This window comes from Eschrichtius robustus, chromosome 6, assembly GCF_028021215.1.
Source record: "Eschrichtius robustus isolate mEscRob2 chromosome 6, mEscRob2.pri, whole genome shotgun sequence".
NCBI classification, from domain to species: Eukaryota; Metazoa; Chordata; class Mammalia; order Artiodactyla; family Eschrichtiidae; genus Eschrichtius; species Eschrichtius robustus.
Window position 1 is genome coordinate 19,799,075 of NC_090829.1, and position 252,072 is coordinate 20,051,146.

General features: G+C 43.3%; 4 protein-coding genes across 10 annotated transcripts; 2 read left to right on the top strand and 2 right to left on the bottom strand.

Annotated features, from left to right (window-relative positions):
* Positions 1-14,192: 14,192 nt before the first annotated feature.
* DBR1 (debranching RNA lariats 1) lies at positions 14,193-25,852 on the bottom strand. The gene is made up of 8 exons (XM_068547327.1): positions 25,528-25,852; positions 24,777-24,901; positions 22,879-22,959; positions 20,613-20,698; positions 18,915-19,139; positions 16,249-16,329; positions 15,850-15,995; positions 14,193-15,032 (listed from the first exon to the last, which is right to left on the bottom strand). Exons 1-8 carry the CDS (start codon positions 25,722-25,724, stop codon positions 14,339-14,341), a joined length of 1,635 nt encoding a protein of 544 aa, XP_068403428.1. The 5' UTR covers positions 25,725-25,852; the 3' UTR covers positions 14,193-14,338.
* A 12,668-nt stretch (positions 25,853-38,520) lies between these two features.
* On the top strand, positions 38,521-142,055 carry ARMC8 (armadillo repeat containing 8). 3 transcript variants are annotated; one of them, XM_068545975.1, is made up of 22 exons: positions 38,521-38,786; positions 58,593-58,669; positions 74,341-74,412; positions 75,767-75,909; positions 77,929-78,026; positions 83,240-83,332; positions 88,304-88,384; positions 90,363-90,438; positions 90,535-90,625; positions 92,274-92,334; positions 94,370-94,570; positions 97,619-97,714; positions 114,739-114,821; positions 115,133-115,214; positions 119,307-119,393; positions 122,626-122,718; positions 125,074-125,223; positions 125,929-126,024; positions 131,310-131,405; positions 135,788-135,860; positions 137,265-137,358; positions 141,529-142,055. In XM_068545975.1, the coding sequence occupies exons 1-22, from the start codon at positions 38,742-38,744 to the stop codon at positions 141,560-141,562; spliced, it is 2,022 nt and encodes a 673-aa protein (XP_068402076.1). In that variant the 5' UTR covers positions 38,521-38,741; the 3' UTR covers positions 141,563-142,055. The 3 variants fall into 3 exon arrangements, with proteins under 3 accessions (XP_068402076.1, XP_068402078.1, XP_068402077.1); XM_068545977.1 differs by lacking the exon at positions 94,370-94,570; XM_068545976.1 differs by lacking the exon at positions 83,240-83,332.
* A 4,697-nt stretch (positions 142,056-146,752) lies between these two features.
* Positions 146,753-170,321, bottom strand: NME9 (NME/NM23 family member 9). Of its 2 annotated transcripts, none has more exons than XM_068547328.1 (12): positions 170,280-170,309; positions 169,813-169,849; positions 164,024-164,081; positions 159,247-159,350; positions 158,048-158,119; positions 155,942-156,058; positions 154,740-154,815; positions 151,863-151,945; positions 151,486-151,578; positions 150,399-150,553; positions 148,858-148,994; positions 146,753-146,935 (listed from the first exon to the last, which is right to left on the bottom strand). In XM_068547328.1, exons 2-12 carry the CDS (start codon positions 169,843-169,845, stop codon positions 146,841-146,843), a joined length of 1,023 nt encoding a protein of 340 aa, XP_068403429.1. In that variant the 5' UTR covers positions 169,846-169,849; positions 170,280-170,309; the 3' UTR covers positions 146,753-146,840. The 2 variants fall into 2 exon arrangements, with proteins under 2 accessions (XP_068403429.1, XP_068403430.1); XM_068547329.1 differs by lacking the exon at positions 146,753-146,935 and adding an exon at positions 147,020-147,416 and having other exon boundaries at positions 170,268-170,321.
* Positions 170,322-183,820: 13,499 nt separating this feature from the next.
* Positions 183,821-243,249, top strand: MRAS (muscle RAS oncogene homolog). Of its 4 annotated transcripts, none has more exons than XM_068545980.1 (6): positions 183,821-184,183; positions 208,288-208,498; positions 232,183-232,336; positions 233,719-233,818; positions 238,457-238,536; positions 239,934-243,249. In XM_068545980.1, exons 2-6 carry the CDS (start codon positions 208,306-208,308, stop codon positions 240,031-240,033), a joined length of 627 nt encoding a protein of 208 aa, XP_068402081.1. In that variant the 5' UTR covers positions 183,821-184,183; positions 208,288-208,305; the 3' UTR covers positions 240,034-243,249. The 4 variants fall into 4 exon arrangements, with proteins under 4 accessions (XP_068402081.1, XP_068402082.1, XP_068402079.1 ...); XM_068545978.1 differs by lacking the exon at positions 183,821-184,183 and adding an exon at positions 184,499-184,631; XM_068545979.1 differs by lacking the exon at positions 183,821-184,183 and adding an exon at positions 184,638-184,874.
* Positions 243,250-252,072: the final 8,823 nt, after the last annotated feature.

Sequence of the window (252,072 nt, forward strand, 5' to 3'; positions counted from 1 at the left end):
CTGAAGGATAGCACCCAATTCTTTCAGAGTGTTTTCTCCAAGCTAACACTTCAGCTGCACCTTCAAGAATGTCTTTCCAAAAGCTGCCTCTGGATGGTGCAAAGTGTGATACAACCAGTAGATCCCATGGGCTCACCCCTGCACCTCCCTAACTGTAAAGCGAGTCCCTGGTCAAATGCTATGCTATGTGAGATTCCATGCCTGTAGGTCAAGCATTCCATAACCCCAAATAGTGTTGTAACTGAGGCTTTGCAGGCAGGAAAGGCAAACTCATACTTGGAATATTCATTCCTGTGACAATGAAGCATTCATCATCAAGGGCCTGATGTAGTCAATCAACTGGGCATCAAGTAGCCAGTTGGTCTCCTCAAGAAATAGTGCCATACCAAGCACTCAGTGTTGATCTCTATTGCTGACAAGTTGGATCAATCTTGGGAAGTGGGAGTCTATAATATTGGACAATACATGGCCTCCATCTTTGCTACCATACCCATTCTATTCAGGTGCCCATCATGCCAGTTCTGGGCTGGTAACCAATTGCTAGATTGTCATCAGTACACCAGTGTTCCTGTGACGTATCTCACTGTTGCTTTAACTTGCACTTCTCTGATAACTAATGAGTTTGAGCAGCTCTTCACATCTAAGTTAGCTGTTTGTTTTCCTCTTCTGTAAATTGCTTTTTCATATGCTTGGTTCATTTGTCTGTTGGTTTCTCTGCCTTCTTCTTGTAACTCTACAAATCCCTTGTAGAATCTAGATATTAGTCTTGTGTTGGTTTTAAACATTGCAATTATCATTTCCCAACATATCATCTGGATTAATTTGTCTTTGATGTCCTCTAGTTAACAGATATTTTCATTTTGATGCAATAAGTACAACAGTTATTTTGTTGAATGATTTACATTTTGGGGATCCTATTTTTTTTAAGATTTATTATTTATTTATTTATTTAATTTATTTTTGGCTGTGTCGGGTCTTATTTGCAGCACACGGGATCTTCATTGAGGCATGCGGGATCTTTCATTGCGGCACACGGGCTCTTCATTGTGGCACGCAGTCTTCTCTCTAGTTGTGGCATGCAGGCTCCAAGGCACATGGTCTCTGTAGTTGTGGTGCGGGGGTTCCAGAGTGCATGGGCTCATAGTTTGCGGCACATGGGCTCTCTCATTGAGGCACACAAGCTCAGTAGTTGTGGCACGCAGGCCTAGTTGCCCCATGGCATGTGGGATCCTAGTTCCCCAATCAGGGATTGAAACCGTGTCCCCTGCATTGTCAGGCAGATTCTTTACCACTGGACTACCAGGGAAGTCCCTGGAGATCCTACTGAAGAAGACTTTTCACACTCCTAAGTCACAAAGATATTCTCCCACATTTTTTTCTTTTTTTCTTTATAATTTCATAGTTCACATTGTTTATTCGTCCATCTGGAGTGTACATTTGTACATGGTAAGGTATAAAGATTGATTTTTTTCTTTTTCTCCCTGTAGTGAACTAGTTTCTCCAACATCATCTACAGAATAGTTCATGCTTTCTCCATTGGGTGGTGATGCCAGCGCTATCATATAGCAAGTCGCCATATGTACGTCCCCATATATATGCACGTCTGTCTTTGAGTTTTCTCTTTTGTTTCACTGGTCTATTTTTCTGTTCCTATAACTGTACTTCTTAAATTCCATTGGCTTTTTTGTATGTCTTATTCTGTGGTAGGTATTGAAGAACTGCTCCTTTTTCTGATTTCCCCACATGCCTTTGGAGCAGCTGTACTGGCAGCACAGAATAGCTGGAATAGCGATGGTGAAACACTTGTCCCTAGAATAAATTGATAGAAATAACGAGTTAAGAAACAGGCAAAAAGCTGTGACTGAATGGAACATATTCTTGGAAGAAATGAAAGAGAAAAGGAAGAGGAGGGGGTGGAGGAGGAGAAAAAGAAGCAAGCAGCCACATCTTTTGGGAAGAAAGAATTTGAAGAAGAATTTAAATTATTTAGGAGGAAAAGACCACAAACTATTCGTGAAAATGACAGTCCAAAAGAAGTACATGACGTGATAAGAACATAAATTTCTCTCAAGAGATTTCAGCAGGATTCTGGGAAAATGATAACAGCAGCAGTATAAAATTTAAATCCAAATCCCCATGTAAAAACAGGCAGAACAACTAAATTGTAAAACCAAAATCCCACAGACAACATTTACAACAAAACTATGTGACAAGGTATCCCCATAAATCCCAAAATACAAGTGGATGGTGACAGACCACCAATAGCCCCAAGAACTCCATGGTTTCAGTTTCTATGCTAGAGAAAGCAGAGAGAATCAGTCAAACCTGAGAGGAGGAGAAACTCAAAGTATCCAACAGATATTTACTGGAAAGTGTGGCCACACCGAAACTGGGAGGGGTTTTGTCCAGTATAACAGTGGATGAGAGCGAGGGGCTCCCAGTAAAATCTGAAGGGGCTGGAATAGCTCTGTGAGGCTTCTCTCCAACACAGAGCCTCACACTGAGGAGATACTGATAGAAATGGAAAAATCAAAATTGTACAGGATAAGGAATTCTACTTCCAGAGGCAGAATAAAGGAACCAGGTTTATCCTCTCACCTGAAACAAAGAATAGACAAAATAGGTGAAACAATGGTTTTTCAAAACACTGAGCATCAGACAATAAAGGACAGTCATCCCTGATTGATGGGAAACAAACAAGGTAAGCCCTGTGGTTAACTCAGCTTCCTGCCACATGAGGATTTCTAGCCTCAGTGCAGGGAATGGGAGCCAAGGTAGAACCCATATTTTACACTGAAAAGACAGAGCTAAGAGTCCTGGAAGACTGAGGTAAGCAGAGTACTAGAGAAAAGAGATTCACAGAGGAAAAATTCAGAGACCTACAGAGGGTTATGCTTGAGAATTCAGCAGAGTAATAATCAGAGCAGGTGTGTGAGGTAACAATCTGAGGCTGAGGAAAGAACCACCAGAAGGGATTAGAGAAAGATTATGTGGCACTCACACAGGGCCAGAAATAGCTCCTGTGCTCACCAGTCAGGCTGAAAAACCTCATAATTCATAGGATATTGGGTAGAGAACTCAGAATGCTCTTGTCTCAGTACTGGGGGAAAAAAATTAGCCTTACACTAAACACAGCTCTGATGCTGCCTAACAGATTTTTTTTCTGCCTAACAAATTTTAAAAGCAAGAACTGAGAGGATCAAGCAGAGGAGGTGGCCAAGGTGGCAGAGTAGGAGGACCCTGAGCTCACCTCCTCCCACAGACACACCAACATTACAACTACTTACAGACCAACTATAGCTGAGAATGACCTGAAAACTAGCAGAAAAGATTTTCCACAACTGAAGGAACCATAACAATTCTGGTAACAGAGGTGGAGATGGAGTATAGTCAAGACCCACACCCCTGGGAAGGCAGCTCACAAATGGAAGGATAAGCACAATCGCAGGGGTTCTCCCCAAAGAGAGAGGGATCCGGGCCTCAATCAGGCTTCCCAGCTAGGGAGTCCTACACCAGGAAGATGACTCCCAGAACATCTAGCTTTGAAGGCCAGTGGGACTTATGTTTGGGAGAGCCAGAGGGCTGCAGGAAACAGAGACTCCACTCTTAAACTGTACACACAAACTCTCACACTCTCTAAGACTCAGCACAGAGGCAGTAGTTTGAAACAACACTGGGTCAGACTGACTTGCTGATTTTGGATATCCTCCTGGAGAAGCAGGAGGCAACTGGGACTCCCCTTATGGACATAGATGCTTGGCAGCAGCCACTTGGGGGAGCTCATCTACCACAAGGATACAGGTGCTAGCAAGTGCCATATTGGAGTACTCCCTCTAGCCTATGAGTGCTAGGGGCTTGCCTGCTCACTAAAGGCCCAGCAGCAGTCCTGGGCCTCCCCAGCCACCCAAGACCAAGACCTTCTAATCATTGGGCCTGCACCAGCTCCAGCCTACTCAGGCCCACAGCCAGCTGCCCCAGGACCTGGCCCACCTCCCAGCAGGTGAGCACCAATCCCAAAACCCCTGGGCCCTGTGGCCAGCCACATCAGGGTCCAACCCTGCACAGCAGTGGGCCAGCACCAGCCCTAGGACACCACCACCCCCAGATTATGCACCCAGCCAGGACCCAGCCAAGCCTGCCCCACAGAAGGCCAGTATCATCCTGGGACACCCTGGGACACACAGCCAACCATACCAGGACAGCCCCACCTACCAGTGCACCCACATTAGTCAGCCCCATCACAACAGAAGGGCTCATGCAGCCCACATAGCTGGCACCCCTAGAGCCTATAGTTCTGGTGACCAGAGGGGAATGTGCTGCTGGGTCCCAAAGGACGTCCCCTACATAAGACCACTTCTCCAAGATCAGTAAATATAACCAACCTATCTAATACAAAGAAGTATTAGGCAATACACAGAAAATTAGGCAAAATTAGGAGACAATTTGACATATTCCTCTGAGGAAATAGAAGAATATGTTCCAAATGAAGGAACAAAACAAAACCCCGGAGGAAGAACTAAGCAAACTGGAGATAAGCAATCTAACCAATAAAGAGTTGAAGGTAATGAACATAAAGAGGCTAAACAGACGTGGGAGAGGAATGGATGAACACAGTGAAAAGTTTAACAAAGAGTTAAAAAATATAAAGAAGAATGAAATAGAGCTGAAGAATACAGTAAGTGAAATAAAAAACACACTACAAGGAATTGACACTAGATTAGATGATAAAAAAGGAACGGATCAGTGAACTGGAAGACATAGTAGTGGAAATCACCCAAGCAGAATGGAAGAAAGAAAAAGAATTTTTGTTTAAATTAGGATGGTTTTAAGAGGCTTCTGGGACAACATAAAGCATACTAACATTAGCATTATAGGAGTCCAAGAAGGAGAAGAGAGAGAAAGGGGCAGAGAAATTATTTGAAGAAATAATAACTGAAACATCCCTAAACTAGGAAAGAAAACAGACGTCCAGGTCTAAGAATCACAATGAGTCCCAAGCAAGATGAACACAAAGGAGTCTACACATTATGATAAAAATTTTAAATTAAAGAAAAAGAATATTAAAAGCAGCAAGAGAAAAGCAACTAGTTACATACATGTGAACTCCAATAAGGTTATCAGCTGACTTTTCAGCAGAAACTTTACAGGCCAGAAGGAAGTGGCACGATATAGTCAACGCAATAATAGAAAAAAAAAACTACATTCATGAGGTTTAGGGAAACATCCTGCAATCCTGACTTTAAATTGGAAGTATCAGTGTGAATGCATGAGGTGTTTTGTCATGTGTGCGCACTTTTCCTAGCTCTGTCCATTGAAGAGGCCTAGAAACAATGACCAATCCAATTATAATTAACAACCTTTGTACCCAGATTATGGTCTTGAGATACATTGTCTCACTAAAAGAAACAAGGGCTTTTGGGGGGAAAAGATTCATTTCATGCCAGAGGCAGAAAAAAGGTACAAGACGAGTCTGGAATATATTTTCACACCAGATAGCAAGGAAAGAGTCATGTCAAAATGATTCAGTAGTAGGGGTTTCTACTAGCAAAAATGGGACACTCTTCACTTTCTAAGGCATAAGTGCAACTGATTGAAACTCATTTAATATATTTTAGTCCATACGTTTTTAAAACTGATTGACCAGTTTTGGACTGTGATAGGGATTCAAGTCACTATCTGAAGACTTGTAAGAGAAAGAATCAAACATTTATCCTATATTTCCCATACACAATTGCACTATTGTTTACTGGCTATAAAAATAGCATTGTTATAAAAGGTATTCCAATTAATAAATGAAAAAAAAACATTATTGAATTAGAATATCACTATTTTTCAACTCCCAATAAATTATTGGATCTAGACATTGGGCATCAAATGCTGCTAATATCACAAAAAGAATGAAAACCAGACATTGTGCACCTGCTGATGAAGGAACACAGCACCACCTATGGTCTTTTCCAAGGAATTTTACCCAAGTCTGATAAAGCATCTGGCTCCAGCTGCCAACTTGCAGGAAAAACAGAGGATAGAGGGCATGTTGAACTGCACCAAAAGCAAAATCCAGACTGTGGGAAACCACACACCAAAAGTCCTGGATTCTCCATCTGAAAAAGTGTAAAGGAAAGAAAAAATGAAGTGAAACCCTGAAGATTAAAAGCCCCTTAAAGACATAACAATTTTTTGAATGGACAAGACTCAACTACAGTATGTAGGATTGCCCACAGGTGAAAAATTACAAAGAAACACAAGAAAGTGATTACTATAAAGACAGGATAATGGATACTTTTGGAAGAAGGGAGGATATTGAGATCAGAGTGGAGCCATGGAGGGACTTCCGGAGTAAATGGCAAAGTTCTAGTCATCTGGGTGACCTGGAATATAGTTATAAGGGTGTTCACCTAACAATAATTCAGTGACTATACATTTGTCTTGTGAAGTATTCTGATTCTGTGTTTGATTTTATAATTTTATTTTATTAAAATGACCTAAAGGGGCTTCCCTGGTGGTGCAGTAGTTAAGAATCTGCCTGCCAATGCAGGGGACATGGGTTCAAGCCCTGGTCCGGGAAGATCCCACATGCCGCGGAGCAACTAAGCCCATGCACCACAACTACTGAGCCTGCACTCTAGAACCCGTAAGCCACAACTACTGAGCCCACATGCCACAACTACTGAAGCCCGCATGCCTAGAGCCCGTGCTCCGCAACAGGAGAAGCCACGGCAATGAGAAACACGCACACCGCAACGAAGAGTAGCCCCCACTTGCTGCAACTAGAGAAAGCCCATGTGCAGCAATGAAGACCCAACGCAGCCAAAAAAAATTAAAAATAAATAAAATAAATTTATTTTAAAAAAAGACCTAAAGACCCCGTGATTACAGACTCCTTAATAGTAAGTCAGAGACAATCAAATAGTGAAGTTATAAATTGCCTGTTACATAAAAACCTTATAAATAAGAAATTAAACTTCAACCCAGTAGAAAATTAGGGAAAAGCAATGACCAGGAAGTCTACAGTAAAAGAAATACAAATAGATTTCAATATATGAAGACAGTCTTACCCATAAGATAATTAAAAGCTGCCCTGAAATACTATTTTTTATCTCTCAATGCCTATAAAGTTTAATAAAATAAAGTGTTGGAAAAGGTTTGGAGAAACAATCATTTTCACACATTGCTGGAAGCATAAATCTGTATAGCCTCATCAGAGAACAGTTAAGCTGTACTTACTGAAATTATGAACTAATATACCCTGTGTCCAGTGATTCTATTACCAGGAATTTATCCTAGAGATCTAGTTGCACATGAGTGAAATGACATATATTTTCATTTGCATTGTGTTTATTTTCAAAGGATTGTGAAAAACCTAATGTCCATCAGAAGGGGCTGGTTTAATAAACTTAGATACATCCATACAATGGAATAATATGCTTCCATAAAAAATAAGGAAGACTTATATATGGACATGCAGTCACCTCCAAGATGTATATTTTAAGTGAGAAAAAGCATGGTAAAGAAGAAAATGCATGGATTGCCACTGTCATTCTCAAAAGAGAGTAGAAAAAGAAATTCAACTATTGATTGACTCTAGGGAAAGCAACTGAGTGACTAAGAAACAGACAGGAAGAGATTTTTCATCGTATGCTACTTGTACTATTGGAATTCAATACTATGCGAATATATAAGCAATTCAAAAAAAAACAACAACAAACCAAAGTTTGAATAAAAACAATTGAGTATCCCAACAGTGACTGATGAACACAGACTTATGATGAGAGTTCAGAAGTTTGATACAATTACTAGTGAAGAATTCAAGCAATCATCAGGAACTTCCTATCTTGGATTCAATAAGTCAATACATGGAGAAGTCCAAAATGGACAAAGGAAAGCAACTGAAATGCTTTGGAATCCTTTGATATTCTTCCCTAACCTTTCCTCTCCACATTTTATACATTAAAAATAAAGATAGTGGTCACATCAATAATTCACAGCATTCTTTCTTGTTACCATTCTTTTATACACTTTTAGGAACTGATTTTGAATCTTCTTTATAATTTATACTAAAATTTAACTTACCAGATTTGTTAAATTCCCAGGATGGAGTCGATATTTTCTCCCAGGTGGTTTGGAGTAATTGGTAGTTGTTGATTTGGCAAGAATTGACACCTTTGCAATGTTAAGCTATCACATCCAGAATCCTAGACCATTTCCTCATTTATTTAAATATTAAATTATTTCCTTTAATACAGTTTTCAGTTTTTCTCTACTGAAGTCTTGTGCATTTTTGATAAATTATTTTCCAGAAATGTTTTCATTTTTCTTGTTGCTGTGTCTGTCACTTTTGCTTACTGATTACTGCTGTTATTGAAAAAAAAATGCTATGATTTTTAAAGTTTTCTTTGAATCTGGTAAACTTTTGTTGACCTTGTTTATTTGTATGAATCTTTTTATTTTACTTTTTTTCTTCCTATATAGATGATCTAGATATAGATGGTCTGCAAATAATGTTTCCTTTCCAACCTTTATATCTATTTTCTTTTCTTTTTTTTAAAGATACAGCTGTTATTTTATTTCTGCTTATAGCATAAATATACACTCATTTGCTTAGGGCAAAGCCTTTTTTTCTTTTTTTAAAATTTATTTATTTATTTTTGGCTGTGTTGGGTCTTCGTTGCTGCGCGCGGGCTTTCTCTAGTTGCGGGGAGCAGGGGCTACTCTTCGTTGCGGTGCGTGGGCTTCTCATTGTGGTGGCTTCTCTTGTTGTGGAGCACGGGCTCTAGGCGCGCGGGCTTCAGTAGGTGCAGCACTTGGGTTCAGTAGTTGTGGCTCGTGGGCTCTAGAGTGCAGGCTCTGTAATTGTGGCACACGGCCTTAGTTGCTCCACGGCATGTGGGATCTTCCCGGACCAGGGATCGAACCCGTGTCCACTGCATTGGCAGGTGGATTCTTAACCACTGCACCACCAGGGAAACCCTCTTTTTTCTTTTTATACAATTTTTAAAGGTTACTTTACATTTACAGCCATTACAAAATATTGGCTATATTCCCCAGGTTGTACAACCCTTCTTATTTTATAGCTTGAACCAAGACCTCCAGTAGGTATTACATTAAACAATACCTGCGGATCAGATATCCCATTTGATTTGCTCTTGTAGTACTATGTCCCTGTCACTTGGCACACTGCCATAGTTGGAATTTCACAATTTTTGATGTGATTATTTTATTAATATTAAATTCCCTCATTGTACTTTAAGCTCCATGAAGGCTGGAATTATAACTGGTTTTTCTCACCATTGTATTCCTGGTATAGTGACTGGGACATATTTATCTCAATAAATATTTCTTGAATGAATGAATAAATACGTGGCCTAAGCTGATAAAAAAAGAAAAAACATAATAGATGAGGGCCCTACTTTTCTTATTTTGCTTTTTCTTCCCCTATCCTAATTACAAGCCCATTAACATCCAGGAGCATATGTATCGGTCAGGGTATTTGGGTTGCAAGCACAAAAACTCATGCTGGCTAAATTAAACAAGAGGGAAATTTAGTGGAAGGAGATCAAATAGGGAGTTGGGATTAGAAGATGAAAGGAATGCTGAAACACTAGGTTACAAAAAGAGTAATTCTGAGGGTGTAGAATAGATAGTAGAAACTGCTCTAGAGTTTTGTCTGGGTACTGCCACTGGAACAACCATTTTCATCTTTTCATCTCTCTGATCAAGATCCATATTCCAAGGAGGGAGCATCCAACTGGTATAACTTGAGTCACATGACTGCCTGTGGACAGGTTAGGGCAGGACACCAGTGCAGTAGTGGTGATTCCCAAAGAAATAATGTGTGGTGCTGCTACCAGAAAGGGGAATTAATGCTTGCAGGCCAAAAATCAATGACCTTTAAAGGTCTACCTGTGACATCACCATTTCAGACACTAGGATAAACTAGAAACTAATGCAAAGAGTTGGGGAGGGAGTAACAGGATGAAGGGGTTCAGAATGGGAGGAAGACATCTCTGAGTATACCTTTTTAAAAAAATTTTTATTGGAGTATAGTTGCTTTATAATACTGTGTTAGTTTCTACTGTACAGCAAAGTGAATCAGCTATATGTATACATATATCCCCTCTCTTTTGGATTTCCTTCTCATTTACGTCACCACAGAGCCTTGAGTAGAGTTCCCTGTGCTATACAGTAGGTTCTTATTAGTTATCTATTTTATACATAGCATCAATAGTGTGTATATGTCAATCCCCATCTGCCAGTTCATCCAACCCCCCCACCCCGAGTATACCTTTTAAATATAGTTTTGACAACTACAATGAGGTACCCCCTCACACTGGTTAGAATTGCCATCATTTAAAAGTCTACAAATAATAAATGCTGGAGAGGGTGTGGAGAAAAGGGAAACCTCTTGCACTGTTGATGGGAATGTAAATTGGTGCAGCCACTATGGAAAATAGTATGGAGGTTCCTTAAAAAACTAAAAATAGAGCTACCATATGATCCAGCAATCCCACTCCTGGGCATATATCCATAAAAAACAAAAATGGCAATTCAAAAAGATACATGCACCCCAATGTTCATAGGACCACTATTTACAATAGCCAAGACACGGAAGCAACCTAAGTGTCCATCAACAGATGAATGGATAAAAAGATGTGGTATATATACAATGGAATATTAGTCAGCCATAAAAAAGAATGAAATATTGTCATTTGCAATAACATGGATAGACCTAGAGAATATCATACTAAGTGAAGTAAGTCAGACAAAGACAAATATTATATATTACTTATATGTGAAATCTAAAAAATAATACAAATGAATTTATTTACAAAACGGAAGCAGACTCACAGACAGAAAACAAATTTATGGTAACCAAAGGGGAAAGAGGGGATGGGGAGGGATAAATTGGGAGTATGGGATTAACAGACTACTATATATAAAATAGATAAACAACAAGGATTTACTGTAAAGCACAGGGAACTATATTCAATATCTTGTAATAACCTATAATGGAAAATAATCTGAAGATATATATGTATATATACATATATATATATATGAATCAGTTTGCTGTACACCTGAAACTAACAATATTGTAAATCAAATACTTCAATTTTTCAAAAGTTTTGACTTTTGAAACATGTAGATGTTTTACAAAGTCAAAACTAAAAGAAAAAAAGCAAAGCAAGGAAATTTCTTTCTCACACAGAAAATATACACTGCTCTCTACCTTGATTTAACTTAATATAACCTAAAACTCACTCTGTATCAGTTCATGAGAATCTCCTGGTTTTTTTAGTGTACAATTCAATGGTTTTCATATTCACAGTATATTCACGGAGTTGTGTAACCATCACCATAATCTAATTTTGGAACATTTTTGTCACCCCCCCAAAGAAATCACATATCCATTAGCAGTCATTCCTCATTACCCCCCATTCCCTTCCCCCAGCCCTGGGCAGCCAATAATCTACTTTCTGTTTCTATGGATTTGTCTATTTGGGACATTTCATATAAATGGAAATCAATCAACATGTTTTTTTTTTTATATCTGGCTTCTTTCACTTAGCGTAATGTTTTCAAGTTTCATCCATGTTGTAACATATGTACTTCATTCCTTTTTATTGCTGAATAATATTCTGTTGTGTGGGTATATATTTTATGTATTCATTCATCAGTTGATGGACATTTGGGTTATCTCTACTGTCTGGCTGTCAAGAATAATGCTGCTATAAACATTTGTGTACATGTATTTTTGTCCCACATTCTTTTTTAAAGCTGTGTGTTACTCCATCGGGTATTTGTTCAACCAATCTTCTCCTGGTGAACGTTTAGACTGTTTCCAATGGTTCGTTATTACAAATAATGCTACAATGAATACTCTTGTGCTTATGCTTTCTTTTATTTTGGAGATGTATCTTTAGGACCTATTCCTACAAGTTTAATTACTGAGTCTATATAAAGAGTTCTTTATATTTTGGAAAGATGAGCCCTTTTGTCTGTGATATGAGTTGCAAATACATTCTTCCAGTTTGTCATTTATCTTTCAACATTGTTTATGGTGTTTTGTTTTGTTTGCCGTGCAAAAGTTATCTATTTTTGCATATAGTCAAAATGTGTCAGTCTTTTACTGTGTCTGGATTCTGAGATACAGTTACAAAGGCTTTCCTCAGGTCCAGATTATAAGGAAATTTACCCATGTTTTCATCTGGTATTTATATGGTTTCATTCTTCACATGTATATCTCAGATCTATTTGGAGTTAATTTTGGTATATAAAAAAAGTTCCTTTCCCGAGGTCCAATCTTATTTATTTAAAATGTCATCTTTTTCCTCAGTGATTTGAGATGTCACTTAAATACTATACTAAACTCTTATATATGTTTGGGCCTATTTCTTGTCTTTCTGTTCCATTGGCCTGTCCTCTAACGAACCAGTACTATGTTGTTTTAATTACTATAGAGGCTTTATATTACGTTTTAATGGCTGTTATGACCAGCATATGCCCATTACTCTTTGCAGGGGATTTTCCTGTCTGTTCTAACTTATTTATCTACAAGCATTAAAATCAACTTGTCTAGCTCCAGAAAAACAAACAAAACAAAAAACATGTGTTGATATTTTGATTAGGATGTTAAATTTATATATTAACTTGAGAATTGGCATCTTTAAAATGTTGAGGTTATCTATCCAGGAATAAGAGATGATTTTCTATTAGTTCAAGTTTACTTTTGCATTTTTCAGGTGCATTTTAAGGTTTTCATTACAGGTTTTATGCATTTCTCATTAAGTATTTTTGTTGTTTTGCTTATATCATGCCACTCACTAGTAATTGTGTATGTGAAAACTATTGATTTGTATGTTCATTTTATATCATTACTTTGCAGTATTACTTTATTTACATATTACTTTAGTGGTATCTTAGTTTTAGTTTTAATATTCTGGTGTTTTCCAACTAAACATTCAGGTCATCTCTATAAAGATGCTTCTGCCTTTACAATTTTGATTCCCCTCATTGTTTTCACCAATATTAAAATGTAAAGGAGGTAGTGGGTATCTTGTTCCTTGATTTTGCTCTTACTTTCCTTTGATGGGAATGCTCATAGTATTTCCCTTTTAAACAAGATGCTAGATTTTACTTTTTTTAAAAAATCAGAAATGGGTGTTGCATTGTTTGTCCTTAGATCTATTACTGGGTGAATTATATGAACAGACTTCCTAATATTGAACTATCTTTGTATCAGTCATGCTGTATCTTAAAATGTGCTATAGATTCTGTTTGCTAATATTTTATTTAGGACTTCAATTAGGACTCAATATTCATATGTGAGATTGGTTTGTGGTTTCTTTGTGCAATCTTTGTCAGATTTAGGTATCAATGTTATATTAGCGTCATGAAAAGAAACTGAACTTTCCTTCATTTTCTAGATTTTGGAACACTTTGCATATTAGGGGTTACCTTTAAAAGGTTTGGTAGTTTCTCCTGAAACCATCTGAACCAGTAGTCCCTCAATAACACTATTCCTTCTACAGAAATTACTTTCACTTTCCATCTCTACTAGGATAATTCTTTTCCCTTAGAGGTTATTACAAAATACTGAGTATAGTTCCCTGTGCTATACACTAGGTCCCTGTTGGTTATCTATTTTATTCCCTGCTAGTAATTAATACTAAACTGAACTGTGCCCCAAATGACCTGTATAGTCATATTAAAATTAAAGCTAAAGCTAAAACATAATATGTAAAAGTCAGCAGGGTTATATTAATCTCAGCAACTAAGTATAAGATTTTATGTTTGCCAATGTTGTACTTATTTCCTGAAATCTTATCTACTCTCTTCAGGTTCAATTATATTCGATAGACATTAAGAGCTGACCAGAGAAAGTATTTATAATAAATGAAAAGAGAGCATATATAAGTACATATACAATAATGACTTAACTGTAAAACAAAATATAAATATGCCATATTTTATACACCAAAATATTTACAGTGATTGATAGTAACTCTATGAAGGCAAAAATCCCTGTCTTACTCATCTTTGTAGTGCCATCTTATAGAAGAGTGCCTGGTACAAAGTAGGTGTTCAAGAAATGCTTGCTGAAAAAAATGAAAGTGAATAATATATGTTCTCAGAAAAAGGGGTACCCAATCAAGTAAATATATGAAATTTTAATATTTTTTTACCTGAAACATACAAAGGTCTAAAGATAAAGTCGATACCTCACTAAAATTTATGTAACTTGATTATTACAAAGTCTTGAGTCAAAGATCCAGCTCTAAAAATATAGTCTCAAAAATCACATATCTACATATAACACTAAAACAAGTAAACTGTCTTAGGCTGTATCATCATTATCCACTGCAGCATAGATGGCTTGATTCCTCCTCTTGATTTTCTTTCTTTGTTCAGGTTCATGTTCATCACTCAGCCTCTTCAACGGCACCTTGGTTAAGTCCTTTCCATCCCCCAACTCCACAGGGTCACCGCAATTCCCCTCCTTGCCAACTGGGGAACCAGATGTATCATCAGAAGATACAGTCATGGAACTTGGCAAGATCCTGATGTCAGAGAAGCTTGCAGAAAAGTCAGAAGCTTGATCAGAAGACGGTTCTACAGATGGTGTATTCATGTCACTGTGTGCACTTACAATACTATCATCATATTCCTCTTCTTCGTCTAACATTATCTCGTCTGGATTAATAGAGGACAGGGCGGATGTGTCTGTGTTATATTCACTAGGGTCTTCTCCAGAGTCATTACTCTCCACGTCATCCTGCTCTTCAGAGTCACCACACACGTGCTGTTCTTCCTTGGCCTTCTGAAGCCTGATGTTAATGTCAGTGATGCCAAGTTGGGCACAAAATTCAGTAGTCTGAGGACTGATCCTATGAACCAACTGCATTTGTGTCTGTGGCTTGCTAGGGTCATAACAAGCAGCCGTTACACTAAAGTTACAAGGAACTTTGAGGTCATGATTCAATTTTTCCAATACTTCGTTCATAGCTTCTTTTGTTGCACTGTAATCCCACCTAGAAAAGTCCAAAACAACAGCTTTTTACATTTTATCAGCCTCGGACAATAAATGATCAGATCTAACTATGGACAGCAGGTGCGTTAAAAAATAAACCACATTTCAGAATTCCACTTCATAAAATTATAGTTAACTTAGCAAAGAACCATTTTGAGATTAAAACAATTCTTAGGGCTTCCCTGGTGGCGCAGTGGTTGAGAGTCTGCCTGCTAGTGCAGGGGACGCGGGTTCGAGCCCTGGTCTGGGAAGATCCCACATGCCGCGGAGCGACTGAGCCCGTGAGCCACAACTACTGAGCTTGCGCGTCTGGAGCCTGTGCTCCGCAACAAGAGAGGCCTCGATAGTGAGAGGCCCGCGCACCGTGATGAAGAGTGGCCCCCACTTGCCGCAACTAGAGAAAGCCCTAGCACAGAAACGAAGACCCAACATAGCAATCAATCAATCAATCAATTAATCAATAAAATAAATCTTTAAAAAAAAAAAAAAAAAAAACAATTCTTAGAAAAAGCTGTCCTTAACTCACTCCCTAAAACAAGTACAAATTATTTTAATGTGTGAACCACATCTCCACAGTCTTAAAGTTTCATGCACTTATGTGCTTATAGTTTGATGCACTTATACACTTATTTGGCTTGGTGCTCAGCAGTCTATTTTCTTGGATCTCTTGGATGGAAAACTTGCAATTTTCATGCCAGTCAATAAACTTTGAATTGTAGCAATAACTCCTTTGATTTAAAAAAAATAATAATAAGGTGGAGGGGACAAAAACTGTGCATACAATGGAGAGGGAAAATCCTAAATAAGGTCAGACTCACCTTGTATGCAGGCCATTATTTTCAGGCATATTCCATAGGCGCTCACTCACATTAATAAGATCATTAGTAGCCCTGAGAATAGCGAGCCATTCAGTATCATACTCCAAGTAATCAGGAGCACTGGGGTCATGTTCTATTTCTATTACCTACAAGAAGAAATCGGTAATTTTAAGAAATACATATCTATTTTTAATATTCTAACAATGTCAATATAACAATAAAGTTTTAAAGGAATTTAATTTAGTAGCTTAAAAACATTAATGTAACTTAAACATTCCCAAAGAAATCTCAGAACACATAAATTACAAAGAGCACCAATAATTTCTGAAAGGAGACAATTTTTTTTTAATCACTGGAAGAGTAAAACTATATTGCAAAGTTATTTCATTTTCTTTTTACCTGAAGAAAGTCTCTGTGTGGTAAGCATTTGTCCAGGGCTAGAAATTTGGTTGCTTTGGCTGACTGTCCTTTATCCTTGGCCTAGACAATATGAACCATAATTTAAGAAAGAACCATAATTTAAGAAAGAATGTTAAAAGCATCACAGGCAATTCAGACATTGAAAAGGATGGAAATAATCTTTATTACCCAATCCCCTAAGTTGTGTGTCAAAGGAACAACGGTTACTTTTCCAAAACAAGTTAGCTCTATACCCCCTTGTGCAATGACGAGCAAGGCACTTACACTCTCTGGCCTTCAATTTCCTTACAATAGTCAAAGCAGAAAGAAATGGTGGTAATGATAATGTTAAATAAAGCAAATAACACAAAAAACCAAAGGTTTAAAGCAAATAACACAAAGGTTAAAGATGAGACAACAGAAGAGCTTAAAAGTAAATTGGCAGAGCTAAAACTATACAACTCGTAGAAGAATTCATAGGAGAAAAATCTTTGTAACCCTGGGTTAGGCAAAGATTCTTAGATACAACACCAAAGTAGATATATATATATATATACTCCATAGGATGAAATACTATTCACCAATAAAAATGAAAGAAACACTGACACATGTGACAACAAGAATGAGCCTCAAAAGCAAGCAAAGGAAAGAAACCAGTTACCAAAGACTATGTATTTCATGATTCCACTTATATAAAATGTTCAGAAAAGGCAAATCCATAGAGATAAGGCAGATTAGTGGTTGCCTGGGGCTGAGGGTGGGAACAAAGACTGACAGCAAAGAGGCACAAAGGATCTTTTGGGGTGATGGCAATGTTCTAGAACTGGATTATATGATGTTTGCACAACTCTGGAAACTTACTAAAAATCACTGAATTCTGCACGTAAAACAGGTGAATTTTTTGATATGGAAATTATACTCCAATAAAGTTCTTTTCTAAAAAATGAACCAGCAGAAAGAAACATGGGAGGATCACACACATGAAGGTCACACTGGAAGAAGTAAAAAGTGACTCACTAAAAACAGCAAGGCACATGGAGGAAGAAAGACAAGGAAGCAAGCGATGGGACACCCTGCTGAGGACCAGGTTTCAATTCAGTGGTGGGGAGGGACTGAGAGGTGGGATGCACACAGATCACGGGCAGATCCTGGCAGCAGGGCAGTGCTGAGGAAAGATGACCTTTGGTGTTAGTAGAAGGGCTCAGACAGAATACTGGTGAAGTCAGACGCAGTTGAGGAGCCAAGAAAAAGGGATCAAACATATTAATTCAGAGACACAAGTCCCTGAGGTTGACAACAGAAGACAGAATCCGGGAAAAGTAGCAAATTACGTGCTTCAGTAGCAATCCAAGAGCATCATGAGCCCCAAGAGACAGAGGAGAGTAACACAGACGTGGGAAAAGTGACCGACAGAAACAGAAGACTTGGACGTGGGAAGAGGATAATCACGTTGGCAACAGCCCAAAGGAAAATGCAAGAGGAACCTCGCCTTCTTCTCCCAGAGAAGCTGGGGAGTAAGAATAAGCCCACAACAGAGAGGGCCCACAGGAATGTTTTCAGACAGAATCTTCCAAACCGTGTGCGAAGAGCATCACCGAAGTGTACCTCTACCGCAGGAAAGGGTTTGGTCAGGTAAGTTCAGGAAGCGCTGCACAACCCATCCCCCCTCTCAGAGAAAGGTAATGCCCATTAGCACACGGGACTCTCAGAAATTCTACAGAAGCCTCTGGGAAGAAATCCCGAACTTTTTTAACCCAGCATTTTCTAAACGTATTTCCTATGGGATACTTTATGGGAAAGTCAGAATTCAACCAGAATCAGAGGTGAAAGGAAGAACTGCATAGTTCCATTAAAGCCTAACTCTAAGTAGGTATTTATTTTCTACTTTTCATCAAGCACCATCCCCATGCAATTACCAAAGGAAAACTCTGGGAGTCATTCTAGATTCACTCCTCCCTCTGTCACTAAATCCTGATGATTCTGCTTCCAAAATCTCTCTGGAACCCGCTTCGTTCTCTGCGTTCCCTCTTTGCCTTAGGTTAGGACCTCATCTTTTGCTTACATAGCCTCCTCTGCCTCCCATTTTACATTACTCCAATCCACACACAAAACTGCTGCCAAACTAATCCTTCTGAAATGAAACTCTGACTTCACCACCCCCAACTTTCCCCATTACCTTCTGGTTAAAACCCGAACTCCAGAGCATGTCCCAGAAGGCAGCTATCATCTCACTCCAGCTTCATCTCTCCCTGTGCCTCAGCCCCAGGGACCAGCTGCACTTCCCCAAAGGCACCACGCTCTCAGACCTCCAGCCTCTGCACACATCGGTCCCTGGGCCTACATTACCCTGATAATCTGCTTCTTCCTGGCACCATCGATTCCTTTAGAAAACCTTCTCTATCCCTTCATCTCTCTGTCCACATCCCCATCTCACCATGGCCTGGCTTAGGTGTTCCCACAGTATCCTAGCACTTTTTGTCACAAACTTATTACACTATTTTATAATTGCTTGCTTGTCCCTTCTCCCCAGTGGATACTGAGTTATTCACAAAAGGAAAGTTATCTTTGATTTCTTTCTCTAACTTTCCAACTATGCCCATAGGGCCTAGCCCGTAGATGTTCAATAACTGTTTGTTAAATCAAAGAATAAGCATTTTGTTTTCTACCTGATGCTGCATCAAGGCTGCAAACTTCACATGAAGGTGTGCAGAAAACCAGTAAGTAGGTTTTAAGTGCTCTAAAAGTTCTGAGGCAGCGGGACTTCCTAATGTGTTATTTTCCACTTCTTGTCGGAAAAAAGATTTAGTCTTAAGAAGTTGCTTCTTATTTCCATAATGATATATACTTCTCGGCCAATCATGAGATAAGAATATGTCCATAGGCTGCTTCAGCTTTAACAGAAAAAGAAAAGAAAGAAAGCTCTTAAAAACAGATTAACCAAAAGCAATCCCCTCCCTTCTCTCCCACGGAGACCTCTAGATTTCTGTGTAATTCATTCTAAGAACACTTTATTTAAGGAAGTCACAGAAATACTGAGCTACTCACTCATCAAGGCAAAGAGAAACAGCTTTCTCTCTGCCTGACAAATCACCTTTATTTTCCGTGGCAAGGCAGTTCAATAGAGACACACTTTGATTAGATTGCCAATCGGCTAAGGTCTTTAGCACTGGGTTTCTAAAATCTACAACATGCACTGTTCTTTTCCCTTTTAGTAAAGAAACTACTGTTTTAAGATCAATGTCCAGATTTCATGAGACTTGTAAATGATACAGTAAACCTAACCTACAGTAAACCTTTTTTTTTTCCTGATGGACTCACATAGTAAACACCAAAAAAACCTCTCTGTTTACTACAAAAATTATATTAGAGGTATTTAAGGTAGCTGGTATCTTCTTGGGGAGAACACAAAATATACTCCATACTGTCAAGTAATCCAAAGCAAATACTTGGAAAACTAAATTAAAATAATTTAAGTAAGTGTTCAAGAAAATACAAAAGGTAAGATAGATATGACTAACCACTGAAAAGCTGGTATGGGCAATAAGTGCTACAAAAATTCAGAGAAGGGTGAGGACTTTAAACTAGAACACTGGTTGGGAAGTGAAATCTAAGCTGGGTCTCCAAGGACCAGTAAGATTTAGATGAGTAAAGGGAAAAAGGATTCCAGGTAAGAAACTGTTATGAATGGGGCATACCTGTAAACATCTTTATGTTCCAGTCGAGGCTGTATTTATGATGGGAAGGGCCTGAGTTCAGTCTGGCAGGCTCTACCACTTAACTGTGTGGGAAGTCCCGGGCAGGTTACTTTATCTATCTGAGCCTTTGGCCTCTCCCCCTTAGTGTGACAAAGTTGGACACGCTGCATGACAGAATTTGAGTGACAGTTATATGAACTATCACGGATGAAAGCTGCTTAGCCCGGTGTCAGACATTTAATGGGTTCACAAACAAAAACCTAGTTTCATTTACTCTCCAGTTAAGCCAGTGTTTCGGTTATCACCTTCACAATTTTCCCATATCATCTTCACTATTATTTTCTATTTAATATCATTATTTAAAATAAAATATTCAACACTTTCTTTAAAGTATCACTTTATTCCAATATATATTCTTTAGCCTTACCCTAAGGAATAGTAGCTGAAGTCATGGATCACATATTTTATTTTATTATTAATCACTAAAATAAATGTATAGCCATTAAAATTTTATAAATGTTCATCTGTGAACCTCCTAAAAACAACTCAAGATCCAAATTGTGGAAGTACCAAATTGAGCTCTTCTTGGAAGTAGCAGATCAAAATACATTCTGGTAGAGAATTACTTTACCATTTTTTCAAGTCTGTTGTAATGTACTTTTTACATACCTGTTTTAATTTGTAGACTTCAATATTTCTCACATGATAGATACTCCTTATTGTAGCTGCATTATAGGGGGGGCACTCAAAATGACCTTAAATTGAAGAAGAGAAATAAGCTATATTCAACTCCCTTAAATAGTGCAAGTATAAATACATACATACACTTCTCCAAAACTGATGTTTGTCATCAATGCTTTTGGTTCTTGAAAATTTTATTAAAAAAACACTGCTCTCAAAATGCTGGTATTTTCTAATAACTGATCACCAACTATAAATCTAAATAAGTGGGGGGCTTATGATTTTTTAAATTAAATTATATTTAATTTTGGAATACACTGTTTAGTCACATAGTTTAAGATTTAAAAGATACCATCAGAAAGGTATAGGGTAAGGGGGAGGGGGGGGTGAGGGAAGGATGGATTGGGAGTTTGGGATTAGCACGTGCAAATTACATACAGACTGGATAAACAACAAGGTCCTACTGTATGGCACAGAGAATTATATTCAATAACCTGTGATAAACCATAATAGAGAAGAATATGAAAAAGAATGTATATATATGTGTAACTGAATCACTTTGCTGTACAGCAGAAATTAACACAATATTGTAAATCAACTATACTTCAATAAAATAAATTTTAAAAAAAAAAGAAAGGCATAGGGTAAAAAGTATTCCTCCTGGAGGGTAGACCCTAGTGGGTACCTAGGGCTGGCGTGGGAGCAGGGATTAAGTTTGGCACAAAACTATTAGGCATGATAGAGATGTTCTAAATCCGAATGGTGCTAAAGGCTGCATAACTCTACAACTTACTAAAATCACTGAATTGTGTACTTACAATGGTACATAAATTTTACGTCAATCAAGCTACTAAAACAAGCGGATGGGGTTCTCCTATTCCTTCCCGCATCCATCAGTAACCCTACCTACAGGGAACCAGTGTTAATCAGGTTTCAGTATTTTATTCCAGGGATGTCATCTATGCATATAATATACATATTTCTTTATCCTCCCTTTTTTTTTTTTTATACAAGTGGCAGTATAATTTATACACTTTCTGTGCCTTGTTTTTTTCACTTAACTTATTTTGGAGTTCTTTTCATATTAGTCACACATAGAGCTGCTTCTTTTTTCTTTCTTTTTGACTTCATAGCATTGCACTGTATAGTTATATCATGACACATTTAACTAGTTCCTATCTTTTGCTATTACAAACAAGGCTGAAATACATTTGTTTATATCATTTTGCACTTGTGGAATATATCTGTAGATAAATTCCTGGAAGTAGAACTCCTGAGTCAGAATACTTCTATAATTTCCACAGATGTTACTAATTTTCCTCCAAAGAGTGGTCCCAATTTGTGCCCACACCTGCCATGTAGAAGATGGCCAATTTTTGTAGACCCATCCCAATAGTTCAGAATCATGGGGAACAGGGCAGCAAGGAACAGACTTGTGATTTAACAGTTACACTGAGGATGTAAGTTTTAGCTGTCAACTTAATTCATGGAATTTTAAAATCAATGTGGATCCAAGCTATTCCTTTAACTTTAAAATCAAGATATAATTCATTCAGATACAGTGTGGTATATTTATACAATGGAATACTATTCACAAATTTAAATGACAGTGTTACATGTATCAACATGGATTTCAAAAACATATTAAACAAAGAAGCAAGTTGCAGAAAGATACATGTAAAATGATACACTTATATGAAGTTTAAAACATGCTATATAATACACTGTTTAAATCTGTTACTGATATGGTAATGATATAAAATAATCAAGTGAATGATAAACACCAAATTCAGAATAGTGACTGCCTGGTGAGGTAAGGGAGGAATAAAAGGAGAGAGATGGGATTGAGGACAGATAAACAATTAACTTCAATTGTATCTGTACTCTTTTATTTCTTAAAAATCAAAACTAAAAGTGGCAAAATACCAAATAAAACTAGATGGTGTATACACAGATAATATGTTCTAGTGTTCTCTATTTTTTCATATTTATAAAATATTTTATAATATAAATTTAAGAATAAATTAATCAGTTCATAGGAGAAATCCAATGAAAAAGTCAAACTGTATATTATGCTTAAGTTACTATGGGGCATGGAAGTTCTAAAGTTTAAAAACAATTCTCAGAATAACAATACTCACTTTGCTGTATACCTGAAATTAACACCACATTGTAAATCAACTGTACTCCAATTAAAAAAAAAAAAAGAATGTAATAAAATGTAAAAAAAAAAAAAAAAAAAGCATAACAATACCTTTTCGATAGTCATGAGATTTAAAGATACCAGAGATTCCACCAATCCTTACACCTCGGTATTTTACTACACCTGCCAAGCCTGAAAAATTACATAGTTAAATAAAATTACTGTAGGCAAAAGCAATCTTTACTAACTGAACAAACAGTTTAGAGGCCTAGAATATCATGCAGTCTTAAAATTATTTGAAAATTAAGTGTCATGATGAGGTTACCCTTTTACATAGAAAATATGCCAACAATATATAACGTAGAGTAGGGAGACAGACTACGGAGGCAAGAGACTGAGCAGAAAAGAAGGAACAAATGAGATAGGGAGTGTGAAGAGGGAAACAGACATACATAATTTGGTACCTAAAGGAATATGGGGATGGGGCGGGGGAAATAGGGGAAAATGTCCTATGATGGATTTATATGTTATATATAAGGTATATATAACGTATACCTTTGACTTATAGAATACAGAAACCTGCAGTTTCTATATTTCATTTGATTGATCATCTTCAGACAATTTCACCTTTTCACAATACTACAGTTGTCAAAAGATGATCCATCAGTAATGATGTAGAGAAATTAAATTTCTGAAGTTATAATGTCATCACTAGAAACACCTGTAAACATTTAAATAAAGAGATGAAAGGACTGTATAGTTTAAAAGAACTAAAACTGAACCTGAACCTAATCAGGTCTATAAATCTAAATGCAGATTATAAGCAATGCAGAGGATAAAAGGAACACGTTAAACAACCCAAGGAAATCCAGTCAGCTAAACCCAGAATGTGGGAAATTCTGCCAGATAAATTTCCCATTTTCTTCAACAAATAAACAGCATGGGGGTTTGGGGGAGAAGAGAGTGCGAAAAGGGACAGTTATAGTCTAAGAGACTTCAGAATCATGACAATCAAATGAAAGTGTGGACCTTGTTTGGATCCTATTTGAACAAGTCAACTGTAAAACAGACATCTTTGTGATAATCAGGGAAATCTGAACATGAACTAGGCAACAGATAATGATAGGTAATAGGTATAATCATGGTACTGTACTTGTGGTATTTTTTTAAATCCTCGTCACTTAAAAATACATGCTAAAGTATTTACAGGTGAAATAATCCGATGGCTGAGGTCTGCTTTAAAATACTCCAGTTGGGACTTCCCTGGTGGTCCAGTGGTTAAGAATCCACCTTCCAATGCAGGGGACACGGGACTGAGCCCTGGTCAGGGAACTAAGATCCCATATGCCCCTAAGTCCCTAGAGCCCGCATGCCGCAACTACTGAGCCAGCGCACTCTGGAGCTCCAGAGCTCCCAGGCGCCACAACTAGAGAGAAGCCTGCCCACCTCAAGGAAGATCCCGCACCGCAAGGAAGATCCCATGTGCAACAACTAAAGACCTGACGCAGCCAAATAAATAAATAAATAAAATATTAAAAAATAAATAGATAAAAATAAGATAAAATACTCCGGTCACCTCCTCCCACAAAAGAGTTTAGGCAGGGAGTGGGTTGAAAGAAGGATGGCAGAACAATAATTGTTGTTAAAGCTGTTTAATAGGTACAGAGATTCATTATACTATTCTCTACTTTTGTGTATGTTTAAATATTTCCATTATAAAAAGTTTTTTTTTAATTTAATAAGAAGAGTAAGAAAAAATTTAAGGGATTGCAAATCGTACAGAAGCTCTTTGCAGTTATATTAAGTATTGCTTAAAGCACTAGATGATGCATGGACATATTTTCATGATTACCTACTTAAATGAACTATTTTAATTAAATTTTCATGATTATTTAAATCAAGAGACATTCCCAAAACACCATATATTTCAAGATGCTGATCAACTGATATACAAATCCTGACAGGCTCTTTGATGCTATCAGACCAAGAAATTACCCACGAACACATACCTAAATAATAAATGTTTGGTGCTACCCAGCCACCGTAGGGTAACTCTTGCAAATGATTTGAGGCTTCATGGTTACCCCCGATGAAAATTGTGAGAACTGGGGCCTTTTTCTCTCCAGAGTAATACCTAGAACATAAGGGTAAAGTTGTCAGTTGGCATAGCAGAAATGAGACATAGAGAAAAGCAATTGGGCATGCCTGTACTATTAGGCATAGCAGAAAAGCAAAATAAGGTCCGAAGTAAAAAAAAACCTGAGCTCATCATAAAAAGTTAAGCTCTTTCTAAACGAATTGTCCATCCTTGTCCTTAAGAATGATTCAGGGCTGCCACCTTGGGTTCAAGCCAACGTATATTCAATGAGGTCAAAAACTTTCGTCAGTTCACTGTTACAACCTTAGTTTCTAGAATGAGGACTAGCACATAGCAAGCGTCCAATAAAAACTCCTAGATCAATAAATGGATTAGTCCCAGAGTCCTATTAAGCATAAAGTAGATTAACCTGTCAGTTTCTTCCTCCAGATTTTCCCCTCAGGCTGCGATCCCTTCCGAAACAAAACAGATGAATGGAAAGAAGAAAAGTGACATTTACTAAGCGCCAGTTCCTAGACACACAGCGTGAACAAAGACGGAAACTTAGAGAGACAGCTGGTCAGCAGCAGACAGGATTCGAACACAGCCCGGGTTCTCTGCCCCCACCGCTGGCTAGTCACACCTCGCACCGCGGGGGCCCGGGCCCAGGCCACGCCCCTCACCTGTAGAAGGTCTGCATGTGGCGGTATTTGGGCGGCACGGCCATGCAGCGCAGGTCGGCCTCGTTGCGCACAGCCTGGAAGTCGCCACAGCATAGCAGAAGGTCTATCGGCCCCGGGCCGCGCCGCTCCGCCAGCGCCAGCGTCTCATAGATCTTGTCCAGCTCGCCGTGGCAGCAGCCGGCCACAGCCACCCGCATGCTGCCGGCCCGAGGCAGGGAGCGCTGCCCGCAACCCCCTAAACCAGAGCCAGCCCAGGCCGGACAACGAAGACCCGACTGATCGCTCAGATCCCGCCAACCTTAACCGAGACACCGCCTCCTGCAATTGAGACTCCAGCAGTATAATGCACTTCCGGTTTCCAAATCTCGCGAGAGAGAGGTCGAGAAGGGCAAGACCGACCCAGGGATGCCAGGGAGCTTTCAAATCGACTCGTACTTTGCCTGTTTTGGCAGGTGTTTCTTAAAGTCCGAGCAGCCTGACAGGTGCTAAAAATCAAAACCAGAACAGTAAGACAAACAAACAAAAATTCCCGGAAATAGTGTAGTTTGATAAAATCAAACCAAATTTAGGATGAACTTCTCACGGCAAAGATAATTGCCTGAAAGTGCTTAGAAACGATTAAACAAACGATTTTTTAAGACACCCGAAATAAAAATAAATTTAAAATAAAACGTAAAAACTCACTGAGGATTTTGAAATTATCTCCTCGAAGAGTTTCTAAAATTATCAGTTATTTTTTTTTAAAGGGGCCAGCGACTCTTCATTTTCCTACCAAATTGTTGTTTGCGTAACCAGACTGCAAGCTCAATGAAAGCAGATGAATATCTCGAAAACATCCAGGAGGGAAAAGGACCAGACTGACAATTGAAGAATTAGTGGCCAAGGCAGAAACAAGCAAACAAATAAAACCCTTCTGGCAAATTTAATCAAGAAAATAATCAAGATAATACGGAGAATAATAAAACCATCTCTGCTCATTTAAAAAAAAAACTAGATAAAATAAACAGTTTCTAGGAATAAAGACACCAAAGTTAATTCAAAATGAAGCAGAAGATGTAAACAAAACAATGACAATAAGAAGACACTGGGATATATACACTACCAAATGTAAAATAGCTAGCTAGTGGGAAGCAGCTGCATAGCACAGGGAGATCAGCTCGGTGCTTTGTGACCACCTAGAGGGGTGGGATAGGCGGGGTGGGATAGGGAGGGTGGGAGGGAGACGCAAGAAGGAGGAGATATGGGGATATATGTTTATGTATAGCTGATTCACTTTGTTATACAGCAGAAACTAACACACCATTGTAAAGCAATTATACTACTATACTAAGATGTTAAAAAAAAAAAAGACACTGGGAAAGTCAAAGACATAAATCCATTGAAAGACATTTATGAGTGATTTATAGGCGATTTCTTTCAAATTTACAAGGAAGATACACTTTTCATGATATCGAAATCAATCAAGAGGGTAGAAAAAGATGGAAATCTAATATTTCCTATTAGTTTTTAATGTTTTATTTTCCCTTCTGTATTAAATTTTTTGAACTATATAAAGAACAGATACTTTTTTTGACATTGTTAAATTTAACTTCTAAAAAAAAATTTAACTTCTTCCACTTGATTTTCAATCTACAGGAATTATCTTTTTCTGGATCTTTTTTTTTTCTGCATTGAAAAATTGTTAATTTTAATTTTAATTAACTTACTTAAAGTACCATGAACAAATCAAATCTTAAGTGCACATTTTGATGCATTTTTCCATATGTAATCACCCATATCAAGATATAAAACATTTCTAGCATTCCAAAAGACTCCCTTGTGCTTCCTCCCAAGCCTATTCTCCCAAAAGAAAAACTCTAGTCTAACCTCTAGCACCGTAGATTAGCTCTACTTGTTTTTAAACTTCATAGAAATGTCAGTGTACATTATGTACTCTTTTGTGTCTGGCTTCTTTCACTTAATATCTGTGAGATTCATCCACGAATCTATGTAACTGAGCAGGAGGACCCTATGGGGTCTTCGCAGGGCAGATGACCACCACCCCCACCACCCACAATGTCCTCCACCAGCCTCTTTGTAGAAAAACTAGCCGCCTAGGCCTTCTCCAAGTTCCAAAGAATAAACTTAATTAGAGAAGTGAGAAAATGCAGAAGCAAAGGAAAACAATCAAGCAAGACAAAATAATAATAGTTTAGCCATTAAACAAAGTCAAGGACCTTTAGTTCCTCCTCAAGGGCTATAGATAATAATCTGAGCCAGGGAATTTCCTGGCGGTCCGGTGGTTAAGACTCGGTGCTTCCAACACAGGGGGCACGGGTTTGATCCCTGAGCCATACCATATCCTTTGAGCTATTTTGCAGATACTGAAACTCCCACCAGGTGGAAGAAGTTAACTGTATGCTGATCACAAGCACGGAGACCCCAGACTGGTTGGAATCAGAAGGTTGATGATGTTGACTCCCAGTTACCTCACCACCAACCAGTCAGAATGTCCACAAGCTGATCACGCACCCACAACCCCCTCCTTCACCCTGTCTTTAAAAACCTTTCCCTGAAAGCCATCAGGGAGTTCAGGTCTTTTGCGCCCTAACTACCTGGACTCCTGGCTTGGCGCTCTGCAATAAACACTGCACTTTCCTTCAACACACCCCGGGGTCAGTAGATTGGGCTTTACGGTGAGCAGGTAAGCAGACTCAAGTTTGGTTCAGTAACAACTATACTATAGATAGATACAGCCATAGTATACTATTTCTTATTGCTGTGTTGTTTTCCATCGTGTGAACATACCACAGTTCATGTATCCATTTTTCTGTTGAAGGACATTTGGATTGTTTCTAACTTGGGGCTGTTATGAATAAAGCCACCATACACATTCTTGTAAAATCTTTTGGTGGACATAACACTTTTCCCCCTTGGATTATGCTCAGGAATGGAATCTCTGGATAACATAGTAGGTATATGTTTAGCTTTAATAGATAGTGTCAGTTGTGCTAATTTACACTTTCCTATGTAATATGAGTGTTCTAATTATTCCATGTGCACAACAGCACTTGGTATTATCTGTCTGTTAAATTTTAACCATGTTGTTAGGCATGCAATGGTGTCTTCTTGTTATTTCCATGTAGATTTTACAACAAAATTTTAATATGTCAATTTGAATTTTCTTCTTTTGTGACCAATAGGAAACAATAATTTAATGCCATAACATTCAAAATCTCATGGTCAAAGAAGGAAATAGAAGATTATGAATAGGGATGAAAAAGTGCATCATGGCTTAGCTCTTAACTCTATTCCCAACCAACACCCCATTTCCAGAGGTCATACTGGTATGTTAATAAACTTGAGAATTCTCACTGCCTTTCTCAAATCCAGAGAGAATAAAACTAAATCAATAGCCTCAACTCCTTCCCATGCTGAATGAGGTGAAATGGGAGGATTGTGGGAGAAAAACGGATGTGTGAACAATGAAAATTCTTTTTGCAGACATGAAGGGCCATTCACTGAACAGGTAGACCCTCTCCAATTGTGTGTGTGGTCCATGAGGAAAGTCCCTCTCATCGGGTGGGAAAGGAATTCCCTGATTCTGTCAGAGCAAAGACAGTATCTAGATAGAGGCACACAACGATGAGCAAAATGAAAACAGAAACCACATGTCAACTATGGAAATATGCTAAAAAGAGCATACGCTGGGATGAACCTGAGCAGGCGTTAATTAAAACTGCTTAGATACAACCAGATCTTTCTCCTCTAAATCAAGTCTGCTTGTTGAAATGGTTGATTCCAAGACAGAGAAAGTACAAAATGAGCGTGGATCATCTTGTGCCAGAAAACAAGGAAGTGCTCAAAGAATCTGAGACATCAAAAGGACATTGAGTGAAGGTTTTTCCACTGGCCAAATCTGAAACAACGTCAGCATCAAAATGCACAATCATAGTAACAGACTTTAGCCCATTGAATAAAGTAGGAATCTACTATTCCATCCTGACATAAATAAGTAAGTAAATAAATAAATAAATAGGAAAAGAGAGGTCTTATTTACACAAGAATGCTGATTGGTAAGTATAGAAGGAAAGTTGGAGTTAGGAAATCACCATAAACCATCATCATCATCATCATCATCACCAACATCACTTGTTACAAGGAAGAATTTTTAATGAATGCTAAAACAATTGGGGAAAACTTTGAAGAGTAATAGGATACTTACATTGTCTCAATGTATCTATTATTTGAGACTATTTATATGATCTCAAAGTATCTTTCCAAAAGATACTAATTTTAACAAAGAGAAAAATAAGGATTTTACATAGAGAAACCTGGCAGACACCACTTAACAGAGTGATCAAAGTTAATCTCACTAGGAATGGACAAATCCACATCATGTGCCCCTGATACGTTACTTCTGTGGTATTCCTGCCAAAAATGCATAACCTGAATCTAATCTTGAAAAATAGGAGACAAATTGAAATAGACAAAGAATTTTTTAAAATAACTGGCCTGTCTTTAAATATATATCTATAATGGTCATGAAATACAAGGACAGACTGAGAAAGATTAAAAATTAAATGATACTGAAGATTCATGATAACTGAATGCAATGTGTTGCTATAAAATACATTATTAAGATAATTGCCAAATCTGAATAAGATCTGTAAATTAGATAGTATTGTATCAGTGTTAATTTCCTGATTGTGATCATTTTACTGTGGTTACATAAGGGAATTCCTTGTTTTTAGGAAACACACACTGAAATATTTAGGAACGTATGTATCTGCTCATCCATGTATTGCAGGGGCTAGAAGCTAAGAAACTATTGGGCTGGCCAAAAAGTGCCTTCAGTTTTTAAGTAAAAATGAAAGACACATTTTTCATTTTCACCAAGAACTTTATTGAACTACATATTCACCCTTTTGTTCCCCTACCTTCTGCCATTTTTCAGGCAACCTCATAATTCCTTCTTCCCAAAACATTTTATCTTTTTGAGCAAAGAACTGTTCCAAGTGCCTTTTACAGTCTTCCAGGGAATTGAATTTTTTTCCATCAAGAGAATTTTGTAAAGATCTAAATAAATGGAAATCCGAAGGTGCAATGTCTGGTGAATATGGTGGATGAATCAGAGCTTCCCCAGCCAAGCTGTAACAGCTTTTGCCTGGTCATCAAAGAAACATGTGGTCTTGCATTATCGTGATGGAAAATTATGCGTTTTCTGTTGACTAATTCTGGACGCTTTTCGTCGAGTGCTGCTTTCAGTTAGTCTAACTGGGAGCAGTACTTGTTGGAATTACTTGTTTGGTTTTCTGGAAGGAACTCATAATAGAGGACTCCCTTCCAATCCCACCATATGGACAACATCACCTTCTTTGGATGAAGACCAGCCTTTGGTGTGGTTGGTGGTGGTTCATTTCGCTTGCCCCATGATCTCTTCCATTCCACATTATTGTACAGTATCCACTTGTCATCGCCCACCACAATTTGTTTTAAAAACGGAACGTTTTCATTATGTTTCAGTAGAGAATCACATGTGGAAATACAGTCAAGAAGATTTCTTTCACTTAACTTATGTGGAACCCAAACATCAAAGTGATTAACATAACCAAGATGGTGCAAATGATTTTCAACGCATGATTTGGATATTTTGAGTATGTCGGCTATCTCCCATGTGGTATAACATTGATCTTTCTCAATTAATGTCTCGATTTGATCGCTATCAACTTCAACTGGTCTACCTGACCGTGGAGCATCGTCCAGCGAGAAATCTCCAGCACGAAACTTCGCAAACCACTTTTGACACGTTCAATCGATCACAGCACCTTCTCCGTACACTGCACAAAAAATTTTTTTTTTCATTTTGGTTGTGTTTTTACCCTTCTTGAAATAATAAAGCATAATATGCTCTGAAAATGTTTCTTTTTTTCTTCCATCTTCAATATTAAAATGGTTACACAAAAATTCACCGATTTTGATATTATTTTTTAATGCACGCTGATATGACAGCTGTCACATACAGTCTAACAAAATTGTTTTGAATGAAGTTAAAGACAACTAAGTGCTACTAGAGCCATATTATGGAAAAAACTGAAGGAATCTTTTGGCCAACCCAATACATTTCTTAGACTCCCTTGCTGGCTGAGGTCTGGATTGGGTTTTGCAGATGAGAAACACTTGTGTGAGGTTAGAAGGTAGAAGAAAAGTAAAAGCTGTTGCTTTTCTCTTCCGGCTCTGGAAATGGTGGTGGCAGCTCAGCACCCCAGGTTCATTCAGTGATGGTGAATTTCTCACTGTTCCTGATCTCAAGTGAAATATTCCCTCCCTGTTTGCCCTTTATTCCTTCCAATAATTTTGTAATCTTTTTGCTTAAAATACAAAAAATGGGTTCTTTTTTCCTGTATGTTGTACCAGCCAAGATGTCATTCAAGTAAAAGGCAACAAGCAAGATGTTTTCAACCATGAAAGTACTCCAGGGAGACAATACCCATGAGCCCCTCTTGAAAAAATATTACTTGACAATGAAATCCAGCCAAATAAGAGTTGAACAAACATAAATGACACAGGAAGGAAGAACTGTGTTTAAAAGATGATGACTGGGGGCTTCCCTGGTGGCGCAGTGGTTGAGAGTCTGCCTGCCAGTGCAGGGGACACGGGTTCAAGCCCTGGTCTGGGAGGATCCCACATGCCGCGGAGCAACTGGGCCCGTGAGCCACAATTACTGAGCCTGCGCGTCTGGAGCCTGTGCTCTGCAACAAGAGAGGCCGCTACAGTGAGAGGCCAGCGCACCGCAATGAAGAGTGGCCGCCGCTTGCCGCAACTAGAGAAAGCCCTCGCACAGAAACGAAGACCCAACACAGCCATAAATAAATAAATAAAATTAAAAAAAAAAAAAAGATGATGATTGGGACCTCCCTGTCTGTTCAGTGGTTAGGACTTCATCTTCCAATGCAGGGGGTGCCGTTCGATCCCTGGTCAGGGAGCTAAGAGCCCACATGCCGTGCGGTGTGGCCTAAATAAATAAATAAAGTCTCTTTAAAAAAATGGGGTGGGGTGGGCGCGGGGGAAAAAAGAGAAATTAAAAATGGTCTACATCAAAAAAAATCTTTAAAAAAAAAAAGGATGATTTAAAACAGAACAGAGTGAGGGGATTGGAAATGCCATGGTGGGGGTAGGGTACTTAATGAATATAGGATTGTTCTGGAAGACCATGTTGATAGGGTGACATATTGAGCAGAAACCTTCATTAAATAAGGGAGTGGGGCTTCCCTGGTGGCGCAGTGGTTGAGGGTCTGCCTGCCAATGCAGGGGACGCGGGTTCGAGCCCTGGTCTGGGAGGATCCCACGTGCCGCGGAGCAGCTGGGCCCGTGAGCCACAATTACTGAGCCTGCGCGTCTGGAGCCTGTGCTCCGCAGCAAGAGAGGCTGCAATAGTGAGAGGCCCGCGCACCGTGATGAAGAGTGGTCCCCACTTGCCGCAACTAGAGAAAGCCCTCGCACAGAAACGAAGACCCAACACAGCCATAAATAAATAAATTAAACCTTATTTTAAAAAATAAAAAATAAAAAATAAGGGAGTGAGCTGTGGAGATATCTGGGCAATGAGTTTTCAAGTCAGTTTATAAATAAAATGTTATACACATCAAGATAAAACATCCATCCCTGCTATCCGTATCTTATAATTGAACTAGGTGATTATGGCACCTACCACCACCTGATGGCAGCACATTCTACAGGAAAACTAAAGAGTGAGCAAGTCTGTGGTGGTAAAAGTAAAGAGCGGCAAACATCACAGAGAGATAAAAGAGTCCTATGGTGTCTCTAGCCTCTGAATTTTAAACTTGTCAGACATTCCATTCGGACTTTCTGATTTCATCAGATTTTTTGTTAAAAAGCAAGCAATATCTCTTGTTTATAGGTTTGATGACGTCCAGAGTCCATTCCGGTATTGTAAATGGTGAAGATTGGATTTGCTTTGCCTGAATTGTTACCTTCACGTCTCCATTTTCAAACTCATCTGCCTAATGTGGTCATCTTTGCTTGGGGTGGGTGTGGAGTTGTCTTTTAGTACCCAGGTAATCCAGAAGATGGCAACCCATCTGAAGACCTGCTGATTTTATAGTGTCTCTTTTCCTATAAATAATCGGAGCTCTTGTCCTAGCACTGATTTTGCAAGATCTGCCAGTGTTTCCACAGCTAAGTGCAGAGAAGGGGGTGTCTTAATTGTTCCATTACACAAATGTTTTTGGACAAGCCAAGCTCTGTGTGGAGCAACGCACAGAGCTTTGCCTGGTCTGTTCCTGTTGACACTTCAGGTCAGAGCTTGGGTGCCACCCCAGACAGAAAGACTTCCTATGACTTTAGTCCTGATGAGGTTCCCTCATAGATGTTCCCTTTGCCCCACACCTTTTCACGTATCATCCTACATTCTAATGACTTGTTCTCTTGTCTCTCTTCCCTTTTTTTAAAAAATAAATTTATTTATTTATTTATTTATGGCTGTGTTGGGTCTTCGTTGCTGCTCGCGGGCTTTCTCTAGTTGCAGCGAGTGCGGGCTACTCTTCGTTGCAGTGCGTGGGCTTCTCATTGTGGTGGCTTCTCTTGTTGCAGAGCACGGGTTCTAGGCACGCAGGCTTCAGTAGTTGCAGCACGTGGGCTCAGTAGTTGTGGCTCGCAGGCTCTAGAGCGCAGGCTCAGTAGTTGTGGTACCCGGGTTTAGCAGCTCCGCAGCATGTGGGATCTTCCCGGACCAGGGCTCGAATCCGTGTCCCCTGCATTGGCAGGTGGATTCTTAACCACTGTGCCACCAGGGAAGTCCTCTCTTCCCTTTTGTTGAAAGCTCTGTGATAACAGGGAATGTATCTCTCTTGCTAATTGTATTATACCACCACCCCCCAGCACCGTGCCTGGCACATAGTAGGTACCTAGTAAATATATTTTATTGAATGAATTAATTTCCAGGATCCTTGGTCCTCTTCTTCTTCTTATTCTCTAAATGAGTCCCTTTCTCATTATTAAAGAAGAACAATTGTTTAATACATAGTGACTCCGTTTTTTACACCTAAATTCTTCACTCTGTGTTTCCTAAGAACAAAGGTATTCTCTTTATAACAACAGTACAATTATCAAAATCGGTACATTAACAATGATACCTCATCTACAGAGTTTGTTCACATTTTGCCATCTTTCGCCTTGATGTCCTATATAGCAAGAGGGGAAATTTATTTTTCCAGGATTCAATCCTAGAACACAAGTTGTATTTAATAAGTGTCATGTTACATTATTTTCTTTTAATCTATAGCAACTCCTCAGCTTTTCTTTGTCTTTCAGGCCAGTTTTGAAGGATGTAGATGTGTTGTGTTTCTCAAGGTTTGCCTGATGTTCCCTCATGATTACCCCCATGCATTTTTGGCAGGAATACCACAGAACTGATGTTGTGTCCTTTTCAGTGCATCATATCATGGTGTCTATTTATCCCATTAGTGGTGATATTAATTATAATCACTTGAATAAAGTGGTGTCTACCAAGTTTCTCTACTATCACTAGTAACTTGTGGGGAGGTTCCGTTTCTCATCATATTCCCACCAGTTAGTTTCAGCATCCATGGTTGATTCTTGCCTCAAACAAGTATAACTCATATGGTTGTCCAGGGGTGGTTTTCAAATTCCATCATTTCTTCTATATTTGTAAGTTGGAATTCGACCACAGCAATTATTCAGTTATAAAAAGAGCATTTTCTTTTTTTTTTTTTTTTACTGTAGTTTCTAATAGAAGACTTTTTCAACATCTTACTAATTCTGCTTTATGCATATACACATTTTACACCCGCCAAGCACCTGAATTACGGATGCATTATTTCCCATTGCAAAGCCCTTGTAGATTTTCCTTAATTGGCTGGTTGCTTAAGTGAGTGCTCAGTAATCCCATGTGGGAGAGTCCTATCAGGTCCCAGAGGATTATGTATGAGAGAGCAAATTATTAAACGTCTCAGAGTCTCACATTTTTGTCTGCTTGAAGGCAGGAACCATGTCTTTATTCCACTTTGAATCCCTAGTACAATGTGTGCACCAGTAAACCCACAGTTAGTGTCTGTTGAACTGAACTATTTCTCCTCTGCACCAGTGTTAGTCCATTTTCCTTTTTAATTTATTTAAAGAATCTCTTCTGTTTTCAAATCTTTTAAAGGGTCTTCTAAATTCCTTTTGGGATCACTCAGTTTTTGTTTTGAATCTTTCTACATTTTTAGCTTTCCTTTTTTTTTTTTTTTGCATAGGTATGTTTCTACTTTCAAAAATATGGCTTTATTTCTCTACCCTGGCAGTTCCATTTAGATATTTATAAATACTTTTCAGATTTCTTTCTTGCTACTTACTTTCGATTGTGTATTTCTACTTTTTCTTTATTAAACTCACACTTTGTTGTCATTATTTTTTCAGAAATTAATACTGCTCTGAGATAGGGGAGGATGGGGAGAAATTTCCTTCCTGTTTTCAGGGGAGTCCGTGCGGCTATTCCCGCTCTCCACCACTGCACCAAAGTTTTGTTGTTGCTGTTACGTGGAGGCTGAATCAATTTTTTTTATTACCCTCAATTTCTACTCATTATTTAGGTTTGAAGGATGTACCTAAGATTATTTAGTAGCAAAATTTGAACTAGAAATGGGATTCCTGATCCCAAGCTTAGAACTTTGCTAATCAATGCTTCTTTCCTGTAAAATGGCTATGTCAGTTTTCTGGAAATAAAACGGAAAAGCCTGGATGCTTTGAGTCATGTTCCCTAGCCCCTCCTCACTCTGATTTCAGCCACAGCTGTAATGATGGTTCTGCTGCAAGTTCAGATGCATGCTGCCTGTATCCTACCCCAAAAGAGAGCCTGCAGATTCTGCTTTTCTGCATCAGGTTAAGGAAGCCCTCTTTGTTCTGTGCACAGGTACAATCCAGGAGGGTAGGGAATTAAAAGCTACGGGGAAACCCTCAACTAATATAGGATGGGAGTGGTGGGTTAATACTCCAACCTCAAGATGGATATCTAGGGAGTGGGGCATGCTGTATGTTTTTCATGGGCCCTTAGGGAATAAGCAGTGACTTCAACAATGGACCCTTATATTGACTTTTTCTTCTTTCTTTTCTCACTGTGGCTGATCCATCAATTCTGTTCCATGGAAACACTTTACAAATAAACTACTTGCACCCAAATCATTGTCCCAGGATCTGCCTTTGGGGGTGCCCAAACTAAGTCAAAAATTCATTCAACAAACCTTTACTAAGTGAGTAGTCTATGCTAGGCAGTGAGATAAAAGACCTGGAAGATAAAATTCCTAGTGCCTGCTCTGAAGTGTATAATGGGGAGACAGACAAGTAAAATATTACCCCAAAAGTTAGAGTCTATTGTTGGAGATGCTATGTTAGAGGCAAGAACAGAATGATGCGTGAAGACATGAGGGAGGGGTCACCTAAGCTATACTTAGGGGAGGGGCACCTGGAGGATGTATTGCATGAGCTAATTAATGAAATGTGGATCAAATACAGCTGCAACAACTCTATATCATACAAATGTCAACTGAAAATTTAGTTGATACCTCTGTACACTCTGTATAAGGGTTATGCTCTGCTCTGTTGTGGTATGTAGTACATGACATGATTCTAGGTGATACACGGATGGACATTTGAACATTTTTGTAGTTGTTATGTTAATGTGTACTAGAACAAAAATTAGGAGCACAACACACTTGATTTTACAGAGTATTATGATTTAGGATGAGGCTAAAATTACTTAATCAGTTGAAATTGGCTTTAAAGAAAAAATATTGAATAATAATACCTGGGTGCAGATTGGCAAAGATTGTGTGGGTGGTATGCAGAGTACCGAAGTTTGGGAAATAGTGCTGCAGCAGGAAGAAAATCTACAATGAAATCACTGCTTTCCAGAAAGTCAACAGTTTGTTAGGGGACACAGGCCGGTAAGCGAGATTAGTACCACAATAAATTCAGAAACCAAGTACAGGGGGAAGATAGGAAAGCAGTGAGGAGTAAAGTGAAGGAGAGGCTAGCTACAACATCAGTTGGAAGACAATTGCTCTAGTCCAGGGGAGAGGTAATAACAACCTGCATTAGGGAGTGGCTATAGCAATGACAGAAAGACAAGTAATATAACAGGTTCATTGCACTCATCCTGTGAAAGCCTTGCTGGTTGTGAGCAGCATGAAGTTGAAACCTGTTCAGCCAAGTCCAGGGCAGTTTTGTTCATATACACCCAAACACACAAATGGAGTGGGAGAGCTGAATTCATCAATCAGAAAATAGAATTAGAAGCATATTTTTATTTGGCCTCAATTATCAGAGGGTTTTAGGGTGAATTATTCAGATATTTGACCCCATTTTTTTCTGCTTGACTCAGAGGCTGCAGAAATGGTAACACATATATAACGTTTTCTACGTTCCACTTATGTTCTAAGAGCTTTATATTTTCCATCTTCATAGCCCCTTATTTTACACAAGAGGAAACTGAAGCATAGGAGTTTAAGTAACTTGCCGAGGTAATGCAGCTCCGGAAAGTAGCAAGGATTAAACTCAGGCGTTCTGGCTCTGGAGTATCTATTCTTAACACTACACTAGAATAAGCGGGTCGGGCAGATAATGCTGAAACAAGTCACACTTCAACGTTGGACCGTGAAACACTCTTACTGGTGGCAGGAGACTTGGTTCTGAGATCACAGTTTCTCCATCTGTAAAATGGAGATAATAACGACACTAGGAGTTTGGTGCAAAGAAGGAGTGAGATAATGAATGTGAAAGTGAACTTCAAATTATGTATTTGGCTCTACACACCAGTTTGTCGGAATGAGTACGCGAGCTCAAGAAATTGCAATAAATCAATCTGTGACGCTTGTAGCAAGACTCCGCCCCTGAGGCTCCGCCCACCGCGAGCCGCAGGTGGGGCCGGCCGATCTTCTTTGCGCATGCGGAAACTGCTGCGCGCTCCCACCTCTCACCCAGGCTGAGAGTAGCTGCCGTTTCTGAGAGGACGATTCGTAAGGAGGCCCCTGGTGCGGTTTCCCTTTGCTGTTCCCTCTGCGGGCCCTGGCCGTACTTCAGCGGTGTCTAGAGCGTGGTCCGTTCTCGTCTACCTGCCTGCCTTTCTGCAGAGGTAACTGTGGTTGGCCCAGTAGTCGGCTGTCGAAAGTGCCGGCCCCGGCGCCGGCGCCGGCTGCAGCCGGGTGGGAAGGCTCAAGATGGCGTGCCTGTTGGAGACCCCAATCCGCATGAGCGTCCTTTCGGTGAGTGACCGGCCGCAGCCGCTCGCCTGCCCGCCCGCCCGAGAGCTCGGTCCCAGCCCGCAACATTCACCACCAACGCGGCGTGCCTCCTGGGCACCACTCCTTGGGGTGGCCTCCGGCTCAGCTTTAAGCAGGGGAGTTGAGAGAGGGTGGGCGGGCGGGAGAGACGGGACCCGGCCGAGCTCGAGACGTCTCCAACTCCGGGAGCGCTCACCGGTGCAGGTTCTCAGGACAGCGTCGGGCGGGCCGGGTGGTTGGACACACGGGCAGCTGGCCGGGAGGCGCGGCTTGGGCTTTGCCAGGCGTTTCACCGAGCCGCCTTCTTACCGATGCCGCTTTCCCGGGGCCGAGCGCTTTGCCGTGTGAGGCGTCGGGCTTGCCGCTGGCCTGGGGGTGAGCGCCCACTCAGCCCTCCGCGGCTGTGGCAAAAAGAGATGGAGGCTTCTTGGCCCCCACTGTCTCGGGGCTGCCAGGCCAGGTCTGTGTGGCTTCTATCGCGTCCCAGCACCCGGTCACAGGCTAGAGCTGCTTGCTTCTTGGCAACGGGAATTTCGTATCAGCTGCAACGTCTCCTAGTGTATGTGGTTATTTAAGCCCCTTTTCTCCGCTCTGCTGCGGAGGTCGCAGCCCTGAGTCTAAAGGAACCTGTGACTGGCCTTCCTTTTTCCTTCACGGGGAGTCAAACGTTGAAAAAAGAGATCAGGTTTTCCTACTATTGAAAGAAGGGAATGTATTGACATGCCAGGAAGTAATACCTAGTTTGTTCGCTTAAATTTTAAAATGAAACCAAAGCTTTCACCTTTCGCTGTGTTGCTCTTGAGAGAACCAAGGACCGGGGTGAAAGTTACTAGGAGATGACTTAGAAGGGTTTTGCAACAAATGAGAGCTGTCCAGCTCTGAGAATGGTCAGTTTACCAGTGGTCCATTTGCTGTTGTTGGAAACAAGCAGGCAAAGACTGGTTGACCATCTTTTAGACTTATCGTGGAAGTCAGTCTGATACTGAGAGGATGGTTGGATTATAGATGCCTTGTCAGGTTCCTTGAGTCTGTGGCTCCAACGGGTTTCTCTTCCCTGACTTCTCCCACAAACACACTCACGTATCTGGAAGCACTTAGGACATTTGCTGCAGGTCACGGTTAGAGCATTGTGGCATATTCCACCTTGATTTATTTGGGTGGGGTGGGGTGGGAGCTGTACACAAATTTGTCCTCTGATCCATTTCAGTAGTCCCTTTTCTTATTTTTAAACTGTAGCTGGGGAAATACTGCTCACCTAAGCATTGACTTAGCTTGTTACTCCACCTCTGACTGACACCTAGGAACATTTTGTGGGAGAGCAGGCCAATGACTTTCCCTCATGAGCTTTTTGTTGTTTTTTTTTAAGTATGCATCTTGACTGTTCTCAATTCCCTTTAATTATCTAGCTTATCCTTCATTTCACTTGAAGCTTCTTTAGTTTTTGTACGTTGTCAACCCATGTAGTATACAACTGAAATTTTTTGGTTTTTTTTTTCACTCCCTCAGTAAATAATATTTCCTATTTTACTTTATTCAAAAACTTCTTGAAGAGTATTCCCTACTTCTAGTGGGCATTTGCTTTAGCCCTAGTCTCATTGGGGGCTCTTTTTTTCTTTTTTAAGGTTTTCACAGTCCCAAAGTCTGGTCTTTCAGTTCTTCAGTTCTGGAGCCTTGGGAAATCAGACCTTTGGATAAATGATTTAAACTGTCTAAACTCACTGATTATAATAATTTCAAGTGAAGCCTGTACCTTTCAAAGTTCTCCCTAGGGCACCACTTTTTGAAATACAAAGTGCAAGTGGAACAGGAATTAATCATCAGAAATTATCTTGAAAATAATTGGTTCCTTTAATAGGCTACTATTTTGCACCAGTTGTGTACAACACCCAGTGCACAGTTGAGCTCAGCTATGCCTTCAGGAAGCTCACCGTCTGAATGACTCCATAACCTGAGAAACATAATTCACACCGGGGGCAGATCAAATGGTTTTAAAGAATTTCCGTTCAAGGCCCTTTATACCTTCTCCTCTCTGAGAGATCTCATGCATTTTTATAACCTTAACTATAATCAGCTTACACATCTACATTGTCAGCCTTGATTGTTCTCCATCTAGTCTCACGTCTTCAGTTGTGTGGATGTTACCCATCACTTTCCAACAAAGCACGTTCCTTTTCCTAAGAGAACTTAGTCCTGACTTCCCATTTCTGTTAATGGTATTATCTTTCATGGATCACCCACTGTTAAAGCACTTGAATCATCATTGACTCTTCCCCCTTTCAGGCCCCTATAGCTAATCAGTCCTTAAGTTCTGTTGGCTCTTCATTCTCAGTGTTTCTCACATCTGTCTTTTCCCATGACCACCCTCTCATTCCAGAACTTATCATTTTGTGCCTGCATTACCACAGTTCCTTGCAGTTATTTTTACTGCCTCTAGTGTCTTATCCTCTTAGTTGAATTCAGTTCTCCGCATTTATTTCCCTATACAGCACATCGGATGCACCAGTTCCCTGTTTCAATTCTTCAGTGGGTTCCTGTTGCTGAAAGGCTGATGTTCATATTCAGCTTTGGATATAAGATTCTTTATCCTCTGCATGAACCTCCTATCCCATATAAACTGGCTTTCTCAAGTTGAAGTGATCTTGGGTTCTTACAAACCCCAGTAACTCTTGTTGTCTGCCTGCTCATTTGCACATATGAATTATAGCTTTGTATAGGTTTATTCATGTAACATATTTTGAGCTTCTGTCATTTGCCAGGCATGGCATTGGGTTTGGGAAAACAGTGGTGAGCTACCTAGACTGTCTCTGCCTTCTTGGAGATTAGCCTGATGGGGAAAATAGACATCAAAATGTCACACAGTTTTTTGTGAATGGTGATTAGTGTTATGAATGAAAAATATAGGGTGCTGTACAAGCATGTAATAGGGGAACGTGTTCTAACATGGAGAGCAATGAGAGCTAAGGAAGGTTTCCCTAAAGAAGTGACAATGAGCTAAGAGTTCAAGGACAAGTAAGAACTAACTAGAAAAACAGAAGAGCATTCCAGGCAAAGGGAACTGCTTTTGCAGTGGCCCTGAGGCTGTTAATAATTATTCTGTTTTATCTTCTTAGAGAGTAAATTAATTCAGAGGTAAGTGCTTGACCTTTTCTTCTTCTTAACCCAACTACTCTTTATAGCACTATGTCTTTCATATATTAGATTCTCAATAAATATTTGATTGAACTATTTATTTGGAGGAGTTGGACAAAATCTCCAGGTGTCTTTCTAAGCTACACCATGATCACCCCTATCCCTCTTGAATTTGCATTTAGCGTTACAACATCACTGTTTTCAACAAATTTATAAATTTTCCCATGTTTCCCAAACTTTTGGGTGATTTTACATTGATTGCATTTTTTTTAACTTTCTATTTTGAGATAATTACAGATTCACAAGAAGTTGCAAAGATAATACAGAGAGATCCCTGTGTATACTGTACCCAGTTCCCCCGTTTGGTCACATTTTATATAACTATAGTACAATATCAAAACCACAAAACTGATATTGGTATAAATATGTATACAGTTCTGTAATGCCATAGTCGAGATCTCCCTCATGCTACTTCTTTGTAGTCACACCTACCTGCTGCCCCACACCCACTGTCTCTAACCCCTGGTGACAACTAATCTCTTCTCCATCTCCATGATTTTGTTATTTTCTATAATGTTACATAAATGGAGTCATACAGCGTGTGACCTTTTGAGATTGGCTTTTGTCACTCAGTGTAATGCCCTGGAGATCCATTCAAGCTGTTGTATGTATCAGTAGTTTCTTCCTTTTTACTGATGAGTAGTATCCTGTGGTATGGATATATATTACGGATGTTTGAAAGATAGTTTGCTTAACTGGTCACCTGTTAGAAATTTTGGGCATTTCCAGTTTTTGGCTGTTATAACCTGCTATGAACAAACATGTACAGGCTTTTGTGTGGACATAACTTTTTGTATCTCTGAGATAAATGCCCAGTAGTGCAATTGCTAGGTAGTATGGTAAATGTATGTTTAATTCTTAAAGAAACTGACAAACTTTTCCAAAGTGGCTGTACCATTTTACATTCCCACCAGTAATGTTTGAGAGATCCAGTTTCTTTGTATGCTCACCAGCAATTTGGTATGTCATTATTTTTTATTTTAGCTGTTCTAATAGATATATAGTGATATCTCATCATGGTCTCAATTTACATTTCTGAAATGATTAGTAATGTCAAAAATATTTTCATTACTTACTTGCCATCCATATTTTATTGAAATATGAATAAAATATTTTAGTGAAATATGAATAAAATATTATAGTGAAATATGTTTTCATGTCCTTTTGCCCACTTTCTAATTGGACTGTTTGTTTTTTTACTGTAGAGTTTTGAAAGCTCTTTATATATTCTAGATGTGAGTCCTTGGTCAGATGGGTGCTTTGCAAGTATTTTCTCCCAGTCTGTAGCTTATCTTTTCATCCCCTTAAACATAGGTTAAAAAATGAACTTTGATCTTAATTTCACACCTTGTACAAAAATTAATTCAAAATGGATCGTAGATTTAATTGTAAAATATAAAACTTTTAGAATAAACAAAATTTGCAGAACCTTGGGCTTGGTAAAGAATTCTTAGACATAACACCAAAAGTATGACCTATTTTTTAAAAAATTGGTAACAGACTTAAGATGAAAATTTATGCTTTTTGAAAGACCCTGTTAAGAGGATGATTACACTATACTTTGGTCAGTTAGTAGTGATTCGAGAGAGACAAGATAATAAAATGCCTTTGAATCATACTGTAGGCTGGCACAGACAGCTAAGGCCTTCATTACGTTTTTTTCCCAGTGCCATTATGCCTATTTGATGAGCAGTTATTTGAACTGTATAGGGTATTCCAAGTCTGGATATTCCTTGATTTTGTTCTGTTCTTGATGATTATAAGCATTTGTTGGTCTTCAGGTGCATAGTGATTTGCTCTCTTACATGGACAACTGACAAGAGTTAAAAAATTTTTTTCTGTGAGGTTAAGCTCAACTATCCTATAAGTATGAATTTGCCCTCTCTTGGTTTTTAGTAGTAAATGCAAAGTAAAATCTTGTAAGCACGTTTTAAAGTTTCCCTTTTGTTTTCTCTACAAAACACCAGTAAGCACAGGGTATGTCAGGAGGTGGTCCTAAAAGAAAATCAGTATGAACTTCCTAATCTTTAATGGCAATGTGTGAAGAATGGGAGATGCTCATCGTATGTTTCTGGACATCTTCTATCTTTTTAAGGAAAGATTGCCACCTGAATTCAGACAACGAATGCTCAGGAAGTCTTTTAAGCTTTACCAAGAGTTAGGTAAGGTCTTCAGTTTCATTTGGATATCTATATCTAACCTTCTTATCTCCTCCCATTCTCATCAAGAATTTTAAAATAGTACCAGGAGCCAGGAATTTCAGTTACTCTGACTTGTATCTTTTTGATTTCTGATTTGGCAACTGTTTTGCAGTGTCTTATGTTGGCTTCTAGGTAAAGATATGGATTTATTGGCAAAGGAAGATTTCTGTTATCTTCTGGAAACTGGAGAGCAGCTGCCTTCACTGAGCTGTAGTGCTATGATCCTTAGGACTGTTTAGCTAGGAATGAAAAGTATTCCAAATAAGAGCTGTTTTGCAGAAACAGCCCCCACTTGTCACTTTGGTAGAAGAAAACTGTTTTGATCTCATTTCATAAACTCAGAAGAATAAAGAGTTAGCTACATTCTCTGGCATATTCATAAAACAGTTATTGGGGGAAGGGGAATGATGAGACAGTGTTATGCTTTCTGTTAAAAATGAAAAGTTATGGTCCAGTGGGAAGAGTTTCCAGCCTATAGAATCTATTAATATTTGGAGATCTTTATCACCTGCAAAATGATTAGAGAACACATGATTCTTTTGTTTCTGGAGTGTTTTAAGAATTTATTAGGCTTTCAAAAAGTTGTAAGATGTGACTGATTGGATAAGGGGAATGAGGAAAAGGAAAGAGTCAAAATCATGATCAGGCATGATTGACAAGATTTTTAGTTTTATATCTAGGTGGTATCCTCTACTGAGATGGTGAGGATTAGGAGCGGAACATGTTAGAGGAGTAAGGAGGAAAAATGAGATTCGTTTTGGACATGCTGAGTTTGAAGTGTTTTCTGGGAATTCATTTAGAGGTGTCCAGTAGGCAGCTGGATATTCTGGAATGTTTTCCACACCACCAAGCAGTTCTCTAGTTCTCTGTGGATACTAGCTGGGTGTCCTACAATTTAACTCAATTCTGACACTATTTAATTGGAGATAGTATCAGATTCCACAGGTTAAGTCCTGCAAGACTGCCCCCACTTCAGACAGCAGTTGCAAGTCCAGGTTGTTCTCCTGTCCTCTGACTGACCAGTTATAAATCAGGGGTTCCCACTGCTCCCTCCTCAAATTCAGTCATTTGTCAGAATGGTTCACAAAGCTCAGCAAAACATTTACTTATGTTTACCAGTTTATTATAAAAGATAGAGATGAACAGCCAGGTGAAGAGGTACATAGGGCAAGATCCAGAAAGGCCCCAAGTGCAGGAACTTCTGTCCATGTGGAACTGGGGTGCACCACCCTCCTGGCAGGTGGATCCATTCACTTACCTGGAAACTTAATCACGTTTTATTCAGGAGTTTTTATAGAACGTTAGTCTCCAGCCTCCCACTCTTCCACTTCCCAGAGATTGGTGGATGGGACTGAAAGTTCCAGCCCTCTAATCACTTGGTCTTTTGGGTAACCAGTCCCATCTTGAGGCTATCTAGGGGCCCCAGCCCAATCGTTCATTAGCAAAACTCTTGAAAGATGTTCCTTATGAATAAGTAAAGACATTCATATCACCCAGGAAATTTCAAGGGTTTCAGGACCTCTGTGCCAGGAACTGGGAGAAAGACCAAATATACTTATTAAACCACAGATATAGAGGTCTAGTGCTTAAACCTGGGGAGATGATTATTATTGGGAGTCATCAGCACATTGACCGAGTTCTTAACCTTTTAAGGGTAAGAGGCTCAACACCATCTTCCCCAGAAAAACATGCGTCTGCCTAAAGAATCACGTAATTTCAAGGGGCTCATAGATTCCCTGAAACCCACACATAAATCTTGAGTTAATAGTTCCTATTCTTTATTCATTCCAAAGTCAGTCACAAAAACATAGAGCAAAATTTAAAACTCATTTTAAATCATTTTGGAAGGGTAAAAATTGTAACAACAAGGTTTTAAAACTCACGTAAGGTATCATGTGGGGGATTTGGCTCTGAAGAACTGTAATCTTTTGCCCAGATTATGCCAGTGATCTTCCCCAAGGTGTACTGTATATACAGAAAGGGCTTTGTGTAGCAGATGGTATAGCAGGCCTGGGAGGCAGAGCTAGATGAGAGATCTAAGCCAGGACAAAGTAAGGCACTTGTGGATCTGGGCATAGGCAAAGTGGAATAGACAGAAATTACAAGTGGCCCGTGATACTGGCATAATAGTCACAGGCCACAATGTGGATGATGGGTCAGGCAGATCCTGAGTGGTACTATGGTCGGAAAGCTAATGCACCAATTAATTGCTGGAAGTGATGGGCTGAGTATGAGTCAAGCACCATGGATAGCTCCGAGGCAAGGGTGTTTACTGCCTCTAAGAATCTGAAGCAAATAAAGCCTTTTTAAAAAAAAAAAAAAAATCAGAAGGCAGCTAGCCTGTCTGGACTGTACCACCTCTGAGGTATACCATGAAAGATGGTACCCTGGATTTCAAAGTCATTACATGATTGCAGTCTTGAAGAATAATTTAAACTATTCTTATAGTCAAGGACAACATCACACCCGTGTCTGAATAGCCTCACTCTGTTATGTCAGGATTAAGAGGTAGGCATTTGAATGCATCCTAGCGGATTTCCTGGGCTATCTTATCATTTTGGAAGACATCTAAATGAACCTTTGCCAACCCAGAGAATATCTCAGTCTTTATAAAACTCCTCACAATCCTTGTCACTCTAATGTCCCATAGAAGGTTCTTGCTCCCTTGGACTTCCAGATTCTGTTATTTTGCACGATAAATCCTTACATGGTCAACTTACTCTGTCCAGAGGGATCTCTTCTTGGTCCTCAGTCTTCAGACATTCTTGTCTACATTGAAGAGTAAATGAATAGAATTTAATAGTGAGAAAGAACCTTACAAATCATCTAGACCCAAATAGCTCTTTGTGATTTGTACCATACTTTAAAAGGATAAACATTGCAGTACCTGATTAGAAAGAAGCATGAATGCTAAATTGCTTCCAGTTCTTGAGACCACCTAAGCATCTTTATAGCATGTTGATACAATATACAAGGGCTATAATAATATTTTATTACACTAAAAACTCAGTACTGAAAAAGTAGAGGCTACTCTTCATATTCCTTTTAATCTAACTGTGCTCTGGTTTTCCTGTTATGAAAAGAAAAATCCCCCTTTGTGTAAGTAAAATTATGGAATCTTTGCCTGAAAGAAGCCTGCAGATAATCTTTAGTTTGTCCTTGTCTGTTTTTTGTTGATGAAAACTGAGAACCAGAGAAACTGACCTGTCCACTGTCATATACTGTTGTCTATGAAGTGTCGTAGTCAGATTTCCAAACACATAGAGGAAAAATTTGTGTGCACAGCCTTACATTTTAGAATTTTATTTTCAAACTTTATATGAGTACTGATTTATTTGCTATTTATTTTAAAATAAGTTCTCTTAACATGTAAAATCGGATTTTCAGTCTTAATTACTTATTGAGAGGTCAGGGCTGCTTCTTATCCAAGTAGATTAAGTTTAAAATTATATATTTCAGTATTTTCATATTTGTGTTTATGAGATTGAAACATTATATTCTAGGAATTTTGGTTGTCATAAGTATGTTACATTCTGCACTGATGGGACCCAGCCAAACTGAAGTGCCATTTTATAAACTTCCCAAAGTTGCTAGAGACTGCAGAAAAGCAGGGCTTTGGTGAATTTTGGGAGGAAGGATGCTGCAAACCTCTAGAATCACCAAAGAATGAATCCCATAATAAAAAAAAAATGTAAAGGTAAAAATAGTTTAAAAAATACTGTGTGATGGGTCTGCAAAAATTGAATGAGAATCTGATTGAGTCCTAATGGGGCCAGAAGTTTACTAGAAGACAAAAAAGTAAAAGAAGAGAAAAATCAAAATATCCACAAAATTTGGGGTTTACTTAGGCATTTTCTTCTAATTTTTCTTCCTTTTGGAGGCATGTAGGAATTTTTTAATACATAGGGCATGATAGCCATCTGCAAGGAAAAGGTCAGTCTTTGTTATATTATCCTTTTTTGTATTGTTCCAGAGGGAGGTAGTTATTTTTTCCCCTCAAAGTTAGGAAAAAATTCTCTAGTTCCTGGACTTTAAATGGAATAATTGTGAATCTGTGACTGATCTAAGCAGTACAGTTATTTGGCATTTCAGAAAATTGTCAAAGTGACAGGAGGAAGCATTTGTTTGGACTGAGAGTTGGAGGCATCAGAAAATCAAATCTTGGTTTCAAATTGTTTGGGGTGGAGAAGAGGTTCTGGAGCTCCCAGCTGACTGGAATGTTAAGAGCTGTTTCAGTTAGTGGTTCTCAACTCTGCTAGACTCCACACCCCCTTCTTAAAACGTATTTTGAAGCACCTCCTTGGCTCTCCTGGAGTGAAATTCATAGATAACTGCTCTTACATGTAAATTTTTAAGAGTTGGCATAATGCCTCAGCTGTGTTAAGGGAGAAAGAGCAGGAAACTAATTTTTATTATTTAAATGAGTAAAGACTCAGGTACTAGAAAGAAGTAATAAAATAGTGATATATTTGCAAAATAAGGGTAGTTTAGCTGTAAATATGACTGCTATAAGATAGAGTGATATAGGTATGATGTGATGGTTACTTAAATACAATAAGTGATACTGTTTTTGATGTGATTTTTCTGAAATGAACAATTTTGATAAAGTTCCTAACAAGACAAAGTACACCCTTTCCTATATTCATATGGGAGTTGCATTCTTGGAAAATGGTATAGTAAAATGATGCGAAACGCATTTTTTGTTTATATGTAAACAAAAAATATGTAAAATGGAGTTAGATTCTAGGCTCAGGTAATTAAAGTTTATTTTCCTACCTGACTGCATAGTGGAAAGTCTTTTCGGGTGTGGGCCTGTTGTCCCACTCACTGCAGGACATCTAGCATCCTTAGCCCTTGCCCACTAGATATCAATAGCACCTATTGTCATTTTGACAACCCAAAATCACTTCTATAGATTTAAAGAATGTATCTTAGGCAGTAGTGCTGTCCGTGTTTAGAACTACTGAGATGCTGAGCGTATGGGGTTCTCTGGGGGAGGGGGGGGGCGTGTATTAGTACACTTCCCTCTTTCTCTCCTGCACTTCTCCCTCCCCGCAGCTTGTGCAGTGTATAGTAAAAGGAGATGGAAATAAAATGTGCTATTAAACATTTCCCCCCCATATAGCATGTATAGCTCTATAATATTCTATATCGTTTATTTATAATGTTTATTGCTTTTTATCTTTCTCCCCTTGCTGAAATGTAAGCTCTGCAAAGTTGGGCTTTTTTTGGTTCTTGCCTAGAACAGTGCCTGCATAGCTGTCTAAATATTTGTTGACTGAATTAAAGAGTACACTTTAGCTTTGTTTTGTATTCCCAAGTGTATACTATATCACTATAATACTAAATTGCGTTTCTCAAACACACCACATTGCTTCAGAACTCTTTTGTATGTGCTGTGCTCTCTGCCTAGAGTCCTTATCTTTTTTTTCCTCCCCATTTCACCTAGCAAAATAATATTAGTCTTTCAGATTAATCATCCTTGCTGCTTAGATACCACCTCCCATTCCACCCTTAACTTCAGTTAATTGTATCTTCAGCTTTCTTTTTATCTTGTGTTCACTTTTATGGTTACAGTTATCCTGTGTTAGAAGTGACAACTGTAACTTACTTACCTATCTGTTTCCTTTCTGTGCTGTGAATGAGTTGAGGGTAAGGGACTCTATCTTAACTCTGTTACCAGCACCTAGTAAATTAAAGATATTCACATGTTGAATTTCAGCATGAAATAGGTTTTAAACTGAAGCTTTATAGAGCTCAAACATTCTATTTTTTTGGGTTGTGCTCCTTTCATCTCTTTCCTAAATCAGGATTTTCCCTGACAATGCTGAATGATCAACATTATGAACAATTTTATCTTGAAGTTCCTAGTAGTTTGTGGAATAATTGACACATGAAATTTTGATTAATATGGCAACAACTAGTTTAAACATTCATTTCTCAGGGGTCAGAATTCCCCAATGAGATTTGTAATATTTCAATTTCTAAAGAACACATGAATTAAATGAGAAAATAGATATGAAAATACTTTGTAAACTGTAACATACTAAACAAGTGTCAGGTATTATAAAAATATTTCTATTCTGTCTACCTTTTCTTTCTGAGTTGGTGTATGGGAACGAGAACACTATAAATTGATTATTCCTTGCGACTTCCCTGGCAGTACAGTGGTTAAGACTCCGTGCTTCCCCTGCAGAGGGCACGGGTTCGATCCCTGGTCAGGGAACCAAGATCCCTCATGCCAAGGTGCAGCCAAAAAAAAAAAAAAATTACTCCTTGAACTATATATTGGTATTCGTAACTGTGATTTTATATTGTCTGAGTCCATGGTTATAGTCTACAGTTATAATGAAAGTTAGTAATAAAAGGTGCACTAAGGATTACCTTACATATTTTTAACAGTTATTTTAAATCTCAAGTAATGAAAGTTTAGATTTTTAAGGTCAGCAGTCAAATGCATATTTATTTCTTGCTAAGTACTTAGCTTGCTCTGAGAAAAAAGCTGCTATCAGGTGAGGAAAGGTATGTCTGAATAATTAGGCTTTAATCATGAATATGACTATAAATAACTGAGAAGAGCATTAGTACATTTGTTAAGGTAATTATATTTTTTATACAAAAATAGGCTTTTCCTGAAATCAGTGTTTATATGGTTCATTTACAGTTTACAGGGGTTTTTCTTGTGTGTTATCTCATTTGATCCACGCTCTGAGCTATGTGGTAACGTTACCATTTTATACTTGAAGAAACAGTCTCAAAATTTTATTTTTGCCCTATGTCACAGAGCTACCAAGTGGTAGAACTAGGTTTCAAACCCATCTTCTGATGCCAAGTCATATATTCTTTCTACCATTCAATGCCTGAATATGGTAGAAATAAAGAACATACTACTTTAATGAAATACACATAGAGCAAGATTTTAATGAAATAAAATAGTTTGATATTTTCTTATTAACACTTAAACCCTCACTCTTCATTGTTTAATAAACCCATTGTTTCACTTCAGGTTTTAAAACTTCAGTTGAACACATTTACTCCTTCTATTCTTTGAGTTAAATCCCATTCGTGGCAAGTCTGGGACTTAATAATTTGGCATTCAGAACCTTTCCCGAAGAATTTTTTTCAAAAGGCAGGGTTTTAATTGACCCCAATCATGCGTAGTTTATTCAGAAGGGCAATGAGAGATTGTTCTGGTTTGCTTTTTCAGTATGTCTGACCAGTTTTCTGAGCTATCTCTAAGTTTTTCCTCTTTTCTTTTGTGCCATTAAAGAGGAATAAAAGGTAGGGCGAGCATATAGCCCGGTTTGTCTCCAACACTCTTCATTTATGTGTGTTATTCTGTGACAAGTATTAGCAGTGCCCTCTTTCAGTCTTAAAATTATCCTGGTTTGGATGATAAATTTGAAGGTATATTCATTGTCTGTTTATTGTTATGTAACAAATTACTTAGCTGCTTAAAACAACATTTAATATCTCACAGTTTCTGTAGGTCAGGAATTCAGATGTGGCTTAGCTAATGCCTCTGCCCCAGAATTCCTTGTGAGGTTGCAGTCAGGGTGTCAACAGGAGCCGCGTTTCAAGGCTCAGTTGAGGGAGAATCCATTTCCAAGCTCACTCACAGGATTATTGGCAGGATTTAGTTCCATGTGGGCTGTTGAACTGAGGGCCTCAATCTCTTGCTGGCTCTTGGCCAGGGGCTCCCCTTAGTTCCATGCCATGTGGGGCTCTCCATAGGGCAACTTACAAGATGGAAGCTGGCTTTTGACGGAGGGAGGGAGGGACAGACAGACAGACACAGACATGGACACAGAGAGAGGGAGAGCTCTGCAGTGACATACTATCACCTCCACTGCTTTCTGCTTGCTAGAATCAAGTCACTACAACCAGTCTTCACTCAAGGGGAGACATCACAAATGGTCACCCTAATAAAAGGGAAATTGCTTCCACATAATAGTTCTCCACAGTGGAATGCAACTCATTACCTGTTTCTGTTTTCCTTCAAGAAGAAATTTGTTACAAGCTTCTCTTCTTTCTTTAATGTTTAGTACCTGTTCGTATATATGTACATTCAGCTCTACTAAATTCTAAATACTAATTCACAAATTTGGTGTATACAAACTTTCTGCTTGAAGGGATTCATGTACATTTTTACATAATATAATTTGGAGAGGTGCTATTCAGCATAAAAATGTAACAGGTTTTTAATCTATACATTTGTGGTGGCTTCTGCAGCTTTGAATGGGTACAGTGAGTTTAGAGCTAGGTTTCGAGGGCTTTCTAGGTCATTTGTTTGAAGCCTTGTGCCAAAAGGCAGAGGTCATAGTGTGACCCTGGCTAGCACTGCTCTCCTTCATGGGCACAGGCTGTACCCTGAGCTTTAGCTGGCTGCTTGGCACATTCACTGGATCGGTTGGGAGGATGGAGGATCACTGTGTGTACAATCCCTTCCAGCTACCGGAAGCTACAGAGTAATTTAAAAGGGTTTAAGTGTTTTGAAGTGAGTGTGAAGCCACGTCTTGAAAGGACAGATCATCAGACACTCTCTTAACCTTTTGGCCTCTGTGGGCAGGAGGGAGGAAGAAACTCCAGTATTTGTCCTATTTCAGGGGTAAATTAGTGCCTAGATCAAACTGTCCCTCCCCCACATCCACACTGTTGTTGGCAAGAGTGAAAAAGCCCCCAAATTCCCTTCACCCCCACCTCCCCCATTATTACAGCCTCATTCCTCTTTCCCTTGAGGTCATCAGGATTAAGCTCTTTATCTCTGTTTACATTAACTACCACAAGAAGCCCAAGACTCTAGGGTCCTTCCTCATGCCCATGTGTCTCTGTCCATTTACTTTTCTATCCAGATCCCTTGCCTCTCTCCCGCTCCTTTCACTGGGTTTCTGTTATCCTCACCCTCTTGTCTGAACATTTCCTTCATCTTTTTGTTTAGACTGAAACCAGGCTTTTCACTTCTTGACACCCTTTTCCTCAGCTTTCTCCTGCAATCTTCTCAGCTGGTGGCTCTTTTTCTTCCCATATCCCTCATATCTCTAGGCCTAGAAGTGGAGACAGAGAATTGCTCCTCATTGCTCTTTTCAGACCCCTCTCTGCCCTTTTCTCTAAACATTCCAGCTCTGAATCTCATCAGACTCTACCTTGTAGTCATCTGTAGATCCCCCGGATCATTCCCCCTCATTTCTTTAAGATTTTAGCTCCTAGCTCATGTTCACTTTTTCTAACACTATTTCTGTGATAATTTATGGAAATTTCATTACCTATGTAGACAATTTTTCTAAAACTCTAGACTTCCCCAATGATCATATCCTCTGTGCTCCCCTGAGGTGTTTGTCCCCATGGTTATTTCCGAGACCTTGACCTTACAAAAAGCTAAAACCCTTTCATAATCTCAATTTTACACATTCTGGTCACCACATTCTGTCCTCCCAAACCACTCCTTCTACTACCCGAACACCTACAAGCCTTCTTCAATCCCCCTGTTACCTGCATTCCATTAATTCTACCGCTTTTTCGTTGGTCTTCAATAGGCCTGTCATTATAATCTCAACTTTGCATATACCCTCAACTCAGCTGACCCATTCCTTTGGCTTTGTCATCCTTGCCTGGTGAAATTCCAGCTCTGGTTAAATCTAACTCTATTATTCATGTCTACTTCTGTATATTTTAATGTAGCTGGAGAAAAACACAGCCATGCTGACTGGTCTCACTTTAAATTCATAATCATGAACCTCAAGAACGTTAGTGCTGTCTGGCAGTCCTGATATATTTTCTGGCCCATGCTGTGTTTTATTCCTTCTGTTCTTCACTCTCGCACCCAACCCCACAATTTTAACTTTCAGAAAATAGAGATAATCAGAGAGAATGTCCACAAGCTCTCATCACCGTATCCACCTAATTTATTGCCCCTGACTGTTGTACTTTCCATGTTCTACTTGGTCAGTAAATCCACTTCCCTCTCAATTATTGTGAACGTTGTTCCAGAAGTTCTCCCTCTACCCCAGTGCAGCATGTTTTTCTTTATCAAAACAAAGCAAAAATTTCCGTCGATGAATAAGTATGCTTTAATTTATTCCGTCTCTAAAAAAAAAAAAATCTCTCCTGACTTCGCTTGTCCCTCTAGCTCTTACTCTCTTTCTTCACTCCCCTCTACAATGAAACTCCTTGAAAGAGCTGTCTGTGTGTACTTTCTCTAATTCCTCTTTTCCCATTCTCTCTTAAACCCTCGCCAAGCAGGTTTTGGCCCCACCACTCTGCCCAGACTGTTGTTGTCAAGATCACTGATGACCTCCATGTTCCTAAGTCTAATGGTCAGGTCTTAGTTACTATCTTATGCTACACATGCGTAGTATTTGGCATATTTGATCACTCCCTCCTTGAAACCTTACCCTATCTGGCTTCTCAGATTTCCTCCCACCATGCTGGCTGCTTGTTTAGATGCTCCAGAGTTCAGTCTTCAGGCCTTGCCTTATCATGGTTACTCCCTCAGTGAACTTATCCTGTGTCTAATCTGTCAACTCCCTAATTTGTATCTCCCACCCACAACTCTCTCCTAAACTCTAGACATATTCAACTGCTAACTTGACATTCTCACTTGGGTGGCTAATAAAATTCTCAGTCCTAACATGTCCAAAACTGAACTTTTGATCTTCTCGCTCAAACCTGCATTTCCCACAGTCTTCCTCATCTCATTAACTGGCAACTCAGTCTTTCTAGGTGCTCAGGCAAAAACCTTAAGTGTTACCCTTGGCTCCTCTATTCTTTCACACTCCACATCTACTCTGACAGCATATCCAGTTTGATAGTCGTTTCAGCTTTAACATTCATCAGGAATCTGAGTGACTCTTACTACCTCCAGAACTCTTGCCCTAGTCCAGGCTTCCATCATCTCTCTGAAGTGACAGCATTTCTAATTACTGAAATAGCCTCCTCCCCAGTCTCCCTGCTTTGTTCCCTAGCCCCCTCCACACATTTGTCTGTTTCTAAAGTTGCAACCAGAGCAGTCCTTTTAAAACAAGTCAGTTCATGTCTCTACTTTCTCAAAACTCTCTTAATGGCTTCCCAACTCACACCATAAAAATAAAAATCCTTACAATGACCAAGAAGGGTCTATACCAGTGTTGTCCAGTGGAAAAATAATGCTAGCCACATATGTAATTAAAAATTTTCCAGCAACCATGCTATACAAGTAAAAAGAAAACATGAAATTAATTTCAATATATATATAATTTAAACCAGTATATCCAAATATTATTTCAACATGTAATCAGTGTAAGGAATTATTAATGAAATTGTTTTACTTTTTTATATGAAGTCTTCAAAAATCTGGTGTGTATTTTACACAATTTTGATACCAAATTTTGGTTGGAAATACTTGATTTGTATTTTGATTGGAAATACTTGATCGGTATTTAGGTTTCATGAAATTTACAGTTGAAAGTAAATTTACATACCTAAGTAATTCTAAACATTCTTAAAAGTTTTCTAATAACTGAATCCAGTATTGGTTTTTAAATTTTAATTTTAATTAAAGTTAAAAAATTTAAAATTGAGTTTCTAGCCACATTTCAAATGCCCAATAGCCATATGAGACTAGTGGCTATCATATTGGACACCACAGCTCTTTACCATCTGGCCACTCTTCTCTGACCTCGTCTCCTACTGTTTTCTCCTTTGCTCATTCTGCTCCAGCTGTAATGGCCTCCTGTTCTTTGATCCCAGCAGACACTTACCATTTCAGAGCCTTTGCATTTGTTGTTCTCTTTGCTTAAAAAGCTTTGCTCCCAGGTAGCTGCATGACTTACTCCTTGACCTTTTTCAGGTCTTTGCTCAAGTGTCACCTTCTTAAAGAAATTATCTCTGACCAACTTATTTAATATCTGTACCAACTGCCTTCTCTCTCAAAGTCTTATATTTCCAGGCTGCCTTTTGAAAGACGAGAGAAGAGGGCTGAAAGGGGAGAGACGGCCTGATCTACAAAGGAAAGCAGTGAAATATGAGAAATGTCCCATACAAACAACTAAGTGAATTTGTTAAGCAAAAACATAAGAGTAAAATCAGATTGAACAAGTGACTCTCTCTTCTCAGCTTGCTGCTACCTAGGCAGCTCAGGATCATTTTTTTGTACATAGGACTGACCCCTTTATAGATGTAAGCTCTTTAAGTGCACTGTTCTGCCTTAACATCCTCTTGTATTTTCTTTGGCACCTAGCATAGAACTTTGACCAGAAGGCAGTCTGAACACTTCAATTATTGGCTGCCCATTGGTTAGCCTTTTGTGTTTTATATTCTGTGGTTGCCTTTCTACCTTCCTCCCTTCTTTTTCAGTGCCAGCAACTGGTATACTTGCTGATGGTATTTGTGTGTTGGCTTCACATGCCTTATGGCTGTGGTTGTGACCCTGATTTTTTCCTTGTCTGTTCTTATGCACTCTTATTCATTTTCCAAAACCAACTCCTCTAAGAAGTTTTCACTATGTATTCTTCTGTTTTATATTCTAGTAGGGAATATAAACTTGTAAACCCAGTTACAACAGAATATGAATTCTTGAGGGGAGGGACTATGCCTTACTTTTTTTTTTAGGCCTTTAATGCCTTCCTCAGTGCCTTTAATTAAAAGAAGGCCTTTAATGCCTTCCTCAGTGCCTTGCGTATAGTAGGTACGCAGTGCTTGTTAAATTGAATGAACCAGGCATAGAACAGTAGAGTTGCTATTAATGGGAGAAATTTATGTTGTTTAAAATAAGGTCTTAAACCCAAGTACCTTTTTAAAAACCACATTGAGAGGCAAGAGATGTAGAGCTGTGGGAGAGTGTGTGGAGAGAAACAGTAAAATCAAAATCTGTCCTTATATAGGAGGGATTCTAAGAGTCTGAAGTTCTCAGAAGAACTTACCATGTTGGAAAGTCAGGAAAGCACATGTGCTCAAATGGAGTGAGAAGACATATCTGTTTGTATTATAGGAATACTGTTTTCAGTTTTACCCTGGATTTTGCTCTTGTGTATATTATTTCTTGGTATATTTGTACAGTTGTTTGCATCCCTACTTAACATTTGACAGTCTGACATCTGGGTAAAGATCAGCCCTCATTTGTTAACCAGGGGGTTGAGAGAGATAATTAAGAGTCCTTCTAACTCTGTGATTCTGTTATTTTGAGGAAACCAGACCCCGTTAGCAAGTACTTAATGGTACCCTATTAGGCACAAGAATTTTCATCAGTTTGGCTTATTTGCTGCCAGTTTGTTCTGTATAAAAGTATGTATTAAAAGTGGGTATTTGAGTTGCCTACAAGGGTATTTTGGTTGCAAGCTCATAATATGAAAATACACTTTGATTTTGGATTAGCTATATTGTCAGGAAATTTGAGTTTATAGAATTTTTTCCAGAGTTATTTTTGGAGATTCAGAATTTTAAGCTGGCACTGTGTCTTGGCAGTTAACTCTTTTCTGATCAGGGGTTCTGGGTAAACTGGAAAAGTATTTCTTCCTCTCTACAATAATTTATCGCTAATGGGTCATAGTACATGAGCAGCATATTCCAGCAGGCATCAGAAAGAAACAGCAAGGGACAAAAATTCTTTTTTTCTGGTTCTTAAACATGTTCTTTGTTTTAAATAATGTTAAGTATTGAAAATTAAATATAAAAAATAAGTATGCCCCCCAAATAAGTATTACAAGAAATAACATAATAGTGCAAACCCCAAAATACAATAAAAGGAGGTAAGTGTCTCCCCTGCTCTTCATATTCTAACTCTCCCTCTTCTGCCCAGCTTTAGCCAGTTCAGACTGGGTAGCTCTTTTGGACCTGATAAATCACCCTAATTCTTAATTTTTTTGCCTTACAGAAAGTGTGACAACTCCTTTATATTCGTTTTTATTTTTTGCATATGTCTGCTTCCTAGCAGTATAGGTCCTCTGCATCACTCTGAGAGTCTTCCTCTTGCACCAAGACTGCCCTTCATAAACTGTTCATGAAGTCCTTACCCTTTTTTCCTTGCTGAGAATCAGATTTTCCCTCCCTTTAGTGGGTATAAACAGAAGCAACATTCCTATGTTTTTTTGTATGTAGGTGACATCCAACAGTTAATTAAGAAACTTAGCTTGCTTCTCAATACTTAACGCCCAGTTCTTCTATCGGCAGAGCTTGCAGGGCTCACTGCAAAGGTCCCACTGTCTAGTTATGTTTTTAGTGAGAACCGGGTATCTCTTTCTTCCCCATCTTATGTTTTATCTTGTCACAAGATTTTCTCAGATAGATTTAATATAATAAGTATTTATAAAAATTCTAATGCTTCTACCTTAAGTTAGATTATATAGCTGTTTGATGTTATGGGTGATACTGTGAATTTGTGATCTGCACGGCTTCAGATGTCATAATTTTTCCCCCCACTTTCTAGGAAGTAACAGCTAGCAGTCGCCACTATGTTGACAGGCTATTTGACCCTGATCCCCAGAAAGTTCTACAAGGTGTCATGTAAGTAGTATGTATTTAAGAGTCTTATCAAAAAGTCTTGTTTGTTTCATGTTTCAATCTGTCAAGTATTATAATTCTGAAAATGCAGGGTTGTAACTTTTTTCTTCTGTTTTGGAAAGACCCCTTGACATTCATGCCTTTAATATGGTACTGTAAAAAATTGTCTGTTGGATAGTTAACTGACATGGTTAGCTTCATTTTTTGTAGAATACTTGTTTTACATTTTTAAAAATGTTTACTTTGGAGAATGCTTTTGTGACTTTAATATCCAGCAAAAGCAAGAGAGTAAAATTGATTATCTTTTATAACCTGAAAGGGGGGTGGGAGAATAGGTCACCAGGGTTTTGGGCTTTTTGTTTTGCTTTGTTTTTAGTTAACTCATTGACTGTCTCTAAGGTTTGAATTTCCTAGTGATGTTTTAAATATAAGAATTTAGAAAGCAGTCATTAGAAAATTTAAATAAACTTTTTTTTTCCACACTTTAAATAAACTCTTGATAACCTAAATGCCCTTCTTTTCTCCACAGTTGCCTCATTTTTAATGAGAGGAAATATTTTTAAGCAACATAGCTGAGGTGATTATTCTTAAAAAAAAAAAAAATTAAGTGGGACAAGTGCAATAAGATTGCAAATGATTGAAAGATGAATTCTCTCTCCTAAGAGCAGATTTTCATGCTCTTATCACATTACTTCTAAGAAAGAAGGTCTAGCCTAAGACGACTAACTCACAGGGTTGGGAAACACGGAGCACCCACAGGACTGAGCTGTGTCCTGGGGAAGGAGGACCCAAAAAAGGTCAGGATGAGATACATTTGGGATAGCAGTGAGGGCACAAATGAGTCCCTTTCTTCTTACCCTGTTAGTGTTATCAGCAAGATAACATCTTTAGTTTAACTCTTGCTCAACTGTGGCAAGGCTAGGATGCTTCCCACTTCCAAAAAAAAAAAAAAAGCTCTATAGAAGGGATGTCTTTCTTGAGAGTGTGTATTTGTAAAGTAGAGGCAAGATAAGTAAGTAAGGTTACTTGACTATTCAAATTGAGCTAGAAGGGAAGGTGAGGAGCTGGATGGAGATCCACCTGGGAAACTCGACACCTTCTCTTCACATCTTCTCTGTTTACAGAAACAGGAGATGATATTTCTTGTTTTCTCATTATGTTAACTTTGCCTTTGTCCCCTTAACTGGGAGACTTTATAATGATTTAATCAGCCCCTTTAAGTCTAGTTTGATTAATACCAGGAAAAGTGGTATTAAATCTATCTGTTAAACAAATCAGTTTGGGTTGTACCTACACACACAAATTAGTTGAAGAGATAGGTTTAATTTGACATTCTTTCTTAGACAGGCAGACACTCCCCCACACAAAGCTAGACACAGCTTTGTATATTGATAATCCTAGATATCACTTAAGATTCCTCAATAAATAGTTTAGCTGGAAGTGTCAGACTCATTAAGTATTCAGTAAATGATATAAGATGATGTTACTGTTGTTGTTTTCATTATTACTGCTACTGTGGTTGTTTAGGAGAAAAGCTAAATTTCTCAGTCAAGGATTCTGCGTGAAAGACTTGTATCTCGAGTCATATCTGATATGAGTAGCTGATTCAAGTGTTAATTGTCACTGTTAGAAATTTCTCATTTACCAAAAAACACTGTAGCTTTTTGAAAGGTGATTATCAAATACGGCATTAAAAACACTGGGAAGAGTGTATTATTTCAGACTAGCCAAGGTATAGTTTGATAGACTTAGTGCTTCTTAAAAAATTATCAAGTCTAAGACATTTAGCTGTCAGCTAAGAAGATAAGGAAGGTTTGTGTGGAGGGATAGTGGAGTGGAAAGAGCATGGGCTTTTGAGTTAGACAACGGTAGGTTGAATACCCGGTTCTGATACTTCCTAGTAGAGTCCTTTCCTAGTACAGTGCTTGGGCAGGTTATTTGATTTCTTTGAGCCTCAACTTTATCATCTGTAAGGGGAGAGTAATACTGCCCATCTTGCCAAGTTGTTAAGAATTAAGACAGAAATATAACATTCAGTGCTTGGTATGTTGTGGATACCCACTAATTGGCACTTAAATGGTTAGTAGTTATTGGCCCTAATTTAAAACAACTTCAAAAATAAGGTGATTCTTTTCAAAGAAGAGAAAGAAAAACTCAAAAAATGTCAAAGAGATAGAACAATTCCCACCGAAGGAGAAGAAGAGGGAGAGGAGCTAGAATTCTTGATTCAGACAAGAAAATCTGAGTGATAACATGTTCCAGTAAATGTGATTGCTACTTAAAATACTAAAATCTATTTATAGTTTGAAACGGGCAGATCACCCAAAATCTTTTCACTTTATGGCCTTCTAGGGGTGTGTGTAGTATGATTTGATAAAGCTTTCTTTACCCCAGAGAGAAAAAATTATCCTTTCTGACTTAATTCTTTCCTGAACTTTGTAACTGTCTGAAGATTAATTGTACGTAGTCAATTGAATGAAAAGTGAGTTAAATTTTTAACATTTACTTTTAAGTAACCTTGTCTAATACAAGAATAATACAATATTGATAGAGGAAAAGGGGGAGCCAAAATGATGTTTAGGAAAAGAGAATTGACCAATTCTTTTCTTTTAATACACATTACACAGCCACTGTTGAGTCAGTCATACAGAGACCATTACTAGACCAAAAGAGGCAGGTAGAAGGAAGGTGGCCACAGAGTGTAAACAACCAAAGGTAGCCTTCTGGTTTTAGGGAAGGAAAAGACAGAGGCTGAAGTAACCAGCTTTGAATCCAAAATATCCAATTCGAAAGACATAAAAGAATTGATGACTAGCTCTAGCTACGAGACAACCAGAGTTCTGTCATTTTTCTAGCAATATTAATCTGATTTTTCACTAGCAGGAAAAACAAAATCGAAGAAATTAAAGATGAATAATAACTTTTCATCGAGACCTATAACTAATCTACTCAGCTGAGTTAGAGCCATAGCCCTATGCATAAATATAGGGAACTTCTTTGTAGATAACCCGTGTTATGAAGGACCGTCTTACCTAGTCAGTGAGTATGCCTTTGAAGAATACTATTAAACATCAGAACTGTTTAAGTTTAATTGTTAAAGAATGAGGAGTTATCCTAGAGACAACTTTTTTGTTTATAGTACAGTATTTAGCATAAATTTGAATGGTCCTATTATACTAAAGATTTGAAAACAGAATTAGGTCCTGAAAAGCAATGTTTCAAATGTGTAACTGAGTAGTTAATGGAGTAAGATAGGAGTCAGATATGAGCAGAGAGAACAGGGCAATCAGCTGTGTAGGTCATAAACTACAGCCTTTGCAACTACAACAGAGAGTAGGTACATCAGATAAACTGTACTGTATTGCAAATTTTGAGCTTCCTCTAGTGTGGTGATGTGTGTGTGACTTTAAAAAAACAATTACAGGATGTTTTTGGTGAAGTTACTCTGGTATTAGCTCAACCATGTTAAATTTCATAGTTGCAGAAGAATGACTGTTGAAATGTTTTTGTAGACCTTGAGTTAAAGCTGCTTAAACATTGTGCTTTTTTTTAACATACCTAAATTAGAGCACCTCAATCTGGTTTTGACATTAGTGGTTCTCCGTGAAAAAAATAAACAGATATCCCTGTGTGGCCTTATGTTGATATTCCCTATGTTGAAAGGCAAAAGATGATATAAGCAAATGTGGCTGGCTTTGTAGTTTCAAAGTTGAACCAAACTAGAAAACTAGATTGGCTCTTTCTGGTAAACTAAGGCAGGCAGTTGTGTAAACTGTAGAATTGTGTGGTTTTCACCAAGTATCCATTTTTAAAAAGTGTCTTCTGAAGTATTTTAATATACTGATGAAATAAGTTTATTTTGGTAATGGTTTTGGTACTTCATTCTCTGGTTCCAAGAAAATATGTACCTCTGGTTTCAGTAGAATATAGACACTTTCCATTTTCTTGCATGTCCTAAAGATATGAGCGCCCATAAAATGAAGCCTCTGGCTTTTGGAAATTTTAAATTAAAGGATAAGTTTTAGGCTAATTCAAAAGAAATGTCCTGTTAGTTACTTTCAAAAGTGTTACAGGTAAACATAAGTGAAGATGACCTTAATACCAAATGAAATGGAGTGATTCTGAGAGTTACTTGTTTAAAACTTTGTATTCTGAGACAGGTTAGGCTGGTTAAAAGGGTAGCAAGATTTTCCAGAAATTGTTAGATCAGATTGACATAGTTTTGTGTACAGATATATAAGCTGTTTATATATGTATGTGATTCTAACTTTGAACATCAAAAATAGCTGAATATTTGTATGCATATCTTTATATATATCTTTTCGTATTTATAAGCCACTTAACTGTATGCTTCCATATTCATAATGTTCTAACACATTTTTGATGTTCTTTGGAATGATTACATATATTAAAAATATTTATTAATGTACTGTAAAAATATTTTACATTTATTAGTACAGTTATTACATTGCACTTTTCATTTTTGGAGAATGTAAGGTGATTTGTAATCACCTGATAACTCTGATAAAACAGAGTTAAGTACAACTCCTAATTTCTGAACTAGTGTTTATAAAAATCGGAACTGTATCTGACGCTACCTACATTCCAGAAATCTACACCTCAGGGTAATTTGTTTATAAGAATGAACTAAATTACTGTCAATTCGCAGTTCTGTTCTATTTATACATATAGTAGGTGCACAATAATTGCCTAAGTTGACTTGAAATGAAGTTCACTGTAAATCTCTCAAGTACCTGCTGAATCAAAGCCTTATGTTAAAAGTAACTTTAGTTTGAATAATAGATCATCATTATCCACTTCTTTTAAAATTGGCAGTTCACATCTGATGATGGTGATTTTGATGGGAATAAGAATAATCTCATTCCTTAACCATGCTGGATATTAGAAACGTATTGTACTTGGATGTTTGGATGTTACATTTTCCAAAAAGAACATCATAATAATTATTATTACAGGGTCAGGGCAGTGAGTAAGTTTGTAATTTTCCAAGTCCAGATAATTTTGTTAAGTTGTTTACCCTGTTGCCTTATTGTAGCTACCCACAAATATGTATTTCTTCCTTATGTCTTATGAAAAGTGAGTTTTCATAAGTAGGTCAGACTTTATGCTCAGACTGTACTTTTCCATATCTACTGTACTTTTCGGCTACTTCATGCCAGTTAGACCAAGAATGAATGTGTAGTATTCCAAATAAGAGCTGCTTCAGGTAAGTGAAAAGTCATACTGGTTCCAAATGAAAATGACATCATTGATCTTTAGCTCTGGCTCCAGCCTTCAATGATTTTAAAGATAATTTTCTGATTTTTAGATGATAATTAGGTTTTCAGTTAAAATTTATGCTATTTTGACTGTTTAGGAATAATATGCTCATACCTGATTGACTTAGACTTTGTTTCTCCAACAGGTCTAGGTTCCAATTATTTTTTTTTTTACTTTTCCTACTATTTTAATGACAAAGTGTGGTGTTTACTTTCTCTCTTGGTTTTGATCACAAATCATAATACTCTGATTTAGACATATGCTGTAGTAGGCACTGCACATGTCGTTTTTATATTCAAGACCTTCTCTACCACACTAAAAATTAAACTCCTTCAGAGCAGAGGAAGGAAGTAGAAAGGTTAACCTCCATGTAAAAGTGGGTGCATTTTGAGTCCATTTATTACTGGGCAAATTTAAGGTTCTAGCTAGATTTTAGCTGAAAATGTTCTCTGACAAATGCATTTTTGTAACATCTTAATATCGACTCCTCTTCTCCCATCCTCAAAGAGTAGACTATCCCCAAGGCTTACGTTTTAGCTTTTCTACCCAGATATTCTTATCTCATCTCGAAGATAATTCAGTATGTATAAAATCAAGATAGATCCTTGTCTTGCTAAGGGATTTATTCTCCAAACTTCCTAGTGTTCTCTGCACCCAGGCACCCAGACTTGAAGTAGTCACTCAGGACATGTCACATATCACATTTCCTGTACCTGTCACACCTATCAAATCATCTTGTTAACTGCTTCCTTAAAATGTCCTCCCTATTAACGGTTCCTATGCTGCTACTTAGTCAGTCTCATATAACCAGATACCTGGATGGATTGAGTAATTTTTTAAACAGACATTTATTGAGTGCCTATCAGGTGCTAGGTAGGCATTGTGCTAGTATGGGAGTATATAAGAGTGAATAATTAGTCACTGCTCTGGGAGATCCTAAAGTCTAATGCAAGAGTCAGATAACTAAAGAGACAGTTCACTGTAGTTTGATTAGTGAATACTGTGATAATGATAAGCACAGAGGGTCTTGGGACCACAGAGGAAGGGCATCAGCCATTTAGTTGCCTCTCTTGACTAGAATTATCTGTATTCAAGTCCATTCCACATTCAGCTTATCTTCCATTGTCATTGCTTCCTTCATGTCCTTTTTCTGATCAAAAGCATGATTTCTCCTTAATCCATCCCCCTTTAGTTTGTCTCTTCTCCCTATCACTTTTCTAACTTTGTTCCATCCTTAATGTTCCACCTTAAAGGGAACCTTCTTTTCAGTCCTGGCTCCTGGTACTGCCCTAGAAGTATGCCATATTCATTTCCAGTATGGTTCCTTTTGCCCTCCTCATCCACTTATTCAAATCCTAGCCATTTTCTAAGGTCCATCTTAGTTCCTACCATTGCTTCAAAACCTGTTAAGCTTGTCTTATCATCTACTTTTCTCAGCCCTATAAGCGCACTATTTATAATATACACTGCCTTACCTTGTTAGTGTTATTTTTGTCTTGTAAACTCTTCAGATCAGGCATCTCATTATGTGATGCTTTTGTATCCTTCATAGAGCCTAGCACAGTGCTGAGCCCAAAAAGTAATTGTTGAATTTCAGTAGTATGTTAGTAGGGCATTCCACCCCCTCCAATATTAAAGATTGGTGGACATGAGATTGAGATTATATATTTCTTTGATCTACTGGGAAAAGGATGTCTTTGACTAAAAGATATGCTTTTATTTTGCATAAAAATGTAAATTGAAAGACAGGAGGAAAAAGGAAATTCATTTACTAAATTCTTTTGTCTTTTCTCTGAATGCCTGATATGCTGGAGGTAATGGAAAAAACACTTGGCATAAAGGACATGGGTTGAGACTGGCTCTGTCATTTATTGTGAAGCTCTGAGAAGAGCCCAAACCCGAGTCTTAGCTTCCTCATCTATAAAATGGGATTAATATTACTCAAGATTGTGGTGAAGATTAAATAATGGGTATGGAATGCTTTGTGAACTTCAAAGCAATGTATAAATCTTGCCTAGTTTTGTTGTGCTCCCATCTCGATAGTGTGAGTTTGTATTTTACAAAAATATGGATTTCTATATGGTATGTTTTGTAATCCATTGATAGTAACTTCTCTGATATTTCCAGGTCAGACTGGTTTCTTGCCTCTGTAGAGGAGACAGACTTCTATCCTAAAAAAGTAATGAGTGTGTTATGTTACAGGCCACTAGGAGGGATACCTAACCCAGGCTTGGGAGTTGTCAGGGCATGCTTCCTGGAGGATGACACTGACATAGAAGCTCAGACCTGAAAGATGAGTAAAGTTGGCCAGGGAGTGATATAAGGGAGGGGATAATAAGGAAATGAAAGAGAGAGAAAATAGCTACACTCTGGGAACTGAAAGAAGCTTCATTTGGCTGGCTCTGAAATTGAATCTTACCCTGCACTTAGATCTGCTAAAAATGAGTATATGTATTGATTATGGCTCTTTCTGTTTTAACTCTTTCATAGAAATGATCTTCTGGTATCCCTTTATATTAACAACTGAATAGAATTTATTTGCAGGGCGTTAACATCTCTTCCTTATCTAGTATAGATATATTTTACTTATTAGAGCCAGAGCAAGAATTGTTTTATTTAGACATTGGTCCATTTTATTAATTGTGTTCTCTTTAGCCTGCAGTTACTCTATAACTACCAGCTGCCTCCTTTGTGTCCTTTTTGCAAACTATTAGGAGAACTGGAAAATTGGTTTTGGAGTTTTTGTTTGCTTTTGTCTATAAAAACATTTACTCTGGCATGGTTTCAGGTATTTGGGTTGTGTTTATAAGGTGGGGACACCACATTTCTGCTTCGTTTACGAAGAATGGGGAGAAATCTGGGAAAATGTTAGGGTTGGGAATTCCAGAATAGAGAGAACCTCCAGAATGGCACCTGGCATAAAATAAACTCTAAGTAGATAGCTAGCTACTGGACAAATGAATGTACTGTGTTGGTATAGGCAGAACACATTAAGAGAAAGAAAAAAGATGAAAGAAAATGACAGACTGCTAAGTTAGGGTCTATAAGCTGACAATTGGGAAGCAGGTCTCTAAGAAAACAGCAGGCATCCATAAGGAGGCGGGAGCTTAGATGTACAATTTCTCATCAACTGTGCTTTACTCAGGGAAGCTTCAGTATCACATAATTTTATAATCATGTATCAGAATTTGGTTAAAACCTTAGTAAACTTCATTCAGCTTAGTCCTCATAAACAAAAACTACCCCTGCTGATCCCCTATAAACCATATGGAAGATCTGAGGGATATTTACAGAGAGAGAGGTAAGGCCCTGAAAAATAGACCACCCTCAAGCACTGAGCTGAAGGAAGAAGACTAACAGGTACAGTGTTTGGCTCAAGACTTGTGAAAATGCTATTCAAAAACTTGCGGGGAGAATCAGCTTTCAGCAGACCACTACATCATAGTAGCATTTTTCTGTAATAATTGAAGAAGGTAATTAAGGAGAGGGTTATTATAATTATTGTTACCAGGGTTTTCAATGCCAGTGAAATTGGTTGGTATTGGAAACACAAGCTGATGATAACATTTAGTCACTGATTTTCTTAATAACTTCCCCCCACTCCCGTTTTCTACTCTTGTTTTTCTATAAGAAATTACAGAACTTTTTCAGGATTGTAACTTTCATGGTTGGCAAAAAAATTCCTGTATATTGTAGAGCTCTGCTGCCTAAAGGAGAAGTCAAAGAGATGCTCAGTAAGTAATTAGGGGAATGTATTTTGGGATATGAAAGAAAGATAATTTATAATGTTTCAACATGTAAGTGCTTAGGCGTGAGCACGTTAGAAAACTTAATGAGGTATGAATGCAAGAGCAGAAACTGTGGACTGATGTAGGTGTGGTATTGATGACCCATATACCATGAGTGCCACTAATCTGATTTTCCAAAGTGAAATAGCTTTTAATGAAAAGTATAGTCTCGAGCAGAAGCAAGAAGAACTACAATCCTGCAGCCTGTGGAACAAAAACCACATTCACAGAAAGATAGACAAGATGAAAAGGCAGAGGGCTATGTACCAGATGAAGGAACAAGATAAAACCCCAGAAAAACAACTAAATGGAGTGGAGATAGGCAACGTTCCAGAAAAAGAATTCAGAATAATGATAGTGAAGATGATCCAGGACCTCAGAAAAAAAATGGAGGCAAAGATCGAGAAGATGCAAGAAATGTTTAACAAAGACCTAAAATAATTAAAGAACAAACACACAGAAATAAACAATGCAATAACTGAAATGAAAACTACGCTGGAAGGAATCAATAGCAGAATAACTGAGGCAGAAGAACGGATAAGTGACCTGGAAGACAGAATGGTGGAATTCACTGCTGAAGAACAGAATGAACAAAAATGAATGAAAAGAAATGAAGACAGCCTAAGAGACCTCTGGGACAACATTAAACGCAACAACATTCACATTATAGGGGTCCCAGAAGGAGAAGAGAGAGAGAAAGGACCCAAGAAAATATTTGAAGAGATTATAGTCGAAAACTTCCCTAACATGGGAAAGGAAATAGCCACCCAAGTCCAGGAAGCGCAGAGAGTCCCATACAGGATAAACCCAAGGAAAAACACGCCGAGACACATAATAATCAAATTGGCAAAAATTAAAAACAAAAAAAAATTACTGAAAGCAGCAAAGGAAAAACGACAAATAACATACAAGGGAACTCCCATAAGGTTAACAGCTGATTTCTCAGCAGAAACTCTACAAGCCAGAAGGTAGTGGCATGACGTATTTAAAGTGATGAGAGGGAAGAACCTACAACCAAGATTACTCTACCTGGCAAGGATCTCATTCAGATTCGATGGAGAAATCAAAAGCTTTACAGACAAGCAAAAGCTGAGAGAATTCAGCACCACCAAACCAGCTCTACAACAAATGCTAAAGGAACTTCTCTAAGTGGGAAACACAAGAGAAGAAAAGGACCTACAAAAACAAACCCAAAACAATTAAGAAAATGGTCATAGGAACATACATATCGATAATTACCTTAAACGTGAATGGATTAAATTCTCCAACCAAAAGACACAGGCTCGCTGAATGGATACAAAAACAAGACCCATACATATGCTGTCTACAAGAGACCCACTTCAGACCTAAGGACACATACAGACTGAAAGTGAGGGGATGGAAAAAGATATTCCATGCAAATGGAAATCAAAACAGAGCTGGAGTAGCAATACTCATATCAGATAAAATAGACTTTAAAATAAAGAATGTTACAAGAGACAAGGAAGGACACTACATAATGATCAAGAGATCAATCCAAGAAGAAGATATAACAATTATAAATATATATGCACCCAACATAGGAGCACCTGAATACATAAGGCAACTGCTAACAGATATACAAGAGGAAATCGACAGTAACACAATAATAGTGGGGGACTTTAACACGTCACTTACACCAATGGACAGATCATCCAAACAGAAAATTAATATGGAAACGCAAGCTTTAAATGACACAACAGACCAGATAGATTTAATTGATATTTATAGGACATTCCATCCAAAAACAGCAGACTACACTTTCTTCTCAAGTGCGCACAGAACATTCTCCAGGATAGATCACATCTTGGGTCACAAATCAAGCCTCAGTAAGTTTAAGAAAATTGAAATCATATCAAGCATCTTTTTTGACCACAACGCTATGAGATTAGAAATCAGTTACAGGGAAAAAACCATCAAAAACAAAAACACATGGAGGCTAAACAATATGTTACTAAATAACCAAGAGATCACTGAAGAAATCAAAGAGGAAATCAAAAAATACCTAGAGACAAATGACAATGAAAACACGACAATCTAAAACCTATGGGATGCAGCAAAAGCAGTTCTAAGAGGGAAGTTTATAGCAATACAGTCCTACCTCAAGAAACAACAAACATCTCAAATAAACAATCTAACCTTTCACCTAAAAGAACTAGAGAAAGAAGAACAAACAAAACCCAAAGTTAGTAGAAGGGAAGAAATCATAAAGAACAAAGCAGAAATAAATGAAATAGAAACAAAGAAAAGAATAGCAAAGATCAGTAAAACTAAAAGCTGGTTTTTTGAGAAGATAAACAAAATTGATAAACCATTAGCCAGACTCATCAAGAAAAGGAGGGAGAGGACTCAAATCAATAAAATTAGAAATGAAAAAGAAGTTACAACAGACACCACAGAAATACAAAGCATCCTAAGAGACTACTACAAGCAACTCTATGCCAATAAAATGGACAACCTGAAAGAAATGGACAAATTCTTAGAAAGGTATAACCTTCCAAGACTGAACCAGGAAGAAATAGAAAATATGAACAGACCAATCACAAGTAATGAAATTGAAACTGTGATTAAAAATCTTCCAACAAACAAAAGTCCAGGACCAGATGGCTTCACAGGTGAATTCTATCAAACATTTAGAGAAGCACTAACACCCATCCTTCTCAAACTCTTCCAAAAAATTGCAGAGGAAGGAACACCCCCAAGCTCATTCTTTGAGGCCACCATCACCCTGATACCAAAACCAGACAAAGATAGTACAAAAAAAGAAAATTACAGACCAATATCACTGATGAATATAGATGCAAAAATCCTCAATAAAATACTTGCAAACAGAATCCAAGAACACATTAAAAGGATCATACACCATGATCAAGTGGGATTTATCCCAGGGATGCAAGGATTCTTCAATATACGCAAATCAATCAATGTGGTACACCATATTAACAAATTGAAGAATAAAAACCATATGATCATCTCAATAGATGCAGAGAAAGCTTTTGACAAAATTCAACACCCATTTATGATAAAAACTCTCCAGAAAGTGGGCATAGAGGGAACCTACCTCAACATAATAAAGGCCATATATGACAAACCCACAGCAAACATCATTCTCAATGGTGAAAAACTGAAACCATTTCCTCTAAAATCAGGAACAAGACAAGGATGTCCACTCTCCCCACTATTATTCAACATAGTTTTGGAAGTCCTAGCCACGGCAGTCAGAGAAGAAAAAGAAATAAAAGGAATCCAAATTGGAAAAGAAGAAGTAAAACTGTCACTGTTTGCAGATGACATGATACTATACATAGAGAATCCTGAAGATGCCACCACAAAACTACTAGAACTAATCAATGAATTTGGTAAAGTTGCAGGATACAAAATTAATGCACGGAAATCTCTTGCATTCCTATAGACTAATGATGAAAAATCTGAAAGAGAAATTAAGGAAATACTCCCATTTACCATTGCAACAAAAAGAATAAAATACCTAGGAATAAACCTGCCTAAGGAGACAAAAGACCTGTATGCAGAAAACTATAAGACACTGATGAAAGAAATCAAAGATGACAGAAAGAGATGGAGAGATATACTATGTTCTTGGATTGGAAGAATCAATATTGTGATAAACTATACTACCCAAAGCAATCTACAGATTCAATGCAATCCCTATCAAATTACCAATGGCATTTTTTACAGAATTAGAACAAAAAATCTTAAAATTTGTATGGAGACACAAAAGACCCCGAATAGCCAAAGCAGTCTTGAGGGAAAAAAACGGAGCTGGAGGAATCAGGCTCCCTGATTTCAGACTATACTACAAAGCTACAGTAATCAAGACAATATGGTACTGGCACAAAAACAGAATCATAGATCAATGGAACAGGATAGAAAGCCCAGAGATAAACCCATGCACCTATGGTCAGCTAATCTATGACAAAGGAGGCAAGGATATACAATGGAGAAAAGACAGTCTCTTCGATAAGTGGTGCTGGGAGAACTGGACAGCTACATGTAAAAGAATGAAATTAGAACAGTCCCTAATACCATATACAAAAAGAAACTCAAAATGGATTAGAGACCTTAATGTAAGACCGGAGACTATAAAACTGTTAGAGGAAAACATAAGAAGAACACTCTTTGACATAGATCACAGCAAGATCTTTTTTGATTCACCTCCTAGAGTAATGGAAATAAAACCAAAAATAAACAAATGGGACCTAATGAAACTTAAAAGTTTTTGCACAGCAAAGGAAACTGCAAACAAGACGAAAAGACAACCCTCAGAATGGGAGAAAATATTTGCAAACGAATCAACGGACAAAGGATTAATCTCCAAAATATATAAACAGCTCATTCAGCTCAATATTAAAAAAACAAACAACCCAATCCAAAAATGGGCAGAAGACCTAAATAGACAGTTCTCCAAAGAAGACATACAGATGGCCAAGAAGCACATGAGAAGCTGCTCAACATCACTAATTATTAGAGAAATGAAAATCAAAACTACAATGAGGTATCACCTCATACCAGTTAGAATGGGCATCATCAGAAAATCTACAAACAATAAATGCTGGAGAGGGTGTGGAGAAAAGGGAACCCTCTTGCACTATTGGTGGGAATGTAAATTGATACAGCCACTATGGAGAACAGTATGGAGGTTCCTTAAAAAACTAAAAATAACAACAACAACAACAAAAAAACTAAAAATAGAATTACCATATGACCCAGGAATCCCACTACTGGGCATATACCCAGAGAAAACCATAATTCAAAAAGACACATGCACCCCAATGTTCATTGCAGCACTATTTACAATAGCCAGGACATGGAAGCAACCTAAATGCCCGTGGTCAGATGAATGGATAAAGAAGATGTGGTACATGTATACAATGGGCTATTACTCAGCCATAAAAAGGAATGAAATTGGGTCATTTGTAGAGACATGGATGGAACTAGATACTGTCATACAGAGTGAGGTAAGTCAGAAAGAGAAAAATATTATATATTAATGTGTATATGTGGAACCTAGAAAATGGTACAGATGAACCAGTTTGCAGGGCAGATATTGAGACAGATGCAGAAAGCAAACGTATGAACACCAAGGGGGGAAAGTGGCGGGGGTGGGGGGTGGGATGAATTGGGAGATTGGGATTGACATATATACACTAATATGTATAAAATGGATAACTAATAAGAACCTGCTGTATAAAAAAATAAATAAAATAAAATTCAAAAAAAAAAAGTATTGTCTCCCTTTTATTTACAAGGCAGGTACAGTACTGAAAAATACAGTTTTCTTTAGGATTGTGCAAAAAAGGCTTTCTATTTTAAAACTATGGCCAGAAGTTTCCAGACACTCTCATAAACTTCTGAAATGCCCGTGGAGGCTCTGATGCCTTCTTCCATACTTTGAGAATCACAGTGTTCTAATGTTCTATATTAAGGTAGCACTACTGACCAATTAGCGTAAGCTTTTTTATTAAACATTTTATTAGTACTGGGCTTATTTTGAGCTATTTATATTTTCTCTCCCTGTCCTTTGGGAACAACCATGTGTTTGTGAACCAACTGGTCATTGATATTCTTATTATGGAATAGAGTTTTACTCCTGGTGAAGTAAAGATCTGAGTGTAGCTAGAGTAAAAAATACTGGTGAATATATGGGAAATATAAAAGATTTTTTCTCATTTTTTAAATCTCCTTAAAAGATAAGTGGCTGTTTAAGGAAAAATAGTACAATATAGGGAATTCCCTGGTGGTCCAGTGGTTAGGACTCTGTGCTTCTACTGCAGGGGGCATGGGTTCGATCCCTGGTGGGGAAACTAAGATCTCACAGCGCAGCCAAAAAAAAAAAAAAAAGTACAATATATTACGTTGTTTCTAACTAATTTAAAAATAAAATCTATGACAGCAGCTCAAAGAATGGATAGGAAGATGGAAGTATATGCTTGCAAGACTCTTACAATACACATGAGATGGGACAATATCCCTTGAAGATTGACTGTGTTAAGTTAAAAGGTGCATATTGTAAATTGTAAAGCAACCACTGAAAAACAACAAAACAAAACCCAAAGAGGTACAGCTAATAAGACAATAAAAGAGATAAAATGGAATCAGAAATATTCAGTCCAGAGAAGTCAGAAAAAAAGGAAAAAAGTAAAGTCATTGTCCCTGAAACAAGATCAGATCTGTTCTGTGGGCTGGCTGCTTTTACTCCCTCCTCCCAGAGCTGTGCATGAGAAGATGGCCTATATTTCTTTTTATTCAAAGGATTGGTAGCCTTTTTTGAAGAACTCAACTTTCTTTGTATTGGAAGTCTTTTGCCAATACTCAAGATGTCTCTCATTTCCCCCTCCCCCCACCTTGCTACTCTCCTGTTTTACAGCCCCAGGTTTATAAGGTACCTATCTCTGTCCCTTCTCTTTGGCACTCCAGGTGGAAAAGCGTCAGTGTTTTCACTTTGTCCCTAACTTCTGTACTTGCCAATCCAAGATGTTGCATAATAAAGATAAAGTGGGATGCATTGATCTTTTATTTTTCTGTGATGTCTCAGCATACCTTACCCTTTTCTCTTTCCCCTGAATTCAGAGACATGAAAAATGCTGTAATTGGAAACAACAAGCAGAAAGCCAACCTCATTGTTCTAGGAGCTGTTCCGAGGTAAGTTTGCTGTCATCCCCTTTTCTGCTATTCATACTAAGTTTTGAATGTATTTCTCATTCTCAACCATAAGACCTATCCTTTTTCTGTATTGTCTGTTCTCTTATTTTTTTTTTTAATAAATGCTTTGAAGTATATGAAGCATCTCTTTAAAAAAAATTAAGGTACCAGGGAATGGAATATGAAACAGATGTATTAATACTTTTTAGAGGTTCAGGAAGATCATTGACCCTGCAATAAAAGGATGTGTTGTGTAGATAAGCAGTGTACACCAGCCTGAATCTTCCCTGTCTCCTTTGCGCTCTGGCAGTTTTTGTATGATTGCATAATTATTTATTAGGATTCTCAAAACCTTTTTTGAATTTAAAAAAAATTTTTGGTTTTTTAACCCTGCTTTTCTTTTTTAATTTCTAATTTTTTCGAATTTGCTGGTTTTTAAGTTAACATAGAAAGTTTGATTTCTTCTGATGAAGCTAATAAGCTTCCTTTTGGTAGACAGTGACAGTTGTATAACTTCCTCTTTGCCTTTGCTACCCAGAACTAAGTTTTATGTGCGATTGCTGTAGGTTTTTCATTCAGAATTTTTTAATGTTTTGGTTTTTTCTCTTTCTTCTTTTCTATCTTTTAATATAGGATTAATGGTTTTATTGTTTTTATTGTGATTGACCTTTGGTCACTATAAAGCTGTCAGCAGCCTTTCTTAGGGAATTAATGCTCAGTATATATAAATATGCTTTAGGGGGCATGAAGGTTCTACATAAAGGAGATGGTCATGAGTGGTGGATGATTAGAATTTGGGGAGTATTTATTTGGCAGGCTGGCCTGGAGTAGAAATAGGATCTTCTGATCTCCCAAATAGGAGGACTGGAGAAAGAAGAGAGCTTCCCTTGCTTGAAGAGCAGCACAAGGACTCTGAATATTCCCTCCAGGCTAGATCTCTGTGATCTCTGAACTGCAGTATTGGGGATTCAAGGTCCTTAAGATCCGGCAGCACTTGGCTTTGGGAGTCTTCATATCCTGGAGTGGCAGATAACGTGGACTGTGGTGCTGCTGTTTCCACAGAGATCACTTGTGGACAACTTTCAGATTCACAGTTCTGATAAACTAAGATTATATGATAGTTCTGTTGCTCAAAATGAAGAAAATCTCTTTAGATCCACCCGCACTCGATATTCCATTATTAAATTAACAGCTTATATAAAAATATGACCATTTCCTAGCCCTCTATAAGCTCACCAACCATATTTTCAGTGTGTGGGATGTATTGGTAGCCTTTTTCTGTAACACTACTTTTAGCTAATGTTTACTTTTAAGTTTTTTTGTCTCTTCTGTTTATCAAGTTCTTTCTTTTTAGATTATTGTACTTGCTTCAGCAAGAAACCTCAAGCACAGAGTTGAAAACTGAATGTGCAGTGGTATTGGGAAGTCTTGCTATGGGTACTGAAAACAATGTTAAGTCTCTACTCGATTGCCATATTATCCCTGCCTTACTGCAAGGTATGTAAAGAAGTCATTTTTTTTTTTTTTATTTCCTCTTTGATTTCTTCAGTGATCTCTTGGTTATTTAGTAACATATTGTTTAGCCTCCATGTGTTTTTGTTTTTGATGGTTTTTTCCCTGTAACTGATTTCTAATCTCATAGCGTTGTGGTCAAAAAAGATGCTTGATATGATTTCAATTTTCTTAAACTTACTGAGGCTTGATTTGTGACCCAAGATGTGATCTATCCTGGAGAATGTTCTGTGCGCACTTGAGAAGAACGTGTAATCTGCTGTTTTTGGATGGAATGTCCCATATATATCAATTAAATCTATCTGGTCTATTGTGTCATTTAAAGCTTCTGTTTCCTTATTTATTTTCATTTTGGATGATCTGTCCATTGGTGTAAGTGAAGTGTTAAAGTCCCCCACTATTATTGTGTTACTGTCGATTTCCTCTTGTATATCTGTTAGCAGTTGCCTTATGTATTCAGGTGCTCCTATGTTGGGTGCATATATATTTATAATTGTTATATCTTCTTCTTGGATTGATCCCTTGATCATTATGTAGTGTCCTTCCTTGTCTCTTGTAACATTCTTTATTTTAAAGTCTATTTTATCTGATATGAGTATAGCTACTCCAGCTTTCTTTTGATTTCCATTTGCATGGAATATCTTTTTCCATCCCCTCACTTTCAGTCTGTATGTGTCCCTAGGTCTAAAGTGGGTCTCTTGTAGACAGCATATGTATGGGTCTTGTTTTTGTATCCATTCAGCCAGTCTATGTCTTTTGGTTGGGGCATTTAATCCATTCACGTTTAAGGTAATTATTGATATGTATGTTCCTATGACCATTTTCTTAATTGTTTTGGGTTTGTTTTTGTAGGTGTTTCCCTTCTCTTGTGTTTCTTGCCTAGAGAAGTTCCTTTAGCATTTGTTGTAGAGCTGGTTTGGTGGTGCTGAATTCTCTTAGCTTTTGCTTGTCTGTAAAGCTTTTGATTTCTCCATCAAATCTAAATGAGATCCTTGCCGGGTAGAGTAATCTTGGTTGTAGGTTCTTCCCTTTCATCACTTTAAGTATATCATGCCACTCCCTTCTGGCTTGCAGAGTTTCTGCTGAGAAATCAGCTGTTAACCTTATGGGAGTTCCCTTGTATGTTATTTGTCATTTTTCCCTTGCTGCTTTCAATAATTTTTCTTTGTCTTTAATTTTTGCCACTTTGATTACTATGTGTCTCGGCGTGTTTCTCCTTGGGTTTATTCTGTATGGGACTCTCTGCGCTTCCTGGACTTGGGTGGCTATTTCCTTTCCCATGTTAGGGAAGTTTTCGACTATAATCTCTTCAAATATTTTCTCTGGTCCTTTGTCTCTCTCTTCTCCTTCTGGGACCCCTATAATGCGAATGTTGTTGCGTTTAATGTTGTCCCAGAGGTCTCTTAGGCTGTCTTCATTTCTTTTCATTCTTTTTTCTTTAGTCTGTTCCGCAGCAGTGAATTCCACCATTCTGTCTTCCAGGTCACTTATCCGTTCTTCTGCCTCAGTTATTCTGCTATTGATTCCTTCTAGTGTAGTTTTCATTTCAGTTATTGTATTGGTCATCTCTGTTTGTTTGTTCTTTAATTCTTCTAGGTCTTTGTTAATCATTTCTTGCATCTTCTCAATCTTTGCCTCCATTCTTATTCCGAGGTCCTGGATCATCTTCACTATCATTATTCTGAATTCTTTTTCTGGAAGGTTGCCTATGTCCACTTCATTTAGTTGTTTTTCTGGGGTTTTTTCTTGTTCCTTCATCTGGTACATAGCCCTCTGCCTTTTCATCTTCTCTATCTTTCTGTAACTGTGGTTTTTGGTCCACAGGCTGCAGGATTGTAGTTTTTCTTGCTTCTGTTGTCTGCCCTCTGGTGGTTGAGGCTATCTAAGAAGCTTGATGGGAGGCTCTCAAGAAGTCATTTTTATACAAGTAAAAATTAGAATCAGTTTGCAGAGTTTTAAATATGAGTTGAAAGGATGAGTCTCAAATCTGTTTTCTATTAATAGGACTACTGTCCCCAGACCTGAAGTTCATTGAAGCTTGCCTCCGATGCCTGCGCACCATCTTCACCAGTCCCGTTACTCCAGAGGAACTACTGTATACAGTGAGTTTTAGGTGTTTTTGAATCATCAGTTACATTTTACTAACAGCATACTTCTAATTTATTGGGTTGGCCAAAAAGTGCCTTCAGTTTTTAAGTAAAAATGAAAGACACATTTTTCATTTTCACCAAGAACTTTATTGAACAACGTGTTCACCCTTTTGTTCCACTACCTTCTGCCATTTTTCAGGCAGCTTCATAATTCCATCTTCCCAAAACTTTTTATCTTTTTGAGCAAAGAACTGTTCCAGGTGCCTTTTACAGTCTTCCAGGGAATTGAAATTTTTTCCATTAAGAGAATTTTGTAAAGACCTAAATAATTGGAAATCCGAAGGTGCAATGTCTGGTGAATACGGCCGATGAATCAGAGCTTCCCAGCCAAGCTGTAACAGTTTTTGCCTGGTCATCAAAGAAACATGCGGTCTTGCATTATCGTGATGGAAAATTATGCGTTTTCTGTTGACTAATTCTGGACGCTTTTCATCGAGTGCTGCTTTCAGTTGATCTAACTGGGAGCAGTACTTGTTGGAATTAATTGTTTGGTTTTCCGGAAGGAGCTCATAGTAGAGGACTCCCTTCCAATCCCACCATATGGACAACATCACCTTCTTTGGATGAAGACCGGCCTTCGGTGTGGTCGGTGGTGGTTCATTTCACTTGCCCCACGATCTCTTCCGTTGCACGTTATTGCACAGTATCCACTTTTCATCGCCCACCACGATTTGTTTTAAAAACGGAACTTTTTCATTATGTTTCAGTAGAGAATCGCATGTGGAAATACGGTCAAGAAGGTTTTTTATCCTTAACTTATGTGGAACCCAAACATCAAAGCGGTGAACATAACCAAGCTGGTGCAAATGATTTTCAGCGCTTGATTGGGATATTTTGAGTATGTCGGCTACCTCCCACATGGTATAACGTTTATTATTCTCATCCAATGTCTCGATTCGATCACTTTCAACTGTTCTACCCGACCGTGGAGCATTGTCCAGCGAGAAATCTCCAGCACGAATTTTGCAAACCACTTTTGACACGTTCAATCAGTCACAGCACCTTCTCCGTACACTGCACAAATCTTTTTCTGCGTTTCAGTTGCATTTTTACCTTTCTTGAAATAATAAAACATAATATGCCAAAATTGTTGCTTTTTTTTCTTTCGTCTTCAATATTAAAATGGCTACACAAAAATTCACCAATTTTGATAATGTCTTTTTTTAAATGCACACTGATATGACAGCTGTCACATACAATCTAACAAAATTGTTTTGAATAGAGTTAAAGACAGTGAAGTGCTACTAGAGCCATCTTAACGGAAAAAACCGAACGAACCTTTTGGCCAACCCATGCTTAGCATCTCAAAACTGATCTTAACTGTGATAACTGTGTTGTAGAAAAGTCTCAAGAAGTGTTTGAAGTCTTGCTAATTTGCAAATATCAAACGTTCTAGGCTTTGTAAAGAAGTGAAAGATCGTCTCAGATCTTGAGGAATTTGTAAGCTGGTTTTTTTTTTTGGTTTTTGTAAAAAGACCCTTCTTAATTTCCTAATAGGTACAAATTAAGGAAGTATATTTAATGCACTCACTATATATAGGTTAAGTCCAGTAGAGTAGGCATTGTAGAGAAGGTAGAATTCGACCTGGTCTTGAATAATGGATAAGATTTCAAGAAGTGGAGAGAAAAGAAGCTGTTCTAGGAAACATCTGTGTAAGAGAGAATATGTAGGACAGTGGACAGAATAGTCTAATGCAGGAAGGGAATCCGTGTTCATTTCGGCTGGAGAGGTGAACCAGAAGCAGCTTGTTAGAGGCTTACTTACCGGGCTAGAATCAGAATACACGTGAGAGAATCTAAAGATCTTTAGAGTCATTCAGTGGTTTTCAAAAACTTCAGGGATTATTAGGGGGTGTTTCTGGGGGTTTTTTTTCCTTTTTTTTAAATTTATTTATTTATTTATTTATGGCTGTGTTGGGTCTTCGTTTCCGTGCAAGGGCCCTCTCCAGCTGTGGCAAGCGGGGGCCACCCTTCACTGCGGCGCGTGGGCCTCTCACCATCGCGGCCTCCCCTGTTGCGGAGCACAGGCTCCAGACGCGCAGGCTCAGCAATCGTGGCTCACGGGCCCGGCCGCTCCGTGGCATGTGGGATCCTCCCAGACCAGGGCTCGAACCCATGTCCCCTGCATTGTCAGGCAGACTCCCAACCACTGCGCCACCAGGGAAGCCCTAGGGGGTGTTTTTATCTGTTGATTACTTGGGACTTTCTTAATAAAAATTATCCAGACTAGTATTTTTCAAACTCTTATCCACAGTCCACAGTAAGAATGATATTTTCCACTGCCATACTGTGTGTGTGTGGCGGAAAGGGGAGGGGGCGAGGGGTGGTGGAACATCCTGAGATAGTCTTCACAAAACAGTTCCATAAATCTGGTGCCTTCTGATTTCTGTTCTATCCTTTTTCATTTAAAAAAAATGCTGGTTGTGATTCTCTGAGCTGACACACAGAATGTCAGAGTTTCAAAGTGGACACATATGAATCAGAGATCTTGTCCAGAATCATGTTTTACAAGTATTTCAAGAATATAAGCAGTCAAGAGGCACAGGCAAAGCAGGCAGGGAGAGGGAACATGCCACGTGCCTCCATAGTTTGTTTTTCCTACATTAGGCCCTTGCTCCTCTGGCTTGTAATGATGCATAAGGTCTGTGAGGTTTGTGGGTCACCTCACACAGCAGGGAGGCTCTAAATTATGAAACATCTCAATTTTATACCTCAGGGATTTGTGCAGCATTCTTCAGGGAGCCATGCCTCATAAATCCAAAGACTGTTTACTACACTGGTTCTCAAACTTGAGCATGCACCAGAATTACCTGGAGAGCTCATTAAACACAGAATCCTGGACCCTACCTACAGAGTTTCTGATTCAGTGAGTGTGGGGTAGGGCCTGAGAATATGCATTTCTAACAAGTTTCCCAGTAACTTGAGATGCTACTGGTCCACGGACCACTCTTTGAGAACCAGTGGTTTACTGTAAGCACTTCTAAAATGGGGACATCCTCCTCAAAGCTTTCCACATAGAAGGGCTCTCCATCTGTTTTCCTGAAGGTCCAGTTGTCATGTTTACAAAGAAATTAAACCAATCACCCATCTTCTTTACCCTATAAGTTTCTCCCCAACCTCCAGCCCAGTAATGGGGGAGAAACTGATCCTGGTCAACTGATTTAGCTCCTTCCTCCTCTCTCTCTAAACTGATTTCGTGGCCCACTAACGGATCATGGTGCATAATTTGGAGAACACTAGTCTACACAAACTTAACTTCTTTACATAAGAAAAATTAAGACACAGGGACATTAACGTGACTTTCACGGAGAGAATACCTAAATTGTGAAACAATTTTATCCCTCAGAGACAGTGGAGAATCCATGAAAAGTGTTAGGTGGGACAATGACGGAGAGTAGTATTTAGGTGTAACTAACTGACATCTGTGAGTTGGATTGTGTAGAGGCCAGCTACCACGGCAATTCAGGCACTGAACTAAAGACAGCACAGTCCTGTTGAAGAGGGCAGGATGTCTAGTTTGCAATCCTGTTTATCAGATGGGTGACTTCGGGGAAATTATATAACTGTTCTTTGCCTTGTTTATTCAACCATAAACTGCAGGTATAGAACACAGTTGGCAGAAAGGACGCAGGTGTGAAGAAATGGGATAGGGGCTGTTGTCACAGGAAAACTGAGGGATGAGAGAGCAATGGAGGAAAGGAATGAGGTGGAAGTGTTTTAGGAGCCTAATAGAGGCTCTTCCTCTCAAGTGCTTCTTCTCTCTCAGCTGTTACCTACTTCCCTATCATCTGTCAATGGAACCACTGTCGTCGTTATTCCTGCCACCCCAACCCCACATCTGTAAAATAGATGCGTACTTTACATTCTCATCTCTTCCCTTTTTTAAATGAATTTAGTAGCTGACTTTCTTTGAAATTTTCTGAGTGTTGTTTATTTTTTTTGTCCACGCCACGCCGCTTGCGGGATCTTAGTTCCCCGACCTGGGATCAAACCTGTGCCTATGGCAGTGAAAGCGCTGAGTCCTAACCCCTGGACCACCAGGGAATTCCCTCATTTTGTTTTTAAACTGCTTATGACAACACAGGGTTATACTAACAGGCAAGGGGAAAAGATTCTACTTGTAGGCATCAACAACCTTCTGTTTTCCTACTTAGCTTTTATGTATCTTGAGCATTCTTTTCTTTCTGAGGGAAACCCCAAATCTTGTTTATCCCAACAGTGGTATTCTGGTATTCTTTTAAGTTTCCTTCCTTGCCCTCTGTTGTCTTTTGTCAAAGGGTGGTCTGTGGACCAGCAACATCAGGTATCAGTTGGGAGCTTGTTAGAATGGAGAATCTTAAGTCCTACTCCAAACCTAGAGCATCAGAATCTGTATATACAGAATGTCCCCTGGGAACATACACGCAATGCACGTTCATATTTGAGAATTATTGCTACAGGACTTGTGACAGCATTGACTAGGGGGCTTGAGCTAAGTCTCCTTTTCCATCTGTGGTTCAAGCCAAATATTATTTCAACGTTTAATTCTTTTTGCACTCAAGAAAGAGGAGATTTTTGGAGAGCCCTGCAGCAGGTTGGGTGGATTCTTCTGTCTTGTCCTATACCATCATGTATGTTGTGAAGTGTCAGTAGTAGGCAGAGAGTGGGCTATAAGTGAGAAGTTGCTATGATATAAATTGTGAAGACTGAAATTAGCTAACTACAGTTGTTATGAGTGTTAACCTGTTGCTGATACTTACCAGAACATCTCAGAGATCAAAATTGCCAACTTTTATTTTAATACAGTAATTCCTCCTTATAAGCAATACATTATTACATATCTTATTAATATGTCACATTTTGGTTTCAGAATAGATTTATGTCAAGTCTTATTGAAATGATTTTGTTTTATTGTGGAGATGTAGGCTGTTTATGGGAGAGAAATTGAGAATTTCCTGTTTTTGTATTTTGTTGTCAAGGATGAACATTGAAGCCCCTTTCCTTGTCCTTTGCCTAGACAGTTTTGATTGCCGTGTTGCTTTTGTGTTGTGTTCCTTAAAGAGACTTGATTTACTGTCATTAAGATAAGAGGCTTACATATGTATCTGCTCGTGGAAATCATTTGTTAGAGGTACTCACTGCGTTTGAGTTTCTTGTTGCTGTGCTCTTCTTCCCTTTGACTCCAGGATGCCACAGTGATACCGCATCTCATGGCGCTGCTTAGCAGGTCCCGCTATACCCAGGAGTACATCTGTCAGATCTTCTCACACTGCTGTAAAGTAAGAACCAGAACAAATGTTCTCTATAATATAAAATCTTGCATGTCCTCAGGAGATGTGCCTTCTGTGTGTATCCTCCTGTAGCTAATCTATACACATATAAGCAGACGTATGTATGTATTTTCCCCTCTTTTTTTTTTTTTTTGACACAAATGGTAGCATACCATACATACTGTTCTGCATCTTGCATTTTTCACTTAACATCTTGAAGGATATTCCATATCAGTACATAAGGAGTTTCCTCATTCTTTTTTTTTTAAACAGTTGAAGAGTATTTTATTGTATAGATGTCAATAATTTATTCAACCAGTCCTCTATTGTTGGGCATTTAGCTTGTTTCCAATCTTATTTCACAGCAGTGATGCAGCAAATACCCTGTATGTAAGACATTTTATAAGAAACAGAATTGCTGAGTCAAAGAGTGTGTGCATGTGTAATTTTACCACATGTTGTCTTATATGGAGGTTATACAATTTTATACTCCTACCAGCAGTATATGCTCATGACTGTTTTCGCACACCTTCAGTTTCCACATCGTTGGAAATTGTTTTAAGTGATCTCTTATAAGGAGAACTAAGAGAGATTCTTCTCTCCTCTTTGTTGAGAGGAATTTCAGTTATTAAAAGAGCCTGAACCTAAACTGAAGAGTGCTCTGCAGTGCTATTTATTTTGCTTCATAGTTTACATATTGAGTGTACTCTTTTGATAACCATAATTTGCTAACTTTTAACCAAGTCATTGTTTATCTTCTGATAAGCTTTTCAGGACAGCATTACTTACCTACTTATCACTTATAATGCAAATATAAAATGAGGAGTTTGGGGAACTATAGGAAAGAAGGAAAGGTGAACAACTGCATACTAAACTAAGAAGATCACAGATCTATGCTATTTTAGGACAGTTTCCCAAATATAAATTAAATCAGTTGCTTTCAGAAAAAGTAACTATAGATTATAACTAACTACAGATTATAACTTAAAACCCCTCCCAAATCCTAGCTGTCATAGCCTATTCTATTCTATATAAGACATTTAGAATTTAAGATTTTTGTCAAGTCTCTGAAGTTTCTCTTCCTGGATTGCTTTGTGAGCATGTAAGCCAACTCACAGGACCAGGGATGTCAATTCCTGAATCTCTTGAGGTGGGCAAAGAAAAGCTTTGAGAAAACAGTTTCCAACATTAAATGATGTCTTATAGCCAACCCTGGTAGATAGGTGGAGAAGGATACTCCAGAACTATATGCCTCATTACAAATCTTTCAGCATCTAGATGCAAGTGCTTGAGAGCACGGCATCTACTAGTCATAATCACAGTAATCCCAAAAGGACACTGAAAATTGGACCTGGAGGTATAACTACTACATGTCAAATTATGAGAAGTTTGAATAATCCTATTCCTGAAGTTACCCAAATAGTTTTTAGAATTGCTCTTCAGAAACTTCTCAGTGCTTTTAGGCTTGCTCATCTGAAACTTCTCAATGCTGTTTTAGCTGAAATCATAGATAACGGAATACTGTTAAATCACTAGTTCTTTTGCTGGAGAGAAACTTATGCTGAACAAGAATTTACAGGCACCCTCGTGCCACTAACAGAACTGAAGAAAATTAAAAACCTGAACTCAGCTTTCTTTTAGCCTGATAATTAGCATTTGCCATGGTAATTAGATGACCCAATTTAAGTAGTCTGAGATATAACTAGACCTCAGGAAACATTATAGCATGTATAAACCCAGTGACAATAGTAATAGTCTAAAATACAGTATTAATTTCCCTACTGATACACTAACAACATGTATCTTTGAAAACAACTGGTCTGATGATCTCTGTATTGTCATTAATTATAAAAACCTTTTATTTTCATTTTGTTTATGAAAACAATAAATAAAATTCATAGTAGCATTTTAAGACTCATTGACAAATTTTCATATACTAGTATCAATATTAAATAAATTTACATACTTTGGGCAGGGGAGACAGAAAAAGAGATTTCTAAAGCATTTGTGTTATAAGCTAATCATAGTTATATTTTTGAAATTCTCTCCCTGATTTATTAAGGAGCAAAAAAAGGCTAGTAATAATATTAATTGGAATTCTAACTTCTACACTGTTGCCACTTAAGCAGTGACTCAGACTTCGAGACCTATCTTTTGGGGTTTAGGATCATGAGGGCTTATGTGCTTCCCACCCTGAGAGGCTGTTTCACTAACTCCAGGTTCATGCAGGTTGATTTGGAGAGACTAAAGAGAAACTTGATAATGGAATAATAGTTCCTCCTCTTTAGTTGGTTCAGTCACTAATTCCTTCCTTGCAGTTGTTTTTACACAATCCTATCTATGACCATAGAGAGGAGGAAGAGCTTCTTTTGTAACAAATATTTGCTGCAATTTGGGCAAAGAATGTGAGGGATTAAAAAGTACAATATCCTGTAAGTGGTGGGAAACAGTTACATACAGAGAATTGCACTGTGCTTCACCATCATTTATAAATATAACTCCAAGACTGGAAACCATCTGAATGTCTAACTGTAGGACACTAGTTAAAGTATGGGACATTCGTACAATGGATTAAGGCCAAAAAAGAAATGAGAAAGCTCTTTATGTACTGATATGAGTGATCACTGAGATATATTATAAAGGAAATAAAAGGTTTAGAGCCATGCATATATATACTTATATATGTATGTATAGTATATATATAGTATTTATATGTAGTATTTTATATATTATATATATATAAATATATAGTATTATCCTACCATTTGTGTTAAAATAGGGGGAAGGAATATACTTGTGTATTGTTCTTTGTCTTGAAGAATATAAAATAATCTATTAGTATTAGGTCACCTCAAATCAGGAGAATGGATTGGCTGAATACAGTGGAAGAACAGTGAGGTACAAGGGGGTAGAGGCAGCCCCCTGCCTACTTAGCTGTTCTGCTAAACATTGCCTGTATATAAATCAGGGTGTTAAAATTTATAAGGAAGGCAAAAAAACCTTAGTCAAGGCTAATTGAGGCTTATCTTCATAACTTATTCTAGTTACCTACTTGTGGTAGAAAAAATGGGTCAGATTCTGAGGAGACCCTTCTTTTCCTTGGCTCCCCCTTTGTAGTCTCCACCACTACCCTTATAATGAATAAGCCAGAGACTCCTATGTTTCAAAAGAGTCAATTAATAGTGAGACATTAGAAAGTACCAAAAATATGTGATGGGGGTTTGCTTGAGTAAACTGTGGCATATTATATAGTGATTAAAAATAAGGGGCTTCCCTGGTGGCACAGTGGTTGAGAATCTGCCTGCCAATGCAGGGGACACGGGTTCGAGCCCTGGCCTGGGAGGATCCCACGTGCCGTGGAGCGACTAGGCCCGTGAGCCACAATTGCTGAGCTTGCGCGTCTGGAGCCTGTGCTCCGCAACAAGAGAGGCCGCAATAGTGAGAGGCCCGCACACCGCGATGAAGAGTGGTCCGCGCTTGCCGCAACTAGAGAAAGCCCTCGCACAGAAACGAAGACCCAACGCAGCCATAAATTAATTAATTAATTAATTAATTAATTAATTAATTAATTTTAAAAATAAGAAATTAGAAGTTAGAAAATGTATAGAATCAATTATACTTCAATTTTTAAGATGTATGTAAATTAAGAGAGAAATTGCTGAAGTGTTTTTTTTTTTAAGGGCTCTTTTTAAAAATGTTTGTTTGTTTATTTATTTAGGCTGCACCGGGTCTTAGTTGCGGGAGGCGGGATCTTTAGTTGTGGCATGAGGACTTCTTAATTGCTGCATGTGAGCTCTTAGTTTTGGCATGCACGTGGGATCTACTTCCCTGACTAGGGATCAAACCCGGGCCCCCTGCATTGGGAGCGCAGAGTCTTACCCACGGGACCACCAGGGAAGTCCCTAAAGGGCTCTTAATAGTATGTAAAATGTTTAGGGGATTGTTGCCTATAAAATAGAGTATGGCTCTTTTATTATTCAGAAGTATGAATGCTAATCTTCCCACTTCAAATGATGGATATTTTGGTCCAAGAAAGAATGAGCATCTGCAAGACAGTTGTAACTTGGCTAAATAGTGAGTTGGAGAAGTTGGTTTGAGAGCTTTTTTTCTAGACTAGGAACTGGTTTCCTCTGGTGAACCCAAATAGGTAACCTACCTTTCAGTGCTACACTTTTCTCTCCTAAATTATGATAAGCATGAAATACCATCCTTGCCTTGGCTTTAATTGACTTTTCATTATTTGAGTGAATGGGTGGGACATAAAAGAAGTGAATTAAGTACTGGCAATTTCAAAGCCTTGCATTAATCTTTAGCTTGTGCCATTTTGAAGATCTTAAGTAAATTGATTAGTAGAAAACAGAGTTGGTAAAAAATAAAATACCTGAATTTTCCTATTACTTCACTTTCTTACTCTAAGAAGTGATCATTTTAAGAGAAATGAGAGAGAAAGAGAACTAAAACATGTTTACTTCTCAGTTATGCAGTGCTGTGTTTCCTACCATCCACTGCTCCAACCTCCCAGATGTGTTGAGGTAGCTTAGGATCTGGTCCAGTTTCTCTTGTAATTAATTAGTTTTAGAGTTCCCCTGGCTAGGTCATCAGCCTTAAGTTGTAAGAATGACTACACTGTCTCCTGTGGTCATAGGGTAAGGGTGTGCACATGAAATGCAGAATTTGGAGTGCTTTTGTTGCTGTAATGGTGTGAGGGCCTATGCCAGGATAGCTTCTGTGCCCCCTTCCTTATTTGGGGAGGTAAGGAGGCAGCGGTTCTATGGAACTGAGATGAGAGGTAAGATATAACAGCCCTTTGCAGGACTGAAAACAGTGTCTAGCCTGCTTTTTGGGAATGGGTTTATACAGGAGAAGGGTAACTAAAAATTCTACATTGTAGTGAATGTGGTTTTCTCCATTTAAGTAAATGTTTTATTGGAATGAATCATTACTCTTCTTAATGTATTATTATATTCTCTTTTCTTACAGGGTCCAGATCATCAAACAATTTTATTTAATCATGGTGCAGTTCAGAATATTGCTCACCTACTAACCTCAGTATCTTACAAAGTAAGATGTTAAAAATTATGGCCAGACTTTTATACTTTATTTTGGGTTTCTAGAGTCTTGGTCTGGAAAGAAGCACACATGTTTTGTTGTTTCTTTGGTAGATATTGTGATCAAGAATAGTATTTTATCAGTAAAATGTTATGGGGCATTGTTTTACCTGTAGAGAGAGTGCACTTAAAAAAAAATCCACCTTGCCTTTCCTTTTTTTTTTTTTTTTCTTCAGGATATGATTGTGGTATGAGTTCCTATTGATTTTTACCTGTGATCATTAGTAGTCTCTTCTGGTATGGTGTCAGTGCCAAAGTTGCATGTGAGGTCATGCCTTGAAGTATGTAGGAGCAATGGCTTGCTATAACAGGAAAGACCTTGGATTTCCTATTTGAAACCTTTATTTAGCCACACTGACTCAAACTTACAGCATATACCCACATACACATCAACATTTAAAATGTGTTCTGTTTTGTATTTTGAGTTAAAAAGTCAAGGGTTTTCAGTTGTGTTAATTAAATTTCTTTACTATCTTTTATATATAGGTAAGCAGTGTCATGATATACTATCAGGCATTTAGTTAAAACTTTGGTCATTTCATTATTGTCCAACTGGTAAGTTGTAGCAAATATTGGGACACTGTCTTTATTGTGTCACATTAGAACTAAATATGCTAGGAATTTCCTGTAAAGCAGAGAAGCTGTCATTTTTGTCGTCTATCCATTTGCACTGATCCTAGTCTGCTCTTTTTGTCCTTAGCTTTTTTACAGGTCTGGCCTGCTAGTATGTACGTTTTCCCTACCTCAGACATCCAAAGTTAGATCTTGGTGAAGATCTCACAAGAATAGGAATGGGGAATGGAACCAGCTTGAAACTAGCCAGAGGCAAGGGAAGGACATATATACTGAGAGCTGCTTCCTCTGCTCTGTACCGTGTGTAGGCTGAGACCAGTCAGCACTTGTATGTCAAGAAACAGTTGCTGGGGTGGCGATTTACTGTTCTTGTTCTTCTCCATCCTCTAGCTTCATTAACTCCCCCAGTTCTTCATTTCTTTCTTTTCTTTTCCACACTAGACTTCCTTATCTACTGTGGCAAGTTACAGGTTGTAGAAGGAAAAAGGTTTTGGTAACATTACTCTTGCCAAGGTTTGCTCCACTGTCAGAGTGTCATGAACATATTCTAGGTTCCACCTGTAGGCATGTGCTTGTGCTGCAGAGCATTGCCCAAGTGAGGGACAGAGCTTCTTCACACCTCAGCTACCTATCCTGCCAATCTCAGGCTCCACAGAAGAACATCATATATAGACTCAGGCTTGGAAGTGAGGTTTAGGTCATCTGGTGAAAGCTGAACAGAAAGAATGAAAAATAGCAGCTCTCATAGGAGCTCCTGCAAATTATAAAATATGTTGTATGTGGTCAAGAGTTTGAGCCCTTGGTGTCATCCCAGACCAGTTACCTAGTTTTGAGGTATAGTAACATAATTCATAAGTATTTCTAAAGTTAAATTAGTTTAGTCCTTTTCGAACTTTTATCATAACTTTCTTTCCTCTCGTGTTCTCCTCCCCCACTCCCCATCTCCATCCCATACACGACTACAAGAGTACTCTTTTTTTGGTCTTCTCTTCAGTTCTCTGGTTTGTAATTTGGGAAGAAGAAATGTCCCACTTGAAAGGCAATTAGTAATTGTTATTAAGTTCCCTTTGCCTTACCAGCATTGTATTTTTTACAGCGTTCTTTTAAATTTGAATAGGGATTTATCTAGTTCCATTTTAGTTGCTACTTCCTCCCTGTTTTTTCTTATTTCAAAATTAATTTTAACTTACTGTACTCTTCAGATATACAGGTCTTATTTTTATTCCCTTGACTCCTTCCTTTAGTACTTTAGGCAGATTTAAATAGATATTTCTTCAGAAGAGTTTAGATTCTGAGACATTAAAATTCATATTTGCAAAATTAAAATAAATGCTTTGTTTGTTCGTTTATTTTTACAGGTTCGAATGCAGGCACTGAAATGCTTCTCAGTTTTAGCTTTTGAAAACCCGCAGGTATCGATGACCCTGGTAAATGGTAGGCTGGAACTTTAAGTGGCACCTACACAATTTAATTTATGAACTTTGTAGATTTAAAGAATTCCTTAATCCTTGTTGTTTGTTTTATTTCTAGTGTTGGTTGATGGAGAATTGTTACCACAGATTTTTGTGAAGATGTTACAGAGGGATAAGCCCATTGAAATGCAGCTCACATCAGCAAAATGGTAAAGGTCAAGACAATGTGGGAAGAAAGACAGTGCTTTATCAATTTAGAGTATTTTTGGACAGCCTAATGAGCTCACTTTCAATCCCCATCTTGTTTTGGGATTTTGAAATTTGAAAGTCATGGGATTATCTCATATCTTCTTAAATAGATGTGAGTTTTATACTCAGTTTACTACTAGTAGCATGCAGAACAAGAACTCTCTTATAACATCTAAGACTACCTACAGAAAATTACTTCATTACATTCCCTTCTCCTTGTATTTCAGTTGAAATAACACAGAATTAGATCAGATTTAACCAACACATATTATGCTAAGTATCATGTCAGGAAAACATAAAGATACAGAAATAGTGAGGATTAGTTGAAATTGATAACCAAGGCATGATTTCAGAGAATGTGACTTCCTCATCTTTGGAAAAACAAAACAAAGATTCCTCATAGAGGTGTGACCATTTATAAGATAGTTATGTAATGTTCTTATTAGCACAGTTCCTGGCTCATGTAAGCATTCAGTACATGTTAATTCTGTAATTATCAATACATTACCAGATAGGTTTAACACCTGTTATTGTAGGGTTCTGTGCTAAGTGAATGGTTTAGTTTCAGTATTTAAGAAGCTGTGGCTCTCTAATATTTTGGCCAGAATGAGGAATTTTCAGTGAATCACTCCTGCATCATGAATTGTTTTCTGTTTGTTTATATGATTTGTATTTTTTGTTTGTCCGCTTTTTTGTCTTCAAAACTGAGCATTTGCCTTTTTGTTAGTAAGGTAATACTCTCATGGAACTGGTTTCAAAAAACAATGTAGTAACAAATCTTAAGATAATGATAACAGCTATAAAGAGTTCATCTCCTACAGTATAAGTACGGAGTTTTACTGACTTGTTTATAACTTTCCCTAGAAGCCAGAACATGGGGTATTTTAGGTTTTTTCCCTTCAGCTTACCAAAGGAATCTAATTCAAAAAGGAAATCCATTAATTTAAGTTTCTTGATTGCTTAATGTTCAGCACTTGCTTAGAGAGTAGAAAGTAATTGTATTCTTATTCACGGCCAGATATAATTGTGAAGGTAAATTGTTTTTCAGTAGAGCCAAATCACTAATTAATTCTCAAAGACACTACTGGTAACCTCTGACTAGTTAGTTAATATCTTAGGGATAGCTATAAGTGTTACAAGTTAAATGCTTCTTCTGTGATACTTCTACCACTGCTATTGGAGTTGAAATATCCCAACTTAACTTCATTTAAATTTAGATACTTTGTTAACTTTATATTTTATTTTAAATTTTTTTCCTTTTTATTATGGGAAATTTCAAACAAAAAGTATAGAGAAAAGTATAGAGAACTCCAGTGTGCCCAGCACCTTGCTTTATCGTTTACCCATTCATTCGGCCATTTATTTTTAAAACAATTTTGTACGTATTTTAAAAAACTTCTGGCTTACTGTCTGCCTATATCGGATAGTTTTATTTGACTATTTAATTAACAGAATCTCAGATAAGGGAGTGTCAAAACCTTCTCCCTCAAGATAAGTAAGAGTAGTTGTCTTTTTTTTCCCCATAATATCTTAAAGGCAAGTAGGTCGTTGTTTTTTTTAAAGCTTTAAAACACAAGCAAAAACTTACTTTCTGCCATCTTATTCCAGTTTAACTTACATGTGTAGAGCTGGAGCAATTCGGACAGATGACAACTGTATTGTATTAAAGGTGAGCGAATTAATTCTTCTAAAAACATGCGAAAATTATCCAGTCATATAAGTGTTGAATATAAATATTTGTATTCCTATTTCTTTTTACACATTTATCACTATGGTATGTGTGCACAGCATGAAATAATATTAAAACACCATGCTTTTCAGTGGGATGACATGCAGTTTTAAAAAATTGGTTTTAGATATGTTTTGAAAGTCAAAGTAAATCTTTCCTTGTCAAACCTTTTTCACTTTTATGGTAATTAGAAGGATATAAAAATTATAAAAATGTGTAAAATTCAGGTTAAATAGAAAATACATTTTAGTCCTTGGTTTTCATTAAGTTTGCAACACAGTTTTGTAGGCAAGCAGTTCACTAACTCTATAGATAAAGACTTTATTTCACCCACATGGCAGATAATCAAAAGGCATAATGAGAAAGAATAAGTAAATAACACATGAAAGCAATCATCATTATTGTGGTGTGTGTCAGATGCAACTAGAACTCAGAAAAGCCCAGATAAAAGACTAGCCCTAAAAGTCCTAAGACCTGGATTCTGGTTTTAGCACTTCCACCACTGACTGGGTCAGTAGCCTCGGGCACATCCCTTATTCTTGTGGTGCCTCAGACTCCTAATTATGAAAATGGAAGCAATAATTCCTGCTCATCTATCCCAAAGGGTTATTGAGAATAACAATATATTAAATACATTAAACAGCTTTTAGTTATAAAGAACAGAACAACTGTAAGTAAATTGATAGTGTGTCACTTTGTGAATGTGAGATCTCATTATCAGTGTTCAAAATGAACCCAAGGATAGAAGAACATTAAGAAGATTAATGTTTCCTTTAGTCTTTGGTGAAGCAAGACAATTTAATGAGATCTGAGGACCCCCTAAGTAAATAGCACTGCATAGAGTGCTAAGGGCTTCCATGCCCTTACTTAACTGCTCTACCCCTCCTTTTCTTTCTCATTGGTAAACTAGGTTAATAGTATCTTCTTTGTGTAGTAGTTGTGAGCATTAAATTCAATAATCCATGAATTTATGGTATTGATAAATGTTGGTAGCTGTTCCAAGGAAAATAAGAATAGGCTTTCTTCTTGGAAGCCTAGAGTCGTATTTAAAAGATGGAACCAGCCTGATAAGAAGTCAACAGTGAACAATAAAGTGGTAAACTCTGTGGTCAAGCTATAATAGGAACTTAGAAAAGAACAAAGCATAGTTGACTGCGGTTGTAGAGGAAGTCTTTCTGTAATTCTGATGTTTCAGTTTCTATTTCCACATTATCCTTTAAAGTTGATTCATCAGCCTTAGAAATATAAACATGGGATATTTTTATTGAGAACCTAATGTAGATAAATTACCAAGACCAGTGCCAAGGTTTTTGAAGGACCTCAGAAGTAAAATTGGACTAGTAGATAGCACAGTCATTCCAGGGAGTTCTCTGGAGAACTCAGGAACTATGATTGATGCATTTCACTTGGATTATAGGAGAACTGGTAGAATCTGACTAATGGGAAGATCACTGAGTTTTTAAAGCTGTATTTTGTTTTTGCAACTGTAAGTATTAAACTCTAAACAAAAATTGAAAGTCATCCCAGCTATATCACACTCATTAAGGAAAAGATAGCATACTTTTTCTAAGGCAAAATCGTTCCTAATTTAACTGCTGGATGTATTTTAGGTAAATAAATACATAGACAGGGCAGGAGCATCAGAAATGATTTATTAGGGATTCTTAAATGTCTTTTGTAAGGTTTTACAATAAAGCTTCAGTCTTAGCAATCACAAAAGCCTAATTAGACTTTATATTAATGTGCTTTGAATATATGGGAGTTTAGTGTGCCAGTGTAATTGATTAATATGCACCGAATTTTGTGTGTTTTTACATTCCAAAAAAAACTTTTATTCTCTGAAAGTCTTTATTGAAACATTTGATCACAAACATGACTCCCAGTAAAAACTGTTGGGTTGATATAGTTACTATATGATCTCCATCATGCTTTTGCGTTTACCAAAAAGCAAATAATTAATATCACTACCTTCCAGACATTGCCTTGTTTGGTTCGAATGTGCAGTAAGGAGAGGTTACTAGAGGAGAGAGTTGAAGGAGCTGAGACACTCGCCTATCTGATTGAACCAGATGTTGAGCTACAGAGAATTGCTAGCATTACTGATCACCTCATTGCCATGCTTGCTGATTATTTCAAGTATCCCAGCTCTGTGAGTGCCATCACTGATATTAAAAGGGTATGTTCTCTTTTCCTTTTCAGCAGCTCAAGAGAGGGATTTTTAAAAGGATTTTCTTACTGTTCACCACTTTTGAACCAATTGATAATTAACAGTTCAGAGCCCTTTTAAATAAAGAAATCTTTTAGTAACATAGATGATGTCACTTTGAGTTTTTGAATCCAGTTTGTTTCATGTTTATTGTCAGAAGTTTTTTAGTAAAGAGATAATCAGAAAATTGCATCCCAAATTCCCAGCTAACCCCAAAATAGTGGGGTCTCTAAGCTGGTTATTGACATTATATCAACATCATCTAATGCTATTGAAAGTCCCAGAATCAGCTTTGTCACTATATTCTCATTCTTTAGGACAAGGGTAATCTTTTGTTCCAGGCAACTGAGTGGCTTTATTTTACTCTCCGCCACTGTCTTTTTCTTTTGCTACCTTTTCTTCTAATTTTTGCCATCTCTTCTTTCTTTTCTGCAGTTTCATACTGTGCTTTGGGCCTGCTAGTGACAGCTAAAGCACCATCTAACCTCTAGTTTGAGACCATCAAGGACCAAATTGTGCTAACTTTTTCTCAAACTATAAGTTCCTCAGAATAGGTAGATATTCTTTTTGGCTTTGTTTTTCTCAACGTGTTTGTCATATCCACTTCTCTAAGCATGAGAGATAAATATTCTGTTAGAGAAAGTTTATTTAAGGAGGTCATGGTAGAGAGAGCATTGCCTCCTAAATAGTAACCAGTACTGTTTCACAAATGTGACTGTATTTTTGATGCCACTGGTCCCAGTGGTAAATTTTTTTAAACTATTCTCTTGACCTCTCCCATGCCACTGAGTTCCAAAAAACTTCATCCAGTAGGCAACTGTTCATTTGGCATTTAACACTGAAAATAAAACAAACTATTAAGGGTATAACTTTTCTCTGTCTCAGAAAGGGCCTAAAATAACTTCCATTGATATTTGTATTAATGTACACTGCCCTTTATGTATTAAAGTTACGTGCCTGCTCTTCCTTCAGTAGTATTGTTTTTCTAGTAGAAGTGATAGGTTATATTGAAGCAGCTGCCTTGTCTGTTTTCCCTCTGGCTGCTTGCTCACTGACACAGTAACTCAAAGTACAAAGACATATGAGCAAGTCCTAACTACAGCCTCATGAACACCCTTAGCTGACCATCGCAGCAAGGCAAATAGTACACTTTGATGGACATGAGAGTGAGGAAACATAGTTACAAGAACGTCTAGCTTACACATGTGCAAAACGTTTAACTAGTATATAGAAGATTATCCCTTTTCTTAGGGTTTTTCCATTTTATTTCCATCACAGTAAAACTGGAATAATAATAACTTTTTTTTAAATCTCCTAAACTTGAATATTAGTTTGTTTTGTCGTCTTTATTTTCGATGATGGATTATCCAGTGGTTTCTGACATACAAGTATAGGTACTAGACCCATAAGAGAGACTTTTTTACATGTTAATAAATGTGTGATTTTCATGGTATTTTAGTCCAAGTCAGTATTCTAATAAATGTTATGACTGGAAAGTAGTTAAGACATAAGAATAGATATTTTAGAACTTACACATCAAAATGAGTGTCGTATATTGGGAGGTTCCTCCCATAACCCATCAGTACCTGCTTTGATCAAAATATTTGGGAGCTACTCTTAAGAACTGCCTTCAGAACCACCCCAACTGAGTTTTAGTTTTTTACTGTGGAGTTTTTGTTGTTGTTGTTACTCTAAATGATGTTACCCAGTTGGATTTCCCCCTCTTCACAAACCAGTGACAGTTAACTTAAAACTCTCTTAGTCGATGAAAATATGTTATTATTGTCAGGGTTTTCTTGCTAGTGTGCCATTCAGTTCTTTAGGAATGTTCAAAAGAGGGTCTCAGAATATTATGAACAACACCTACATCTTTGCATAAGGGTGAACCTTTCCAAGGCAACTCATTTGGAAAAAGTTGTAATCATTTGGATAAGTTATATCTCTTAGTTATAAAATTATTTACTTTACTGATATGCCTTATATATTTACTGGTTCATATTTAGTCACTGAAAGTGTCCTGAGAACACGCTTCTCTTTTATTTTTATGGTAGTTTGGTGATAAATCAGGTATATGGAAGAATTGATAACTGAGAAAGCCAGTTATGCATATGAAAAGATAGCATTAATTGTTTCATACCAGTAATAATTTTAATAAATTTATCCCAAAAAAGCCCCCTGAACATAATTCTCAGATAGCTGTAATAGACAGGTAGCAATGATTACCATGGTCTGTTGTTTATTAAGCATTTTTACAAAGGTTTTCCTGCTTCTAAAAGCTTTTTAAATGCTGAAATTTGGTTAGCACTATTAATGTTTGGGAAAACCTTCTAAAGATACTGTTGCAGCAGCACCCAAGTTATCAGCTGTATTCCAGGTTAGAAAGGCCTGAGTGTGCCATTTTTTTTGTTTTTTGTTTTAATTTAATTAATTAATTAATTAATTAGTTGCAGCATGTGGGATCTAGTGCCCTGACCAGGGATCGAACCCAGGCCCCCTGCATTGAGAGTGTGGAGTCTTAGCCACTGGACCACCAGGGAAGTCCCTGTGCCATGTTTTTGAGAGCATTTCAAAGAGTTGGTGGGAAATTCCCTGGTGGTCCAGTGGTTAGGACTCTGCGCTTCCACTGCAGGGGACACAGGGTCGATCCCTGGTTGGGAAGCTAAGATCTCGTGTGCCACGTGGCACAGCCAAAAAAAAAAAAAGAGCTGGTGCAAGCAAGCAACAGTGCCACTAAAGCTGCCATCTAGCAACACTGAATTTTTAAGGCTCAAAGGTTCACAAAGGTTTTTCATATACCGGTGTCACATTTTAGACAGAAGCAGACTGCAAGAATTCCAGGTCATGTTGACACAGACACAGCAAGGTCTCAGTCATATGTGAGCAGAAACCCAAAATAACCAGCACTGATAACGTTAATAGTTGTTAAAACATATTTTTCCTTCAACTCTACTTTATTAGTTTTATTGAAAATTTAATTTGTGGACTGGGTTGGAACATATCTTTTTTTCCCTCCCATAGCTTGATCATGACTTAAAGCATGCTCACGAACTTCGCCAGGCTGCATTCAAGCTCTATGCCTCTCTCGGAGCAAACGATGAAGACATCCGGAAGAAGGTGAGTCTGGGAGAGGGGCGTCCCCCAGTCCTGACAGCCAGCAGGCAGGGAGTGACGTCAACCTGAAAGTCGTGGTGAAGAGCACTAACAGTGACTGTTTGAATATAATAAAACAGAGTGACTAAAGGCATAAATGAAGAATGAATGGGACCCGGATTTGGGGGGTTGTTTGTTTGTTTTTAGAACATAGAGTGGCATGGCCGTGCTGGAATGACAAATAACTGGCGTGCTTTTTTGTGTCATTAATATGGATTATTGTGTTGCACATTTTTGCATGTGTTCTGATAAAAATCAATTCTAGCACTGTGAAGCTTCAGACACCTTGAAAGACCTAACACTAGAATTGTAAATGTTATTTATGGAAATACTTTCCAATGCCATTGAGAAATTCAAATCTCTATTGTATATTGTTCTTTGATATGTGGCTTAGTTATGTTTTGATTTTTTTTTTGCTACTGTGCAAGTTCGATGTGAATAAAATCTTTGTGGAATAATGATTTTATGTTTAGTGAGTGGTCATCTGAATTTTCCAGCTCCCAAAAAATGTGTCACTGCTATAGCACCTTATGTTATTACAGCCTAGTCCAACACTGAGCTCATGTTCTTTATGAGAATAGTTCTAAGCAGGGAGTAAAGTACTGTGGTAAGCTCTGATCTGGCTCCCTCCACAAACCAAAAGCCTGGAGCTTACTACTCAAAAAAAAACCATGTATAATCTAATAAATTATAAACAAGGCTTTTAGGAACATCATAAATTAATTCATATGTTCTGTCTTGATGAGCCATAGCAGAGAGAGCAAATTGTGCATTATTTACTGAATGTGGCAGTTTACTAAATCTCCCCATCTTGCATTGGTATTTTAAGGAGCCCTGTGAGAGAAATCACAAGGTATTGGGGCTTTAACATGATTTAGAGAAGTACTTTGGGCTTGTAGAAAGAGAAGTATGGAATTAACTGTAGGTTTATTGAAATAAATTGTACCATTCTTGGAGAAAATTGAAATTAATAGCAGTAAGATCTGTAAGATTAGATATGTAAGTAGCTTTGCTTTAAAATCAGTTCAGAAAACACAACTAAGCTGAATGTTTTCCATGTACCTCAATTCAGTTCAGTTAACAAGATGTTTTTGACTTGAAGTGTTCTAGTAAATATCTATGAAAATCCTTTTTGACACCTCTAAGCTTTCATTTGTAAACTGTTACTTCAAGGCAAACATACTAGTGATATGATTTTACCTATGTCTAATCATGATTTATGAATGTTGTTGTTCATATATTTCATTCAGTTTAGGTACCTGGTATACTGCAAGGGAAGAGGCTTTTATGGCAATTCATATAGATAAAATATTTTTTAAAAATTGACATGGACTGTATAACTTAAACCATCCCAAAACAAATCATTATGTATTTATTAGGGCCCAATGGAAAGAGGAGAGGTATTTTACCCAGTCTTTTAGCTGAAGAAGGCCATGCCATGGACTGAAAGGGAGATAGATAGATGGACCATAATGGGGGGAAATAGGATGTCCATTTGTACTTCTTTGTACTTTTTTGTTAATAAACTATTGTTTTGGAATTAATGACTTTAATTTGTGATATCGTGTTCTAGAAGTACAACGTAACAGTCTGATGATCGGTAGTTTATTAAAACTTGTATTTATAATGTGTATAATTTCCTGGTAAGGCTAATCCTGATAATTTCTGTAGAAAGATAACAAATAAAGAATAAGTTATAATTATTATAGTTTTTTGTGTGTGCTGAAGAAAAGATACTATAGTATGCCTGTGTAATGGGGATTATATAGAGTTTTTAGGAACATTTAATTTCTGGGAAATCAAGTGAATAATTTATAGTTCATAGCAACTACTGAAGAGAGAAATTGTAAATTGGAAAATATAAAGTAATTTTGTGATAAAATCTGCATGAAAACGGTTAGGAGTGGAGAATTTTTATTTTCAGTGTATAAAAATTATAAATGTTAACTCTTCCTTTGAATGCGTTTATTTCTATTCTATTTTTGTTGAAATAATTATTTGGATAGATTTTTATTTACTTTCTCCATGAAATATTTATTTACCTTTTACACTTCTGCCTTAACTTTGATTGTATTTCTGTTTTTGGTGTAGATTCTTGAAGTACAATGTTTATTATTGTTTTATTTTTTAATGCAATTTTTATACTTGCCAAGATGGAATTTCAGTTTACTGAGTTGATGAGTGGACAATCTCTGAAAGAAATTTCAAAGCCTGTAGACCTATTTCCACCCCCATCCCTCACCCCACCCCCCAGCCAAACAGAAGGCTTATTTATTCCAGGATAAAAGTATGAAATGTTCAGTTGGTCTGCCCTTTAAATTGAAAATGGTAATGTAATTCAATAAATATAGGAAGTAACATATATCTCATTGCCCTATTATGACCAGTTAAGGGAATGAGGCAAAAGGAATAGAAAACTAGAGCAAAGAGATAGAGACAGTGAGAGGTATACACAGCAGTAAAGGAGAAAGATACAAGCCTCCTCTCTTCATGGAATTATGGCTCTATCTTATTGCTTGTAAAGACTTCAAAAGGCCTGCTGTGATTTCATTTCTTAATAGCTTCTCTCTGGGCCACACAAAATCAAGCTGAAGACTGAATATGACCTGTAGGTCAGAGATTTACCACTCCTGCTTTGAAGCAGTGTTAGTGTGTTCCCATTAAAAGAAACCAACTGTATAACAAACAGTCCCTGGAACCTAATAAGCACTCAATAAATATTGTTGAGTGGATACAGAGAGATAAATATGGAAATGAAAATGCGGAAATCATACACAGAGTGATATTTCCTTTAATACACCTGGATCTTTCTGTATCCTTCTGTGCAGAGCAAAGTTGGTCTCCTAATTCCTAGCTTGGCATCCTTTATCACTCTGTGGCATAGGTACAAATTTCCTGATTTCCTGTGGTGTCCTGTCAGTGAAAGGGTGGAAAGAGTCCTGCGGTGAAAGTGGAGAACATTACCATTGGCTGTGACATGAAAAGGGAGAAGAAGCCCAAGAAAAGATGAAGGACCACTCACCTTGACAACAGATGTGGCCTGACCATATTAAACTTAGAATAATTCAAGGATTTTGGTTAGGGAAAGCAAGGGCAGAGCAGGAGTTAAGAGCTTGGTGAAAGAAGGGTCCAGAGCACATTAGCAGTAACTGCACTGACAGAAATGCCAGGTAAAAATTAGCTGTAATCTCTGCCGCGGGGAAAGTCTATAGTTTCTAATGGTAGTCTTTACCACATAGTAATGCTGACTGAGAAGCATGAGTTCAGTTAATGGGACAGTAACAAAGAAGTTAAGACAACTAACAAATTATTTTAAGTACTGGCATCTCAATCAAAACCCCAGTCAGTTGGCTAAGTCATGCAGAGGCAGCAGTGGCAAATTACAGCAGGCCTATAATTGTGAGGCCCATTGTTTTATAACAAAGAATTGCTTTTTTGAAGACCATCACTTGATTGGTACCTGTTGATCATCAATTAGGTTGGAAATTTAAAAGGATGGTCTCTCTTTTACTTTCTTCAAGCAGCTTGCAGAATTTATCAGAAATAGCTAGGAAGTGTAAATTGAGGAAAATTAGAAATTTTAAATATAAATTAAAATTCAAGGAAATTAATAAACTTAACAGGATGTTATTTTTATTTTTGATAAAAATAAAACATATTACAAATGTAAATGTAGTACTTATTGTAGCCTTTGCTCCTTTGAGATATCTGACTAATGGAGCTTTTCAGAAAGCTTTGCTCTTGGATTTTGAGTACTTACATTTTAGCTGGAGATCCCTTTTGAGGAACTAGAATGTAAGCTCCATGAGGGCAGGGATTTTTTGTATTTTGTTCCTCACTGTATTCCCAGCATCTACAATACTATGGGGTGCATAGTTGGCACTTACCAATATTTGAAGAATGAATGGATGAATGGACAAATGCATATTTGAACTATATTGCAAAATTGCATTGTTAAGCACTATTAAATGTGTTATGGGCCTCTCTGCATTAAGAACTTTCATAACCTTGCTAGCAATTTTACGGGTATGTGAAGAGAGGAGATTTAAAATAGAGGGAACCTACATCTGATCACATAGGCAAGGGGTTTCACTATACTTAGCATAGAGAAAATGTAGGAAATTCCCATTTTCAAGAGGCAGACAATACCAAGGGCGTGTCTTCCACTTCTTTGATGTAGGTCAAAGAGAATATGTTTTATGGTATGGTACTTGTTTAATTTTGAAATAATTTTTACCATTATTTCTGAGTTTTTTTCCTTTTTAAATGTATGATTTTTAAAAATTTATAGCATTCACAAGTGTGAATCTGGACCAGTTTTTTTCCCCTAGGGATAAAAGTATGATTTGGTTTATAGAAATTAGGCTGACTGTCAGGAATCAACCTATTCTATAAAGTGATATACACCTGTATAAAATATTCTCAATTAATGAATGCCAGAGTTTTATGAAAATCATAATTAGTGAAGGTCAGTAATTTAATTCAATTCTACGTAGATTGATTGAACTGCCTACATTATATAAACAATGTCAGGTCGGTGGAGGGAGGGGGAAAACAGTAAGGTGAGATAAAGAGGAATAAAGACACAGCCTTAATACTCAGCATTTATAATAAAACCTCAGTAAGTCAGAGGAAAGTAAGGAATGGCCAGTAAGAATTTGCTAGGGGCTCAAAGAATTATTTGGAACCAATTAAAATGGACATGGTGATATCAATGGAGCAGTCCTTGAATCAATTTGGAAATTAATAATTTAATATTTTAATGTTTTTTAAATGCCTTTTCTTTTATATCTTCAAGAATTGATAACATAAAATCTTAAAGTTTTACTCCTTGGCGGGGGCGGGGGACGCCTGTGGAACAGTCACAGTGGTTTGTAGATGACGTGTGTGAAGAAGGTAGCAAAGCGTGAGATGTTTTTTTCTTTTTAAACTGAACAATTGTTTTTTCCTGGACAATTTTTTTGAGAAGTACAGGGAGAAAAAAATAAGAAAAGAAAAGGAAAACAAAGAAGAATGAGAATTTTTCTACTCTCTTGTTCCTAGCAAAGGAAGTTGTTATATCTACAGGGACATTGTGAGGATGAGCTCTGATGTATTTAAAATGTTTAGCATGGTGCCTGTAGGTGCTCAGTAAATCGAAGCATTTATTAGACTATCTTAAATAACTTCATTGGAAGATTAAAAATAAATATATATTTTTAAGTATTGGGAGAAAAGCTGAACAGTGTTGGGGCATAAATAAAGACGGTTTACAGTGAAGACAGTGATTTTATGCTATAAATTTCCAAGACTACTAGTTATTCCTTCTAGTAAAAAGAATATTTATACTTCAGAAGCATCAGCTCTTTTTTTTTAGTTTATCTCTTATTAAAATGACAAGATGTCTTCTTACTCTTACAATTATATTTTAAAATATATTTAAAATACTTGTTTTCAAAACTCTTTGTTGCTGTAGTATACCCTCTGAAGCACCAAATATAATATTGCTTTTCTTGGAGTTAAATAGAATATACAATATAAATCAATAATTTGTTAGTATCATAAGTAGTAGATGTCTTGAGAAAAGTAAGGAGGCCAAATTCTGTCTAACGTTGTTTATCTAAGTATTACTTATTACTGTCTGTGGTCGCCATAGATGTCATTTCTCCAAAGGGTCATCATTCATATGAAACCATATCTCAAATACATGTGTTCAAATTTTGAACAAATGTAAATCTCCTATGTTTTAGAAGTTACACGATTTTAAAGTATATTTGTAAATTTAGGTCAGTTTTTCTTAATATCTTTCCGCTATCTCAAAAACTTGATAAGCACTTCACTTTGAACATTTTAATCATTTGTTATAGCTTGATTTTTATTACTAGTTGGTCTTCTCTGTAACAGTATAATTGTACCACGAATTTATAGTTTAAAACATTTTGTGAAGTTCAGTAATTCTAAATGATCATTTTAAAGGTACACTGTCAAAATTCTGTATTTGTCTCTGCCGTGAAATCAGGCAGATGCAAAAAATTCTTTCTGAGCCTTAGTCTACATGTTGAAACAAATGCCTTGAACATTTTGAAGGTTTTCGACGGTACCACAGAAGTAGCACCCTTCAGGACTTGGTTCTGCTACTGAATAACAACAAATTCATTCAGAATTCAGAATTCCTTGACTTAATCTGTGGTTAAATTGTTAGTTATCGTCTGAAAGCTAATCTACCAAAGAATTTTAAATGAACTCTGCAACATTGATTCATGATGGTAAGTATTTTTAAAGAGTTCACCATGACAGGACCAGGTTTTGCCACTTGCCCACAGTATTGAGACCCTTGGCCTTCAGCATACTGAAAGAAGCAAACCTGGGAGTGATAATGCTATATACAGAATAGAGGTATTTATAAAATCAAGTAATGAACTTATATTTCAGAGTTTCATTAAATGGAGACATAAAATTGAGTGTTTTACTGTTATTTGTGGTATTGTAGTTGCATAAATCATTGAATTATACTTCTTGTTCTTTTTTTAAAATAGGAAGTACAGATTGATTGTTTCATTAGTTATTTACAATCTAAGACAGGTGATTATAAACCAAGAAATGGGCTAAAATATGGTCTATATTAGATCTATAGAACTAAAATTAGTGACTTAGTTGGATTTTCAAGAATTTTCTATCTGGAAATGAATGAAATGTTTGGGATGATAAAATTTGTGGAGTAGTAGACCTTGAGAAGATTGAGTTTGTGATGAAGAACCAGAACCAGTGCTACACTCTTTCCTGTGATTAAAATGCTAGCACAGGAGTCAGCAAACTATATCCTGTGGGTACTTATTACCTATGTAATTATCCTGTAGCGTGTGAGCTAAAAATGGATTTTGCATTTTTAAATGGTTGGAGGAAGAAAACCGAAAGAAGAAGAATATTTCCTGACATATGAAAAGTAAATTAAATTCAAATTTGTGTCCATAAAGTTTTTCTCTCTTTATCTTTTTTCAGCTTTATTGAGGTATAATTGACAAAATGTCTATCAAGTTTTATTGGAATATAGCCATGTTGATTTGTTTATGTGTTGCCTGTGTCTGTTTTGCACTACAGTGGCAGGTTGAGATGTTGGCTGCACAATCACAAGGCCCACAAAGCCTAAAATATTTACTATCTGGCCCTTTGCAGAAAAACTTTGCCCACCCTGTGCGAAAACTGCATAGCTTAAACAGAAACGACCATAAACCAGTTTGATGAAAAACTGCATTTCCCATTTGCCTCTTTGTACTGAACTATAGAAAGAAATGGGACCCTACCAAAGCCCAGGATCGGGGGTGGGGCGCGGAGATGCGTTGTCTGACTTCCTGAAAGAGAGGCATTATCAAGTGTTGACAGTATAACACTGTCACTGGATTCTTTCCTATATGCCGATTCCCTTGTTTGAATGATTTTGGCATGTGACAGAACCCAGACAAATTGGGTAATAACTATGGCTTTTGGTTATGGTAGGAAACCTTAGATTCTGTGTATTGATTAGCAGAGTTGCCAGAATAAGATTTTTCACCATGCCAATGAGAAAAATTAAGATCCAGTTCCCTTATTAAGCAAATATCCATTCAGCCTTTGCTATATACAAAGCCTTGTGTTAGGTGGTATGGGGGCATGTAAAAGGCATGTAATTTAGGTATTTACATCAAGAGATAATCTGTTTGGGAAACCAAATTTAACAGAACTACCATTTATTGAGCACTTACTGTGTGCTGGGCACTGTGCTGATAATCAGCGTTAGCACATTATCTCCCTTAAACCTTACACAACCTTGTAAGATAGCTGTTGCAGATCAGGAAACAAGTGATTTGACCAAGACCACCCAGCTAATAAGTGATAGCCCCTGCATCGTATCCCAGTCTCTCTGACTTCAAAGCCTATGCTGTTAACCACTTCATTACTTTACTCATGTAGAATTGAATGCCATTACTAGAGGCAAATTATGATATGAAATGGCAAGAAGTGTCACTGGAGAATGTGTGATAGTCTGAAGTAGTGCTATGAATTCAGAAAACTTAATAGTTTGTATTAAGTGTTTGCAAAGCATCAGATTCAGAAAATGTGTCTTTTCTCTCACACAGTTTTTGGTGCAAAGTGGATAATGAGATGCTTTAATCATGTCCATTTATTCATCTGGCATTTATGATACACCTCCTCCTTTGTGCCCAGGAATGAAACAGAAGACTAGTGTGTACTTGTGGGAGCTTACAATTTAAAGCAACTAAGGAATGAGACACTAAATTGCTGTGTAGTAATTCCAGGGCCTTGGGTGTGTATAAAAAGTCTCATCTGCATTGAAAGCCAGTTTTGCCATGATCTACCCAAATATGATTAAAATAAGGCTGTAATTGAAGTCCATTTATATACTATAAAGAAGTTTACTTAAAAGCATTCTCACCTTTTCCTCCCAAGGTATTAAGGAATGAAAGATCTCCGTATCTGTCTTCCTTCTGCATAATTGGAAATGTTTTTCTAAGGCCACTATCTTGACATGATTACACTGTAAATTAATGTTCTGGAAAGGAAGCATCCAGAGTTAATGATGTCATTTCAGAATTTTATTTTGTGGACAGCTTCCTTATGGAGTAGATTTAAACTTGAGGCAGCATTTTGAAATCTTCTTTTAGTAGTTATCTCTTATCAAGCTGTAATGTTCATAACTGGAATGTAAGCTCCATAAAAGCAGTACTTGGTAGATACTATGCTTGTATTTATTGAGTAAATTGTGTATGTCTGGACATTAGAATTCAGCCAGCCAACCTGTAGGATAATTAAGACTACAGGTCTTACACAAAGCTGTGGCGTGCACAGCTTTGTGTAGAGTAGGGGCTGAGCGGGGCCGTCGTGTTGCACAGTTCTTAGGGCAGTGCATCATTCAGATCCCTGGCAAACAGTAAGAGATGGAAGGGACGTTTCTAGTTCTGTTGTTTGAATAGTCACTTATAATGGTTTTATTTATGTGCTAAAATAAAAGTGTAAATCAGCAGCTGTTTAGGTTCCATTCTGCCATAAAGCTAATGGTTGAACTTTAAAAATTGAACTCTTATGTGTAGAGAAATATTTTTTTGATAGAGGAAGTGTTGATTTATTTTTAGACACTATAAGTATTTCTCACACACTGTGTTTATATTTTTGGTTTTAGGAGAAGGACAGGTTGGGCCAAAGAGAGTTCTCCCACTTTTCCCTAAAGTGTAGAAAAGTTTAGAACTTTGAGTTTTTCTTCTAAGCATTTAACATAAATGAAGTTTCCCAGCTATTAAGAAGGTAAAAAAGGTCCTGAGGTAGAAATTACAAAATACCACTTAAAGAGGCTTAAAAGCAAGAATGAAATATAGAAGCTTAAAAACAGGCCCACTCTAAGAACCCCCTCCCCTTTGTCCTCCACTCCTAAAGTGAGGTGATACTGCTCTGAGGCTTAGACCTGCAGGAGAGCTTAGGTGTTAATTTAGTTCAGTGCCTTCAAGAGAAAGGACCAAAAGGAGACCCTGCAGATCAACTCTTACGATGTTTTGTTTTTCAGTTTCTCTGGCTAAGATGTTACAGAAAAACCCAAACGAAGTTTTGGGCCAACCCAGTATTTCTCCCAACCCCCTGTCTCCCAAGATTGTGGAGTTAGAGAAGTCTGGTATGAATGTGGGTATAAAGAGCTATAAAAGACTGAGAGAAGGGAAGAAATGCTTTGTAAAATGTTTACTGAGACTCCAGAATATAATGTTTTGATCAGTGATCTGTCCTAAGAGAAGCTGTGCTCTTCTAGGAAAAAAAAAAAAAAAGAGCCTCTGGTAAAAACTACCCTCTATTTTTTAAATATTTGCTAGAGGAAAATGTCAGAAAATCTTAAATTGGAGCAGTGGCAAAGATACGACATAGGATAGGCTGTGGTTGGGAAAACCTGCAGTTCTCATCCAGAGCAGATGGGGCTTGTGGCCTGAGAACAGTAGAATATTAGTTCTATTTAGCTGGTATCTGCTGAAGCTAGATCCTGATTTTAGAATGGAGATCAGATTATAAGGGAATTGAATTTAAAAGTCAGTGGAACTCACTCTGGTGGTTTCTTCACAGTGTTTTCTTAACTTTTCTTCATTGACTTGCATCCTCTCTGACCTTTGGCGTTTATACTCCAACCCAAGCTGAATGGTTGATTTGTCATTTTTCTCTCTTGTAAGTCCTGTGAGTTGTACCTTTTCTTTTTCCCTTGTCAGTCCAGTTTATTAATGGTGACCTCGCTTACCTTTTACAATATATGCTAATCTTTTTTGGCCTAGGATGTCAGTATATAATATGTAGTTCGCACAGCACTGCTGACTTTTTAAGTTCTCTTCTTTCCTCATTTTCAAATTCAGCCCTCAACTTAGTTACTAAGGCTAAGCAAAAATCTTATCCCTAAGCGCAGTGAGTAGAAAGGACCTCACACTGGAAGTAAGAAAACCAGGTGGAGCCCCAGCTCTGCCTCAGATTTGCCTAGAGAACCTGGACCAGTGACTTAATCTTTCTGAATTTCAAAGACCTCATTGTCAACTAAAGAAGTTGGATGAGTTTATTTCTAAGACCTCTGTAGATTTTAACATTATTCAACTAAAAATTAACAGCCGTAAATGCATTTAGTTCTTTCAGAGAGTTGTATCTGCTGCCATTAACACCATGCAGAAGAATGCAGAAAGAGGATTGGTTTCCCAGTTGAACTTGTTTAGGAGCAAGCACTGCAGCTGCCCTTGCTTGATTCATGAAAGGCCATGTGCTCTTCGGGGTTTTTGTTTTGCTTTGTTTTAATAGAGGGGACATGGCATGAGGATGTACTCAGGAATTATAAATATTAAGTGCTCAAGCATTTCCATGATATGCATGGCAGCATATCCTTAAGTATTCTGTGGCAAAATCAGAATGGTCACATCCTAAAACCTAGGAAAGTTGGTTTTCCATTTTTAGGAACAGATCCCTCCCCAGTACCTTACCAATGCTACTCAGTCAACCAGATCAGCTGGCTGTATGTGTTTATCTCACTCTAGTGTTTACTTTGTTATCTCTTAACCCTTCTCCTTCCTCCCAGCCTCTACCTCATTTCCAAAGCCAATCGACTGCACTGTCATCTGATCTTGTGTTCATAGGGCTCATCTTTAAAAAAGATAAGTTAGATGAGGGGCTGGACCTTAATTAAGTAAGTGGCCCCAAGTAGGAAAGACTCAAGTGTGTGCCCTGAGACCCATCGACATTGACACTTATGAAACTGAAGCATTGCCATCTACACCTAACAGGTTCAGGGCTCTTGTAGATCCTTTTTCCTTGCCACACCTACTCTTTCTTCCTGACCTCCTTGTGCTACACTCTGCTTGGCTGCTTAGTCCTTGCTGCTTTAACTAGACTTTCTGGATTTGGTACCTTATCATCTTAGATCTTAGATGGCTGCCTCTCCTGACTTACAAAGTTTGATTCCAAGTCTTCACTCTTTCTGGAGAGTTCTGTCGTGTTATCCTCTGTTGGAACTCTTTCTAGGAACCTTTCACAAAAGCCCCTTTGGAATTAAATTGTGTTTGCCTGGCCATTGTGCACATTAGCATAAGTAATTGACATTAAGAAAATCCAGCTGCCTTGACTCCGAGCCCACCTGCTTTGAGTTGTCTGAGAAGTTCGGTGACACCACTAAGAATCTGCCTGGTTTCACTTTCCACATCTTCTGCTTGATCTGGTTTCATCACAGTTCAGAGTCCACTCTGAAGTTTGTAGTACCTGGAAAATGCTTCATCCTGGGTCTTGCTGGAAGAATAGCCGTGTCTTGTCTTTCTGTTTGTTTGTTTGTTTGTTTTAACTCTGTAATCCTTCATTTCTTCAGTTTTCTGAGGAAGAGATGGTGTATGACTTGGCCACAACTTAATTATGGATCCACTGGTGCTCATGGAGGGCTAGGGAATTCCCTTTTAAGCGAAGGCCACCTTTATCTTGTTAACATTCCCATGTGTGCCATGAACCTCTGCCTTAGGATTATCTGGGTTCTGCATTTTCCCCATGACCCTCTAGGCTGACTACCCTTCTCTCCCCCAGGCTTTAGGGATCTCCTGTCCCAAGGCAGGGGCCTCAGATGCTGTTCCAGTAGATCTTCATCTACTCCTACAAGAGCTGCAATGTCAGAGACAGAAAGCTTAGCAAAAGCATGTAGTTATGAAGACACCAGCAGAGAGGTACACAGCACCTAGTCCATTGACCTAAAGTGTGGTCAGTTTAGGGTACAGCATATTTTATGTGATTTAATTCTATAGTTAAATGTACAAACCAGTCCTCTAAAAGAGCAGAGATAGAGAGATGGCTCCTCCACTCTGAGGATTCAGTCCACTACTGATATTCCTGCCGGCCAGGCACAGTGTCTGTGTATCTCTCTCTGTCTCTGTCTCTCTCTTTTAAAGCAGATTCAACAAGCTATGCCGCAGGGCATATTTGCTGAGCTATGGCTGAGGAATCTGCAGCAAGAATCATGAGGCACAACAACTTCAAGCCCCACTTGGCATTGCTCTTATATCCTGGAAAGACCTAAAGATCCTTTGCGGGGGCTAGGACTTGGCTGTCCATTATTATCAAGGCTTTACAGCACGGTACTGGGGTCATTGAAAATGTGTTTTATTGTACTTAGCTTTCCAACCCCAGATCTGAGAAGCTATCTAGTGCTCTGTTAGACCTTCATGTGGGTTAGAGGGCTATGGCAGCGTCCACTGCCAATTCCTTCCCAGCTGACCTGAAAATTTTTTCTGTGGATTTGATTCCAAACCTTTCCCTACCTCGTAATCACATTTTTATCCTCATTTTGGTTAGTGTACTCACTATAATTCTCCTTTTATCCCTGCATAGGCGCTCTCAGTAGCCTCAAGGGTACAGTTGCGGTTAGATCATGTTGCTCCTTCACATAGCCTCTTAGGATACTCTTCTGGATTAGAATCCTAGATTCATTTCACGTTCTGATTTTGCATCATTTTCACCCACTTGCTCCCTGACTGATATCTTGATGGAGAAAGTAGATCAGACACTCAATTAGTGTGCTTTCTGGAAACCTAGTAGCGTTACTGAAGTTCCTCCATGACGAATTTAGTTGCAAATCTGGGCCTCCTCCTGCAGATATTTTGATAGACTATGACCTGTAGTCTGAAGGGAATATACTTCCAGATAGCCCTACTGTTTTATATCCTAAATCAGGAGAAAAGTTCTCCAGCCACCTTATAGCCCTCCTCCAGCCCAAAGTGTCAGCCTCCACACCCCCAAGAAACTTGAGAGAAAGCTCAACGCTCCACTCTATGTTGCAGTGACTGGCCACTAACATAGTTCTCCAGTGTCCTCTGGCCTGAGCCAGAACATTCTCTGGTAAGGTCATTAATGGCCACTTGCCAGCCTATAGTAAAACTCCCATTCTTGAGAATGGATGTTTTTCCTACTTACCCTTTGTGCTTATTTCACTCTGTTTGCCTTAAGCCCCATGGCCTGTGTCAGCTCTTGCTGACATAGATTCAAGTGGCATAGCACTTGAACAGTTAATTGCACTTGCTTGTTCAACACTGTAAGTTTGGTGGGAACAAGGGCTCTGTCTCCCGCATTGTATCTTCCAGTTTTAAAACCATGCCTAGCACTCAGTGGACACTCAGATATTTGCTGAATAGGTAAATGCGGGTATGTAAATAGGAGCTGTGCCCTGTTTGCCCTTCCTTGCCTACTCCCTGATTTTGTCCCCCTGTCCTGCACTATCTCCAGTCTCTTCTAACCAACCTTGCTTCCCATGTCACTTCTGAACATGATAGTTTTGCCCAAACAGACTAACACAATGTTTATTTACCTGACTGCAAAGAATTGGAGGTAAAATAATCATTGCTCTATCCTCTCATTTTACTGAAGGCCCAGAGAGGTCAATTGAGTTGCTCAGAAGCATAGAGCGAATCTATATGCCTACATGATTGCTACACCTGTCCTGTGCCTTGTCAGATTTACATCTTTGGTTAGATGTGGCCGGTCAATAATATCCAGAAGTCTCTTTCAAGTCTTTCCCATGCCCAGGTTTCTTAAGCACCAGGAGCCAGTCTAATAGTATTTCTCAGTTCTTAGAGAGTAATCATGTGTCCCTGTCTCTGCCCCAGCCCCCATCCCTTTATTTTCTGATAATGTAATTACACTCAGTACAGGCAGCTGTTTCTCCCAAGTTATCCCTTCTTATTCTCAAGTAAAATTTATTTCCCAAGCCACTGGGAAGGAGCTTTCAGACTTCTGCATCTAGCTATCCAGTGCCTGAGACTTTTGCCCCAAGTTTTAATTTCCATCCCATGCTAAAGGTCCTGGTTTGGCCTTGTCTTTTTCAAGAACAGTGGCTAGTCCTTGATTGAAGTAACCTGTCAGTCAACCAGTCTTTGACAGTTGCTGTAGCACAAAAGATTAGATAACTTGGAAAACACTATAAGCCCAAACAAATAGTAATAAGGTCCTAACTAGTTTATTGGAGTGAGACTAGTAAGGAAATGAATATAAGGTGTACAGTGCAAAATCACTTGATTGGGTATTCAGGAAGAGATGGAGTCAAAATTGACACAAACGTAGTGCCTGGGTGACTGGGAGAATAATAACACTATTAGAGTGACAGACAGACAGATGTAGAGAAAGAGCAGGCTTAGGGAGGGAAGATAAACTCAGCGTGGGACATAAAGAGTTAGACGTTCCACCAAACATTGTGGAACTTATGTTTGTGTTTAGCAGGCACTTGGAAATATGAAGCTAGAGGTCAGGAAAGAGAATTACCCATATCAAGCTGATTTTGAAGTCACAGCAGTGTCATTTAAGTAGAGTAAGAATGAACAGAGCTTTGGGACACATGTCCATTTAAGGAAGGGAAGGGGTGAGAGGTCTGTAGCTTAAAGAGGTTAATGTTTGGGCACTTATGTCTTTTAAATAGGAGTGGGAAAGGGAAGAGGATCCAGTGGCATGGGGCAGAGTAAAGATGCAAGAAAGAGGGGTGGGGAAGGGGGCAGGGCTTTGAGCTGTAAGTACCCAGCTTCAGCAGTACAGGAGTGAAGAAGAGAAGTATGGAGACACGTTAATGAGAACGGGGAAGTTGAGGCAACTTGTGTCCCAGAAAGAAAGCAATGCCCCTGCAAAAATGAGGTGAGCGCAGAGGGACTGAGGGTGTGAGGGAGGTAGGAAGCGTTAGAGGTAGGAGGTAAACATCCTAAGGAGTGTGGGAGTCTCCAGCAGGGGAGTGCAAGGCTGGTGGGCCCTCAGTGAGGACCCCACTGAGGGAGGATGGTGTACCCTGAGAGACCAGGCAGCCGGGTTTGGTGGGTTTTCTACTGTAATACCAGCAGTTTGGGATCTGAAGCAGGAATGAGTTGTGGGAGGACAGTGGAAAGGAGTCTAATTATGTGGAGTATCTGAGCAGGGCATCCAGGTGAGAAAGGTACACGAGGGTCCGATAGATAGGCAGACGTTCCGGGGCTGGAAGTGACAATGAGGACAGAGGGTGGATGTGCATAAGGGTAACGGTGAGATTAGGTTTGGTCCGGAGTGAGAAATAGATCAATATGTAAGTTTTCTTCAGCCACCTCGGAACCTGCAAATCACGATGTTTTTAAAAAGTGACCATTCCTCCTACCCTACAACTGCAGTGTGGTTCCCTGTTCTTAATAGTTGGTAATCTTCTCCCAGGCACTGTTCATTTCAACTCTATTTTCTTCTCTTCCCATTCGGCTGGAACATCCTGAGATTTCCCACCCTCTCCTGTTCTGAGGTCAGCCTTTAACTCCTCTCATTTTAGTCTAGGTCAGTGACCCTCGACCTTGGCTGCACACTGGATTCTAACTGAGGAGCTTTTTAAAAAAATACAGGTGGCTAAGCCCTGCCACAGGGAGTCTGATTTAATTGGCCTGGGACTTTGTTAAACTCCACAGGCGATCTTCCTACATGTTCCCCCAACCAGGTGTTCTCCCAGGTGAAAGTAATGACTCCCGTTAATGTGTTGCCCACACTGGGAGCTACCTGAGGAGCACGGGACTACTCTAACCAGGGCGGTGTTTCAAGCATGGCTGAGCATAAGGACGCCAGAGTCAGATGCCTGGATTCCTGTCTCAGCTCCGTGATCCTAAGCAAACTCTGGATTATCTAGAATCTTCAATTTCCTAATGTGCTGATGGGGAATAATAATGCCTACAAAAGGCTTAAGTCACATAATGTAACATGCTTATTAGCACAATGCCTGGCACATCGAAGTACTCAACAAATAATAGTTGTTTTTGTTAATATTTGTGTTTTGATAGCATTAGCATTTTTTCTTAATATGCTGTTTTTCCATAGGACCACACAAATTAAACTTAATTTCTTCCGCACACTATTTTGTATCTATGCATTGTTTAATGAAGGAAAATCGTAGGCTATCTTGTTTTTAAATTGAAAAAAAATAAAGCTTCATGATTGTAATGATTACATGTAGCAGGACTTGGTGCTACAGTGAAATTTGGCAAGGATTACTTTTCTAAATATTTAGCTTAATTTCCATTTGCTTGGTAAGAAAGTAGCCACAGGGTGGCTGTGTCAGAAACCCACAGATTTCTTTTCATAAGGGCTGAATGTGGACCATGATTTTTCAAGAAACTCACTCTGGCAGGAGAAACTCTGGCAGGAACCTGCCCAATGGTAGTTCAGTAATATCTTGCTTTTTCTCAATACTCTTTATGCAACACCTCTGCAATATTTATCACATGTAATTATTGTTTTAAGTGTCTTTAAAAATAAATGAAGAAACATAATCTGCCCATAAGCCTGTCATTCAGTCTAGCAGGTCCTTGGTGGGGTAGCCCTACCTTTCTGATGAGCTGCCTGCCCCCACTGCAAAATGATTGTTCCTGAGGCAAAAACTCTTGCTGAAAACATTAACTTAAAATGGACATTAACATACTTGCATTTACAAGCAGTGAAGTTTGTTACCTTCGTGTTGTTATTTATGCAGCATTAACCTTTTTCTCCAGATCATTGAGACTGAAAATATGATGGACCGAATTGTGACTGGCTTGTCTGAGTCTAGTGTCAAGGTGCGGTTAGCTGCCGTCAGGTATGAGCTTTAAATGGCCTGAATAAAAATCCTTTGCCGTGTGTTTAACCTGTTTCCTTTCCGGACCTTCACCGAGTAAGCACAGAATCCAAATGTTACTTGAAAGTATTCTCAGGTGAATTCATACAGTACGTAACACTATTTAACAGAGAATCTAGCCTGAAAAGCCTGTGAAGTCCTGAAGTAGTTGAATTAATGATGTCTGTAGATAAACTTGAAGTGTATATTAGTAATTGTGCAATGCCAAGCGGTGTGTTTGAAAAGTAAAAGTTTCGGCTTCTTGTGAAGCTAATTTTGATTATTCTTTGTAGATGTTTGCACAGTTTATCTAGATCTGTGCAGCAGCTTCGAACCAGTTTCCAGGATCACGCCGTGTGGAAACCTTTAATGAAGGTAAGAAGAAAGCAGCAAGTCCACACCTGTTCCCACCGAGCCTTTAGTGAGCGAGGTAGCTGACTGCACTCTCTGGTCTAGGAGTGTATCTGATTTTTATGTTAAAGCGTTTTGAACATTTATCTCCTCAGAACCGATGTTCTAAGCCTCTTTAGAACGTGCAGAATGTGTTTCTGAGGTCAGCATCTCATGTGTGACAGGGGAAGTACATGCATGCCTGGCTTTCTTTCATTAAATGAAACTCTAGTTACTCATCTGATCTCCCTGTGTGTCTAGTATTACACTTTAGGCTTATATCCAGAGTCATCTTTGTAATTTTTAGTTATAAAAAAGAAAGGAATCAGCCATTTACAGATACAACCTGTTCTTAGTCTTTTGGCAATCCCTGGATATTTTTTAAAACAATTATTACTTCCTGTCTCTCTATTCCAGAATGACTTCTTTGTTAAGACCTAAAGGTCTTTCCTTGAGGGCCAAAAAAAAAAGAAAAAGGTGGTTTAGGTCAAACAGTTATCTGAATTGAGACTTAGAATATGCACAGGTTGCTACTAATAATGTTATCCCTGATACAGTACAGAACCACAGGTCAAGATGGTTAGTCTCACCATCTTTTTTTCTTTTTTTTAAGTAACTATACACCTTGCATTTAATCAACAGATTTATTTGTTTAAGCTTTTGGTTTTTTGTTCTGCTTTTTAGTATCTCCTGTGAAAGCCTCTGGGCACAGTAAGTCTACCAAAAATTTTTACTACAGAGCTCTTGCCCCCAGCTTAAAGCCTCAGGTTACAGTAGAGGCATAAGTATGGTAGAAATAGTTGGGGGAGGCTTCAGGCAAGAAGATTACAAAGTAGCTTTGATGCAAAAGGATGTCAGGAGGGTTTTCCAGAGAGGAATAGCATGAACAGAAACATTACGCTCTCCTTAGTAAAGGAATTTTACTGTTGCCACTCTTGCTTGTTCTTAGATTGCACCTTTTTCATAGCAGCTTAATCTTGATTTATTGATTCTGTCCATTCAAAAAAATTTTTTTAAACATATTTTAATTTTTTTTTTTTTTTTTTTGGCTGCTTTGGGTCTCCGTTGCTGTGCGTGGGCTTTCTCTAGTTGCAGCGAGCGGGGGCTACTCTTCGTTGCGGTGCACAGGCTTCTCACTGTGGTGGCTTCTCTTGTTGCGGAGCATGGGCTCTAGGCGCATGGGCTTCAGTACTTGTGGCACGTGGGCTCAGTAGTTGTGATTTGCGGGCTCTAGAGCACAGGCTAAGTAGTTGTGGCACGTGGGCTCAGTAGTTGTGGTTTGCGGGCTCTAGAGCACAGGCTAAGTAGTTGTGGCTCGCGGGCTTAGTTGCTCCGCGGCATGTGGGATCTTCCCGGACCAGGGATCGAACCCTGGTTCGACCAGGGATCGAACCTGCCAATGCAGGGGGATTCTTAACCACTGCACCACCAGGGAAGTCCCCATTCAAGATTTTTAAAAGTGCTCTCCTGTTTCCCAAAATAACTTCCAAATATTTTCTCTGGAGCCATTTTCTCTGATTGCTCGGCTTGGTACCCCTCTCTCATATGAATCAGAAAAGGAGCAACATGTGGTTTCTGGCTAGTTCTACCTGGGCAAAGGTCTGGTGAGCAGTCTAAAAGGATTTTGAGCACTTGGTTACATGTGGGTATAATTACTATCAAACTACTACTATGTTGCACATTTAAAGTATAGTATTAAAAGCCTGGAAGTAAATGAATGATTTATTTCAGATACTTCTGGGTTTCTCTTAGTTCAGAGGCTGTTTGCATGTCTATTGATTCTTTTTCCCCTTTTGCTTTTTCATGTTTTTAAATGTTGGTTAGCAAGCCACAAGAGAGTAGACATTTGATTTTAGCTAAAACTTCTATTTGTGATTATTTTTTGTTCTTATTTTGGTGAAATTCTGTTTGGTCAGTGTTAGATGTCAACTTCTGAGTTTCACATGTTCTGTCTTATACTGTAGTGAGTAAATGCTTTTAAGAATTTCATAGAATCTTTTCTGTTTTAATTTATTATTGTTATGTAATTTGAAAACGAAACTTATAAAAGCAGATTAATCTCTATAAAACAATAAATAATACTTTAAAAAGTGAATCATATCAAGCAAAGCAACCTTTTAAAACAAGTAATAGCCATTTATTAATGTTTCTTTTAAAAGTTACACATTTTTAAAGTCATTTTTTTCTTCTTGACAAAACACAGAATGCCCCTCCCCCAAAAATACCCTGCTGTGAATTCATATGATTGCAAATTCCCCAGCACATAGACCAGAAACAAAGCAACTTTTTAAAAGCCTTGATAGGCGCTCACTTATTTCAGTCAATGATTCTAAGTAGTATAATTTTGGAAAATGATTATTTCTCTTAAGTCAGAAGCATTCATTGAGCACCCACGTTGTGCAATGCCATTTAGTTGATACAGGCCAGGATAAATTAGACTATAGATATTATTATAGATTATTCCTTCAAGAAGCTTAAATTTGTTAGTAGGAAAAGAGATTGGCAGGGCTGCACAAAGAATTTGAAAGTGAACAGTAGTAAGGGCCCTAAGAGAGGTCACAGACAGTAGCAGTGGGCACTCAGGAGGATAGGATGACTTCTGATTGGAAGGGCTCCAAGGAGGCTTCTGGAATGGGACAGCCTTAAGGCATGGATAGAGTATATACCTGAGAGACATAGGAAGGGCATGGCAAAGGAAGGGAAGGGTGAAAAGGGTGTTAAAGTGGGTTGTGGCACACACAGAGATCAGCCTGCATAGCATATGAGATGTGATCTTTATCAGTTAGCTAATGATTCACAGAAGAGTTAAAACACAGTATCTTAGGAGAACTGGTTCCATTTTGTAATTCTTGCTTGTTCTTAACTTGGGAACCTCAGACTTGATTTAGCTGATAATATATTTAACTCTATGAATTTCTGTGGTGATCCATTTCCAATGTGTGTAACTAGAGCTCCTAGGGTTACTTTTGGGATCATAGGCCTCATCCTGATCTGATTCCAAATGCAAAGGATTTATTTGAAGTGGATATTGCATATACGTGGTAGTGTTTCTGAAGCCTTCTCAGAATCTAGAAAGAGGAGGTTCTGATCATAGCTAATGGCAACGAACCTTTGTCATCATGCTGTGTTGTTTTCTGAGTTCAGGAAGGGTCCATGGCAATTAGTTTGCTGTATAACTGCGATGTGCCTGATAACAACAATTATGGCAATAAGTTACCTGTTTTAAAACCTTATTTATATAACCGTTACTGTGTGACAATTACTGTTCTAAAATCTTTTCATATATTAATTTTCACATAAACTCTATGAAGCAGACACTATTATTATCCCCATTTCATAACAAAAGAATTCATACACCTAGTTAGTGGTTAAGCTGAGATTTGCACTCAAGCATTCTGTGTTCTTAACTCCCATGCTATGCCGCTTCCCTTATTATTCACCAAATCACATTTAATCTTAAGTAGTCCCATCAAGGAAGTGTTATTTTCCTCAATTTGAAGGCTCAGAGAGGTTAAGAAATGTGCTTAAGTTCACACATCTAGTAAGTGGAGGAGTGAGGGTTGGAACCAGGACTGTGTGATTCCAGTCCTGAGAACCAGATTCCCACCTTGCCCTGCCTGAGTAGTAGCTTGATCCATCCATGTTCCTAGTCAAACAAGTCTTTCCAGAGACATCAGAAAGTCTCAGGTCCTAGGGCAATTCTGTGGTTTCATAAGTGGCCTGAATATGGTGGAGTAAATTGGGTTAACTTGCCCCAAAGCAGTCCTGTGGTCTTCAAACTTTTTACATAGAGCACCCGCTCCCTGACTTGTGTCTATCTCCTTTTCCACGTAGCAGCCCCCATCCTGGCAGTGGGGCTGTAGCTTCTCCTCCAGCAAGATAGATGTGAGGGCCTTAGTCAGTCATAATGACAGCACTATGTAAAGTTTCACTCGATGTCAAGTGGATCTTTCCTAACTGTCTCTCCAATATGAGAAATCAGGTTGAGAGATACATTGTTTTTGTTCTCATTTATTCTTGTGATCTTACCCCCATGGTTGCAAACCATTAATAGTATCTTTTTTTTTAATTCCACAGGTTTTACAAAATGCACCAGATGAAATCCTAGTAGTAGCGTCTTCCATGTTATGTAACCTTCTTCTTGAATTTTCTCCAAGCAAAGAGGTTAGTGTTGATTTTCTCTTCCTAGATGACTTTTGCCCGGCCTACCTAGAGTTTAGTTAAATAGTTTTCACAGTAGTTGACATTGAAATTTGAGGATTGGTGCTTAAAAGCTATTTCTGAATTGTTTGGATTGGGGGGGCATATTAAATCATTTAAAAATATGATTATCATTTCCTGTTATCCCTTTTCTGCCTGGCATATGAAGTGTATTTAAAAGATATTACAGCTTACAGTCAATCTAAACTGCCTACAACTGCAAATGTAGGAAATAATTACACTATTAGACTATTTGCAAATTATATTTACTAATGAATACATTAAGACCCAATTTTTTAAACCAGGATTACAGGTCATTTCAGGAGATAACTGCTGGCATTGGAAAATAATCTTTTTAATGTTTAATGTTAATGGTAGTTGTTTAGGGAAGGATTGCATTTGGGGATTTTTTTTTTCCCCTTCTTTTATGCATTTTATAAATTGTTTGAGAATGCATTATTTTTATAATAGGGAAATGGAAATAAACTTTAATAAAGGAGGGGGGGAACCTTACTGATTTAGTTTTATCGTGTTAAAATATCCCTGGCCTGCCCAATCGTGAACTAGGTTTAGACACCATCCTTTATTAAGTACATTAGTCGTCCCATTAGTTTTATCATGTTAAAATATCCCTGGCCTGCTCAATTGTGAACTAGGTTTAGACACCATCCTTTATTAAGTACATTTAGTCGTCCCATTTTGATGAATGTCTTTCTACATTGTAACACCTTCAGGCTTTTGACTGATAGTTAGGAAGACATTACTAACAAGGTGGAGGTTCAGAGACAATTATTTAGCAAGCAGAAATCTTGGAACAAAAAGGGAGAAACAACTTCCTTCAGTTGTTCTGAAGGAAGGGGAAGGCGAGATAGGATACCAGAGCTTCTGTCTGTTCCTCTGCCCTGGTGGTGGGGGTCTCGGCTGAGGATGATCTGGTTGCAGTCAGTGCAACACTTTTAATCATCCTCAACAGCTCTTATGTTGCCTCAGATCCACCTTCAGAATATTTAGGGTCTAGTTAGAAAGTAAGTTAGATGAACTCAGGTATAGGATCATTAATATGATTGATTTTTTAATATTAAAAATAAACTGGACTCTTAACTGGAAGGGAAGGAAATGGTGTAAGAGCATTTATTGGGCCAGTTGACAGAATGGGAATATGGACTGTAGATTCAAAAAAAGTATTGTTGTAATGTCAGTTTCTCTGAATTTGGTAAGCGTTCTTTGGTTATCTAAGAGAATATTCCTTGTTCTTAGGAAATACTCATTGAAGTATTAAGGGTAAAGTGGCATGATGCCTGCATTCTGCTTTCAGAGGGTTCAGAAAAAGATAAATAATGTGGATATGGGTGTGTAGAATGAGAGACATAATGATAAAACAAATATGGCAACATGTTAAAAATTGGTGAATCTGGTATACAGATTGCCAACAAACACATGAAAGGATGCTCAACATCACTAATCACTAGAGAAATGCAAATCAAAACTACAATGAAGTATCACCTCACACCGGTCAGAATGGCCATCATCAAAAAATCTACAAAGAATAAATGCTGGAGAGGGTGTGGAGAAAAGGAAACCCTCTTGCACTGTTGGTGGGAATGTAAACTGATACAGCCACTATGGAGAGCAGTATGGAGGTTCCTTAAAAAACTAAAAATAGAACTACCATAAGACCCAGCAATCCCACTACTGGGCATATACCCTGAGAAAACCATAATTCAAAAACTGTCATGTACTACAATGTTCATTGCAGCTCTATTCACAATAGCCAGGACATGGAAGCAACCTAAGTGTCCAGCGACAGATGAATGGATAAAGAAGATGTGGCACGTATATACAATGGAATATTACTCAGCCATAAAAAGAAACGAAACTGAGTTATTTGTAGTGAGGTGGATGGACCTAGAGTCTATTATACAGAGTGAAGTAAGTCAGAAAGAGAAAAACAAATACCGTATGCTAACACATATATATGGAGTCTGGGGGGAAAAAAATAAAAGGTTCTCATGAACCTAGGGGCAGGACAGGAATAAAGACGCAGACTTAGAGAATGGACTTGCGGACACGGGGAGGGGGAAGGGTAAGCTGGGATGAAGTGAGAGAGTAACAGTGACATATGTACCCTACCAAATGTAAAATCGATAGCTAGTGGGAAGCAACTGCATAGCACAGGGAGATCAGCTCAGTGCTTTGTGACCACCTAGAGGGGTGGGATAGGGAGGGTGGGAGGGAGGCGCAAGAGGGAGGGGATATGGGGATGTATGTATACATATAACTGATACAGTTTGTCATACAGCAGAAACTAACACAACATTGTAAAGCAATTATACTCCAATAAAGATGTTTAAAAAAAATTGGTGAATCTGGGAGAAGAATATATGGAAGTTCCTTATATTAGTCTTGCTACTTTATAAGTTTGAACTTATTTCAAAATAAAAAGTTTTTTTAAAAACTGCACAATTTGTATATAAATCTGCATTGCTTAAGACATTTCTAGAATCCACTTGAAAGATGGCCTTCTAAGCATTTGTTAGTGATGATACATCAGTCCTCTAAGGTTTGAATTTTTTAGAAACTACAAAACCTATTTTCAGCCAAGTATCCTCAGTTAAATAGTCAGACTAACTCATGCTATTTTAGATATAAAATGTGATATGACCATAAAAGTACAAGACTGTTTTGCTTGTATGATTGATAAGTAGTCCTGAAAGTAGTTCTAAAAGATGAATTCTACAGCACGTTGATGAATAAGATTAACAATTTGTAAGGAAGATAGTTCCATTCTAAACCAGCCATATTGCTTCATAGTCACAACTTGTAAAGAACACCTGAGACACATGCTGCGTGAAGCGGGGGGTGGCCGTCTCAGAGGAGGGTGAGAAGAATATGGATAGGTAATGGGATCATAAGGGTGTGTGTGAAACGTACACAGAATTAGGCTATCTCCTGAGTCTTTCAGGACTACAGAGAAAAAGGAAACGACAGGGTTTATTTTGGTTTTTGGATTTGTGAGAGAATCATTGTTCTTGGCCTTCTCAAGGTGTTTTTTATGGCCGCCTCACTCCCTGCTTTGTGAAGGTTGCTTGGAATTGGGTAAGAGTAGGAAAGAAATAGGAGGCAGAGCACCAGGGTATATATACACTTAGTTAACAAACCTGACTTTAAAACTGTTTTTTCTCCTTTCTAATCACAGCCAATTTTAGAATCGGGAGCTGTAGAGCTACTTTGTGGATTAACCCAAAGTGAAAATCCTGCTTTACGAGTGAATGGAATTTGGGCTTTAATGGTATGTTTCACAAAGAGGAGGGAGCAGTTATCAAAGTTAAAACTAAAGAATGTGTTTTTGAAATGTCTGGAATTTTCTTTTTTAAAAATCTTGCTCTTTTGGCCCAGTTCTCTGAAGACTTAGGACCTAGAAGACTTCATTCACCTTTCAGATTCAAATATAAGCAAGTTGCTTGGCCACTGTGTTCCTCGGTTCTCCTGTTTATTAAGAAAGGTGGACAGGTGTTGAAACTTGACGTCTAATTTTGGGAACAAAAAGTTTTCCTCCTCGTGAACGTATTGATATCTGTATAGCGCTGCCTACTTTACAAAGTACTTTCGTGTCTCCTTTATAACGTCTTTGTGAAATAAGCTAGAGAGTGTACATATTTTACAGATGAGTAAGCTAAGCGCAGAGCGGTTAAATAACTTCCCCAAGGTAACAGAATTGGGGTATACATGCTCAGTGATTTCTTAACAGTTTCTAGTAAATAATTTATAATAATCTGAATTCTAAAACTATATAACTATGAAGTCAGAGAACCATTTTTCCTTAAAATTTTTTTACATAAAATTTATTGAAATTGAAAATAGAGTAATTCTCCATGAATTTTTAAAACATAATTATAGTAGTTATATTTCAATACTGTGTGCCAGACACTAAACTAGGTGTTTTATATTTGCTATCTCTAATTTTTATTTTACATTGTATTGGTATATATTCACCTTACAGTTGGGAAACTGGAACTTAGAAGGTAAATGAATCATCTAAGGCCTCACAGCTAATAAATGATGGAAATGGGTTCTGAACCTGTCCCAAGCCCATATTCATCTCCCTGTACTGTGCTATATTTGCTGTCTTTTCACACGAACTTTGGATGGAAATAATCATCTTCCAAGAAAGCACTGAGTGTAGTAGATTCACAGTTATTTTTCTCCTTAACTTACCAGCTTTTGGCACTTCTCTTTCTTGAAACTCTTTCCCAGGACTTAATTTTTTTTTTTTTTTTGCCCCCCTTTGTACTTAGCCTCCTTTTCAACCTCTTTCTCAGGGAACATTCCCCCGAGTTTCAGTTCCCAGTTTCTACTTCCCTTTACACTACAGTTTCAGGGACTTCATCTACTCTCATGGGTTCAACTCCCCCTAATAGAAGAGGTTGCTTTGGAATATACATATCCAGATGGAACTGTACCCTATTCGCCAGGTATATCACTTAAATGGTTAATGGGACTTCATTTGAGGGCTCCCTGACAAGCACAGTTTTAATGTTGAAAATTGAATTTATCCCACTCCTCAAATTCGTATTAACCATCTTATTCTCATCAGTTTCCATATTATCAGTTATTATGTTCTCTGTCCACAAAATATAAAACCTTGGAATTCTCTTTGACCTGGGTCTCTTGACACCCAACTCAGTACTCTTTTTGCTCTGCCATGTTGCCTTGTGTTATTAGGTAACTTGATCTTTCATATGTCTTAGATCCTTAATTTTAAAAAGTTCCTGGAGGGCAATAACCACATATTATAATAAGTTTCTAGTTTACAAGAGATTTTTTTTATACCAAAAGTTGATTTATGAATTATTTAGAATCAGCCATGTTTTTTTTTTTTCCTTCAGACCTATTATAGCTTTAGGTTAAGGTGGGGTAATCCATAATGTGTCCAGAAAGGAGAAAAAGGAGCAAAACAACTCCTGCCCATCTGGGGCTGCTAGTAGGTTGGATACACCTCCCACCCCCAAGAGCTTCCTGCATGATATGGCCCAGCGGATCAGCACCTAGCATAGAACTGTGAACACAGTAGGTGTTTCCTGCGAGTAAAGTTAACAAAACCCACTACTTATTTTCATGCATAATAAGGGAGTACATTTAAGTCTTTCTCAAAGTGCATGGCACAGTGTAGTTGTTAGTAGTCATTTTGTTATTAAAGTGCACACAAAGCAACTTGATAACCAGAAGGATATTCTCAAAAGTAACCAAGCTCATAGATACAGAGAACAGATTGGTGGTTGCCAGAGGTAAGGGTGGGGATGGGAGAAATGGGTGAAGCGTTTGGTTTTTTAATTTAAATAAATTGAATTTTAAAAAATATAATAGTAGATTTTGTATTTATTTGAGAAATCTTAAGACATGCAAATGCCATGTCAGGAAGTGGTCATATTACTCATAGAGGAGTATATATAAGAGTGACAGTTATCTTTCTTCTGACAGACAGAATTATAGGTGATTAACAGGAATCAGAAAAATGATGTGACTTATCCTTAAGGATTTTCTGCAGATTCTGTTTATACTTTGAAAATTATCAGAATTACTATTAAAATATAATTTAATAATGCAAATATAGGCATGATTCTTGAAACTTCTTTAATCCTTTCAGAATATGGCATTTCAGGCTGAACAAAAAATAAAAGCAGATATTTTACGAAGCTTGAGTACCGAACAGCTATTCCGGTTATTATCAGATTCAGATTTGAATGTGCTGATGAAGACATTGGGCCTTCTTAGAAATCTCCTCTCTACTCGCCCAGTAAGTAAAATCACCCAGGTTTCCAGATTAGCTACCCCTGCATAGGCATCACAAAACATTGCCCTGCCTCTCTGCTCCCATCAACATCTGCCCAGAAGTGTGATTCAAATGCTGCCCCTTCCCAGAGAAGCCAGGAGTTGATGTTTAGACCTGTCACCTTCATAGGTGTTCTGGGAGCTGTTTCACCATATGGGCACCTAACCCTCCACTCCTGCACTGCCTGTCCTCTCGTTCCTCCGTGCTGGATGGGAGCCAGCCTTGACTTGTTACTTGATTTTACTTGATTTGCTGGACCGGATGGGTTTTCTCGTCTGCCTAAATCACTTATCTCTGGGGCCTCAGCTTCTTTCCCTTATAGAGACTCCTTCTCAGTGCTATTCCGTAGATACCTCCCTGCCCTGCCCACATTGACTGGATTGACCTCTGAAGGTGTCAGCATGGAGAGCAGTGGGCATATGTCAGAGCAGGAGAGGCTGAGCCTTGGTGTGGGGTCTTTCTCGTTCGTTGTTCTCTAATGTTCCCTGAGCAACAGGGTCAGCGGCCTTCAGGCAGATAAAGAAACGTGGGTGGTTCCCTTCTCTGTGCCTCACTTGTTTTCTGAGTCTTCTCTGTACATTGTTTAAGTTTTGGAAGCCTTCTGTTCTTTTCTGTGGTCTTTTTCTTTGTTCTCCAAATGTTAATTGTGGGTTTCCCATTGTTTTACAGCACATAGATAAAATAATGAGTACTCATGGAAAGCAAATTATGCAAGCTGTCACCCTTATTTTGGAAGGGGAACATAACATTGAGGTCAAAGAGCAGGTATGTGTTCTTTTTTTTCTTTCTTTTTTTTTTTTTTTTTGTAGGAATATCTTCTGAGTGTGAGTACCAAGAGAGATCGTAATTAGGAGTCTCCTGAAATATTCAAGTCTGCAAAAGACAGGGTGCTGAGATCAGAGGTGCTGTAGAGACAAGAAAGGTCTGAGGGGAGAGATCCTTCACCACCCCTTAAACTCTCTTCAAGAATTCCTCCTCTTGGAATGGAAGAAAACATGACCAGAGTCTATACTTTTACCCTCTGTGTCATGCTCTGTACCTACTATTCGTCTCTACAGGGATGGCCACCTCTGACCATCCTAGAGTGAATCCTTTCTCCAGGATTCACTATTTCTAGCCCTCGATATCACCATGCTCTGAACTCAAATTCCTACAATTCCCTGATGAAATAATCCCTTATGCTGGAGACATCTTTTATTTCTTTATTCTCATGCTTCCCAGTTCCTTATTTCTATCCCATACCCCTACTTTCTGTTGTGTTTCAATAGGGCAAGTTTAAGGTAGGCATGAAAATACAGAGGCTATGCGTTCATCAGGAGACAGTTTGGGAATTACTTTTCTATAGTTCCTGGGATTTATTATAGGATTTTTAACATAGTATATATTTTGTCATAAAAGGAAAAGTCACCTGCAAACTTAAATTTTTAACACAAGATCTGAGGTTATGGTAATATTCAGCTTTCTGACATAAATGTTGGCTACATGGGTGTGTTCATTTCACAGTTCATTGAGCTGTACACTTATATGTATGGAAGAAACTTGCCCAAAGTTATCGTGGAGAGTTGGACCCAAAGTCCAACTGCAGGGCCCACGCTCCTTATCCTCTGTGTTCCTGAGTTAGAGTAGTTCATCAGGCTTCAAAAGAACAGTCCAGGAAGCAAGAGTGGTAGGTCTTGGGAGCTGTGTTGGAATTAGTGAGCAAAAAAGGTGATAGATTTGACAAAGTGCTTTTAAGGTGGATGTTTTAGGTGATTTCTATTGAAATTCAGTAATAAACAACTATGTTTTTTGATTAACAAAAATATAACACAGAAAAACTATGATCTTGTAGGCATCACTGAAATTAGGGTGAATGAGATTTGTTTCTGGAACACAGCAATAAAGAAGAGGCAGTGTTAAAAATAAACTATTCTACCTGGAGATCATAGACATTTGTTTATAAAGACAGCTCGCCTAGATAGAATTCCACTAACTTGAAAAGCAAAGCAAGGTAGAAAGGTGAGGCAAGATTTGGATGAAGGCAAAAGAAAAGGCCAACAACAGTAGGGTGTTTTGGCAGGATACAGTGATACCCTCTCACAGATTTGGGTGATGTTCCAGAAGTAGGCGACTCTGGGGAGGCTTAAACTGTCTGGTTTTTAGCTAGAAGTTTAATTCTTCTCAGAAGTATCAAAAGATACATTCTTTTCTTCCTTTTTTATTGAGATATATTGATACACAATAAGATACATGTGTTTAAAGCATACAGTGTGATAAGTTGACATATATATATATACCATGAGACGATCACCATGATCAAGATGGCGAGCATATCTGTCACTGTCCTTAGATCAGGAACAGGACAAGTATTCCATTCTTACCACGCCTATTCAACACCATACTGAAACTGCTATCGAGAACAATAAGGCAAGAAAAAGAAATAAAAGGCATACAGATTGAAAAGGAAGAAATAAAACTCTTCCCAGACAACATGAAAGTCTGTGTAGAAAATGTCATGGAGTCAAGCTAAAACTAGTCAGTGAGTTAACCAAGGGCACAAGAAGAATCAATTGTATTTTTATATACTAGCATGAACAAGTAGAAATTGAAATTTTAAAAACACTATCATTTATAATAGCTCAGAAAAAAATGAAACTATGTCTAAGTCTCACAAATTATGTGCAGGATCTGTTTGCTGAAAACTATAAAACACTGATAAAGAAAGCAATCTAAGATCTAAATAGATATATACCATATTAAAATGTCATTATATATTACCCTTTACATATGTTGTTGGATTCAGTTTACTGAAATCTGGTGAGGAATGTTTCACATCTATATTCATGATATTGGTGAATAGCTTTCTTGTGACGTCTTTGTCTGGTTTTTGATATTGGAGTAATGCTTGCCTCGGGGAATGAGGTGGAAGTGTTCTCTCTTCAATTTTCTGCAAGAAAACTTGTGAAGAATTGGTCTTCTTTCTTTCTCAGATTATGGTGGTATGTACCAGTGAAGCCATCCAGACCTGGTGTTTCTTTTGTGGAAAGGTGTTCAGCTACAAATTCAATTTCTTTTATAGAAATAGAACTATTCAGTTTATCTGTTTCTTCTTGAGTGAGCTTTGACATTGTCTTTCAAGAAATTTGTCCATTTCATCTGTGTTTTCCAATTTATTAACATAAAATTGTTCAAGATATTCTCTTATGTTTTTAAAGTCTGTAATGTTCTTTGCAGTGAACTGTCTTTTGTACTTTATATTGGTAATTCCTTTTTTCCTGATTCAGTCTGTCTAGAGGTTTATCAATTTTATTGATCTTCTCCAAGAAGCAGCTTCAGTTTCATTGATTTTTTCCCCCCTTTTATTTTTCTATTATCTATTTCAGGGGTTGGCAAACTTTCTACAAAGGGCAAGACAGGTATTTGAAGTTTTGCAGGCTATACAGTCTCTGTAGCAACTTCTCAACTGTGCTTTTTTTTAACATCTTTATTGGAGTATAATTGCTTTACAATGGTGTGTTAGTTTCTGCTTTATAACAAAGTGAATCAGTTATACATACACATATGTTCCCATATCTCTTCCCTCTTGCATCTCCCTCCCTCCCACCCTCCCTATCCCACCCCTCTAGGTGGTCACAAACCACCAAGCTGATCTCCCTGTGCTATGCGGCTGCTTCCCACTAGCTATCTATTTTACGTTTGGTAGTGCATATTTGTCCATACCACTCTCTCACTTTGTCACAGCTTCCCCTTCCCCTTCCCCATATCCTCAAGTCCATTCTCTAGTAGGTCTGTGTCTTTATTCCCATCTTACCCCTAGGTTCTTCATGACCTTTTTTTTTTTTTTCCTTAGATTCCATATATATGTGTTAGCATACGGTATTTGTTTTTCTCTTTCTGACTTACTTCACTCTGTATGACAGACTCTAGGTCCGTCCACCTCACTACAAATAACTCAATTTCATTTCTTTTTATGGCTGAGTAATATTCCATTGTATATATGTGCCACATCTTCTTTATCCATTCATCTGTGCTGTTCTAACCTGAAAGCAGGTATAGACAATGTAAGCACGTAGACGTGGCTGTCTTCCAGTAAAACTTTATTTACCAAAACAGGCATTGGGTTGGGTTGTATTTGGCCCACAGGCCATAATTTGCCAATCATTACCTCTATATCATTGATTCCAGTTGTTCACATGAGTGTGTGTGTGTGTTGCTTTTATCTCTGCTCCCTAGCTCATGTGTTAAATTGACTTGGCCCACGAACTAAATCAGTCTCTTTAAGATTTGGTTTCTTGTCTCCTCAGAATATTTACAGTAGGAGTATGTGGGCATCAAAGCAGAACTCTAGGTCACTCTGCCATGCTGGACAAGCCTGAGGATGCATAGGTGTATTCTAACACTCCAAGAAGGGGGAATCACTTGCCTATCTTGCTGGCCTAGGCTATTCTGAGGACTATTTCCTGAAATCCCCCCTTATACCCACTGTCTTAGTAGGAAGAGAGGGGTAGTTCTTCCCTAGGTGAGTCTAAATTCTTTTCCATGGTTAGAGTCCAAATCTGTTTTTCCCCCTTGCTTTCCCCTCAGTCCTGAAAAATTCAAGGGTTTTGTGCACGTCAAGACTTCTGACAGGCTCACCATGTACCGGATCACTGTGAAATCTGATGTCTTCCTCAGATCATCTCTCTCCCACTTCTGGGGCATATCAAGGTCTCCTCTTCATGATTTAAGTACCCTGGAATGAATAGTCCCCCAGTGCCTTGGATCATAAATTGCATTTTCTGTTTCCTGTATCCTAGAGGCAACCATTTTGGTGCAAACTTCAGGACTCACTCCTTAACAGTGTAGTTACTGCAGTGCAGTAATCTAGGAAAAATAAGATCACACACCCTTTAAGATACCTGAGGGTTTGGGCCATAGCAAGAAAACGTTCTCCTCAGTGAGCTATAACCTGCAAGCTTAATTAGCTTAAGGCTAGCAAAGAGAAAGGCTAAAATTGGAGAAAATTATTTGAATCCAGGCACCATCCCCACCTCTCATCACTTTCTTTGAGTAATTCCTTACTCTGCTCCTGGACTCCGTGTCACTTCCTCCAGGAAGCCTACCCTGACCGTTGCATTATCACACAAATGCACTTAGTACTTTCTCAATTCTGTTTTTACCTCAGTTGCACCACAGTGAAATGTAATTGTGTGCTGGCTTTGGAGTTAGGGAGAGTGTCCTATTCCTGTCTCAGCCTGTTGTCCAGTGGAGTGGGCAGAGTGCACGCACATTATAGGTGCTCGGCCAACGTTTGTTGAACTGCTAGGGCTGTCACTGGCTCAGTATCCCTGTCACCGTCCATTCACTTTTACCTTAATCCTTGCCTCTTGCTGGTCTGGCTATGAGAATGTAACAGCCAATGAGAACAGTCTTTTCCTCCAGTACCAGCGTGGTGATTGTCCTCATGATAGACTGTCCTGCCAGCTGGCACAGGCTCCCTCTAACCTCCACATTAGGCCAGCCTGGACTAAGCTCCTTCACACATTTTGCTTCCCTTTCTGTTCCTCCGGTAGGGTTCAAAAAAGTCAAGAGGTGCTCATTGCATGTGGCTAGTGGACGGGGATCCAGAAGGTCATGAGCTTGGAAGCAAGTGGTATTTGGAAGGGGAGGTAGCGGGGAGTTACAACACCTTTGAAGCTTCTACCAAAGAGACTACCTCTTTGAAGAAACCTTGTGGGTTAGTAGCAAGAGCTTCTCTTAAAAATGAAATTTTCAAGAAAATAATAATAAATTACATTTTCCCTTTGATTTATGTGATAGCGTGAACTATGGCTGCCTTTGCCTAGCAGTGATGGTTTATGCCCAGAAAGAAGCCACTGAAACATTTGGGTTCTCTTTTACCTAAGGCAGACTGTGCTTAGGTGTGGTTACTTTTGTTGGCAATGACGTTATGAGATAAGAAATCAGGGCATTCAGAGTGGAACCTGTGAGAATCCATGTACTTCAGATGGGAAATTGCCTAAGTTCTTGAGAGAGCTTGAGTCTGGGGACTTCAGAGCTTTCCTGATCGCTGGCCCTTTGTTCTTTTCCAGACACTGTGCATCCTAGCCAACATAGCAGATGGGACAACGGCAAAAGAACTTATTATGACCAATGATGACATCCTGCAGAAAATCAAGTATTACATGGTAGGCCTTTGTCCCTTTCATGGCTCTACACTAGCTGCACATTCAAGGCAAGCACCGTAGCACTGTTAGCTCAAAACAAATTGTGCGGAGATTAAACAAAGAATAGACTCCTCTGTAACAGATTCCAGAAACTCTCTTCCATCCTGAAGGAAAAAAAGACACCAAGCTCTTGAAGCTTGTGCCACTCCCCACCCTATCGTCTGATTGCCTTCCTCTTACACAGAGACAACTTGGGCTCTTGGCCTTCTCTCAGTGCCCCCAAAGCTTCCCTCTCAAAGCTTCAGTCCTGTGTGGATGAACCCTCTAGCCTCTGGTATCTCTGGCTCTTGTTCTTTGATCATTCTGCTTTCAGTCACAATCTGCTACCTACTTGCAAACGCCTCAGCCACCTACTGCCATGGCCATACCCGGGATCTCGTCATCACCAGAATCTGCCCATTGCCAAAATGGAAATCAAACATCCCTCCTCTTTTCATTCTGTCGGTGTCTCCTAGCAAAACCCTAATCGTGGATGAACCTGTCTTCTCTTTGCCTCCTTGTCAGAGTTAACAACTGCAGAGAAAGGCACAGAACCGGGCTGACTGGTTTCATGTTAAATTCACATTTACAGACCCCACATGGGCACTCAGCACTGCCTGGTACCCTCCTGTGATTCTCCAGCAAGCTGGTGCCTCCATTCTCCAGAAGAATAGGTTCTTACCTTCTCCTCATTCTTTAAACCTCACCTCTTATCTCCCTCATCACTCTTAGTGGTGACCTCACCTTTTGTTTTAGTAAGAGGATAGAAGCCAAAATCCTTCAGCAGTTCCCTATTACACCTTGAGTAAAATCCATCCCCCCTTTTGATGGCCTGTGGAGTCCTACATGACCTGACTCATCTGTATCCCCCAACTTCTCTCATTCCCCTCTTCCCTTTGTTCACTACACTGACCTCTTTCCGCTCCTGGAAGAGGCCATGCATGTTCTTTTCTGCCTCAGGACCTTCACACATGCTGGCTCCTATGCCTGGAACACCGTTCTCCCCATGGGATGCCTTCTCACCTCTCAGATCTTAGCTCTGCTAACACTTCCTTGTGGGCTCTCATCTGCGTGGGTTATTCTTTGTTACTGCATGATTGAGTGAAGTACTCCCTTCAGAGCACTTAGCTCAATTATCGCAACATATAGTTGTTTGTGTGCCTACCGACTGTAAGCTCCCTGAGGGTAAGGACTGTATCAGTTCTGTGCACAATTGTATATCCATCACCCTGTACAGTGCCTGGCCTTTAGTATATGCTTAGTAAGTATTTGTTGAATGAAAACCATACTGCTTCAACCGGGAACTCCCTTATCCTTCCAATACCAGATCCACATAGTATCTCTGTAATCTTCTGAAAGTTTCTCTGGACTTCCCATCCCCATTGAGGTACACCTATCTCTCTGCTGCTGTTCAGAGCCAGACTTAAAAGCGTCTTCTGCACATGCTGTCTCCTTCCTCACCACTAACTTCACTCTTTAGCCCACTTCATCTGGCCTCCACCCCCATTGCTCAACTGAAACTGTCCTGGGTAGGGTCACCAGTGACCTCCTGTTATGCCAAGTCCAAAGGATGGTTTTCTCTCCTCAACTTTCCTCACTTATAGTGAATTTCAGCACAGCTGTTTCCTCCTCCTGGAAACATTCTTTTCTCTTGGCTTCCATTCCATTATGCCTCCCTGCTTAGCCCTGGACCTTTATCTTTTCTCTCCCACATGTACTCTTGAGATTGATGGTTCCTACCCTTTGTTGCATGGTGGAGGAATCTTTCAAAGCCTGTTGCCTTGCCCCTTTCCTCCCGAGATTCCGATTTAATAGTTCTGGGGTGTAGCCTGGGCATCCGTGTTTTTTTTTTACAGTTCCCCAGGTGGTTCTTAGGTATAGCCAGAGCTGAGAACCACTGGTTTAGGGACTCTCATCCACTCCCACGGCTTTTACTGTCATCTCTATTCTTTGTTTGGTTTCTGGGCTCCAGTTCAGTAGTCAATTTTGATAAATAGATTAGGCATTATCTTATTTACACTGTCATGGTATCAAGCAATACAAAACACAACCACAATAATGGTTACTGGCCTTCAAAAGCCATGACAACAAGCTTCCCTGATGGTGTCTACAGCTTTACAAATGCTGGTTCTTTTCTTAATAGGCGGGAGGGGTTGGGGAGCAAGGTCCGAGGGTCACACGGAGGGTATTCACCAGCCTAGACCTCTCTTCTGAACTCTGGACTCGTATATCTTCCTGCTTACTCAGCATCTCTCTGTGGCTGTCTGAAGCCTCTTGAGGTTGGTGTTCAAAAGTCGATTCTTAAGTATCTCCCCTAAACCTAAATTTCTCCCCTCCTGACCTTTTCCATCTGAGTAGAGTGGCTCTGCCATCTACCCGTTACTCACACCAAGGACTCAGTCTTTATTTCTCCAGCTCCTTCATCTCGTAATCCAATTTATCAGTTGGTCCTGTTAGCCCGGCCCCTAGCTGCTCTGGATGCTGTTGACTTCTTTCTGTCGCCGCTGCTCTCACCCTAGTTCAAGCCACAGCCTCTCATACCTGATTGACCATAACAGCCTCCCAGACACCTCAGCACTGTCACTCCAGTCCCTTCAGCCTGGGTGACCTTCTAAAAATGTAAATCAGGTGTTGTCACTCCACTGCTTAAATCCTTCAGGGCTTCCTGTCAACTCAGAATGAAATCTGTCCTTACTCTGGCCTGCAAGGGCCTACAGTTTAGCCATGCCTGCATCTCTGGACTAATGTTATCTCTACTTTTCCATCTCAATATGCATAAGCTCTACAGTTTCTTCTTACCTCAAACCTTTTCACAAACTTTTCCCTCTTCTTGGTACCTCTTGCTCTTTGTACACCTGGCACCTTCCTATTCTTCCTATTTTTTATTCTTCCTCTGTATAAATATTGCCTCCTTCAAAGAGATCTTTTCTGTCCATTTCACTTAAAATTAGGTTCCCACCCCTCCACCCTCCAGTTTTCCCTATCACAGCAATTTGTTTCCTCAAAAAATGTTTATTGAGTGAAAGATGGATGAACTTATATGTAGTAAATACTTACTGTTGTATTATAAATAAGTTCATTTATTCAACAAATACTCATTGCTGGCCTGATGCTGGGAGCAGATGACACATTTTATTCTGTTTTGTCTTAGTGGAGCCCCAACTGGACAGCTCTCTAAAAGTCTTGGCAGGTAGGAGGGAAAAAGAATCACCAACCATAGAATTCTCATGAAGGAAGGCATGTGCTTTTCTTTGTCTCTGCTTAATTCAGATATAGTTCTACATGGCAAGATGAGTCTGTCTCAGCCTTCAGTAAACTATTGAGCATATATCATGTCACGGTATTTCACAGATATGCATAAGTTATTTAAGTGTAGTGGGGACTTTCTTTTTTTAATTGACCAATTAAAAAATCGTCTGTAACACAGAGATCAGACTTGTGGTTGCCAAGGGGGAGGGGGGGAGGGGGAGGGATGGACTGGGAATTTGCGTTGGTAGATGCAAACTATTACATTTAGGATGGATAAACAACAAGGTCCTACTGTATAGCACAGGGAACTATATCCAGTCTCCTGGGACAAACCATAATGGAAAAGAATATAAAAAAAAGAATGTATATACATGTATAACTGAGTCACTTTGCTGTACAGCAGATATTGGCACCGCATTGTAAATCAGCTATACTTCTGTTAAGAAAAACCATCTGGAAAGATTGTTTTACCACTGGGTCCTCTTTCATTTAGGAGAAAGCACTGTATATGGATAAATAATAACTTAAGCAAAAATGGTTGTACTTTCAGTACATAAAGAGAAATAAACAAGAAGTGTGTTTCAGGAGAATAGGAGGCTCCTTAAGAATAGTAGAGACTTAGTCAAGTTTTTTGTGATGTGCCTATAGAAACGAGTACTTTGAATCAGATAATCAGTAGCCAAAGAGATAAATACTAAGTGCACATCCATTCAGTTTATTGGCCCTGAATGTTTCCTACTGTAGAGAAAGTATAGTCAAAAGCATAGACTTGTCATATGCCAGTGTTCCTGTGTGTATGGGTTGAGTGATAAATTGCAGACTGCACCTGTGGCCCTAGAGGTGTTTTGTTTGGCCAGCCAGAGGGTTTCTAAAATTTGAGTATGAATGTCTTTTGGCAAGGCTTCACTCCCCAGTGTGCCAGATTTCCTACCATTCTCTTGTCTTTAGCCCAACCTGTTCACCCATTAGTATTAATTTTGTGCCCTCCCCAAGACATTTGGGTTTGAGGTCCCTACTTCAAACTTTTAGGCTATTGGAATTGCCTGTGGTACGTTACCAAAAATGACCTCAAATGAGATTACCTCTGTTTTTGTTTCCTTTTCTGCATCAAATAGGGTCATTCACATGTCAAATTGCAGCTTGCTGCTATGTTTTGTATATCAAACCTCATATGGAATGAAGAGGAAGGTAAGAGATTGGTGAGATTTGTTCTGAAGAAAATTATGGGAAGGAAGGTCTTGCACAGGAAAGGCATCAGGCGCCCCTGAAATCCTGGGTAGAGGCACCTCTCATTGGCCCCCAAGCCCCCAACCGTGTCACCTTGGTACGAATGAGAATCCATGGGTCCAGTTAACACTGAGCCCCACCGTGGGGTCAGCACTGTTCCAGATTACTGAACGTGAGGATGGAGGAGACCCTAGGGAAGTGAGTGACAGTCCTTGTCCTTGAGAGGGCTGAGGAGGAGGATGGTGAGAGGCACTTGAAGAAGATGAGAGGTGAGGGTGGGCAGGAGGATTGGCCTTTCACTGTGAGCAGGGGGAGCACATGAAAGGCCTACAGGCAGATGAGCTTAATGGGGAAGAGGGTGCGTTGGTGAGAAGGGAGAACTACACTGTGCCTGGTGGAGCAGCCAGTCTGTGAGGGGGCCCCTGTAGCTCTCCACCTTGACTGTGCGTTAGAATCACCCAGGGGTTTTTGCACCAGCCAGTTAAATCAGAATCTCTGGGGGTGGTCTCCAGACATAAGTGTTTTTTTGAATTCCCCAGGTGATTCCAATGTACAGCTAAGGTAGTGAACACGTGCAGGAGAGCAGTGGGTCTCAGTGCTGGGTTGGCTGCATGAGAATCACCTGAGGAACTTTGTAAAACGCAGATTTCTGGGCTCTGCCCCTAGAGATTCTGGTTCACTGGGTCTCAAGGAGGTCAGTGCATGAGTGAGTCACTGTGGGCTCTTCAGGGGGGGAAGAAAGAGTCCAGGAGAATTACCCTCCTTAGCACTGTGTCCAGAACAAAGTGGAAGGAGGAAAAACTGCATTCAGCCTGCAGGCCGAGAGACCAAGTAACAGCCGGGTACCAGGGAAACAAGCTGCCCTCAAGGAGGTCCTAGTCTAGTTGGAAGATAGAACACAGCAGTGCGGAGTTGGAACTGCCACGTGCTGAGAGGCAGCAGGAAGTGCTGGGAGGTCAGAGGAGGGTGGAAGAGAATGGAAGGGGAAAACAAGACTGGTTTGGAGTAGGAAGAGCCTGGCTAAGTATGTCCAGAAAGAAGTGATGAAGATGGGGCCTGATGGCAGGGCCTTGTGCCAGGCTGAAGAAGCTGACCTTGACCCTGTGGTCCATGGAGAAATTAATCCAGCAGCAGAACCCTGGATGGACTGCAGGAAGGAGGGTCAAGAGGCAGAGAGACCAGTTAGAATACTGTTGGAGAATCCAAGCATGAGGGGATCTGGCTGCACTGGGGAGAGTGGAGGGCGAGGGGGTGGAAGGGGAGAGGGCAGAGGACACTGGTAAGGCTCCAGATTGTTGGCTGTACATTAAGGAGAGCAATTGCCTGGGTCATGTTCCCAGTAACCTGCTAGCTTTCATCTCTCAGGCTCACAAGAACGCCAGGATAAATTACGAGACATGGGCATCGTAGATATTCTGCACAAACTGAGTCAGTCACCAGATTCAAATCTTTGTGACAAGTGAGTATCAAAGTAAAAGGGCCTTGCTTTGGGGTATGTTGCATTCTTTTATGACAGGGTTTGAATGGCTTAGTAAGTCACATGGCCAAACTCAAAATCTTTTAGATTCTTGGATTCCCTTCTTAATAATCTGTCAGTCAACTGTGTGACATTTGAGTAAGAGATAAACTAATAATTAGCAGATTATTAAAGATTCTCATCTCACTCTGAATTAACATGAGCCCAGGCCACCTTAGTGGGACTCTGGAGAGGATCCAGAGGTCATTCCCTTTCAGTCCCTCGATCATTAGAATAGAAATGCGTGTGGCCTTTTGGAGAGCAGAAACGAAGGCCAATTATAAAAACATTCATTAGCTCAGAACCTCACTGAGCGCCTGCCTTGTGCCAGCCTGGCCTGGCTGCTGGGGATGCAGCAGTGACCACTAAGGAGTCCCTGTCCTCAGAGAGCTCACCTTTTCTGGGTGAGGCGAGAGTCATAGTCAGAGACCCCTCTAAGCTCAGGATAGCCAAGATTGTTTTTCCTGGCTGTGGACCCTTCTTATAACACAGCCTTCGTTTTCCAGCTCACTTTCATTCTCCACACTCGTGAGCAGGGCTCAGAGTGCTCCATGGTCTGGCTCTGCCTTCCTTGTGCTGCCCCCTCCCCCGTGCCCACCCTATGCTCCAGCCACACCTGCCCTCTTACAGTATCACACCTTCAAGCATTTACACCTTCTTTTCCATCTGATTTGCCATCCCAGTCCCCTCGCCTCTGAATCCCCATTCATTCAACAAATATATATATATCTTAATACCAACCTCTACCAGGCATCGTTTCAGGCATCGGAGATATAAGGGTGAATAAAATTGATGACATCCTTGCGCTCATGTAACTTACATTCTAGTGCAGAAGACAGACAATAAGCAAATGAATATGTAATATGATAGCAGATAATGAGAGGTACTACGAAGGTATAAGCAAGGGTGAGGGAATGGAGAGTAAGAAAGCTTCATGTGGTATAAATTAGTCCCAGCCTCTCCGAGGATGTGACATTTGATCAAAGACCTGGGTGAAATGAGAGAGTCTTCCAGGCAGATGCTTAGAATAGTATTCCAGACAGGGGACAGTGGGTTCAAGGCCCTGAGGCAGGAATGAGCTTCAACGTTCAAGAAGCAGCAGGAAGACCAGTGGGGCTGGGGAAAAACGAGCGAGGGGGAGAGTGCTAAGAAGTGGACCCAGGGAGGCAGTGGGAACAACTGAAGAGCCTTGTAGACTGTGGCAAGGACTTTGGATTTCATCCAGATTTTAATAGGAAGTCAGTCATTAGAGAGTTTTGAGCAGAAGAGACAGTATCTGATTCAAATTTTTAAAAGATGGCTCTGGTGGCTGTGTAGAGAACGGTCTGTAGTAGGGCAGCAGTGGAAGCAGGGAGACCAGCTGAAGGCCGTTACAGTCGTGTTACATAAGAGATGAGGGTGGTAGTGCTGGGAGTATTGAGAAGTGGTTGGATTCAGGATTTAATCTAAAGGTAGAGCCAACGGGTTTGCTTATGGATTCAATGTAGGATGTTAAAGAGAGAGAGGAAAGGAAAATGCCTAGAGTTTTAGCCTGAGCAGCTGAATAGAGGGTTTACCAAGATGGTCATTTGCCAAGATGGTGAAGAATAGAAGAGAAGTGGGTGGGGGTAGGGAGAATCAAGAGTTCCTGTTTGGCGTGCTGACTTTTGGATGCTATTAGATACCCAAGGGACTCGGGAGAGTGGGGCTGAAGATATGAATTGGGATGGTATATAAAGCCCTGGAGCTGGCTGAAGTCACTTAGGGAGAATAAACGAGAGGAGAGAAGACAGGAGGGCCAAGGACCATGCTCTGGGACACCCCACCGCCACCTTTAAGGGAAGATGAAGAAGGTCCAGCAAAGGAGCAGGAAGAACAACCGGTGAGGCAGGCAGAGACCTGGGCGCATAGGTGTCCTGAAAGCAAGGGCGGAGAACGCCTGGACAATGGCCATCCGTCCTTCAAAACTCAAATCAGGTTGTCATCTCCGTGGAAAAGTCTTGCTGGATCCTTCTGCACCCTGGCCCCCAGGCCTTGCTAGGGACCCCTCTCTGCTCCCATAGGACACAACACATGGTGTTATGGCTATCAGCTTGCTTACCTGCTCCACAGAAGGGAAGAGGCACTTGTTTAATTGTTCCTCAAGTGAATGGCTGGGCCAGATGGAGCACAGAGAGCTGGGCCCCTTCCTCCCTGAAGCTCGCCATCCAGTGGGTTAAAGACAAATCCCCGAATAACTGCAGCCCAGCCTGCTGCTCAGATGAGTGTTCCTTCAAAGGCAAGTCAAGGCTGGCCACATGCTGAAGGTGGGATTTGAGCTGTACCTTGAGGACGGGAACCTTCATGTCTACCTCCACAGCAGTAGTAACAGCTGCTGGCTTAAATGACAGGCTCTGTCAGCCCGTCTCTTCTGGCCGAGAGCCAGACTATTCCCTTGGGTTTCTTTTCTTGTGTTTGTTCAGAAATTAAAATAGTTCTGCTTAAAATCATCTCTGGGATGACCTGGAAAGAGGCCTCACCAGCATGAAGTGGGATAGTTTTAAGCCCTGGCCTGCATTGCTTAGACCAATCTGGTCTGCATTGCTTAGACCAATTTCTATGGCACATACATTGTCAGCAGTTCTTAAACCCTATTAAAAGGGTTAAGGTCTGAGCTACTCTACCTCAGTCCATTTAAGGAAAGGTAACCTTGCCTACAAAACCATCCATCTGAAAGACTCCTTAGATATTAATAGATAGCAGAAAGATAATGAGGGCACAGTCTCTGAGGTCCGATATAATCAGATATAGCCAAACCCTTAGAAAGATCCAGAAGGAGTCTGAATTGACGATTTTAAAGAGTAATACAGAATTTCGATCAAGACCCTCATGTGGGCTTTCCCACCATAGTAAAGTCTGTTACCTAAAGACAACATCTTTCAGGTTCTTTGTCTTTAAGGCTTTGTGATCCTTTGACTTTGAGACACTTACAGATGAGGAGCTATTGCTAACTAGGCCTCTCCACCCCAGCCTCAGAGGGCCTCAGGTTTGTTAAGTTATGGTCAGTAAGAGGTAGCCTGTGGCATTATTCATAAACTTATTTCCTAACAAAATGACCTTGTAGAACCCAACTTGCTCTTAACTTGGAGTGGTCTGTATGGAGCTTTCTGTTCTGATGAACTGGACTATTTGCAACTATCATCCTTATAGACTCTTAAATAATTGCAAGAATATCCCTTAGCACACCTCTTTTAAAACTGTAGATTGTATCCATTACTGCAGCAAAGAAACTGCGCTTGAGTCCAGCTTATCGCTGCCCAATCTGCCTTGGTATACTTTCATCAGCTAATAGTAACAGAAAAATTTAACCTTTTCTTTCTATAACTTAGAAGCGGAGATCATTGCCAAAACCTGACTTCCTAACTTCCACAATTGCAGCCTTTACCAAATCATGATGGGAGAGTAAAGGAGGCCTTCTCAAGTCCCAGCTCAAAGGAAGTCACTTTTATAAGGATCAGGATAGGTTAAGGCATTGCCCACATTGCACCTTTTCCTCTCCAGCTAGCTAACTTTTTCCCTAATCACTATAACAACCCACATCCCACATCAGTCAGTGTCATCAGGCATGACGAGAAGAATGGGGTAAAATTGTAACCTCCCTTCCTCAGTTCTGAGGCATTTGAACCACCAGACAGCCTCATCCCAGGAGCTCTTTGCCCCTCCCACGCACCTTCTAATCATCCCCTACCCACCTCTCCCCAGTCAGTGTTCCTCTTAGTTTCCCAGAGCCCTAAGTGTCCTCCCCAGTGTCCTGCAGCACTAGATAAAACCTGCATGGCAATAGGAGAAAGTCAAGAATCCCAGATCCACCACAACTATATGCCAGTGACAAAGGAAAATTATAGAATGTCACTGGGTTGCAGCAGCTATAAGGACAAGAGCAGGACCACAGGAAGAGGATGCAGCCAGCATGGGTTTGACGTGTGTGCTGACTGCAGATCTCTGCCCTTTACAGTAGGTGTCCCACTGGGCTTACCCTGGTTCCCTTGGGGGACCTACCTTTTTAGACTTTCCCAGCTACCGTCTTTGAACCATGGGCTTTTTACTTTAATTACACTTCTGAGATGACGGCTAACAGGAACTTTGTGATTTCAGGGCAAAGATGGCACTGCAGCAGTACCTGGCGTGATGGGAACGCCCTGGGCGCCTGCGAGCATCCCACATCCTTGTTAAAGGAAGTACAGGAACTAGCCTCATTTGATTCCTTCTATTTGCACAAGTCACCTTGGACTGCAGGGAGCTGTCTTGCAAAAGCAATTTGGTAGGCTTAGATCTCAAATTCACCTTGAGAACATTTTTTTGAGGTAGTAATTTCCTCAGAGGACTATTGTGTTTTGTTTTGTTTCTTTCTGAGCTACCTGGACTCTTTATTAGAACAATCAATTATTTTCCTTTGGACCTACAATTTTTTGCCTATGCTGCAGCCACTTTGTGAGTGAGAATGGCTGTGTGTGTGTGTGTGTGTGTGCGCGTGCGTGCGTGCATGTGGGTCAGGATGAATGGACGTGTGTGTGTGAGGGATACCTCAAAGTTTTCTTTTCTTATTTTGTGTGAAAATCTCTTTTCTACAGATTTTCCAGGGTTTAAGCATTGCTTGCTGTATAAAAATCTTTACTGAATTATATACAGTTTGAATGAAATGTTATTTTAAAAACAAAACGATTGTTAAGTGTTCCATAAAGGTTATGTTGAATTTTGGTCAGATGAATATTTGTAAGTAAAAAATATATGCATTTCTGAACCTCAACTTACATAGATTTTCTTTATAAAAAACAAAAAAAGAAAAAAACAAAACGAAAAGGTTGGCTATAGTTGGCCTGAATAACAGGCACGATATATGGTGCTGTGCAAAATAGTAAGCTAGCATCTTATACTGCCGTCAATATCAGCAGGTACAGAGCCTCTTTTCAGCCTAATTCAATAAGCTCTCAGGCTTCCAAGTCAGATGGACAGGGTCGGGTGGAGTGAGGTGACAAATGCACCACAGGTTTTCTGAAACATCAAAGGGAAGTATAACTACTGATAGTGAAAGCCCAGCCATGACTGGTGGGCTGTGCTTGGCAGGAACTGGGCACCGAGAGCCTCCCAACTGCCCTAAATCCTGTCACTGGTATAGCAGTATATGGCGGGATTTAGAACCAGTCATGGAACCTTAAGCTCCAACTAAAGTAGGTCATCACTTCGTGGAAACAAAGTCCGATCACCTTGTGCTTCCTGAAACAGCATATATCACTGTGAAACTAAAGAACGTCCTACAGACGCATCTGTAGGAAGAAGCAAAGAACAGGATAGTTTAGAAAGCTGTTTTTCTCTTGGCTATACTCAGCAAATTCTATATACTTGTCACTCAGGACTGCTATTCAGTGTGCTTTTGTAAAATGAGATGGAAATTTTAGTAAGCGACGCGGCTAAGATTTTTTCCTGCATGAAGCCCAAAGCACTGACGTTTGAGAGAAGGGAAGGGGGTCTCCCCAGGAGGACCGCAGATGACCGCCTTTTCCAGCCACTACTGCTTAGCCCTTCAGCAGCCCTCAGCTTGGCACACGCTCCAACTTCTGGGTCCGCTTCAAGGTGAACTCAACGAGGTTGCTTTTGACTGTTTGAAGGTACAGCCAGCCTCGCTTTTCCCTTTGCTCTGCGAAGTTCAAAGGCATCACGGCCAGGAAGCGAGGTCTGCGGCCCAGAAGCTTGCCCTGAGTGCGTGCACCCGATGGGTTCCCCAGCCCACCAGCCACTCCTGACGGGGCACCCCATCACCAACCTGCTCCTTCCTTGGAAGAGTTAAATATGTTTGATTGCAAATGAATGTTTTTAAAATGTATTTAATGCCGTTTTTTTCTGTTCTCAACACGACCACCCAAGATTCAAACACAGAGATTTCCAAGTTGTTATTTTTTCAGAACATTACCGATTTAAAAATCTGTCACAACAGAAACTTGGGTTTTGTGCAACCATCAGAGTGCTAATGTGCAGAAGCCAGTTTAAAGAAAATGGAGTGTATTGGGGAAAAAGCCTTATTTAGGCCCACTCATTGACATTTCTAGTACTGGGAAAATATCCTTGGTTGGCATTTGTAACACAAAACACTATAGAGTTGGTATTTAAAGTACCAGGTAAATATAAATAAACCAATAATGAATTGCTGAGACAATCTTGAACCCAGATAGCATTGGAAAGTGGAAAGCCCAATGAAATGACACTTTCACACTTAAACTCTGTGGATAAATCTTGCCTGTGGCTATAAACAGATGGTCAAAGAAAAAGTGCTTTACTGTGATTAACTTTTCTGAGTTGAATGAAGGAAAATGTATTTATTAAAACAAAGCTGTTTGCTGCTTTATGCAGGTGCAGTGTTCAGTCAGCAAGGAAGTGGGAGGAATGGGACGTGGTCTTGTGTTTCCACCCAAGTTCTTAACTAAGCTTCTCGCTCTCTCTAATACTGCATTCTGTTTCTCCTTTTGTGCCCTGATTGTAACCCAAAATTTATGAACTAGAAAAGAATGTCCAATTTAATAAGTTGCATTTTTTTCCTTAAGCACTTTATGCAGAACAATACATGTTCTTCTGGTAGTGTTTGGATAATATAATTTTAACACATGCTAATAAAAGCCAAGAAAAAAGCATGGCAACTTCTAAAAAGGAGTCTGTTTTCCAAATACCTAGAACATTAGGAAACATTAGAAGATGATGTGTACTGGCTTTCGGAACCTGAGATTCTTGGTGAATGAGAGGCTGGGAAGTGACTTTGCATTTCAGAGGGGGGGGCCAGCGCCCTAGGGTAACTTCAGCTTCCGGGGGCCTCTGCAGCGGTCTGCGGCCCCCTCTTCCTGGTCTTTACAGGTGGCCACTTCCGGCCACCAGGACTCCCCCCTCCATCCTATGCCACTCCTCCCCTGCCACCACCCACTGGACTCAGGCCCAGAGCTTGGCAAATGACCGTCTGCACAGGCGCCCTGCGTTTACTGGGCGCCGCCTTCTCTTCCCCGTCTCTGAAATGTAGGGACGCACCTCCTGTCTCTTGGCCTCACTAGAACTGGAGAGAGAACCAAGGGCGCCTGCCCTAGAGCGTGGGGGGAAGATGGTGAGGTGATTCCCCCGCCACAGGGGAAACTTGGAAGCGAGGCCTGGGAAGGGGGGACTGACCCCAGATCCTGCTGGAGAGCCGACGGGGAGGTTCCGGACCCCTTGCCACCTGGGATAGGGGCTGGCGCTTTCCCAGTCCTGCTCCTTTGCACTGACCTTCCCTGGTTGCTGGGCAGGGAGGTATGTGTCAGCTCCCAGCACGAGGGAAGTTTTGTTCCACGACCTGGGCTCAGGGAAAGCGGAGGGAGCCCCCGCCAAGGCCACACTGGGACCCACCGAGCCACCTTCCTCCCTCTCTCCCCGCAGCCCTGGCTCCTGACAGTCTTGGCTCTGCCGGACAGTCAGCCGCCTGGCTGAGTGGAGGGCCTGAGCCAGTCAAGCCGCGTCCTTCACTTCGTGGGGCTAGGCCTGCCCTCCACCCTGTCAGGCGCTCACACCCAGGAGAAGCCTTAACGCCTAAAATGGCGCCCATCCTGCAGGCCCAGGGTCTCTGCCAAGGAGTTTGGTCCTCAGACAGTGAGCAGACATTTCAGCCTTCCTCCAGATGGCTGCCAGCTGGGTGTACCCCGAGCAGCTCATTCAGAGCCACACAGCACCTGTCTTCCTCCCCCTCTGCCCTCGCCCCATTCCTTCTGCCAGGAACCTTCTGGACTCTGAGAAAAGGAGCGCCCTACCGTGCAATAGAAGGAAGGAGCGTGTCGTCACACCTCCCACCCCAGCCCTATCACCTAGCGCCCCTCCTGCTTTCCCCGTCCCGGCCCTGCCACTCCCAGCCGCTTCCCGGGGAGGCTGAGAGGTCATCACAGACACCAGCACACACGGGCCAGTTCCCCCCCTGCTATTCTCTGTCCCCTGCTTTCAGAGGCCTTGCTCACTCCATTTATCACCTCTCATCTCTCCAGTGATGGGAGTTTGGCCTCCCAGCTTCTGGGGAGACGAGATGGCTGTCAGCTGGGTGCACCCCGAGCCGCTCATTCAGAGCCCCACAGCACCTGTGGTGTGGAAGACCAGGCGTCAGGCGCTGTTGCCAGCTCTGAGGTGAACACAGGCCAGCCGAGTCCCCCTCTCGAGGCCACTTACAAAGGGAAGAGCACAGCCCCACGGTGGGCTATGTGCCTGGGGACCTGGAACAGCAGATTTAACTCTCCTGACGGATTCTGTCAGGGAGGGCTCCCCTGGGTGTTTCTCACAGAGGCCTGTGCTGGTGCTCTGAGCACAGTGGGCAGGCATGCTTCCATCTAGAGGTGACACGAGGTCCTGGGAAGTGCAGCCACCCACCCGCTGTCACAGGCCACCCGGTGTCCCCACCTTCTGCAGCCTGACTCATCCTGTCCCCGGTGCCAGCACGGAGGGCCTCGTGCTACAGGCTGGAGGAAAGAGTAGTGCATCCGTAAAGGACAGTCTTCCGGGAGCTAACTGCCCATTTAAAGAGCTTCTTCAAGTCATAAGCATGAAGCCCCCTGGAGAAAACCAGCAGATGAGAAGGAAATCTCTGCCATTTGCCTCGTGGTGTAGAAGAACACAGCCTTTTCCTCAGTCAGAGAGGAAAGAGTACGCCTGGGCTCAGTGAATTTACAAATAAACCAAAGAGCAAACCGGTAAGAGAGTAGCTGGCATGTTACTATGCACAGGGGTAATGCTAGTTACTGAAAACCTCCTGTGTCCCATGGAGGGACAGCTAAACCAGGCAATAGTGAAAGCTGGCGCCACCACTAGGAGCGCTCAGGTTTTAAAATTAGGCTTTAGCCAAAATCAGAAACCAAAGAAATGGGGGAAGGGGGCATCAAGAAAATTAGATGAAGCCTGGTTCCAAATGTAACCCCCAAGCATTGCTTTCTGAACATGCCCTGATTCGTGGAGATGAATCTGGCATATTCCAGGACTACCCTTGTGGCCTGGGTGGGCAGCATGAAGATTTAAAGCTGATTTATATCTGCCCCCATGTCAGTAAGCCCTGAAGTGTCACATTCAATCTTGTTGCACTATTTTCAAGTCCATTGTTACCAAGTTAAGCTCTAAAATTGTTTCATCCATAATGTAGATTTATTACTGGGAGACACTGTCCTCTGTAACTCAGTATCCCCTGAGATGACACTATCATAGCAGAGTTCAATGACTGATGTCCATTTATTTTCTAAAATCCCAGAGATGGCCAAAAAAAAGTACATGTTCCATATTCGTACTGTTTAATAAGGCAGGAAAGTGGATACTATTATTTTTATTCATGAACGGTAACTAAACCAAAAAAGTATTGGTGCTCAAAAGAGGAATTTTCGGCTCTGGAGGTTTCCTTAACGTGCAGCAGATATGGGTGCACTGACGCGTCATCTCACGGCCTCACCCTGGTCGCGGGCCGCCTCGTCCACGTCCTCGGGGGAGCACAGCGCCTCACCGGGGCCCTCTCCTTCGGCCTCGAGGCCTGTGGGACAACAGGCATGCTGTAGGACTTCTCACAGCAGCCCTGTCCCCAAACTGTCCGCAAAGGAACAGCGGAAAGGGGAAATCTAAGTGCATCACAGACGGTGAAGTTAGGGGTCAGGGTGGACGGAGCCGCAAAGAGAGGTCCTAATATGTGTGTTAAGGACTCGGAAAAAATTAGGAGAGGAAGTGACATGGGTTGAGCACTTGCTGTGTGTCAGGCCCCAGGCTAAGAGCTTCACGTGCTTTGTCTCCTTTCATCTTCACAAGAACCCTCTGAGGAAGAGGATTATTACGGGGCTATAACGGGCCTCTCATTATCTCCATTTCACAAACGAGGAAACTGAGGTCCAAAAAGGGAAGTAACTTTCCCGAGGCTATTCAGCTAGTAGATAGTGGAGCCAGGATTCAAACCCAGGATTCTGTCTCCAGGGCCCAGAAGAAGTGCTGGGTACGTGGAAAGCACACTCTGCTCCTGACAACTGAGAAGGCACAACATACACGTCAGACAAAGGGGCACAGCACCACACCCCAACGAGGCTGCTTCAAGGTCATCCCCGCAGGAAGCTGTGCACTTACTCCCAGGTGTGGTCTAGGCTCAGACCCTTCTGGACTTGTTCCCTTTGTTCATTATCACCTGAGGCCAAAAAGTCAGGCTCACGATCTCCCAACACTCTCCCCGATGGCCCAGATGAGCGGTGCCCAGCCAGGTCGCTCTCCTCCTTTCCCAGAGTCATACCTACTTGTTTCCAGTCACCCCCCAAAAGGATGAAGATGTCACATGACCCTGGACACATAAGGAAGCACGTTGTGGGCTCTCCCTGAGGGCAGGCCCCCAGAGGAAAGCTGGTCCTTGCAGTGCCACCCACACCAGAGTGAGAGTTCTTCCCACGGAGGATGGCTTTGGAGAACCACCACACGCACCTGAATGTTCAGACTTGGGTCTCTGGTCCACACAGAGCCAACTTCCCAGGATTTCTCAGCTCCCTAAACTCCTTCGCACTCCCAGCTTGTCCCTCAGTTGGCAGCAGGCAGCACCAGGATTAAACGAGGGCCAGCAGGGGTCAGCTCCCGCCCTTCCTCTCCTCACCCTCAAACCACCTATTCTTGCTTGGTTGGATTCAAATCTTGAAGAGACCATGACGAACATTTCAAACATTTTGGTAAACCGACTGGTTAAAACCCAAACGTTTAGGCACACGGAGGTTATTACCATTTCAGATCTGCAGGCAGCCTTTTCCCAAGAATGCCCCCCCATCACATCTTCTGCTTTTCCCAGGATGTTCACCCCCTGGCCCCTTCCACCTCACTTCAGGCTCAACCCAGAGACGTGCAACACGGCGGCAGGAGCAGCACGGGCCGGGTCTGGTTCTGCCACTCGTGGAGTGGGGTGAGTCACGTGCACTCTGAGCCCCGTGGGTTTCTCACCCAGATTTGGAGGTGGGGATGACCCAGCACGCTTTTCCCAAAGTGTGGGGTCTGAGGGATATGAGAGCCACCGCAGCGATGGGCAGAGGGCCCTTCTGTGAAACCCTCTGCTTCTCGGCGACCCCACCAAGGGCTTGATGGGGCACGTGGAGCACAGAGGAAGTGAGGGAATGACATCTGGCCTCTGCCCTGGAAGTGGGCTTCCAGAAAGTTAGTTACATTTTCCGGGTGGTTTCCACAGGAGAATGCAAAGTAACTTTGTAACGAGAGTTTGGCTTCAAAGTAAAAATGCAGCCAAAAATGTAATGAAAAAGCAAAACTGTTACTCTGAGAACACAATAGAGCAGGACTGCCGCTAAAGTTACGTAATGGGCCCTGTTTCCCCAGCAGGCCCTTATTAGACGGAGGACTTGGTTACCACATAGTTACTGGCAGTACCCGCCCCCCATCCCCGCTGCAGATTTAATACAGACCAGATCTGCCTGGATGACTTACCCAGAGGGGCTTCCGGAACCTGGTCTGAAAACTTAAAACTGGGGAAGAGCAGTGCCAGTTCCCGGCGGGCATCTTCCGAGTCCCGGCTTCCGTGGACCGCATTAAAGGGCATTTCTGTGCCATACTGAGCCCGGAGACTGGGAGCATGCAAAACATACAAGAAACGATCGTCTCATTTGAAAAGAAATGTTTTGCTCCCTGGCAACATGGCCACCAGCTACCAATCAGCAGCTGGCATTTCTGTGACATGGCTTTCTCTGCTGGAAACGCCAGGAACAGCAGCAAGGATGATAGTAGCCGCGGTGTTCTGGGCACGTTGCCAGTGCTTAACATACCTGATCTCATTTCATTTGTGCGGCAACCCTGTGAGGGAGACTCTGTCATGATCCCCAGTTTAAATATGCGTGAGTTATGGTGTGAGCCCAAGAGCTGCTATTTTATTGCTGTTACTACGGGGGCTAGGCTAGCACCCTGCCGAGGGCTTGGTACAGGTTGGCATAGTTAATCCCCCAAGGTCCCCTAAGATAATACTAATATTGCTAGGACTTCCCGTATGTCAAACAATGTTCTAACTTCTCTTTCTCTCTTTCTCTTTCTCTCTTAATCTGAGGCAAGTCCTATCCTATTATAGTTCCCATTTTCCAGATGAGGAAATTAAGGCAGAGGGATTAAAGCATGGATGACCCAGGGTCACACAGTTAGAAAGAGGAAGAAGAGAGATTCTGAGGTCGGTGCTCTGAACCACAACACTGTACAGCTTCCCACGACAGGTGCTCATATCTCCCTTTTATAGATGAGGGAACTGAGGCTCAGAAAACTGAAGATCTGAACCCGGGCTGCCTCATATATGAATGTTCCTGGCCCCCTACAACTGTTATGTCACAGTAAAAACTGTAGTTACTTAGTCTCTTGCTAATTTCTTTCCTGTTGGTGAGGCCTCTCTCCACTTCAAAGGCGGATTTGAAGACACAGTGGATTTGGCATTGGTGGCGCCGGGCTGAATATTCACACAGGGCCAGGGAGCAGCCAAGTGCTGTGCTCAGAGCGGAGTGCTCAGACTCTAGGGGGCCTCAGGACACCTTGGGCAGGGAGTAGGGGATGGGGGTTGAGGAGGTGAGTCTACACTGCACAGTCCTAGGCCTCACCCAGAGCCTCTGACTTGGTAGACCTGTGTGGGGCCCTGGAATCTGTATTTCATGGGTGAGAGTTGCAGGTGGCTCTGGGACCACGCGACGGGACCCTTTGGCTGCAGAGAGAACAGTGAGGACCCAGCTGCAGCCTTCAAAAGAGGGAAAGAGGCAGCAAGGAGGCGCCCAGTGAAGAGCTGGGGGCTGGATCAGAGGGAGAGGATGTCAGGGTCTCCTCAAATACACAACAGGGAGGTCAGGGACTCCCCTAATGTATGACACAGAGGGGGCTTCATGGCCATCGGGGAGCCTTCTGTGTTACCCATGGTTCTGGGCTGAACCTCGAGCAGGGCTCTCAGCTTCCTTGGATGCAGGTTTTGAGATGCATGCAAGGACCACAGCGGGTGACATCACCTGTCAGGCTGCTCCCTCCTTGCCACATCGGGGTCACAGGGTCCCATGAGGGTTTGCCAGGCGGTGACCACATCCTCGGTGCCCTCAGTCCTGGTGAGGATCAGGAGGCGGCTCGGTCCACTGCACATGTGATGTACCAGCTGCTCAAATGCCTCCTAGCACGGGGAGGGAAGACAGTGAGCCAGGGCAGGGGCCCCAGGGCCTGCAGCGGGCCGGCGGGCCCATCCCACCCACAGGATGGGAGAGGGTCAGTGAGCGGCCTTGCCACCAGCCTGCAGGCCCGTGGAGGGCCCCCGGGAGGTGGGGGGCCTAAGCACACCCAGATATAAGTTAAAGGTAGGAAGACGAGGCTTCGAGTTGACTCACTTGGGGTTGAACATGAGATAATAAGTTAGGTGGGAGCATTTAGCAGACCACAAATATGGAAATCATGTGGGTGCTGGATAACCAGGGGATGCGGCTGAGACTTTGTGCAACCCTTCCCCCTTCTTCAAGTAGCAGTACTCAGGCTTCCTTTGGGGAGAAACCCTTCCCCATTTCACTTGGTCCTAGTCCAGCTGACAACCGCAATGCCTATCCACCCCTCCACATACACACCCCCTCGCCGGAGAGGTGGAGCCCAGGCTCGCTCACCCACACCCTCCCTCCCAAGTGGGTGAGTCACAAGCAGAAGCAGATGGAAAGTGGTTGGATCTGAGTCCCCCAGCAGCAGCACCTGAAGTGACCGTCTGTGAGGTTTTGCTCCTGAGAGCCCTACACCTGCCTTGGTTCTTCTTCTCCCCACACCTTCTCATGCAAGTCCTTCAACTCTCTTCAGTTCTGGGAGTCGTGGAGTATCCCTCCGATAAATTCCTTATTTCATCCCTTAAGTTGGAGTCAGACTCTCATCCTTGCTACCAAAGAATGTCTCCCTGAGACAGCCCGTAATTATTATTCGGAGAGCAAGTTCATGGCTCACTTGCTGTTCATATTCTTGTTCTTCATAATACTCTATTTTCTCCCAAACTAATAGCAATCTATAAACACAATGCTGGAGAAAGAGAAAGAAATGAGAGTGTTTTGGATAAGTGGAAGCAGAGAAGCTGACCTCTCCAGCTCTGTGTTGGTAGAAAAGTTGCATTTCTGCTTCTGTCATGGTTCTCTCTTCATTTGTTAAAATGTCAAACCCAGCTTCCTGGATCTGTAGGAGATATATATATATATTCTAAAAGGGTAAAGCAAGCCCAAATTCACATTTCAATGTGTTGAGAGTAAAAGACGATGGAAAAGGCAACATTAAAAGCAGTGGAGACCCTCGTCCTCCAATTCGATTTAAAAAATTGTAAGTTACTTAAATGGAATTTTAATTAAAACTCCTTAGAAGCCCTCTTTCCTCCTAGGACACTGCTACACAATGCTCCACCCCGGTTTTTCCACCAGAGAAGACATGAGGATAGTCTGTAAGGTAAGCGTTGTCTCTCTTACCTTCATGATAATCTCATCCGTCTTCCCATGGGCCACCGCATCTGGTTTAATGACTGCCAAGGTGCAGGCCTTCTCTGATGACACTGCAACAAACCGGCGATGGTGCTGTCAGACGCTGGGCTCTCGGGAGACCCTCCGCAGGGACGTGCAGCCCCGCCCACAGCCCCCGGCTTCCCTCCCCTGGCCTCTTGGCTGTGCTTGTGCAGACCTAGATTCTAGTGGATGCAGGGGTCTGGCTCCAGACCCCAACCTCAGCCTGGCTGCAAGGGACAGAGACATGCAAGGGACATGAACCTGGGAGGGAGGGCGTGGGGAGGGAGGAGAGGATGGGAGATGGGGGAGGAGGTCAAGGACAGCTCAGGAACAAAAACCAGAAACGAGTCGGCCCTTGTCCCTTCCTGTCACCCTGTCGTGATTCTTGACCTCTAACTGCTGCCGACCGTGTTCTCCTCTCGGTGTGCCTTTTTGCCTTTCCTGGCATCTGGTCAGTAGTGGCTGCCCCAGGCCCCGAGTCAGCATGACTGTTCAGGGCCAGCACGTTCTACCAAACTGCGCCTTCCGTCTCCTCTGTCTCTGTTCACACTCTCCTGAGAATTGGCCAGCTCATTGTTTGGAGCCCAGACACCAGTCGTAGATCACTGGCCAGTCTACCGGTGGGCCGTGTCCATAGGTCCAAGCAGCTGTGGCGACGAGGAAGGTGCGCGTGGCCGCCGCCCACCGCTCAAGCCCGCAGACGCCGTGGGGAGCCCCGTGTCTGGGCACAAACCCATCCCTGCCAGACTCCCGTTTGTATGGACTTGGCTTTGGTGAGCTACCTACACTCTCCACAGACTCTATATCCCCCCACGGCCTATTTTCTCTTTTCAACTTTTATATCAGTTGTGCTGTAACATGACAGTATCTGCATCTGAGGAGGGCCTCCTACTTTGAAAAATCTAAAAAATGTGGGCTGCAAAGGTGTGAATCATTTTAAGCAAGCCAATCTATTCATTTTTCCGTGAGCACTATTTCTAACAAACATCCTATGAACACTTGGACTTTAAGGGACTCTTACAATAAATCCCCTTATAAATTGACCGATTAAGGAGACCGCCTAGAGGTATAGGGTGAGAAGAGAAGAGACCAGGGCTGGGGCCCTGAGAACTCCAGCCTGAAAAGGGAGCAAAAAAAAAGAAGCCAAGGAAGGGGAGGTGGCGGAGAGGCCAGAGAAAACAAGAAGGAAAACGAGAAAGGTCTCGACATCTCAGACACCAGACGAGAAGAGGGCTTTGAGTAGGAAGACGCTGGGGACATCAGCCAAGCCCACAGAAGGATGCCATAGGCTATGACTGGAAACTGCCCTCTGGATTTGGCACCAAGAAGGTCACTGGAGCCCTGGGGAGCGGCAAGGGGGCAGGGGCGGAGGAGAGGGTGGCCCAAGGAGTGTGGACCACGTTCAGGAAGCTAGGCTCGGGGGAGAGGAAGGCTAAGGGCAAGGGTAGGCTTTGGGTAGTTTTCTAGGTGGAGAGACCTGATTTGGGAGGAAATAATGGGGAAGGGAAAAAAGAGGTAATCCCAAAAGGAGACAACAAACGTTTCCTGCAGAAGCCAAGTCGCTGATTTCCTTTTCACACTTGAAGTTTCTTGCTCTCCTAAACTGTGCCTCTTCCCTTGTTAGGATCCAACTCAGAAAGTCCTCGTCATCCACACGTGAATAAGCAGCTTTTCTATTTCAGGGAGAACCAGAACTTCCTTCTCTCTCCAGCTCGGTTCTCGAGCTGCATCCTGGTTTCCCCTGGTGTCTCAGGGACCATCGGGAGCCACCTTGCCAGCAACAGCCTCTCTAACCTCGGGCTTCTCTTCCCACTGTCAGGTCAAGGTGTTCTTCTCATATTAAAGGTTCAGGAAGAACAGCAATGCTCAGGAGTGTAAAATCCATGAGTTAATACTTGGGGCATGAGGGGAAGTGGGTGCAGGGCTGTGGGGAGGGAAGGGGTTCAGTACAGCTGACTTTCTGACACTTCAGAAAAAAAGGTGAAAGAAGCTCAAACTCTTTAGCTGAAATAAGGGCTAAGGGAACGCCAGCATCATTACTTTACCTTATTAGCGTCACTCCCTCCATTTTACTAAGGGAGCCTTTCCTGATGCCCAGAAATTGCCATGAAACTCACAGTTGTTATAACTGAACATGATCAGAAAGCTGTCAAAGGTGCCCAAGATGCCATTAAAGGGCAGGAGGGACACTTAACACAGTATGTTTGAAGTCAGGTGATTGGAGACAAAACATTTTATGGGTTATCTTCCCAGAGTTCAGATCGCTCAATAAACTGATTACTCATATATTTTTTAAAGACACATCAGGGACTTCCCTGGTGGTCCAGTGGTTAAGACTCCGTGCTTCCAGTGGAGGGGGCGTGGGTTCGATCCATGGCAGGGGAACTGAGGTCCCACATGATGTGCAGTGAGGCCAAAAAAAATTAAAAAATAAAAAACACACATCAGGGCTTCCTTGGTGGTGCAGTGGTTAAGAATCCGCCTGCCAATGAAGGGGACACGGGTTCGAGCCCTGGTCCGGGAAGATCCCACATGCCGCGGAGCAACTAAGCCTGTGCTCTAGAGCCCGTGAGCCACAACTACTGAGCCCATGTGCCACAACTACTGAAGCCCGCGTGCCTAGAGCCCGTGCTCCACAACAAGAGAAGCCACCGCAATGAGAAGCCCGTGCACCGCAACGAAGAGTAGCCCCCACTCGCTGCAACTAGAGAAAGCCCACGCCCAGCAACAAAGACCCAACACAGCCAAAAATAAATAAATAAAATAAATAAATTTAAAAAAAAAACACACATCAAATCCGAGTCTGCTCTGCCTTCTTGCCATGCTTGTTGGTTCTGTACTCACCCGCATCCTCATCGTCACCATCTTCCTTTTCGTGGGAAAAGCATTCATCTTCGTCAGAAAGAGCCTCATCTTTAATCTAGTACAAATTGGTCATGGACAGCAAGTAGTTAGCTAATTAAAACTCCACAAAGACCTTCAAAAACCAGCAGAAGCCGAATAGGTAAAGGTCCTAAATGCAGAGCAGAAGAAGAGGGTCAAGACTATCAGCTTTGGAAACTTTTCAAGAACCTTTTGAGTAGTTGGGTGGTAGGGAGCGGGGGAGGGAGAGCGACTGAAGACAAGGAAATCCACGCTGATCTTAAGGTTTAGAGTCTGCCTGTTTCTACGAGCATCAAGTAGAAACTAAGGAAAAAGAAAGATGAAATAGAGAGTTGTCAAGAAGACAAAGAACTGAAATGCAAGTAAATAGTAAGCAACTGGCTACACTGTGCAGGTAGTACAGAGAGAGAGATCATTTATCTGTGGAGTAGGTACAAGCGTCTGTGATTTTCTTTCTTGGGGAAAAATTGCCAGTTTTCTGGGGAACAAATAGGATCTGATTCCAATCCATTCTATGAAAACAGGGCTTTGCTCTTTGGAACTGAATGCGTAAACTTGAACAGTGAATATGGAATAATGTTAAGGCTCATTTGGCAGCTGCTCAGGGCACCAGGAAATACTTCTTTCTACCCAAGGTGTGTCAGTTTTCAAAGGCTGCCAATTTTTTGTGAAAAACTCACGGTCCATGTTGTCCTGGAAGTAATTTACCAAAATCACAAGCAGTGCTGATCCTGTTTCTCAAGGTAATGACCCCCTTCTAGTTAAAGAAATGAACCCTCTGGGATCACAAGTCAAAGTCAGGAATGAGAAGGGAGGGCAGGTCACCAGGAGAGATATCCCCCTGAGGCTGACTCCTTGTACCCACTACCGGATTCAGAACTTCATGTCCATTTCCGAATTCGTTGTCAGGGTTCCAGAAACCCTGTTAAGAGATGCAGTGTGGATGAAAGGGAAATGGATAAAAGACGTTAAAGTGTTCTGGATGAAGGGGATGACTTCAAAGAAGATTTCCTAGTGGGACTTGCACCCTCCCCTGAGCCCTCAGAGGCCCGCAGCCATCGTGGGCATTTAATGCAGCTTTCCAGGGACAGTGAAGACATTGGCGGGGCAGGGGAGGGACCTGCTGGCGTGGCCTGGGAGACACTTGTGAGCTGGCCGCTTACCACTCTCCGTTCTCTGCCTTCGGCCAGCACCCTCTTTTCAGCCTGCAGCTGCTCTCGGATGGTTTTCTGCAGCAGCGGGGCGTTTGCTCCTCTAACCAATGCCACCAGCTCCCCTCCCTAGAATACAGCACAGATATCCTGCTCAGACCACATGATGGGCAACCTCTTTCAAGAGACATGAGGGTCCAAGAGCTTTCTTTAGGAGCGGGCCCAAGGTCAAGGTCTGTGGACCCCAGGCCCACAGCCTCCATCCACTTCTCTGTCCCCCCCACGCCCCTCCCTTCAAAACTTCCTTCAGGACAGCGGGGAGTTAGGTGGGGGAGGACCAGGGCGCACGGGGTTGTGAGTGACTAAGTGTGGCCTCTCCTTGGCTCCTTCACCCAACAAGTATCAACTGAGCACTTACTATGCCAACACCAAGACAGAGGCAGAGAACAGAAACACTAAACATGAAAAGACATAGCTGCCACCCTCAGTGAGTGGGGTGTCGAGTGGGGAGAGAGGTGGTCGTGTCAGAGAAACAGTTGCAATAGAATAAGAACATTGTTTTCATGGGGTACTTGGGATGTGGGGCAAGAATTGATCCCCAGCTCCATCTGGGGTGGTCAGGGAAGACCTCACAGTGGAGGTGGTGTTCCCGGTGAACCCGAGTTTACCGCCTTCGCTTTTTCAGAAGTCTCCCTGCCCGTCACTCATGGAAGTTCACGTGCACTGGGTTCTCCTTCTGTTTCCATCCCACCCTCAGAGGACCACCGCTGTGTGACTGTGATGAGTTGCCGCATGTTCCCACACGGCCAGTGATGATTTATGCTTTAATCCCGCACCCTCCGGGCTCAAGCAGGCAAACCACTGCGGTAATGATCCCATTTCTGCAGCTGAGCTCTGACGCCAGTTTGGCGGAGGGCACTTTCATCTCAGTGCTTCCCACCCCTGCTCCCTCCCCCACCAGGTTTCTTCGTAAAACTTCAGTCTCCCTCCTGAAAGCAAGCCAAAGCTCAAATAATGTTTCACCATAAGCTTCCAACTTGTAATACTTGCAGTGCCGAGGGCAGGAGCCCAAAGTTTTCCAAACTAAACAACTCTGGCCCCGGTGGGCAGACCCCAGTTTCCCTGACTGTGCTATGAGGGGCTGGACTGGGTCGGGAGGAGAACATCAATCCACTGTCTTCAGGCCCCGGCAGGTGACCTAAACCCAGGAAGCCAGGTGTGAGACAGCGGGCCCTCAGGGGCCTGGAGCACCGCGTGGATGTCACAGCCGAAGGCATCCAGATGATCTTTCAAACGCTGAACCACTGGCCGTCATCAATCACCCATCTCATTTCTGACTTTGTGTCAACATATCTTCACATTTTACAATGAAACAAAGGTGAATACAAAGCTTGTCTACCCCACAAAGGAGCTTTCATGTTTGCTGAGAAGTCCCCTCTGCGGATGTCTCCAGACTCTGCACTGAGAGTGAGACCTCAGTCAAGAGGTTCACTAGGGACTTCCCTGGTGGCGCAATGGTTAAGAATCCACTTGCCAATACAGGGGACACAGGTTCGATCCCTAGTCCCAGGAAGATCCCACATGCCGCGGAGCAACTAAGCCTGTGCACCACAACTACCGAACCTGTGCTCTAGAGCCTGCGAGCCGCAACTACTGAGCCCACGTGCCACAACTACTGAGCCCACGTGCCACAACTACTGAAGCCCGAGTGCCTAAAGCCCGTGCTCCACAACAAGAGAAGCCACTGCAGTGAGAAGCCCGCGCACTGCAATGAAGAGTAGACCCTGCTCGCTGCAACTAGGGAAAGCTTGTGCGCAGCAACGAAGACCCAACACAGCCAAAAACAAACAAACAAATAAGTAAGTAAGAGGTTCACGAACCAGAAAGAGCACAGGCCTCTGAGTGGGTCCTGCTCTGTCCCAGGTACTGCCCTCAGGAAGGCCCCAAGCCCAGAATGACTGCCCAGATTAAGGGCATCTGTCCTCGGCCAAAATAATAGAGTCAGGGAGGAAACAGCGTTCACTCGCTGGGAGCGGTACGGCCTCTTGGTGACAGGCGTCCATCTGAACCCTCGTGATGTGCAGCCGTGGGACAGTTCTGGACTGAAAATGTACTTACTGCATAAAACAGAAAGGTCGGCTCGCACCTCCCTCTGTATTTTTCGAGGACATCAAGACAGTCTGCCTCTGCCTAAAGGAAACAGGCTGTCAGCAGGCCGGGTGCAGGGACAGGATGGCGGGAGAACCGCGCGGGACACACACACACCACACCCCCCATACAGAGCACATACACATCCATGTCACATGCACACACCACACACACACACACACACACACATACCACACACACATACTACCAGCACACACATACTGCTACACATGCACGCACATACATTACGCATAATATACACACATCACACCCTCCCACATACCACACACCACATACACACACACACCACACACGTACATTACACATAACATACACACACACAGTGACTGCCCTCCCCAGGTGGAGCCCTGGCTTGCTCTCTCTCATGCTTCTCCTTCTAATGCCTTTTCATCAGAATCGTAACAACTGTCAACATACCGGTAAGAGTGTTGCCAGTGTAGTTTTCTGAGGAATAAAATAAGGAGGATGTGACAGTTTGTCCCGCTCCGGATCAAGGGAGCTCCACCACTAACATCCCTCATCTGCCCCGAGTGGCAACAACGGAGGAGGGTCCTGAGCTCACCTCCGGGTCTGATAAAGCTCCCCATTCAGACCTCTCCTCCACTCACTCCACAGAAGCCTCACAACCCACTCCCACGGGAGGAGTGCAGGCCCTGGAAGGCCAGCTTCTCGAGAGTTAACATCAGGGAGAGTCTCGCCTGTGTTCACCGTCTCTGAGCCTCAACCCGTGCAGCGCATCCACTGTCTCTTGCGCGCTTCTCTGGAAGTGATTCCCATTTCCATACACTGACCTGAGTAAACGTTTGCTGAAAGTTCCCCTTTAAGGAGCAAGGATAGAAATCTTAAACCCTGTGCTCTGGAAGTGAAACTTGAGGGTTCACAGTGTCCACGAGCCAAGAGGGAGTGTTAGCCTTAAAGTGGCCGCACGCCTTCCCGGCTCCAGCATCAGGGGCAGCCGAGCCCACAGGGACTGTCGCGAGGCAGGGTGGGGAGGAGGCTTCCTCTCTAGAGAAACTGGTATCAGCAAAAAATCCACAACGGATGCCTTGTCGATGATCTGAAAAAGGCCCCTCAAACTTCCTGTTCCTGTTTTTAAATTTTTAAGTTTTTTACAAGTTGTGTGACATTGTGCTGAGAGAAGACCTTACTAATGCAAAATGCAGAAGGTCCAGGCCGACCTCGATCCTCATCTTCTGGAAGAGGCTCACCACGGGCTTGCAGGGGCCGCACCAGCCTTGGTAGACGTCGACAACTGCGTGGGACCAAGAAGCAGGAGCGCTCAGCGGGCACCAGTGCCCAGCGCGTCAGGCAAAATTGATACCTGCACATTCCAACCCCCTCCGAAGGGTATCTGTTTGCAGGGATATTTATTTCATGGTTAAAGGGATTTATTATCCCAGCAGAGTATGAGCGAGTGTGTAAACACAGCTTTCCCTCATGAACTCAGTGCTCCGAATTCTAAACACAATGAAGTGAGTATGGTGGAAAATCGCTTACTTAACACGAATCCTTTGCCTTAAGGAATTTTCAGCTACATTCAGGGCCAGGCCTAGTGCAGAGAAGTCCTCAGTAAGTATTTGAAATGGACTGAAACTATCTCTTCTAAAAGGAAGAGGTCACTGTAGGTGACCTATCAGCATGCAATCAACTCTTAGCTACTTTGAAAATAAACATAGCATTAACCTTTCCTCCTGATGCATTGGAAGCCACTTGCTTTGGGTAAAGGAGAGTTTTATCTTTAAAACTTTATCAAATCAACATTATTCTCCTGGAAAGTGAACGTGAGAGAGACCTAGGTGGAAACTGGGGTGCCTTCTTCTGCTTTGGTCCCAGTCTCTGGTGTGTGGTGGGACTGGGTGTGAGGGACCCTCTTGTCTGATTGCACTAGACCCCGAGGCCTGTAAGAAGCTAAGCAGCGAAGCCAACTCATGTGCACCGGATACGCACCAGACCTGCCCAGCCCAGTCGGACGCAGCAAGTAAGTGCTAGATGGTGATGGACCGGTGGTCACATTTGAAGGAAGGATGTCTTCCTAAAGACCTCAGCACTCAGAGCTCATGCCTGATCCACACAGGGGGTGTTTCTGTTCTGCAGTTAGAGGGCATCCTCATGGGGAGAGAGTGTGGACACTGCTTATAAACTATCAGCCCTGCCAGTTTTAATAGCATGCAGTTTGCGATTTTACTTTTTGAAGATTCACATTTCAAAATTTTCACATCATATGAGAACTGTTAATAGACCATGATATAAATTATCTTTTTTTTTTTTTTTCCTTTGGCCATGCCACACGGCTTGCGGGATCTTAGTTCCCCGATCAGAGATTGAACCCGGGTCCTCAGCAGTGAAAGATCAGAGTCCTAACCACTGTACCGCCAGGGAATTCCCTAAATTATCATTATTAAAATTAGCATAGACTCTGGCAGCACTGTCTTAACGCTGTACTGTAGGACTCAGGGGAGCAGGCTTTGCAGTGGAGAGGCGACCTGCATTGGGCATCGTGGAAATGCCAGGCTTGGACCGGCAGAGAGCGAGGCCATGGTGGGAAGCATGGTGGGGGAGTCCAGGGGCCGCTGCGGTTGGGTTGATCAGTGGTGGCAGAGATCACTGGAGGAGTGGGGAATGTGGGTTTGAGGAGTTCCATCCTGATTTACTAGGCAACAAGGGTTCACAGTAAGTTTTAGAAAGGAGAGAGTTAATATTTACTGAGCTACGAGAGGGCATCTGCACTTTGCTTTTCTCTCAAAAAATCCAGCAAGATAGGTATCATTTTCCTACCATAGAAATGAGGAATGAAATAACCAACCCAAAGTAAAAAAATAAATAAATAAAAATTCTCAAGCAGCAGACCTGAGTTTTGGACCGAGGTTTGTCTGATGCCACAGCCCGTGCTCTTTCAATGACTCCGGGAAAGAAGATGCATGAATTCAAGAGTATGGGTTAGTTCAGCCAAGCAACATAGTTTTGCATAGAAAGTGAGAGCCAGGCTGGGTTTAAGAGGGACGAGGAAGCCAGACACAGGGGTGGCTGTGTTGAGGGAGGGGAGAAATGAAGGAATCCCTGAGACTTTGAAAATGTAGTGGAAAGACTGGGAGTGGCAGTCCTGTGGGTGTGAGAAGGACCACCTTTGAGCCCGGCAGAGAGAAAGAACTGGGTGGAGGCAGGGAGAGAGCATCTGGGGAGGGAGGAAAGTGAACTAGATTCCAGACACGTTGCATTTCCAGTACCGACCAGAGAGTCTAGGGCAAATAGCCCCAAAGTCAGCCAGACACCAGCAGGGGCAAGAGAGAAGGATCTGGTCCTCCTCAACATCCAGGTGGAGGACAAAGCTTCTTTGAGGCTCCTTTGAGGACAACAGCTTCACAGCTGAGGGATCTGGAGATTTCAGTAGACCACAGGAATGGGAGAGAAAGGCATTTGGGTGACTCCAGGAAAAAAATCCTTGAAGAATTAGAAGACCCTGTATCCAGGCCCACCAAGGAGACCAGGTTCAAGCCCTGGCAGGAAAAAATTGGGACCCAATTAGCTGCCAATCTCTATGCAGGGTTTGCATTGCTAGGTCAGCCTACTCATTTGTACCAGCTTCCCATCTCCTCTTGCACTCCCTGCCTCTACGAGGAGTGGTGGGGACGAAGGCACACTTCCCACGGTTGTGGGAGAGAGGTGGCTGAGGGCGGGAGAGGAAGTTATGAAGAGATTGACTCTGAAAGGCAGGAAGCAGAAAGAGAAGGAAGGAAAGGAATGGCAGAGAAAATGAAAAGGGAGGGGGGTGTGTGTGTAAATCTGAACAGACTTTTGCATGTTTGAAGGCAGGTGGAAGTGAGCCAGCAGAAGACCAGAGTTCCAAGATGGTGGCTGACCTTGGAGGCCCATCTCTGCTGGTTCTAGAAAGAGGGAAGAGCCTGAGTTCCTGGCGACTGCTTGATGAGGAGGGGCAGACGAGCCCCTGCTGCCTTAGGTCCACACAGTTCCCTCGTGTTGTGCTTCGAGCAGGACTCGACAAAGTCCACACTCAATAGATTAGGGTGCCTGGAATGTGGCAAATCCTCCAAAAATGAGGAGCTGGTGGCTTTCTTGCTGTTGTTAAAGAAACAGAAGTCATGGCTGGTTTGCCCTGGAGCCATGTTCCGGTCGCACACAAGCACATGGACAGCATGGTTAAGACCTGGCACCATCAACAAAGCCTTGTAATCCCTCGAGTAGTAGAGTGTGGCCAGACTTACACCCACATCCCGGACCAATGCAACCGCATTTATTAAGAACCCATTCGGCCCAGCCGTGGACATGTCTGCTCCTGATGGAAATGAAAAAGACAATGGCCCTGTGCTAGAGTCTGGGAGAAGGCATGGAATGCCTACCTTCACAGGGGCCACACCAGGTTGGGTGTGTGCTGGGGGTTGAGACAGAGTCCCACCCCAAATGCCCTAGAGACGCCAGGCGGAAGTGACCACACAGAGGTTCGGGAAAGATTTCATGCAAGGAGGCTGCTTTAGAGCTGCCTGGGAATGAGAAAGGTTTCTACAGGTTGTAGGGGGGTCATGATATTTCAGGTAGTAGGAACAACGTGGATACAAGTGAAGAAGTGGGGAAACTTGTGGCATGTTCGGGAAACAGGTTGGAGCCGAGGACAAACCTCAGGGGACAGTGGGTGAAGGGGCTGGAGGGATGGGGGAGGGGGGCTTGAGTGCTGAAGTCATGGGTGCAGGGGCGGCGATGGAGAGAGATGAGAGCAGATACCAGCTGACCGAGCAGATGTACTTATAGAGAGAACTGAGCAGACACAGAAATGGAGCCCAGAGATCTCTAGAGGAAAAGCAAAGAAAGGAAGAGTTGGGGAGCAGCTGTGCTGGGCAGCCTCTAAGACGCCGCCAGTGAGCCCTGCCTCCTGGGATTCAAACCTTTGTGTAATCTTCTGACTCTGAGTGCAGGCTCACCCAGCGCTTCTAATGCATAGAACAGGGCGAACAGAACAGCGCAAAAACAATGGGATGTTACTTTTGAGATTAGGTTACAAAAAGGCTGTGACTTTCTTATCTCTCTCTCTCTCTCTCTCTCTCTCTCTCTCTCTCTCTCTCTCTCTCTTCCTCCCTCCCTGAGCCCTGCTTTGGGGGAAGAAAGAAGCTACAATGTTGTGAGTAGCCTTATGGAGAAATTGACGGCAAGAAACTGATGTCTGTGGTAAACAGCTAGCAAGAACCTAGGTCCTGCCAATGGCCACAGGAATGGGCTTGGAAGTGACCTTCTAAGATCTGCCAAAGCCAAATGACTGAGCTTAGAAGTAAATCTGACTCAGTTGAGCCTTGACATTCTCTGTGTGACGCCTTAGCTGCAGCCTTGTGAGAGACTCCAAGTCAAAGGCATCCAGCTAAGCAACCCCTGGATTCTGGATCCACAGAAACCGAGGGATAATAAATGTTTAGTGTTTTAAGGCACTACATTTGGGGGTAAATTGTTGCTCAGCAATAGATAATTGATATAAGGAGGACAGGGACGAGGAGGCCCAGTGACAGTGGCTTTGCTGCTTCCTAATGACTGTGCAGCCCCTGGTTCCACTTGCTTGGGTTGCCTGGCTCTCCTTCCAGCACTTGAGTTCTGAGAGATCCCGTATTCCTTTCAATACCTTCCCCGTTTGTGCCTCAGGTAATTAGAAGAGGTTTCCGTTGCTTAACACCAAACAAGCCCCGAGTATGACTAACCGTAATCTAAAACAAGGGAACCCTGCTATCCGGCAGTACTGACTAGTTTCCTGAACCGAACTCACAGATGTTCCAGGCAGATATGTATATAAACACAAAGAAACTACCTGGTTCTTTATTTATGAAACTCGAGGTTATCGGAAAATGATGCTCTTTGCATCTTTTCTCTTCGTGGTTCAATGTCATTTAGCAATTTTGAAAAGGATGGGTCTACAAAATTATCTTAAATTACCAGTTAGTCCTTTGGAACTGAGCATTTCCTCCCAAAGTTCCTGGGTACTGATGTTGACCTAGCATCAAAGAGAAACAAACGCTGTATTACTGAGGGTACCGATGGGGAGACAATTTTATGTATTCATTTGCTCCAGATATCTACCTATTGTTCTCTCTCGCTCTTGCTCTCTCTCTCAGTGAAATACTTACAAATACAGCTCAAGCTGTCATCTTTCCCCAATCCTCTCTTCTCTTTTCTCTCTCCTCCTGCCTCCACCCCCAAGAATAACCGCTATCCTAAGAAAATCTCATTAAAAATTTTTTTAACTTGTTACTTGTCCAAAAACAGTATATAAAATTGTTTCGTGTCCCTAAATATGCATAAATAGTATCATACTGAAGATATCCTTTTTCAATTTGTGTTTTTACTCAACATTAAATTTTTTTTTTTTTGGCACGTGATTGTTTATACAGCTTTATTTAAAATAACCAAGATCTGGAAACAACTCAAATGTCTATCAATAGGTAAATATATAAAGAAACTGTGACATATCCATGCAATGGAATACTACTTAGTAATAAAAAAGAACGAACGATTAATACATGCTATTACGTGGATGAATCTCGAAATAATTATGCTGACTTAATCTAGACAAAAGAGTATATACATCAACATTAAATTTTGACATTTATCTGTATCTGTATCTATGTACAGAGAGGTACTCATTTTTTTTGTCTTTTTATACATTTTATCGAGCTATAAATTATATATAGTGAGATACACAGAACTAAATTGCTACGAATCAATGAGTTTTGACAAATGCACACATCCAGGTAACCACACTCCTATCACAATTCAGAACATTCCATCTCCCAGAAAGTTCCCTCCTTTCTCCTCCCGGTCACCCCACACTCCTCATCCCAGGGAAACACTCATCTGCTTTCCATCATAATAAGTTCATTTTGCCTATTCTAGAACTTCATATAAGTGAAATAGTACAGCATGTCTTATTTTGCACTGGCCTCTTTTGCTCAGCATATTTTGGGGGTTCATCTGTGTAGTTGTGTGTCAGTGGTTTGTTCATTTTTATTCCTGAGCATGTTCCATTGTATGACAACATCACAATCTGCTTGATGGAGAGTTTGGGGCTCTTACGAATAAAGACTTAGGAACATTCTTGTTAAATCTTTTTGTGTTCATGTTCTCATTTGTCTTTGGTAGGTAAGTACCTAGGAATGAAATTGCTGGGACATAGGGTAAGAATATATTCAGTTTAATAAGAAACTGCCAGTGCTTTTCCTAAAGTGCTTGAACCATTTTAAACTTCTATCAGCAAAGTATAAGAGCTCTGGTTGCTCCACATTCTCACCAAAATTTGGTGCTGTCAGGCTTTGAAATTTTAGCCACGCTAATGGTGATGTAGTGGTATCTCAATATGGCTTTCATTTCATTTCCCTGATGACTAATGGTATTGAGCACTATTTAATGGGCTTATCAGTCATTTGTATATCTTCTTTGAGAAGTGTCCATTGATCTGTCCATTTTCTTAAATTGGATTGTTGACCAATTTAAAGTATATTATTAGATTATATATACTTTTGGTGGGGGACAAGTTCTTGTCAGAAATATGTATTATAAAAAATTTCTCTCCAAGTCTGAGGTTTGCCTATTAATTTTCTTAACAGTTTTTGTTGAGCAGAAGTTTTTAATATTGATGAAGTCAAATTGATCAAATTTTAGTTTTACGGTTAAGGCTACTATGTCCTTCTTAGGAAACCTTTCCTCAAAGTCATAAAGATTCTCTCCTATTTTCCTCTGGAAGCTTTATAATTTAGGCTTTCACATTTAAGCCTGTGAGCCATTTGAAATTAATTTTTGTCTACGTTGTGAGGGAAGGATTGGGGTTAATTTTTTTTCATGTGTAGGTATAGTTGTTTCTGCAAAAGTTGCTGAAAAAAAGTTATTTCCCTATTAAATTGCTTTGGCATCTTTGTTGAAAACCAATTGATTGCATAAGTATGGGTTTATTTTGGACTCTATTCTGTTTTATTGACCTATTTATTCTTATGCCAGTACTATACTATTTTGATTACTGTATCTTTATGATAAGTCTTGGAATCAGGCCGTGTAAGCCTTCCATATGTGTTTTTCTTTTTCAAGATTGTTTTGGCTATTCTAGCTCCTTACATTTTCATATACATTTCAGAACCAGCTTGTCAATTTCTGCAATTATTTTAATTGGGATTACATTGAATCTATGGATCGATTTGGGATAAAACTGAAATCTTAACGAGACTGAGTCTTCCAGTACATGAACATAATATTTCTTAACATTTATTAAATAGTCCTTAATTTTTCACAGCAACGTTTCATAGTTTTTGGTGTGTATGTTTTGCACATCTTTTGTTAAATATATCCCAACATCTACATGCTAAGTAATTAACAGTTGCATTTATTGCCATTTCTTCACGTTTTTCTCTTATCTATCTACAAAGTATTTTGGTTTATATAAGAAATGAGAATCAAAGAAATACATATTATAAATAGTACATTATTAATAGTGTACATTTTTGTATAATGTTTTTATTTGGAAACAATTTCAAACTTACAGAAAATTTGCAAGTACAGTGTAAATAACTTTTTCTTGAACTATTTGAAAGTAAATTACTAACCTGATTTCCCGTTATCCCCGAACACATTATTCAACATAACCACAGTACAATCATCAAAGTCAAGAAATAAACACTGATATATTATTACTATCTAATCCCCAGACCCCATTCAAGTTTTACCAGTCATCCCAATAATGTCCTGAATAGCAAAGGATCTAAACAGATTCATGTGCTGGATTTATTTGTCAAGTCTCTTTAGTCTGTCTTAGTCTGTAACAGTTCTTCAGCTGTTCTTTGATTTTCATGACCTTGATACTTGTGAAGACTACAAAAGGGTTATTTTGTAGAATGCCCTTCAGTTTGGGTGTGTTTGGTGTTTCCTCCTGATTAGAAGCAGGCTGTACATCTTTGGATTGGTTGGAATGGTTGAATTGGTTAGAACTGATTGGACTAGTTGGAAATAGTTGGATTAGTTGGAACTGATTGGGATTAGTTGGAACTGGTTGGATTGGTTGGAACTGACTGGGATTAGTTGACACTAGTTGGATTGGTTGGAATTAGTTGGATTGATTAGAACTGGTTGGGATTGGTCGGAACTGGTTGGCTTGGTTGGAACTGGTTGGATTGGTTGGAATTAGTTGGATTAGTTGGAACTGGCTGGATTGCTTGGAATTAGTTGGATTGGTTGGAACTGGTTGGATTAGTTGCAACTGGTTGGATTGGCTGGAATTAGTTAGATTGGTTAGAACTGGTTGGGATTGGTCAGAGCTGGTTGGATTAGCTGGAACTGGTTGGATTGGTTGGAGTGTCAGAATCAGAAGAATGTTCTCTCATCGCATCCTATCAGGTGACACACACTGTTGATCTGCCCCCTTACTGATGATGTTCACTTTGATTACTTGATTAAGGTGGTCTGTCAGGCTTCTGCACTGTGAAATTATTCTCTTTCCCTTTGTAATTAGTAAGTTTTTGTGGAGCGCTACCTTGAAAATATATAAATTAAAAAACCATGACAATTACCACTCATTGTTAACACAGGTATGCTAAGGTGTTTGTCCCTTTAAAAGGGCTGGAAACGTGTAACATCTGCAAATCCTCTATTAAAGATCCATCTTTCTAAATAATTCATGTTTCCATACATTTTTTGTTTCTATGAAAGAAAAAGAAAGAAAAAAACAGAAAAGTCTTCATGATGCCTTACATGCAGTAAGAGAGTTGGACTGGTGTCATCCTGAGCCCACAACTATAGTCCTGAGGAAAATGATAGAATTCAGGAGTCCTCACCCTCTCTCTCATAACAGTCACTTTCAGAGACTCAGCTGTCAGTCAGTGGCAACTCTCTGTGGTGCACCCCCATCATGGAGGGAGCCACACCAGGGCCAGGACTCTGGACAGTTGAAGAATCTCACTCCTAGGAGCAGCGCAGGAACAGAGAGGTATGGGAAATATCTGGACCTCAAGAAGTCCTACATGAGGTAGAGAACGAATGGCGAATCTGTGGCACCTTTTGACCACACTGTCTCTTGATATCCTGCAATTCCTGTCTCAGTCACAGAAGGAACCCTAAATAGTCTTACCCAGAGAGAGGGCAGGGTTCCTGGGTTGGCAGACCCTAGAGCACTGCTTTCAAGCAGTTGACCTGGTAGACAGGCAACGCTTACACAGATGCCTCGGTGCATAGCCACCCCACCCCGACCTCAGCAAATGCAAGCACTTCCTCTGAGGACCGCAATGAACTCAGAGCTCTGCGGAATACGCGTGGGGAAAAAATGGGTGAAAAATGTTATTACTCTCAAAGGGGATATAAGGTATAGACACAAGAAAAGACAGTCGTATGGGGCAAAAATCTTAGAGCCATGACAGACAGCATTCAGACCAGCCTGGAAATGTCTAAAGGAGTCTCATCATAACAACTCTGCTGGTTATGTATTATCCGTCCTGTTTACATAAAGAACATGGAGGCTCAGAGAGGTTGAGGAAATCATTCACAGCAATAAGTGGTAGGACCAGGTGCTTAGAATTGATTTACAGACAGAATACAGACAGAGGAAAAGTTTTATAACTCTAGAGTACTAGAATATCAATACTGGAAGGCCCTTAGGGATAATTCACCCAACATCTTCATTCCACAGATGAGCAAGCTATAGCCCAGAGAGGTTACGTGATTTATCCAAAGTCCCAGAGTTGGCTAAGAGAAGAGGTAAGAACTACATCAAGTCTTCGACTTCCAGTCCGAAGATCTTCCCTTCCACCCCGCCCCCTGCACACTATCCTCAGCCTGACATTGCTTTCTCCCTTTTAAAAATCACTAGGCTTTTGAAATTCACATGTAAAGTGCTGGTGCCCCAGAGAACAATAAAGGAGAAATCAGATGCCTCCAGACCACTGCCACTCTACTCTCCAAGAAGTGCCTAGAGCCTGAGCACGTACCCTGATGGACTGAACTGACTGAGACATTTTAAAGTTTGCTTTCAAAGGTATCCATATTATACCTCATCCAGATGATCTTATGATAAAGCCCTCCCTTCCGCTGCCAGGACCCATGCCTGCATCCCTTTAGAATCAACCACCACTTACTGTCCAGGACCAGGGAATAAAAGAGCAGACCCTGGCTTACGGAGTCACTTATCACAGGCACAAATGAAGTAAGGCACTCTATAATGAAAGTGTAGCGCACAAAATATCAACACATATTTCTTGAATAAGCGAATGATTTTAGAGAGTAGTGGTGGGAGAACTGGGTCTGCAGAGAGGGCATAGTTACAGACACATGGCCAAACTCAAAAGAACCGATACCATATTCTCTCAGCAAGCCACAATTATACTTCAACAAAAAAAGATGTCAACATCAAATTATACTGATTCGTATTTTCTTGTTTTTCTTTTTTTAGTTTTACGTTAATTCATGTTTGAGTTTTATGGTTGCATAAGCACTATAAGCATAAACAGCTTACACCCGAGTTTACGTGGGTTTATATTTAAGTGCACAAAAAATTTGTCATCACTAGAGGTCCGAGGTAAGGGTTTTTTTCCCCTTTAAGATGGAAGGGTACAATCTTCAAGTTTGAGAACGCTGTCTGTCACATACTACTGGCAAACAATGTCATTTTTATACTCCACTTCCCGCTCCACACCATCTTCCTCGCCCCCCAACCCCAGTCAAGTGCTGGAAGGAAGCTCCTCTTTGAGGCTTACCTGCAGGGCAGTTTCCTTCTTCTTGCTCCCCATGGCACTGCAAAGAAGACAGAAGCTCTGTTACTGACAGAACGTTGCGCTGATCAGCAAGCCGAGACCCTCCTTCAGACAAAGCCCCCCCCCGCCCCCTTTTTTTTCCCCCCCGCCCCTTTAAGTTAGAGTGGCAGCAAATAAACGCAATGATGCAAAATGAACACCCCACGGGAGAAGCAGAGCTTGCGGCCCGCGGGCTCATGGCTCGCCGGAGGATTTTCTGCGGATTTGCGGAGCCCCTTCCCCGCCCCGGAGCTGGCCAAGGGGTATGCGCAGAGGCCAGAGTACGGGCTCCCGGGCCACGCAGCCCGTCAGGCATCCAAGCGCCTGCCGAGGAACTCGGATGGAAAAAGGCTACAGAACCCTGCTATCCCTACTGTTCCAATTTATTCCTGGGAAACTGAGTCACTGCAAACAGATACACGGTCCTCAACCTGCAGCGAGAGTTTCCAACAAAATTTGCTGCGACCCAGCCACAGTCGTCATGGCAACACAGCGCTGGCCTAAGGCAGCCAAGAAATAAACAGTACACATAAGCCACGCCTACTCTGAGTCCAGCGGAAAGGCAGGAGGGTGTCCCGCCCCTTGCTGTCAGAATTGGACTGTAGGAACACTTTCATTGGCTGAAGAGTTTGTCCCTGTCTGGGACATTTGAACCCACCAAGCAAAGACCCGGTGCATCCGTGTACTGTAGAGTTGCATCCTGGAATCCCTGCATCCCTTCTGTCCCACCAGGACTGACATGCAGCTTTTCTATTGCTACTTAATACATGCCGGGCAGGGGTGGCTCCAGGTTTTGAGGGATCGGAAGAGGTTCCCTTTAAGACAAAGAATACAAAATTACAAATTCAAAATTAAGTATGAAAGTCAAGTGGAGCAAATAGAAAACAAGTACAAACCTGGTGTAAATGATCTACACCAATTAAAAGACGGAAATTGTCAATGGATAGAAAAACAAGGCCCAACTGTATGTTGTCTACAAGAAATCCACTTTAAATATAAAGACACAGGTTTAAAAGTTAAAAAAAAAAAAAGACACTTAAAAGTAAAGTAAAGGGGTGGAGAAAGCTATGGCATGCTAACACTAATCAAAAGAAAGCTGGAGTAGCTATATTAATTTCAGGCAAAGCAGATTTCAGAACAAGGACATTTATCAGGGTTAAAGAGAGGGTACTACATAATGTTAAAGGGATCAGTTCTCCAGGAAGACATAACAATACTTACTGTGTATGCACCTAACAACAGGGCATCCAAATACGCGGAAAAAACTGTTTGAACGGCCAAGAAAAAATAGATTAACCCACTATTATAATTGAAGACTTCAACACCACATCTTGAGGAATGAGTAGATCCAGCAGGCAGATAATGAGCAAGGATATAGTTGAACTGAGCAAACAGCGTCAGCCAACCTGATCTAATTGACATCTATACAATACTTCCTCTAAACAGCAGAATACAGATTCTTCTCAAGTTCACATGGAACATTCACCAAGATAGGCCACATGCCAGGTCATAAAAATACCTTAACAAATTTAAAAGAATGGAAATCATATAGAGTATGTCCTCAGACCACAATGGAATTAAACTAGAAATCAATAATAGCTGATGAAAGACATCTAAAAGATTTATATAAATGGAGAGATATTCTATGTTTGTGGAGAGGAAGAATCAATATTTTTAGATGTGATCTATAGATTAAATACAGTTTCAGTCAAAATTCCAGCAAGCTATTTTGTAGATAACAACAAACTGATTCTAGACTTTATATGAAAAGATAAGAGACAAAGAATAGTCAACACAACAGTGAAGAATAACAAAGTTGGAGAACTGACACTATTGGACTTCAAGACTTACCATTAAGCTACAATAAGCAAGACAGTATTTTAGTGAAAGAATAGATACATAGATAAATGAAGTAGAATAAAAAGTGCAGAAAAAGACCTGTACAAAAGTAGTCAACTGATCTTTGACAAAGGGGCAAAGAAAAGTGATTGTAGAAAGAATAGTCTTTTCAAAAAATGGTGCTGGAATAATTGGACGTCCATTTGCAAAAAAAAATCTGGACATAGACCTTACACTTTTCACAAAAATTGACTCAAAATGGATCATAGACGTAAACATAAAATGGAAAACCATAAAACTTGAGAAGAAAACATAGGAGAAAATCTAGGTGAACTTGGGTTTGGCAATGACTTTTTAAGACACAACATCAAAAGAATGATCCATGAAAGAAAAAATTTATTAAGTTGGACTTTATTAAAATTAAAAACTTGTGCTCTTCAAAAGACTGCTAAGAGAATGGCAAGACAAGGGAGAAAATATTTGCAATACACATATCTGATAAAGGACTTGTATCCAAAATATACAAAACTCAACAATACGAAAACAACCCAGGCTTCCCTAGTGGTGCAGTGGTTAAGAATCCGCCAGCCAATGCAGGGGACACAGCTTCGAGCCCTGGTCCGGGAAGATCCCACATGCCGCGGAGCAACTAAGGCCGTGTGCCGCAACTACTGAAACCTGCACGCCTAGAGCCTGCGCTCCGCAACAAGAGAAGCCACCGCAATGAGAAACCCGCGCACTGCAAGGAAGAGTAGCCCCCGCTCACCGCAACTAGAGAAAGCCCGCGCCCAGCAACGAAGACCCAACACAGCCAAAAATAAATAAATTAAACAAATAAATTTATTTTTCAAAAAAGAAAACAACCCAATTTTTAAAATGGGCAAAAGATCTGAACAGATACCTCACCAAAGAAGATACACAGATGAAAAGTAAACTAATGAAAAATATGCTCAACCTCTTTTGTCCTTAGGGAATTACAAATTAAAACAATAATGAGAGTCTTCTACATACCTATTAGAATGTCTAAAATTAAAAACAAGCCCTATGTTAAATGCTGGTGGAGATACAGAGCAACAGGCACTCTCATTTATTGTTGGTGGGAATGCAAAATTGTACAGCCACTTCGGAAGACAGCTTGGCAGCTTCTTACAAAGCTAAGCATAGTCTTACCATATAATCTAGCAATTGTGCTCCTATATATTTACCCAACTGACTTGAAAACTTATGTGTACACAAAAACCTGCACATAAATATTTATAGCAGCTTTATTCATAATCACCAAAAATTGGAAGCAACCAAGATGTCCTTCAGTAGGTGAGTGAGTAGTCTGTGTTACATCCATACAATGGTATCTGTAAGACACAGCATTACCGACTCGGTCTGCTAGGTGCAAGTGATGCTTTTTGCCACGTGGTGGTGGTTATTCAAGCTCTTGAATCGTTTGAAATCTCCCTTAGATCTTAGTTCCCAAAATAAAATTCAAATCAGGTACTAAACTCCTCCTGCCAGCACGCTGAGAGATAAAGACTTTTTATTCACTTTAAAAAGGTTAGATTTCTCATCACGTGGTCTCTGCTATAAAATGCAGTCACAACTTTGCCAGGCTAAACCACAGAAACAAATATGGGGAACAACATGTCTTTACACCCTGACCTTACACTTACTGTCCCGTGTAATTATTAATAGCAACGCTTTTTACTTTCAAAAGTGTACAGTTTACAGGACTTCCCTGGTGGCGCAGTGGTTAAGAATCTGCTTGCCAATGCAGAGGATTCGGGTTCGAGCCCTGGTCCGGGAAGATCCCACATGCCGCAGAGCAACTAAGCCCGTGCGCCGCCAACTACTGAGCCTGCGCTCTACAGCCAGTGAGCCACAACTACTGAGCCTGCGTGCCACAACTACTGAAGGCTGCGTGCCTAGAGCCTGTGTTCTGCAGCAAGGGAAGACACACCGCAACGAAGAGTAGCTCCTGCTCGCCGCAGCTAGAGAAAAGCCCACGCGCAGCAACGAAGACCCAACACAGCCAAAAATAAAAAAAATTTTTTTTTAAGGTGTACAGTTTAAACAATATGGAACCTCCTCAATTTTCCCCCAAATGGATCACTCCAACTTGTAACATCTTGATTTAATGAAATTTCCATCTGTTACCTATTTTATGACATGGGTCAGTGATTTGATTGCTTTGCCCAGAAGTCAGATACCTTTTTCAAAGACACCTGTTTTAATTAAGCCCATCCTAAGGAAGGTACTTTTTTGTTTGTTTGTTTTGCTTTGTTTACTGCAAAAGCTTCCAACTTGAGTGTTACCACTGTGTTTTGGAGTTTGAAAGACTGGAAACAAACAGACAAAAACCCTTCTTTCTCCTGCGAGTTATGTTCATTGCCACAAGGTGGTGGTTTCCTCAAGGGAAACCCTTCTGTGATCCAAATTGAACACCAGGAGCATTTTCTCTATTAAAACTCTTCAGAGCCGTGATGTGACTGTGTAAAAGAAGAATGAACCTACTCGCTGTAACAGCAAATCACAAACCAGAGCAAATTATTTCCCCAGATAACTTCCAGTCTTCCATGTTAGATAAGAATGTATACATACAATACATCTTTGTCTAGGCTGACAAATATCTCTGCTTCTGGATATTATGTTTTCTTTTTCCATAAGTACCAGCATGTCCCTACTGTAACTTGCTCTGAGGAAGGCAGCCAGGAGTCGTAGAACTGGGAACTTTCGAGTCTAATAGGCTTGGGTGGGTCCTGGACCTACCACCTACTGCCCGTGTGAGCTTAGGCAAGTTACTTCAACTTCCTCAGCCTCGGTTTCCTCATCTTTAAAAGGAGGAGTATAATACCTACCATTCAGGGATGTTGTGGAGAGAGATAATGCCTTTTAAATTTTCTGGACAGTAAAGCCGTTATTGGTATTGTTGTTAAAGTATCATGTTTGGAGTGTAGGATCATTGCTGGGAGGTAGCTTCCCAGTCAAGGATCAAGATGACAGCTCCCTCCCTTGCCTACAGATGGAGCCATTGGATTAGTTTTCCTCAGTCAGGGTGGATGTGGTTAGTGTTACTCGGGGGCCTAAGTGGTGAAGTATCAGATGTAGAATCTTCCACACTCTGCCCCCAGCTGCCAGCTTGATGTTACCAGGATGGCTTTAATGACCAGAAATTTTACATTTTTGATGAGATTTAATTTACCAATTTTTTATTCTGTTTATTGTTTTCTTTGTCTGAAGAGATCTTTTCCTAAGGAATCTTTGCCTACTCCCATGAAGACATACCCTTTATCTTAAAGTTATAATACTAGAAATTATTTTTAAATTATAATAAAAGAAGTTATTTAAAATTCACACTTAGACTTATGATCCATCTCAAATTCACTTTTTTATTGAAATTTTTATTGAGATAATTACAGACTCACACAGTTGTAAAAATAACCTTGAGAAAATCTTTGTACACTCTGCCGAGTTTCCCCCAATGGTAACATTTTGTAAAACTATAGTATAATATTGCAACCAGGATATTGACATCAATACAATCCACCCATCTTACTCAGGTTTCCCTAGTTTTAGTTGTACTCATTTGTGTGTGTGTATTAGGTTCTATAAAATGCTATCATATTTAGGTTCATGTATTCACCACCATAGTCAAGATCCTGAACACAAGGATCCTCTGTGTTGCCCTTTATAGCCACAACCACCTCCCTTCTACATATCTCTCCCCACCAGTCCCTAACTTCTGGCAACCAGTATTATGCCCTCCATTTCTAAAATTCTGTCATTTAAAAATTATCTAGTACAGCACAGGGAATTCTGCTCAATATTCTGTAATAACGTAAATGGAAAAAGGATTTTAAAAAGAATGGATACATATATATGTATACCGGAATCACTTTGCTGTACACCTGAAACTAACACAGTATTGTTAATCAACTATACCCTAATGTAAGATAAAAATTTTTTTAAATGATATCTAAATCATATCATACAGCATGTAGCCTTTGGGGACTGGCTTTTTGTCACTCAGCATAATTCCCTACAGTTGTTGCATGTATCAATATTTTGTTCCTTTTTAATTGCTGTATATCCCACAGTATGGTTGTACCACTGTTTCAAATTAATTTTTGTGGAGGATGTGAGATAGAGGTCAAGTTTCTTTTTTTATTCCATATGGATTTCTGACTGTGCGAGCACCATTTGTTGAAAAACTTTCCTTTACTCCATTGGATTGCTTTGGCACCTTTGTCAAATGTCAATTGGTTGTTAAGTGTGAGTTTCTTTCAGGACTCTCTAGTCTATTCCACTGATCTATTTGTCTATCCCTATGCCAGGACTCCTCTGACTTGATTATTATAGTTGCATAGTGTTATGGGCTGAATGTTTGTGTCCCCTCAGAATTCATATGTTGAAACCCTAATCCTAATGGGATGGTATTTGAAGGTGAGACTTTTAGGAGGTAATTAGGTTATGAGGGTGATGCCCTCGTGAATGGGATTAGCGCCCTTATAAGAAGAGGCCAAAGAGTTAGCTAGCTCTCTTTCTGCCGTGTGCCATCCTAAAATTTGTGTGGACATCTAAGGTCTTAATTCTAAATGGCCTCTGAGTTCTCTAAACTTCACTAATATTTATCTCAAAGATTTGTGTGTGTCTTGGAATACTACCATATCCATATTTGTTTTAATGTAAAAATAATGTTTTAAAATCCTAACCATCAGAGATCTAAAATTCTTCTGTCTTGTTTGTTGATGGGGTGATGCTATTGGATTTCAGAAAATTGGGCTAAACTGAAATGAGCCAACCTTGCATTTTCAGTTTCAAAATCCAGGCAATTTCCCTTTTTCTGACTTGGTATTATAATATTTCAAATACTAAGACATGAAAACATATGGTTACAAATGATGAGCATTTTCCAATCATTTTGCAAGCTGGGTCTGGGCATTATTCAGAAGTGGTGCTGAGGATGCTGGTCCCAGGCTCTGAGCTGCAGAATGATGTTGGGGGCTGGCCACATTGTTCATGTGGCAGGGAATGGCTCTCACTCAAGGTCAGCTTCTTATCAGCTGCTAGGAAATGGGTTTTTTCATCAAAGGGTTTTTTTCAATGAAGAAGGATTTCCGACACTTAAAATTTTATTTTTTACCCTGCTGTCAGCAATCTAACTATGATGAGCCTGCGTGTAGTTTTCTTTGTGTTTATCCTTTTTGGAATTCATCCAACTCCTTGAATCTATGGATTTATGTCTTTCACCAGTTTTGGAAAATTCTCTGCCATTGTCTCTCTGAATACAGTCATTTCCCACTTTTTGAAAGTTCACTTTATGTCACCTTGCTTTTATAAAAGACCTGCATTAGTACATGTTTTCACTAATAGAAAGAAATCCATAGAGGCTTTTCCCTTTTAAGGAAAAAGGCAAAAATCAAAAATAACGTTCAGCATTTGTTTTGCAGGGCGCTGTTACAGAGGCAGCAAAAGTAGCATCGCCAAGCTCCTTCCCAGGAACTACATTCAGCGTCTCAGCATCAAGGCACCATAGCTTTGAACGGTGTCTGTGAGCATGTGTGCCTTATCTCAATTTATTTTGTGCATCTATTAGCACAAAGGTAATTGCTATTTCATTTTATACTATTTCAGCTTATGAACGATTTCATAGGAACTTTCTACTTTCAGATAGTGGGGAAAACCCGTATTGCTTCTGTTCCATTTTCTCTCTCTCCTCTCCTTCTGCAACTCGGGTGATATGAACTTTAGACATTTGAATATGCCCCACATATCTTTTTGATGTTATTATCTCTTTTTCTCTCCATCTTTTTTCTCCCTCTGTGCTTTAGTTTCAACATGTTCTTTTGACTCGTCTTCAAGTTCATTAATTTTGTGCTCAACATTGTTCAGTCTGCTATTAAACTTATCCAATGAGTTCTTGATTTCAGTTATTACACTTTTTAAGTTCTAGAATGTTCACTTTGTTTTTATAGTTTTGTTTTTTTGGTAGATTCCACTTATCTGGTGCCATTTTTCTCCATCTACTCTGTCTACATTTTTCTCCACTTTATTCAACATATTAATCTAAGTGGAGGTATTATGAATTTTTAAAGTACAGCTTACCCTTGAAAGGAATGGGTTTGAATTGCACTGGTCCACTTTTACATGGATTTTTTTCAATAAATATGCAGGCAGGCGGCCCTCGGTATCCACGAATTCCACATCCACAGATCCAACCAATTCAACCAACTGCAAATCGCAAACTGAACACATGCTCTGAGGTTGGTTGAATCTGTGGATGCAGAACCAGCAGATACTGGAGGGCCGACCATGGGGCTTGAGCATCCGTGGATTTCGGTGTCTGCATCGGGTCCTGGAACCAATCCCCTGTGGATACCGAGGGATGACTGTGTAATACACATACAGTGAAATGTGTGAAGTGTGCTAATCACTAATGCACAGCTTATTAAACTTTCACGTTGGTATATATTCATAAAACCACCACCCACATCAAGATACATAACATTTCTGGCACTTCTTTCCCACCCAAGCAGTTATCTTCCTCTCCCCCAAGAGAAAACCACTATTCTGACTTCAATCACCATCAATTAGTTTTACCTTTTCCTGGACTTCATAAATGTCTTTTGCATCTGGCTTCTTTCACTTAATATAGTATCTGTGAGATTCATTCCTGTTGTTTTTGTATCATTCTTAGTTATTGCAGTAGAGTATTCCATTGTGTGAATAAACTACAATTTATTTATTCATCCTCCAGTTAATAAACATTTGGATTGTCCCCTGTTTAGGGGCTAATTTCTCTTAGATATATACCTAGGAGTAGAAACGTTGAGTCCAAAGGTAGCTGTATGTTTAGTTTTAGTAGATTCTGCTAAACAGTTTCTCAAAGCCAGTTGTGCCAGTTATCAACTTATTACCTCTCAGATCCAAACCATACTTAATTACCTGCCCTGTGCTAATGGAGCTGGGCCCTGCAAACATTTCTCCTTTGCCATCTGGCACAGTGTTAAGGTTTGTCAGTAGGGAGCACTGGCAGTCACTGCAGGAGAAAGAGAATTCTCTTCCTGGTTCTGATGTGCTCACTTGGCAGATTCCTGCAGCATGTGGCAACCAGAAATACAAAGCACATCTCCATGGGCAGCTTCCTCCAAAACCCAAGAGGTTGACCTTCCAATGCATCACTCCTGTGGGAAGTTTTCCAGCAATTTCCACACTGTGGCACCCTTCCATGGATGGCTTCCCTCAGCACCAAGAGGCATGCTTTCCAATGAATACCACCTGCATAGACCTTCAGCAAACCTCTTCATCATCCAGTGGGTCATGGCTACATAATCTCCAACAAGGTATGGTTCTCAGCCCCCTGGTAGAAGGTGAGGGTTGGGACTCATACAGACTTGTTCCTTCTTTGGGTGCTCTGTCTCAGCCTGAGAGGCTGCTCCCAACATCTGCTATAACTATATTCTTTAGAGTTCTCTTTTCTCCTTAGTAGGTAGTCCCCTCTAATACTTAATAATTCTTTATATTAAAATTTCCTGTCCAAAGTACTGTGTAGTTTCTGTATCCTGCATGCACTCTGGCTGATGCATGGATACACCATTTTACACCTCCACAAGCAGTGTATGAGAGTTCCAGTTCCTCCACAGTCAAAGTTCTGTCTACTGACTCCAATATCTGAACGATCTGGGTGTCTACAATTTTTTTCTCTTCCTTATCAATTATATGTTCATGCCTCTTCACAGGACTAGTTATGTTTTACTATCCACACACATTGTAAATAAGAAGTAGAGAGACTCCAGATGATGTCATTTGACCCACAGAGTGTTCCCTCTTTCCTCTGATAAGCAGGTGGGTTGAGGAGTGATCATCTCAATCCATTGAAGGATTGAGCTGGGTTGGGGCGGGGTTTCAGTTTTTACAAGACTCAACATACCTCCAGTTTACCCCTATTCCTCACATGTGGATTTTGATTGAGAGCCTTGCAGATCTCTTGTCTCCTAAGCCATGGAAGGTTATGGAGAGTCAGCTCTACCCTTCAGAAGTTCCCAGTCCTGCTGTCTGGACACTGTCCCCACGGAGCATCAAAATCTGGCAAATCTCAGGAAGAGGCAGGAGCTGGCCTTGTTTTTGAGGCAGGCTCTTTCTTCTTGGGAAGGCTTTATTTTCTAAGCACTGTGGGACTTTGGAAGATTTCACTCTGCTTTTTAGATGCATTTAGATTCGTTCCAATACCATGTGACCAGTAAAAGCTTTACTGGTTTCTCTTTATTCCATTAGAAGTCTTCTTTCTGGACAAAGATTGATCATCAGCCAGTGCCCTGAATTAGCAAATGTCCTTGGGGAGGGGAGAGGGAACAGCTGGAGAGCCTCATCTCATTTTGTTGCAATAGGAGAATTGACCAGCCGCAGCCTACCGGGTCCTACTTAGAAGAGGAAATCCCCTGGGCTTATGAAACTCAGAACTCTTTTCAAACTATTGTCCCTAGCATGTGTTTCAAAATCTTAGAGTAGACTTTTCTTTCTTGACAAATTTCTATCATGTCACTACCCTGAGGCTATAGGTGTCAAAACGCGGTTCAATGTTTTTCAAACTGTAGGTCACAACCCATTAGTGGGGCGTGAAATCAATTTAGTAGGTCTTGCTAGCATTTTCTAATGAAACAGAATATAATAGAATAGATCAGAGTGCATGGCACATAGTAACAATAAGTATTGTTTCATGAAATTTTTGTTGCACTTGCATGTGTATGTCTGTGTTCTGGTTTGCAATGTCAAACCTCTTTATTGCTATGGGTTGCAGCCAAAATGTTTATTTATTTATCTTTTTAAATATTTATTTATTTATTTATTTATTTGGTTGTGCTGGGTCTTAGTTGCAGCAGGTGGCTTCCTTAGTTGCGGCATGCAGGCTCCTTAGTTGTGGCATGCATGTGGGATCTAGTTCTCTGACCAGGGATCGAACCCGGGCCCCTGCATTGGGAGCATGGAGTCCTATCCACTGTGCCACCAGGGAAGTCCCCCCAAATGTTTAAAAACCGCTGGATTTTAGTTTAAACAGAGGAAGGACGAAGTGGAGAAAAATAAATGATCAGAAACAAATGTTAGTTGAGTATGGACAACTCTGGGGAGAAGTTTGGCCATGAGTGGGAAGTCGATTGACTAAAAGCTGCTCTTCTGGCCCCAGAGAGCAAGAGGGAGCCCATGCAAAGGATAGACCACAAGCATCAGTAATCATAAGCATCAGAGAAAAAAATCTTGTGAGGCGCAGCTCCTAGTGGGGCTGGGGCAGCTGTGGCAGGTGCAGAGGGGTAGCAGGGAGAGCTGAAGCTGAGAAACGGCTGAACCTGCGTTGGTAAAGACCATGACAGCCCTGAGAGATGACCATGTAGTTCTTGGTGCCAGATCACTGGCAAAAGGTCTTGTAGTTGGCACAGAAGAAAGGTCAGCTGAGGGAAAGGACAGGCCTGTGGGTGGGGTAAGGCTCTTCGGCTAACCCATCGCTGGTGCTCCAGGGTCAGCAAAAGATAAATTCCAGCCACGTGCCCGAGGAGACTGGGACTGGAACGAGTGCTAGTGTTTTCTTCACCTTCTCCCTGCTTTCCCAACACCACACACACACACACACACACACACACACACACACACACACACACAACTGACCAACTGACCTGCCCGCCGAGGCCACCAGACACAGGGGAGAGGGTGGAGGCTCTGTGTTGGGAAGGCCCTGACTCTCAGTCCACTGGTTGTGTTGGCTTGGGCTTGCAGTCTCCTATGTCTAAAGCAGGGCCAGTGAGACCTTCTGCCCGGGTACTTGGGAGGCGTGCAGACCCATCACTGTGCCCGTGTCTGGCACGCTGTGAGTGCTCCGGAGCCCAGAGCTGCCTGAACCTCCAGGGGCCGCACTGGGGCAGAGAGTTCTGGAGGAAGGTTGTGCCACAGTGACCTGGCTGGCTCCTGGCCCTGAAGTCCACAGGCCCCCCAGGTTTGCCTACTGAACCCCAAGACACCAGCGTGGGTCTTCTGTGAGGCATGGCACTCAGCAAGGTTTGGGCAGAGAGGCTGGCACGGGACGCCCTGCAGTGCATCAGGGGTGTTTGCTCTGGTCGCTGAGCGGGGAAGTTCTACTCTGCGTCACAGCTCCGATCTTTGTCCTGTTCCAGGAACTGTCTCCTGGCCTCGGGTCTGGCCTTGGACCTCAGGGTCTGAAATTTGGCCTGAGCCCTGCCTGGGTTCTTGGCCTTTTATCATGCCCCATGCACACCTGGTCAGCCATGGGGATCTGCTGGAGTTTGGGGAAAGATTTCAGCTCAGTCATACCTCAGCCTATAAGGTTTTCTCCCTCCCTTCTTAGCCTAGCTGATTGGTCTTTGTCCATCAAACCCTGGCTCCATCATCACCTCTCACAGAAAACCTGCCCTGGGCACTTGCCCCTCCCCACACTGGGTTACATGCCCCTCCTTGGGCTCCCTCTGCCCACCCCCGTGCCTCTTGATTCCACACCACTTACCCCTCCTTTGGTGCTCTGAGTTTGCTTGGAGGTAGGACTCTGCACAGCACCGGCACATAGTAGGTGCTCTGGCAGTATTTACTGAATGAATGAACCATCAATCCCAGGCCTCACTTTTCTGCTCAGTGACCCTGTTCTCTAAAGCTCCTATTTGCCAGCAGCTGAGCCCTGCTTTATTTCAGGGCTCAAAGAGCAGAAGAGGCAGCCCAAATGGGATGAACACCCTGTTGTAAGACCCCAGCCACAACCTGCAGGGTCTAATCTCACCATTAGAGAACCCCAGGTACTTGTGTGTGATTACTAGCTGGTTAAGTTCCATTTCTAAGGGAAACAAGTTCTTAAAGATTTGTGTATGAAAGGGGTATAAAGACAAACCTTTGACTCATGTGCAGAGACAACCAGGACACACAGACCCCTGCCTGCCTCCCCCAAGCCCTGTGGTAAATGGAAGGGGGAGGAAGAGGCAGGTCACAGGCCAAGACCAGCCAGTCAAGATGAACATCTGTCCCTCAAGCCCCCTCGTCAACCAGTTCTTTTACTCCCTACCAAGATGAGATACTCTTGATGGCACCCAAACCTTCCCCTGAGCCATGGGGACTCGAGGGGTCCACGGGGCCTTCAGAACAGCAGGTGGGAGTGGGTGCAGGGGGCACAATAGCTCTCACCAAATGGCTGCTTGGATGCCTGGGGTGCCAATTGAAACCACCATGGCATGAATGACTCAGGGTAGCAAAGTTTCCTGAGACCTGGGGTGGTGGGCGAAGCTCTCAAAATGATAAGGGAATGAGTTTCCCAGATGTGTGAAGCTGGTTCCAAGTCATCATCAAGGTCCGTCTACAAAAAGAACATCTCAAAAATGACACTGATAATCTAAACTACAGTGAGATACCACCCCCCGCCCCCCAGGATGGCTGTAATCAAAAAGAGATGATAACAAGTGTTGGTGAGGATGTGGAGACATGGAACTCTCACACATTGTTGGTTGGAATATAAAATAGCACAGCTGCTCTGGAAAACAGTTCGGGGGTTCCTCAAAATGTTAAGTATAGCTCGCACATGACCCACAAGTCTACTCCTAGGTATTGATATATACCCAAAAGAAACGAAATGTTCATACAAAGACTTGTACACTAATGTTCATAGCAGCTTTATTCATAATAGCCCAAAAGTACAATCTGTCCATCAGCTGATGAAAGATAAACAAAATGTGGTGTACCCACACAATGGAATGCTATTCAGTCACGACAAGGAGTGATGTATTTCTACATGCTGCAACGTGGATGAACCTTGAAAACATCCTGCGAAGTGAAGGAAGCTGGGTCACAGAAGACCACATGTACGATTCCACTTTCATGAAATGTCCTGAGTAGGCAAATCCATAGAGACAGAAAGTGGATTAGTGGTTTCCAGGGGCTGGGAGGAGCAGGGAATGGGGAGTGACTGCAAATGGGTTCGGCGGTTTTTGTTTGTTTGTTTTAAGAGGGGGGGGGGTGTTATGAAAATGATCTGGAATTAGGTAATAGTGGGGCTGCCACTTTGTGACTATACTAAAAACCACTGAATTGTCCACTTTAAAAGCTGGAATTATATGGTATGTGAATTATATCTCAATTTTTAAAATAAGGAAAAAATGACGCCGATGGAGAGGAGTTAGAGGAACTGAAACAATGAAATGGATCGCGAGTGTCGCCCGTCCCCGTCCGTCGCCTCCATCTGAACGAACTTTAGGCCCAGGAACCGGGCACCGAGAGGGTCTGGGGGAAGCAACGCTGGAGACTGGATCTAGGAAGAAACACGGCCCGGGATTCGAAGGGAACGCGGTTAAGGTGGCGGCCTGGGATCGCCTAGGACGGGGGAGGCGTCTGCAGGCTCAGAAGTTGGCCGGGCGGGAGCGGAGATTTAAAGGCTGGAGCGCAGAGGCTCTTAAAGAGGCCCGGGCGAATTCCCATTCGGCGTCCACTTTAAAGCCAGCTCCGCCGCGCCGAGGGTCGGACCTGGGTAAGTGCGCGGGGCCCCGGGGGAGGCGGCGGCGGCGGCGGCGGGGTTCCGTGGCCGGGTCCGCTCACCCTGCCGGGTCCGGGGCGCTCGGCGCGGGTGGCCTGAACGTCAGGCCGCGCGTCCTGGGAATCTGGGGCCCGCGGGGTGGCAGGGTCGCGGCGCCGGGCCCGGCCACCCCTGCGCCCACGGCGGCGGCGCTCTATTTTTAGCAGCCGCTGTTGCATTATAAGGAATGCGCGGCGCGCCGGGCGACCAGGGCGCGCGCGGGCTGCGCGGTCGCTTTAAGGAGGCGCCGGGGCGGGGACAGGCCAGAGCGGCCGTCAGGCCGCGGGCCGGGAGCCGTCAGTCCGGCTGCCGCGGGGCCCGGCGGGCGCGGCGCTGCCTTCTCGCCGGCGCGGGCATGGAGGAGGCGGCCTGAGGCCGGAGCCGAGCCGGGCTGGAGCGCGCGGTGAGCGGTCGGGGCAGGCTGGGAAGGGAGGGCACCCGGCCGGGCGCTTTGTTCCGGGAGGGAGGTGTGGCCGCCCCGGGCCCGGCCGCGCTCGCCACAGGCGGACTGCGCTCTGGGGCTGGCGGAGAGTGGCCTTTTGCCCCCACGGCAGACTCCAGCGTGACGGTGTGCGATCGAGAAGTCGGAGACGATCGAGACCCCAGTGAGAAGGGCCTGCCCACCTCGCAGAAAGCCCCTTTCATGGTAACCGCCCTTGGGTTCCTTGTCTGCCCTGGCGAGAACGCGCGGGGAGGTGGGCGGCGGGACTCGGGTGGATGGAGGCGGAGGGGGGGGGGGATCTTTCCCCTTTTAAAATGGCGTTAACGCCAGGAATCGGCCGAGGGAGTTGTCAGATTCATCTGAAAGATAAAAAGCAGGCTGCTTCATAAACCTTTGCTGCGCCGGGGGCTTGGGGCTCTGGTCACAACCAGGGCCCGGCTCATTCATTGACGGGACCTGCAAGGGCGCCCACCGAGTGTAGGGCACCGTGCCAGTTACCGCGCCGCGAGGAAGGTAGGGGTGCAAACCGAGCGACAGCCCAGCGTGGTCGGTACTGGGATCAGGGAAGCACGGGGGCTGTGAGAGCAGACAGCGTGGAAGGGCAGGGAAGGCCTCCTAGGGGAGGTGATGCCTGGCAGGAGCCTGGGCACTGGACACCAATTAGACTTTGTGGCTGGAACTGAGGTCTGTGCTGGCCAGGGCCAGAGCCGAGGCTGGAGAGGTGGAGAAGGGCCACTTCATCCCGGCCCTGATCCCCGAGCTCTGGGATTGCCCCTCCTCCTCCCACCAGCGCCTACTCCGAGCAAACCTCCTTGGGCTTGAATGGTTCTTGCCCCTCCAGGACTCACACTTTGTCCTGGACCTGAGCAGAGAGGGTGACTGACAAGGGTCAAAATTGTGGCCTCAGAACAGTGACCTCCCCGGCAGCAGGAATGATAAGGAAATCTGACTTAAAAGCCCTGAAGCTCCACTGTAATAATAGCTGCCAGCAGGGCTGACACAGACCAGGCACTTGACGTGGATATGCTTGCTCATCATTTGACAAGACTCCTCCAGAAGGGTTTTATCATTACCCCCATATGCAGATGGGGAACAGGGGCTAGGAAGAGTAACTTGCGCAAGATCATATCTAGGGTCCATGATGTAGACCCTGCAGCTCCTCAGGCCCCTCTTGTGAGGGTCTGGCTGACCTGGCCTGAAGGCTCCAGGTGCAGCTTGTGTTAGGCTTTGGCTCTATTGCCTTTGACTGGTTGGGTGAAGTGTGGGGTGGTGAGCTGCTGGTAGTTAATAACTGACACGTGTCAGGGGCTTTGCAGTGAACAGAGCACTTTCACCGAGACAGTTCTTAGAGTTTCTCCTACTTTTCTTACCAGGAAAGAAACTTGAGCTGGCTAACATTTTTGTAAGTCTCCTAATTTCCTGTAAATCGCATGTCCCTGCTGACTGGGGCTGAAAATGTTCCATGAAAACATTCATGGTTTTGACCCCCAGTCTGTTCTCACTCCCAGCAGCCAATTAGCTTTTCTGTCTGTGGTTTAAGGTGTAGTTTGTCCTTTCTCTGCTAGGTCGGGAAGGTTGGAGCTTTAATGCTCTGGGGTTTTCGAGGCGCAGAGTCTGCCAGCCTCTTTGGGGGTGCGGGTGGAGGTTGCGTAAGCCGGGTGCTCTAATAGAAACTACCCCCCGCCTCAACATTTCCTTATGGGGGGCAGTGTGGCCCTCTGCTGAACCCTGGTGGGGCAGTGACAGTCTTCCAGGGCTGCCAGCTCTGTTTGTATTTGCCACTACTTATGTTTTCACCTACCTAAGACATCTTTGTGACAGGTATAACTTTTATTAGCTCTAACCACAGGTATTTCACACTTTCAGTTGATCTGAGCTGCTTATAGAGAGGCAAGTCCATTATCCCTGGGGTTGGTTCCTGAGCTTGAGTGATCACCTGGAACCAGGGAGGACTTCTGGGCTCTGATGGACTGAACTAGCTCCTGGGGTGCCTGGTCCTAACATCAGCCTGATTCACATGTTGACCAGCCTGCTGCATCATGTGACTTCTTGGGGAAATGTGACCTCCATTTTATATTTCACATCTGGTGTCATCATTGTCTACCAATGAAGTGCCCCCATATGGAGTGTGCCCCCCTGCAAGCGATTGAAAACATACCTGCTCATGAGCATCATGTAGTCTGCACAAACCATACACATGTGAACTAATTGGGAACACGTTCTTGTGCAAAGCTCGGATGTTCTCAAGTGTCCAAAGAGTGTGCATTGAGTTCCAGAGGCTCTGTACTTGCCTGGCCCGGGGCAGGTATCTGGCTGGCTAGAAGGTAAAGTTACCTTTGTCTGGGGATGGGAGAAAGGAAGGAACTGGGTGAGCTCCCTGTGCCCTGGGCATCTGGCAGCTATGCATGGTCGGTCTAGAGGCTGAGCAGAGAGGTCGAGCTTTGAGAGGAATTTTGTTGGTGGACTCTGAGGCCTTGCCACCCCTCACAGTCTTGGGTGATGCCACTGGGCCCTGTGGTACTGGATCAGTGCGGGTGCTTTTGGCTGCAAATAACGGAACCCAAGTAAGAGTGGATTAAGGAGAGCTTGAATCTCCCAAAGATGTTCTCAGCTTTTGTGAAGTCTCTGGACACAGGGATGGGATATTAGTGCCACTTTCAGCAAGTTCTTGCATGGGACAGGCAGCCAAGAGGGCTGAGTGTTCAGAGCAATGATTTTTACCTTCTTGGGCCACTGCCTCTTTAACATGCCAGTGAGAAGCCCAAAGAAAAGTTCCTTGTATGTATGAAGTTGGGCATTCAGTTTGGGAGATTTGTGGATCTCTGAAAATGAGCCCTGGATCCCAGGGTAGATCCCCTGCTTCACTACTGTTCACTGAGGACCTACCCTGGGGCTCTGCCCTCCCAGCCAGGCCGGCAGGCTGTCGTGGTAGAGCCGGTGTCAAGAGTGGAAGTAGAGCGGGACGGGTGTCAGTTCTCAGCTTGTGGGTGGAAATCCATGCAATCAGTTAGTGGGTCTGTCTTGTGGAACTCTGACTGAGAGGACAGTGCTGCCACCTCCTGCTTCAGACAGCAGAGGACGTTGTCGAGGCCGAGGTGACAGCCATACTGCACTCCTTGGTGTCTGCCATGCATCCCTTGGTGCCCATCTCCAGTCTTCTAGGTAACGTTCCTGCTGCACATAATGAGGCTGGTCCCGCCTATTCTGAGACTCCCCCGGCCTTCCACTGAGCCCCACCACTGAGCCAAGGGCCTGTAGCCCATTGGCATGATCCATGGCAGCCTTCCGCAGCCATCCCCCTTGTAGGGGTCATGAAGTAGCAGTGTGGATTTAGCTTTTTAATGTCCCTATCATTGTCCTTTAGTACTTTTTAAATTAATTAATTAATTATATTTATTTATTTTTGGCTGCACTGGGTCTTTGTTGCCGTGCGCGGGCTTTCTCCAGTTGCGGCGAGCGGGGGCTACTCTTCGTTGCGGTGCGCGGGCTTCGCATCGCGGTGGCTTCTCTTGTTGCGGAGCACGGGCTCTAGGCGTGCGGGCTTCAGTACTTGTGGCTCATGGACTCTAGAGCGCAGGCTCAGCAGTTGTGGCACACGGGCCCAGTTGCTCCGCGGCATGTGGGATCTTCCCAGACCAGGGCTTGAACCCGTGTCCCCTGCATTGGCAGGCGGATTCTCAACCACTGTGCCACCAGGGAAGCCCTCCTTTAGTGTTTTTGATAGCTTTACTTGGTGGAACCTGTTGATGGGCAGATGACAGTATGGGTCATCATTGGTTGTGAAATGACGTTCTGGGTCTCAGAGAGGCATATTTTCATCTGCAGAGCCTGGCATCTGGCCACCTACATGGATAAAACATCGTGATTTGGATCTGGGTTGTGTTGCTGATGAGATTTTGGACAGTACCCGGAAGGGATTTGGCTGTGCAGTGTGTGGCAGTAGAAGGAGGGAGGGGGTACGGAGAGTCCTGCGCTCCGGTTCAGGTCCTCTGTGACCGCTGATAGGGCCTTGGGAGCGTCCTGTGCTGCAGGGGCCCAGGCTCCGTCTGTGACTTCTCTGCCCCGCCCTCAGGGTTGTCACGGGGATTAGATGAAACACACAGATGAGAACATGCTTGGGAGACCAGAAAGGGCCGTAAGAATTAAGAGCATTATCAGTATTCAAGCAGCCTTCAGAAAACAGAATCATAGACCCAGAAGGGGCCCCTGGAGCATATTTAGTCTCAATTCAGACCCAGGAGAGCACATTTCTCATAGTGATGAGGTAGATGGTTTTAGGTGGGACACATTTTAATAGTTATATATATATGTATATATATATACACACTTATTGATGTGTACTATAAAAATACAGGTATGCCATCAAACGCATTTTTTTTTTTTACTGGCTATTTTGCTCAGATTAAGGCTAAGTAAGAATTTTAAGTTAAAAAGTATGATTTTAAGGTAAAGATTAAACCAGTAATAGTTCAGTAGTTGACAAATACAGCCCAAATGGGAAAGTGACCCCTTGAGTAGAGGCTGGGAAACTTTCAACAGGGGGTCCCTCCGGTGTAGCCTGTGAGGGGCGGGTCTTAGCTGGACGCTTTCAGAGGCAGGGAGCTTAACGCCCCTTAAATCAGTTTATCCCATTTGGGGATTCACTTATCCTGGCAAAGTTCTTTTCTTTCTCCCTTTAACCTGTCCCGCTGGATCTGTGCCACGTGAACCTTGACAACTGTGCTTTTCTCCAGCACAAGCAGCCTGCTTTCTCCAACTGCTCCTCAGATGGCATGGCTTAAAGACAGCCTCTCTGGAGGTCTACCCTGTCTCCCCTCCCTCCTTCCCATCTCTTCCTTCCCTTCCTTCAGTGAAGACTTGTGGGCTGGGCTGGGGTAGATGCTCCGCATTGGCCATCTCGAAGCCTCGCAACAGTTTTGCTGTTAGCCTTTTACAGATGTGGAAACGGGGGCTCAGGGTGGTTAAGTAGGCATCCCCACGGCCATGGCTTGAGAGGAACAGAGCCTGGAAGGAGTCTCACCAAGGTCTGTCTGGTCCTGGAGCACATGCTCCGTCTGTTACTCGGTGCTGCTCCCAGGACTGACGACTTTGGTCATTTGACGACACGCCCCTTCTCTCCTGATGCTCGTGGGACATGGCCCACAGGGTTCTGGCCATGCATAATCAGTGCTGCAGTGGAGCGAAGGCCTCGTGAGGAGAGGGGACAGAGCAGTTCACGCACAGCGACACCGTGAAGCAGCAGAAGCCACGGAGGTGCAGGCGTGGCTGGTTGGCAAGAAAGGCAGAGGGAGCCTAGATGGAAGTGGTTTTCCCCGACTCTCATTAATCTCACTGTCAACCAGGAACCCCTCCATCATTTGCGCACTTGGTATATTTTTTAATTTTCCAAAATATAAAAAGATGAAGGATAATATATAACAAGCACCATGTACCCGTTACCCCAAATGAGCAGATGCGACCGTTTTGTCTGCACCTGATCCCTTTGGCAGGGCTTCAGCGCATCCCTGGTCAGGAGGCCTGGCTGACTGGGCCTGCCCTCAGCCTCCGGCCGGCTTTTGGAGCCTCGCTCCCGAGTTTCCATGTCTCGGCCCTTTTACCTCCACGTCCCCAGCGAATTCACTGAAAATGCCACCTGGGTCTCCATCAGGGTTGTCGATAGATCCTTTTGCTGCCTGAACTCACCCCGGGGAGGAATGAGTGTGCATCTTGGGATTTAACCTTTTTCAAAAAGTTCCTCTACCCGAATACATACTTGCCTTGACCACTGTGGCTTCAGGCCAGGCTGTAGAGCATCATTTAGTCAGAGCTGCCCAAAGCGAACGGTAATTTAAATGGTAAATGTATATATTTGGAAAAGAGAGGAAAAAAACCCATGATTTTCTTTTTATCGTTAGATGACACCGATTTGTTAAGCTGCTCATCGTCAACAATCTTGAGCAAAATACATTTCCGGTCTAAAGTGCAGGACTGCTTTACAGGAAGGAAGATCAGAGTGCAGTGTAGTACCTTTGTAACCCCTAACGTGGCCTTGCCAGCTCTCCCTTTCCTCGGCTCTCACAGAAAGATGGTGTCCCAGGTGTGTGGTCCCAGGTCCTCCCCTCTGCCAAGCTCTCCAGCTGCAGAGGGGGAAGCTCTCCTTGATGACAGGAGACAGAAGAAGGCTTCTCCCCCAACTGTTTGCAGCCTCCTGCTTCCCGCCCCGCCCCCGCCTGACTCCACTCCTGAGCTGGAGCCTGACATGGCCCATTTGCAGGTAGCTTGGGCTTGACTTAGGACAGTTAGCAAAGCACCACTTTTAAAGCTGTGCAGAAAAGATGAAAAACCTTCTGGAAAAGCCTTGCATACCCAGGCAGATTCCATTTTCAAGGAGTCAAGGAGTTCAAACTGGGGACAGAGATTTGAACGAGTTTCGTAATAGAACATGGAGACCTGAGGTGGTCCCTGAGTTTTCTTTACTAAATGGTGAGAATGAGTTGAAATGTTTTCCGTTCCTGAGTTGCCAACAAAGGATAACACTGCCTGCGTCCTTTCCCCTGACTCGATGGAGATGCTGCAAAAGCCAGCAAAGGCTGGGACCCCAAAGACCTCAGAAGGACCTGCTTTGTTGGGGTTTGTCTTGCAATAGAAACGGTCAGAGACTGTACCAATGAAGGCAATTAAGCATATTCTAAAGTCAATTCCTATTTGTTTATGCAAAAATACACATACATGTTATGTTGACGACCTACTTTTTAAAGAAAAGTTTTGGTTTAAAAAGAATCTGCTATGCATACTATGTGTTAGGCTGTCCCTAGTATCCTAACTACCCAGATTAAAAGTAAAAATATTTGTTGGCATGTGGTGCTGTGTGGAGATTGCTGAAGATGTGCTGGAGTTGGGGAGGCCCACTCTCCCCTTAGGGCTGACCATTTTTGGGGGGGGCCTGGGGACAGGTTCTTGCCTCCCCAAAGCATTATATATTCACTTCAAGAGCAAAATTCATTTTAACTCAGTTCCAGTTTTTTTTTTTCTTCTTCTTCTTTTTAGCCTTTAGAACTTTAACACACCTTCTTGAAAATTCCCCCTTTTAGATGACTGCCAAATTCACCCCTTTATATTTTAATTCCACTGGGAATGGAGGTCCCAAGGAAGAGGCAGAGGCAAATGCATCTTTCTTGGCGAGTACCATTCTCTCACAAGGAGGCTCAGCAGCCCAAAAATAGCATCCGTCATGTTCTTCTTTCAATGCCTGCTTTATTGTAACTGGAGATGATGGAAAAGGGTGGAGCCACGGTCCCAAAGCCTTGGGGGCATATATTAAAAAATAACTTGTATGAGATACGTCTTCTCAGTGGGCCCTCCACACCCACATTCCTCAGGTTGAGATTCCCCGGGCGACAGAGTCAAGAAGGCCTAGCACTCCCCATACGCTCCTCACACCCATTCTCTTCCCGCAAAGGAAGTCAGGCCCCGGGTGCCCTGCTGGTGCTCTCAGGGAGCTAAGGTCAGCTGGCATCAGAGCCTTCCCGGCCACCCCAGTCAGTGACCCCCGGCCCTGCCTGCCCGCAGTGGCCCGAGTCCACTTATCTGGGGCTGGGTGGGTGTTTCCTGCATGTTTGAGATTTTAAGCAGGAAATCAAAATAAAGAAACAAAGCCTTTGTTTTACTTCTGGGCTCAAACTAGGGATGGCTGGAGGGATGGAAAAGGGGAGTGAGAGCAGGTCACTTAGCACTTCCACCAAATAACCATTCTAATAAAGCACTTAACAGGGCCTTTTTCCTCCTTAGGGCTGGTGTGCGTGGATAGGAAAGCTGGGTGGAGGCTGGGAGAGCCTCTGTGTGGAAGGAGGAAGGAGAGGGCCCCAGGCAGGGTCTGGCACCACCAGCGATTGGCAGCCAGAGGGGCCTCAGGGAACCTCAGTCCTCCCTCCCTTCCTCAGAAGACCCACAGGAGAGTGGGAAGGGGCCCGGGCTGCAGGCCAGAGGGCCCCCCTGCTGAGTCTCTGCCCCCTACCTGTCCTCTCTGTGACCTTGGGCAAGTCCCCATCTGCCGTGGGCCTCCTTAGCGGTGTCTGTAATAGGGACAGTGCTGCTGTGACACATGTCTCAGGCATCCCCACCCCCCTTTCTCCTCTAGCCCGGTCATGCGGGGCCAGGCCCTCATCCCACATATGTGGAAATGGAGAGGTGCTCGCCCCAATAGATATTCATTCTTCCCCAAAGATTTTCTCCCTGTGCAAGTTTTCTGAGTGTATCATTTATTTTTCTTTGATGATTACGCAGTCGTTGATGGAAACCGTCCCCATCTGCAGTGTTTCTGGGGATTGCAGGGTGGGGACCATGCCAGCAGGCCATCTGAGCTCCGGGGTCAGCTGCCACATTTTGCGTGGGTACCATCGGTGTGGCTTCCTCATTCCCTAAGCCCCACTGAGCCACGGCTGTTGTACGTAACAGGCTGTCACCAGGGGCCTCTGAGAAAGGGGGCTGTCCGTAGCTTAGAACGGGGCAGAAGTTAAAACTGAGCGTCAGACACCCTTCCCTTGCCTGCTCACGCCCTTGGAGACTTTCTCCCCGGCTCTCTGTCTCCTCAAGCCTAGTTGACTGCCATTTTCCAGGGACCAGTTTTCCTAGGCACTTTCCCCCAGAACTTCTGAAAACTCCCAATTTCCATTACTTTTGACCATAGAGGAATAATGACATGGAGACGAGGCTGGGAGCCTACCCTTTTACCCCTGAAAATAGCCAGTAAGAGCTTGTCTGAGCAAGAGGCATGCACCCCAGACCTACACCGTGACCTTCTGCAGGAACCACAGCAGGAGCTGTGGGGTTGTTACTGTCACTGTTCCAAGCCAGGTCAGAGTCTTAGTCAGGCCTTTTTTCCCAATGACCAGAGCAAACTCAAGTGTTAATCTTTTTTCCTTTGTGTTAGGACAGTGTTCAGAGTAGCTGTGAGGATTAGAGCTGATGTAGATCAGGATATTTACTGAGCACCTTCTTGGCGTCAGGCATGAGCTGGGCTCCAGAGATACAGTGGAGAATAAAACGGAGGATGGGCCCTGCCCTCCTGGAGCTGACAGTCTGGTGGGGAAGACACATTACATCATAAACAATTAGGCAACTGAGTGCAGCATGCAAAGTGCTGTCAAGACAGACAGCTGGGTGTCTTGGGAGCTAGAGCAGTGACCTCACCTAGTCTGAGGTGCTGGTCAGGGAAGTGTAGCATGTGGTCGGGACATGATAAACAGGCATTCTAATGATCGGCCCTGGCCACAGCACTCGGCCTGATTCCACCTCCAGCTGGTTGCTGCTACCCATTCACCAAGGATAGTTTTGCACGGAGAGGTTTATACGTAATTTGTCCGAGGTCACACAGCTAGTAAGTGGCACAACCAGGATTCAGAACTGGATCCGTTGGATTCATTTCCACGCTCCTGACATCTGCTCTGCCTCCAGCTTTACCTTATTTGGGGCTCGTCCCCCTCCGATGGGATGTAGCGCCACAGTTTCTCCTTTCTCTGCACCCCCGAAACAAGCCAGCACGGACTGTGGGTGGTGATCGTTCCTCAGATCATCAGGAACAGCATGTGCTTCCCTGCTGAACCCTGGGAAGGCCCAGCGGCAGGAGCAGTGTTCCTTCATCCCGCTGGGTGGCTGAGGTCTCCCTGCAGAGCAGGCTGCGCTGTGCGCCTCGCGGGCTGAAGGTGGTGATTCAAAGGCAGCCGCTTCCTTCCCCTCCTGCCCCTGTCCTGAGTGCTCTGGGGCAGCCTGGAAAGCAGCCTTGTGTGGCCCCAGGAACCCTTCTGTGCAATTTGGTGGAGGGGACGTTGGCCAGAGTTCCCGCAACATAACTTATGAGGAGGATGGTGATGATGATGATGACCGTAATAATAACACTTTCTGTGCCAGGCACTGTTCTAAGCACTTGCGTGTATGGGCTCATTCTGTCCTCAGAAAAATGCTGTGAGGTGAGTACGTGGTTAACAGATGAGGAAACGGAGGCGCATGCCCGGGTTGAGTGATTTGCCTGACGTCACATTCCCAGCAGAGGGGCAAATGCTTTGATTCATGACTTTTTATAAAAGTGCCGTATGTAGAAAAAAGAGAGGTGGGCGGCTGATCCCCTGGCCAATGGCGGCTTCTAGATGGCTCCTGCCCCTTGGGAACGGAGCAGGTCTGCCCACTCTGCCCTTTGCCCCCTCTGCATCCAGGGCTCGCTGTCTGGCCTGGCCAGGCTGGGTAGGAGGGCAGGAAAGATGCAGCCACTCTTTAGGGTTTGGGGAGAGAGATGTGAAAATGGCCTCCTGCCCTTCCAGAGTTCGGCAGGGTCCCTGAGAAGGCATCCCTCCCCATCTCCAGCCTGGTTCAAGCCTCCACAGCCAGGCGGCTGGACCCTCCCACCCTGGTCCTGCTTTCCTGGACTTTCCCTTTGCTGAGGAAAACCCCACACCTCCCCGGCCGCTCATTGCCTTGCCCGCCTCGTGTTCAGGAAGTTTCCCTTTTGTTTTGCTCCAGCCCTTCTCTCTGCAGTCTGCTTACCCGTTTAGAATGGGGATTGGATCGCCTCTCCTCACCTCAGGGAAGGGCCTAGATCCTGTTTCTTTCTCATTTTGGGTCGAACATAAAATTTTTCACATTTTTCATTTATGATGTTTAACATTTTGAATGCAAACGATGGAAACAAATCAAAGCAGCGGTCATTTTTTAATGTGCCTTTCTGCCCTCTTCCTCCCCGGGCTCTGCCGTGCTCCTGGGGTGGCTGTGTGCTCTCCCCCAGCTAAAGACGGCTAGACCGGAAAGTTTCCAGGCTGAGCAACCCCTGCAGCTGCTCCTCAGTGTCACTGCCACTTCCTTTAACCTCACACCTCTTTGCGGCCAAAGCCAGGCCAGGCCAAGGCAGTGAAGGGTCGTCTGCCTTGGAGTGGCCACACCACTCAATGCTGGCATGTTCGAGGTGGCAGGGTAGCAGCAGGTGCCCTTATGGGCTGCCCACCCCCCCACCCCAGGGAGGTGATTTATTTGGCTTATATAATGTGTAAAACTTTTTAATTGGTAGCCAACATTTAAAAAATCAGTTTCACATAAAAATTCAGATTTCTGGCTACTCTTTAAAAATTTTGACTGTCTGGAAGCCCCGTTGCAGATATGCTTCTATCATGGCGGTCAGGTGGTGGAAGGTACCAGTGGCCTCCTGTTTACCACAGGCCCCACTGCTCCCTATTGCCTGTCCCTGTCCCCTTCTCTCATTTATCGACCTGACCTCTGCCTACACATGAGTTTGGGATGTCCATTTGTCTCCTGAGTCCCTCTTTCTGCTATTGCAGGGTAAAGCAGTTGAGATGGTGGGTCAGCTAGGATGCGGGGGGCCGGGGTTTAACCATTCAGCCCTGGCAAGAAGCATCCGTCTCATAGGCAGAGGGTTGCTGACACAAAGGGAGGCCTGCCCCCGGCATCCAGGCCTTCCCTTTGCTGTCTGTCACCACCCCTGCCCTTCTCCTGGGCCACTTACCTGCTGGGCTTGTGTGAAGCCATAGGTTCCATGAGGCAGCAGCTCTGGGCTGGGACAGCGCTGAGGGACAGCCTGTGAAGCTGTGCTCCGGTTGCCTCCACTCGGGAGAAAGACAGTATGAGAACCTCTGCCTTGATGCCATCAGGGGGTTCTGGGGGCGGGGTGTGGCATCCCCAGCCCAAAGGCAGGGATGGTCAGGGAGCTGGGCCCTGGGAGCTACAGGGGGCTCAGTGTTTGGGAGTGTGGGTGACAGGGAAGGACCCCCTTACGGTCAGCCACTCCTCCTCTGGGCTGGTGCCCTTGTGTGTCCAGTGGGACCACTCGCATGGTATCTCCCTTGTGAGGGCCACCACCCCACTTCTCTGTGTGGCCCACACCACCTCAGCCTACCCGCCACCCAAGCAGAATCCCAGCCAACTCCCAGGGTCATCCCTGCATTTGGGGAATGCAGACAGCAGACACCAGAAGCATTTCTGTGCGGAAAGCTGTGCCAGGGCTCCAGGGTGACCCCGAGATAAGGAAAATGAAGCTCAGCCTGTAGCCCCCAGCCCCACCCCTGCAGGGGAAATGTGACAGTAAGACAGCTCCCAGCTCCTAGATTTGAAGGGAGAAGAGGCAGCGTGGCCGTGTGGCTGCGCTGGGAGCTCGTGGTCACTTGCAGGTGGCGATGCGTGGCGTGGACAACCATGGAACCTCGGGGACCTCAGGGGCTAAGCAGAGCCTTCTCGATGAGGTGGCTATGATGAATCAGCGGAATAGTGGCTGCAAAGCACTCTGGCTGACACCTGCCACCTGGCCGGCACTTCGTAGACGCAGGCAAGGTGGCTCAGTGGAAGGAGGCCTGGCGAGCAGGAGAGGCCGGGAACGAAGGGGTGGCTTTGGGAGCCTGGGGCGCAGGACGGCCGTGCCTCCTAGAGGGAATGTTTTCACAGGCCGGGGAAAGTGAAGAGGCAGTGCAGGCAGACAGCATTCCCTGGCAGACTCCGCGAGGCCCTACGAATTGGGCACCGCCCCTGTCCCCAAGGACGCTGTACTAGGAATCAGTGGGATAGAGGCTCTGAGCGGCCGGCGACGTGATGCCGGGGCAGCTCAGGGAGGGCCCGTGGGGACAGCTTCAGGCTCCCGGGGCGGTTTCCAGCAGGAGCACTGTGCCCGGGGTTGGTTGAGGGGTGGCAACGCTGGAGTGGGGGGAGGGCGGTGCCAGTGAGGGCGGGGCCAGGCAGAGGGCAGAGCCAGCCACGGAGGGAGATGTGCCACGAGGCCTTGGCCTGGGATTTGAGGGGAAGGGATGTTGGAGCTGGCGGGGGAGGCCGAGGAGAGAGGGTCGGGGCGGGAGGGCGGGACAAGGGCGCTGGTGGGGGTCCCGTGTGCGGGGTTGAGCCTGAGCAGCCCAGGAGGAGGTGTGAGGAGGCCGGGGGGGCTCACAGGAGCCCCTCCTCCAGGCATGGGCCGAGGCAGCAGCTGAATCAGAATGCGGAGCAGCCTGCCAGGCTTTGGGGAGTCTGAGGGCCTCACTCTGGGGAGCCCCAGAGTGTCCAGAAGCCGACCCTCCGTAGCGGGGTGACGGCCAGGGTGACTTTCTCGATGGGCATGCAAGATGCCGGCCTGAGGCTGGGAAGCTCCTCCTCAGCTGCGGGTGAGACTGCCCGGCCCTAGGGAAATCGGAATGGCCCCCAGGACTGAGAATAAGGATCCAAAGATAAAGCCACTTCCTCCTCTCTGCCCCTCGAGGAAGCTGCGAGCCAGGCGGCAGCCCTGCCCCTCACCCCTGGACTGAGTTCAGCCCCAGCCGCCCTGTGGTGGTGGGACATGGGGACACAGGGGGCCGGGCATTGGGGTGCGACCTCAGCCCGTGAGGACGTGGGCCTGTGAGGGCCAAGCGGCCAGGTGGCAGCACCCCTGTGGCCCGGGGATGCCAGTGGAGCACGTTGTTCTGAAGGGTCGTGCGGACCTTGAGACACCGAAGCCCTCGTTAACCCCTCAGCTCGGAGACCCCCGCAGACCCACCCGGCCGTCTGGACTAGCTGGGTGGGGAGTGGGGCAGAATTCTAGTTTTTCGTTGTCAGTCTGGATGCCAAATCCCAGCTTCACCCTTTTCCAAGCTGTGCCCTCGGGCACATGCCTTAATGCCTCTGACTCTGCTCCCTGCTGCTAAATGGGGAGGCCAAATGCCACCCCACACAGCTCTGCCTTTGGGCCTTTGTGGCCATGCCAGCTCCGCCTGCGTGACCTTCCTGCTCCCACCCGGCCCTGCAGCCCTTTCCCGTCTGCTTCCCCTCTCCTCTCCTCTGAGCTTCTGGAGCCCTCAGTTTGTCCTGTGCAAGTTATGCAGTGTCCGCTGGGCTTTTCTGGCTGGTGAGCTTCACTGCGGTCATCAGAAAGAGCTGTGGGCCTGCTGGACCGTGCGGCCTTCCAGCGAGCCTGCATGGCGCGCCTGTGGGGAGGGGAGGGTCCGGGGGCCTCGGGGTCATGCGGGGGCCCCCTGTGCTCCCCACTGCCTCGCCCTGCAGCCCCTGCACTTGTTCCTTCATCATTCTGTGCTGATGAGCCGCCACTGCGTGCCAGGCACTGTGCTTAGTGCTCTGGATACAAAGACAAACACCCCCAGTTGTCAGGCAGCCAACAGGAGCTCCTCCCCACTCCCCTTCCCACCGCACCGCACACGTCACACATTCTGCACCCCAGTCACAGGTGTTGCTTGCAGAACTCGGCACCTTCTTGGTTTTTCACACCTCTGTGCTTTACAGCTTTGCAACTTCTGGTCCTCACCTAGGATATGCTTGTCCCTATCACTTACCTCAGCTGATACCTACTTGGCCTGCAAGACCCCATTTTGTCATTGCCTCAACCGGGAAGCTTTCTGCAATGCCCCCAGGCTGGGTGAGATGCCCCCCGCTGCCCCTGTGCTCCCACTTAGCCTTGTATACTGTAGTCCTCTGTCTGCCTGCCCCTCCCCCCCACACACCCCATGAGCCCCAAAGCCAGGCACTGGGGCTCATTCATCTCCGTCTCCCCAGCTCCGAGGACCAGGCACATTGGAGGTGCTCTGGGAGTACTGACTGGACGTGCAAGTCTCCCGGATCTGAGCCTCTGTGTGCACTGGGGGAAGGGTGGCCAGCACCGGTGGCCTGTCCACTTTACTCCTCCTGGATCATTCTCCTCTGGGCTCAGGAAAAATGGGCCCTTTCTCATGTCATGTGTCCTTAACAGGTTTTTCTTTCCAAGGATAAATCCACCAAAACAGGAGGAACCCAGAGAGGGGCTAGGTTTTAGGATGGAGAGCACTTCTGGGTTTAAAGACCAGAGGGAGAAGCCATTTCATGCTGAGTTCCCAGCAATTTGGTATCTGCCGCGCAGTCTATTCAGTGAACGAGCATCTCCTGAATATTTGGGGAAATGTCTTTGAGGAGCTTAAATCTCCTTCATCATTGGGTCAGCAGCGTGCGGGGGCTTGTTGTCCTACAGCATGGCTGCAGGAGGCTGCCCCCCAAGGGGGAAAGGGGGAGCTGAGACCAGCTGGCAGATGGGCGTGAGAGCGCCCCGAGGACAAAGTGGCGAGGGGCTGAGTTCTGTTGAGCTGTCATCTGTGGAACCAGCCAGTTTGCAGGGCATGAGCTCAGGAAGGACTCTGGAGAGGCAGGAGGGCTTCCTGCAGGAGGAGGGACGTGGATGGACTTCGAAGGATGCTGGTGATAGTAACTCCCTGATGTTTATTGAACGCTCTCTATGGGCCAGACAGTGGGCCAAGCAAATAAATGTAGCCTATCATGACCACCACAAGTCAAATGCTGCCACTGTCCCCACTTTTACAGAAGAGAAAACCGAGGGACAGAATGTAACTCACTTGCCTAAGGTTGCAACTGTGCGAGTTCCTAGCTCAGGCTCCTTGGTGAGGGGTTCCAGGTGAGGCGCCAGCCCCAAGCTGGGCGGGGAGCAGCCAGTGTGTAGGACCACAAGGAGACAGGCTGGGGCAGGGACCAGCACAGTGGAGAGGGGCCCAGACAGGGGTGCTGAAATAGGAGGTCTCAGAACCCCCTGGTGTTCCCACGATGCTGGACAGCTGCCTGATCCCTCAGCTTTCTCCCTGGTCCTCAGGGCAGGAGCAGACCTGTGCCCTATTTGGCAGACTTTGTCCCAGTTGGGATGGGGGGGGGGGACGTGTCTGTTCCCAGTGACTAGTATTTACCCCGGGTGCCCCTTGGGCCCTGACCTGCTCAGCTGCTTCTCCCACAGGGGCAGCAGTCTGGCCTTGGAGGCCTCCCTGACTCTGACACCACCTCCCTGGCTCACTGCTGACCTCTTCCCAGCACTTCTGGATCTGCTGCCTCTGGCCTGGCCCGACTCTGCACCCACCCACCACTCTGCCCGCCACGAGAGGATGCCTAGCATGACGCACTGGCCACGGGCTCTGGAGCCACATGGTTGTGGTTTTAGATCCTGGCACTGCTGCTTTCTAGCCGGCTGACCTTAGAAAAGTTATTTTACTTCTTTGTGTCTCAATTTCTTCAATTGTAAAATGGGGACAAAGTTATACCTCATAGGGTTGTTACGACAATTAAATGAGCTAATTTGGTAAAATCTTCCAACAGCATCAGACACATCGCCTACATTAATTAAGTGCTTCTATTATTTTTAACATGATCACCCTTGTAATTATTATAGCAGGTCATTTCTGGGACTCATAGTGCTGGGCTGTAGATGGCTAAGCTCCAGGCTCTGTCAGGAGGTATTCACACACTAGCAAGTAAGACCCTAGTGTTAACAGTTGTGATATAAAGAAGCACGTGGTACTTGGGGTTCATGAGTAAGGTCAAGGGCCTGGCTTACTTCAAGCATTGGCCTTTGTCTGGATCTCAGGACTCCTGTCTGATATTTCTGCCCTGCTGTCAGCAGTCCAGGTGTGATCCTGGCAGAGGAGCTTGGATTTGATGGGGTAGAAAGCAGGGGCTGATGTATTACCCAGAAGACTTGGGTAACAGAGTTCTCCAGAGATAGCCAGGCAGGCACCCCCACAATAGTCCTGAGCCCCTCCCATGGAACAGGATGGCCAGTAGGTGGGATGTTTTGGAGGGAACCTAAAGAGTACTGGGTTCGATCTGGGACGGCAAACAAGTTTCCTCTCCGGACCAGTCACCTGGTTCTGGCTGCCAAGGGTGCTGCGTTGAAAAGGGTTGTAAGACTGAGCAGGAAAGAGGACCACGATGGACTGTAGTGTCTGCCATGGATCTGGGAAAGTGGGGGAGGCACCCATGCCACATACCATCCAGACCTGATGATGTTTAAGGTCCTGTACAGCATAAAATAACACACGGTTGGATTGGTGGTTAAATCTTAATAATCAAGTGAGCTGAACGCAGTGGCTTCCCGGAGGGGTTGAGTGATGCAGTGACAGTGCTGGGCTGGGATTAGCAAAGGTGGGAGACAAAGGGCAGAGCAAAGTCTTAGGGAGGGGAGAGTGGAGCCTTAGGAATGCCAAGTGGCCTAGACCCCTGGCGGGGCTGCACGCCATTTTTGCACAGCCTGCAAATCAGCAGCCCTGGGGAAGCTGCCCATTTCTGGGAATTGTGCAGAAGGGAAGGGCAGCTCCTGGAATGCAGAGCCATTTCCTCCACATGGGTTGGGTCACCCCCCAATGTATCCTCAGCCCCCTGCACTGGGCACACCCAGACGTCACAGAGATGAGATTAGCTTCCCAGGGCTGGTTCAGCTCAGTGTGAATGAAAGTCCATTCACTCTCCCAAGAGCTGCATTAATAATGAATGTGTCCCCCTCTTCCAGCTTCATTTACCAGACAACTTGTAGTTTGACAGATGGGGTTAGGGGAGATCTTTAAAATAATTAGTATGGAAATAGAGAAGCAAAAAGCAGTGAAAACTAAACCTTCAATTAAGTTGGTAGCATCTTTGGGAGAGGCTCTGGGATGACCACTGCCACAGCTCCTATAGTCAGAGAAGGTGAAGAGTGCCCTATGGGTTACGAGTCACAAAGACAGTCAAAGAAAAGTCCTGTGATGTTGCAAAACTAATGACCGAAAGAATTCTAGGCAGTGCAACACGACGGTTCCAAGCCTGACCTTCGGTGTCTGATCATTCCCCTGCCGATGGCCACTAAATAGTGGCAGTTGTTACTGCTATGTAGCCTCTTCTGGGCACCTTTTCTTCTGGCTAGGACTATGACACCGCTTTGGAAGTGGTGCTGGGGGGATGGGGAGCACGGAGAGGCCAGGAAGCCGGTGAGCCCCTTGACAGTGTCTGCAGCCAAAGCCATTTCTTTTACCATGTGCCCACTTAGAAAAATGGGCAGTGTTCTGGGCTATTCTTTTGGAAAACAAGCTCTGTAGAAGCCCTAGAAACTGGGAACTTGGGGAGAAGGTGGCAGATTTGGTAAGAGATAATAACCAGTGGGCACTGCTGTTTTGGGGGGCTGCTGGGGCCCCTGCTGTCCTAGGATTTGTTACTGTGTCGGGTCCTCCAGCAGCCCTATGCGTTCAGGTGCTCTCAGGGCCATGGATGGGGCAAGCAGGGGTCCAGATCACTAGGCTCTACCACATTGGAGGGAGCCCAGGGGCCCAGCTGCTTTGCACATCAGTGCAAATATGCCCTCACTGGGGGGCCCTCCAGGTTTTTTTCCCCCCACTGGGACTGTAATTACACATTCTTGAGGGTCCTGTTCTGTTTTATAGATGGGGAAACTGAGGCTCCCTGACGTTAAGAAACTCACTCCACATCACACAGGGAGTCCGTATCAGAGACACAAGTGGAACTCAAGCTGCCTGAGTCCAAGGCTATGACTGACACTCCACCCCAAGCTGCCCCCCTGAGAACAGAGGGGGCTTTGCACAAGGCTTCCCAGGAGGTCTCAGGAACCCCCTCCAAGCACACTTTGAAAATTGCTGGGTGAAAAGGTTATTCTGGGGTCATGGGTCCACCCAGCCCCCCTTCCCCACTTCCTAGGGGCACGAGCCTACGCCTGTCAGAAGGGAGGGTGTCACGCCCTGCTTATTGGGCCAGTATGGAGTAGTCAGCGAATACACCCTGAGGTTCCCACGTGTTGGGCCCTGCCTGGCCCTGTGAGAGGTCAAGAGAATGAGGACACGTGGCTGTTGTCCTCTTGGAGCTCCCCAGTTGCTGGGAAGCCGAAATCTGCCATTCAGGAAACAACTTCAAACCAAGCAGGCTGGTGCTAATCGTGGGGAGAGAAAGGGAGCAAAAGACAGCCACCAAAAAAGCTTATTTCTCAGCTGAAAGATGCCTAAAGTTTTCGTATACACGTCATTAAAATCGTCGAGGCCGTGATACTGCCTTTTAGGAAGAAGTTTCCAGTATGAGCCGGGGTTTGGGTTGCTCGTGCACTGGGAAGGGCTCTGGGAGCGGTGGTTGCCATGGGAACCAGCGCTCAGCCGCCGCCTCCTCCGCCCAGGGGCTGCGGTTCCAAAAGTTGGTTTCTGAGTGGAGCGGGCTGCCTGGAACCTCAGAGCCATTTCCCATGGAAACAATGTTCTAAATGATGGGTGACGTTGCCACACGAGCCTATTTAATCCGACTGCAAGGGAGCTGAGGTGGCAGCGGGGCTTCTGATGGGGGCGGGGGAGGAGGCTGGGAACCGCGGAGCCTCAGAGTGGAGGGAAGGAGGGAGGGAGCCTGTGGGTCCGCCTCTTCTGGGAACAAAGTAAACAAGGCGAGAGAACAAACATTTGAGCACCTTCTTTAAGCTGGGCTCGTCTCATACATTTTAATTTCCCGCTTAGAGCAATCCTGCAAAGGATGATTCTCTAACCAACTCCATCTTTCAAGTAAAAAACCTGAGGCTGTGAAAGGTTAACTCGCCCAAGGTCGCTCAGCTGGTGGGTGGGAGAGTATCAGGCACGGAAAATTGGTGGCGAGACTTTAAAGGGAGCCCCGGGCCCACCTTATTCCACCCTCCCACCTCGAAGGGGCCATCTGTGACCCCCAAATGGTGAAGAACCAGCGTTCTAGAATGATCTCCAAGGTGCTGTCTAGTTGAATAGACTGGAGGGGAGAGGGAAGTCGTAAATGAAAACAGTTTGCTCCTTAAGCACCGACCAACTTTTTATCCTGTGGTGACTTTCGTCATAGCCTCTGGTGACTTTAAAAATTCTTTCTCCACACCACGTGAGATCAGCCGATTTTGTAGGAGTGTGGTGCACGCCCCTTGGCATTTTGACTGCCCTCCCTGTTTACAAAGACATCATTTTAGTCAGGGATTATTTCGGGGGAGGTTGAAGACTGGAAAAACATGTGCATCTAGAGAAGATCTGCCCGAGAGCCCTTATAGATGGAGGGGTTTTCTGGACTCATGGTCCCGACTTTGTAAACCTGGGCTCACACTTGCTTCCAGGAAGGGTCTTATCTGTGCGATCGGTCTGACTTGGGAGAAGGAGGGAGACAGTCCCAAGGCCTGGCCGGGAGAGCTGCCCCCGAGCCCTCTGCGTGGGGAGACCAGTGCCGTGGCTGGTGGGTTGTCTGACGGTTGTTCAGAAAGGCCATTGTTGGGCCCCCAGTTCCTGTAGCTGACGTCTGTCCTTGCTCATGCGGTGCCGGGCCTTGGTGATCCAGGGAGGGATGAGATGCAGCCCCGCCCTGTTGTGCACAGTTAAGTACAGAAGACTTCACGTGTGGTGGTGGCCTCTGCACCAGGAACTGCGGGGCACGGGGTCGAAGGGGGTGCCTCCCGGGAGGCGATTCCTGGGCCTGGGCCTGACCTGTGAAGAGGTGTGCACTCTCCCCAGGGCCCCAGTAGGAGGTGGGGTGGGCAGAGGGCTCCACGGGACCACAGGGCACACTGGGGAACACAGAGTTGCTTGGGAGAGAGTAGTGTGAGAGGCTGCAGCATGGGTCCCACTGGAGAGGTCAGCGATGGCAGCCAGTGACTGCCTCGAATGTCCAGTGAAGGGGCAAGGACTTGACCCATCAGCCATGGGAAGCACTAAAGGGTTTCTCCCCACGAGGGACCCAGTCCAATGTTTGTGTTAACTGTGCATTCTAACCCTGTTCCATTGAGTCTGAGGTGGGAAGGAACCCCAAATGGGCCCCCCGTGGTCTCTCAGGGCGCAACTCCTGAGTGCAGGGCACTGTGAAAGGAAATCGGCCCTCATCTGACCCTTTCCTGCCAGCTGCCTTGCTTGGCAAGCAGAGGGCGATTTTTTTCAAGTCCCCAGGTGATTCTGCTGTGGGTGGTCTGAGCACCGCCTCAAAGGTTGGTCCTCTATCGTATTTACTAGTGTATTTCTTATCTTGTTTTATTTTGAGAAGAAAATCAAGGGAAACGATTTTCCTTCCCGATACCTTCCCACCCACTTAGTATTTTTTTATTCACATTGCTGCCAGCGAGAAGGGAAGGGAGCTTTCATTTTTATTTATTTTAATTTTTTTTATTGAGGTGTAGTTGATTTACAATATTATATTAGCTTCATGTGTACAACATAGTGATTCAAATTTTTTATCTGTTATACTCCATTTTAAATTATTATAAAATATTGGCTATATTCCCTGTGCTATACATCATATCCTTGGAGCTTATTTATTTTATACATAGTTTATATCTTCTTGGAAGGGAGCTTTAAAAACAGCCTCTTTCATAGGCAGACACGTTCACGCTGGCTTAGTGTCACCATCCTCCCCAGGCTAGGACAGCGGTTAAGGAGGAGCAGCAAGGAGCTGACATCAAGCTCCCCTGACCCAAGAGACAAAGAAGAGTGGGAGCTGGCCCATACCCTCCTCCCCTCATTTTTGTCTCCCTCCCCTCCCCTCTGGCTCCTTTGGACCACCAGCTCTGTCACGTGGGAGAGCTCAGTGTGTTGCAGGCTCAGGTTAACCCCACTGTCATCCCCACCTAGGGGGGATGGGGAAACCACATGCTGGGGCTCAGCTGGCGCCTGGTCCTTCTATCCTGCACCAAAGGACTTTTAAATCCCCACTCGAAGGAGAGGAAATCACACATTTTCAGGTGGCCCAAACATTTTATTTGGTGGGAACATTTTAATACCGTTCAGCTTTTCTGATACACAAATAGAACACATGCTTGTTGTAGAAAATTGAAAATCTGAGAAAGTGTCCCAAAGTCTCCTGGAGAGACAGCTACGTGCCAATCCTCTCTATGCCTAGAACCACCCTAGACATGTAGATTCATAGATGGTAGCTTCACGGAAGTGTAATCATATGTACTTGCTGATTTGCAGCCTGGCTTTTTTTTTTTTTTTCATGTATATTATAAACCTTTTCTAGGCTAGGGAATATCATCCTCTGAATGGCCGTATAGTATTGCATTGTATGGATAAACTTTTCTTTAACTGGCCCCCCCAGTATTTAAGTTATTTCATTTTTACCCCTGTTCTTAACATCTTTGTACACTTGTCTGATTACCTCCTTAGACTACATTCTCACGTGTGGTATAGCTTTGAGAGAGGATATGTCCGTTTTAAATTCTGATGTATTTATGCAAGTGTATTCTCAGTCCAGTTTGGACAGATTTACATTCTCACTCACAATGTATGAAAGCGCCTACTTCCCCCGCCACTGCAGGGAAACCCTAAATGTCAACATCAAGCTTCAGTAACTGCAAAAGATTATGCAATGACTCTCGCCTATAGCCCCATGCAAATCAGCGTGGCCACATAACCTACATTTGTGTCTAACATCCTTTCTGTTGAAATCTAGAATGGAGGACTCTTTTAGAGCTAAGAACTCTTAGCTGAAAACCCAGCCCTTTAATCTATTAGGTAAGGAAACTATGGCTCAGTCAGTGGCCTTCCCGAGCAGCAGTGATTGCACACAGGACACACAGCTTGTTGTCACCCGGCATGCTGCCCGCCCCCCTGCCCTTCCATGAGCCCTGAAGCTACCCAGGGATGGCCCTACCACAGGTGGTTTGTGCTTTTCCCTAGTTAGCAGCTTAGGTCCCTGGCAACACCCTCAAATTGTTCTTTAGGTGACTGTCCTCCCTCATCCCCCACCAGTGTTTAGCCTTACATATAAGGCTAAACCTCCTCCTTCTGGAAACTCTGGGCTTCCATCACTGTGACAGATCCTGGTTTCCCTCCTATTTTTCTGAGTGCTCCTTCCATGCTCCCTGCCCGCCTCTCCTCCTTGGTACTTTGTGATGCAGTTTCCAAAGGTCACTCTTCACTTCTCTGCCATCACCCCTACACAGTCAGTCCTTATCTGTTCAGGCTCAATTGCTCTTTAGGATCCTGGTCCCATATTTCCAGCCCCTGCCTAGTCAGCTTAGCTCAACGTTTCTCAGCCTTGGCACTATGGACATTTTAGGATGGTTAATTATGTGTTCTGGGGGTGTTTTCCTGGGCATTATAGGATCTTTAGCAGCATCCCTGGCCTCTGCTGACTAGATGCCGGTAGCACCCACTTGGTTTTGGCAACCCCAAATATTTCCAGACATTGCAAATATCCCTGGCGAACGAAATTGCCCCTGGTTGAGAACCACTGCCTTAACTGGACTCAACGTCATCAAAATAAAACTTATCCCTGATCCTTCTCTTCTTCCTCCCCAACTAAAAGAGGGGTTGACCAGATGTCACGAGTCTAGCACGACTTTCTGCATGATAGAGGGCAAGGAGATCAGAGAACAGAGCCAGGATCACAGAATTCTGAGAGTTGGAAGGGGCTCAGAGACGCTGAGCTCAGCTGTGCTAAGCTGTTGTGACCCTCTTTTCCTTTAAGCTCAGACAGCCTCCCATTCTTCTCAGCACCACAGTCCAATGACCAGAGTTGATGTGAAAGGCGAACCTCCTTGCCCTCCCTGCTCAGACTAACACCCACGTGTTTAACTGTACAGGACTAGGGCGGAATTTGATGGTGGAAAAACTTCGTTGACATGGCCTTTGGCTGGTTAAAGGCCAGGTAGCGTTATATCCCCAAGACGGGGCCTGGCACATAGTTGACTCAGTAAATGGTTGAATAAATTATTTTAACAGTTATTGTCTCTGGGTGAGGGACCTGGGGTAGCACTTTTCTCTTGCATGTCTTCATTTTCAAAACTTTCTACAACTGGGAGTATTTGTTACTCTGTAAGAAAGGAGGAAACCCCGTGAATATTTTCCCCTGAGTCAGAGAAGAAGAAGCCCCCTGTCTCATTCCACATATCTTGCCTCCCCAGGTCTGACCTACCAGCAACATGGCGACCAGTGCCGTCCCCAGCGACAACCTCCCCACGTACAAGCTGGTGGTGGTGGGAGACGGGGGTGTGGGCAAGAGCGCCCTCACCATCCAGTTTTTCCAGAAGATCTTTGTGCCTGACTATGACCCCACCATCGAAGACTCCTACCTGAAGCATACAGAGATTGACAACCAGTGGGCCATCTTGGACGGTGAGGCTCGATGGCAGCCCTGCCTGTGGGTGGGGTGTTAATGCGGGGGTCAGGGAAAGTCGATAGGCTTCAGCAGGGCATGCCAGTTTCTTCTGTGTTGCCATTATGGGACGGTTGGTATAAGGCTGTGTATGTTTTCCAGGGTGAATTCTGAGCAACTTTGTGGAAACCAGAATGTGTATTCAACAAAGAGGCAAGGCTAGAATCAAGCCAACTCAGTGATGTCATGTTTGTTATTTCTCTCTCATCAGAAGCTCTGATTAACATTTATAGATGTCTCTAGCTAATTAAAAAGGGGGAAATCAATTTTTTCTCTTAATAAACATAGTTTATTTGATAATTGTACCTGGGGTGGGGTGGGGAATCTTGCATCTGACATCGTGTTTCTAGTTTAGTCTAAGTTGGTCTGGAGTAGCAGTTCTCAAAGTGTGGTAGCCAGACCAGCTGCAGGGGCAGGAAGTTTAATCAGAAATGAAAACCCTCAAGCCCTACCAGTTCAGAAATTCTGAGGGTGGGGCCCAGCACCCTGTGTTTTAACAAGCCCTTCAGGTGATGAAGTTAGAGAACCACTGTTCTAGATTCTTACTAATTCTTACTTTATACCATCTGAGTCTCGAAACAAAGAACCATTAATCATAGAATGTCATTCTAGGAGGGGAGCTTTGAAAACCCCTGGGATACAAGTCCTCTATCAGACATGTGATTTGCAAATGTTTTTTCCTAGTCTTTGGCTTGTTTTTTATTTTCTTAACAGTGTCTTTCAAAGATGAGAGTTTTTAATTTTGATGAAGTTCAGTTTATCAGTTTGTTCTTTTAGGTGACTCTCCACCCCGCTTCTGGTGTTGTGTCTGAGAAATCTTTGCCTAACCCAAAGTCACAAAGGTTTTCTCCTATGTTTTCTTTTAGAAGTTTAATGGTTTTAGGTTATACATTTAGGTTTATGATCTACCCTGAATTAATTTTTGTATATGGTATGAGGTATGGGACAAAGTTCATCTTTTTGGTACATGGATATGCAGTTGTCCCAGCACTATTTGTTGAAAAGATTGTCCTTTCCCCCTGAATTGCCTTTTTTGTACCTTTGATGAAAATTGATTGTCCATATATTCTGTTTGATCTATTGTCTGTCTTAACACCAATAGCATACTGTCTTGGTACCTGTAGCTTTATAATAAGTCTTGAAATCAGGTACTGTTAAATCTCCAACTTCATTCTTTTTCAAAGTTGTTTTGGCTAGCCTAGGTCCTTTGCATTTCCGTATGAATTTTAGAATCAGTTAAATTCTAAAATTCTAGATTTTGATTGAGATTGTGTTGATTCATACTCGTATGGATGAATATGAGGAGAATTGACATCCTAACAATGTTGAGCCTTCCAAGCCATGGACACAGTATCTCTCTCCATTTATTTAAGTCTTCTTTAATTCTTTAATTCACTTATCAATTGTTTTGTAGTTTTGAGTGCATAGGCCTTTTACATATTTTGTCAGATTTATACCTACCTCTGTATTATAAATGATACTGTTTTTTTAATTTCAGTTTTCAATTGTTTATTGCTAGTATATAGAAATACAATCGAATTTTATAAATTGTAACTTGCAGGCTTGCTAATTACTTATTAGTGCTAGTGGCTTTTTTGTAGATTCTATTGGGTTTTCTGCAGAGATGATCATGTCTGTGAGTAAAGATAGTTTTACTTCTTCCTTTCCAATCTGGATGACTTCTATTTCTTTCTCTTGCCTTATTTCATTGACTTAAAGACATACTTGTCTTGTTCTTGATCTTCAGGAGAAAGCTTTCAGTCTTTCAGCATTAAGTATAATGTTAGCTGTAGGGTTTTTATAGATGCCCTTTATCACGTCAAGGAAGTTGCTTTCTATTCCTAGTTTGCTGAGAGTTTTTATCAGGAATGAATGTTGGATATTGTCAAATGCTTTTTCTGTGTCTATTGAGATAATCATATGGGTTTTTCTTTTTTAGTCTTTAATATGGTAAATTACATTGATTAATTTTTCTAATGTTAAACCAAGATTGTATTCCTGGGATAAACCCCACTTGGTCATGATACATTATCTTTTTATATATTGTTGGCTTTGATTTGTTAAAAGTTTTTTAGAATTGTTGCATCTATGTTCTTTTTTTTAAATAAATTTATTTTATTTATTTTATTTTTGGCCACATTGGGTCCTTGTTGCTGTGCACAGGCTTTCCCTAGTTGTGGCGAGCAGGGGCTACTCTTCGCTGCGGTGCACAGGCCTCTCACTGCGGTGGCCTCTCTTTGTCTCGGAGCACAGGCTCCAGGCGTGCGGGCCTCAGCAGTTGTGGCACGTGGGCTCAGTAGCTGCGGCTCGTGGGCTCTAGAGCACAGGCTCAGCAGTTGTGGCGCACGGGCTTAGTTGCTCCGTGGCATGTGGGATCCTCCTGGACCAGGGCTCAAACCCGTGTCCTCTGCATTGGCAGGCCCACTCCCAACCGCTGCACTGCCAGTGAAGCCCCATCTGTGTTCTTGAGAGTTGTTGGTCTGTAGTTTTATTGTAATGTCTGAGTAATTCTGGCTTTATAGAATGACTTGGGAAGTATTCTCTCTTTTTCAATTTTCTGGAAGAATTTGAATGACATTGGTATTACTTCTTCCTTAAATGTTTAGTAGAATTCACCTATGAAGACATCTGGGCTTGGAGTTTTCTTAGTGGGAAGGTTTTTAACTGCAAATTCAATTTCTTTAATAGATATAGGGCTATTCAGGTTATCTATTTCTTCTCCAGTGAGCTTTTGTAGTTTGTGCCTTTCAGAAACTTGATCGGTTCATCAGAGTTATCAAATTTATTGGCATCAAGTTCATAATATTCTCTTATTATCCTTTTATATTCCATAGGATTTGTAGTGATGTTACCCCTCTCATTTTTGATATTGGTAATTTGTGTCTTCTCTTTTTTCCTAATCAGGCTGGCTAGAGATTTATCAATGTCATTGATTTTCACAAAGAACCAGTCCATTGATTTTTCCCATTTAATTCTATTGATTTCCATTCTTATGTTTATTGTTTCCTTTTGCCTTCCTACTTTGGATTTAGTTTACTCTAATTTTTCTAACATCTTAAAGTGGAAGCTGATGTCATTGATTTGAACATTTCTTCTTTAATAAGATATTCGTTTTGGTGCTATAAATTCCCCCTAACTACTCATTTAGCTGTATCCCACAAATTTTAATATGTTGTGTTTTCATTTTCATTAGGTTAAAAATACTTTCTAAGTTCCCTTTTGATATCTTCTTTGACCCTTAGGTTATTTAGAAGTGTATTATTTAGTTGCAACTATTTAGGAATTTTCCAGAGATCTTTCTGTCATCGATTGCTATTTTAATTTCATTGTGTCAGAAAACATACAGTATATTATTTGAATTCTTTAAAACTTATTGAGGCTTGTTTTATGACTCAGGGTATGGTGTATCTTGGTAAATATTCCATGTGCACATGAAAAGAATGTGTGTTCCACTATGTTGGGTGGGGTGTTCCATGAATGTCAACCAGATCAAGCTGGTAGTGTTCTCTAAGTCTTCTGTATCCTTCCTGATCTTCTGTCTACTTGTTCTGTCAATTATTGAGAGAGGGGTGTTGAATTTCACAGTTTAATTGTGGACTTGCCTATTTGTTTCCTTTTAGTTCGATCAGTTTTTGCTGCATGTATTTTGACACTCTGTTGTTAAGTGCATAAATGTTTAGGATGCATCATCTTCTTGATGAATTGACCTTTTTATCTTTATAAAATGACATTCTTTATCCCTGGGTTTCAACACTGTGGCCTAGAAGCTCTCTCGGGGCAGTAGGCTGGGAAGCTGAACGTTCACAGGTGCCTTTCCCTGTTTTTTGTTTGTTTGTTTGTTTTGGCCTCGGCTTGCAGGATCTCAGTTCCCCAACCAGGGATTGAACCCAGGCCACAGCAGTGAAAGCCCAGAATCCTAACCACTAGGCCACCAGGGAACTCCCATGCCTTCCCCTATTTTGTATCCCATCTCTCAGGGGTCACCATCCTTTGTTGCCTGATGTCCAGTGTCTTGAAATCCAGTTTCATATATTTTGTCTGTTTTTTTGTTGTTTAGGTGAGAAGGTAAATCTGGTCCCCAGTACTCCATCTTGGCCAGAACCAGAACCAAATCATCACTCTAAAAAAATAGAACAACTTTGTGTATATACTTAAAAAAACACTGACTTGTACACTTTAAAAGGGTAAATATTATGGTATTTGAATTTGATTTAATTAATTCTAAAAAGCATCCCTTAGGGTTTGTCTGCCGCCCTGGAACTTGGAACCGTTCCACCAGGTGCCAAGCACATTCTCACCTTGGGGATTTGTGTCTGGTGTTCTCTCTGCCCAGCACTTTCTTCCTGCAGAAAGACAGTCTCCTTCATTTAGCTCTCCGTTCAAGTGTCCCTTTGTCTGAGAGGTCTTCCCCACACTAGTACCCACCCCACCCCTGTCACTTCTGTCCCCTTGCCTAACTGTTTTTCTTTATTCTGCCTTTTACTGTTGAACATATATTTATATGTGTTCAATATATCTATTTGTTTGTTTGAGTTTTTGTCACTCCCCACTAAAAAGTAAATTTATGAGAGCAGGGACTTTATTTTATTTACTGCTACATTCTCAACCTCTAGAATACTGCTTGGCTCATAGTAGGTCCTCAGTAAATGTCTGTGGAATGAGTGAACGAATGAGTCCTGAGCAATATATGTGCAATCATAGGTTTGATGTGCTAGCTATATTATTTGCCAACTGACATCAAAATAAATATATATAACCATTGAAATTAAAAACATTTGTGCACTTTCTAAAATCATCTCATGCATCACCCATTTGAATATATACCACTCTTTGGGATATACTGAGTTAAAGAAATGTAAACAGTTTCTTTACTGCAGGGCTTGAAAGAACTTTCAATATACAAGCATATGTTATAAGTATATTGGAAGAATATATTGTCCTTGGGGTTTCCCAAAGGACCGTTTTTTTGCACATCATTCTGGGCTAGTTCCACAGAAAACATTCTGAAAAGCATTGCATAATGCATGTAAGAGTAATGTCATGCCTGGTTCAATAAATATTATTTCTATCTACTGCCATATTAACTTCTCTAACTTTTTTTTTTTAATGGTGGAGATATTTTTTTAATGTTTATTTATTTATTTATTATTTATTTGGCTGCACCGGCTCCTTAGCACATGGCTCCTGAGTTGCTGCAGGTGGGCTCCTTAGTTGTGGCTCACGGATTTCTTAGTTGTGGCATGCAGGCTCCTTAGTTGTAGCATGCAAACTCTTAGTTGTGGCATGCATGTGGGATCTAGTTCCCTGACCAGGGATTGAACCCGGGCCCCCTGCATTGGGAGCGTGGAGTCTTAACCACTGCACCACCAGGCAAGTCCCTCTAACATTTTTTAAAAGTAACTTTGGATATTAGATTACCCAAAGTTGTTTCTAGAAAAAAAATTTTTTTTCCTCAAGAGTGGTTTTAGGAAGATTTGGGGATAACATTTATAGCAGTGGAGGAAGCAGGGCCACAGCATTACTTTATAAGCGTGAATTTGCAGAGCTTGTGTTCTGAAGCTCCTGGGCTCCCCTTAGGTGCTACACCTCTGATCCTGCCCCCAGAATCAGGCCTGATTTAGGGCATTGCCCACCCAGGCCTGCCTCAGGAGTAGATACTGGATTCCCAGATTAGCACATTTCTCTACTCAATTAGGTCTTGTTTTAAGAAAAGAAAGGCTTAAAGCATTACAGCTAAATACTAATTAGTCTGGCATTTAAAAGGATGTCCCATATTTGGGGAACTTTAATCAAAAGCTGGTTGTATTCAGGCTTGGGTGTAACTCTGACCCCTACTGGGGCTGAGCTCTCCTGGGGTTGTTGGCTGCCCTGGGATGGACGGGACTATCCCTGACATCCTGCTTCCCTGGAGCCCACAGCATCCTGGGGGAGGTGCTAAGCCTGGGATGCCTGCCAGGCACTCTGAACTCTGGGGTTTCTCTTCTTCCAAATTCAGAAAGAGCAAAACATGGCGGCTTGATAATGATGACGAACAGGAGGAGACAATAATGATATCTGTTGGGCAGTCACTGTGTGGAAGGCCCATGCTATGTACTTTTCATCCTTACAAACACTATTGTGGTAGCTACTTTTGTTATCACTATAAAAATAAAGCACGGAGGGAGTCACACAGCCAGCAACGGTTTCAACTTCCCTTTGTCTCCTATACTCTCCATCAGTGTGGCTGGGTGGGAAAACCTCTCCCACCTCACACAGTTGGTCCCTGTGCCTCTGGGAATGGAGTTGAAATCCCAGGGAGAAGGGGGCGTGGCCTGGATTATCAGGGTCGGCAGACACACGCACCTGCCCTTCCAGCTCCTTGCCCAAGGTCTTCAGAGGACCAGGGGCTCCAGTTCTGATCTGAATCTCAGAGCATAGATGCTCAAGCTTGCTCAGGGGGCCTTCTCTGTGGTTTCCACACTGAAGAGTCTCACAGTCTTCCCACTTACAAACCTATTTCTTGTTGTCTTTCAAGGGGTCTCATTGCCCTGGTGCTTGCAGAATCTACAGGAGATGGCCGACCTCAGGGGCCAGCAGCCAGGCTCCCCAGTGTCTGTGGGGCCCCCCAACTTTGGAGCAAGCCTGCTCTGTGTTCTTTCCCACAAGGGTTCGGGACCTTTGTCTCACCTTCCAGTGTTAAGGGCCCAACTCTGGGGACATCGCCTCCTTATCATCGGGGTCCCACCTCTGTGCTGTGGGGCTGCATCGGCTCCCCCTCTCCCTCTTCGGGGGTCTGTGACTTTGGACCCCCGTCACCCTGTCTGTCAGCTGTATGACTCCCCGTAACCCAGTTCTCTGGCTTCATGAATCAGGAAGACCCGAGCCTTAGTCAAAGTCCTGGAGTTTTGTGTTTGTTTTTGTTTCTGTTTTTATTGTGGTAAAATATACGTAACGTAAAACTGACCATCTTAAGCATGTTTAAGTGGACAGTTCTGTGGCATTCAGTACATTCATATTGTTCTGCAACCATCACCCCCATCCATCTTCAGAATATTTTCATCTCCTCAAGCTGAAACCCTGTACCTGGCAAACAACAGCTCTTATTCCCCATCATCCCTAGCCCCCGGCAATGCCCATTCTACTTTCTGTCTCTATGGTTTTGACTACTCTAGGGACCTCGTACGAGTGGAATCATACACTATCTCTCTGTGACTGGCTTATTTCACTTACCACGTGGTTCACCCATGTTATAACATGTGCCAGAATTCCCTTCCTTTTTAAGACTGAATAATATTCCATTTTATGCATCTACCACATTTTGTTGAGCCTTTCATCCGGCAATGGACATTTGCATTTTGGCCATCGTCAACAATGCTGCTGTGCACGTGGGCGTACAAATATCTGCTCCAGTCCCTGCTTTCACTTCTTTTGTCTTGGAGTGCTTGCCTGCCTGTTCTTCCTGTCTGTTTGGAGCTGGAAGGCTCCTGAGCGCTGTGGTGTCAGCCCCCTTTACTTTACACCTGAGGAAACTGCAGTGCAGATGGAGAAGTGACTTGCTGGGGTCAGACCTCTCTAGAGGCAGAGCCGGGCCTAGGACCTCCTCACTCTGCCAAGTACGTCCCGTCCTGTCAGCCTGCCTCCCCCTCTGGCCCATGCCTCAGGCCTGCAGGGTAGGATGTTGACCAAATCTTCTGCCCACGTAACAATCTGGGCCTTCCCACCCACATGGCTGCCAGCCCCGCCCTCTGCCCAGCCAGCCTCTGGAAGCTGGCATCTTTATTCCATCGTCAGAGGACAGTGGCCTCCGGACACCCCTTCCCACCTAGGGGCTCTTGGGCCCCGCTCTGCAGCCACTCTGTCCCCGGCAAGGGCTCAGTCTCTGCAAAGAGCGAAAACCCTGGCTCCCCTCCTGCACCCTCAGAAGCTGGGACGTTTCCACCCTGGCTTCTGCCCAAACCACAGACACAAGTGCTGTTGTCTTCACGGAGGGGCCCGGACCTGGCTTTTCCCCGAACACTTGAATCCACATTCTTTCTGGGAAGGTGGGGGGAGGAGGACGTGGGTAGGGCAGCAAGAGTACAGGAACACTTACTGAGAGTTTTTTCTGAGCTGGGGGCTTTGCATGGTGGGCTCTATGCTCAGCAGCCCTTAGGCCAGCTTCAGAGTAGACCCCTTCTTGTGGCCCCCACTAAGAGGGGGGTACGGGCAGAGCTGGCTGTCCTTCCACCCGTCCTCCCCTTTCCCTGCCCACAGTGATGTGGGAGGGATTTCCCTCTTTCTTTTCCTTTCTGAGGGAGCATGGCCGCTGGCCTGAGATTATGCAACTCAGCCCTGCAGGCCTCTGCCTGACCCTTTATCTCACCTCCATCAGCCATCACTGCTTTAAGGCTTCCAGTGACACAGAGCTCACTGATCTCCAAGGTGCCTGGGGCAGTGCTTGCTGGAAGAAAGCCCTTCCTTACCCTGACGGCTGGTCACTGTTGCTCCTCTGCCCTCAGCAGTGTTAGCAGCTACTGCTGGACAGGTGCGGGAGCAGGAGGTCTGGGTTCCCAGGGGGAGGGCTCTTGGGGACACAGGGTAGCAGCGGTGGCAGCAATTTTCCGATGGTACCGAAGTATTTTACCATTTTACCCACTGGTGCAGTAGCACTGGTGTGTACTGGCCGAAGAGCAGCTGTGCTCACCTGTAAAGTGAAGACACTAATCTCAATTTAGCAGGATTGCTACAAGGATGAAATAAAGCAATCCCCGTGAAGCACTTAGCACAGGGTCTGGCCAGTACGCAGCAGTACAACTGTACCAGTGGGTAAAATGGTGAAATACTTTGGTACCATTGTAAAATTGCTGCCAGCGCTGCCACCCTGTGTCCCCAAGAGCCCTCCCCCTGGGAACCCAGACCTCCTGCTCCCACACCTGTCCAGCAGCCGTGATTGGTCGGTCAGGGCCCTGCAGGGGAAGGAACTAAGACTCAGAGGGGTGAAATAACAAGTCCAAGGTCACACAGCTAATTAGCACCCCATTCCCTCTGACCCTGAAGCCAAGGATATCTTGCTCTATGCTCATCTTAGCCCCACTAGGCCAGCCTGGGAGCTGAGGGACTGGCCATCAGCCAGTGACCTAGAGTCGGTTCGGCAGGGTTGAGTGATGAAGGTCTGAGTGCAGCGTGCACCCCTCCCCCTTCAAAGTCACAGCACAGTCTGGGGGTCATTCCAAGCTTGTCAGCACCCCAAACCCCAGGTTTTCCTCTTGCTCACCTTGCTGACAATCAGGTCCTAGACTCCTGCAGTGAATTTTGGGTTTTGCCCTGATTTCAGAACTTCGAGTTAATCCCTGTTAGAAGTCACGCGACCAGTCTGCACTAAGCGCACCAGCCAAGGTCAGTAGATTTGAGATCTCACCTGTCTGCCCTTGTGTTGGGTGAGGCTGCCAGCCTGTTGTCACCAGGCCCCAGGTCCGAGTGACTGGGGGCTCCTCTTTCCCTTGGGCACAGACAGCCTCTGGACCAAGACCACCTGCCCTCATCGGTGGGGTCTGTGCCCAAATGGGAGAGAGCCTCATAGCTGCTGACTCCCTAACTATCCCTTAGGGAGTTTGGGATTGACATGTACATGCTGCTATATTTAAAATGGATAACCAACAAGGACCTACGGTATAGCACAGGGAACTCTGCTCAATATCATGTAACAACCTAAAGGGGAAAAGAATTTGAAAAAGAACAGATACATGTATATGTATAACTGAATCACTTTGCTGTGCACCTGAAACTAACACAACAGTGTTAATCAACTATACTCCAATATAAAACAAAAAGTTAAAAAAAAAAAAAGAAACATCACAGATTGTATGCTCCTTCAGGAGAGAGACTTTGCCCACCATTGTATCTCTGGTGCCAGCAGCGCCTATTAGGTGCTTAGTTATTGTTTGTTGAGTGAGGGAGGGAATGCAGCACCTTGTGAAGCTCAGCACATAGAAAGCCTCGGTAATGCTTTTGTTGCTAGGGCTGTTCTAATATGATTTATGTTCACAAGGTGGCTTGGTGCTTTCAAGAATAGGTCCTATCACACGTGCAGATGAGGGGTCACTGACGCATCTGCCTGCATCTGGGGAGGTCCAGAGTGAGGCTTAAGCCCCTGCCTTGGAGCTTCCACCTCTCCCCTCCAGCGTTGTGTGGATCGGTCCCCGAGACTTATGCATGTGGGACTGTTCACTAGTTCATTGTAGAAATACTTCTGGGTGCCTGTTGCTCTCTTTGGGGCGCTTTGCGTGCAGCAGTTGGCAAAGCCGGGGCCCTGCTCTCATGAAGCTTCTGGTAGAATGGGGGAGACAGGACATAAACGAATATGTACTGTGTCAGGTGGTGATGAATGCTGTGAAGGAGAATGAGGCAAGGTAGAAGGGACTAGACAGTGAGGAAGGGGTTGCTGTCTTATCTGTGCCCATTAGGGAAGGCCTTCCTGATGAGGTGGTGTTGGAACAGAGACCTGAAGGGAAAAGCTGTGCCTGTACCTGGGGGGAGAGAATCTTGTACAGAGAATCAGGTGCAAAGGCCCTGAGGCAGGGATGTGTTTGGGGAAAGCTAGGAGGCTAGAGTGCAGAGGAAGTGAGAGAGAAGCTAATAGGAGACTTCAGGGAGATAGCTAGGGGGCAGTGATCTTCTAGGGCCTTGTAGGGAAATAAGCCACTGGAGGGTTTTGAGCAGAGGACGGTCATGGTCTGACCGATGTTTAAAAGGCTCACTCTGGCCGTGGTGTGGACAATAGACCAGAGAGGAACCAGGGCAGAACTAGGGAGACCAGTTAAGAGGCTCCTGATGGTAGACGAGGGCATCGATAAAGGAGGTGGTGAGAAGGAGTTAGAGTCTGGATGTATTTTAAGGAGGAAATAACAGAATTTGTTGATGGAGTATGTGGGATGGGGTAGGAGTACGGAGGGAAGAGCCTTTGACCTGGACAACTGGTAGAGTAGAGTTAAGTTTATCAAGATTAGGAAGACTGATAAATCAACTGTACTTGAATAAAATAAATTTTTAAAAAAGGTTAGAAAGACTGTTAAAAGCAAGTTTGAGGGAAAAATTAAGAGTCTAATTTTGGATGTGTTAAATCTGAGATGCCTTTCACACATACAAATAAAAGTCAAACCAGCACCTGGGGTCTGAGTCTGGAGTAAGGGGAGGTGTGCAGGCTGGAGATGGAAACTTGGGAGTTGCCACATAAAGCCATGAGACAGGAGACCTCTGAGAAAGTGAACGTGTTTAGAGACGGGGTCCCGGAACTGAGCACAGGGACCCACTGATGCTCAGAGAGTGATTAAGGTCAGAGAAGAAGCAAGATAGAGTGACATACCAAGGCCAAGTGCAGAAGGCTCTTCAAAAAGGAGGGAACCATCAAGTGCATCAGATGCTGGCGAGTGACCCAGTGGGATGAGGACCGCGAAGTGTCCACTGGATTTAATGACACGGAGGTCATGGTGACTTGACAAGCTCAGCTTTGATAGAGTGGCCTGATTACGGTGGGTTCAAGAGAGAGTGGAGAAGAGGAAGGGCAGGCAGTAAAAACAGATCAGTCAAGGAGTGTGGCTGTAAAGAGGACTAGAGAAATGGACAGCAGCTGGGAGGTGTGAGACACCTTCCAAATAGGCAAATCCAGAAAGACAGAAAGGAGATGAGTGGCTTGGGGACTGGGGGGAGGGGCTTTTTATTTTTAATTTTTTTGCCTTTATCTTTGTTCATTTTTTTTAAGGTGAAAGAAATTATACCATGTTTACATACTGATGGAAATGAACCAATAGGGAAATGGATGATGCAGGAGGGGGAGGGGACAAAATAGTAGCAATGTCCTTCCATGGGTGACGGGGCACAGGATCCAGTGGGCAGCTGGAGGGATGGTCTTGGACAGGAGTAGGCCGGGGCATCCCCCGCAGAGAGGGGAAGGCGGAGCATGCATTTCAGAGAAGGGAAGGTGGGTTTTTTCATTCAAAATTTAGATATAATTCACATGTAAAATCCCCCCCTTTTAAAGTGTACAGTTCAGTGGCTGAGAGTATATACACAAAGGTGTGCAATCACAAACTGCTGATAGATTTCACAGATCAGCACGCACTGCAGTCACCACTGTCTCATCCTCAGCCTTTTCATCACCCTCCAGAAAACTCACACCCGTCATCCGTCATTCCCCCCACCCTCCCCTCCCCCCAGCCCCCAAGCCACTCATCTCCTTTCTGTCTTTATGGATTTGCCTATTCTGGACATCTCACATATGTGGAATCACATAACATGTGACCTTTGTGTCTGGCTTCTGTCCTCTAGCACAGTGCTTTCAAGGTTCATCCATGTTGTCGCGTGTCTCAGAATTTCATTCCTTTTTACGTGTGAATAATATTCTAGTACAGCTGATCCTCGAACAACGTGGTGGTTAGGGGTACCGACCTCCCTCGCAGTTGAAAATCTGCGTATAACTTTTGACTCCCCGGAAACTTAACTACTAATAGCCTGCTACTGATCAAAGCCTTTACCAGTAACATAAACTGTCGATTAGCATGTATTTTATATGTTATATATATTATATACTGTATTTTTACAATAAAGTAAGCTAAAGAAAATGTTATTAAGCAAATCATAAGGAAGAGAAAATACATTTACAGTACTGTACTGTATTTATCGATACCATAAGTTTATGTCATCTGTTTATATCTGTCTGTCGGTACCTACATCACTTTTGTCTTATAGGATACAAAGCACTGTATATATTATATGTGTTACTAACACTAAACATCAAAAATGAAAGGATAATATGAAAAAAGTTCATATTTATACACAGGTATAATGATTCATGCATTGATAACAAAGAAGCAGCGACATGAGCACTTTATGGTAGCCTAGTGTAACCGATACAATTGTTTCCCAGCAGCCTAGCTTTTACACTAATGAATGAATCGTTATAAAGTTTTTACAGCATACAGTATTACAGTCATATTCATAATACAGTACTGGAAACACTGTTACATTTTTTTAGAAACCACTTACTTGTGATGATAGACTGATATGCAGTTTCTCTAATTACAGTCTGAGGCGGGGAAGAGATATATTGTGCAGTTATGTAATTCTTTGAAAGCAAAGTTATAAAACAATACGAAAACTAACAGATTAGTAATTTTAAATATCACTCACCTTATGCCTACTGTAAGGATAGGCTATCCACTTCAGTACAAGTCTTGCACACGATGTTCTACACATATATATATATTTTTTTTTAATTTTATTTATTTATTTATTTATTCTTGGCTGTGTTGGGTCTCCGTTTCCGTGCGAGGGCTTTCTCCAGTTGCGGCAAGCAGGGACCACTCTTCATCGCGGTGCGCGGGCCTCTCACAATCGCAGCCTCTCTTGTTGCGGAGCACAGGCTCCAGACGCGCAGGCTCAGCAATTGTGGCTCACGGGCCTAGTTGCTCCGCGGCATGTGGGATCTTCCCAGACCAGGGCTCAAACCCGTGTCCCCTGCATTGGCAGGCAGATTCTCAACCACTGCGCCACCAGGGAAGCCCCACACATATATTTTTGTATATTTACTTATTTATTTATTTTAAACTTCAGCTTTCTTTTTTTTTATTTTATTTATTTTTGGCTGCGTTGGGTCTTCATTGCTGCGCACAGGCTTTCTCTAGTTGTGGTGCGTGGGGGCTACTCTTTTGTTGCAGTGCACAGGTTTCTCATTGCGGTGGCTTCTCTTGTTGCAGAGCACAGGCTCTAGGCACGCGGGCTTCAGTAGTTGTGGCTTGCAGGCTCTAGAGCACAGGCTCAGTAGTTGTGGTGCATGGGCTTAGGTGCTCCACAGCATGTGAGATCTTCCCGGACCAGGGCTCAAACCCATGTCCCTTGCATTGGCAGGAGGATTCCTAGCCACTGCGCCACCAGGGAAGCCCTTTGTATATTTGTTGAAAAGAATCCCCGTATAAATGGTATAAATAGACCTGCTCAGTTCAAACCTGTGCTGTTCAAGGGTCAGCTGTATATGGAGGGACGACATTTTGTTTATCCATCCATCAGTTGATGGACGCTTGGGTTGTTGCCACTTTGGGTCTATGATGAATAATGCTGCTGTGGGCATTGGTGTGCCAGTTTTTGTGCGGACATGTGTTTTCAGTTCTCTTGGGTACACCCCTGGGAGCGGAATTGCTGGGTCGTGTGGTAACTCTGTTTAACATTTTGAGGAACTGCAAAACTGTTTTCTAAAGTGGCTGTCTCATTTTACTTTCCTCACCTGCAGCGTATGAGGCTTCTGCTGTCTCCAGGGCAGGTTGGTTTGGAAACTTGTGGAGTTTAGCTCCTGATGATCTGTTTCTGATCCTCAGCTGGGGGTGGAGGCTTGAGGAGAGAGGAAGCGGTGGGAAATGGTGACCTGGGAATGGAGGGACCGGTTGGGGATGTGTTTAGATTTACTGGGTGTTCTAAGGGTGCCCTGCAAGCTGCTCTAAGGGAACCAGGCCAGCTCAGCCGAGCTCTCTCCTCCTGGCTCCACGTGGCTGCCCAGGGGCAGGTGTGGAGTAGGTGAACGGTTTGGGGTGACCAGGTGGGGGTGGGGGGAGGAGGCATAGCCTCCAGGCCTTTGTCTTCCATCCCCACAAACCTCAGGTGTTCCATCCTCACCCCTCCTTTTAGGCCTTCCCCTCTCCACAGGCCTTGGGGACACTGCTGCCAGCTCCTCACTCAGGGCCTGGCAGCGCCGGGCCGGGACCCAGACACGCTTGGGTTCAGATCATGCCTCTGCTGCTCATCAGCAGTAGGAAGCTGAGCAGGTCCCAACCCTGCCCTGCCTCAGTTTCTCCCCTTGTAAAATTCCCCCCCTCCCCACAGTGGTGGTGAGGTGGAAATGGGGTCTCAGGCCAGTGCTTCGCCTCCCTGTTCCTCTCCATGGCCAGGCCCCTCCTAGGCCCCCGTCTGTCTCTGGGATGCTCCTGGGTCCCTGGTTACACGGGTGAGCCCCGCTGCTGCTCTTTCCCTTTTTTCTTCTCTCCCCTCCCTGAGAACGACATGGAGGCGGGGTGCGGGGAGGTCCAGGCTCCTCTAAGAATCCCACAGAGCCATGGATCCCCTCCCTGAAAGGGCGTGCACCCACACATGCAATGTGCCCACCAAGTCCGTGAATCTGTGGGCCTCATGGAAACGTCTCCCAAGACCTCCCCCACTTTACCCCACTCCCGCAGCTGCAGCGGTGTGGTCATGAGAACAAGTGTCCCCTGGGGCCGGTGGCCAGCACTTTTCCCCTGGGGTCAGCCAGTCAAGGTTGGGGCCACTGCCAGAGGGAATCTTCCCCCATCGCCAGGGAGCCAGCTGGCGCCTGCCACGGGATTTTGGCTCCCTCCCCTTAGAGCGGCCTGGCTCCCACACTGGGCCAGCACTTGGGAGGAGAAAGCGGCCCTTTTTCTGGGAACAGTGCCTGGTCGGTGCATCCAGCCCTCTGCCCGGCACCCAGCCTACCCCATACACACCCTCTCCCAGAAAGGGGAGGCTTCGTCACTACTGATCCTCAACTAGGTGGCATTTCTTAATGGGAGTCTTTTCTTAGGAAGAGCACAGGCTTCGCTGCCTGACTGCCCTGAAAAATGGGCACATCCCTCCTGCCTTGCACAGTGGGCCCGTGCATGAGAGGGGTATAGAAAACACCACGCACCGTCCTTGCAGGCATATTATCTCCAGAAATTGTCGTCTGTGTTGCTTCATATTCCAGAACCCTTACTTCACCCTGAAGGGTGAGTTATAGGACTTTAAAAGTCTGTTTTTAGCGGTTTCCCTTACAGCTGGCGTGGGCTGTTTGAACACAATAACTGCATTTCCTGTAGCGTGCGTGCGATTTGTCCAGTCATTCTGTAAATATTTTTTGAGCCCTTCACTGGGTGCTGAAGCTTTTGGGGGACCCAGGGAAATGAAAGCCAGACTCCCACGCTCTGGGGCTCCACCACCTGGTGGGGAGCTGAGCCCGGCCTAGAGGCACAGTCTGGGAGGAACCAGAGCCACACACACCAGCAAGGGTGCAAAGACAGAGGTCGGAGATCGGAGGCCGGCGGGGCCCTCAGGAGAGGAGGAGGGCTGTAGCCCTTCTGGAGGGCAGCTGGGGGAGCCCCGAGAGGGCACTCTGGTTGGAGTCGTGGCTGGGCAAAGGCCTGGGGCCGAGACACAGCCCAGCCAGATCCACACCCTCTGGTTGAAGCAAACAGCCTGGATGAGCTGAGGCAGCTGGGCCCTGGGGAGCTGGAGCGCCCTGCTCCCCAGCGTGTGGCCTTGAGCAGATCCCTTTAACTCCCTGGGCCTCAGTTTTCTCATCTGTGCAAGGGGGACGGTAATACCTTCTTTCCAGGGCCATGAAAAGGACTGCAAGGACGTGTGTGTATAAAGCCCCAGCACGGCGCTTGCTGCCAGTCGGAACAGTGAGTGGGACTACGCTTAGCCAAAGAGCTTGGACTGTACCCTGGGCCAATGTCAGAGCCACCAGACCCCTTGCCAGGGTTTGCCTCCCTCTGGGAGCCCTGGAGGAGGAGGAGGAAGGAGAGGGAGAGACCTGGGGGGGGGGGAAGGGGGGAGGGTTCAGCAGGGACCCAAGCAGGTCCTCCATGCTGGCTGCCCGCCTGCCTGGGGCCCCATCCCCGCCAGCATGTGGGCTTGGCTTCTGAATCCACCAGATCCAAGAACGGCTCCAGAGTTTCCACTTAAATCCTCCTCAGCAGCACTGCAGGGCCCGTCCACCCCCGGGTGGGAAGACTGGGGCAGGGCAGATGGAGATGCACAGCACTGGCCCCCTCTGTCTCTCTCCTCCCTCCTTCTCCAGTCTGGCTGCCTCTGTCTGTCCCTGTCTCTGTCTGTCTGCCCGTCTGTCTCCCTCACACATGCACACATTGGCAGAACACCTCTCACAGTGACTAATACTTTCTGTCTCAGGAGTCCTCCTACCTTCATGACATCAGGCATGGGGGATGCAGGCAGAATCATGATTTTTTTTCAAGCATAGCTGCCCGTTTTTTGCAGCCTCCCCAGAAGTCTTGGAGGCAGAGCTGCTGACCAGGGGCCTGTGACCAGGCTTTTGCAGGATGTGTGGAGGGGAGGGGTGGGCAAGGGGTGGACCCCAAACCAGACAAGGCCCAGCTCGGCCCCCACTCCTCCCTGGTTGAACCTGCCTTCCTGGGGCCCAAGGTTTGGAATTTCCAAGGCGCCCTCAACTCTGCTCTCTCCCCTTGGCCCCCATTCCCTGTGTTCCATGTCCTCGGGGTGCCCCTGTTCATTCTTTCCCCTCCCTCTGACGCACACTGCCTTTGCTTACACCCTGGTAGCCTCTGCTCGGGTTGCGCCTCCACCTCTTCACAAGCACCCTCCTTCAGCCCCCTCCCTCTTTGGATGCCAAACTCTCTCTCCTCTGGCTACGTCTCTTTCCTTTCTGGACCTTCAGTAGCTCCCCAGTGCCCACCAAGTTCTAACATTTTAGTTTAGGATCCAAGGTCCCAGCCTCTGATCTCCCTGTCTCCTCTTTCTCCCTCCTCTTCCCAACACAGACCCTTTCCCCCAGCGCACCGGCCTCCTCACTGCTCTCTCCTTTCCAGCCCCCGAGCCCTTGCTCGTGCTGTTCCTCTGCCTGCGAGCCCCTTCCCCAGGCCCTGTCTTTTTATGTCAAATTCTATTCTTCTGATAAACGTCCTCTCTTCGATAAATGTCCTCTCTTCGCTAAAACCTTCCATTATCCCTCCAGGCCGAAGGGACCCACCCCTTCTCTAGATCTCCAGTAATATGTATCACTTTCTGTCCTGTGTTTTTATTTTTCTTTAAGTATCAGCCCAGCTAGCCTCTAAGTACCTTAAGAGGGAGATGCATCTTATTCTTTAACCACCCAAAGTACCAAGCAGCAGAGGGGTTGGTACCGAGTAAGTGCTCAGAAAATAATTGGCAAATGGATGGCTGTACCTCTTAGGGTCACACATGCAGGCTGCTTCTGTCCCCCAAAGGTGGGGCGGGCCTGGCGGTCACCACACACCCATGTGCTATTTCTGTCCAGGCTGTTATTAGGATTATGCTAGGCTCTTACAATGAGCTAGAAAGTTCCTATATTTTTCTTGCTCTGGAACAATTTGTAGATTACAAGACTAGCTTTGGGCTCCTCGTGGGGTAGTTTTTGTCTCTTCAGTTTTTTTGTTTTCTTTTTTTTAAAATAAATAAATATTTATTTATTTATTTATGGCTGTGTTGGGTCTTCGTTTCTGTGCGAGGGCTTTCTCCAGTTGCGGCAAGTGGGGGCCACTCTTCGTCGCGGTGCGCGGGCCCCTCACCATTGCGGCCTCTCTTGCTGCGGAGCACAGGCTCCAGACGCGCAGGCTCAGTAGCTGTGGCTCACGGGCCCAGTCGCTCCGCGGCATGTGGGATCTTCCCAGACCAGGGCTCGAACCCGTGTCCCCTGCATTGGCAGGCAGATTCTCAACCACTGCGCCACCAGGGAAGCCCTTGTCTCTTCAGTTTCATTGATAATTATTGTCCTATTCAGGTTTTATATATTTTCTTGAGCCAATTTTGTTCATTTATATTTTCTTAAAACACCCATTTCATCGAGTTGAAAATATGTTGCTATAAAACTGTAGTTTTTTCTAATTAAATATTTATCGATATCCATAGTCATAGGCCTTTTCTCATTCCAAATATCTTTTCTTTTTTTCCTCTGATAGGAATTCCTAAAGGTTTTTTTCTTAAGTGATCCTTTCAGAGAATCAGCTTTTGATTTTTAGATATCAGCTACTTTTTCCTTCTTCCCATTTTCTTAATTTCTACTTTTGTTGATGATTTCTTCTTTCTTTGGTTTTATTTTATTTTTTCTTTTCTAACCTCTTGGTTTAAAATGCTTAGTTACTCTTTAGTCTTCCTTGTTTTCTGAAGTGCATTTAAAGCTGTAATTTTCCTCTAAGTACCACTTGGACCTCAAAACAGGGGGTTTTATTATTGTCTATTGTTGTGCAATTCTAAATTGTCTGTGATCTCTGCTTTGCTCTTTTACTGGAGAATTGTAGAGCACTATACCTTTTTAGAGTTTCAAGTGGATGGTTTCTTTTATACTCACGTTTCTGTTCATTTCTGATGACCCACATGACTTATGCTTTCTGGAATTTGTTGAAATTTTTATTTATGGCCAATTTTTATGACCATTTCACGTGTGTTTGAAAATACTTATTTATGGTTTTGAATGTAAAGTTCATTCTTTCAGTCTCTCAGATTACATTTATGAATTGTATTATTTAATGATGAATCATTATTTTGGGAGCCACTTGTTCTGTCTCTAAGGGAGGACTGTTCAATTCTCCCACAATGATTGTGGGATTTGTCAATTCCTACTGTTTTAAAAAATTAGTTTTTTATACATATATATATATATTTTAGGCAACATTCTTATATGCTTATGACTCATGACTTTGACATTTCCTGATGCTGTACTTTTTCCTATTATAAATGCCCTGGTTTGTTCTGTTTAATTCCTTAGCCTTGAATTCTGTTTTGTGGATGCATGTGGCTGGCATATCCTTTTTTGTCTTTTCATTTTTCATTCTTTCTGTGTCATTTTGTTTTGTACGTGTCTTTTATGGTAGCAGACAAGTGGATTTTGTACTGAGTATCTGCTTTTAATGGATGCATTTAACCCATTTGCATTGACTGTCATTCATCACAGATTTATTTCTGCCATCTTATTTCATGTCTACTTTTTAAACTTTCTCATTTTTGTATAGTTTCATTGGATTGGTCCCATTTGCTTAGTCCTGTTTTTCTTTCCTCTAATGATTAGGAAGGTTTGAGTTTTATTTCAGGTGGTTATTCTATATACATATGTGTGTGTGTACTTATGTTTCTCTATCAACATCTGGATGTAGTCAATATCTTTAAACTCTTCCCAGATAAGGCAAGTACTTTAGTAATGACTTATTTTTTCCCAGCCTATATCCTCACATATGGATCATTATAGATTTTAGTTCTAAATTGCCATTCGTTTTCTTCAAGTTGTGTTATAATATTTATTTAAATTTACCTCTTAGGTTTTGCTGTTTCCTTTGCATACCATTGGTACCACTCATCTTTCTCTTTCGTGGGTCTATTGTTCACTTTGCTGGTGTATATCCTCCAAGAATTCTCTTAGAAACTGTGGGTAATGTAATTTCTAAGGCCATCAATGTCTGAAATGACTTTTTCTCCGTTCTAGAGGGTCCATCTGATTTTCAACTCCCTGTTGAATCGTTTTTTTTTAAGTTCTGAATGATCAGATTTTTAAATATCTTAGACCTCTAGTCTTTGTTTTGGATAATATACACCCTCAAAATCTATGAGCATATTAATTACAATATTACCTGAATGTCTTTTGCCATTCAGTTCAGGCCTCCCCATCCCCACTTCAGCCAAATCCATGCCATTTTCATCTGTTTTGTTGATTGCATTTCTGAGTGGGATTTACTTAGGACCAAAGGCTCCACTCCCTCTGGGTGAAGGTGCAGTCTTCGTTCCCCACCCCCTCCCTAGGAAATGGGGGAAACTGCCTCAGTCATCCCACTGGTCCTCAGCTGTAGATCTTATTTTCTTAGCCCCTTCATTTGATATCCAGACCAAAGAATTCTAGGATATCAGAACTCAATCCTGAAGACCCAGGAGCCCTGCCCCGCCTTTCGTCCATGAGGAGACTGAGGCTCTTGTGCGTGGGGCACAGCCTGGGTCCGTGTGTCCGCCGAGCCTTGCCGCTCTGCCATGCTGAGTGACTCAGGAGCGTGTGCAGGGGCGACAGGCTGTGGGGACGAGGTCACTTTCTCAGGCACGATCTCAAGGTGTCTCCTGAGGAGATGTGGCTTCCTGGGGGTCCTGGATAGCCCGTCCTGTGGCTTTCCTTGCCATCCACACACATGTAGATGGATATATCCTACATCTGTATCTCTTGCCCCTCTTCTAAGTTTCTGACTTAAGTCTGCAAATGCCTATTTGAAACTCACATAGGTGTCTGAGAGGTTCTGAAGTGTGTGTAAAAAACTCAGCCCTCCCAACCCTCTTTTTCACCGTCTTCCCCACCTTGGGATATGACACCACCATTCATTTGGCTCAGGCCCCAGACAGCCACTGTCCTCAACACTCTTCTCTCCCACTCCCACGTCCACACATTTCCACACAGAACGCCCCGCTCCTGTTGGCTCTGTCTTAGAAAGTGGCCTAAATCTGGTCACTCCTCACAGCATCCACTCCATCCCACCCTTGGTCCAGCCCTCCATCTGGTCACTTCTCACAGCATCCACCCCATCCCACCCTTGGTCCAGTCCTCCATCCTCTCTTGCTGGTTATGGCATAACCTCCTACCTAGTGCCGCTGCTTCTACTCTTGGTCTGGGTTTTCCCAACAGCCAGGATAAACTTTTCAAATGGCCTATAGATCATTTCGCTCTTTGGCCCAGTCTCTGCGGTGGCCCGTTTCTTGCTTAGAATGAAGTCAGCCTTACCCCGGTGCAGCAGCCCACCCCCCCCATCACCTGCCCCCACCTCCTCCCTCTCCTCCGCTCACCAGTCCCTCCGCTTCCCCAGGCCAGTGGGCCTGCCCTTGCACACCTCCACGCACTTGTTCCCTCTGCCGGGAATGCTCTTGCCCTTGGCCACGTGGCTCCCCCTCCCCCATCATTTAGTCACTGTTCAAAAGCTTCTCCTAGAGACGCCATCCTTCCCTATCCAAAACGACACCAACTTCTTCCAGTTTCCTTCAACTGGTGCCATTGTTCTTCATAGTATGTACTCATCTTTACTAGATATAATATGATCCATTCATTTATCTGCCTTCCTATTAGAGTATATGTAAGTCCTATGGGAGCAAGGATTTTGCCCCATTCCCCCTGTATCCATAGTGCCTAGAACACTGCCTGACACACAGTAGGCTCTCAAATATTTCTTGAATGAATGGATGGATGCATGAAACCGAATAGACTTCACATTCATCTATTCATTCAACTACTATTTGAGTCCTGTTTGTGCCAGCCTCTGAGTAGACGAGTGACACACAAACCAGGTCCCTGCCTCTGGGAACTGACAGTCCAGCTGGGGGCCTTTTCAATGGGCAGTGAGAACAGCGTCATGAAGGGTCTGTATGGGGGTGGTGAGCGTCACGGGGGCTCAGGAGCAGAATTCTGTGAGTCACAGCCTGCTCACCAAGCTAGGGGAGCAGAGAGGAGGGGTGGCTGGGGGAAGGAGTCCCAGGCCCGGAGGGGGGAGAGGCGCCCCGGGTGAGGATACAGGCTCACAGCAGACGCCCCTATAGGGCTTCTCTGTGCCAGCACTGCTCCGAGGGCCTGAGTACATTAACTCAGAACAGCCCCGACGAGCCCCATTTTAGGAGGAGGAGGCACGGAGAAGCGAGCTTGCCCAGGGTCACACTCCAGGGATGAGGAGCCAGACTCAGCCCCCGAACCCGGCTTCGGAATCCGTAACCAGCCGCTCCGCTGCGTGCAGGAGACGGGAAGTGGGTCTGGGGCAGGGGCTTGCAGGCCGCTGAGGGGTTCAGATTTCACAACGCCCACAGCGCTGGAGCCGGCCAGGCTTGCAGGTCTAAAGGGAGACACCCCCGCCCCCTACGCCGCTGAGGCTGTGACCTCTCTCTGAAACAGTCAGGGAGAGCATTTGATCTCTGGAGAACAGCGGTGCGGGTAGTGAGAGGAGATGGATGGGCTGGGGAGAAGAGCCTTTGCGGAGAGGTTCCCGCCGCAGCCTCCGTGTCCCCAGCTGCCTCAGCTCCCACATCGCACCACCCTGTAGCGTCCCCATCCCAGGTGGCGAGGGCCCCGGCTCTCGGGGGCTGCTCCTTCTCCTCGCCCTGCCTGGTGTCTGTCCGCAGAGGGACTGAGGACACTTCCTGACCCGGGATGGCCTCCTGGGGCTTCCCTCAGGCCTGTCCCAGGGCTCTCCTCCAAAGGAGCTGCAAGGTAGAGGCATTGTATCCAATTTTCTTTTAAATTTATTTTTATGTTTGGCTGCGTTGGGTCTTCATTGCTGTGCGCGGGCTTTCTCTAGTTGTGGCTAACGGGGGCTACTCTTCGTTGCGGTGCGCGGGCTCTAGGCACGTGGGCTTCAGTATTTGTGGCTCATGGGCTCTAGGCGCGTGGGCTTCAGTAGTTGTGGCACACGGGCTTAGTTGCTCCGTGGCATGTGGGATCTTCCCAGACCAGGGCTCGAACCCGTGTCCCCCGCACTGGCAGGAGGATTCTTAACCACTGCGCCACCAGGGAAACCCCATTGTGTCCATTTTACAAAGGGGAAAATGGAGGCTCAGAGAGTCAGGTGACTTTCCCAAGAATCATCTTGTAAGGGCTGCAGCAGGGCTCCAAGCCTAGGTCTGGGGACTCCAGAGGGATTTTGCAGCAGAGCTGATCACTGGCTTTATGAGGCTTTTCTGTAGGCAGATAATTAAGGCCCAGGGAGCAGCGTGGGCTGGAGTCAGTGGGTCCACAAAGGAGTCAGTTAGAGCTGCACACTGAGGTGTCTGAGGCCCCGCTGGACCCTTACCACGCACAGCCTGGAACCTCTTGGGGAGGGCTCGATGGAGCCACCCCAGGGGCCGCAGCAGCAGCCTGGGGGTCCACAGGCCCCAGGGGCTCCAGGGTGGGTGGTGACAGCCCCTGAGCGGCCTCATCCCACCCCAGTTCTGGACACAGCCGGACAGGAGGAGTTCAGCGCCATGCGGGAGCAGTACATGCGCACGGGGGACGGCTTCCTCATCGTCTTCTCGGTCACGGACAAGGCCAGCTTCGAGCACGTGGACCGCTTCCACCAGCTCATCCTGCGCGTCAAGGACAGGTGAGGGCGGCCAAGCCGGGACCTCCCCATGCCTGGCTCAGGGTGGGCTCTGTCTGTCTGTCTGTCTTTCTCAGATCTTCAGGTGAAAGCTGAGGTTCGAGGGGCAGAGCTGCATTCAGACCTTGGTCCCTCCGACTCCTACCAGCTCCCACCCTAGTTCTTTCCACCCAGCCAGAGGAGTCTACATGCAGCCAAGGCCTCGAGGCGTCGGCCCCCTCCCATCTCTCCTAAACTGTCCCCACCGATGAGTCAAGGAATCATAAATAACAGCTGTTTTTCAGCTCCAATGTAACCAGATTTTATTACAGTCAAAGAAAAAGTGAACTTTCTCTCCAGCGTACATTGTAATTGGTTACATCACATTTGACTGTGAGATTGCTAAGCCCCTATTAAAGGCTCATGTTTTCCTTAGCATAATATGGAGTGGTTAAATAATTTGGATTCTGTTTTAAGCCCAACTGGTCTTTTCAGTTAATTGGCTCTTAAAGAGGCAATGTAAAAGTAAAAGGACAAACTAATAGGAAAACAGCAAGCTTTGAACAAATCTTGAAAATTCAAAATTTTCGAAAATTTCAAAATTCGAAAAATCCAGTTAACACTTATCTCAAAGGCAAAGTGTTAATAACTTTTCAAGGTAAAGGGATATGCACTCATACACACATGCACACATATACACATAGAGCTCCAAGAGACAAATGTGGGTTAAGCCCCTGACTATAGGAATCTCTAAAGAGAAAACATACATGACACAGATACGGGAAAATATTCAACCTTCTTGCTAATCAACAAAGTGCAAGGAAGAAGGATAAAGTACCATTTTTCACCCATCAAATTATAATTTCTTTATGAAAATACTCAATGCTGACAAAGACTGGCATTTCATTCGCTTTGGGACAGCAGTTTGGCCCCATGTGTCCACGGGAATCTTTAAGGCAGACATGCCTCTTGATCCCTCCCTTCCACTCTTGGGAGCCATCCTGATTTTGCAGCTGCCATTTATTGAGTGGCAACTGTGTGCCAGCCCCTGGTGCTCTTCACAAGTCACTGCTGATGGCCACAGCATGATGGCCTGCATGGGTGGTGTGTCAGGGTGACTGGGAGATGAGAGGAAGCAGGTCTGGGGACCTGGCCGCTGGCCCAGTCAGTGCAGAGCCAGGGGATTCCCAGGAGGGCCTCCACTCACCTTGCAACGGGCCTGAGGCTTCAAACCAAGGCAGCCAGCAGCCCCCGGGTCCCTCTTCCATTCCAGGAGATGTGGAGGGAAAGACTCTGAAGTTAACCCAGGCCCATAGGGAGGTGCTGTGTGCTGTGTCAGGCCTGAGGCGTGGGTGCCCCGCCTTCACCAAGGGAAGCTCACGAGCTGCTGTTCCTTTTTTTCCCAGGGAGTCATTCCCGATGATCCTCGTGGCCAACAAGGTCGATTTGATGCATTTGAGGAAAATCACCAGGGAGCAAGGAAAAGAAATGGCCACCAAACACAATGTAGGTGGTGTGCACGCGCGCGTGTGCATGTGCGTGCGCGCGTGTGCATGTGTGTGTGCGTGTGTGTGTGTGCGTGTGTCGGGGTGAGGGCTCAGGGGCTGTCAGTGCCCCCTCACTCCTGCAGTCCTAGTCTACAGGAATGAAACACAGGCCTCCTAGGTAGTGGGCTAGATCCACATAGAGGCACATGTGATGTGGGATATTTTGTGAAACAAGACAGCAGGCCAGAGAGAAAGCACCTTCTTGGCAGTCATTAGAGGCCCCGCTGTGGGGAGCAGGTACCTTTACCTCCCGGCCCCGACGCAGCAGGTTCCTCGCTGGGCTGCGCAGAGGCTTGGCTTCTGTCCCTGTCTCTGAGCCAGTGCCTGACTCTGCTCAGAATCGTCAGATCAGCGACCTTCACTGAGCCCTGCTCTGTGCCAGGCATTGTGCTGGGGGAGCATCTACTCCCGGCAATCACACACTGAGGTAGGCACCACTGTCTCCATCGAGTGATCAAACCGAGGTTTGCCCCGGCCCACACAGTGCACGTCAGCAGACATCTTCGGGTTGTTTGTTTGTTTGTTTGTTTTTCAGTTCATTGTGATGCCCCTTTGCCCACTGGATGGTGGGGTCACTGGGCTTCTTCCCACCCCTCCCCCCGCATTAGCACAGCCATGCCCCAGCCTCAATGGTCAGTCATGTAGAAGTTCACCCAGCCTCCTGGAAAGTCTGCAGGGTTGCCCTTTCCCTCTGCCCAGTGGGCCCAGCTCCGTAAGTAGAGGGAGGGGCTCACTGCGAGTTCGTTTTGCTTGTCTCTGCCTTCTGTGTTTATTCACGTATTCATGCAACAGTCCTAGGCCCTGGCAAACAAAACTCCATGCCTCGGGGTGCTTGCTTCTAGAGATGGCAGCAAATTAGAGCGTGTCAGAAGGTGACATGTGCTCTGGGGGAAAGTAAATCAGGGAAGGGGGTAGGGAACATGGAGTGGGGGGCTGCTTTTACAGATAGGTGGTCAGGGAAAGCCTTACTGGAAAGGTGCATATCAGTGAGGACTGACAGGAGGTGAGGGAGTGAGTCCTCTGGATATCTGGGGAAAGAATGTTCCAGCAGAGGAATAATCAGTGCAGAGGCCCTGAGGTGGGAGTTTGAGGAACAGCAAGGAGGTGAAAGGAGGCTGGAGCGGCCAGAGCAGAAGAAGTGAGAGGGGTGAGTAGCAGGAAGTGAGGTCAGAGCGGGGGGTTTAAGGCCTTATGGGCTTTTGCTCAGAGTGGAGGGGAAACCACTGGAGGGTTTTGAGTGAGGAGTGACACGGCCCGACTCATGGCTGAACAGCTTCCCTCTGGTGCCCATGTGGAGAAAGGTCTTTGGGGGCTGCACCGTAAGCCAGGTGCCGGCTGACGTGGACCCACGTGGTGCCCGTGGAGGTGGCGAGGAGCGGGTGGATTCTGGTGTCTTTCTGAAGGCCGACAGGATTTGCCCACAGACCGGATGTGGGGTGAGAGAGAAAGGATTTGAGGAGGATGCCCAGGTTTGGGGCATGAGGAACTTTCAGAAGACTGGAGCTCCACTAGCCGGGCAGTGGGGGCTAGAGCACCGAGGACGTGGGGAAGACCAGGAGCTTTGTTTTAGATGCTTAGTTTGAGGAGCCGAGGGGATAATCAAGTGGAGGTGTCCAGACAGCTGTCAGCTACACCATCTGGAGGTACATATTGGAAATCAGCAGCATGTGGGTAGAATCTAAAGCCATGAAACCAGAGTAAATCTTAAAAGTTCTCATCGCAAGAAAAAACAGTTCTGTAACTATATATGATGGATGTAACTAGGCTTCTTATTGTGGTGATCATTTTGCAATATATACAAATATCGAATCATTAAGTTGTACACCTGAAACTAATGTATGTCAGTTATACCTCAATTTTGTGTGTACATATAATTATGTATTTATGTATACACACACATAGAGATAGAGAGAGAAATATATACACACAAAAAGAAAAAAGCCATGAAGCCCAGGGGAATGGGTGTAGATAGGGCAGAGGTCCCAGGCTTGAGGCTGGGGACACTTCAGTGCTGTGGATATGGGGAAATGAGAGGAAGCAGCAAAAGGGACAGAGCAGTCAGTGACATGTGAGGACCAGAGTGGGGTCTTGGGAGCCAAGGAGAGAAAATGCCTCAAGGAGGAGGAAGTGATCAACCAAGACAGGTGTGCTCAGAAGTCTCCAGGTGAGCATGGAGCTAACCTCTGGGTTTAGCATTAGACGCAGGCCTCAGACAGTAGCGTGCCCGTGCCCTCCACCGGCCAACATCCTGCACAGAGAGAGACCAGGAGCCATTCCATCGCGCAGCCTCGGGCTCCACACAGTGAGCTGATGCTAAGAGCCTTCACAGACCCCTGGGTGGGTGGCTGGCTGGCTGGGGACGGGGGAAGGGCGCTGCACGGGGGTAGCAGCAGCCCCATTCTGCAGGTAAAAGGGAATGAGACACGGGGGGCTCAGTGAATTCTGGAGGCTTCATGGCTGGCGAGGAGTACCCACCCATCCCCACTAGAACCCAGGTCTCCAGTCTCTCAGCTGACCTTGCTTCTACAGCGAACGCTGCTGCCTCATTTATCTTTCGACCAAATGACCCTGTGAGCTACTGTCCTAATTTTAGAGCTCATAAGGCAAGTTCTTCTTTAGCTGACCAAGGCAGGTCGCCCCCATCCCATGCAGGAAGGTGGCATTTCCTGGCCCTTCGGTGGAGTCAAATAGTACTACCATTTATTGCAGGGTTTCCCTAAGTTTAAGTCTTGTTACTACGACACCCTAGAATTCTAAGAACCCAGATAATGCACATCAGTGTTTCTTCAGAAGCAGGGTCCCCAGAAAGAAAGTGGAGGCGTCTGGGGACCTGGGCGTACTACAGCGGGTGTGCTTGTGAGCAGGCAGCAGAGGTCGGAGGCCCCAGGAGCCTGGGACTTACGAGCTGGCAGGATTATAGGATGTGAAGAGCCTCCGGGTAGCTCCCAGCCCCAGCTGCCCTCCCGCTTCCCCGCTGAGTGAGTGTGCACAGGGAAGAATGCTGTCCTGCCCTCACAAGGTTGCACAGGACTCTGGCTCCCAGGAGCTATTGGGGCACCTGCCACGCCTAGAAGAGGCTCCGCAGCGGACCTCAGCACCTCTACCTGTCCGTGCCAGGCCATGTGGGAAGTGGAATGTGCACTCGGTCCAGATCTTGATTCTCTGCTGGCTGCCGTGTGGCCTTGGGCAAGTACGTCACCACTCTGAGCTCAGTCTCCCCAGCTGTGAAATGGAGATAGCTGCTTACCTCAGAGGATTAGTGAGGTCAGGGACGTTGAGACCTGGGAGGCCAAACAGCCCACAGTCACCTCAGTGAGCCGCCTACGGTCCAACAGCCTACAGTGGAAGGCAGTTTCCTCTCGGGGTTATCAGAGGCTCAAATATTTGTCAAGTGAAAATTTCGAAGGTCTGAGCCATGCCCTTTGTGCTCTGCCCTTTGTGTCTGGGTCAGCTAGAGCAAGCCCCTGCTTGAAGCCACAGCAGTGTGTGAACATCTGATCTCCCGCGATGGTCGTTGATGGGAAGATACTTTATGATGTGTCCTGGGCGATCATTTACGACATGCTCCTCTAAGATAACGACTTACCCTGTTACCCCGGACCCCCATGCATTTAAACTGTTGATCGTTTTTATTTTCTTCGCTGTGCTTTTCCTTTTCAAGCACGTTATAATGAAATGCCTTAATTTTGTAATCAGGAGAAGGTTGCGAAAAATACCAGAGTTCTTCAGTCTAATCGTGATTGGCTTACTGCATCTCATCTAGGGGGCCTGTGCGTGTTGTCTGGAGCCCACACTCTCGCCACTTGTTGGGGGAGTGGGGATGAGCCTCCTGACTTTGTGGGGTCCCTATTAAAGGCGAAGACCGCGTCCTGACCTCATGGAGCCTTTGTTTTCCTCCCTGTGCCAGTCCGAGGCTTGGGGTAGACATGGCCCTATAGGGTCCCCTCAGCCGCATCTCCCAGTTACTGCTGCCTTCCAGCCGGGTAATGATCCTCAGCCTTAAACATGCAGACACAAGCCTTCTGCAAACATGGCTGAGCTCCGGGCTCATAGACGCAGACCAAGCTCCGGGCTCATAGACGCAGACCAAGCAAGAGCTGGGCCAGGCAGACGGTTGAGGTCGGGGTGGGGTGCATTGACCACCGGGGTCACCAGGGTGCAGAGTCCTGCCCAGGGCCCAGCCTCGCCTCAGCCTTTCCCACCGGAGTCCCCTCTGGAGGACCTGGGAAGAGGGGCAGAATCCTCTAAGGTAGAGAAATAGACCTCAGAGAGAAAAATGAATAGAATCAGAACATACATCAGTTTGATAAATGAAACAGTCTTTAGTCTTCAAGTGTCTAAAAAGATCATTTTTATTCTATTTTTAGGGGGCTTTTAAATATCTCTGTGACCAGAGAACAAGAGAGAATCGGAAAAGCTGTCAGTAAAACTTTCCAACTTTATAGAGTGAGAAACCACTGAGGGCTTGAGGTTGTAGGAGCCGGGGTTCCATGGGGGCTTCGCAGGGTTCCTCGGGACCTCTGAGAATTTGCCTTTTTAGGGAACAGGACTTTGTAATGCTGTTACAGGAACTCCATAATGCTGCTTTGCCTTCCAGATTCCGTACATAGAAACCAGTGCCAAGGACCCACCTCTCAACGTCGACAGAGCCTTCCATGACCTGGTTAGAGTAATTAGGTGAGTGAGGCTCGCCTGCCTGGAAGCAGGGCCTCTGTGGCCAGACGGACACCGGGAAGGCTGGAGGAGCACAGCGCCGTGTCTGAGGCCCAGGCTGGTTCTGGGCCTGGTTTTGGATTTCTTACACTTCTGTCCATCTCTGTCCTTCCCACCTACCTTTGCTCTCCCCGACTCCCTGTGGGTGAAGCCACAAGCTAAACAAAGTGCTTTCCTGCACGAGGTGCCAGCTCAGCCGCCTCCCTGGCCTCCCCTCCATCCTGCAGCTCAGGCTCCCCGAGGGCAGCGCCTCCATCCTGCCCCCGGTGTTCTCCCAACACCAAAGCTGCCAACGCGGTAAAAAGTAGGCCATTCTCCTCTTCCCTGATGTCCGAGCACCCCTTGACATTTCACCTGAACAACCAGCATTCTGATCCCCAGGCTGCAATCACAGAGGCTTTGTACATGTGTCTCCTTTCCAGCCCCTACCCACTGTCGGTCTCCAAGGAGTGTCAGAAACCCCAGGCTGTATAGTCTCTTGTGGATTCTTTTGCATAGTCAGGTCCAAACCTTAATCATCCCATGCTTAGATGACGGAGACAGTGTCCTGGCTGGTCTCACTGTCCCCCCACCTTTCCTGTTGCCAAAGTCTTCAACGTACAGAGTGGCCTAGCCAGTGGTTCTCAGACAGCATGCATTTGGTATGTTGTCTTATGCTGACCTGTAGGGCTGTTGCTTAGTCATGGGATCGCCGTGCACTTCCCAACCTGCCGCCTCTCAGCCCCCGCAGTGCGTGCACACACTCACACCCATACACTCACACCCAACAACCTCCTTTTCTCATTATTCCCCAGCGTGGACGGTGGTTTGCAGCCTTCACCTTATGCTTTAGCTGGCAGTCCTGCACTCGGGAAGCGATTTTCTCATGGGCCTTTGCCTGGAGTTAGGAGATGCTACCACACCAGGAGTGGGTGATGTCTTGGTTATGGACCTCGAGTTCCAAGGGCAGGTTTTAGACGTAGGAAAAATGAACAGGAAACACGTAAAAAGCTTTTGTGCTCAGTTGACCTGTCATTTTATTTAAAATATGAAACACAGACATAGACGCCAACCCTGTATAACATATAACATAGCTTGTGATTGAAATAAACGTAGCCACTGCATGGGTATCAGGAAGTCTCACCAGTAGCATGACAGGTTTTGCTCTGCCCTCTCTCCCTTCCCACTTCCTCGCCTTAGAGACACGGTCCCGGCCAGGCTCTCTTCCTCCAGCGTCCAGAACAGCGGGCCCGCCCCCTCCCCCTCCCCCTCCACAGCCAGAACTAGCCTCCCAGCCGCAGACCCAGGGGCAAGGGAGGAGAAGGCAGGGAGAAGCAAAGGCCTCTCTAACGTTGTTATTCTGCCCTTCCTTGTCTCAAAAGGCAACAGATTCCGGAAAAAAGCCAGAAGAAGAAGAAGAAAACCAAATGGCGGGGAGACCGGGCCACTGGCACCCACAAACTGCAGTGCGTGATATTGTGATGGCCCGAGGCCCTGGGCACAGTGACCGGGAACTGGCCAGCCCTTGGGACCCCTCCGCTGCCTAACCGCACTGAAGACCATTCTAACCATGACCCTTGGCCCGAGGACTTGACACAGGAAGGGAGAGAGGGAGGGTGGGCAGGGAGGAGGTGGAGTCTGGCTTTGCTGGAAGGGCACGGGCTGCCCTGTGTCTCAGCAGCAACCGAGAGGCAGCAGTAAACAAAGCAGCATCCAAGTCCCTGTGTTGATGCAGCCCGGTCCCTCCCCACTCTTGGTGGCTGTGTTGTTTCTTTGAACTACATAGTGTGGGTTTGATGTGGAAGTGTTTCTCCACGTACAAAAACAAGCCATGATCACGCCCCCCCCCACCCCACCCCCAGTCCACAGTGTCTGAGCTTGGGTGTCTTTTGTAGATTTTTAAATTATTTTAGGGATTATTATTTTATTAAAGGGGTCTGTGCCCACTGCCTGGTGAAGTTTCAAGTCTTCAGCAGACCTCTTCTATAACATGTCTGGAATATGGTTGTTTTTTAACTGAATTTTCCCAGCCGTGCCAAAACGCAGCTCAACATGAAAGCAGAGTGACCGAGAGACCAGAAGTTCACGGGGACCGTGGCTGGAGGCCTCGGGAGAAACAGACCCTACTCGTGGCCTACTATAAACTGGAGAGAAGAGAGATGTGTGTACCCAGAAGGTTTTACTGTGGTTGAGGATATGCAGATATTAGGAAACAAAATTTTGTTTTGCTGAGGGGAGCGGCGGGCACGTCAGTTTTAAAAGGGCTTCTCATTACCCTGGAAATATATAAATTTTAAGTAAGTTTACTGGAGTCACAAAAGTGTTCGTGTATTTTTCAGGTGGTGTGGGTTAAGTTCTGTGTTCTTCGCAGCCATGGGAGAGGGCTTTCTCCCATCACCTGTGCTCTCTGGTGCCTCTGATACAAACACACTGAACAGGCGTGTACGGTCTCTGCGTCGAAGTCAGCTAACACGGACACCATCTGGAAAACTCTAGTTCGTGCTAAATCTGAACCAAAAATGATCCAGTACTGTTCTTACTAAAACAGCACCAAGACCTGAAGCCATTTTCCCTTTGAGTCAACTGACTCACTTCTTAAGCCCAATAAGTGAGCAAAACCCCTAGAAGCATTTGCAAACTTAGTATTACAGGCTGCCTTTCTGGCAGGAACTTTTATTAACCTCTTGGATCTTAACTACACTATATAAGTGGAGGAGAAAGAAAGGTTGGGGTGACGACATGGCTCCCATACACCTGTTTCTACAAGGGGCCAGCCCCCTAGCTTCCTGACGACGCCCACCTGCCTCTCAGGTGCTGCTGGTGTGAGCCAGACTGGGGCGGGGTGGATGGACAGCGCACCCTGGAGGGAAAGTCAAAAGATGAGGCGGCCGGCTAGTGACCTTAGTTTCCATCTGTTACAAATCAGGCCACCAAGCAAACTAGAATATCCCTAGTGAGTGGCCTGGCCACCATTTGGAGAAAGAAACCCGGGGAAAGGGAGCACTCAGCTGGACATCGAGACACCTGGATTCTTCCCTAGTTTTGAAAATGTGCTGAGTTCCTAACTCAGCAAGATCACCAGCAACGTGGTGGAAGGGGAGCGCAGCCAAAGAGTGATTCTGATGCCGGAAACAACAGATGGGACTTCTGTTTGTTGGAAAATCAAACTTCTTTGTCTAAATGGCCCTTTTTTTCTGACCCTGAAAGGAAGGGTAACAAAGAATATTCCAGATCAGGCACTTCAGAGCTTCCCAAGATCCTGTAATGTTAATGGGCCTTCTAAACACTAACAGGACAAGGCTCTTTCCAACCCATACGCTCCTCTGAGCCACACCCTAGCAGCCCGGGTGCAGCTGGGTGGCAGCTGCAAACTGGAGATGAGGAAGAGGCAAGACAGCGGGAAGAAGGAAGGATGGAGATGCGGTGATGGAGGGGGTGGAGGAGCAGGACAGGAAGCCCTGCACACAGGGCAGCATCCGCTTCAGGAAGGTCCCGGGCACGGACCACCACCAGCACCCCTGCCCACTGTGGAGCCTGCAGCTCCCTGACGGCACTGGACGGGGAAGCTTGTTGGAAACAGTTCAGTGGACTTAGAGCGAAGCCCTTAGCTGTGAATGTAACCAGACAAAGGGATTCCAGCTGCTTCTAGGCCCTCCACCCAACAGGGCAGCGCATCTGCCCCACCCCCGGCCCCATCTTCCAGGACATCTCTCCTGCACTCAGCCCACAATGCTGGAGGGAGAAACTGGGTAAGGGATGGCCTTCTGTAGCCTCCCTGTTGAGCTAATGGTCAGCCTTCATCTCCCATGACCTCATTTTCCCCATAGGTGAGGTGGGTAAATAACACTTTTAAAAGGCGGTTCTTTGCGTTTTAGAGAACTGTGGATGCTTGTGGCAGTGGCGGCTTCTGGATAGGCCTGAGTGGCACATACCCAAGGGCATCCCCGGTACATGGTCACCTGGCGGGGTCAGTCTGGAAAACCAGTTGGCCATGCTACTTCCTGACTGTGGAGCCCAATGGGATTTGTGTCTTTGGTGGCATTCTGGTGTTCCCACTGGTTTTCCATCTGAATAGTGCTCCCTTCATGCCCCCTGGAGCACACCCTTCCTGAAATCCTCTCACCCCATGCCTTTGCCACTGTGTGCTCTCAGATTTCCTTCTAACATTCTTCCGCCCCTCCCCCACTTAGAGGGCTCTTTTTCTCCCCAGCAAGTAATGCTAGCCATCCTCTCCACCCCCAGCCTGGGGCGATGGCCACTGACTTTCCCTCACAGGGGACACTTGGATGGCTTCTGTTAGGACTTTGCCCCCCATCTTCTTGTGGAGAATGCCTGTCAGCCTGGTGTGGCCTGCCTCATGTTCCTAGGAAGAGTGACCCACTAACACGTGGCAGCTCTAACCCAAAGGCCCCTCGGACGTGTTACAGAAAATCCGGAGCCAGAGAGAGTTTCCCTCCATTCGCAGCCCATTGGATTAGAAAGTCCATGTCGGGTTTACTTGGCATGAAAGATACTTGAATTACTGAGCGCCCGTGAGCGCCCAGCTTGTGTTACACAGTGTTAGCTATTGTCTACACAGGTGGCCATTGTCGTGAAATGAGAGTGATGCCTGAAGATCTCAATGATGCTTGAGCCTTTTATGTAACTTTTATTAAGTCTTTGTGTATCCCAACTCATTAATAAAGAAAAGAAGAGGAACACTTGTCTGTCTGATTTCCTCTTACTCAAATATTCCTGACGTTTCGCTGAGAACATTAAACGTTGTCAGCGTCTGGCCCAGAACACTGCCCTCTTGCGGAGAAGACAGCTGGTGACTATGAGTGTTGTCCCCGTCCTGCCAATCTCCTGATGTCCAGCAGCCCTGGATATGGGCTCTGCCTCTGACTTTTATGTGCCTTTGAGCAAGTTACCTGCTTTAATCTTCAGCTGCCCCGCCCGTGAATGGGACAATGGTGTGCGCTTCCTAAGCAGACGAGGGCTAAAGCTCAGTGTGGGCGTTCGTGGTACAGATCCCAGAAATGATGCTCTTTGTAAAGGACACCGACTGGATCGCCTGATGTTGCTTTTCGTGAAAACTGCCCCCTGCCCCCATCTGCAAGATCACAGTCTTTCGTATAATGTGATTACATTTCTCTTTTGACTGAAACTGATGGGTAGTTGACCAAGCTGAGCCTCTCTGGGTCTTTTTCCCAGGTAATAGAGGACCAAAGCCCTCTCTTGGTACTTCTTTGGGTGATGACAGCTGAAGCATGTAAACTTGGAGGTTAGGGGTGCTTCTCACACCCTCTGTGCTGGGGGCAGAGAAGGCCGGACTGCAGACTAGAGTAGGGAGGGGTGGTGTGGCTGCCTGCCCATTCATCCCTCCCATGCAGATTTCCTGGGCACCACCACGTGCCAGGCATTGGGCTGGGTGCTGGGTGGTGGTGAGCAGAGCAAAGGGTCTTCTGATAGATCTCCTTTAGTCCTGTCGCCTTTAGTCCCGTCCTGACCTACTCCATCAAAACCTGCATTTTAGCAAGATGCCCAGGTAATTCACATGTGCAGTAAAATCTGAGTATCACTGCCCTACGACATCAACCCGGCATTGGAATGAAATCTAGCCTGGACCTGAGGCAGGAGATAGATGGGCCCCAGGCTGAGCAGCTGGGGTTGGTCCCCTGTGGACAGATACTCCAAGATGCAGACGATAGCAGGAGGGAGGAGGAGCTGAGCCCTGCCCAGATAAGAGAAAAAGAGACCACGTATCCCTCATTCTGAGGTCAAGGAGACCTTCCCGACTACACATGCGCAGAAAGGCTCCTCAGGCGCCAAGCAGGGAGGGGGCGCCACCCCATAGTAGGTGGTGTCACCCTACCCATAGCCCTCTTCGCTAGAATCCATCTTGGCTAAGCGATGCGCACACAGGGGAGGACTCTGAGATAAACCAAATATGGACTCAGAGCCAGGCAAAGCAAGATGATTGGCCAGAGGAAACCTGGAAGAAATGCCCCGTAAAAGTGATTCAAACGACCACGAGGGCACGACTCTCCCTCTGAGCCCGCCCGTGTGAGTCTATTCACACGTACTCTTTTTACTCCTAATACACACTTTGTTTCCCTAGTTTCCATCTCTTTGTGGAAATTCATTTCTGCCTCTGGTGGTCTAGTGGCTAGGATTCAGCTCTCTCACTGCTGCTGCCTGACTTCGATCTCTGGCCGGGGAACTCAAATCCCGCTTCAAGCCACTGCAGCCCGAGATCAGACTCACTGCCTCAAGACCCAGTTCAACCACGTTCACCCAGGGGCAGCCTCATCTGCTTTCAACTCAGCAGTTAGAGTTTGCTCCTCTGCCTGGAACAGCCGCAAGATTCTGCCTGGCCAGGCAGCGAGCTCAGAAGTATCCCCACAGCCAGCAAGCGGTTTCCTTAATTAAGGGAAGTGTTTACACAAAGGCAAATTGGATCCCAGTTTGCTTCTCAAACGCTCTAGCATTTTTCTGAAAATATGGACAACCACATTCAATGCACAGAGCTCCGAATCCGAGCTGAGAACACATAAAGGCTCTGTGTTCTTGGAGCTCTCTCTAAAGGTGGGTGTTCTATGCCAGCTAGGGATACTCTCATCCCCCAAGACTTTCACTTTGCAGAGCTCCGCCACCGTGCCAAATAGCGCATTATCATGCTAATGTGAAATTTTAAACATAAGAAAAGAAAACTAGAGTTCCTACCAGCCCAGAACTGATGGATGCTTTCAGTAGAACGTACATCCTGGCGATGATGTGGGAAACCACAAACTCTGACTCAAACCAGCTTCCTACTCAGTCATGGGACCCGCACCTGGGGTGATAAAATAATCGGGCAGGTGGTTCTCAAAGTTGGGTCCCCAGACCGGCAGCTTCAGCATCACCTGGGAACTTGTTAGAAATGCAAATTATCCGGGCCCATCTCAGACCTCCTGAGTCAGAAATTCTGAAGTGAGCCCCAGCCCTGTGTGCTTTGACAAGCTCACCAGCGATTCTGGTGCTCCCTAAAGTTTGAGAACCACTGAATTAATGCCTGTAGGTAAAAATGAAAATTCCTACCACGTGGAGGTAAACGGCAGCTTGCTTTGTTCTCATCTGCAAGACAGCAGCCGGCTCTCTGGGCGAAGTTGCCCAGATCCTTCCCCTCTCCTGCCTGTGTCTGATTAACAAGGGTCCCTTAAGGTCTGGAGCCCAGGGACGCTAGTACAGAGGTTATTAACCTTGGCTCCGTGAGGTGACAGGTGGGGTGGCTGACCCCCTCTCGACCCCTCCTCAAAATCATATGCAAAATTGTATGTACACGTGCATTCTTCTGGGGAGACAATCGTTTTTATCAGATTCCCACCGTACCACCATGTTACCCAGTGAGAAAATGAACCGGCCCCTTGAACGTCTTTTTCTGTCTGTGGGCCCTTCTGGTAGTTTCAAGACCACTGAGAGTGGGGAGAGGAAATGAAATGAGCAAAGGTCCATCTTCTAAGCAGCTCTGACAGCATCCTTCACACGTCCCTGCATTGCTCCCGCAACATCCTGAGGGAGGGGCGGCCTCAGCCCTTCTCCCTGTCCCCCACGTGACTAAGTGTGTGACCCACACACGATTCTCCCACCTCCTCCCACCGGGGTTACCACCACCTGCCGCTCAGGCCCCAACACCCTGGACCAGAACTAGCAAAGGGGAGAGGAAATTCAGGATGCAGTGATGGCCTGGGAGCACTTAGCCACCCACCCCGGGCGGGAGTGGGGCTGGGAGCCAGGTGCAGAGGAGGGATGCGAGGCGTGTAGCAAAGGCACTTGATGTCCGATGCCATCATCTCAAATTCGTAACCAGTGGTTTGCAAAGGGCTGTGTGTTTGTGTTAGCATCACTTCGGGAGTTTTGGAAGGAATCTCGCTGCCCAGACCACACCCCCAGAGGATCTGGTGCAGTTGGCTTGGGTCAGAGCTCCCCAGGGGATTCAGCTGTATGGCCAAGGCTGAGACAACCAGCTGGGTTACATTGTATGATGGTCCCTTGAATCCTATGCCTTCTCAGTGAAAACTGGTTAATGAAAGAAACAACTGCATGGAGGAGCCCAGCCCTTTGTAAATGAACACTTGACTACAAGCCTCTGGGAGCCTGGCTTAACTTGTTGACTGGTCTGGTCCAATCTACAATGATGTGTGTGTCCCCAGGTCCAGGGGAGGGCCTGGTGCTACAATGTTAATGCTGAATGTTTATTAAATGGATTAATAGTTATTACAGATATCAGCAGATATCCATGCCTTCAAACCTAAGTCAGCTAGGTTCCTACTTCCCTCCTTCGCCCCCAGTCCCCGGCCTATGGCAGCCCCAGGGCAGCTGCAGACTCAGATACTTCCTGAGGGTCAGGGTCCCGCAGAGGCTTCTGCCTCTGCCTCCGCCTCCGTCCCACAGGCTCCCCGCTCTGAAGTTCAGCCTCTCCCTCAGTTTCCACAAAGGAAGCCCACTCTCAGTAGCCATCCCTGAGCTTCGCGGAGGACTTGGGGTGCCAGGGATGGCCCCTCTGCTGTCAGGGCCTCTCAGCTGGCCTTCAACCCAGACCCCCTCCCACCCACGCTTCCCCCAGCAGCGGCCTCCCCAGTCAGCTGAACACTCACCCCTCAGGTTATCTCCCCCCTCGCCTGGTGCGCTTTCTTTCGCCACAATCCCATAACCCCTTCCTAAGGTACAGTGTGGTTCCAACTGGGGGACCAAGGTTCCCGTTTGCCTGTGACAGAGGAGTTTCCTGGGATGTGAGACTTGCAGTGCTAAACCCAGGACAGACCCGGGCAAACCGGGACAGTTGGTTCCCCCTATTAGTAAGAATGAAAATTTTCACCTTGTTGTATAACAACGATACTAATAATTATCAATTAGGTGGCCGTTCTCAAACGTTAGCAACCGTCAGAGTCACCTGGGACGCTGGGTAAGACACAGGATTTTCTGATTCAGCAGGTCTGCGATAGGGCCCGAGCATTTGAGCTTCTCCCGAGTCCCCGGGAAGTGGTGCTGAGAACCCTGAATTCGCTAATCCGTGTTACTTGGTCCACACAGGGTACTTGGACCGCACACGCTAGCTACCAGCGAACGTTTCGTGGAGCTTACGGTAAGCCAGGCGCCGAGTTACTTGTGCATGTTATCTCACCCCGTGAGGTAGGTGGTAGGGCACTTGTTTCACAGAAGGGGAAACCGAGGTCCAGGGACAGCCAGGGCTGACAGGGCCTGGCCTTGCACGCAGATCTGTCTGGCTCCCAAGACTGTGCTCCGTCTATCACCACCCCTGCCTCGCTGAGGCTGAGCGGGTCCCACCAGCCACCCCACCCTCTTTTAATTTTAACCTGTTTGAGGCAAATCTTTCACTGCATCTCCCACATCCCCGCCTTCTTCCAAGTGAGCTGAATGCAGATCAGCTTCCGCCGAGTGACTCAGCAGAGGCATTTTGAACCTAGAGCACTGTCATTTTCCAGAGCTTCTGCAATGGGCCTTCTCCCAGGGGCACCGCCTAGCCCATCTGCTGCCTTTTTCCAGCCTAGTTTTTCTGAGCAAGGCCAGCCAGCCAGCCAGCCAGCACTTAGCAGAGTGGGTGAAACCCCAGGGGCCTCAAGTGTAGTCTGGGACCTGTGGCCTCCAGCCCATGGGAGCAGCCTGCAGCCAGGGGCCCCCTGGGACCCCTCCTCAGCCCTACTTGAAGGCAGCCTGGAGGAGCCCTTGATGCAGGGCACCAGAACAACTCCCCCCCCTCTACCCACCAGCCCCCCAAGAGTCCAGACTTTTGTTCCTTCTCTGCGGTTGGCATTATTGGTGCGCAGAGCTGCGTGAGGTGGTGCCCAGAGCACGGCTGCCCAGATCTAGCCCAGCTGTGCTACAGGCCGATGACTTAGGCAAGGTGCCTGACCGCTCTATGCCTCGATTTCCTCATTTGTCAAATTTTTAGGTTTGAATTAGATACATACACTTTTCAGAATAATGGCTGGCACATAGAATCTCTTATTTAAATGTTAGCCAAGATCCCAGAATCAAATCAGTAAATGCCTTTGGAGTGCCTACGAGTAACTACAGCCACCACTTATTGACCAGCTAGCAGTCATTGTGCTTTGCCTGGGTCACCTCCCTTGAGACTCGGAGGAGCTGGGTGACAGCCCCAGTGAGTGAGGTGCTAGAATCCATGCCAACCCGTCCCATGGGGCCCCACTGCCTCGCTCATGGGGCAGGTCCAGGGCTGGGAATCAGCCGTCCTCCCTTGGAGGGCCAGCCTAGAAGGCTCTGTCCTACACCCCCATCCTCTGGCCTCAACTCCTGCCCTCCCACCTCTCCCCGGTCTGCCTCCCTCCCCCGCCCCGAAGCTCTTCACCTGAAGGGCAGCTTCCAGATTCCAATCACTCTGCCTGTTGTCCTCTCCTCTCCTGGTCCAGGGCTACTCTGAGTTCTGCTCTTACCCAGCTCGCCTTGTCAAGCAAAACATAGTCTACCTGCATGGGAAGCAATTTGGCATCCAGCATCAAGAGGTTTAAAACCCCCTACCCTAAAAATTCCACTCCTGGAATTCTTTCCTAAAGAAATCATCAAAGTTGCAATGAATGTTGAACAAAGATGATCTTTGCATTCGTAGGACAAAAAAATTGGAAATGATCTAAGTGAACAATAATTGGGAATGATTAAATAAATAATGCTATACCCATATAATGGAGTATTACCCAGCTATTAAAGAGAAAATGTGTGAACCAGCATAAGAAATGTACATTTCCTTTATTTTCACCATCCCTGGATGTTATCTTTTTTGAAATCTTTGCTTAATGGAAACGTGAAGAAAATGGCATCTGGTCTCTATTTTATTTTCATTTCTTTGACCACCAGTAAGACTGGACATTTTAAAGCCTGTCAATTTTTATTCCTTATAAATTGCCTATTTATGCCATCTCTTCGATTTTCTACTGGAAATTTCATTTTTCTTATTTATTAGTTTTTATGTATTATTGACCCCTTCTATGTCATATTTGTTGCAGAAATTTTCCTATCATCTAATTAACCTTTTAATTTTATTTATGATTTGTTTTTACACTATAGATATTTTTAATTTTAAATGTTTAAAACTGTCATTTTCTCCTTTATGGTTTTTTGCCTTTGGTGTAAGACTAACAGGGTCCTTTCTCATCCAAATATTATTTTCTTCTAATACCTTTATATTTACACCTTTTTTCCAGATGACTTCCTATCCATTAAATAATAAAATGGAATCACCCATACCTCATACCATTGTAGTGAAGATCAAATGAGCTAATTCATGGAAAGCTCTAGAATTGATAACTGGCACATAGTAGGTGCTCTGTCATCGTTAGCTATTATTAACTTAAACTTTACTTCATTGGAAATGTATGCTGGGGTTACATGTAAAATAGGTTTCAGCTTTGTGTTAAGCCAGTTGTCCCAACAAAAAGCCTGTGTCTGAAAGGTAATCTTTTTGTTGACCCCAGAGTTCCGGAGGGAATTTCCTTCACAGAGCAGTGAGCTGGGAGGGAGTGAGGCCGCTCCGAAGCTCCCTGTGCACCCTCTCACCCAGGATTTTCCCCGTGCCAAGTTCAAGACCTCTGCCACAACAGGTTTCCTAAGGAAAGGGGACAGAGCCAAGACACGCTCAGCCTGACTGCCATCTCCTCTCCCAGCCCAGCTTCAGGGCCTCCTAGACTCAGTCGTTCCACAAACCCTCCCTTCACTCGGGCCTCGGGGGCCAATGAGATCCGTGTTTTCTCTGACCACACCCCTCCTACAGCCCACTCAGTCGGCTCGGCCAAGGTCACCAGTGGCCCCCAGCCTAGAGAGCAAGTCCGGGCAGGAGCCAGGGGAAGGACAGGCCCTTTGTCCTGCACTGGGTGGGGGTGAGGGATGCTCTACCCCCGGGCGAGGGAGGGGGTGTCACCCGGCCAGGCTCTCTGGCCACTGCTGGTTCCTGGGTCCAATAAGGGCCAGATTTCCTCTGTCTGAAGCTGAAACGGGGTCAGTCCCTCTCCCTTGTCATTCACCTCTGCAAGGAGGTTCTTCAGAAGTGACACACATTTACGCTGGGGCGCGGGGGAGAGGTGGGGTAGGTGTAAATAGCATCAAAGTTTGGGGAAGGAGATGGGATTTATTGACAGAGATGCCACTTTCTGTCAGGCAAAGAGCTGAAAGGCCACTTGTTGAAGGCTTGCTCTGTGCCGGGCAGGGCCGGGGCTACCCAGCGTGAGGCACCACTGCCCTGGCATTTGTGTGAATGGTGCCCCCGGGCTGCACAGAGCTGAGCGCTTTCAGCACACCACCCCTCACTGCATCCCCAGGAGGAGGACACGCAGCTCCCCTCAGGAGAGGAACCTGAGCTGCAGCGATGTTAACTCTCTCCAGTTCTCACTGGCCTGAGTGGCAAAGCCAGGACCTCAAGTGTGTCCTCCATGAGAACTCCAAACTGGGATCAGAGAATCTGATCACTGCCTCACTAACGACGTGGCCTCGGCAGGTTATTGCAGCTCTCTGGGCCTGGGTTCCGTCATCTGAAAAACAGGCTCATGTGAGTATTTACCGCTATTGTCGTGAGGATTAAATGAGTCAATGCATTCAAAGAGCTTAGAATGCTGTGTCTGGCATATACAGAGAATGTTCTCGATACTTCATAGCTGCTGTTCTTGGCACTACCAGCATTATTTTCGTAGCAGTAGCAGCACTGCTACTAAGTGGGTATGTGTTATCCGCATTTGAGGTTCCCCTGGCCTGCTCCGAGAACGCCAGGGAAGCCGGGCCAGTGTCCCCCTTGTCCACCAGGTGGCACCATCGCAGAGCGGATGGGTCTCTTTCCAGCCTCATGGGGTTTGTACCGGAAGGCCGCCGGCTCAGCTCCCCGTAGGAGTCCTAGGGTATCAAAAGTCAGACCCCTCTACCGCCTGCCCCAGCTCTCACCCTGCCCTCTGGGACTTCCTGCCCTCTAGAAGGCCTGCTTGTATGCAGCTTAACGTACACCCTGGGGACCCTGGGTCTGGAGCGTAGCAAGTTCACCGTACATTTGGCAAATGGTTCACACAGGTCCAGGCTGGAGGACCCTCTTAGGAACTGTTAGATGAAACTCTCTGGGTCTAAACACCCACCACCTTGGGAGACCCCAAGTCCCTGGCCTCTGTGGGACACGATCCTCTATCGTAGGTGTCACCCAGGCAGGAACATGAGGAGCAATCTCCAGGTGAGTAACAAGACTGTAACTGACAACAGATCCCAGATCAAAGAGACACAAACCCTGTGTGAAACAGAATAATTGGTTTCTGACAACACTGTGTGGGACAAGATGCTAGATAGAGATTCTCTGCTGAAAACTAGGACTGCTGTCTGAGGTCAGGGGAGTGCTTTTGCCTGCTTCTAGTCACAGGAAGAAGAAGCTCAAAATTATATCAGGTCCCCGAAGAGTAGAGTGGAGTACGTTAGTAAAAAATATATATTAGCTAGCCAGTCAAGCCAGAAGAATAAAATTAGAACATAAGCTTCCCAAGGCAAGAGTTTTGTCTGTTT

What these genes read in the sequence shown, in the direction of transcription:
- ARMC8 (XM_068545975.1), top strand. Translation starts at nt 38,742, where the DNA reads ATGGCGTGCCTGTTGGAGACCCCAATCCGCATGAGCGTCCTTTCG. An exon ending in TATCCCTGCCTTACTGCAAG is followed by an intron (nt 75,910 to 77,928) that starts GTATGTAAAGAA and finishes TTCTATTAATAG; the next exon opens with GACTACTGTCCCCAGACCTG. An exon ending in GTGCGGTTAGCTGCCGTCAG is followed by an intron (nt 114,822 to 115,132) that starts GTATGAGCTTTA and finishes TATTCTTTGTAG; the next exon opens with ATGTTTGCACAGTTTATCTA.
- DBR1 (XM_068547327.1), bottom strand. Translation starts at nt 25,724, where the DNA reads ATGCGGGTGGCTGTGGCCGGCTGCTGCCACGGCGAGCTGGACAAGATC. An exon ending in AAGTCTACAAATTAAAACAG is followed by an intron (nt 19,140 to 20,612) that starts GTATGTAAAAAG and finishes TTTCTGTTAAAG; the next exon opens with CTGAAGCAGCCTATGGACAT. An exon ending in CACACAGAGACTTTCTTCAG is followed by an intron (nt 15,996 to 16,248) that starts GTAAAAAGAAAA and finishes TTCTTCTTGTAG; the next exon opens with GTAATAGAAATAGAACATGA.
- MRAS (XM_068545980.1), top strand. Translation starts at nt 208,306, where the DNA reads ATGGCGACCAGTGCCGTCCCCAGCGACAACCTCCCCACGTACAAGCTG. An exon ending in ATCCTGCGCGTCAAGGACAG is followed by an intron (nt 232,337 to 233,718) that starts GTGAGGGCGGCC and finishes TTTTTTTCCCAG; the next exon opens with GGAGTCATTCCCGATGATCC. An exon ending in GACCTGGTTAGAGTAATTAG is followed by an intron (nt 238,537 to 239,933) that starts GTGAGTGAGGCT and finishes TTGTCTCAAAAG; the next exon opens with GCAACAGATTCCGGAAAAAA.
- NME9 (XM_068547328.1), bottom strand. Translation starts at nt 169,845, where the DNA reads ATGGGGAGCAAGAAGAAGGAAACTGCCCTGCAG. An exon ending in CGACCTTTCTGTTTTATGCA is followed by an intron (nt 156,059 to 158,047) that starts GTAAGTACATTT and finishes GCTGTATTCTAG; the next exon opens with GGAGGGGAGCTGGTGGCATT. An exon ending in CGGATGAGATTATCATGAAG is followed by an intron (nt 151,579 to 151,862) that starts GTAAGAGAGACA and finishes TATCTCCTACAG; the next exon opens with ATCCAGGAAGCTGGGTTTGA.